At 37.9% G+C, this 226,128-nt stretch overlaps 6 protein-coding genes and 3 long non-coding RNA genes across 13 annotated transcripts; 4 read left to right on the forward strand and 5 right to left on the reverse strand.

The window, feature by feature from the left end:
* The first annotated feature begins 30,395 nt into the window (after window positions 1-30,395).
* On the forward strand, window positions 30,396-33,837 carry LOC116432465 (mitochondrial potassium channel ATP-binding subunit). Of its 2 annotated transcripts, XM_031989441.2 has the most exons (10): window positions 30,396-30,709; window positions 30,838-31,156; window positions 31,233-31,400; window positions 31,477-31,890; window positions 32,019-32,330; window positions 32,428-32,651; window positions 32,732-32,906; window positions 33,002-33,180; window positions 33,254-33,401; window positions 33,473-33,837. In XM_031989441.2, exons 1-10 carry the CDS (start codon window positions 30,651-30,653, stop codon window positions 33,551-33,553), a joined length of 2,079 nt encoding a protein of 692 aa, XP_031845301.1. In that variant the 5' UTR covers window positions 30,396-30,650; the 3' UTR covers window positions 33,554-33,837. The 2 variants fall into 2 exon arrangements, with proteins under 2 accessions (XP_031845301.1, XP_076221790.1); XM_076365675.1 differs by lacking the exon at window positions 30,396-30,709 and having other exon boundaries at window positions 31,008-31,156; window positions 31,233-31,383.
* Window position 33,838: 1 nt separating this feature from the next.
* On the reverse strand, window positions 33,839-36,351 carry LOC116432462 (uncharacterized). The gene is made up of 2 exons (XM_031989426.2): window positions 35,922-36,351; window positions 33,839-35,791 (listed from the first exon to the last, which is right to left on the reverse strand). Exons 1-2 carry the CDS (start codon window positions 35,997-35,999, stop codon window positions 33,839-33,841), a joined length of 2,031 nt encoding a protein of 676 aa, XP_031845286.1. The 5' UTR covers window positions 36,000-36,351.
* Window positions 36,352-36,488: 137 nt separating this feature from the next.
* Window positions 36,489-37,865, reverse strand: bisc (TM2 domain-containing protein 1 biscotti). The gene is made up of 3 exons (XM_031989455.2): window positions 37,502-37,865; window positions 37,185-37,266; window positions 36,489-37,037 (listed from the first exon to the last, which is right to left on the reverse strand). The coding sequence occupies exons 1-3, from the start codon at window positions 37,701-37,703 to the stop codon at window positions 36,761-36,763; spliced, it is 561 nt and encodes a 186-aa protein (XP_031845315.1). The 5' UTR covers window positions 37,704-37,865; the 3' UTR covers window positions 36,489-36,760.
* A 695-nt stretch (window positions 37,866-38,560) lies between these two features.
* Window positions 38,561-41,359, forward strand: LOC116432553 (uncharacterized). Its single transcript, XM_031989634.2, has 3 exons — window positions 38,561-38,833; window positions 39,742-39,968; window positions 40,857-41,359. The coding sequence occupies exons 1-3, from the start codon at window positions 38,565-38,567 to the stop codon at window positions 41,255-41,257; spliced, it is 897 nt and encodes a 298-aa protein (XP_031845494.2). The 5' UTR covers window positions 38,561-38,564; the 3' UTR covers window positions 41,258-41,359.
* nompA (no mechanoreceptor potential A) lies at window positions 41,341-60,352 on the reverse strand. 4 transcript variants are annotated; one of them, XM_076365772.1, is made up of 21 exons: window positions 60,280-60,352; window positions 60,052-60,209; window positions 56,449-56,569; window positions 55,617-55,702; window positions 54,452-54,713; window positions 54,129-54,258; window positions 53,298-53,449; window positions 52,945-53,220; window positions 51,854-52,153; window positions 51,273-51,368; window positions 50,360-51,164; window positions 49,359-49,635; window positions 48,735-49,026; window positions 47,711-47,889; window positions 46,954-47,093; window positions 45,937-46,083; window positions 45,279-45,368; window positions 43,784-44,162; window positions 43,216-43,385; window positions 43,005-43,148; window positions 41,341-42,256 (listed from the first exon to the last, which is right to left on the reverse strand). In XM_076365772.1, exons 3-21 carry the CDS (start codon window positions 56,528-56,530, stop codon window positions 42,049-42,051), a joined length of 4,215 nt encoding a protein of 1,404 aa, XP_076221887.1. In that variant the 5' UTR covers window positions 56,531-56,569; window positions 60,052-60,209; window positions 60,280-60,352; the 3' UTR covers window positions 41,341-42,048. The 4 variants fall into 4 exon arrangements, with proteins under 4 accessions (XP_076221887.1, XP_031843877.1, XP_076221886.1 ...); XM_031988017.2 differs by having other exon boundaries at window positions 46,945-47,093; XM_076365771.1 differs by having other exon boundaries at window positions 51,854-52,165.
* Window positions 60,353-61,849: 1,497 nt separating this feature from the next.
* Window positions 61,850-216,989, forward strand: LOC116433083 (multiple PDZ domain protein). The gene is made up of 38 exons (XM_031990803.2): window positions 61,850-62,029; window positions 62,345-62,417; window positions 62,634-63,016; window positions 63,091-63,216; window positions 63,296-63,411; window positions 125,079-125,221; window positions 126,168-126,502; window positions 142,834-142,968; window positions 143,959-144,117; window positions 147,638-147,811; window positions 148,453-148,672; window positions 149,379-149,680; window positions 150,286-150,510; window positions 151,033-151,206; window positions 151,853-152,014; window positions 152,515-152,757; window positions 153,520-153,750; window positions 174,953-175,058; window positions 175,517-177,197; window positions 188,007-189,120; window positions 191,307-191,411; window positions 191,596-191,721; window positions 201,509-201,676; window positions 205,890-205,987; window positions 206,063-206,267; window positions 206,685-206,775; window positions 207,091-207,287; window positions 208,122-208,216; window positions 208,298-208,364; window positions 208,991-209,041; window positions 209,112-209,213; window positions 209,333-209,404; window positions 209,484-209,607; window positions 209,715-209,872; window positions 210,113-210,268; window positions 210,355-210,489; window positions 210,851-211,024; window positions 211,681-216,989. Exons 2-37 carry the CDS (start codon window positions 62,402-62,404, stop codon window positions 211,019-211,021), a joined length of 8,166 nt encoding a protein of 2,721 aa, XP_031846663.2. The 5' UTR covers window positions 61,850-62,029; window positions 62,345-62,401; the 3' UTR covers window positions 211,022-211,024; window positions 211,681-216,989.
* LOC143174398 (uncharacterized) lies at window positions 134,116-136,729 on the reverse strand. Its single transcript, XR_012998278.1, has 3 exons — window positions 136,625-136,729; window positions 135,293-135,448; window positions 134,116-134,338 (listed from the first exon to the last, which is right to left on the reverse strand). It is a non-coding gene; the product is annotated as an uncharacterized LOC143174398 (long non-coding RNA).
* On the reverse strand, window positions 149,633-150,368 carry LOC143174399 (uncharacterized). The gene is made up of 3 exons (XR_012998279.1): window positions 150,267-150,368; window positions 150,009-150,166; window positions 149,633-149,774 (listed from the first exon to the last, which is right to left on the reverse strand). It is a non-coding gene; the product is annotated as an uncharacterized LOC143174399 (long non-coding RNA).
* Window positions 168,772-171,879, forward strand: LOC143174397 (uncharacterized). Its single transcript, XR_012998277.1, has 2 exons — window positions 168,772-169,054; window positions 171,717-171,879. It is a non-coding gene; the product is annotated as an uncharacterized LOC143174397 (long non-coding RNA).
* Window positions 216,990-226,128: the final 9,139 nt, after the last annotated feature.

The raw sequence follows: 226,128 nt of genomic DNA on the forward strand, positions 1-226,128 counted from the left end.
ACAGAAAATAATCTATTGTTACAAGTTGCATAGTGATTACACATGAATTGTATTAAATGCTTGGTAGTTCCAGTGTTAATCTAGAAATTTTCATCGAGAGACTCACTCGTCACTGTATGGTAAAGGATTTTTTGGGATTAGGTGGGTTAAAAACTGTCCCATCCTTTATTTAGCTTTTTTATTCGTGGTGGTGTATATTTTAATCCACCTCGAAAAGTTGAAGTGACTCATAGTCGTACAGTTTAAAATTTTACTTAACGTTGTTCATCCAATTGGGAGTGCTACGAACTAACGATAAATGCGTAAACAAGTGAAAACGAAAATTTGTACAAGTCAAAACCCATTAGTAAGCTGTTGAGACGGTTGCGATTAAGGTTGGCGAATTGTGTGGTACAACGAATTCTGTGCAGCTTGGGTTGTTTTTTTCTTTAAAATCGTGTACCTGAAAGAGTTAGCAGAAATCTCGAAAGTTGGACAGAGCGAGCGAAGAATCGTTGCACAATGCGGCTAAACGGCCGTTTTCTGGAGAAAATTCAATAACTTCAAAAGTACGAGTGCCACAAACAAATGCTTCCGACAAAAGGCGTATAGAGCTAAACATATGATAGTTATATTTTTGTTTACAACAAAGAAACAGGGTTTACTCAAAATTTAGATTTTTCAAATGAAATTCATTTTGTATAGCAACAGGCTACCCAGCAACGCATTGGAAACCTTCAATTTTCGTTACGCGAATAGACGAATTTCGTCGTTTTGTCCACAGTGCAGCCAAATGGTCGTTTTTTGGACAAAACTCAAGATATACACTTAAACATATGATGGTTATTTTTGTCTACAACAAAGAAACAGAGTTTACTCGCACAAAATTTAGATTTTTCAAATGAAATTCATTTTGTATAGCACGAAATAGTCAAATTTCGGCGTTTTGTCCACAGTGCGGCCAAATGGCCGTTTTCTAGAGAAAACTCAAGGTATAGAGCTGAACATATGATAATTATATTTTTGTTTACAACAAAAGAAACAGAGTTTATTCGCACAAATATTGATTTTTCAAATAAAATTCATTTGGTATGGCACAGGTTACTCGGCAACGCATTGGAAACCTACAATGTTCGTTACACGAATATTTGAATTTGGGGGTTTCGTCCACAGGCGTTGTGGGGAACGGTCGGGGTCGAGAGTATCCAGGCCGCGAAGCGACGGGTTCTCATCGACACTGGCCGACAAAGTAGGAAGAAAGGCCACGGTCGTGTTCATCGTTGTCACGATCGCGGCCACTTCGGCCGTGTACACCCCTTTAATCGTTCGTCAAGTGTGTGTGCATTCGGAATGTAATATATCCTGGCCGACACGTGCCGCTCACGTGCCGCCAAGTGTTTGTTTCGGTTTGTATTGTCACCACGGATACGAGGCGACCGTGCCATCGGAGATGGTGCAGCCCGTCTTCATCGCGCAGAGGAGAGTGGGGTCCCGGCGGGTTGTCTCTCCCTTTCATAATTCCACGCTCGTTCGAGTAAATAACGTGCCGGCAGTTGACAATTAGGACGATGGGAAAGAGATTCATTACACGGGGCGGACTAATAGCGAATCGATTGGGGGATACCTGTGTACTCGCCGCTTCATGAGAGACAATTTGTGCTCCGACGCCATCTTGAATCATCGCGGACCGCTTGCCGCGTGAAGGAATACTGGACTTTCGAAATATATTCCATGAAACGAAAAAATTATGACTATGGTTCTTTTAACACTAAACCTACCGGGCGGGTCGAAATCACCCATTCCTGATGTCTTTTTGTTGTAATTATTAAAAAGATAACGAATGCTTCTATGAGAAATTATTAAAAAAATTAATTTATCAATACGAAAGCTGAATTGTAAATCAATTGAAGTCTTAATAGATGCACTCTTGGAGTTTCTATAGAGGAATTTCAAAAAGTCAATTTAACCCTAATCATACCACGATGTGATTCTCAGTCACTTATGAGAATAAAAGGAACGATTAAAATGTTATTGTTTTTGTTTATAGAGCCCGAATTTTAAAAACCCCAAAAAACTGTTGGAAATGCAATATGAAATAGTCGAAAGATTTAAGTAAAAAGTTCAAATGTGACCCGAAGTCACATCGTGGTTTGATGAGGGTGAACTTAGTTTTAGTGTTAAATAGAAATTATTAGAGGGTGTTTTGTGAAAGATTCGTCTTGATTTTAAGATTCGTTGATGAGGGCATTAGAATTTTGTATTTATCTTGTTCGCTTCTATAGGTTAATAATTTTTATTTATTTAGAAATGACAGATTTGTTCAGTTCAGAATTTGGTTTTGAGTATGATAGGAATATAGGATTGCGTGGAATAATTAAGGACGTGTATATGTGAGTGACTTCGAAGTATATTGAACGGTAATTAATGTTTGGAATGTATACCAATAAATCGAGAAAAAATTCGAAAAACGCAGATATTACTGATCAAACAAGCAATCACGCGATGCGAAGCATCTGTGAAATACAATCTCACCTCGACCCTGAATCTAGGCCGTTATCATTTGTTTTATCACCCACGATTTGATTGCTTGCAACCAGCTTGAGATAATGCAACATTAGTTACTTGTTAATGCGATAATGTCGTCAACGTATCATGCAATACTCTACATACGACATTCTTGATTGCACCGTATGAAAGAAAAGAATTGTTCAAATTAAGAGAACTATTAAAGCTTACTTCATTCTAGTTTATTTTCCATGAAGAATATTACATTTTCTTAAATCATCAAGTACTACATGAAAAAGGAAAGATTTTCTTCCTAGCATAATCTGCTTACCTAGCGATCTAAATTCCTTCGACGGAAATTCAAAACGAGTTACTTAATACCTTTTTATCCGACAGCCAATTAACAGGCTTTTCGATGCCGGTGATAATTAAGAGAGAGCCTCCTCGCTTCCCTTTAAATAACCATTACAGTTATGTAGATGCTGTTGAAAGAGAGTGTGTATTTACCAGGAATGTTAAGACAAAAAGTGATTAATCAATGATAGCGTAATATATTATGTCTTATTATTTTTCTAGCGAATGGTTTCGATAAAAATTCGAGAAACGTATAAACATTTTTCACTCGGAAATTGAAATTGCAAATTCGTTGGATCTGCGATGATAAAAAATCTAGAAGAATTCAGGAATACTATCATTTCCTGTTCAACTCATTAAAACTTTTAAAAGAAGAAATAAGTTTCCGTTTAAGTCCTGTTTCTTCAACCCTTCATGCCCCAAAGCTATTTTAAAGTACCGCTGCCATTAAAATGCTGCTGCGATCCAAGTATTCTGCGATCTTTCTTTTTAATTTAGTTTGAGACACGGCTACAAAGCATACTTAATGTTTGTATCATTCAAATCACTAATCATCGTCCACGTAAAATTTGTATCTATTTATTATTTATGCATCTTAATTTATCATATTATTGTATGGTCTAATTTATTTACATCATCGAGGATCATCAAGTTGAAACGAAAGTGCCAATGTTTTCTTCATGTCTAATTTCGATTTAGAAATATTATAATATTGAACATAAACATTACAGATAAAAATATAATTTAGTAATCTGAAATTAAATCGAAGCAAAGGCCAAAGATATTAACTTCTTTCCTTTATAATCATTGAAAACATACGAATAACATACCAAGAAATTATTAAACAAATTCTTCTAGCAATACATAATCCAAACTATACAATTCCACCGAAACTTCAATAAACTCTTGCAAGTTTTTCAAGAAAATCGGAAATAATTAATCCACCTACTCAATATCTCCACTGTTAAAGCATTAATGTTGATTAATGTAATTCTCAACGAACACCTCTCATCATATTATTATGTAATATATTTTAAATATACGATTAATTCTAATCAAATTCAATATTTTCTTAAACGTTCTGGTATTTATCAAAATTCCATAGCCAAGTGTCTTCCTGTTACAAGTATGCAATGTTAACCCTTTGCACTCAAGAGACGACTCTCAATCGCCACTTAGTTCAAGTAGCAAAATGATAAAATTCAATATTTCCCATTAAATGATGTGGTATGTTCCAAATCAAATATTAAAATAGCACAGTTCTATTCCCTGATTTATCAATTTTTCTACCCACGATTTCTATTTGCACATAAAATATTAAAATAAAACACTTCTGTTCCCCGACTTATCAATTTTTCTACCCATGATTCCTAGTTCTATCAATTCTAAAAAATATTACCAACATTTCATCGAAAACAGGTAATTATTTCTAGCGAAAAACCCTTTGAGTGCAAAGTGTTAACAATCAAGCTTCATCAGCAGAAAAAGGACGCGACGTAGTCTGCAACGCAGTCCTGTACAAAAGGGAAACGCGAAGAACGAAAACGGGAGCAGGCGTGGAAAGGAAAAAAATGAAAATATTTTCCGGAAGGAGGGCGGCGGAGGTTATAGCGGAGAGGAATTAAAAACACGTGCTGAGGCAGGCATTGGGGTGGTTCACAGGCTCGAAAAGCTGCATCGCTCAGGCTGTTTTCGTCACGATCGAGGAATGTAATATCGTCACCCCAAGCGACAAGAGTTGCCTTCGAGAGTATCGCCGTTTAGAATACCGTCGACGGGCTCGGCGGCGGTGCGGGGCGGGGCTCGGTGGGGCGGCTGGATTAAACTGCAATGAAAATCCACTCATTTTCTACTCCCTTCGCTTTTCTCCGTTCCTCGTCGCACAGACACGCCTGCACCGGGCCGGGTAAACAAGTTATTACCTACATACCTACTACCTATGTATCTGCCGGTGTGTCTCTGTTCCGTCGTTCCGCCGCTGATCGTCTTTCTCGTTTGATTCACACAGGATACTGTTATCAATTGACGACGGATTTCACGCGTTTACGACAAACACGAGAGCGTGGTATTCGGAGCTGAAGAATATCCCTGAGGACTCGAGATTGTTACTTTATTTTCGACGAGGTTTTTCACGCTAATCGTGAACCGGTTTTCAACAATATTTCTAGCGGAGGTGTCGGAAGATTTTGGAATTTTAACTTGAAATTATTTTCCGAGCTTAGTCATATACTCCGAATTGGTTTCTCGACTTTGACTTAATGATTACGAAGTTAACTATGAAATGCCCAAAATTTAATCGACAACAAATTATTCAACTGAGGAAATAATTTTAAGTTAATATTTCGAAAGGTGTCCTTTAACACCTTCGATAGAAATAATGTTGATTAAAAATTCTGTGCCTTCTCTCGTTCATTTATGTTAATTCCTATATTTCCTGGTTAATCAGTGTTTGAATTTTTGTCTTTCATGTTGTTTTTATTTTCACTAAGAACACTTTGTTATCGAACTTGTTTATCTTTATCTTGTAACCAGTTATTTTATTGGTTATAACAGTAATATGTATATACAAAGTGTTGGTATAGTTAGTGTTAAGGGTGGAAATTGACTTTTTTGGTCCTTGCTTATTCAGGTTACTTTGGAAATTTTTTGGTTCGTAGAATCTGGTGTGTAGATAGTATGCTTGGTTTTATGATATTGAGTTTGAGTCTTGTATTTGTATATTTGTTTGTGCTTGGAATGTTTTATTAAATGTGATATGTGTTGTCTGTGAAATGCTGAAACTGTGTTACAAGGGTAGTTTATTAGTTTTTGAGTCGCACTGTGTGCTTTGGTTTTGAATACTGATGGTAATATGAGTGACAAAGAAATTTTATATTATTATTCTGTTACCAATGTTGCGCTAAACGATGGATACGAATGTTTTATAATGGATATAGAATTCTTTTAACAGCAGACTGTTGTGGACGATGTTAATTTGATGAGAACAGTTGCAAGAGAGATTATAAAACGAGTGGTTGAAATTCTAAATGCCATTTTCTGGAAGTAGTGCTTTTAAAATCAAACAGAGAATTGATAATAAAACTGTAATTTGCTGATTTCTTAATCAACGTGTACTTATTTGTCAAATAACCCTGGATAGAATGTTGCATATCGCGAACAAGGCAGGAATCCGTCTTCCGTCGCTTCGTTTCACAGCTATCCACTCTGGTGCGGTACAAATGCACTTCCTAAACTGCAAGTTCGCGATCAGTGCATCTCGCGTGACAGTATGCAGTAAGCAAACTAATATTAATTTAATCGAAATTTATCGGAAATATTATTTGGAAACTATAAAGTTGTTTAATTGATGAATTTATAAAAATTTCTAGATGTTACGAGTTGCTTCAATTATTTAACAATAATATAACTTTAATATTACAATATGAAGATAGATAAAGACTGAAAGAAAAGTGTAAGTAACACGAAAGAATAATGAATATCAAGAAAGAAAACAGAAGTCGTGTAAATATTGTAATTCTATACCAAAATTGTTTAAAATTAGTGCTAATTGTAGACATACCAAATAAAGAGATAAACTAAAAAAATAAAATACAATAGTTTCAGGTAAAATTAATTTGAATTCAAACGAAATTTAGTGATTCGGTCACATGTACTCACGATAGAGATTGCTCGAGTGTCTGGCTATTACTAGCTATTTCTACTTAGAATAATCTACGCTAATGACACCAACACGTTTCTTGTCTTATAACTATCAGTTTGCGTCAAATTGTCTTGGGAAATAATGTCATATCAGTGACAATGTTTGTAGACATTTATAGACGTAGAAATAACCAGTAATAAACAGACACTCGAGATAATTCTAAGCAAACCGAAGGCGAAGTTCCTTACGTATAAATTTCATTCTACATTTTGTCTACTTCAACGATTCATTTGCATGAAAAGAAACTGTAATCTCTACATAACAAAATGATATATAACGACTTTATTAAACTAGAATAATCACCATATCGCATTCATCAACACTAGGTTTACGGACGTTTACTATACAGTTTGTTCTATCGTTATTATAAAAATTGATATTCGTTCATATAGATCTTGGAAATGAGAGGTTTATAAGTAAACAATTAGGGTACATATTTACATAACTGCATGAATTAAAATCGTAAACATTTACGAAAAAATGTTTAAAAAATTTAATGTCAGTCAAATTGACTGGTTTTGTAAATCTAGTATTAAATTTACGACTGCACACGTTTGTCTCACACAGAATCCTATTCTCTTCAATTACCCTAAATCTAAACGTCCAAGGTACACTGCGAATTCCTTACAGCATCCAAATCCACACATTCAACCCCTTAACTCATTCTGGTAAAATGACAATTCTATCTTGTCGTTAGTATATATAGCATACATAATTAGTATATATAATAAATTGGTCTAATAGTTAGTAGTATCGTACTAAATCAAGCATGAACATCAGTAAACAAAATGTTTGAATGGAAATGAAACACGTTGTTTCCTTTAACACTAGAACTAACACATGGGTCAAATAGACTAGTTTTAAAAGCATAGAATATTCGAAATGATCTAGAAAATAAGTAGTTTCCCTTGAATACTATAACGAACGTTTGAAGAAACCGAAAATAATCTATTGTTACAATTTGTATAGAGGATACATATCAGTCGTATTAAATGCTCGGTACTTCTAGCATTAATAAACATAAAGTACTCCTTTCAAGCACAAGTTTTCCTAATTAAATCGTACCCCAAAGGATAACCCATTCCAAACCACAATCAAAAAAACCCTAAACACTTACAACCATCCTAACCAACACCAAGAAACAAGCATCAGCAACAACCCTACAAACCAAGGACAACTCCAAAGTCTCCGTCATTCTCCATCCTCTCGAAAGAAAAACCCAAATCAATCCCCGAATCAATGTGCAAAACATCCACGAGATATTCGCGAGAACCCAAGTATGCGGTCAAAATCGACTCGCCGGCCGCAAGGGCGCTACCGTATACCTCAGTACGCGGGAACGCAGCGCGGATATGCGAAATATTTTGCTGGGCGTCGCGGGAGGAGCATCGGAGGAACAGGGTGGGCGGCGGAGTCGCGGCCGGGTTGTCGCGTGTGAAAGATTCCGGTTTGAAGCAGCTACTTCGCCTCATCCAGCGGAACAGGCAATGACCAATATTATGATAATTCTAACCCCCTCCTTCCCGCCCTCTGTCCCTACCGACCTAACCTCCCACCAGCGACCGGTCGCGTTTTATCTCGCCACCTAGCGTCGCCGATTCACCGTTCCCCACCCTCTCGTGCCGCGCGCCGCGTCAAGGTGCACCGTAGACCCGCGGGGACACCGGCGGGCGGCCATATTGGAGGGCGCGGGCGTGGCTTTCCGGTTGCCCGTGGTAACCGGCACCGGCGTTATCCCGATATCGACCTGGGAGCAACGAGAAGGGTGGCTAGGCTTCTGTCCGGGAGGGAAAATGTTATCACTGCTTTGTGGTGGCTAAGATAGCAACCCACTTTCCCTCTAACCCTTCTTCGTCCCTCTACGAATCCTCATCATCTGACGCCCATCCCCTCCGACCATCCCTTCGAACCACCTCCTCACCTCCCACCTCCCACACTCCTCCCAACCCCCCGCCCTCCGCTGTCCCCCGAGCCCGCGGTTCTCTCACCGATTCATGCTACCAGCATCTTCCCGAACGCGTAATATCCCGGGACACCGTGTCGATCGCCGTCACGATTCCCTTCGTTATTGTCGTCGACACCGTTTCCAACGCCGTTTCCAGCGGCCTTTCATTACCGCGCCCGGACGACGTTTACGGAGTTCCGGCGGAATTAGTTGCGCCTCGCGGACAACGGAGCCAATTTAAATTTGGCAGCCGGGTCGGGTCGGCTGGGAGGCCGGCTGACGTTCTTTTTGCTCGGGATGAACATTTTTGCCGGGAATCGGCGGCGGGTAGTTTCGCGGTGCATGTCGAGCGAAAGCGCTCCAGTTTTCGGCTGGGATTCGCGTCACGAGGGTTCTCGGTGGATTTCGTGGATGATGGATGTTAATTTTGGATCAGTCGGACTGTTTGGGGGGTGATTGGTTGCTTTTGATGGTCTTTGGGGGAACGATGCGTTGTCTGAGGAGGAATGATTCTTTGGTGTTCATCTGAAGATACGTAGATTTTTCGAAATGTTACGGATTTCTTGTTTGGTAAAGGCAAGTGGCCTCTAGGAAACATGCTCTAGGATTAAGCATAGACCTCTGTTATCTGGGATATTTTTAAGAAATGATTTATTAACACCAGATTTACGGAACGAGTCGAGTTGACTCATATTGAATTTTATAAACATTGTTTACTAAATGTTCGGGTCAATTTTGATTGACACAGTTACGCAGTATTCTAATCGTTTACTTTTAAACCTCTAATTTCCAAAATCTAAATGATCGAATTTTTCTAAGAACAATACAATAAATGTCCGCAAATCTATTATTAACACTTGTGTTTTTATGATTGGTACTCTGGAATTCCTTATTTTAAACGTATTTTTCAGAAAGCATATTCTTTAACCCTTTGCTATCCAAAGCCTCTCAGTCGCCAATCGATTTGACAAAGGAAAATTGTAAAGTTTGATATTTAACCCTTTGCACTCGAAAGTTTTTCACTGGAAATACTTAACATTTTCTGACGAGATATACACGACATTGTTTGAAATTAATTTAACGATAATTCACAGATAAATTAAGGAACAACACTATTTTATTTAAATATTTCACATAGAATTACTAAGCTTAATTTAAAATACTAAATATTCAACTTCATAGGTTTACTGTATCAAATCAAGTGACTGAGAGTTACCTCTCGAGTGCAAAGGATTAATATTAAATGTTGTATAATGCATGAATATGTGAAGTATCGGAAAAAATAGTTTTCTTAATTTATATGCCGCTTGTCGCTCAGTAAATTTCAAGAAAATGTCTCGTTAGAAAATATTGAGTGTTTCCGGTGAAAAACTTCTGAAGCGCAAAGGGTTAATATGTTGAACGAATTCTGTGTGATATCTGAATTCCGTGGACTCACGATTAACCGATCAGTTCAATCAAGATCGAGACTCTGTCGAAACAATTATGTCGGGGAATTATTAGGACAAGGAAAGAATGCGGTTCGGGGATCTCTTGCGATCCAGATAGAGTATAGAGAAGTCCTCGGCGTGTCGTAGTCTACGATGGAATTTTGAGAATGTGTGCGAACCAAGGATGATATTAGATTCTTGGACAAAGTTTTCGCATGGTCGAGGTCTCGAGAGCTGTTCCGGAGGCTGCTCGTCCGTGAGGAAGAGAACGCGTGTTAGCTAGCCTTCGGCATTGATTTCTTCTTGGTGCTTTTGTCTTCGTCCCCGGCGATAGAATACCCGTCCCCGTTAAATTAAACCTCTCGTCACTTGACACTACGCGTATTTCTCCGAACACGCTTACGATCCTGTCCAATTAATATTTAAACGCTTTACGAAACGCGCACGAGAGAGATCCTGGCAAATAATACTATTTTTATGCGCTCAAAATGATGTGTTTCATGAACAATCGGTGAATTTTACAATTACACGTATTTTCAATTGTATTTTCAATTAATCATCAATATGGTATTAACGATTTCGAATGAGACGGATTCGCTGTTCCTCGATATTGAATTATATTCATTATTTTGTAATATAATATTTTTCTTGCTGACGAACGAACTCTGTAAGAAGATAGTATAGGTGAAATGAAGGTAAAATTAATATTTCAATAGTATAGCGAAACATTATAAACGCATTTTCAATTCTATTTTCAATTACTGATTAATCTAGTATTAACGATTTCGAATGAGACGGATTCACTGTTTCTCGTTATTTAATTATATTAATTGTCTTGTAACATAATATTTTTATTACTGACGAATTCTAGGAGAAGAATGTATAAGCTAAACAATATAGAAATAAATCAGATTTATTCAATTACATTGAATTTACGTATCTGTAGATACCAAACCGTTACGCGGCCGTTTCTGAATCGACAGCAAGAGTAGCGATAAGAATATAGTTGTCCTGTCTTCGTCGAAAAATGGGGAACAGTGCGGCGGATAAGAAAGTACGACATTTATAATGTATAGGTTTCTTGGGAAGGTACAGGCATGTGCCTTAAAACTTTTGTCCGCTTTTGCGTCGCTACCAAAGTGGTTTCGAAGGAAGGAAATAAGTGTATAAGAATACATATACATGTGCACGTACGTGTGCAGTATAGGTAAAACGCGATGCATTAGGGAATAGCTTTCAATTCTTCTCTCTTTTTCCTCTCTCGTCCCCATCCACTTCAATTGTTAGTTAATACACACTACCACTCGAAAGTTTTCGATCGTCTGCAAACAAGAGCCTCAAATCGAAGACTAAACCAAAAACAAAACGGAAAATAGTACAACATCGAAATAATCCCCTATGCTCATCTAGATCTATTAACCCTATGCAGTCGGAAACTTTCTTCACCAGATATATTCATCATTTTCCAATAAAATATTAATGGTCCTTCTCGCAACTAACACAAACATATAGAATAAACGAACAAACAAATAGAATTATTCTATTTCATCATTTCATTTATAATTCTATTACACGAATATTGTTATCGAATATTGAACTTTATAAATTCACTGCATCGAACCAAACGGTGACTATAAATCGTCCGTCGATCGCAAAGGGTTAAAACTCTTAAAAGAAACACTTAAAAACATCAAACATAATTCTAAACACAAAATTCCAAGCACAACTCTAACAATACAAAAACCGAAGCGACCCCAAAATCCCTTCGTCACAGACAAACACAAATCCCCAATCAAACCTAGAAATTCCTCCAAACCGAAACCTCCCAAACAACCCCCCAAACTCCCATAAAGATCCACGACAAACCCGATCCAGTAAACGGCGTTAAAGCGTCATAATCGTGGTGTGTATGCAATAAATGAAAACAGAGTAGAAAAATTGCACCGATTTACTTCTCGACGCTGGGAACAGAGAGACAAAGAGTCGAGCGGCAGAGAAAGAGCAAGCAGGGGGGAAAGGAATGGAGAAGGAGGAAGGAAACGAAGGAACAGAGGAAGAGGAGAAACGAGGGGAAAGACGAGCGGAGCAGCGAGGAGTTTTTCAGTTTCCGGCGTTAATGTACCTATTAAGATTCCAGGAGTCCGTGGAGACCAAGACGCCACGGCGCTCGCGGCAGCGCAGCCAGAGGGAGGACAAAGATGGAGGACGCGCCGCGTCGGAAGATGGAATTAAACGCGAATTGAAAGAGAGGAGAGAGCCCCGCGGCCGCGCGGACCCTGCAACTCGGTCGAATTATTACGGAGACCGAAGTTTAAATCGTCTTGGACCGGCGAAACGTTGCGGGGGGGGGGGGGGGGGGGGTTGGATCGGCGGTCGCAGGGGACGACAGAGCTGGCTCGCTCGCTGGCTGGCTGGCCTGCGGGCGGTGCCCACGAACCGTCAAATTTAAATCTCGCTAAGCTCGGCCATTAGTACGAAGTGCAAACAGCAAACAGTGCATTAAACTGCGCTTCCAGGGTTGTACGTGCACGCGCTCGACGCCGCGCGCCCCTCGGCCGGGAGACATTCATGGGGTCCCGTGCCCGTAAACGTAAAGCCAAGTGTCTATTCCCACGGGGATCTACGCCGAGTAACGTTACGCTTTTATTTGGCCTCCGTTTTGTACTCTGTTTACCTGTTTCTACTCTAATGCGCGCAGGCGAGGCGCTGCGCGGACACGGACTCTCGCCTCGATGATCTTTGGGGATGCGCTCGGTGATCGATGTCTGGGGAACGTTGGGACAATATTGAGACTCGTGTCTTTTTTTTCGATTAAATCTTTGAATTTGAATGTTTTTTCATGGAAATATGGAACATCTTTTAGTGAAATGTAAAGAATGTTCGTTGAAACTAAGAAATAAGCGAATGTACATAAATTGAGAAAATATAATATTAAGTCCTTGCACTCGTTTCTCCGTAGAAATATTTAACCCTTTGCACTCGGAAATTTCTCACCAGAAATATTCAACCCTTTGCATTCGAGAGGTGATTCTCAGTCACCACTTGATTTCATACAGTAAAACTATAAAATTTGATATTTAATATTGTACTTTGTATAATATTACACTTCGCGGTTATCTTCGCTAATAATTAACACGAATGCCGAACGATTTCATAGAGTGAAATACATAGAATGGAGAAAATATAATATTAACCCTTTGCTCTCGGAAGTTTCTTATTAGAAATATTTAACCCTTTGCACTCGAGAGGTGTTAAGCTTCTTGTAACTGTGTTCAAACTGTTAGAAGGTACTGATTATTGATCGTCCGAATGATAACACTTTAGTTTTGGATTTTAGAAAGTTTTTGTGTTATTTTTCATACTCAGTAATGTTTTGTATTACTTTGAATAATATTACCTAATGATTCCTTGGGAAATTGGTTTGGTGTTATCGCTATTAGTGTATTTATGTTGAGAATTATCGTTGTATTGGGAATTTTAACTATTCAAGTAAGGTATGCGTTGTAAGTGGTTGGATGTATATTCTCGAATAAATGGAATTCCTATTTATTCGGTATTTTTATCACAAAACAATACACGCGTGGACGGATATTAGAACAACAGCTGCTCGTTTCAGCTGTTTTTGGAATTTCGTTTACGAACTCCGTTGTAGGCAATATTGAATTTCCATTTTTTTTCCCGGATCAAAATATCACGGGTACGTGGTTATTATTAATATTTTGTATCGATGGACATTTTTTCACGAGAGTATTAATTCCCCAAAGAACAACAGTTTTACAGTTCCCCATTTAATCCGCGATGCAGTATGTAGTGCAATATCACAGTACGATCGATGATCAGTCCTCAATTTAATTAAATATTGAATCAGCGCACATGGAACTGCTCTTTTCAATGAGAAAGTTCAAACGAAAAAACTGTTTATCATTAACTTCATCGGTTCTATCAAGATAATTGCCATCGGCGTGCATTCATACTTCAGATTAATTATTCGAATTGCTAAGTTGAAGGGAAACACACATATTCCCATAATTCTCACGAAATTATTTCACTTATCTACATTTATTTTACCTATAATTCATTGTACAAGAATTATTCTGAATTCCTTAAACTCTCCAATGAACGTATTATTTATATTCAGTTGCAAAATTAAATTTCTTATATCATAATATTACAATCTCTCAATATTACCACTATCAACGACTCTTCAACACTATTTTTATTAACAATGTCAAAGGACACCTTTCGAATTTTGAACTTAAAATTATTTTCCGAGTTTAGTATATTCTGAATTCACTTTCCGATTTCTTCAGTAACAATTATAAAATTAACTAAATGTCTGCAATCCAATCGAGGAAAAATTATTAAACTGCGAACAATTTTAACTTAAACTTACTAGAGGTGTCTATGGACACTCTCGGTAGAAATATTGTTAACAAAAGGAAAATCTACTCAAACTCCCTACCACAGAATAATAAAAAAGAATTTTCCAATTCCAGCGTTCACAGTGTTCTCTAGAAGACCCGTCAATTTCGTATAAACCAGCCAGCGTGATTCTCTAACTGGCGTCGTTAAACCTCGCAGAATATTACCAAATTTCATGTTGTAATTAGCAGTAATTGCCGATCGGTGAAACGGTTTCAATGTCCGACGAATTTCCACCGCCGCAGCGGGTAAATAATATTTTTGTTGCAATGGGGTACCGCTCGCCTCGCGTGTAACTCGAGTTTCGATTTTCGAACAGGCGCGCGCGCGCGCGCGCGTGGTCCCCGTTAATGCTGTGACCGCAATGTAATATGGGTGGTGTAAAACATTATAATTATTATTGCACGATTGATAAAGTCCGCATATAAGCTTAGCGCGCAACGTCCACTGAATTACGCTCTCCGTAAAAGGTTAACAGAACACCCGTTTGTAACCGGCGGATGTTCACCTGACAAATTTGCCAGCCAATCACGCGTCAAATATTTAGTATGATTAATAATCCTGGAAACGCGCGCGCGCACTCTTCGATTGGGTTGCCTTGTTCTACAGAAGTCATTATATTTCGCACTGAATGCTGGACGATTACTAATCACTATCATTTCGTGGACAAACTCGCGATTCATCGAAAATATTCAAAATTATCGTCGGGTGGATTTCATGGAACATTTCAGCTTACAGCCGGCGGCAAAATAGTAAACTGTGTTAATATTAACCCTTTGCGAATGAAGGTTATTTGAAATGTATAAAACCTTCAAGAGATGAAGGTAAATTGTATATCGATTGCTTAATTAACACTAAACGTATCATTACTTTATATACATATAATTCTATCATAAGAAATCAAATAACTGGTTACAAAATAATGGTAAAAAAATTAAACAGTAAACTTTTCTTAGGGGAAACAGAAATAAAAAGGACAAAAATTGAGAAACTGATTAATCGAGCAGTATGGGAATTAATAGGAAGTTAAATAAACGACAGAAAACGCAGAATTTTCAACCAAATTTTGAAACCGGTCATTTGACCGGTCGCGGTACATTTAACGTTAATAGAAAAAAAGGAAACTACGTGCTGATCTCTTGTTGTTCGAGTAATTAACCCCTTGTCGTACGAGTAAGACTCATGGTGAGGATTTTCAACATGATTCAACAAATATATATAAGCAACTGTTGTACTTAAAAGGAAATATAAGCATAACATATGCTTAGAATTTTTCTCTTTTTCCAATATATTATTAATGACAAAACCATATCGATCAGAGTTGAGAAAGAAACCATAATCAAGGGGTTAAATCATTTGTCTGCGACTTCAGCTTCGAAAAATGAACATTTCATCTCGTCGAAATGTCGACGTTAACGATTAGATTCTTCGAATTATCGATCATTCTTAATATTCTATATCTACCGATCGTTATCGGGATCTTCGTAACGATTGTAACGTACTAAATATACTTATCTTTTACATGTAAGAGTGAAGTTAATATTATATAACCGATCGTGCCGATTTATCTTATTCCTGGTTATCTAATCGATTAAATGGCGACAGTAATTATTACGAAACGAGTATTAAGGAAGATTGAATTGAATCGTGATTCAAAGGAAAATTAATTTTATAATCATTATATTAGTCGCTCAGTAGCTAATGTTAAGCAAAGATTGAGAAAATGGCTTCTGAAATGATTATTCATATTCAGAAGCTACAAAAAGAGCTACCTAACCCATAAAAAAACGAAGTAAATCCTTGAATAACTAAAAGGAATATCATTCCATTAAAACTAACAAAAATCAGAAAATATCAAAGAATCGACTTAACGAAACTTAACATACACCAACAGTGTATCACCATCACTATTAACTAAAGCAACCAAACACTTCAGAACGACCTACTCCTAATTTTTCCTTTCACCGTCGAGAAAATACAAGCATTACTCAAAGAAACGACTAAACAATCTAATTTCGCGATGCAAAAACTGAAATATAAACCAATGAAAATCCCAATAATTAAAAAATTATTGTTTTAATTTCAATATCCCCAACTTCCGACTTACCTTCCACAGTGCTGTCTTTTCGCGCAGATAAACTGTTTGCCACCCTCGCGAAGGATACGACTGGCAACAATAATTCCTAGTCATAGGTGGAAAGTATTACGGCTCGAAAATGGCTCGAGTTAGCGCGGCGAGCGAGGGTGAGAAGCAATAGAATAATCATGCGAGACGTTAACCTGTTAGAGCATTAGTGGCGCATGATAGGCGCTGCGGGTGGCGTCACAATGAAATGAGAGTAGCTGCGGGGATACGGATGAAATAGATTGAGAGAGGACGGCCGGGCTACGGGAGTAAAACAATTAGGGCTGCGTCGACGTACACTCGACCGAGCACCCCTCATCGTGCTCAGCAACCCCCACATTAGGGGCGTCCTACGGCCTTTGCCGACGCGCTCGTACCACCGCTTGTACGTTGCTACGCCCAATATCTCGCTCGTTCCCGTTCTCGCAAAAATTACTGACCACGCTTGATATCCGCCGCCGCAAATTGCCCGGCTTAGATTCGAAAGACGCGGCTCGGCTGGCGCGAAAATGGCGGCGCTTTGCACCCTCGCCGAGGAAACATTCCCCGAAACAAATGAAATAAATGAGTTTTTCGGTGGAGAAATTCGAAGGACGGAAACCGAGAAGTTTATATCGAAGCTGATATCGTTGGTTTTAGTTTCTGTATTTTTATTTATTGTAGAATTAATACGAAACGTGATTTATCTTGTGATGTGAAATTGTTTGCCATTTATTTTGATTTATTGGTTCCCTTGCATTTTATTGCAGGACGGAACTTGGAAGAAACTTAGGGGATGATTTGATATATTCTTCAGTTTTTGGAAGTGTAGAAGTGAATTCTGAGTAGAGTTATTTAATTATTAATTTTTTGATTTAGTAATTTTTTAATTGACTTGGGATGATTTGGGTTTGATATTGGGTTTCAATGCTGTTTCTCTTTTCTAGTAATTTTTCAGTAATGGAGCTTGTAACGCCTTTTTTCTAATGAGTACTACAACATTTATTGCATTGATCTTTTTATGTGAAAATTAGGCAGGCTTGGGAAGTACAAAATCGATGAAAATATGATCCAGTGTCGTGAGAGTATTAAACTATTAACAACTATTTGAACCACGCGGCTGATGAGTGTCAATCCGACGGGACCCTAAATTTGCTAAAACCTCTATCTTATTGTGCAGTGACGTTGTACAGGATCCGTTCTACTCAATAGAGTATAACATTTACTACCTATAATTATAAAACATTCCGTTCTTGAATAGTACACATGCATAATTCGTAGTTCGGTTAATAATATAGACAACATTCGGAGATTATCAAAAAATACTTTAAAAGCTGAATAAAATATCAAATTAATTTGATATAAAGCATGAATTTTGCTCAAATCCATTGTGTTTACCGGTGGAAATATATTTTCATATGGCATACAAAATGGCGGCCATTGTCGCGCACAAAAGTAGGAAGCCCCAAATTAAATCAATGTCTATTCTATTTAAATCATTGAACAAATCGTCCAGTATCAAAAGAACCATGTTTCAATTTAAAACAATTAACTTTCCATCCTAATCTCTCACAAATCTCTATTACACAGCATATGATTCACAAAATAATCTGGATAATTCCAACATCACTTTCGTATTAGATACAAACGTTTCCATCGAAATACAAATATAAATACATTAAAAACAGTACGAGCCGAATGGATCACAATAAAAGGGAGAACAATGGCGACAAAGAATCCCTTTAAAACCCGATCTAATTCCGCGCGACGCGAAATTACGAATTTCCCAAGACAAACGACGCGACGGCGAGGCGTTTTAGGCGAAACGTGAAATGAAATTGATAGAGAACGGTGGCTGCCAATGCGTCCATCGATCCGTTTGGCTTCTTTTCGCTCCTCGCTTGTCGCATTTAATTCGGTAGAAAATACTTGGTGTGCTTGGGGCACTCTTTTCAGTTTAAAACTGCATCGCGTTTAATTCGAACAACAGCGAGAAATGGCGCGGCAGCATGCAGCCTCTCGGAAAATCGAAGTGGAAAACTTCGCAATTAGTCCTCGTCCCCTCGTCCGTTCCCCTGCCCCTCGCCGCCGCCCGCTTTCCCGGCCGCCCCCGTCATCGGTCGTCTTTGTCGGTGGTAGACGGAGTAATTAAACGTCGGCTAATTAAACTCCTCATAACATTTTTATAAAGTTTGGTTCACCTGAATAATCCACGATTAAAGGCTGCGCCCCCGTCGCCTCCTTTCGGCGAATCACGAGTTACGTGTTTTCGTTCGTTGAAAATAATGATATGACATATGATACTCTCGTATCATGCGATGATTACTGATCGATCCGATGCATAATGCGGTCAAACGTTTTCTGGATGAAATTCAATAACTTAAAAAGTTTGAGTGGTAAAAGGAAATGCTTTAGACGAAAGTTGTGCGGTATAAATTTAAATATATGGTGGTAATGTTTTTGTTTACATTATAGGGATATTATGTAGGTCTTTAAGTAACAATAAATATTTCTCGTTTCGATTCGAAGGTTATATAAATAGAGAAACAGAACTTATTTGCATAAAATTGTTATGTCTCAAATGAAAATCCTTTTCTATAGCAGATACTGGTGTTTCCTTTTTGCAATTATTAAAAAAGTAAATGCTTCTCTGAGAAATGATTAAAGAAATTGCTTTAGCAATACGAAAACTGAATTGTAAATCAATTCAAGTCTCAATAGATGCACTCTCGGAGTTTCTATAAACGAACTTCAAGAAGTCAATCTAGGTTCAGTAATTTTAGTATCAATATGTTTAGTATTCCCAACGAACGACACGATTTCCGTCGAATACATGTATCGAATACAGTATTCAACAAATCGCGACAAAAATATCAATTCTACAGCCTAGCGAGCACGATTTCTCACAAAGTCCGATCGGTAAATCTTTCGAATACTCCAAACACGTCCACCCCAGTTTGAACAATCGGAAATCTAATTGTTGGCGAACCTTGTAAATCGTCGTGGCATCAAGTAAATCCCGGTCAATATAGAAAATCATCCCCTATAAATTGACTGTCGCGCCTCCCGGTTTCACGGTCTAATATCGAGCGTAATTTATAGCCATAACCCTGGCCCTCCGCGTGTTCGTTCGCCGTGGGGGTGGTCCCATCGTTTACTGGATAGAGCCGCAAAAATCATCGATTCGACGGCGTCCCGCCGCGGCGGTGCCATAAGTCAAACGCTTAAACCGTCGCGGACGGTCACAATGCCACGGCCGAACTTCGAATAATACGCTCATTCAAAGAATATAATATGCGAATGTATAGTTGCGCCCCTGTTGACAAATATTCCGGGGTGACTCGGCAGAAACGCAATAATCATTTCGGGAAAGCACGCCTCAGCGTCTGAAGATTAAGCACACTCTGACTCACGGCTCGGCTCGCGCGAGTCCGCTGTACATATCTGTTTCCTTAACACTGAAGCTACCGGATAGGACAAAATCACCCATTTTTGATGTCTTCTTTTTACAATTATTAACAAGATAATGTTTCTCTGAAGAATTATTGAAGAAATTGATTTGGAATAGGCAAACTGAAGTTAAAGCAATTCAAGTTAATAGGTGCGCTCTTGAAGTTTCTATAAATGCTCTCTTCAAAAAAAAAACAATTTAACTAGTTTTAATGTTACAGTTTCTTTTATTGTGATCACTCAAATAATTGACTACGGAATAAAGGAAAGAATAATAATGAGCAAAATAAAATAACAATATTGTTGATAAATTCTTTGTAGTGTACACACTGAAACATAAGGAAAGAATCATTGAACTCATTAATACTAGAACTACTGAGCATCTAATACGATTAATGTATAATCTTTATAGAAATTGTAGAAATAGATTATTCTTGGTTTCATCAGACATTCCTTATAGTATTCAACTGAAATTATTTTCAAAATCATTTCGAATGTTCAATGCTTTGAAGATATAAATAATTGTGAAACAAGAAAACCGAAACTAGTCATCTTGAATGGTACGGTTAATGTTGACGTGCTCTTTTATTTTTCCTAATGGCATGCGAGACATCTAATCTAATCTAATCGAAGTTTCCTCGAGTGTTCCGGTGTAACCGATCGAAAGGAAAAGTTCGTTTTTTTCTGATAACAGTCTTAAGAGGTTTATACTGCGACAAGTATTTTATTAAATTCTTGTGGAGACTTTAATCCCACCTCTTCATTTATAGGTTATTATTACTTTCAATTGATCACGATGACTATAAGCTGCTGCTTGCTATTGGAATTTGTCGACCAGATTGTTGTAGTGAATTGTTTGTATTTATGTTTGTGATTCTTTTAATGTTACCACTTACTGAGTATTTAGAATTGAATGGTTGTTATTCTTATTGTTGTAACAAGATTTAGAAGATTTAGAAGAATCAATAGTTTATTCTATTTGTGTTACATATATTTGGTTTCGCTAATTTTGGTTGTTTCCTAGAATTTTCCAGGAGTATCGAGAATCATACGAAATAATAATGAAACTCAATGTCCTTTTGTTTATGATTTCTCCAATGGATTTCTGTGAGTGCCGTGTAAAACAGACAGCATTATATGAGCGTTTTCCACCCTAATTAACTGAATTCTATTTGGTGTGCTCGTATGTAATTTAAAAGAGAGCAAAATGGAGGGCACACGTTTACCCTTTTATTCTCAAGCGAAAGGGCATTGTTTAGTTGAAATATGCACGACGGAAGAATGTAACAAGTACCTGTACCAAATTTTTCATTTTAATTACCTACTACTGTCCCTCGTTGCTTCCTTGGAAGTTTGATTAAAAGCAAAACGTAATTGCGCAGCGAGCTCGGCGGCAGTTGCTTGGACCAACTATTGTAAATGAAATAACTTCATGCAGCTAAGTAATCTTCGCGTACATAATTGTTTAAACTCCGTTTTACACGATGCCGTTGAAAGTTCGAGTCGATCAATATTATCTACGACAAATGTTTTCAGCGTGAAACGAACGAAAGTTTCCTTTTAAAAATGTAATTTTCAAAAATATCTGGACGTAATCGCTTACTAGTATTTCTGGCGATTTCAGAACTTATTGGACCAGTTTTATTAAACAAATAGCTGAATAGACATATTAACTTCGAATTAAAATGTATAGAATTGGATTCTGCTAAATGAAATTCATATTGTTGCAATCAATACACATTTGTATCTTTATTCCAATAAAAAGACCTTTGCAGCGAACAATATTGTAAAATAGGTCACATAAACTCATATTTTCAGTAATCACTTCGTGCTACTGTATAAGAAATAACATTTATAATACAAAAAGAAAAAAATTATATAATTAACATTAAAACTGCTGAACACGTCAAAATAGCGCATTCTTGGTTTCATCTCTTCGCGAATATTAAAAAGGCAGCAGATGTTTCTCTGAGAAATGATTAATGAAATTGATTTAGCAATACCTAAACTGTTGGATTCTAAATCAATCAAAGTCCCAATAGATACACTTTTGGAGTTTCGATATAGGAATTTCAAAAAGTCGATTTAACACTAGAATTACCAGTTGCGTCAAAATGGCCAATTACAAATTTCTCGTTTCAAAATTACTACAAAGATACAGATATTTAAGAAATAATTAAAGAAGCTGATTTAGTAATACCTAAACTAAAATATAAATCAATTGAAGTCTTAATAAATTCATGTTTATAGCTTTTATAAATGAATTTTACGAAGATGGTTTTAGTTAATATAATATTTCCACTATCTTCTATACATTATTCATATAACAATTATCCACATTATCTACCTGTCCTTTTGCGTTAGCAATAAGCAACGGAGGCTCCCGTTAAGCTCGTTCATTGTTTTCGTAATATGAAGCGGAATGATTTAATAGGGTGGCTGAGAAAAGGGCTCGTGCCCCTGAATACATCATCGAAAGTAATAAACTGACTCCATATCGAGGTGCGTGACAGGTCTCTGCGAGCGAATGGGTAATCTGTTGCGGTAAACGCATCTGTTACCCCGCCAAGCAGGTGTTGCAGTTCGATTCGAATAAAAGAGACAGATTAAGGGTCGGGACGTTTTTGTTGGGTCACGTGCCCCAGTCAAAATAAATCTGTTCGTGTAATCGGATTTTCGGACCGGCCGATATAAACTCGGCCCGAACGATTATGAACTTTAAACGCGAGACAAGATCTGCCTGCTGCTCGTCACTTCCAACTGCAACGACTCAACTCAATTGCTATTGTATTTTATTATTATTGCGTGCTTTGTCTATTTACTTCCATATTTCTTCGTGTATCTAAATATACAATAATATTTACTGAAATATTTGAAGATCAGCTTGCTACAATTTCGGTGGCTAGATTTCTTTAGAGTACATCCTTCTACTGAGACGGTGATGGCGGAATATTCAAGTTCTCCATTTGATTGCACGGATGTTTAACCTTAAAACTACCCAGCAGTTAAATTGACTTTTTGAAATTAATCAATAGAAGCTAAGAGTGCATCGATTGAGACTTTAATTGATTCAGTTTCCATATTGCTGAATCAGTTTCATTAACAATTTCTTAAAGAAATGTGTTATCTTTTTAATTGCGGAAGGAAAGAGGGATGGGTAGTTTTAGCGTTAATTATCTCTTCATAACATAGAGTAATCGTATGATTAACTTTAAAACTGTAATTGTAACTTTAAGATCGTATATTTATACATCATCGTGTTATTTATATTCATTCGATATGCTTTCTTAAATGCATTTTCAGTCGAATCATGTAATTCACTGAGATCGTGTATTATTCTTCCGTTCATTTTCAACATAAATAATTGTTAATAACATAGTAAGGTACAGTATTCAATCAAACCATGTAATTTACTGAGATCGTGTATTCTTCGTTTGTTCATTTTCACCGTCAACGATTTGTTTAACTTTCGCGAGTTACCATTGCTATACAGATGACGAAATAATTGTTAACAACGTAGTAAGGTACAGTGTTCAATTGTTCACTCGGAAAGATCGAAATTCCTTTACGCGGCATTTATTCGTTCGGTCAAAGCAAGAATAAGGTATCGATCTACTTCTAGAGGCGAGATTTTCCCGGTGAATTTCTCCCCATAAAAAGTCACAGGAATGGCGGAGCGCTCAGTTTTCTCGGACTTTCCCCGCTTGGTTACTCTTGGGGTAGCGGATAAATGGCTACCTCGTTTCTTGTACACCCTCGAGGTTGATTGTGCTAGTGGGAGGGGGGGGGGGCGGAAGGAAGGACTGTTGAAAGAAGGGACAAAGGAAACGACCAAAGGACGCGAAAAACAGAGAACAGAGGAAGACACCATCGCCTCGCTCGAGATTATGATACGGCTAACTCGCCGCATACACACGAGAACGCAAAACTCTTAATTACATTGCTTCAAGCCACGACTGGAATGCAAGTAATACCTGGCTGTACTTTAATTACTTGTTTCATCCAGGTTCACATTTAAAACCAATTGTTTTCTGGATACAATGATTTTCCATAGCCACGTGGAAAAGGACAACTGTAAACTATTACTCGAGGTAAATTATTATCAGGCAGACTTTTTTATTAGAAGTTATTCCGAAGAATGTCCTCGTGGAAAATAAATTGGATGATTGATTGTACATCAAAATTGTCAAACGGGACAGTTATTGTTAATTACTCGTTTACATTAAATTAGAATGGAGACATTTTCTATTCCTCATTGCTCTATGGCATGTAATTAAGAAATGGAATCTGTAATTAACATATCGGCTAATTTTCAGAAAACTGAATTGCGCGGATGGTGATTTTTAACGAGATCAACTTATACTATAGATACAAAAACTCAGATATCATATTGTTATGTAATATATTTTAAATAGATAATCAGTTCGAGTGAAATTGAATATTTCTTTATATGCTCTGATAATTAGCAAAGTTCCATAGCTAAGTGTTTTTATATAAAAACCAGATTTCTCGTTACCAGTACGCAATGTGATAATATACGAAACATTTGTCGGAATATACTTGTTAACCCCTTGACCTACGATTTAGTTCATTACCACACCAGCAAGAATTACTTTGTCATCAGTAATTTGTTAGAAACGAATGAGAATCCCGTATTCATCTTTATCCACGTTCACTTTAAAGTATAACTGTTGATAACAGAAATATAATACGTAATTTGGGCTGACGAAAATTAAGATTTATTTGTGTTTGTTCATTTCAATTTGAGATCTTCGTCACGAGTCTCACACGATATCGTAGGGCAAAGGGTTAAAAGTAAAAAGAGGAAATCTATGAGTTTAACACTAAAACGACCGAACAGTTAAATCGACTTCCTGAAATTCTTCCATAGAAACTCCAAGAGAGCATCTATCGAGACTTCAATTGATTTACAATTCAGTTTGCGTATGGTAAAATGTATTTCTATAATAATTCCTCAGAGAAACATCTGTTATCCTTTTAACTCTAATCATACCACGATGTGATTTTCAGTCACTTACGAGAATAAAAGGAATAATTAAAATGTTATTGTTTTAGTTTATAGGGCCCAAATTTTAAAAGCCCATAAAACTTTTGGAAATGCAATATGAAATAATAAAAAAATTTCAGTAAAAAGTTCAAATGTGACTCAAAGTCACATCGTAGTCCGACTTGTCTGGTAATTTCAATGTTAAAGGTTTCTGGGACATTGTACGCGCCGGATAAGCATGTACGCATTTAATTTGACATTCAAGTAAATACACTCTAAGCGCGTCATCGCTAAGATGGCGTCGGTCTTGAATCCGGCATCGAAAACGCGCAACGATATTATCTTACCTTCAGCCCATTATAGGGGTAAGACAATTTGCGAACGCGTAAAGTGAATGTCGTCGAACAGTTCGCGGTGGCGTTGTGTGTGTCCGTCGTCGCCTGTATACGTAGCTTAACGCCCACAATATCACGTTGCCGGGCGACCTGCCGCTCTAGGAGGAAAATTTAATTTCAGCTGACAACATCCTGTTTCGCTACACACTGTGCTCAGCATTCTACAAAATCGCATGCGAGACGAGACCGACTCGATGTAAGCGCGCCGGTACCTTCGATGATGACTCCGGGTTACATGAAAACCCTGATCGATCGATATCCATTCAATTCTATTTTTCTTTAACTTAGACGCTCGAACCGAGCAATCTCACAACAGAGGAAGCCTCTATTTTTCAGCGATCCTTTCACGCGATAGATTCAGGTCTAAACTAATTAGACACGCTGGATGGACGTTCTGTTTTTAGTTTTAACCCTTTGCGGAGAAACATCGATATTTCGGAGATGAAATGTTCATATTTGAAAGACTAAGTCGTAGACAAGTGATTCGATTACTCGAACGTCTAGAGAGTAATTTCCTTTTATCTACTGATTAATTGATAGATAATTTAACTTCGTCTGTTGAAGATTTTGTATTGTAAGAACCTTCGTCAAAGGGTTATTCTCATTCGCAACATTCTCCAATAGAACGATTGCAATTTACCATAACAAGAACTGTCCGTAAAAGGAACTATTGAATTTCAAAATTGGTTTGCAGTATATCAACAGAAATGTCCATCTAGATAAATAACTGACTATTTCTGCAGTAAATGGAAAGCAATGAAACGTCTCGTATAAACAAAAATCCGTCGCCATGGACCTTGTCCACGAAATACCCCAGTGAAAATTCCGACTAGAAAATGCATTCGAAAAACTGGTCTTCCCTAACCGGGCAACCTAAAATTTCCCAACCCAAAAATCATCGCGAAACAATTTCCTGTCGTCCCGCGGTAGACTCGGCGCAGCCGGAAACGCGGCGAGTTTCGGCGTTTTCCGACGACGTGACACCACCACTATGATCCCCGACAAAAGCCACAACACGGCCTGTGCATACAAACGTTCCATCGTTCGCCGTGAGCGAACCCGGGGCCGGATTCGAATGCGTACAACTCGCACGAGTGGAAAATACCTCAGAAGCTGAGGATGGCTACAACCACTATTTGTTCTAGTCTAGTCTCCCTCGCATCGCGTAGCCACCCAATTTCCCCTGTCCCTCCTGCGCCGCCCTCCACATCCGTCTCTCTCGGCGTCGTTATACCTCGTCCTGTTCCAACACGCTTTGTCTCACCCCTCCGTCTTTCCGTCTAACCCCCTTGAGTAACCCAGGCTCGGTGCACGACCCTTTCCTCATTTCCTCGTTCGCCGCCCCTCCGCCGTCAGCGGCGTTCTCCCTTTCACCGTGCTTGGTCCACGCCAGCGTGGTCCATCATCCTCTGGTTACTCTTTCCAGGCAAGCTTCTCCGGCAAGCTTGAACCTCCACCCTCGACTCCCTCACGCCACCTACCGTCCTCCTTCATCCAGCCCCCACCCCTCTACGCCGCCGCGGGATCCGTGAACCTCCGGCAACCCTCCTCTTTCTGTGGCACTGTTCCGTTCGTTACGTCCCCACTCGTCCCCTACTAGTTTCGTGCGTCTATTTATCCACCTAGCGGTATGATATTACACCCCGGGGCACACTTCGGCATACCCCCACGCGGCTAGTCGGCGGGTAGCTCCGTCTAAGCGTCCCCCACCGTCCCGCGTGCCGCGCGGCAGGCCACGCCCAATCGCAGCCACCGGCGAACACCTACCCTCTGCCAGCCACCAGTCCATTGGCCCGGGCTGACTTTGCGTCATCGCCACCCAGCGGCGTCCGCTCTCCTCTCGCACTCGCGTGCTCCGAGGGCTAGGTGTGTGCTCGGCGTCGTGTGCCGGCGGCGGCCGCGCGCGCGACTCGACTCCGCCACTGACTCCGGTCGCGACTCGACTCCTCTGTGTCAGGCTGATTGCGGGGCCGAGGGACAGAGAGGAACGGCTGTCGGGAAAAGATGCGGAAAGGAAGAAGGAACAAGCCGGAACGATGAGGAGAGGATGGAAGGGGGGTGGCGGAGAACGAGCCGGGGGTGGGAACGGCGAAAAAAGAGAAAGGAAACAAAGGGAAGTTGAAGTTGGAGAGAGAATCGGTGGGATGGCGCGGCCAGGGGGCGGAGGGTGGCTGGCTACCGGCGAAGAGGGTGTTGAAAGTTAGGAGGCTTCATTTGGACCATTCTTTTACCGGCGTATCACCGGGTACACTGTCGTAGTTATTACGCTTATACTGGAATTTCTCTTTCTTTTTAATCTTCCCGCGCGTCCGCCTTCTCTTTCGTGTGTTCCTTCGCGAAGAATTCCGCAGTTTTCTTTTTCTTTCTATGCCACTGACTATGTAACACGCGTTATTGTCCCATTCCAGCCCTCCGCGTTGCTCCGCGCCAAAAACTCGCCGCGGTTTTACACGGTTAAAGGGACACCGGGCGTCGTTGACGCTCGCCGATGAACGAGGACCGTGTGCACACGGGGCACGAGTGTCTTCGGGGAATCTGGGTTAAGAGGCTGACCTCGAGGCTCGATGGCCTTTGTCGAAGAAACAGTTTTAACGCGCGCCGCCTCTGCCCGCGCGATCCGTTGCGCGTGCAGAATAAACGATGGAGTCTCTTTGCCAACCCCTTCCCGGCTTTTTTCTCTGTTTTTCGGGGCTTCTGGAACTGGTACGATCGATCCTGGTCGAGGACTTCCCGCGTTAGCGCCTCCGACTGGGGGGCGTTGATCGATGGGGCTGACTTCTGCTGGAAGTTTATGAACCGTACTCTAATTAGATCCATTGATTCTGTGATAAAGATTAAGATTGATTATGTTCCGTAGGATCGGTTTAGTAGTCAGGTGAGACTTGTAGCGGAGATTTCTGGATCAATTTAAGAAATATTACTAGGATCACTGGAAGACAATTTATTATTGATACTAAATCCTTGAAATATAGTTACATTTACAGTGAGAATTAAGTTTAACTGCTTCGTCGTATATTATTAATATTTCAATTATATCCTCTATCGGTTAAGCATATTGACTACTTCAGAGTCGAAGTGAAAGCTAGATGAAGCAGTACGTCGAAAAACAGCGAGACATTTGAAAAGCTCCTTTCGAATGCTTGAAGAATGCTTGTTTACGGGGAGAGACAGTCTCGAGACGCGTATTACGGGTCGTTTTGAAGCACGAAGGATTGAACGCTCGGCGAAATCAAAAGCGTGCTTAAAACGCGAGCCCCCGGTCGTAACGAGCCACTCGCAGACTTATCTCGGTAAAACACACGGATTTTTCTTGCGGGTAATAACTGGCCGCTGTTGTTCTCCTACGTTACTTAGGAACACGGAGCTTTGATCAGGGCTGGTAATGCATCGGCCGCGCACGAGAAAGCTCTAAAAAATTGCTACTCGTTGCGTAGAAGAGGAGATTTTAGGGTGTACCGTTGAGCCTTGAAAGGCCTAATCGTCCCGGCAGCCTCTTTGTACGCAAAGTTAATAACGTGTATTTATGCGTTTGCCACGTTTAATTGCCTGTGCGGCTATTACACCCGGCCTGAAACGCTCGCCCCCGCCTTGAATACACGAGGGAGGGTAGTATTAAGTACTCGCTTAAGTGCTCCGCGAGTCTGGCAATGACACGAGACCTTGGTGTTGTACACCGCCATTCTATGATCGCAGCCGCGCTCGCTTCGATGCTCGAACATTTTACAATTGTAATCGCGTCGGTGAATGCGCTTCGATTGACTAGCAATCGTTCTCGTCAATTTAACCCCGGACGTATCGCAGACACACTTTCTTCTGGTTTATTTTGACATACTACGGTTTAACTAGATCTCTTATTTATGCCATTTCTATCTGAACAATGAACCTCTGAAACTCTTGTTTTTATCTATTCATGATACGTTTAAATGAACTGTAATTAACAGTTAGGTAATCCATTATTAGTAAACACACTTGCAGAAAACTATTAGATTCTAGGGACTTAGTCGAGTAGAATAGATAATGTGTTAATTTATGTACTTTGAGAGGTTAAATTGCGACTACTTCTATTTCGAAACGTGTTCTGCACAAATTTTTAAACGAACCGTGATGAACATTGATAAACATCGTCGAACAACAAGTGTTTCCGAACTTCGTGACAATGGCTAAGGGTTGGGGCCTTCAGGAGCAGCGACGTCAAGTGGTACAGGTGTAATGCACAGTTCGCCGCGACTCTTTGCGCGTGAAGGTAATATGTCTTTTGTTAATTACTGAAATCTTGGAATATTCTGAATCTCTTTGGATCTCTCTGGCTAGCAGTGATCTCTTTTTCTACTACATCTTAGTAGCGACTAATGCTGACCATTATTGATCAGCATTGACTACCACTCACTCTTATTGACCAATGCTGATTAATGCTAATCAACGTTGACTTCTGTCTGCGTTGTCTTTCATGGTTAACCTTTTAGCTACGGCGGGCCTAGCCCGATTTGAGACTAACAGAATTTTCCACTGTGCAAATACCTTAAATTAGACTAGAATGTGCACAGCTATCGATGACAGAGAAAGAATTGTGCCGCTATAATGGCGTACAGTAGCTAAATGGTTAAAAATACTTCTCTAATCTTTCCAGCTTATGAACTAACTATAATAACAATTAGTGAATAATATTTTTGTTCCTTCGGACACCCTTTACTGTACTTATATTCACGATGCACGCTGTTTCCCTCTTTCTTTCTTTAATAGTATCATTTTTTTTATGTTCTTAGTGCCAGAGGCTTCTGCTCTTATCTATCTCTCGCAAATTAAAGATTTTTATCATTATTCTTCCTCTTTTTTTTCTTTTTTTTTAACAATTGCTCGGTATATGTGGATTGAAAAGATAAATGTTATTTTCCTTGTTTAAATTAACGTGGTTCATATATTCATTGCCAGCTAGTTATATTTAACATTTTTAGTAGCTATGTTAATACAAAAGATGTAATTTTTATTAATAAGCTTAAATTCGTTAATTGTCGGTAATGTTGGACACAATATTAAAATGGTATTATGGTTCTGAGGGGAACCCCCGAGGTCACTACAAAAATTTCCACAGTACGACATCTGTTCTTATGTATCCTACGTCTGTGGCCGTGATTTAAACATGGCGCTGCCCTTGATGCAATATTATTAGTTAACCTTGTATATTTTCTATTCATATAAGTCTTATTACACGATAACAATGTTCCTAATATCTTATAAAACTTAGATTATGCAAGGTGGCTTTCCAAAATGATTCCGTTGTGTTAATTGTACAGTAGGAAATAATTGAAATACAAGTGTGACTGTGCAGGTTCAACTATCAGGAAATATTAATTTATTAAAATGTCGATGCTACGGACAGTGTTATTTAAGCCGTATTTGAATTCTACACAAAGTTCAAGGTACAAATTATACTTAATAATGTTATGTTTCATTTATAATTCTCATTATGTATGAGATTAAAGTTGTTAATGACATTGTGGTTTTAAATGTCAATTTCACAGAAATGTAATTAAATTTGTTGTTGTAGGTGTTCTTTGCTGACATTTGTATTAAGACAAAGATGCAAGTCACTGAATGTATTAAGAAGAAAATTTCATTCTAACATTAAAGAATGCATAAGTGACAATAGTACAAAATTGAAAACTATTCCATGTATATTAAAGTTTGGCTTTGGCGCTTTAGGTGTAGTAGCAACATGTGTAATAAAATCAAATAGCTCAATTGTAGAATGTAAAGGAATTAAACCAAGACATCTTGAAAATAATAATCCAGAAGTAGAATTTAAATGGAAAAGATTTTTATATTACCTGCATCCATATCTATGGCAATTATTAATAGCATTGACAGTAAGTGTTTAAGTTTAGTATAAATACATATTTATATATAAATATTAAATTTATTTAATGTTATTTATAATGTTAGAGTGCATTGGCTGTAGCTATATTAAACATTTGGATACCGCAGTGTGTGGGTAGTGTAATAAATGTATTAACAAAAATCTGTCAAAACAATGAAGTTGGATCTGAGAAGAATATGCTTTTGCAACTTACGGAGCCTGCCTTTGCATTGGCACGTATGTATATTGCACAAGTACGTAGCTATTAAGTTAATTGTAATATACATTTATTCTTTTTATTTATCAAATAATTTATATACTTGCTCTTAGGCCTTTTTTACATTTGCATATATTTATACTCTTTCTCATGTGGGTGAAAGGCTGGCAATGAAATTGCGACAAGATTTATTTAAATCAATTATTATGCAAGATAAAACCTTCTTTGATAAGAACCGTAGTGGTGAAATAGTAAGTCGGTTGACCAATGATATTCAGGACTTTAAAAGTGCTTTTAAAATATGCATATCTCAAGGACTAAGAAGTTCAGCGCAAATTGCTGGCTGTGTTGTTTCTATAATAATGATTTCATCAGATCTTACTGTTGCAATGGTGATTTCTATGTCTACTATAATCTTTATTGGTACACTATTTGGGAAAAATTTACGAAAATTATCAGCAGAAGCTCAGAGTCAGGCTTCTAAGTCTACAGCTGTTTGTGAAGAAGCTATACAAAATATTAAAACGGTATTACATTATATAATATAATAAATAAATACATAATATTAATTAATAAATTAATAAATTTTTGCTGTAAAACTATGTATCCTTTCTTGTTGAATCCTTGTTAATTCTTCTTTAAATCTTTCGAACAGGTGAAAGCTTTTGCAGCAGAGGATAAAGAAGTAGAGATGTTCTCAAAAGAGGTTGAACAGGGAACTATATTATTTGAAAAATTAGGATTTGGAATTGGTTTGTTTCAAGGAGGATCAAATCTCTTCCTTAATGGTATTTTACTTTGCACCTTGTATTTTGGTGGTCATTTAATGTCAACTGGTCAACTGACTCCAGGAGATTTAATGGCATTTTTAATGGCTACTCAGACAATACAAAGGTCTCTATCACAATTATCATTATTATTTGGAACCTATATCAGAGGTATTAGTGCTGGTGCTAGAGTTTTTGAGGTATGCATATAAAATAAAAATATATTGAGTATACTAAAGTAACAAGTATATCTTAACATTGCTTCAAATTATTTCCCTCTGCTTTATACTATATCAGTATTTGGACATGCCTCCTTCACCAATGATGGTAACTGGGGAAATAATTACAGACCAATCTCTTGCTGGAAATATAATTTTTAAGAATGTGAAATTTAGCTATCCCACCAGACCAGAACATGTCATTTTAAATAATTTTGACTTAAACATTCCTGCTGGGAAAACAGTAGCTATCGTTGGTTCTAGCGGTAATGGTAAATCAACAATAGCCGCGTTACTAGAAAGGTTATCTATAGATTTCACATGTAAAAAAAAAGTAATTTCAAAAGACTTTATTTACTAAATATGAAATAATATTTTTTTAGATTCTATGATGTCGAAGAGGGATCTATTACAATTGATGGTAAAGACCTGAGATCGCTGAATGCTGGTTACCTGCGAGGTAACGTTTTAGGGTATATAGATCAAGAGCCGATTTTATTTGCTACAAGTGTTATGGAAAATATAAGATACGGAAAACAAGATGCTACAGACGAAGATGTAATTGTTTTTAATAGTAAATTGTTTTTAACATTTATACAAGTTACGTTTCATATAAAATTTCTTGTCGAATATTTCGGTTATTTGAATTTAAGGTCGTTGAAGCTGCAAAGGAAGCAAATGCTCATGAATTCATCATGAAATTTCCGAATAAGTATGAAACTCAGGTGGGTGAAAGAGGAGCGCAACTCTCCGGTGGACAAAAACAACGAATTGCTATTGCTAGAGCTTTGCTGAAACAGCCATCTATACTAATATTAGATGAAGCTACGAGGTAAGAAACTATTTCTTCTATTTTATGTTTGAACTCATTGTGATTTTACATAATTCTATGCAATTTTCTTTAGTGCGTTAGATTATGAAAGTGAGAGAATTGTTCAAAAAGCATTAGAAAATGCTACAAAGGGAAGGACAGTTGTAGTAATTGCTCATAGGTTGAGTACAGTAAAAGCTGCTGATATTATAGTCGTATTACAAAAAGGAGTTATTGTGGAGGTACATAATAAACAAAGAGATTGCTTAATTATTTCCAATAAAATATTTATTACTATAATGTATACTTACAGATGGGTACTCATGCAGAATTATTAAAGAAGGCGGGTATATACTACAATTTAGTAAATGAACAGGATAGAGAAAGTACATGACTCTAGTATAATTTTGACCTATAGTACAATGACCGGTATTATCAGTATTTAAATCAGATAACTTTCATTGTATAGCAACAGAATATTTATATCTAAACAAAAATTTGGGAATTAATACTGGACTACTGAACTAATAAATAGACATATATTTATTATATTTTTAAATAAATATAACATTAATTTTTATCCTTACATCTATGATCGTTTTATGTATATATAACTTTGACAAATATTTTAACTTAATACTCAAACTTAAATTTATATAAATAAATATCTATTTTGGATTTATGTACGAGCTGTAGAAATTCCCCTCAGAATATTTCTTATACGATGCTCGAATCTGTCCGTGATATTTAATACAGCTGACGCTAGAGGTAATGCAATATGTGATAATATTCTTCTTCTAGAATTTACGTTTTGGGATACAGTTACATTTTGTTTCTCTGCATCAGTTTCAGTTTTTAAAAATGATTCACGCTTTTTTATATCTGCAAGTAAAGACCGTAATATTTCTTCACATGGTTGTTTGTTTATATTGTTTAGTGTACTGTTATTATTTAGTGTTGCTAAAATTGATTCCAATGACGACACGGCACTTAAGGTTGATGTGAAATTTTGCAAGATCTCCTTCATATCGCTAGGAGTATCAATTAGCTCATCATCGTAGGTCACATTTTTTGGAGTCACTGTAGTAAAATAATTCGCTGCATCAGTACTAGATGAGAATGCACTTTTATCAACGATCGTGGTATCAGGTATTGTTGCATCTAATAACGCAGAAGACGTAGAATTTTCTTTTGATTTATTACTTTCGATACTTTTTGTTAGTATGCTATCAGTTTGTAGTAAATCTTTATGTGTGCTGATAGAAATACTTGGGTCAGTGGTTGTAGTAGGTAATTTATGAACAAACAAATCATCTAATGCAAAAAAGTTGGAAGTTGTAGTTTCTCCGTTATACTGAGGAGACACAGATAACTTAATAGACGAAATTGTGGAAGTAAAGTCAGTCGAACTGAATTCGGTAGTTGAATGTTCAGTAAATTTTTTTATTTGATCTGACGTTTCTGGTTTAGTACTAGAATTTATTAATGATTCATTTATATTAATTTCTGTAGTCATACTCATATCGTTCGAAGTCGCAAACGGATCAATAGTTTGCGAATAACTTGTAGGATTCATAGTACTTGTTATCACTGCATCAGTTTGGTTATTTAAGTTTAACTCTATTTCAGTAGAAGTTTGCAATGGTGCTGCACTTGTTGTTTCTGTAGATGAAGTAAATGCTTCAGATTCATCTATACTACTTGTAGAGTATAAAGTACTTGTTATGAAATCTTCAGTAGTTGTTTCTGAAGTAGAAGTTTGAAACGATGGATAAGTAGTTTCCGTTTGAAAAGACAAATTTAATTCTTCTGAAGTTGTAGAAGCAATAGGATCAATAGTACTTAAAGAATATGTTGTATCCAAAATATTTTCTGTTGAATTTAAGGTATCAAAACTGTTGGATTCATCAGTAGCAATACTCTCATAATTATTTGTTGCTACAGTTGTATCTTCTTTTGTAAATTGCGGAGGGTTTGAACTGTAACCAGTGGTTGAAGTTTCATTTAATATGTTAATATTTCTGGAGTCATTTTCTTTTCGTGATAGAATTCTTCCTTTCTCTGTGTCAGATTCACATGGCACTGAAGAGCTGTTTAAATTTGTGTTATTGCATTTGGCATAAAAGCTACATATTTGCATTTCTGCATCGTAGATCATAGTATTTGGACATTTGAAAATGAATTGGATCAAACGACCATCCTTAATTTCGCAAGTGTAAAATAAAGCACAATCTTCCGGTACCAGAAATGATCCAGATTTTTCGCATGTAGGCAGTTTCATAGAATCAAATATTTTTCTTTCTGAATAAATTCCTTTAGTGGCTTGCTCCTGGTGATTGGAGATACATTTTTGTAAATCATAGCTAAATTGCTGATCTTCTCCACATTGAGCCAATATTGCTTTATTATTTTTGCAAATATAATAATGTTTGGGATTGCTGCAGTGGGGCTTCAACACATTTACACCACATGATTTTGCCTTATCTATATAAAGTAATGTACCACCTCCAGCTATATTTAAGCAATGCTCTTGTTCTTCATCAAAGTATTGGTTACTATTACAAGTTGATGGGACAGAGACTTTCTCATATTCCTGGTTGTGAACATTGCCTATACTGCTGTCATCAGAATCCTGCAGGAAAGGAAACTTTCATTTATAAAAATATAGATTTTAAAGTATAAACGATTTTCTTTAAATAATTAAAGACTATTTAGTTTGAAAGTTGCTGGTGATGTGTTAGAAAAATTAAGCTAATACTTACATATGGACTCTGTACTGGTTGACTAACACTGATAGTTATGATTTGCAAAATGGATAAAAGCGGAGTATAATTCTTCATACTCAGTTTATGTTAATTGATTCGTAAGCAGACTGATCAGGTTTCGTTCTGACTTGCTGGTCAGCATACACACTTGTTCGCTGTTCACCAAAGTTTTATGACTCTCGTGACCGCACGTTCAAGCACTTTTATATCAAAGACGTGCTCGATAATAATTACGCGTGATAAATCCAAGTGTTCAGATTAACGTCATTTCGTGTGATTTTCAACAACGAAAGAATGCGAACAACCGAATCCACTAATTATTTCATGGAAGAGTGTATTCTCATCAGTGAGCCAAAGCTTTTGCGTTGATATTTTAATTAAGACGCGTATGTAATCAAACGCGGCAAAATGAGTCGGCAAGCACGTTCTATGATTTAGTAAAAAAAAAAATATACTTTCAAGGGCAATCCAGATTTTACGATAATGCATGCTAATGAAGAATACAAGATAACATAAAAAAAACTCATAGGAAAATGGAATAGGTAGAAATGAAGAGCTTAGAAATAAAAACAAATATTTATTATACGACTATAGTGGCAATAGATATAATAAGTCAGTAACAAATCTGTATATACAATGTTTCGTTGAATTACATATCTACAAGGTGATTTGTTTTGTTTGCTCATTAAAATAGCATACACAGCAATTTGTTTCCAGGTATTTTGAAATAGGACTCAATTCTAGGATTGCATATCGTTGCTCGCGATAAAAGCAGGGACTGTACAACTTTTCTTTTCTTTTTTAATAACCATCATTTATCAACTGTTAGAACTCTTTCAGCAATCATACTGTGGCACACGGAACGTAAAGTTATTACTTGTTATGATATGAATCCCTGCACCATAATATGGCATCACATAGTGCGAACCATCTGCAGGTCCTACAACCTGTGTTGCTATAAGTATAACATCAGCAAATTGGCCAAGGAAGAGGAATCCTAAAGTACTCAGCTTAAGTAGACCCAGTGCTGGGTACCCTAGGTAAAATCTGTCTGCTCCAAACATGCCAAGAAATATAGAGAGTAACAATGATGTTTCAAATGAATATCCATTTCTGCAAAAAAGAATATTATACTGTTTCACATAAAAGTGTCTCTCACAGTCACAAGGAAACGGTAAACAACAAGGTACTACAATAACTTCAATCATGCCAATTGGTCATTAATGTTTCTCAAACATCGATGCAATAGTATATACTTACGTCCATTTACAAGGAATGTCCTTCTTGAACGTGTTATTTTTTGTTTCTGTACAAATGAGGCCATCCGCAGCCAGACACAACACTGATAAAAAACATAACACGTACATAAGTATTTTGTTACGTTCTGTACTACAAGATATATTACAAATTCAAAATCGATTCGAATGAAACAATGATTCTGTTGGTAAATAAATATAAGAAATAAAATATAGGATTAGCAATTTTCAGGAATTTGATGTGTTTAGGTTGTACAGGTTATGTTAATCTATTCCTTGATTTTGAGGGAAACAGCAAATTCACAAAAATAGTCGTTTTACCCTTGGCTTTATTTTCCTTGGTACAACCCTTTGGTTGTTGCGTGTCCAGATCTATGAAATCATAATCGGGATGAGGACAGATGTACTGTCCCATTCGTAGGTTACTGCAGTCAATCTCGTACGTGTTATCTGCACCATTGCCCAACGGTATCGCGAGAATAAGTAGAAGTAATCCGCTAAGGAATCGCATCAGATGAAACATGCCGTTTCATTTTACAATAATTACTGCGATCACCACACTGTCACTTGATTCACCGTTTCCAGTAGGACCACGATATCCTGTGCATGTTTGTTGTATTTTGAACGCACTGCCATTAAAATCGCTACCTCCTGGCGCCAACTACTAGGAAGATCTACGAACTACACTTCATTTTCACTTCCTCATTTTTCCATCAGCCTTGGAATTCAATTATGTAATTAATATATATACTTCATCCTCTTTACATAATACGATTTCAGTTGATGTATTAAATAATAAATAACATCCGAATGAACTATAAGAAGGGTAACACTTTGTCATTGCGTTATTATAAACAGCAAAGTTTGATCATCACTATTCACCACTTTGCTGTGCAACATGAAATAAATGAACATGTCAATATATTGATGTGATTTATTTAATTATTATTTACTTATGATATGTTTCTCAAGTGTAATTGGTATAACAGATTGTCATTAATAATCTACTGAAGAAAGGTGAAAAATTCTAGACATATTCTATGCATATATTTGCTACATAATATAATTGATACCAGAAGAATAATAAGTCATTTGAATTCAAAGGAATCCAGTAATATTTATGTATGTTAAACTCTGTTTAAAATGTTCACGAGTCTGAGACGTTATTATAAAGCAAGGGGTTAATAAATATTGATAGAGAACTGTAAATTTATGATGTTATATATTCTCTAGTCCATTACGTTGATTTATGTGTGTAATAGTTATCGTATAATATATGATTTTCAAGCGTTACACCCTGTAGAATAGACTTATTAGTTGTGTTTGTACGCCGAGATAAACAAAAGAAGACGGTTCCGATAGTCTAGCATTTGGTTTTATTAAAATGGCTTCTTCCTCGTTGAAGGGTACTCGGAAAACGTACAGCTTTGAGGAACGAGAAATATTGATAACGTTGATAAACAAATACGAGGACATCGAAGAGAGAAAATCTGATCCTGTTTCAATGTGCAAACGGAAGTCCGCCTGGTCCCAACTTGCTGACGAGTATAATTTGATGGTAGGTCCCCAAGGTGTACGTTCAGCTGTGCAATTAAGACGCTGTTGGGAAAACATGAAAGCCTGCAAACGTAATCGCGAAGAGAAAAAGTTACGGTAAATATAATAATTCTCTAATGACTTTTAGCGTTTACATAAATGTTTTTATAAGAATATATAAAATTTCAACTGCTGAATGTTGTGTTTGATGTGACACATTGATTTTAAATTAAATTTATTATTGCAATAATTTTTCTTCAAGAAATTTTGAAGGTTCTTCGATTCAAAGTGATTAAAATTTTTATATTTTATGGATATATTACCTGGATGACGAATAGTGTAACCATCTAACGGTCGGAAGGATGAACTAAATATACTATTATAATCCTTCTTAGATAAATTAGAAGGAATTAATACAATATTGTTTACTGTCAATTTATCATATTATTATTTAATTATTTAGTTTATTTACCAGTAGTTACCATATTCATGTAACTACAAATAATTGTAGATGTATAAAGTATATACCAGAATTCCATAAGATAAACGATTACATTAATGATACACTAAAAAATTCATTAACGGAAGGATATTTAGATATTTTCAGTAAATGTACACATTTTCAATGCTATTTATTTAAGAAACTGTAGATAAATTATAAGCGTCTGATGGTGTACAAGGGAGCAAAGTGGGTTGCATACTTTAAGGAATGGCCCTTATTTCCACTTTTCACCGTTAGATGGTTTTAGTGTCCTCAGCATCGTAGACTGAAGTTGAAAATCAATCAATTTATATTTTAGAAAAGATAGCTAATTTTGAAAATAATTCGCAAATTTTATCCTCTTTTCATCATGATGAATTTGAAAACTTGCTTTCCTTATTTTATTTTTGATTATATTGTACACTATATGACCCTTAAAATTGATTAATTTCTTTAGTATTAACTTATTATGACCTGAATAAAACTAAAACTTCAAGAGATAAATAAACATGGAATTTTCTTTATAAATTACGAGATTTTCCAGAACAATTTCCAAAAGTTTCTGCCAACTGTCCAAGGATCACTCACGCTCAAAACCCTGGGAGAGTCGAACTCCATTGTCGGAACTACCACTGCCAACCGGAACCGTGGGATTGCCCCCGAATGTCGTATTTGAGCCGAAAGAATCGGAACCGTTCACTTTGCAAAGCGTTTGCAGTTTGAACCCACCCCAACAAAGCTCGAGAGATGAAAATGGCTGCAAAGATTCCGGTAAAATATTCTTTTCACTTTCTGTATTTCAGTTTGTCTCATTAATCCCTTGTCCTATGATTTCTTCCTGAACTGTGATCGATTTCACCACTTTGTTATTAATAATTTATTGAAAATAAGAGAAAATTCCAGTCTCATTCTATATCAACCTATGCTTTAACCCTAATCGGGCCACGACGTGACTTTGAGTCACATTTGAACTTTTTACTTAAATTTTTTGATTATCTCAAATTGCATTTCCGAAAGTTGTTTTGGATTTTTTAAATTTGGGCCCTATAAAAAAAACAATAAAATTTTAATCATTCCTTTTATTCTCATAAGTGACTGAAAGTCACATTGTGGTATAATTCGTTATAAAAACACTTGGTACGATTAGGGTTAATGTATAATATTGGTAATAGAGGAACAATATATAATTTGCATTCAAACAAATTGAACAGTTCTTATATTTGTTGAATTCTATTTGAAATCTTCACCACGAGTCTGATACGATATTGTAGGGTAAGGGGTTAACCCGTTGTACTCGAAAGGCGACTTTCACCGCTCGATTTGACATGGTAAAACTAAAAAATCTGATATTTAATATTGAACTTTGTACAATCCCTTGATACGTAAAATATTGGAATAAAATAACTTTGCCCCTCAATGTATTGAGTTATTCAATTTTATTCAATTCAGTTCAATTCAATTCAATTTTAATTTCTCGAGTGCAAAGGGTTAAAATAAATACAATAACACAAATACTGATGTGAACAAACCAATACGAAACTTTTAAACTCTTCAACGGCTGCGTCGATTCCTAAACATAACCGAAGCTTCGTCAAACTCTTTCAAGTTTATTGCACTGAATTTTATATATTTACACGTTACATTTGAATATCATTTTAGATTCAGTCTGCAACAAAATGAATTCCAACCAATTGTCGAGCGGATCGTTGACTGACTGTTTCGAAAAATCGACCAAAGAATTAGACTCTCCCGTCGCCGAAAGATTAGGCAAAGAGAACATGCCGGAGAGAAGTCATTTGATATTTAAGTCGAACGGGACGCAAACGTTAATGTCTCCGTCATTTATTCACGATCAACCGCGTAAAGCGAAGAAATCAGTTCGCAAGGACGAAGAGTTACACGCGTTAGCTCTCTCCGAGGCGCAGATAAAAGTCGATATCGCCGCCATGTTGAAAGAGGAGGCACGAATTAAACTGGAGGAGGCACATTATCGTAAAGAGGAGGCTAGACTCAGGATGCTTCTTTTTACTTACAAGCTCGACAGAATGAAAGGGAATTGATAGAATAAAAGAGCACCGTAAAAACGTTATCGATCCGCTGCGTAAAAACGAACGATCTCCTGTCGGGAATAAAACGAGCGTAATGCGTACCTTCTGTTGTATCTATTTATTTCTTTCTAGCTACAATTGGAACATAATCTTAATAAATAAGAGTTCGTAACATTAACTATTCAATGATTCTTTCAATAGTGATTCTAAAGATAAACAGAGGGTTTGTTCGTTCGAAGTCACTAACGTTTTCATCGTAGAAACTTAACCGTGTAGTATGCCAGAGGTTTCGAGGAATAGCGATAAATGTTTGATTGTAAACGATTATTTTTCAGTAAAGTAACAGATACATGATCATAGTGCTCGTGCTTGTATATGAACGTTCTTACGAAGATCACGGAAAGTAATTATACTTTTTACGATTTCTACGTAGAATCGGCATGAACGTTGGAAGAATTGAGATTGTCATTTTGTTGACATGGCAGTTGTAACTGACAGTCATTGAATTTGACTAGCACTGTAATCGTCGTTATTAAACAAAGGAGGGGAAGAAAGGAAAGAGAAAACGATAGACGAGATGAGCCATTGAAGAAATGCGATCGATGAAGCTTATCGGTTCTAAAGTCAAGTTAATTCGGTGTCAATCATCATGCGGATGATCACAAAGTAATATCGTTGAGATCAAATGCCGTATTCCGAAGATGTACAATAACAATTGAACTGTTCGAATTTTACACCTATCTTTAGAAAACCACTTTTGATTCAGACGGATTTCGAAATGGTATAGTACCAATCAGACTTTTCTACATCAGATGGAAGTTATCATTGAGTGCTGGTTTAGGGGATGAGCAACGAGCGACCTCGAAAAGCGACGGATCAGTGTAAATCGGTTCACTGGGATCGAAGCCGGTTCTTCTGTTCGATGACAGTCCGACAGCACCTTCCAACGCTGTTGACGAACCGCTTACCACGCGTTGGCTGATCACGTTGCTCATCGATCTGGAGATCGATCTATAGACGAGATATATGTTTAGAGTCCTATCGTTAAGCGAACATTTAACACTAGAACTACTGAGCAGTCAAGTTAACCTTTTTACATTTTTCTATAGAAACTCTAAGAGTTGATTTATTAGAATTTTGATTACTTTATAATTCAGTAATTTCTCGGAGAAGCATTTGTTATCTTTTTAATTGTTTTAAAAGTAGAATTTAGGAATGAGTCATTCTGATTTCTAGTAGCTCTAGTTTTAAATATCATTTCACCAGCAATGTTTTTTAGCCAAACAACAGTCATTACTCATTATTAGGGTTCATCTATTAGAATTTCGATTGCTTTATAATTCAGTTTGCCTATTATGAAATAAATTTTTATAGTAAATTTCTGAGAGAAGCATCTGTTATCCTTTCAATCATTTGAAAAGTAAACTTTAGGAATGGGTCATTTAATTTCCAATAGGTCCAGTGTTAACACGTTGAATGCCTCGGGGGTCACCAGTGACCGCTGCCCAAATCAAATTACTGTAATTCCCTCAATTAAACGATGATTATTAAAAAACATATCATGACATTCGGCAAGACACACTCGCCATAATAATAACGCGATTCAATTAAATAATTTTATATTGTATTTTTTTCATTTCGCATATTCTACACCTTAAAATCGTGCGGCATTCAATGTGTTAAATATTATTTTACCAGCAATGTTTGTTTGCCAGACAACAGTTAATACTCGTTATTTGTTTAACACGGAAATACGTACGTCGATTGAAACGGTTTCTGAAATCCACTGCGCAGGAATGAGAAATTATTCGCTCGACTACTATAAGCCTCGTCCGAATGACTGCTACGGTTGCATGCTTTATCGACTCTACGGTTCTTCGTAATCACCGCGTAAACGTATTTTCTGGAAGAATGTAATTCTCAATTTTCAAAAGTTTATGGAATATTCGCGAGTTACTTATAGTACAGACCTATAAATCAGCATAGACAATAATACTACAGAAGCCAGAAGCACTACCAGTACTGCTACTGCTGTCACTAGACCGTAATATTCGTTCGGCGTTATGCAAACGTTCTCCATGACAGTGGTCTGCCTCTCCACCATTGTTTCCTCATCTATGTCCATTCTCGAGTCGAGCACCTATTACAGAATCAAATTAACGGACTAAAAGTTTCATTTAATCCTTCTGAATAATTAACTCTTCGCACTCGAGAGGCGACTTTCAATCCCTATCTTGTCAAATTCAGTAAAATTGCGAAACTTGATACAAGGTACTAAATTTGAAATATTTGATAATACTGGAATAAAATAGTTCCATCTCATAATTGAGAAATTTGCTTTACGTTACTCGTGGAAAATGTAATCTATCTTACATCAACAAAATGACGAATATTAACATACGAAACGTTGAAATAAAGTAGTTGCATCTCATAATTAAGAAATTAATTGCAGCATAATTTTTCTGTACGTTCGAGTGCAAAGTACAAGAGAATTCTGTGAATATTCAAGTCTAATTAATAACAAATTTCAAAATGCACCTCGATCATTTCTCTCACGTGTTCCTCCTCCTCTTCATCCTCCCCTTTGTCGTCGTCGTCGTCGTCGTCAGCGACGGTGGAATTCGAAATGGCAGACGTGTCGTTCGCAGTACTCTCGATTATCGTGCTTATTTCATTTTCCTCGGCTATTGTGTCGTTCTGCGACACGTCCCTTCTTCTCCTACCGAAAGATGGCTCGCTCCTTCCGGTACCACCGGAACAGTAGGCAGGCTGACAACCGTCTCGACAGGTCCTCACCGTTGCCTCGAACACCAAGAAATTAGATTCGGGGATTTTGAACGCGTTGAAACGAGCCTCGAGGCTATCTCCGTCGCGCAGACGGTCCAATCCTGGGAACACGTAATTGTCTACCGGGCAACTGCAACAAATACATAGAACGTTAAAAAAGTGAGCAAATCCGTTATACATAAGTACATACGTAGATTAACTCCTTGCTTTGTTATTAGTAATGTATTGCGAACAGGAGAAAAATTCTGGACATATTCTGCGTTTATGTTTGCTTTCTAGTATAATTATCAATTATAGTGTTATCATCGATAATTATATTATAAACGATAATTGATGAATCACATTACGTAACAATTAGTAATACTATAATTAATAAATTATGTTATGAATTATAATTGATTAATCATATTATAATATTATAACCAATAAATTATATTATGAATTATAATTGATTGATTAGACTGTAATATTATAATTGATAGTTATATTATAAAGTATAATGGATGAATTATATTAACCCTTAGCACTTCAGATTGTTTTGTAATCTATCAGCAACTGCAACTGATTTTTATAGTATTCCTAGCGAAAATGAGAAATACTATAACATTTCTTCGATCATTTATTTTCCTTCTTAGTACAAAATTTGGATCTGTGGAAAATCTAATAATTTTAGAGAAGTTTCTTTAAGATTCATTAAAATATTTAGTATCATAACTGGTGCAACATTGGAGCCTACAGAGTTCAAAGGGTTCATTACAATTGATAGAAGAAAAATATTTTATCTGATTTATGCTTATTAAATTCCGTTTAAAATCTCCATAAGTCTAACACGTAATTACAAGACGAGGCTTAATAAACGACAGAATATTCATTAAGAAAATTCCAGATTCTTTCGCTAATATTTGACTACTGCACGAACACGATTATTTTCATTATACTAGAATACTAATTTCCCTTTTCAATCGGAAAGTTTCTTTATCTCATTTTTTCTCGTTGAGAACGGAAATATGTTGGCTTCCAACGAAACTTCACCCCGATTCCGTTGGAAGGCTTCGCCCTGACCCCCGGTAAACGTTTATTCGAGCTGCACCCCGCAGCGTGCATCACGAAACTCCATTATCCCCGCGTTTCTAGTTTGTTAGTAGATCAATCTACGTTCTTTCTCACTTCGAAGGATCGAGCACGGAAAGCTCGAATTAATTGAGGCTAGTCGATCGTTAAAAAACATCTGCCATCAAATATTCACCCGTATCTGTCGATCAGCTGAACGCTCCTTCCGGAATAAGGATCTCTTGCGATGACATTGGTGGCGAAGATGTCGGTAACGTAATTATATCTGAAAGCAAAACGACGTTATTCTCATCACCGATGAACGAACGAAGTGCCATTTAACGTACAATAACACTGAACATTCCAACAACTCTGGAATTTCATTTAGCATTCAGCTAGAAGTAAACGATAACATAACCGATCGCAACGGTTCACTTCGATCAATTTAATCGTTTGAGTCCCACGCGCCGCTTTCGCGCTCTTCAGATTTCATGTGGAAAAAACTGACGAAACGCGCTTAATTTTTCAGACGCATGTACGTTGCATCGCTACCTTTCTTGCATACAAATAATCCAAGTAATACATTTTATATTTTGTTGTTACCTATTATAAATTAATGTACGTATACAATAGTATTAACATAGATTAAGACAAGCGCTTTCGCGCTGCTTGACTTTTCTCGACATGAAATAAAAGGAGCGCTGTCGCGCCACTTGGATCTTTTCGCATCCCATTCAGAAAGCGCTATTGCGCTGTTCGGCTTTTTTCGACCGTGTTTTTTTAAAAACCTCTGGTACTCGAACGTTTAAAATCGACGACTGATCGGTATCAAAGAAAAACAGAGGCTCCTGTACCCGTCTTGAGCTTCAAGCCTGAAAGTAAGCGGGTCGCCTACAGCAATGGTAGTCGTAGGTCTGCCTTGGTAGAGAATCAGTAATCTCACTCGAGAACTCAGCGTGTTTTCTGCTGGTAGATATTCGATGGGAATCGGGGACCCTGATCTAAACAACAGAAACGGAACCATCATTAGGGAAGCTCGGATCATCCTCTTTCTTCCTTAATACGTTCAATGCCGAACGATTTTACGGAGCAAAGTACACGAAGCAGAAAAAAATATATCAACAGCATGGCTATTTTGCTAAACGTCGCCTTAGGTTGCATTATTTCTAATATAGAAGAGTTCAAATAATCATCGTTTAATTGAGTGAATCATAGTAATTTGGTTGGGGCTCACCGATGATCCCCACAGTATTCAACGTGTTAATCTTCAATCTTCCAATAGCAACCGCAGGAAGGTGTAACAAGAATCTTGAAGCAAATCCAATGTTCCATTCGAATTTTAGGAAAAGAGCTTTGAATAACGTTAACACGTTGACTGCCACGAGAATTGCTAGCGTTTCGAATAGTAATACATATTCTTCAATAACAAAGACAAATGATATTGAAAATAATGATTAATTCAGTATTACAGTAGTCATATTACGCTATGATCTAGCTACTTGTTATACTATATATTTTTAGTAACATAAGTTACTTTAATATTTTCTTACTTAATATTTTTATTTAAAACTAAGTTTTTTATTGTAATTTCTTTTCAGCAATTTGGGAGCACCAATCATCGGTGGCCAGTGTGGCAGTGTTAACCAACGTTTTAATGTAACAGACATTAGGTTTTAGCGAGTAGAACAATGGAATCTCAGAAGCAATGTGATTTTGATGAAGCGTATACAACGCTGAAACAATCGAGTGGGCTTTGCACCGGGGTTGTAAGCGAACGAATGCAAGACAGCCTGCATTCCACGGTTAATTGTATACACGGCGAGTGCACCAGGTGCAAGGCACGGTTTCTCAATCGATATGACCTGGCATACCCGGCACCGATGTAGCCGGATGTGACGACAGCTTCGCCAGGGCCTCGAAACAGGCAGGTAAGGTTGAACCGTTTGTCCCTTCCGGTTTGTACGTAGTCCGAGAATTGTACCACGACGATGTTTGTCATTGTGTCCCCGTACTGTAATAATTCACCCAATGCAATTCCAATTTGCAGAGATTTTCGCTTGAGTTCGCTGCATCCGGTTATTTATATCATTAATCTTCCTCTGTGCACACTGTTGCCCGCAGATACCGCCTGCGCGCATAGAACTGCCGATCCAGAGCGCATATAGAATCGCAACGAAAAAAAGGAGCTCCTTTGTTCGTTGATTTTCATTATATTTTAACCCCTTGCACTCTGTAGACTCTACTACAGCACTATTTATAGTATTACATGTACACCTGACCCTCGATTCACGCGGACTTCTTTCAGGCGAGCCTCTTTTTTACGCGGTAAATTAGAACACTGTTGTTGCAAAAATTGTAAAAATTCAAACACTATTTTCTATGGAAATTTCGTTCTACACTGTTCCATTTCTATTTCCAATGATTTTACTTATTTATGTAGAGATTAGAAACTATGATACTATCATCTGATATAACTATAATGAATGATGATAAGTAGATACGATTAGAAAGCTAGGAAGACGGAACAGTTTGAGAGCAACAAAATGTTTGCATTCGAGATCTCTCGGCAGTTCCATGTGCGCGAATCTAATACGTATCAGAGAATATTAAGGTGAGAAGATTCCTTACTCTTTGAGTGCCGCATTCGGGATAACCCTGGGGGCCGCTGATTCGCAGCACGTTCACAGTGCCGCCGTTCCCACGGAAGAAGCACCGATCATAATATCCGTAAGTGTAAATCCGACCGATGAATCCTTCCGGCGTCCTTAAAGTAAATTCCATCCCGTCCTCGCTACAGACTTGACTCACTAAAACGATCAGATATAGAATTTACTATTATCCCACCAATTATAACTTCGCACGGAATCACCGTCGAACTTCACGTCCACGGTTCTAACTTCAATAATCACTTTAACGTGTTCGGCATCACGCGACGCGGGGTTCGTTTTAATTTATGGATGCGGGATTACGTGTACACGTTACCCAGTGTACACCAAAAGAATTCAAGAGTAGAAATCCCGCGTGGGGAATATTTTTTCAGCGTTTTACTTGTAGAGTTCAGCGAACGAAATTCGAGAATTCTGTTCTATAAAATAGATTAATAACGACTGTTTATAGATGTGTTCACTTCAAATAATGTTCAAAAGCTTGGAAAGGATGAAATACTTTTGTAACAACAATATAATTCACGATCTATTCATGAAGCAACTCAACAAACAACTCAGTCGTATATTATGCATTAAACTTTCAATTCCTCTTTTCCACGCTTTGTATCGAATAATTCCGAATCAGAACCATCGGATGCTTACAGTCCGTTCTTCGAAAGATCAAGACACACCGACAGTCGCGATATCCATCCCACTCGAAATACTCGAACATAATCAAGAGCGTGGCAGGATGGACATTTAAGGCGACCATCGATACGTCTTGCCATTCTTTCCAAAGAATAGACCACAGTGATTATTCATTGAGTAAGAAAAAAGTGTGTGTAACGTGGAAAAAACAGACGGTTTATTTCTCCAAGCTAGTTCGACAATGTCTGTACAATATTTGAAGAATGATCTCTGTATCAATCATTTCCACGTTCCGCGGCGAAAATCTCCCCGCAAAGTCCACGTGGCAGGTGTCCTAGATCGGCTGCCACGACGCTTACCGTCGAGACACTCCGCGTCGACGCCCTGTCTGCCGTTGTTCCTCTCGTAGAAGTCATAGTCGGACCCGGTGTCGTAATACACCGGATTGCCCATGTCCATGTCCCTGGAGTCCCGGTCGCTTAGCTCGCAGTTGTCCCTTTCGGCGCCATAGGGGGCTGCGTAAGGTCTGTAGTTGAAGGACCTGCACACGAAGTCCCTGGCGTCCGCACACTCCCTTTCGCACTGGGCCAAAGAGGAAGCGGTCGTATACCGTCTGACGAACGGCTTCCGGACTCTGGTGTGCGGCCCGACCTGACGGTAGTGATGGATTATGGTGACTTCGAATCGTTTGGGATAGGACATGGTGGTGAAACATTTGAATCGCTTCGGAGACTTTCGACGCTTCAATGGTTTTAAGGGTTTGGAGAGTTTCGAGAATTTTAAGAGTGTTGAGACTATAAAGACTTTCGAGACTTTCAAGGCTTTCAAGGTTTTTTAAGACTTTCAAGGCTTTCAACACATTCAAGACTTTTAAGCCATTCTAAAGTTGGGAGGTATCGAATCCAATTCGAAGTGATTCGAATATTGACAGTCTCGAACCCATCTGCTTGCTTCTAAATTGAGATTCAAATGCCCATCGCTACCTGCCGGAAGTTGTCTTGTTCGTCGCATCTCGAGACCAACGGCGGTCGACCGATGATGGGACCTCCGCTTGTTCCGAATGGTCTCGAATTATAAACGCCACCCTCGCCTATATAACCACCGCCGATTATGGCGCCGTCGTTGCTGTATCCGCCGTATCCTAAAGGTCTGCTTGGTCCACCGGCACCATAATGCGTCCGATCGGGGTGTGGTTGGGGGTTGTAGATGTCATCAGGGTAGCTTGCCGGGTAACCAGCTGGGTGGGAGGGCGGAGGAAACCTGACAGAAAGATTACGTTCTATTTCATAACATTCTAATTATGATGCTGATACTTTAGTTACTGCTAATTTTTTGGAAGCTGAAGATTTGTAACAAGGAATCCTTAAATGATATCAATTAAAGAATTTATTGATTTATTTCTTCAACTGATATCTTGATCAATATACTTCAAGAACACCAATTACAGTAATAAAGAACCAAAACATTTGTGACATTATCATACCGTGAAACATATAAATATTGTCTTTAACCCCTTGCCGTATTATTTACTTTTGTTTCTAATATTTCTATCAATAGTTTAGAAGAAACGCAAAGAAATTTTCCACTGCAGTTTAAGTATAAATCTAATTTCAAACTAATATATTAGTAACAGCAAAATAGTTTTTCGCTTTGATCCATGCGCATTGAATAACATTGATGTGTATTAAACTAATCTCAACATCTTCATCACTCGTCATTGTACGGCAAGAGGTTAAATAGACACACAAATCTTTCCCTGACAAACGCACATTATCCATTTCGGAATAACCCGAACAGTCAATGATTCATTACGCGCGGCCACAAATAAACCGGTGTATCTCCGATTTTCCAGTTAATTATGAAACAACAAATCCGGAAATCTCGAAAATCTAATTACTTCCGGCTCATCCCCCCGAGTTGAACAATGGGCTCGACATAATCTGATCCCGAAAAAAAGGGAACAATGCCACGGCCCGTAGCTTACCGGCTGGGATAAAGGTCCTTGTCCGGATATCTCTCGCTAATAGGATATCGATCAACGTGAGGCCTGCCTCCGCCTATCGCAGTGGGGTAGCGATCTAAGGGATCCTCAGGAATCGGGTAACGATCGATAGTGTTAGGATAACGATCATTATCATTTGGATAACGACCCGGGGATATCGGGTATCGGTTACCGACGCCGGTCGGATATCGATTACTCGTCGGATATCTGTCTATCGTTGGGTCAGGAATAGGGTATCGATCAACAGGAACAGGACGACGATCACTGCCTCTAATCGGAAATCGATCGGAAATTGGGTACCTGTCCGAGGATGGATATCGGTCACGATCGACGATTGGATAACGATCATTGGCAGGGTAACGGTTTACTGTATGATAACGATCTCCGCTCGGATAACGATCGTTCACAGGGTATCGATCGATAGACTCAGGATACGTTTCACCATCTACTCCGATTGGATATTGACCACTCATTGGATATCTGTCTGGATACCTGTCGCTTGGATAACGATCTGGGTACTTCTCTGGATACCTGTCTGGGTATTTCTCAGGATAACGATCCGGATATTTCTCAGGATAACGGTCTGGATATTTTTCAGGATAACGATCTGGATATTTGTCAGGATAACGATCAGGATATTTGTCTGGGTATCGATCAGGGTATCTGTCAGGGTAACGATCAGGGTAGCGGTCTGGATAACGATCAGGGAAACGATCCGGATGGCGATCTGGGAATCGATCTGGCTTCACGCTGCTGCTGTATCCTTTGTCGTAGTCGTCTGGATATCCTGGAGAGAACGTTTGAGTAAATGAGATTATTATGATGCGCGGTAATGTTCCAGGATATGCTCTATATATCGAAATTAAGCGAAATCGGTATTGAGGTTGTGTCTAACCAGGTCTTCCTAGAGACGGTCGGCCGAAGTTTGAATCCTGGCCCAGAGTGTCTGGTCGGTAGGATGGACTGTCTCGGTCGCCGTCCAGATATTGATCTATCCATGGAATTCCAATGTTTGTCGTTTATATTATTATTTATGTATATTATTAACCCTTAACGGACCGGAAGTATTTCAATATTAATTGTAAATATTAAAAGAATAACAATGATAATAATAGTGGAATGATTCCTGCCGCCATTAAAGCGGCATTGGATCCAGTAAATAAAATTACCATGCCGTTTATATGGCAACGTTTCTCCGTTAAAGATTAAATACATATGCAAATGTATCGATTAAACGATTTTCGAACGAAACTAATCACGCTTCAATTTCCCAAGAACCGTTTTAAGCCCAAAACTCACACCTAATAAGAGTAATAGTGACAAAAATAATAAAATTATTCCTGCTGCCATTAAAGCGGCATTGGACCAACTAAGAAAAGTGGTGTTATTCACACCTAAATACATCGATTTAACGATTTTCAAACGAAACTAATCACGCTTCAATTTCCAAAGAATCTTTTTAAACCCGTAACTCACGCATAAGATTCTCGTAATAGTCATAGTCAGCGTCGTAGATGATCCTGTGTCCGTCGCGCTGATTGAATCGACTCAGACGACAGGTGTGGTAGTGTTCCGAGTAAACCGCGCTCCGACATTGGAAGCTCGTCTGTCGAAGACACTCGTCCAGACACTCGCTTAAACTACGCCCGGTTATTTCCGAGTGAAACTCTCCGCTCAGCCGGGAGTTCCGGTATCTTTGGAAAGCAGTGTCAGGACGTCGGCCGTCAGAGAACAGATGCGACGACGAGCTGCTGTCCGGATACTCGGAGCCACGTGCTATGGACGGATCTACGCTTCGTAAGTGGGTACTGATAAAGCGTTGCGAAGCGTTAATTGATCTTTGATCCTTCATTAAACGACTGTTGCGACCGGAAGCTGTAAAATTTCACTATCTCCCTGGATTTTTAATTTTGACAGTTTTAAACCTTTTTAATTTTTAGTTTAGTTTGCATTGAATTTTTTTCTTCGGTGTTTAACGCTAGAACTTCCGAGCGTTTCATACGATTCATATGTAATCCCTATGAAAATGTAACAATAGATTATTTTCGGGTTTTAATACTAGAATTATCGAGCATTTAATACGATTAGCATGTAGTCTCTACAAAAGATGTAACAATAGATTATTTTCGGTTTCTTCGGACATTCGTTATAGTATCGAATTGAAAGTATCTGTTTTCAAGATCATTTCGAATATTCAATGCTTTTAAGATATTAATAACCGATCATTTTAACTGGCACAGTAGTTCTAGTGTTAAATATTTGTACTTGCACCTTTAATCATTAAAAAAATGATTCGAAATGTAAAGTATTCTTCAACGGGATATTCTTAAAATTGTTTCTTTCAAGTCGCGTAGAACTGTCGAAGAAACAGTTCCATTTCAAATATATTTAAAATCTGATAAATAACACCGTCACTTTTTTAGAAACGAGTCCAATTCCTATTATTTCAGCTGATTCAACAATAACGCGGAAAGTTAATGTAACGTTACACGCGTTCAATAAGTGTACGTAAAAAACGTTTCGCAAATTGAAGTACAGTAGAAAACAGTTATTAAAATTATACTTACGATTGTCCAAACAAACAAGATCGTAGAAATGATGGCTGGGGCTGCTGCTGATCCCGATGTCGTCCTTCTGCGAGACGGAATCCTCTTCGGAGATGACACACTGTCGCGTCTGCTCGTCGAATTCCACGCTGCGACAGAAATATTTCTCGGCTCTTAAGCAAAGGGCTTGACATTCGTCCAGCGTCAGGTTCGTGTAGATGTCGACTTCGAAGGGTCCTCGAAGACGTTTGTTCTCCTCTTTCACGAAGACGGCCAAACCGTCGCAACGACGTTCCGCTGAAGAATAACGGAGTCAATCATAATAAAACTTCCATCCCGGACCGTTGGAAACACGGGGAACTGAAGATATGTACCGTTCAGACATGTATTTTCCAGATAATCAGAGTTAGGATCGTCTTCCAATAATTCCGGATGAGTTCTTCTTGTGAAACGACTAAGGGCGCAGCTTCTTAGCGCTGTGTCGTACGTCGCGGATCGGCAAATGAAGCTGAACTCGTTGAGGCATCTTCCATGACAATGGAAAACAATAGTTCGCAGATTGTTACTTACATTTCACTCAATTTTACGCAAGGGTTTGCAGTTTATCCACAATTTCACTAAATTATTACTAGAATATCATTGCCAGTACTATTCTCTGATTAACACATTGAATGCTGTACGATTTCATAGAGCGAAATGCACAAAATGGAAAGAATACAATATTAAATCATTTGATTCGATTGAATTATTATCATTACACATTCATCCAGACAAATCTCATCGCATTAGGCAGCGTTATTTATAAGATAGAAATGTTTTCAAACGATCTTACGATTTAATTGAGTGAACGAGTAATTTGATTTGGTTGGAGTCACCGGTGACCCTCATGGTAGTCAATGTGTTAATATTCCGTAATTAGGTTTAAATGTACAACCTATGTGTATCTCATTGCTGCGTTAATCACAAAAATCGTTGCGTTAACCCTTTACGGATGAAGATTCTTTGAAGTATACAAACTTTAGAAGATGAATCTAAATCATATATCGATCTTATAAATAATAAAAATAAGGAAACTACGTACTGGTCCTTTGCTGTTCCAAAGCTTGCGGTTCCAAATATGAAAATCTGATCTCGCCGAAATGTCGACATTCGTCCGCAAAGAGTTAACCGTTAAAAGAATTATTGCATTAACAACCAGAAGTTACCTGTCCTCGCAATCTGTCCTATTCGCAGCACTGACTTCCTTTATGTCCGTCAGTGGCAGCTTCAGTTTCTTTCTCGGGTGTCTCTCGAACACGTAGCGTCTATTGGGACATTCCCTTTCTATCCTGTCAGCTTCACAAATAGAAATTACTCTGACAATTGTCTACTCTGACACGGTGGAATACGAATATCTGAATCTTTACGAAAGATATTATCCAACAAACATCGTAAATGTTGTTCTTAAACGATTTTAATATTAGTGGAATGTCGAGATTTTTGAAAAATTCTTGGACAAACGTTGTCTTCGAATTAGGGAGGAACTCACAGCCAAGACAAACTTCCGTGAAATGCACGCTATTCGGCACCAGCATCAGGTTACCAATCCCTTCCGGTTGCGCCTGTTCTCTAGTCAAATAGCATGTGCTTTCCTCGTACTCGGCGGCGCCGCTGAATGATGCTATTCTGCTACCTGGTTGGAAGTCGAAGCTTGTGCAAATTCGTACTAAATTGTTGGTCGCTGTTCTATCGCGCAGACAAAGCTCCTGACATTTCTCCAGGACTCTGAATGGCGGCGCAGAGTCTCGCACCTAGGATAAGTACCCACGAACGAGTTTAGATTGAAGTACACCACGAAAACAGATTAAAATCCTTTCAACTCGCGATTTAGCACCAGGAAATTGATTTTTAGACTGTGAAAAGCAAATCGAAGCCTTTGAATAATCGTTAAAAGCGTTCGACCAAGAATTAAACTTGATTTTCAGTCAGAGGAAAATATTCTATGTGAAAGTCTAAGAATTCAGGAAAGCTTCGTTTAGAATATTTATTATTGTTTTCATTTTCCATTAATTATGTAACTAATGAACCACTGGTGGTAATTCATTTTTCTTGTTTGAAGGCAAATTGTTATTTAACCCATTCGCTGCCAGCTGCGGGCTGTTTCGTAGTTCGTGTTATAAGTTTGGATTAATTGCTACTTTTCACGAACAATAATTGTACAAAAGTAAGTAAGTAAATAGGTGGATAATACTAAATACTAGGTACTGGAATAAGTTCTTGCCGATTTTTAAAATAAAATCTAAATACGGAGAACGTTTGTGTCAAATAATTTTATATTATTTGATACCTGCGACATGAACATACTTGATTGTATGTCAGAAAAAGATAAGTGTATTTAGAAAATTATAATTGTTACGAAGATTTTAGTAACGATCGGTAGGTACAGAATACTAAGAACGATCGATAATTCGAAGAATCCAATCGTTAACATTTAATACCGATGCAGTTAGCTACTTTGATACCGACATTCGCTGCATTGGTTTCCCAGCGACTCATTTAACACTCAGGTCAATACGTCCTCAACTTCTCAAACAGCGAATGGACTAAACCATCACTCTCAAAACGTGTGACGAAGATATTAATTCGTTTTCTTTAAGCTTTCATGGTGTCGCGATTACGACAGGCGTCAGTATGTTTAGCGAAACATTTCCTACCACGTCGTCGTCAAAGCCCTGAAGCTGCTGGTCCGGAAGTCTCTCATAAACGACCCGACCTAAGCCGCCATTACACGTTGTTTGCCCTGAAAACAGTTCTCTCGTTATCGCGCTGCTTCGGAATGCGCTTAATAGACGGCTATTTTGATTTTCTTCTCGTTTTTCTGTTATTCTCTGGCGAACAGATTATTATTTCCTCTTTCCCCCTCCCGCTATGCCCGCGCCGGGAAAGAATCAGGTTATGTCCTTTTGGGGACGCGGCGTTAGTGCCACCGCGATTTTATCGTCGCGACATTTTCGTGCTACAAGTGGCACAGACACGGTACAATGGGAATGAAACGTAATTTCGCAAGCGCGCGAGTGACATCACTCGTTTTGTGCGGCCCGTCATTAATTAGCGCGTTCGCGGCACGCGTTGCCGCGATCATTTGCGAGTCCCCCGCGACAAAAGAGATTTCTTTTAGACCACAGATCTCGCGGCTGGCAAATTGAAAGCGCCAGTTATTAAGTTAATCACCAGCCCTCCAGGGATTTTTGATAATGCGAAATTCGTCGCGTTTTCTCGCGACTGTGCCGCGTAACTTTGCTCACCCTTGCACGTTGTCAAAGGGATATGCGTATGTAAACGCCGTCACGCGTATATTTTCACGCTCATTGCATTTTTTTTTATGGTAGAAAACAATGAAGCCGAACGAGGTTAAAGCTTCCTTAGTGTAAAATTAGCGTTGGCATCGGTTACGTTTTTCAATAGAGAATTCGGGATGAAATTGTGGCGTCTAATGTATCGGGTTTCGCGGAGTAAGTAAATGTGGAAATGGAAAGACGAACTTACCGTTCACGACTACCTTCAAAGTAGCAAGCACAGAGATAGTCTGCAGTATATCCGATATGTTACCGAACTTCTTCATTTTCATTTCTTGCTATTAACTGGGCATTCCAATATCGACGGTACTCTGAAATCAAAGGTGAAGACACTTCTCACTCTACTTGTATCAAAAATTAACCCCTCGCTTTATGATTTCTTTCACGATTGTGATCGATAATTGTTGATTTTGATACCATTCGATTTGACGCAGTAAAACTATAAAATCTGATATTTAATGTTGAACTTTGTACAATGCCTTGTTATGTGAAATATTCGAATAAAACAGCTTTGTTCCTCGATATACTTGTCATTTCAAAGAATATCATCTACGCTTCGACAAAACATATTAACCCTTTGCACTCGGAAGTTTTTCACTAGAAACATTTGAACATTTTCTGATGAGATATTTTGATATTTTGTGAAACTAACTCGACGAGAAATCACACATACATTGAGGAAAAAAGCTATCTTATTTCAATATTTCCAAAATGGTGCATTGTACGAAGTATAATATTAAATATCAAATTTTATAGTTTCACTGTATGAAATCAAGTGGCGAGTGAAAGTCACCTCTCGAGTGGAAAGGGTTAAATATTTCTAGTGAGAAACTTCCAAGTATAAAGGGTTAGTATTATATTTTCTTCATTCTATGTATTTTACTCTATAAAATCGTTCGGCATTCGTGTTAACTATTAGCGATAATAACCGCGAAGTATAATATTATACAAAGTACAATATTAAATATCAAATTTTATAGTTTTACTCTATGAAATCAAGTGGTGAGTGAAAATAACCTCTCGAATGCAAAGGGTTAATATTCTATTTTCTCCATTCCATGTATTTCACTGTATAAAATCGTTCGGCATCCGTGTTAACTATTAGTAATGATAACCGCGAAGGTAATGGCTAACCAATAATGTAATGCTCGAAAGTTGGAAGCACGGTTCGTTGGGTTTACGGGCGTGCGCTGGTCCCGAGGCCCACGTGTTGGTGCGTGTGCGATGCTCGCGTCGTAGAAAAGGTTCACGGGGGTGCGAGAGTGTGGACGCGTTCAGGGTGAGCGCGGCTCAGGAATTCCGTAAAACCTTGCGCTGTGTGTCACGGCGCACTTCGAATGCCCCCAATCCTCCCGTCTGAACTTCAAAGTTGCTTTTTCATAAAGCAGATGCGAGAGGCTCGCGCCGACAAAATCTCTTCGTTACCATTTCCTCGCGCCGGCAATATCCGAAAGCGACGAAGGAGGATCCCCTTCAGGATAATTAGAAATAGCCGGCTTTATGAAAAACCGTTCTTTCAACGGGAAACTCCCGGGACTGTAGTTTGATCGCGCTTTTGTCATCTCTGCATTATTAAAATCGCGGCGCAACAGAGATTTTTATTTGACTTGCCGAATGGGAACGGGATTAGTGCAAGAAATCGAGGAATACTGAGTGGCCACTGATGAATTTCATTGCGAAGACGTGTTCTTTAAATCACTCTCACAATGGAATTGTAATTATTGATGGGTAATAATTCATTAACACCGTTGGAACGTTGTCGATTTAAAATTCGGCATGTACGCTAATGATTATTGTATTGTTTGAATTGGGGAGTTTGAAATGGATTTGGGTATCGACAGGTTTTGTTACATTGGTTTGCTTTGATTTATTAGAATATTATTCATTGATGTTAGAGGATTGATCGGTGGATGTTAATCATTTATTGTTGAATTCCATTTAGATCACTCTCCTACTTCAGCAGGTTCGATCGATAGTAATTAATTGATTTGATTAGAATGGAATAGTAAGAATAATTATGTTTAATTCGAACTAACGTTCGATGCTATCCGCAAGAAAAATTTCAACGGCAGTCTCTAGCAATAGAGTAAATCAATATTCCAATTTTAAGTGGACCGTGAAACAGGTAAAAAAAATATACGCGCCCTGATTGGAGCGAATTCTCAATTGTTGCGCGCGTGCTTCGTCATTAACGACATTCAATGTTACATCGTATAGAAATGCCGCTTATTAATTACGTTATGGTTTATCGCCTCGGTAATTGCTCTTGTCTGTCCAGAATGAATGCTTATTCAGTGATTAATGTTACGGTCGATGAGGGGAAATTACAGGTCCGCGCGTTTGTGCATACTTAACATATAATATTACGTTCGAATGATATAATAATTGCACGTTATTCAATTTACATAATTGCGCCGATTCTGCGGTTCCAATTATAAAGTGCGCTTCAACGTTCCGCTAACTAAGTGGTCAATTTAATTATTGGAGGGGGAAAGCATCGCCGAAATGCTATTAAACGAATTTCACAGATTCCTCTCCTTTTTCGAGATGAAACATTTTTATACATTCCGGCTGTCGTATTCGTTTCAAATAAATAAATGGACGCGTCGGTACTTTTTTTTGTCGAAACGAAAACTTTTGCGTAACCGCCCTCTGACGTTGTTTATATATTTAAAAAATACGTTGTTACGTTATGGAAGTTCAGTTTTCGTTTTCTAGACCTCGCCTCGTTATGTAGTACATAACAAAGCCATTACCGTGTTCGGTTGCAATTTGAATTCCAGATGATAGATGGATAACATTGTTGCGTGCCTCGAACCGCCTCGGGATTCTTTGATTGTTGCCCGATATTAACGCGAATATGACGCTCCCGCGCAATGACAGGTCATAATTACTCGCCCAAACGGTTTCTCGGGAAGTAATTTCAATAAATCTGAAAGTGTGACGGGCACGGGACCACTGGGGACACGAGCCTCTCGGTTCCAAGTCGCTCCGGAAATTGTAGAATTTTATCTCGATTCGCTACGTGTTATTTGCAGGAAGCGTTTAATTGGAAACTGTTTACGTCAACGTGTTTTCCAATTGTTCCTGAGGATACGAGTTATTTCGCTATGTGCATTTATTATTTGCGCCGTTATTACCTTAACATGGTAACGATATTGTTTCAAGATATAGCATTTTCCCACCATTTTACTAGATAAAAACACAGCAGCATAAAACTGCAGGTTCCATTAAAACAGACACGTATCCTCACGTGTTGCATGTATTCTCGAAGAAAATGTTCATTCAATCTTTCAATATGATTCATAAATAGCTACAAAATACTATCTACTTCTAGTATCAATAATATTAACCTACTAGTAAAAGTAACATATCCTACTTCATTCTTTATCCAATGAACTCTTCTACTCTTAAAACAATCTTCCCCAGATACTTCCGCAAACGAATCCCATAAAAATTCAGAACACAAACATTACCAATCCCCTAATCAATCGACAACTCCCAAAAAGCTGATACATTCACGCGAACAAAGTATCAAATAGAATCTCACATTCATAAGTGGCCATTGGTCAGTGACCAACGTTTCGCCATTGTAGCTGGCTTCTGATACTGTATCAGTGTCTTTAGCCCCTGACGAAACCAGTAATGATGGCGAAACGTCGAAAACAAATTCCTATTGGACACGTCTCACCCGAAAGCCACTCATGTAATGTTCCAGGTCGTGAAAGCATTAAAGCTACAATAGAATCTCGCTTCCTTACTCTCGCAGTTAAAACATAATTCCTCTACTTACGCGCACGTCGCGGCAACCTTCCACTTCCGGATCCTAAGTCCTCGATCGCCAATCGAAGGCTCGCGTTACTAACTCCGAGCCCTTGGTACCGGAATCAGCAGTACGAAAAACCTGGCCTACCATAAATCTCGGAACCGTCCGTCCAACGCGAATGGCACCTGTAATCAAACTGACGGTCAAAATCGGCGCGAACCGGTGGAAATAATGGATAACACCTGAACGACGAACCGTGATGGCTACGGAGGAGGGGGGACCGGTGATGGAAGAATCGTTTCGATGAATGATTCGTATAGACAAGCCGTAGGGGGCAGAACACAGTGGAGAGATAACGCGCACCGGTGGTACACAGGCGCGGTGGTATCCCCACGTCCGATTTCTGGCCTTGTGCTCGCCGGAAGTAGCTCCATTGTGTCCGGTTTCCGTGGGGCCATCCGGGAAAACGTTCGACGTGCGTGCAAACGCCAGGACCCACCGGTTCTCAAGCAATTGTAACGCGTTGGCTCCTACGCGAATGATTCATCGATCTCTTTGTTACCTATTGAACGAAATTATTTTGATTTACGATAGAGGATGATTGTTCGGCTGATGATTAACGCTTTTACTTTTTGGGATAACAGTTCGGTTTCTCTGCTGCGAAACACTGCGAAACTGTGTCGCAGTTGTCGACGACCCCCCGGGGGCTCGTCCTTCATCGTTTGAGAATCGATGCCGCAGACCGCCGCCATGTCGGGTTGATTGTGCCGATGGACGATCGCTCGTAGCGGAATCATGGATTAGAGACTCCTACCCGAGGTCAACTAGGATGAACAACGAGCAGGGATAGGTGGCCGCAGACTGATCTGAACGCGACCAGATCCGCCTGCGCCGATGCTCGAACAGAACAGCTATTTTTAGCGTGCTTTTTATTTTCATTTAAATTTTTCGGGGCTACAAAGGGAGACCTAGAGCATAGGTGTCATTGGCGTTTGCCCGATTGTTGTCGGACCTTGGGCTTTAATGATTAATTGCGCCTCTTGGAGCTTGTTGCTTGGTTTTTATTGCTTCTGTTGTTTCACTTGATTGAATGATTTATGGATGGATTGCTGGAAATAGTTGCTTTGGGACGGTCTCACGGTGGACGTTAAACGGCGAGGTAGGTAGGTAGGTCATAGTTGCTGGTTATCGGTTTGATGTTGGGTTTTATTTTGGAATGTTTTGTTTTATCAATTGTACCGAATTTATGTTGGTATTAGCTTTTATGGGTGCCTGATTCTGGGATTTTTTATGGGTATAATTATTAGAGGATTATTGGTAGGGTTTCTTGATGATGAAATGTGTGGTGGTGACAAATGGAAGTTTATGTATTTAAAAGGAATCAATTTTTAATTGATTTTTCATATATTTTAATTTATTTTTAGTAATTCTTGAATTTTATGATGACCTTTTGTTTGGTTATTACTTCACGGAAAGATTTGAGTTTTCTGGTGGTTATTATTCAAATATATGTCTTTATTTAGTATTTATCAATTGTATGAAATAATTGTTAGAATTAAGTAAAAAATGGTTGTGACATAAAAAAGATTTATTGAAGCATCGTAAAAAATTGAGAGGAAATGTTTGATTTAATAATGAAAATAGAACATTTTCAACTGTTTTTAGAAAATGGTAGGAAAGTCGGAAAATTGATTGAATGGTAAATTTGTTGAACGTGACATTCGTTTGTTACCGTTCAAATTTTCCCGCCTCGAACGTGCCACCATGATCGAACGCATTGTTATACTCGAAGTCGATCTACCTGCTTTGCTTTCTCTATGGGAAGAACTGTCAAGTGCTCGATAGTTTGGTACAGTCAGCTGATGGCAAAATGCAATTACACGCTTTCTGTGATATTTAATGAAATCGGTTGTAATTTTTGTGCGCAATTGTGAATTTCCGTGAGAGATATTCATTCGCAGCTGGTTTATCTTCAATTTGAATTTCTTGGGAAGACTTTCGCAAGGTAATTGAGAAGAACATTAATACAAAAAATTCTATGAACAGGCGTATTGATTTACGATAAATTCATGGTTGAGCTAAAGTTAACGTCAATTTATTTAATTGTGGATAGCTTCTCAGTAATCGTATGGTTACCAATTTAAATTAGACGTGCAAGCATTTTAATCAATTGCTCTTAACATTTACCTATTGTAGAGGTTAAGATAATATTCCATTTAAACAGTTTCCATTCATTTAATCATACATGTGCATTAGATTTAAACTATTAAATATATGTGTCTCACAGTTTTTACATGAATATATGTTGATTTTCTTACAGGTAGAAGCACAGGAATTTTTATACTCCATTAAGAAAATCAGAACTGACAGCATCAAGATGCCTTTGAACACAGGTAAATAGAATTCACTTTCTCTTTGGTGTATTTTAAATAACGTCAGTTATATAATTAGCATGATATAATTCTTACAATAGAATTATAGGTTGTAATACAACCTTTTCTAATATTAACTTCAATATAAATTTCCATTAGAATTATTTATCACTTCTGGGTTTACTTAGAGCTTAATACATGACTTGTCATTTAAATTCTTTCTTCTTAAAATTTCAGATATATCTACAGCGCTTCATTTATTGGAGCATGTGCAAGAGAGGGTGGAAGATTGTGATGATCCTAAGTTACAAATGCATACCACTCAGGATATAAAGTCCTTAATTTCTCTACTGGAGGATCCGGTATTCCGTAGCATAGTGACAATACAAGATTCCCTCATCGAATTGAATACTCAGTTGGGTCAGCATCCATCTATATTGCCTGGAGATTTTGACATCAATATCAGTGGACAGTTGGAACTTTCTGTTCCTAGTACTCCAGTCCAACCGCTTGGGCCAAATATGTATCAGGATTTATACCAAGATAGTAGCGAACTTGATGATCAAAGGGTTCCTGTAGCTCCATTGGTGCATAGCAGCAGCGAGGATACAAGTGCACAGGTATGTTTCTAATTCGTACACACTCAAACAGTGGTTGCATAAAACATTATAATTACATTGAAATTTTATTACAGGTTACAAGTCCAAGCTTGGTTTCGGAAGTGATGGGTATTCCTCCTATTACAACAACTACATACGTCAAGGAGTTCAAGAAAGTTATTGAGGCTGCAGCTAGAGGTCGTCAGATATTTACAGTACAGGTAATTAAATATTTTATTCTTTTGTAGTCCAATGTACAATTGACAGGATAATCATGCAATACAATAATTGTTGTTCCAGCTGTACAAGCCTGAGGGAACCAGCCTAGGGTTCAGTGTTGTTGGGCTTCGCAGTAAGGACAAGGGAGAGCTTGGCATATTCCTGCAAGAGATACAACCCAATGGCATAGCTGGCTGGTAAGTCATATTATACTTCATAAAGTGTATTCATAGTGTAAACAACCAAAGAAGCCAATTATCCAACTAAATTATTTAAAAACCTGAGATAAGACATTTTTTAAATTTAAGTTTCAATATTCATCAATAACTTCGTCTAATTTTAAACATCATAGTTCAGCTGGACTCAATAATAATGCATGATCACGTATAAACAATATAAATCTCAGTAGTAGAATGAATACATAAGTACTACGTCAACTGATCATTAAAAGCCCAAACCTGCAATGTTCTCAGTTTCGTAAAATGTACTGAAAATGTACGAAGTACACCATAAAATTGCATTGTAATTGAAAAACTGCTGCAATAAGAACTAGATTAGCATCCCGATTTCGGTTTATCATCCCTTTCCGATCATCAAAATCACTATCTTTTACATCTACCTAACCAGCATTTCAATTCCAACTAAAACGACCCCCAAAAAATAATCAAAATAAATCTCAAACTATACCCTCCAAATATCAAAACACCACAACCCAGCCATCACTGCTAGCTACAGCTCCCAATTTGGCCCACACCTTCTTCCAAAAATCCCCATCTATTCTCACGCAAAGCATCCCCCGACCTCATCATCCCATCATCATTACCCAAACACTACACACGCCACAACATCCCCAAAGCTCGATCCCTCCAGCAAAAAGGGAACACCCGAGAACTCGTCCCTGTAATCCAGATTCCCGCCACAGAGATCCACCCCCGGCTATCCCTACGACTGAGTCCGCGGGTCGAGCCCCTCTTAGGGCGTCCCACCCCGCGTCCCATTGTGTCCATACACCGTCGTTCGCCCCCGACGCGACGTTACTCGACGTTCGTGTACACAGCGACGGCACCCCAAGTGGGGACGTGATGTTGGTAGGGGTAAACTTGATCACCGAGTACCGCGCGATTCCCTCGTATTTCACGACACGGCCGCATCTTCGTCTCAGCGATAATGAGTTAAGAGTAGAATAACGCATGACACGACGCATTTGATTACTTTCGATCAGTCGAAAGGCGGCTGCCTTCTTCCCTGAGTTCCGCGTCTCTCCGCGCGTTTTGTCGGCACACCCTGTGCACAGTGCGTTGATCGGCCGGCCCGTCGCACGCATGCCCGGTTACCCGTGTCCGGAAGCCCTCGCCGCCGCCGGAGAAAACGATGCTTTCGAAAAAGAGCCTCCCACTTTCCGCGGAGGAGCAGTCTTCGACGGGTCCTCGCTGCGAAAGGAGGCGCTCGCGCCCTCCAACCCGGTTCCGTCGACACGCTCCGCTCTTTATTATGTTGGCCAGCTCGAGGCCGACGTCGTCGTCGCCAACAACGCGAGCACCGACTCCCTTCGTCGCTCTTCCGTCGACCGTTCACGCTGCCGGTGCAGCCGTTCCGCGGACCTCGCGACCCGTTTTCCCGTGTTTCCGCCGCGGCGCCGACACGAGGAGGAACAGTTCGATGCTCCTTTAGTCCGAGACGGCGGTTGTCCTCGGCCGGACACTCGCTCGCTCCGCCACGCACCGTTCGCTCGCCGTGAGATGTAGGCTACGCTCCGCGTGTGCCCTACGACGCTTTTTTTGTTTCTATATGTTGCACGCCGGCGGCCCGTCGCGGTTGGTGGTTGTTTGATGTTCGGTGACCGGGCTCAGTGAACGCGGACCGGACGCTGCCGCTCTCTCGTGCGAAGATTGATCGCGGCTGGAAATCTTCAGGTGGTACGTTGATCTCTCTGTTTGTTTTCGTTTTTTTTTTTCTGTCGGTTTCTTTCGCATTCTCCGCGTCTCGAGAGGCTCTGCGGGGATTGATCGGTTAGAGTCGATGCGGTTCCGAGATTCGACGAGATGATTCCGTCGGGGTTGCGTTGGAATTCCGTCGGTCGGAGCTTTTTATCCGATGAATTGTTGGTTCAACGGCGGCCAGGGTAATCGGTGCATGAATATTTTGTGAACTCGATTGGATCGACGTTGACATCCAATTAAGACGAGCGATTTATGCGCGACGCGATTTTGATATTTATGCGGACACTCGTGGGTAATTTGTGTGCCCGCGGAAATTAGCTGGAAGTCAAGGTTTATTTGCGGGGAGCATTGCTAGACCGGATTGCGGAAGATTTACACTCCTCGCACGCGCGTGGAAATATGGTTTCTGCCGGTACACCGTGTTCGAACGTTTCATTGGTTACTGTGTTTTTCATGAGTTTCCTTTCGATCGAGCGTGCTTGAACACGACGCGCAACTTCAATTGAACGTTGCTTTTGAAGCGTAGCTTCGAAGGTTGCTTTCGAGAAGAATATCGCTTCGTTGTAACTAACCATGGAACAATAGTTTCGTTCGCTTGTTTTCTTAAATATTTCATTAAAAATGAAGAATTTAAAGAAACTTCTTCAGTCGAACGGTGTCTTATTTTCTTTCATAATTAAATTGAAGCAATTGATGTCTCGCGACGGAGATTCCTAGATTAATTCAACAAAACTAAATGTTGTTCATCACCCACGGATTAAAGCAAAAAATTATTTTCCTATTATCAATTTATTATCTTCAAATGAAACTTCCACTTAAAGTAGAATATAAAATTTTGTTGCATTCCCAAACTGTCGATAGCAAAATGTTACACGAGCTCAATAGCGAAAGTAAATGATACGTCAAGGGGTTAATAGATCGATCGATAGAATCTTAGCTGAAAACTAAACATACGGTTTCTCGGTTTTAATCATTCATAGAGAAATTGCCACGTTATGGAAATCGGGCGTCAAAGATTTCTTACAGATTTTGAAAACATTTGTTTCTGGTGCTGATTAAATTTCGAGCTCCTCAATTGAAAATTCATATTGAACTCACGGCATTTCTTTCATTCCCGATACCTTGGCTCAGTCTCCCGAACCGGCTTCAAAGGGGACACTCTGATTGCTTTGAACAGACCACTCGAGTCTTCCAATAAAATTCACGGTCCTCCTTTTTCTTCGTGTGCCCCTCAGTGTCGCGCGAGGATTTAAAATGAACGCCGCAGTTGGAGATTGTCGTTTCGCCGAGGACCAGATGGGGGATGGTGGTAGTTTTTCGGTCCCCCGGATCCCATTTCCATGATAATGTCATTTTTATTCGCTACTTAAAAGAACCTATCAAGCATAATTACAATTTTTATACTACAATCTTTATACCCCCGTATTTTACATGCATTAACCCGTCGCTTTATGATTCTCCCTTTACGATTAGGCTACCAACACCCACTTCATCATCGATAACCAAGCAGAAAAAGAGAAAGTTATCGTAGAATTCTTTCATTCTTCGTTAAATCTTTTGTAAAAGATACATATTCATAACAGGAACACAATGTTTTCATTAACACTAGAATTTACGGACATTTACTGTAGTTTGTTGTATTGTTCTTAGAAAAATTGTTATCCTTACGTTTAGATCTTAGAAATTAGAGGTCTAAGAGTAGACAATTAGAATGCATATTTGCATAACTTAATAAAAATCGACCCATTTACCAAATAATACTTATAAAATTCAGTATGAGTCAAATTAACTTGTTCCGTGAATCTAGTGTCGATTCAACATAGATCAACCCTTTGCACTAGTCATATAGTCACCATTTTGTCTGATACATCAAAATTATAAAATTCCATATTCAATATCATATTCAATTCTAATATCCATTCGTATTATTTTCACTCGACAGTAAACTAGAAATTAAATACTAAAATATAAAGCAAATACTTAACCGTAGAATAATATAATATAATCGACATTTCATTAAAAAATATTGAATACACCCAACGAAAAGCAGTTCGGCCGCTAATAAACCTCCCCGCTCAATTTACCCCGAAGTTTCTGCGACGAGTTTGATTCCGTATCATAAGCCGGCGGTTAGACGGAACGGTTGGCGAAGACTAATTGAAATAATTAGCCCGTAGAAGTTTGCGTTTCGGTACCGTTGGTTCCAGTAATTTTTAATGCAGCCTAAATTGCGGATGTCAGGTGTCTCCGATGAGTTATCGTGAAATGCGGTTCTCTAATTGCGTCGGAGGAAAAAAAAACCTCGAACGGAGCACAAGGGACCACGGGGCCGGAGGGGCGCAAACGTTCAAATTAGAAACTGTTCTCATTCACGTGCACGGAACGGCAGAAAGTGTCAGATCGATCAGAATTTACGTAAATAGAATTCACCGGCACGCACGCTGAATGAGTTCGGAACACGGCTGAAGTTCCCGCGGAGAGCGAAACTTCTTTCTCGCCCGTTTCGATTTATTTTGAGACCGGTCGAACGATGATCGATGCCTCGAGTTTTCGATTCTTTTCGCGTGCCGCGGCCGTCTTGTTTTTATTATTAGAACGCGCGACAGGCAACATCGGAACCGAGGAATTTTTGTAATTTCGGCTCGGGCGATCTCGTTATCTTCGTCGGTTCATCCTTGCTGTTTTGTTTCACGGATTTATCGGCTTATCGATTCTGGACCAAATGAATTTCTCGAGAAAGCTGCGGTATTTCTCGATAGATACGTGAATGCGAGATTGGATGGCAGTTGCATTTTTCTTGTTTATTCCGGATTAAATATTAGGTGAATTGGCACTGGTGTTTTTAACATAAACTACCGAGCAGATAGATTGAGTTTTTGGAATTTTTCTGTGGAAACTTTAATAATGAGATTCTATCTCCATCTATTGAGATTCAAATTGGTTTACAATTCAGTCTGTGTATTGATAAATCAATTTCTGTAATAATTTCTCGGAGAAACTCCTGTTATCTTTTTGATAATTGCGAAATGAAGAAATTAGGAATGGGCTATTTTGATTCTAACGGTAGTTTTAGTGTTAATAGGGAATTTAGTGTGGAATTGAGTGGTCTGTATTTTGATTTTACGTTTGAAGGAAGGAAATGGTTCTTGTTCGGTGTCATTTGCGACGGGAGTAGTAGACTATAAGTCAGTGTGCATGTGGGTCATCTAATGTGTAAAAATAGAGTACTCCAGATAAGATACGACTTATTGTGTGTTGTGCACTTTCGTATGTTTCTTTCCTCGGTTTGTTTGTATCTCTGATTGAACTGAAGTTTATCATTCACATTAACAGTAAAACTACCGTGCAGTTAAATTGACTTTTTGAAACTTTTCTATAGAAACTTTAAGAGTGAATCTATTGAGATTTTAATTAATTTATAATTCAGTTTGCTAAATAATTTCTTGAATAACTTCTTAGAACAACATCTGTTATCTTTTTAATAATTGGGAAAAAAGGAAATCAGAAATGCGTCATTTCGATCTGCCAGGTAGTGTTAGTGTTGATTAATTTTGTTAATTAATTTTAAACGAGAGATTGAGTTTTGAAGTAATGGAATATTATTTCCGGGGTAATAATTTCGAGCAATTTTAGTACCTACCCCGATATTTCCAGGTCCAATTGAAAGTTTGATTTGATTACAGAAATCTGAATTCATTGACTCGCAAATTCGTTTATACGAAGTCAACATTGGGCCTGCGTGTTTTATGCATTCACGTGACATGCAAATACAGAAAATGCATGGAAGTAAACACTCTGTGGGGAGGTTAATATTAGTTTCATTGTATTTTTCCAATCCCATCAATCTTTCAATCAATGCGTTTCACCTTTGCGTGACTTTGGTTTGCGCCAAACGTTTTATGAAAATGGAAATTTATTCGGAAGATTCACTCTGTAATAATCACATTTACATACTGTGGCGTGGAAAATGATTTCCTATACGCGTGAACATTTCAATATTAAAACTACACCTTTGAATGTTGTCAATATTTTCGAAAAAGCTGCACACATTATCATCATTAATAGTTAAATTGGTATCATTAATACAATCAATCTATTACTAGTTTTACCCAAAATAGAATTCTGATTTTCAGTTACATTTTCCGCAATAAACATATCAGAACTTTTTCATTAATCAAAGAATACCAGATATTAAGTAGGTACCATGTACCAAAAACACCAAATACTAATAACAAAATATTACTCACAACCGAATCCTCATTTCCAATTACATTTTTCACAATAAAACTCCCACAACTTCTTAATTAATCAAAGAATATTAGGTATCAAGCAAGTACCAAGTACCAAAAACACCAAATACTAGTAACAAAATATTATTCAAAATCAAATCCTCATTTCCAATTACAGTTTCCACAATAAAACTACTACAACATCTTAACAAACCAAACAACATACCATTAGGTACCAAGCAAGTATCAACTACCAATAAAAACCACCAAACACCAATAACAAAATTCCCCTAAACCCGAATCCCCATTTCCAATTACATTTCCCACAACAACCAGCAACTACCAATGAACCAGCGACTACCAATAAATCACACCAGCCACCAACAACGGAATGCCAAATCCGTAAAAAGCCTAACCCAATCCCGCGCTAATTCCAGCCGGGTCGTTCGAATATTTATACAGCAATTACCTAAAGAGCACACACGAGGCTTAAACGCGTCGATCCCGGGACCCGAAGTTACGAATTCTGTCGTGAGTTTCCATAATGAACGCGCATCGATCCGGCTCCGTAGTTTCCAACTCGGAAAACCATGATAAATAATTTCTTTACACCAGTCCCAGTTCCCTGCGAAATTCGAGTACAGCTGCGACACTGTTTGCCCCGCGGCGGCGGCGGCGGCGACGTGCAGGGTTCAACGTCACCGGGCCGCAACGCAGATAAGTGAAAAGAGGTGTAAAATCGGTGTTTTTATCGAGCCGCCTCCATTCCGTGGCGGTAGGAGAAGCTGCCGGCAGCGGGCCGGGGGTGGGTGAGAGACGGAGAAGAAAAAATACCGATATATGCATACGCCTCGAAGGTGAAACTGGGTTAGATCGTCCGTAGGAGTAAGCGTGATCGATCTCACGGATTCGGATTCAATGTGAAATTATTCCGGTTTCTCGATTATTTATGCCCCCGGGCTCGCCTCTGGCGATTCAATCCTTGCAACGTTGCTCGATCGATGTCTAGACGCTGAGTAGACAATCTGTCATTGTTTCTTTGCCCGTATTAATCGTCCCTCCGCCTTGGACGACATCTCGTTAACGATACCTGCGCGACTCTTCTCCGGGGCTGGCTGTTGACTCTGAGTATCGTTGCTCGGTGTGGTATGATACATTTGGTATATACAAATTTGGTTAGTTTGTGGGGTTCGGTTAGTGTATCGTGGTTTTTGTTATTGTATTTGGGATCGTTATATTATAACTGATTTCATTTTACGCTGGATTATTTTAGGTTGTTTGGAGCTACTTTACTTTGAGTTATTGTATCTTCGTTTGTTGTGTGGTGGTTTTTTGTATTTATTGGATTTATTAGGATTGAAGCTGCATTTCAAGGTATGAGTCGTTTATTTTAAAGGTGGCTTAAGTCTATTTTTCAAAGAAATCAAGTTGACCGTTATACTAGTTGCAATTTTATAGTCTTATTTTTCTTTAATAGTTTTCTAATGTTTTTTAAATGGACTTAAGCCACTTCCAAAATAAACGGTTCATATTATGTGGAAATTTAGTGTCTGGTGACTTATATTCTAACTTGTGCTTCAGTTTGTTATTCTTTATCGTGCTGTGAGTTATCATGGTTCAAGTTATCGCACTGCAGTTTATGGTGTTTATGCGTGTTTACTGTAGTATTTGTTGCTACTTGAAGTGTTGTTACATTCGCTATGTGACCTGAAATAAAGTGTAATATAATGTTTACGTGCCGATATGTCGAAATACTTGTTATCGTTAAATGTTTGAACACGTATCGGTGTATTTGGATTTATCGTTATCTTTGAATTGCAGTTTAACTTTCAGCCTGATTCTGCGGGAGCCGTAATAAAAATGAAATACACGCCCGCGAGAGTTATTCGGTTGAAAATAAAACGGATATTTTATTCATTTTCATTGGGGTCCTTGCTTTAGCGCGCCCGAAATGTTCATTGAAACAAATTTGAGCGATGGCATTCATCTTGAAATGAACGAGTGATGTTGGAAGTCGCCGGTTTTCCGCGGAATGAAATCGCCGGGTCGCAGGCCTGTTGGGAAACAACAAATTTTGATTTATACAATTCGTGGAAATTGATTCGCGAGCGCAGAAGAATCGATTGTTCGCGATTTGCCCAGCTCTTGTCTGCAACAATTAATTACTTAAATTGAATCAATTGTTTTCGCGTTTCACGCGACGCTGAGCTTTTTTTCAGTTTCGTTGAATTCTCATTATTATTTGATAAAAATGACGAGGAGACGAATCTTTCACTGCATAGGTTCAATTTGCCATGGCCGACGTCCAGTTTGAACGTTTAACTGTTTAATTATTCCTCTGCTCTCCTTTTGATTACGAAATTCAATAGACTACACGGTCACCGGTTCCCTTTTTTTCCGTCGCTTTTAACTGGTCGTTAAAATTCCGATCGGTAAATTAAATTATTGGGTCGCAACACGAGCAAGTCCGATTGTATTCGATATTTTTCTGTTACCTTCAGAAATCAATGCTGACCTCAAAAGGCTTCTATTATATTTTCTATATTCTCAAAGATTACGTTACATTTAATCCTTTACACTTGTCAGTTGTTCACTAGAAATATTGTAACGTTTAATGATAAGATGAAGACGATATTCTGTGAAACTCGAAGAGACATCACACGTACATCGAGGAACAAAATTGTTTTATGTCAATATTTCTCAAAGTGATGCATTATACGGAGTATAGTATTAAATATCAAATTTTATAGCTTTACTGTATGAAATCAAGTGGTGAGAGTCACCTCTCGAGTGCAAAGGGTTAAAAGAATTTTTGGTTTTCGTGGAACGTTTGACAAAAATATTAAGAAAATGAAAAATTGAGAGGTTAATTGAAGTAAGGAATGTAGGGAATGATTTAACACAAGGAAATGATGAAATTGACAATTCAGTGTTAAATTCTGTGCAACGAAACAACACATTGAAATAAAACAGGTCTATTCCTTAATTTATGCAAGATCTTTGTTTACGTTACATAGTTACAATATCATCGATATCATAACATTAGATTTACGGAACGAGTCAATTCGACTCATATTGAATTTTATAAACATTATTTGCTAAATGTTTGTGTCGATTTTGCAAGTACGCTAATATGAATCTCAATCGTCTACGTTTAAACCTCTCACTTTCGAAATCTAAACGAACGAATAGCAATTTTTCTATAAACAATAGAACAAACTATACAATAAATGTCCGTAAATCTAGTGATAATCAGAAAGTAGTAAATATTAATAATGTGAAATATCGTCGAGCGCAAACCGTTATGTCGTGTAAAAACCGAATTTTCCACGTGAAAGACGATTCGTTTGTTTATTTCTCACTGAGAACCGAGATCTCAGAAAGGTCGTTAGATTCCTTAGCTGTTTTACAATTCGGTTGTTGAAGAGGGTAACAAGTGTTCCCCTTGGAAAGCTCAATCTAGTCGGCAAAGTATACCGCGACGAGTCTGTTATATAGTTAAGCACGTACAATAGAGATCGCTATCCGTGATAGCTCGGTCTTTCCGAAGTCAACGCGTTTCTACTTCATTTATTTCCACCTGAAGGCGACACATTTCCGAACGGCACGAACTGAGCGTCAATTCTGTGTCTTGACTCTTACGTTAACATTTAAAATGTTTTACTTTGTTCAAGTTCTAGCGTTACAATATTTTCCAATGAATTCTTTATTTTCGAAACACAAATCGACGTACTCGGAAAAGTAGATTCAATGTGATTTTGTGAAATTTTTACGCGTACGCGACGAAATGTCCGATCAATGTATTAATTTTTCTGTTAAAATCGTTCGTAATATAACAGAATAATTAACACTAAAGTAAAGCAGTTGAATTGTCTTTTTAAAATTCTTTTATACAAACTGTAAGAGTGCACCTGTCGAGACTTTAATTGATTTGCAATTCAGTTTGCGTTGTGTTAAATCAGTTCCTTTCATAGTTTCTCTGAGCAACATCTGTTATCTTTTTCTTAATCGTGAAAAGAGGAAATTAGAAGAATAATTATATCGATAGTGTCGTATACATTGTTCATCGCATATTTCGAAATTCTGTATAGTAAGATAATGAAGAATACAATACAAAAAATAAATTTGCAGAGAATTGAGAAGATTATGAAACTGTAATTAGAATTCTATAATTAATCTTCTAACGTTTAATAATTAACACGCCGACGCTTGCTTCGAAATCTCTGATGGACAACAAAAGCAATTGTTTCTTTGGTTAATTAGTTGATTTTTCAGGAGTTCGATCAAGATTTCATACTATTAGAACAAAACTATTATATCCTTTAATTTATTTCATTTGCACCAATATTCACGAGCATTAGAGAACGTAGACAGCATTTACGTCAACGTGTTGATAATCTAATAATTAAAATAATAATCAGAAAAATAGATTCACAATAGAGAAATATTTATATTAATAAATACAACAAAAAGCACTGCACTTCGAATGTTTTATATATCTTCTCGTATCCCGTGCATTTTATGCAACGTCGTGCAATTTTCTCAAAATTTTCATAAATGCGTAAAAATCTACAGTCTACAGATAAGCGTTTGACAAGTTATTAGTGATAATTCTTGGGATGGGTCCCCTTTTAATGGACTACACCGTAGAATAAATAACTCCGTGAAGTCTCGGTGATGGGCTCGGATAATCCATTTACCTAAGAAGTACCCGAGAGAAAAATTCCTCGGGACCGGAGGATTCGAGCGAGTTTTCGAGTGCTTTAGCCGAATGAACTGATTATAAAACGACGGTGCAATTTATCCAAGTTGTCTTCTTTTGCCAGCAGCTTCGCCCTACTTATTTCTTCCGCTGGTAGCATAGGCTAATCGCTTGGGTATACTCTGTAATTGGTTTCACTATTTTCTGTTACATTTGATATCTGAGACTCGGTCAACAAGTAAATTACCTCGCGAGAAAAAGACGAATGAGTAAGAAAATATATGAGAAATATGATTAAAACGAATATACGATGAAACATTGATTATCTAATTTAGCCCTTTGTTCTTCATAGATGCCTCTCAGTTGTTAATCGATTTGGTACAGTAAAATTATGAAGTATCAGATTTAATCTTAAGTTTCGTACGATGCATTAATATATGGGGTCTTAAAATAAAACAGTTTTTTAAATTTATGTACGAGGTCTTGTTAAGTTAGTTTCACGGAATGTTGACCATGTTTTATTCGAAAGCGTGTTGTGTACTTTTGGTAGAAAACGCTTGGAGTGCAGAAGGTTAATTGGACAAATTCAAATGGAAATAACCTTATTTAGGGATGTAAGAACTGAAATATAAGCTGATAAAAATCTCAATAAACGCAATCTTACATCTCCAGAAGAATAGAAGGAAGTCAATTGGAGTGATTAACACTAACTGTCATTTTAGATTTAAAATTCTGTGTTTTTCTTCGTTCATTTAACTTTATATCAATATGTATTGTTTGCGTTGTTCGATTAATCAGTTTTTCAATTTTTCCCTTTCCTTTCGTTTCTAGTTGCATTAAAAATCATCTAACTTGTTTACCTTTATTTTGTAGCCAGTGTTTCGCCTGATTACGTTAGGAAAAGTGGTGTTAAAAAACGAATGAATAGAGTATACCGAGGCGAATCGGATCACATGATCATTCAGATCGCAATAAGAGTCCAATGCACATTTATTGTATCACAAATTATATTTTTCATTTCCCGTTTCGTATGTACTAAAGGAACATTAACAAATTCTTTCCTACTTCTCATCATTAACGTTCAAGTACTTTTTGTTCTGCGATGTCAAACAGAAAATTATCCGATTCGTCTCGGTCTAACTGATCTCTTTTGCTCGAGAAGTTACCGAAGAACGAAGCTCGCTTATTGACCGAGCGTCGCGCAGCAAATAAAATCCCCATCGATATGAACCACGGGGAATCACGTGTGTGCTAGTGGTGGCGTGCTAGTCAATTACGATCGAAGAAGTGAAAGGAGCAGGCAGGCGTCTCCCGAATACAATCGGGCCGGCATAGTTCGCTCGGTTTCCGTTTAACGGAGCCGAAACCAGCCACGTGCACCGCCGCACAGTGCGGCCGAACGACCGTTTTTTGGGTGACACTCGATAACTTGAGAAGTACGAGTGATACAAACAAATACTTGAGACAAAAGTTGTAAGGTATAGAGATATAAATATATAGTAGTTATATTTTTGTTTTACTTTGAAGTTTCTCCAATGACAGTGGACGATATTTGCACAAAATTTTGATTTTCCAAATGAAGATCATTCTGTTTAGCAGAGACTACTTAGTTGCCCATTGGTAACCTTTGACTTTTGTTATCTGAACAGTCGAATTTTAAGATTTTGCTCAAAGTACGATCAAACGGCCATTTTTTGGGGCAAAACTCAGTAATTTCAAAAATACGAGTGATACAAACAAATTCTTCAGACAAAAATCGTAAGATATAAAGCTCAAAATATAGTAGTTATATTTTTGTTTATATCATGCTGATATTATGAAGTTTTACCAATGACAATGGATACTTCACGTTTCGATTCTAACGTTATATAAACAGAGGAACGGGATTTATTTGCACAAAATATTCATTTTTCCAATGAAAATCGTTTTGTAGAGCAGATTACTTAGCAACACATTGATAACTTTCAATTTTCGTTATCCGAACAGTTGAACTTTCGGCTTTTATCTACAGGCGGCCGCACTGTGCCGGCCGAATTCACCGGAACGGATCACGACGTGTTTCTGACGTGCTCGACACGCCGCGTTACTGCGTCGTAACTTGAAAATTGATTAACCCTTAACTCGTTGCGTAGCCCACGCCGCGGTAGATCAATAAGCCGTTTCATTCCTTCGACAAACTGCCCGGGCATTTATTAGGTCGTCCCGAAAGTTTTACGCCTCATCTGTGTGCCGTATTTTCCTCTGCACACCGTCTTTGTAAAGGCAGACCGTCGACGTGCTTTTAACCTTCATCGCAGAGCTATATTCAACAGCTTCTATCACTGGACTATCGACGAAACGGCTATCTTGACACTTTATCCATCGCAAGCCTATTAATTTGCCTTTCTGTTACAAGTGCTTAACAACGAATAATGTAGTATCTAGATTTTGAACGTTGTTTTAGGATATCTTTAAGAATTGTGAATGTAAGAATGAGTGTGCAATTTAATCTGCTTCTCTATTACAAGTGCTTAACAATGAATAATCTAGTTTCAGCAATTTCATGGTTATTTTAGGATATTTGTTAGAATTGTGAATGCGAGAATGAGTGTAGTCCAAGGTTTCTAATTAGGTCTCGAAGAGGTGTGTTTGAGAGTTCGTTGAGAGTTCGACTGAGAATGATTGCAGAGAAGAGAATGATTTTTGAGTACGAACGTCTGAAAAAGTGTCTATCGAGAGAGTCGTGTGTTGGTGTTCATAACAATAAGTTGTACAGAGTCATACGTTGGGCTTTGTGGTAATAAGTTGTACAGAATTGTAGCTATGGATGATCGAGCACGTACTGTCAGTTTTTAGAATTTAGCAATAATATCTGTATCGTAACTAAAATAATTCTCTTATCTCGACGCGTTGAATCGAATCATTTGACGTTGAAGACGCGCGACTGGAAGTTTCTGGCTATACGCGACACAGTTGTCGCGCGTCCTTATAAAGCACTTTTCGAGAAATTCGATCGCAACTCGACTGTCGACGAATACTCGAATTTGAAGCGGCGGATTTCCACGATCCGGATTATCCCCGGAAATGTGACGGACGTGAAGTTTGCACCGTTCTAGATCGGACTTACCGGACGGATTCTCTTTCCCGGAGCGTCGCGAAATCGCTTCTTTTTTAGCTGAAATGTGTACCATTTTTTGTAGCCGCTGGAATGCCGAACCTCTCGTGGATAAAGAATCGATTTATCCAAGTGAAATCTCGAACTATGTATTCTCCTGTCCGTTCAGAGAACTTTATTTTATAAATATATTCCGATCTTATATCTTTCAGTATTTCATTGTTTATTTTTATTCGTACAGTGAGTAGATTCATTTTGAACTGGAAGTGTTGAATCTGTAACAAATGATGGTAAATAATAGAGCAGTGTTTATAAATGGATTGCGTATTTTGTTTGAGTTATTTACGTAATTGTATAATATAGAAGTTTCATTAGTAACGATTTTCATTTAACGATTCCGTGTGCCATTTGAATTTTCAATGAGGATTTCAGCTCTCGCATCTGGGGTGTTAAGAAGTGAATGTTTAATTTATTAATTTATTCTTGGTAAGTGCACGCGGCGATAGATCTTGCGAATGTTTAATCAGTTTTGTTCTCGAAGATCGTAAATCTTCGGTAATAAAAAATTACTTTGTAACACTGAAAGTTAAAGTAAGGAACTATAAATAATCTAGATGATCGGTATAGTTAAAGCTGGAGGGAGAGATGAATAGATTGCAAGGGGAAACGGAACGCCTGTGGCCAGACACGTTCCTAAGTAATACGTCTCGTGCTGTATTGTTCTGCAACTTTTAAGACAAACAACATTTTTCAAACTTTTTTCAATAATAACCTACCAAGATGAAGGACAAAATTATTAAATAATAAATATTCCATAAATACAATATTTTATTATCATGATATAATAATTTTTTATATTTCAATTGAACTAATGAAAATCTCCATTATAATACATAAAGTGAATTAAATTCATTTAAACATTATGCGATTTGATATCGTGATGGTCACTGTCAAATTGTCGTGATTTCTCTAGCTATTACCAATTGACATCGCGTGATGGGATAAGATTAACTTAGCAGTGAATACATTAGAAGAGATTTTTAGGGAAAGCATCATTTTCAAAATTTCATTACTGCTCGAGGTTAAATACATTATCGTTGATAAGTTATCACTGAAAAATTGAGAATTTTTAGGGTGATGACCGGGAGGTAGTGCTCATGAACATAGTAGTTACGAAGATATTACTCTGACGAGGTAAATTGTATCAGAACGAAATTGTGAAAGGAATGGAATGCCTCGAGCCTCGGCACACAGTATCGCCGAGAGAATGAAGACTTATGGAAGTACCTGATTACGATGAAAATGAAAATGTAGGGTTGAAAGAACTTCATCCTGGACACTTCTTGTAAATAATACTGCTTTAAAAATCGAACATATCATTTCTGGTTTCTATTAGTATTTTCGAATATAGGAAATCGAATATTCATTGTAACCCACATGTACTTACGATAATTGATTGAAATTATTAGTTACTTAAAGGAGTTAGATCACATTTTCTGCCATCACACTGTATTCAATCTATTGGATATTTGTTGAAACTAGTAATAGTGGTACTATAAAATAGATCAGTTCAACTTTCATGTCGTTGTCAGTAACCTTTTGCAAGTTAATTACTGAAATAATATTATTATTATATTATATTATATTAATAATATTATTAATATTATTATTATATTATATTATATTATATTGATATTATTAAGAATAGTTTCATTAATTAACTTGCAAAATAATATTATCAATATAATACTACTATTATAATTGATATTATCATTACTGCTGTCGATAATAGTAACATTGATGTTAATAATACTGACATTAATATCAGAAATATCGATACTATTAATATTACAATATCAATGATTATTAAGAACAATAGTAACATTATCGAAAGAAAATAATTCCAACGCTTTTTCGCGCAAAATAGAAAGTCCCGGTCGCCAGAGATACGTAACGATTTCGCAGAAAAATTTCTCTGCGTCTTGCGTTCACCGCACCGTGAATATCTTCCTGTGATCGATGATTCTCCTTTGAGCGTAGCGCTGATACTCGTCGTCTCTCGGCTCGTGGTAATATCATCGACGACTCCCGCAAGCCGTAAAAATTTCTCTTTCACGATTGAGGATCTTGTCTCGCGTGTTATCTCGTCCCACTGATGAAGCGGAATATCTGCCGCGCCAGTCCTGCAGTGATCAAATGGTCCGCCACGTCGTGAGACCTGTTACTTCGTCGAGGAGTGTCCGTCGTTTTTCTCGGTCAGGCGTTTCGGATATTAACGCCTTATCGACCGGGCACGCCAATTGGCGTCGTTTGTGAAATAATCGTATCGTGACGTGTGATCGTTGATGAAAGCAGCTTGGCTGTGGGTGAAATGTGCGTGGACGTTTGAAATGTAGATTCAGATATTAAATGTACAGTGTAAGTGCTTTGGCTCTTGATAAAATGTGTGTAGATGTGTAAAAGGTAGATGCATAAATGAAAATTGTAATATAAGTGGTTTAACTTTTGCTACAAAGCACAGAGACATCTAACAGGTAGATGCATAAATGAAATGTGCAGTGTAAGGGCTTTGACTTCTTGTTGTAGAGTGCATAGATGTCTAAAAGGTAGATGCATAAATGAAATGTACAGTGTAAGGACTTTGACTCTTGGTATAGAGTGCATAGACATCTTACAGGTAGGTGTATAAATGAAATGTACAGTGTAAGGGCTTTGACTCTTGGTATAGAGTGCACAGATATCTAAAAGATAGATGCATAAATTAAATTTATAGTATAAGTGGTTTGGCTCTTGGTGTAGAGTGCATAGACGTCTGAAAGATAGATGCATAAATGAAATTTATAGTATAAATGGTCTGACTTTTACTAAAATGTGCGTAGACATCTAAAAAATGCATAGATGCGTAAAAAGTGCATAGACTCCTAAAATGTGCACGAACGAAATATGCACCATAAGTGTCTTGGTGTTTACTAAAAAATATTGATGGAATATACAGTATAACTGTCTCGACATTTTCTGCAAACCGCATACACGTTGAAAAACTGCATAAATGAAATATACAGTGTCGTAGTTAATTGAAAAGACGCAAGAACTGTAAGGAAACGATCAAACTTTTCCCCGTTTTCCGAAGACGACTCTGATAATTGGTTGTTGTTCATCATAGAAGCACCCAGCCGATAAAGTCTTCATCTTCGCAGTGAGTTTCTCGCGTAGAGTGTTTAGTTGACTAACTTTTGTCATACTTGTTTGTAAGATGTGTTTTTATCACGTACTTTTTACTCACTTACTAGAAGCAAACAATTTTCAAGATGGCCCTTAGAAACTGATTTCTTCGTTGATGGACATTATACGGATAATATTTTTAATTAAATTAAGGAATGAGGCATTTGTTTTAGTATAATGAAGCATGTATATGTGCAAAGAAGCTGCATGTGTCTAAAGTTTCAAGTCCGAAGAGCAAAGGGCGATAACGTATGAAAATTTTCCGCCGTTATTAAACGCCTGTATGCTCCAATTTATGCTACCCTCATTTTCATCCGAAAAATTTCGTTCATGGTATTAATGATGCGGGCTGACCCACTTGCTGCACTCCACCTGATTCTCATCGCCCCGCCATACAGCCGGCTCTCAACTGTTCGTTAACACAGATCGCTGTTAACATTCATCGTAGCACGAACAAAGAATCATTTTTATCCTAGTGAAAACATCATTTCTCAGAGAAGTTGGCGTATCTGATAGAAATGACTCTGTACGTGGATAAATTAGTAAATCTGGAAGCTTAATCTTTCTGTATTAATATATTAATAATATGTTGTAGTAGCAATAGAATCGTATATTAATATTAACGATAACAATATATATATATTATTTTATTAATAATATATTGTATTAATAATAGAATCATATATTAATATTCATATATTACAATAACAATATATATATATATACATATATCAATATATTAATATCTGACTCTATAAAATATTTATTTATTATGTACTTTCAATTAGAATTGTGAATAGTAGTCCATTTAAGAAAGTTACAGTGTACTACTGAACTTGTAATAAACGAGGGAATGGATTGAATTTACAAGAAAAAACTAAATCGAAAGCACAGGACAAACATGTTTTCCTAGGAGACGTCGTTCCCGAGATAATCGATTCCGAAAGTTCCCCCGACACGCACGCATCAGTATTCTCAATCAGTAGAAACGGTAAGTCACGAACAGACGTGTTGCCGATTCCTATTGAGCAGCACGCGCGCTGAACTTTTTAACGCGTTTATCTCCCACACGAAGTGTACGAAAAAATGTTATTCTACATATCATACCCCTTTATATTCCTACATCAATAAACAAAAATGTTGCACAACAAAATAAACCTACAATAATAGCATAAAAGCTTTATTCAACTTAATCTAATATTATTATTCCTTAACTTTCGAACACATATATATTGCATCACAATATTACTATATACTTTCACTTAATTTTTATACAATAATAAAAATCATAAATTTACAGTGACAATATAAAATCTGTTTACCTAATCTCATATTGTTTATTCTCGAGTTTTGTAAAAATACACTGACACAGCATCACAGGAGAAAATTTTATTCTATCTTTCAGTTTTCTCATGTAAAATCATCCCCCACTTGGTTCTACCTCTACAAACACTCTATATAATAACAACAAAAATAAAGTTACAGTGCTCCTATAATGGCTGCGTTCAATCCAATCCGACAGTATTTTTCCTGTACCTTCGAAAAACACGTCCCAACCACTTACACAACATCCCTAAATGTTTCGGGAAACATTTCGTAGGAGGGTAGCAACCCCCCAGAATGACTGGTAATAAAAATTCAGCTTAAGCTCGTCGACGGCAACGAGAATAACTACGCGGACGTGTGGATCGTCCATATTTCATCTCGAACAATCAATTCGGCGAAGGAACGTCCATTCAAAGAGATTATCGAAACAGTATGGCGGCTGATGTAGCCCTTTAAAAAAATATCTTTGACGTTGAGCTGGGAGAGGATTGTTACGTTATTCATGCGGCAGGGTCGGGCAAAGTGTAACCTGATTTCACGTTACTGACGATAATTCAAATTTAATAGTCTATTCGATGACTTATTTTTTATAATAACATTGTCAATCGTTAGTAACTTATAATTATAATTCAGCAGATTAGGATTAGTTCTAATTAATAAACATTATTTTTTGATATCCTCAATTTGTGATTGATAAAGATGTAGTAAATAACAATCAGTGTAACTTTGATAACCATATAGTGATCATGTTAAGGACAAATGTCTCTGTAGCACACCCAAAGGGATAACCTATCTCCTTTCACGATTCCCATTTGGGAACCTGTCAATAATGTAATGTAATCTTCGTACTGTGTGCATTACGTTGTAATATACTGTGTGTAACAGTATATGCTATATTGTTATATGATAATAAATAATGTGATGATGTCTTTATGATATTTATCATATTTATTATTCTTAAGTGAAGGTTAGTTAAAGAAACAAATACAAAAACATGTGTCAGTCGTTTTTCCGAAAATTTCATAAATTTCATATCTTTATATTAAAAATCATTCCGTCGAAAGAAAAGTTGTGAAATCAACGATTTACCAAGGAAATGTGTTAGTCCGTGATTAAATACAAAAGTATGTATCATTTGTTTTCCCAAAAATTTCATAAATTTCACAAATCCCGTGAAATGTCCAAAACGTTCCAAAAGAAAAACTTCTAAAATCAACAAACTACCAAAGAAACTTGTTCACATGTGATCAGATTACATTTTGCCCAATAACAACCCCATTACGCGGACCTTTGTCGCGCATGGTCCTGCGGGTCGCCGGTGCACTGTTTTCAGTGTATTTTCAGGCATCGGTTGGGGACATTTGCCGCCCCTGTCGTGCTAATGCAATTTTAACGAGGCACAAAGTCGGCGATATCGTGTGACTCGATGCTTGACGGCTCATGCCGTTACACGTTTCCCTTCAACCGACCCGGTCGATACTCCCTCTCTCCCTCTCTCTCTGTTTCACTCTCTTTCTCTCTCCCTTTTCCTCCCCAGAGACGCTTGGCCACCAATCGATCCCCTCTCCCGCGTTTTCTGCTCCGCGAAATCGACACCTATGATTATTGCTGGCGAACGCTGCATATTCTCCAGCGGGAACTCTTTCTTTGTCCTCATCTCGCTCCGCGGAAAAGACTCCTATCACCTTTCTCCATCAACCCTGCGGAAATTCGTGGAAATGTTTTAACAGATTGCTCTAGCACAAGCGCGTGTTTTTAATTTGTTACTGACTGACGAGTCGAAAGGGAGGAAGGTACTGGGTTATCTTAGAAATTTTGTTGAAATTAAAATGATTTAAATTTAACCCTTTGCACTCGAGAGGCGACTCTCAACCGCCATTTGATTGAACGCAACGAAATGATGAAATGAAAAATTCAATATAAAGTGTCGAATAAGGTATTAACACATAAAACATAGAAATAAAACAACTCTACCCCATAATTTATGTAAGTTGTTTCCTTATGTAAGTTTAAAATAATATTGTTAATATTTCGTCAGAAAATAATGAATGTTTGTAATGAAAAATATTGTCGAGTGCAAAGGGTTAAAATATAAATAAAATTGTCCTCGGAAAACACTCTTACCCCCTTTCTCCACCAACCCTGCGGAAATTCGTGGAAATGTTGTGACAGATTGCTCGAGAACACTCGTGTTTTTAATTTGTTATTGACTGGCGAGTCGAAAGGGAGAAAGGTATTGGGTTACCTTAGAAATATCATTGAAATTCAAATGATTTATATTGAAAATATAAATATTATTGGATAAATAATTTGGTTTTCATAGATGTCTTCTATTTCAAGGAATTAAGGTAAAATATGTTCATCTAAAATATGTTCTTTATTATTTATACATTATTTGTTTGTACGTTTTATTAGAGGAAAATAAGATTTGTTGAGTTTTTAGAAGTATGCAAGAATTGCTATTTATGGGATGGTAGGATATTTTTATATTGGGATTCGTGAGTTGGGTGTGAGTTGGAAATTTTTTAAAATGCGCGGTTTTAGGTGGATGAAATAAATGAGGATCGGAAAGTGTGTGACCCAGTTTTTAGTAAATTTTCGTGAATCAAAGGGAAATGGGAATTGGGATTCTGGTTGTCGAGGCTGTAGATAGTTCTGTTTCTTTAATATGTGAAGGACTGGGTTAATTTTTTTATGTTGGTAATGTTTTTTCGCACTGGTTCGCAGAATCGAGTCCCGAATGATGGATTGTAGAAGTAATATTGCGTGCTGTAAGAGAAAAGTAGAAATAACCGTCAATGGTCAGACATCGGTCTAATGGCATGATAATGCTCTGTCAAACGAATTGTTGACGTGAATGTTTCTGAAAAATGTATTTAACAGTAGTAGATATTTTCATTGTATCTCTGTATTGTTATTTTTGATGTTGCATCACTAATATGAATATAATCCTAAATTAGAATATCTACATGAAGAAACGAAAGATATAAAGCTAAACATATGGTAATTATATTTTTGTTTACATTATGGGGATATTATGAAGTTTCTCCAGCGACAATGGATATTCCGCCTTTCGATTCGAACATTACATAAACAGAGAAACGAAATTTATTCTCACAAAATTATTTTTCAAATGAAAATCATTTCGTATAGCAGAGACTGCTTAGCAACACGTTGGTAACCTTCAATTTTCGTTATGTGAACAGTCAAATTTTGAGATTTTCTTCGCGTTACGACTAAACGGCCATTTTTTGGACAAAACTCAATAATTTCAAAAGTACGAGTGATAGAAACAAATTCTTCAGACAAAAGTTGTAAGATATAAAGCTAAACAGATAGTAATTATATTTTTGTTTACATTATGGGAATATGGAGTTTTTCCAATGACAATGGATACTTCACGTTCTGATTCCAACGTTACATAAACAGAGAAACGAAATGTATTCGCACAAAATTATTTTTCAAATGAAAATCATTTCGTATAGCAGAGACTGCTTAGCAACACTTTGGGAACCTTCAATTTTCATTATGTGAACAGTCAAATTTTAGGGTTTCGTCGACAGGCGGCCGCAGATTGCATCTATTTGATCCGCGAGCGTATGCAGCAGTCAAAAGGTTAATGAGTAGAACTTCTAGGTCGAGGGTCGAATGTAAAATTGTATCAGGTCCACGAAGCATCCGTCAGGGATGTAACCTAGCACTCGAAACTCAATTTTATCGTGCATGAAGCCCAACACAACTTTTTCAACCGTTCATTTCGTTAAGACATTCCGCTCGCATTGCGGGTTGAAGCGTTCCTGTAGGATCGCTCGCGACCAATCCCATCGACTGTACATTTAACCCTTTTAGATCGTGGCACGAGGCAGACTCGACATTCAATTTCATTGCGATGGCTGAGTACTTTACCAGTTACTCGCAATATCGTAATTGCATCCGATATAAATAACATTCCAATGCTATTCAGATGTTCTCGAATAAATCAGTCGAGTGCCATATTAAACTGAATTCGAATGAAAGGACGTCGATGAAAATTCTGGACTAAAGAACTGAGACTGCTTCGAATTAGAGAAGGTTAATGGGTTTAATTACAGTTAACCGTGTAATTAAATTCATTACGGTTTCCTCGAAATCCTACTGTTGTATAATATTTTATACGGTTCATTATTATTTCTCATTCGCTGGAAGAAAAAGGAATTCAACATTCATCGTAACTCTACGTTCAAATTGAAACTAGAGTATTCATAATATTCGGTAATCAATGATTCTCTCTTTTATTTTAACTTGTACGAAGAGAATATTATTCTTATTCGAGTAGCTCGGAACAGTAGTGCTAATGTTACAATGTTACTAATAGTATAACTTATTGTCATTCATTAACACTAATAATTGTAATTCCACAGTTTAAGCTTTCGCCCTTTGGTGGCTCTGCTATACAGACATAATTTGCATTACAGATCTCATATGATAAATTTCAAATTGTAAAATTCTTCTTTTTACTCGAATACAGCGAATTGACATGTTATCATTGACAAGTGATTCTTTTGCGAAACGAAATTTTAAATTCTTAAACGTTTCGCTATAGGAATGAACTATTCAGGCATTGAAAATGATCAGAGTTTAAATTTCTAATTCGGTATTTATAATTTCAATAAAATTAAAGATCAGACTATTATTCTCAGGAAACTCTAAAACAAAGTTTCGATGTTACACAGCCAGAAGTGAAGGAGAAAATTGAAGGAATTCATCGAATCACGTTTACACGAGCGATTAACAGGACCTCGCGTGAAGAAATGAAATGATGAACACGCGGCGTTCTCGTATTATCCTTTTGTTGCGCGCGCTCGAAAGCGCTCGTTTCGGGGTTAAAATATGGAAAAACATTCGTTAGTTATTTCAACTGTACTTACTGCTCCTCGTCTCGTTCTTTTTTTTCTATGCGCGCGACGCAGGCTCGTTGTGGGCGCAGTTATGTACATGCTCGTAACACGGTCGAGCGAGGCAGCGCTCGTGAAATTTAAGCAAAGAATATTCTAGCGTCGTTTCATTAAAAGAAATGCGTGCTCCCGGCCGAAAATACGGACGGACGTTTCCCCTGCGAGAGTAAATGGAAGTTTATTGAACGAAAGAAAAGGGACATCATGGCTCCAGATGGGCACGTCCGAATTGAATGGAAGAGTTTATTGTCTGCGTCTTTATAGCTCGCTGACACACATGGCGCACAGCATTGTCGAAGTGGATGTGCTAAGGAATATTCAGATAGCTTCGAATATTCTGTGTTTATTTTGCTTTTGAATTAAGAATTTCAGTGCTCGACGATGGAGGAATATGTTGTAGTTGATACGAGATTTGGGAAATGAAGATTGGAATGATTCTTGGTTTTATGAAGTCGGTGAATAGCAGAATGAATGTGTATTATGTTGGTACTTTTGAATATCTTGAAGTTTCCTTTTAAGATAGAGAGGAAACATTCTTGCTTTGTGTCTTATGGAGGTCTTAGTTTTGTTTAATTGTTAACGGTTCTTTGGTGCTCTAGTTGAATATGAATGGAGAGTATTGTGTATCTTTTGTATAGTGTGTAACAATTCTAAAGAATGTGATACATTCTATATCACAATATTACTTTTCATTCTTTTAGAAATTCTTAAGTAATTGGTATTTTATCTACCAATTCTGTATACATCAATATACTTTTCTAATATCGAGGAAGAAAACACGTGAACAAATGCAATAGTAACACCAAAAGAGTAAAGAAAACATTACAATATTTTCATTATTCAACAAACCGTAATTGATTACTATTTTATCTATCAATACGATAGACATCAACACACTCTCCGAATTTCGTCAAAGACACTGTCAAATCCAAATACAAAGAACCATGCATCTTCTCTATAACACATACTAACTCGAAAAAAGTTAAAAAATGCATTACAATATTTTCATTCATATCCGATTACTCTCTCATCTACCAATCCCATACACATCAACACACTCCCCCAATTTCGTCAAAGTGAACACTGTCAAATCCAACCACAGAGAAGCGTCCACGGCCAGCGTAACGTGTGGCGACTCCGAAAAATAGCGGAGAAGTGCATCGCAATATTGCGGTAATTTCGGTAATAACGCCTTATCGCGGCCCGGGCAATATAGCGAGCTTCCCTCGGATCCACAATCGCTGCCAGGTATACCGGGTTGAAAGCGGCTGAAACGAGAGTGGCCGGTATTTCATCCTGACTCCTTCAATGAGAGGCTTCCTACCCCGAGCAAAGGGAAGAGGGAGAAAAAAAAACGACCGCCGGGGTACGCGACTCGATAAATCGAAAAGGAATCGGTTGCGCAACGTCTGTCACCGCGGCCGACAACTGGTTGCCATTATGTAACGCAGCCGGAGCTGAATAGAACGGTTTACACAACCGTCCGTTCGCCCGGTTTTCGAGAAACGCTGGACCCTTAGAGCCGCGCTGCAATTACGCAACAACGGTCTCTTTAACGACGACTTTAATGACTGATATCGGGCTGCCGCTGGTTTCGAAGTTCGCCTGGGCGACTCGTGTTTTACGTCATTTATTTCGCGATAATAGCGATCCCTTTGTACTTTGTGGTTCGCGACGATCCCTGATTCTTTTGTGTTCAGCTTGCACTTTCGTGGATATAATTTCTTTGGAATATTTCTGTTCTAATTGGTAAACGAGATTTTCTGATTCCTCGATTAACTTTCGCACAGTTTCATTCGTGAATTTATGAATCTTTTGAATTATGTTTCGTAAACAGTAAATGCTTTGAATTATCGTTTTAACATTTTTTTGGATTATTTCTAGTTGTTAGTTTGGTTTTATGAAATAAATCATGGAATGTTTCGGTTTAAGAAACAGTACATCGGGTTGACAGGAAATTTCGTGATAATCCCTGATTCTTTTGTATTCAGTTTGTAATATCTTAGATATAGCTTCTCTGTAATATATCTATTTCAATTGGCAAGTGAAATTTTCAGAAATTACGTTTCGTAAGCAGTAAATGCTTTCAACCTCCATACTCACATTTTTTATTGCTTCCTTTACTGTTTTAATCAGTTCGTTGTAATTTCTATTCGTCAGTTACTTTAGTTTTCCGAAATAAATCATAGATTGTTTCATTTTAGCAAATAGTCACGCGTTTTGGGGTTGCCGGGAAGTTCCTAATCGTCGGCATTCATTTCGCGGAACGACGAGCATTCGCTCATAAATTTCCACGTCGTCGTCTCGTTTCCCGCTTATTTTCTAGCCGGTGAATCATTGATGATTACAATTAAGGCGGAATAATGTATTAACAGCGGGATGGGACGGTTAGGTCTCGGAAGTTGGCTCATTTCTCTCGCGGGATTTCTTGTGAAATTACACTGTTAACCAAACTTGAGGAGAGTTGACGATACTTGGGAGTCGTAGGCTCCTTTAACAGCTTATTCCGGCATTCCTCCCACAGGCGGTCCTCTGCAATTAGTGTACCCGCGGGAAATCAACTGCTAATGCAGCCCCTTTAATGAATTTATTTCCCGGCCGCGTTTTTCTTGCGGGCTCCGCCACGCAGGAGGAAAAAGTCCGCGAAACTTGCTGCCAGCCGGAAACACCTTGGGAACCCGGCACTGATTTTAATTAACCTGTTGCGAATTATTGGCTTCGAGATTAGATTAAGCTGGACCGTCGGGACGCACAATGGTCGCGTGAGCTCAGTGTTTGCTTTTTCTTTGTTCCGAATGTTATGGATTGTGAATATTCATGGGAATTTTTATTTCTTCGGATGGTTGTTTTATTATTGACAGTCAAACTTTGACAAGTTTGATTTTAACAGGCTGCTCGCGAAGCTTGTTGTTTCTACTTTGTTTTGTAGACTTGATAAATATTTCGAAATATCAGAGAGGATTTAGTCAATTATCTATTACCTTTGTTCATTTTTTTATTTTTGAAGGAGAAAATTGTTTATCTTGTCGAGTAGATACTAAATATACTGCTTGTAGTCGATGAAATATTAAGTACACTTTTGTCTAGCTCGGAGTAAGACAGAAACCTCATGAATAATTAATTAATGTTTTTAAAGTGTATAAGCTCACTTAAGTACCAACAGATTATTCACAAGTGCTTAAAATTTGCAGGCTGGTAATGGAGGCTCTTAATGCTAATCAATGTAAGCTAAAGACACTGTTTTTCTCGACAGTGCCTACTGCTCACAATTTTTCAAGTTTGAAAACCTTGTAAATTTTTCTTCCTTAAATTTTATTTCAAAATCGTGGAAACATAAATAACGTTCGTCGTTTTGAATTCATAGAATTTACAGAGTTTACAGAATTTATAGAATATAGATAGATGTAGATTTGTAGATTTGTAGATTTGTAGATAAATTTTACTTTCAAACCACCGTATAAATTTTTACCTGTACTCACGTAAATTGTACTCATTCCGTTCTGTGACAGATTGCGATAAACTATAGAGATCAGATAACCTGATTGTACAACTTGGGTTGATTTTACAATATCGCATAAATGTACCCATTAATTTCTCTCACAAGTGCACTTCACCCCTTGATATTTCATTTTCCGTTTCGCTCGTTTTACCTATCACTCTATTAAAATTTCCCTCGGCGATTGTTCCGTTTTACATAATTGTCCGGTCATTTTCTCGGAGAAGGCTACAGCGTTTGTCTCGATTTATCGGAATTCCGTTCGAAAATTGCATTTCAAAGTCTACGTCGGCCCGCCAGTGCGCCACGGTTACACAACGAACGAAGTTTACTGCTCGGAGAGTCAGCAACAAATGACTGAACTCCATTAAGCTATAATTGTATCGCGAGTTCATAGAGTAGAACTTATTTCGTCGAAGGGGAGCGTTTGTTTAAACGGTCGTGAAAGTGAGGAACCATCAACGAGAGCCAAATCAAATCACACCCACAAAACGAACATCGTTTATTTACTGCAACACATATTTCTGCTAAAAGTTAAAAAGTCAGAAGTACTTGTGAAAAAGATTGTAAGTGCCAACATCAAATTTCTCAAGAGGAAGAAAGTAATCTGATATTACATCTAACGTTATATCATAATTATGTCATCTTTCAATTATCAGTATTATAAGAATAATTACAATGACTGCTACTACTGATAATTATTCATAAAACTCCACTTTGTTCCGTCCGATGCGGAACAAAACGGCGAAAATCCTCGAAGGTTCGTTTATGATATGGACGTGTCAACAAATTTACTTTCGGGATTAGCTTTTTTCGAGCTCAGTTTACTTATTTTAGTTACAAGGGGGCAATTTCACCCTAAACCATGATAAAATCATTTAGTTAATCCGCGCATGTCCAGACAACAATTTGGACTTTTTACTTCGTTCGTACAGACAACCGACCATATCATAAACCGGGAATTTCCGAAGGGTCGACTCGAACCTCGTTCATAACGGTTCCGCCAGACATGAGTCAACTTGTAGGAAATTTCCAAGGCATCGGCAAATTTTCGAGGATCCCTCGCACGTGGCCATTGCCCTCACCCTTGCACCAAGAGGGCTGGCCAGGGTGTCCAAGACGCCCCCGATTTTTGGAATTATGCGCCGATTGGGTATTTTCGACTTTCCAATCAGCGCACTCGACACAAAACCTGTAGGTGTTGTATAAAAACACCTGCAGGATCGCACTCGCGTCAGTTTTTATGCAGTTACGCAGAATCGCAGTTCAGTTATCAAGTTTTTACGCATTTACGCAGTTAACATCAATCAGAATAGTTCAGAATCACTCAACCGTTCGGAGTGACGATATTCTCAGATACTCAACCGTTCGGAGTGACGAGATATCATTCATTCACACATTCATCAAGTCCATCGTTCGGGACAAACATTCATTCAGATCAGTTCAGTTACGATCTCAATCAAGAAACTCAGTCTTCCAGTCAAGTCCATCGTTCGGGACAATCAGTCACGACAGTTACGAATTGTCATTCAGACACCAAGCAGATACCGATCAGATTCTCAGACACTCAACCGTTCGGAGTAACGAGATTCTATCAGATTCTGCAAGTCCATCGTTCGGGACAACTACACTCCAGCTTCACACTCCGAAGAAGCATCCAATTCGAAATTCGAGAATTCGTTCGTCTCGAAACACGCAACATCAAACGGGTTCTCAGTATCGTGAGAAACCGGTGGTCTGATCTCAATCATTCGGAGATCAGAATCGAATCAGTCGATTTCTAAAGAAATTTGGAAATCGAAGCGTCGCGAGTATTAACGAGACCTAAAGTTAAAGCTGAGATTTACAACCCCAGCCGAGGAATTAAATCCGCGTTAATAATCGTGTACGGGCGTGAAACTAACGAGGTTGCCACGCGGCGACGTCACATTTTTGGTCCTTCGAACCGGAGTCGCTACCGACGTAACATTTTTTGGTCCTTCGAGCCGGATCTGTGACGTAACACCACTTCGTTACTTATTTCCCCAAGAATTCTAATTTCTTACACAACACAGAAACCAAATAGAAAGAAGCAGATTCCCTTTATTTCCTTCGTTTACTCTACAAATTCTTTATAACCTGCAGTCGTCGGACGTTATAACAAACATTCTCGTTTTTACTGACGAACTTCGGACGTTAGAGTTCCACGCGACGACGTAGTCCGTACGTTTCCAGGCAGTATTCCCGTGAAATTCACCGTTGATCCCAGCGGAATCGAATATAAATTTTCGAGGGAACCTGTAGGCGGTTTATAGACAGCCGGGAGAACGGAATTCGCGGGAAGCGTGACCGAAATTTTTCTGGGCGCACTGCTCGCCGTCTAAATAATTTATATTCCGCGGAAATGCGAACGATCGAACGCGGGGATCGCTTCCGAGAAGTGGCGGATCATTAAATTTATTGAGTGCGCGGTATTTATTCCCGGCGTCTGGCGTCGAATTCGCGTCATCGCGGCTCCTTTGCCGTTCGAAGCAAAATATTTAACTTCGCCGGTGGAAACAGCGACTCCTTCTGGTTCGAATTATGCGCCGAGCGAGAATTTCCCGGCAATTTATCGCGACAGCGCACAGTGCCGACGGCTGTGGAACAAATCTGAACATTTGACTATTCGTATAACGAGAATTGAAGGTTACCAATGCGTTGCTGAGTAATCCCTGCTATACACAATGATTTTCATTTCAAAAATCAAAGTTTCCTGTAAATTTTGCACAAGTTTCTTATGTGAGTTTTATGTATTTGTCAGGTGAATTTCGCTAAGTTCTTATTCGAATTTTATTTATTTGTCACGTGGATCTCATCTGTTTCTCATTCGAGTTTTACTTCTTTATTATATGAACTTCAGGGATATTTTATTAGATTTATACTTATGCATTACACGAACTTCATCGATATCTCATTAAAATTTCATTCATTCCACCTTTAAATTCTATTTGTCTCTATTTACAGAAAATTCTCAATCAATGGACTAGTTGTTCATTAGTATCGAATACAATTAAAGCTAAAACTAAAATCACAGTAGTTAAACTAAATCAATTTCTCTAATAATTTCTCACAGAAACATCTGTTATCTTTTTAATAATTGCAAAAAGACGAAATTAGGAATAGGTCATTTTGTTCCATCTGTCAGTTTCAGTGTTAACCCGTTGCACTCCGATATCTTTACTATAGAAACATAATTTCACAGATATATGATTCATTTCAAATTGTAAAATTCTTCTTTTCATTCCAATAGTGTAAATCGACAAAAGAAATTTAAAAGATCCATGAACATCTGTAATTTTCCTTTTCCGAAATTTTCGGTTCTTAACACGTTGACTGCTACGTAGTCACCGATGTCCGGAGCTTCCAAATTGCTGAAGAACAATTACAATAAAAAACTTGATTTTAAATAAGAATATTTAGTAACATGAGTAGCTAGATCATAGCGTAATATGACTACTGTAATACTAAATCATTAATAATTATTTTCAAAATCATTTGTCTTTGTTATTGAAGAATGAGTATTACTACTTAGAACGCTAGAAATTCTCGTGGCAGTCAACGTGTTAAAAGTTCTATAGAAATGAACTGTTAAAGTCTTGAAAATGTTCGGATTGCGAAGGGTTAATTCATCATTCGAACGAAACATTGCGGCGAGTTGATTCGGCCAGAACGTATGCTGCGTGAGAAAGGAATTAGCGACGAGTTTCGGCTCGGCTCGTGTGTTTCGCGGTTGATTGCGTGCCTTTGTTCGCTCTATCCCCAGCACTGACGGCAGGAAGAAAGCCTTCCACACGGATAAACGCGGCGTGTTTATCGACCATCAGCATTAGTTTTCTAAGATATCAACGGGACGGGGACCGTTGTACAGGGTGTTCCGTACGGAACATGGTAAACCGTCCTCTTATCGCGGGGAACGAAACGTTTCCTTTTTTTAGATAATACTCTGTCGCCGGGAACTTTTTGCGAAACCTCGTCGCACCGTGGATATCTTATGTATTTATGGAAATTTATGCACGTACGCGCGTGCGGAATAGAAGAAAATGTGTTTATTTACGGGAATTCATGGTGTATTCATACTGGCAACGAGAAATCTCGGTTTTATGTAGAGACTCTTGGCTGTGTAACTTTGCTAATTGCCACAGCATTTAGAAACATAAATTTGATTCGAACTGATTATCTTAAAATTTGATTAGAACCGATTGATTTGAAATATATTACATAACAGTATGATATTCTAGTTTTTCTGTATACAGTGATATAGATTGATCTCACTGAAAATCACCATACAATTCAGGTTTCTCGAAATTGGTACGCAATGTATTAATATTTATTGACCACTGTCATTTCCATCGGTATTAATGTTCCATTTTTATTGAATGACTCATCTGTGGAAACTTGAAATGACACTATTAGACAGAATTTTCAGATAGACTTAATAATTATGGTTTCCATTGTTTCTCTAACAGAAAATGATAACAGAATATAATTATAAAATGAACCGACGATGTTTGTGTGAATAGACTTTCACAAGTTACACGTCCGAAAACTAGAATCGGACATTTGGTTATTTCAAGGTACACGTAAAACAGAAATTGCATCGCAGTTGATTAAATTCCTTGCCATTTTCAGTGCGTACACAACTGTCTACGTTGTTACTGTATGTACTTCGCAGTCTAATAATAACGGGAAGTTGCAAATATTATACAGGGCGCGGCTACAAGGACGAATAAGCTAGAACAACATAATTCCTGCCGGGATAATGTTTTGAAAACATAGAACTAGATCACTTTAGATTGAAAGCAATGGAGAATTAATTTAGATTCAGATTCAAATGTCATTTCAATAAATGATTAACACATGAAATCGTTTAAAGATACAACGAATCTGGTATATATTTTTTAGAATCAAACGATCTCCAACGTATTCGTTTCAAAAAATTAACGTCATCTCACGAAGATTTTAAATATTCGGAAAAATCTTCCACAAACAGTTATCTCCAGCAGAAACCATATAAAACCTTTTAAACATCTAAAAACAGAAAGACTGTTTAAACATACAAAACACCAGCGTGCATTTTTTGGAAACGAACGATTCCCGTCGGGTTCGTACCGAATGGAGGAGCATTCCGCAACAACGAGCGTTCGTGGAGCATATACGTACCTATCTCCAAAAAATTTCGCCGGTTTAACGGTGCCGGCAACAGTTTACGTTGGACCGCGTCCGCTTATCGATCGAAAAACGAAAACACGCACCCCCGTAAATTCGCTCCAGTAGCGAAACGATATCCGGATATCACGTCGTAGGTGCAATCCCGCGTTCCTCCGGCTCTTATAATAGCGGTGTGGCGAGAATGGTAAATATTTCGGCGACTGGCTCGATTTACGACGCGCAGCCAGTGCGTTCATCATGCTTGGGACGATGATGATTCGACGTGTATCTCGCCCATGCATACCTCTATCACGGATCGATGTAGCAAGGAGAGGGCCAGACATAACAATCTGTTTTTCAATGGAACCCTATGCACGTACATATCTAGAAATGAAAAACGCTCATGGCGGTTTTGGGTGAATACTTCAAAGAGGATTCAACAAATACAAACATTATTCAGTTGTTTGAAATTCAATTGAAATGTTATCTCCTTCTGTTATCAGTTATTATACTTTGTAAACGTGAATGTAGAATATTCTGTAATTTTTCTCTTTTTTGAAGAAATTATTATTGATGAAGTAGTTGCTATATAGACTATATTCAGAAATAATACAGCAAGATAAATATGTTTTAGTAAAAACAAACAAAAGGAAATATAAGAATTGGGAAATTGAATAATTGGATAATATAGAAATTGGTATGAAGTTACATGAATGACACAAAACGTGGGATTTTCAATCTCCGTCTTTGGAAAAAAAAGTGATTAGGAGAAGCCTACTACAACTAGTTATTCTAGTAACAGTGGTAGCACGTCTATGACGATGTAAATTCCAAATGTACATGCTTACAATTCCTTTTCCCTCCGTTTTTCTATTCTTTCAATTATAACCTCCGAACATTCTGCATTTTATTATTGTAATATTATTCATCGCCTTATATAGTAACATACAACTCATTTCTTTCGAAAACGGATGACCATTGCCAGAAAAGCCACGAAGGTTTCTCATTTCTAGATATGTACCGCAACGTACATAGGGTTTCATTCGAAAACAGATTTTTATGTCTGGTCCTCTCCTTGTTAACCGAAAAAAACGATTCACGACGAAAGCGGGCCAAACACAAATGGAAACATTTTTTTTATCGTTTCCCCCGAGCCGCGTCTCTGCTGGTTAATAACGACCCGAAATGGTTTCCCGAAGGTTCCCTGTGAATTGAAGTGGTTCAGATTGTCTGGTTACCAGGGAAGTACTGTAAAATTATTTTTTTACCGTTGATCGCAATACCATTATACAACCACGATTCAATTGGGCGTGAAATTCTAGATAGATGGGGTTTGACGAGTAATTTTTCGAAGTGGTTCAGATTATCTGGTTACCAGGGCAGTACTGTAAAATTATTTTTTATCGTTGATCGTAACACCATTGTAGAACCACGATTAAATTGGGCGTGAAGGTCTAGACAGATGGGGTTTGAAGAGTAATTTTTCAAAAGATACTTGAGTTGTTTATTTAACAAAAGACACTTAACTTTTTGCCTTATGATATCGTGTCAGACTCGTGGTGAAGATTTAAAATGAAATCTGATGAATATGAATATTCTTCAGTTCTTTTGAATTCTTTTGTTTCTTTTTATGTTTCAAGTTTCATTCATTGTCTTTCTATTCTCTGAAGTTCCTTTTAGTTTCTCTGTTCGATCTAAATAGTTTTCACTATTGCAATTGATATCGGTTCACCGCACCGTTGGACCGGAAGTTCAGCCGAGGCTATTTGTATTCAAATTATGCATTGACTGAATTTGATATTCGCGTTACGTACGCGACTGCAATATGTTGCATTCTCTCACTCTATTCCTGTGGGTTGGTGTACGGAGTACAACGGCCGATCCCCGAGAAATTGAACCTGAAATTTATTCCGTGGAAAACATTTCGAAGGAGGCACGTGTAGGCCGCCTTTAAATTTCATACCTCCAAGGAAGAAGGGTAGTGTCGATCGTCGTTCGCTTTCAATGGAGTTTCGGAACTCTTTCCGTTTCTTTTCGTTTGCTGGGTTGGAGCTCTTATAAATAGGAATTTGAATTAAATATTTTATAAAAGAAATTTGGTTATTGAGAAGGAGGTTATATTTGTGGTTTGAATTGGAAAAAGGAACTTCAGTTTTTTAGATATTAGAACAAGATGTTCCTTTTCACAATTTCAACCATAAATATAACTTCCTTTACAATAACTAAATAAATTTCATATCTCCATGGAAGAAGGGTGGTGTCGATCGTCGTTCGTTTTCAATGGAGTTTCGGAATTCTTTTCTGTTTCTTTTCGTTTGCTGGTTCGAAGCTCTTATAAATAGGAATTTGAATGAAATATTTTATAGAAGAAATTTGGTTGCTGAAAAGGAGGTTATATTTATGGTTGAAATTAGGCAAAGGAACATCTTGTTCTAATGTCTAAAAACTGATGTTCCTTTTTACAATTTCAACCACAAATGGAACTTCCTTTTCAATAAACAAATTTCTTCTATCACGTTTTTCATTAATTATTGAAAAATGTCTAGAATCCTTGTCCTTCTAATGTTTAAAAACCAGATAAGGATTCTAGACATTTTTCAATATTTCATTAATGAATTCGCTGATATTACAAGTTTCGTGTTGCCTATCTAGTTTATTCATTTTAATATCTCTTCTGTGCACTGCAGCTGCTATCCGACAGTACTTTGAAACGTATTGCGTTTTTAGGAAACCTTCCTACTGTGCACACGTATACTTCAAAGGAATGTGGGTAATAGACTTGTGATTTCAGTGGATTTGTTATTTTTAGGGATTTTGTTACGTGGGAAAGTAAACGAGAAATATGAAACTTGTAATAGTAACAAATTCATTATCTACTTTTAATGAAGTTATTAACACTACCCCTACCAAAGGTGTCGAAAGATATCGTGGATTACACGATTATCGATACCATAGCTGTATGTATAAAGAGTAACTAAATTGACCTGTTCGAAAGTTCACTATTATTATCTATTACGCATTCCTAAACAAATTTGTATAAAGAATAGATAGATTTTTATTACAGTACCCTCTCACGCAATATATCCTTTACATCTAATAACAGAACGTCTTAATACGTTGACTACCACGAGAATTTCTACCATTTTGAATAGTAATACTCATTCTTTAATAACAAAGGCAAATGATTTTGAAAATAATTATTAATGATTTAGTATTACAGTAGTCATATTACGCTATGATCTGTCTACTTATGTTACTAAACATTTTTATTTAAGATCAAGTTTTTTATTGTAATCGTTCTTCGGCAATTTGGAAGCTCCGATCATCGGTGACCACCGTGGCAGTCAAAGTGTTAAAGGCTTTATCGTCTCAGAAAAGCTCTAAAACCGATCTGCCCCAGAATTTTTGAGCGCTACTATATATACAAAGTCCGCTGTTCGCTCACCTGTCGAGCACAATGGACGCAACACTGTCTCCGTGTGTAGTTCGCGTGCCATGCGAGAAGTACAAAAAAATGAGAAAGACAGTGAGAGAAAGAGACAGACAAAAAGAATGAAAAAAGAACGAAGAAGAAGAAGAAGAAGAGTAACAAGGAAAAAGGAGAGGGGAGAAAGGAGTAGAAAAAGAGGAAAAGAAAAATGAAGTCCGCGGGAACAAAGACGTTTCTGTTCGAGAGATAAAAGAATTGTGTGACGGTGGGACCTGAAACGAGAATAAACGAAAACTCCCGCGGGGCTGGGTTGGTTTCAGAGCATTAAAGAGTTATATGACCCGGGACCGAGGAAAGCTGGCTGCCGCCTGACGCCGCGCCGCATCTGCTGTTGCTCCGCGATACTGATAAATTTACAGCGCTGCGAGGCGCTGTTCGCAGCAGCCGATTTTACGGGGGTCACCGTGGGCTGAGGGTGGAACGTGGCGCACGGGGGATACCAGAATCGTGCCGTGACGTGCACAAATCATACAAATGCAGCGGGTCAGACCCTCTTCAGACCCTTTTTCGCGCACGGAATATTACGAGCGTCGAACGAAGCGATAATCGACGAACAGTCGACGATCAGCGACGCTTCTTGAACACGTGCGATTTTGATTTTAGGCATCCAGTCGTAACCTCTTGCGCTGGAGAGACGTACCACGTCGACATGTTTTTGCTCTGAAATTGCTAATGACGTGTTATACATAATTCTGTCGCATTACATATGCTAGATCAGGGATGGCCAAATCGTGGCACACGCGCCGAACGTGGCGCATTAGATGATTACAACTAGCGCATTGCATTCTAATGCCTACTTATTCTTTTTAACACTAGAACTGTCAAGCACTTAGACTGACTTTTCCAAATTTCTTTATAAAACTTAGAACTGTGTATTCATTAAGATTTCAATCGGTTTATATTTTAATGTAGCCATTACTAAATCAGCTTCCTTAACGATTTCTCAGAGAAGCATCTGTACCTTCTCGGTAATTCTATAAAAAGAAATTAGGAATGGGTCATTTTGACCCATCTGGTAGTTCTAGTGTCAAGCGCTTCAGTAAACGTGTGTCTTAAAAGCTTTTTTATCGTTCTAGTTAATATTAGTATTAGAATGAATTATTAATTGGTAACGTACCTGTTACCCCTTGCGGACGAAGATTCTCTGAAATATATAAAACTTTCAGCAGATGCAGCTAAACTACAATATATATCAATTGCTTGAACAATAGAAGAATAGGAAACTACGTGCTGATCTCTTGCTGTTTCACTAATTAACACGTTGACCGCCACGGTGGTCATATGTGACTGCAAATTGTTTCTTCTGTAGCGCCATGGTGATCATCGGTGATCGGAGCTTCAAAATTACGAGAAAATAATTATAGTTTGTAAGATAACTGATGTCGAATACAAATGTCCAGTAGCGTGGGTAACTACATACTTGTGTAACGTAGGAATCGTGATATTAAATAATTAATAATGCTTCCTTTTTATTTTTGCCGCGGAAAGAATAAGTGATATATAAAACGTTGATATTCTGAGCGGCGTCCTGAGCAAAACATGTGATTTCGGCGTGGAAGTCAACGTGTTAAATCATTTGTTCGCGACTTAGTCTTCCAAATATGAACATCTGATCTCGCCGGAATGTCGATATTCGTCCGTGAAGGGTTACAACGGCCAAACCCGCGACTGTGCGTCGTAACAAATCGACTGCCCTGTCGTTCGAACGTCACGCCCGAAGTGTACGCGCTAACTATCCAGCATTATCCTCCTTTCAACCGTTTATCCCTTGGCAATTCATTTGTTGCCCGCTCGTCGCTGGGCCACTGTTCGCTCCCGCAAATTGCTCGGTCGCGAAATCGAACGCTGCTCTACGGTTCCAGTCCCTTTATTAACGCTAGTTCTACGGACATTTATCCGTTGTTCCGTGGAAAAATAGGCAACTGCTTGCGCTAGGGGATGACTCGTCGTCTAGCGCGATGAGAATCGGGTGTTTCGTTGAGGGTTCTGTTTGTCGTTTTGATTGGCTGCGTGGGAATGTATCGGGGAAATTCGGATTGGCAACGAGAGGACAGATGAAAGGCTAATTAGGTCGTTCGTCAGGCTGATTAAGTGATGGGTTGACTTTAGGTCTCGCAGAGTTTTGCACTGGGGATTGGGTAGTTTGTGTAGTTGTTAATTAAAATCGATGTGGAGTTTGGTTCAATATTGGAATTGTTTGTTTGGAAAGTGGATTAAGTGTAGTTTTCAAGAACATCTAGTTAATGACAGATCTAATTCTATACTATCTCTTTATTTTTGATGGTTTCTTCCTTTTTCTAGTGGACTTAATACTTAAACTACCGAATTCCTGGTTTCTTCTTTTTGCAATTATGAGCCTTTTGCGATTGCAATTATTAATCCGAGAGTTATCGTATTTATTATTTAATTAATTTATATTCAACAAAACACATTGACTTCAACAAATGTTTAATATTCATATATTTATTATAAAAATAACTTTGAATATATATTTGCTTCGACTAGTTGGCACTGTCACCAGAAAAATGTGCCGATCGTAAAGGGTTAAAGATAAGAGATATTTCTCTGAGGAATTATTAAAAAAATTGATTTCACAATACGCCAACTGAATTGTAAATCGTTTAAAGCCTCAAAAAAGTCAATTCATCTCGGTAGTTTTAGTGTTAAGCTACTTTTGAAATAAACGGTTTGTTTATGGAATTGTGTGGTGATAGTTTGATGGATTTCTGGACTTATTTAAAATCGTTTATCTGTTGTCCCGTGATTCCTTTCAATTCTGTGCTCGGTGGAGTTACTTTTTCATTGGTGTTGCAGGCTCTGATTCATGAATAATCGCGTGAGACATTATGCATAGAGTTTCAGCAACCTTTCTCTTTCAATTCCGATTGATTGAACCGTAGCTCGGCGACTAAGAGCAACCGAGCGTTTATAGCCACCGTGAAATAGCAATGCAATGTCAATAACCTTGTCAACGAATCCGTCAATACTGTTTTACATCAAGAGCCGACGCTTGTAGTCTTACCGTACACATGGTGAATCCTTTGAAGCGTAGCACCAAAGTATTTTCTTAACACATTGCGTACTGGCTAATTTTTAGAAAATTGAATCGTCTGAATGGCGATTTTCAATGAGGTCAACTTATATCACTGTATATTGAAAAACTCAGGTATCATATTGTTATGCAATTGCAGAGCAGGTATCATATTGTTATATAATAGCAACGCAGGTATCATATTGTTATATAATTGCAAAACAGGTATCATATTGTTATAATTGCAAAGTAGGTATCATATTGCTATGTAATTGCAAAGCAGGTATTATATTGTTATGTAATATATTTTAAACGGATAATCACTTCGAATGAAATTTAATATTCTTTTCATTGCTCTGGTAATTAGCACAGTTCCATAGCTAAGTGTCATCATACAAAACCGAGATTTCTCGTTACCAGTGCGCAATGTGTTAATAAAAGAATCAATGAAATTAATAAATAAATAAAATATTAATAAATCAGTAATATAATTCTACAAAATTACATTGTCATACATGTATTTAATTTTTCGAAGGATCTTGTTAAATACCTTAAAAAACTTCAAATATTTTCATGTTACTTAACCGCTATTTCTGCCGAAGATGTCAAAAGACATTTTCTGAAATTTTAACTTACAATTCTTTTATTAGCTTAACAATTTTTCCCTGATTGAATTTTGGACATTTCCTGTAGTTAATGTTATAATCGTTATTGGTAAAGTCGAAGGTCAGTTCAGAATATATGACTAAGGTTGGAAAATAGTTTTAAGTCGAAAATTCGACAGGCGTCTGTCGACACCTCGGTAGAAATAGCATTAAATCGAGGTTTCATAAATCATGTTCAAATTAATTATACTTTAGCTACATAGAAATCACTTAAACTCCGTGTCGTCCATCTTGCTCGTCAACTTATTAATTAATTTTCCTTCAACCAACTCCGCTGAGAATGTTTCATTCACATGTACGATCAAACACACTTAAAAATCCAGAATCACTCTGCAATTTTCATTAAACTTGCATCGCGCGAGGAACTTTCGAAATATTTCCCGAAACATCCGCCGAAACTCCCAGATTCTTGCCGCTCCCGAACGAACGCGATTATTTGCAGTTGCTCAAGTTTGTCGGCGCATCTCTGTTTCCATTAATTTCCCGGCCAATCACGAACTTTCGTCCGGCAGGGTACATGCGATTCAAAGCTGAAGAGCTCTTGTTGAAAACTTCTTCTCTTTCTATTCTGATCCTGTCGTATACGATTTAACACGTTAAACGTCGCATAATTTTATAAGCAAAATACACAAAATGGAAGAAATATAATATTAACCCTTTGCGGACAAGAATTTTGTGAACTATCGAAAATATTTTTCACAAAACAGCTGAGTTATGAATCGAAGCCTTAAATGCTAGAAAAAGGAAACTGCCTCAAACTGGTCAAATTATTCATTTGCAGCTTTCGAATTTAGATATGGAAACTCGACCGCAAAGGGTCAAACCATTTAATTGAGTTGAATTATTATTATTGCACGTTGTTCTAGCTGAATGTTACCGCATTAGGTAGCGTTACGGGTAGTTTAGAAATGTTTTCAAATAATCATCGTTTAACTGAGTGAACTATAGTAATTCAATTTGGTTGGGTCACTGGTGACCTCCATGGGTCAATTTGAGTCATGGACAAAATCATGTTTTCTGTAAAAAACAACTTAAAAGACGACATAATTATACACGATGATCTTATAAAAGAAACGATGAGATGTATGGTTAAAAGTCAGTGCAAGTGGATGTTTATGAATAGTACTATACAGTAGTTAAATTAACTTTGTGAAATTCCTGTATAGAAACTTCAAGAGAACATCTATTCAGACTGTAATTAATTGTTAATTCAGTTCACGAATTGTTAACTGAATTTCTCTAATGATTTCTCAGACAAATGTCTTTATAATCATTTCAAAATTAAGAAGTTACCAGAAGTTGGTAATTTTAAACATTTGCCAGTTTTAGTGTTAACACCAGAACTATCGAACAGTAACTTGACTTTCTAAAACTTTCCTATAGAAACTTCGACTGTGGTAGAATTGAAATACACAAAAGTTGTAAGATACAGACTTAAGAATATATTAGTAACATAAACAAAAATACACCCTCCACATATACATCTCTACACCTTACAACCCTCGTCTGAATCATTTATTTCTACAACTCATACTAACTTACCAAGCTTCCTCCAAAAAACTTCCCTTCGACCGCACTACGCAGCGTTCGCAATTAAATCGTCTTCGCGGCGGAACTTTTTCCGCGGACCGCGGTCGCCGGGAACGGGATATTACGAGCGCGCTCCTTTGTCCACCGTCGGACAGAGGGTAAAACCTGTTGATTAACCGAGCCAATTATCGAAAGTTTCTCCACCGTCTCGCGGCGAAATTGCGCCCCGAAAAAATTGAATTCTGCGTTTCCCATTATCCCCGCCGATCGAGTTTCCCCTCCGAGCAACAGTGTTCTCCGTCTGCTCCTTTTTGCCTCTCTTATTCGCGCTCTTTCACCCTCTTCCTTTTCTTTCCCTCTCTATCGTCGCGTTTGTTCCTCTTGTCCGAGCACTGCGGAGTCACTGGGACAGAAACAGTGAAACAGAAGCAGTTAGAGCCGGGTTCTGTGGCAGAAGGAAAAGGAGCTAGTGGCGGCCGGAAAACGGGTGGAACGAGCGAGCGACGGGGAGAAAGGAGGTTGCCGGAGCGTGCGAGGGAGACAGAACTACAGAGAGATTCGTTATTGATTCGAACTCGACACAGGTTGCAGGGTCGATACACAGAAATCGACTGACGCGGACGCGCGCCGCGGAACGTGTGCCGCCCGCTCGAACGTGTGACGGACGATCGACGAACGATCTTCGGGAAATCCTGTTACCGTGTGCACCGGGAGCAACAGTTTCTGATGGGGCTGCGGGGACGGGTCCGGCGCACGGTGTTTCGTGTCCGGGGCTGCTGACACCGTTGCATATTTATGACGCGATCAAGTGGAGAGGAAGTGTGTGGAATTTATTTTCAATTCGATTTTCTTGGGGAAGGGACGGCTCCAAGACAAGGGACGATACTGTGTCTTGATTAAGGATATTGAGGGTGGGGGTTGGGAATGTTTTAGTTCAGGTGTATAGTTTGTCCTGTGTGTTGTTGATGATTTTTGTGTTGTAGGTGGAGATGGAGAATAATTCTTTTGTTGGGTCTTTGTCTTGTAGTTTTCTTCGTGATACACTCGTAGGGGTTGGTAATCTTTGGGTGGTCGAAGGGTGTATGTTTGTTGGTGTTGGCGTTTCTGGGTAATGTTATATTAAAATTATAAAGTATGATATGTAACAAACATTGAAAAAGCACAAAGTAATAGTGCAGAAAGAGAATTTTATTTGAAACAGTATAATTATTTCATCACAGCTGACAATAAAACAAACAACAAATCAAACAATGCACACACTATTTATACACTCAGATGCTTTTGTCTCACTCGCACACTTTCTAGAACATTCTTTCATTACCATGCATTAACTTCACGTAGATTTGGAATATTCTAGATTCATAAAAAACGAACATTATTAACATAAAAATCAATATAGAGAAAATCAATTTAGTCAAGAATATTCCAATGCTTTCAACATTCATTCAAAACGCGCTCACACACACAGACGCGTCATTCAAATATTACACACACATTCATCACTCATCGATATATCTATTCTCACACTCCAATACATCCATTCCCACAATAGGAACAGAAGTTATTACAATCGCGTGGAAAGGAAAGATATTTGGTTTTGATTTCGGGAGGAGACTTTGGTTCTTTTTGGGATTACGCTAGGGTTAGGAATGTTTTAGTTGAGGTGTATAGTTTGTCCTGTAATTTTTTTTTGAATTTGATTTTGTTGGAGCTTGGTTCTTTGTGATTAAACTCGTGAGGGTTGGTAATCTTTTTTGGTTGGTCGAGGGGTGCATAATGTTTGTTGGTTGGGGATGTTGATGATACGAGTCGCTCAGAAGCCACGGTTAAGTCCATTTTTCTGTATTTTCTGGTTTTGGTAAATTTTAATGGAATTAATAATATTCATCAGTCATATGATCGTGTAGAAAGGAAGGATATGGAATTTGGTTTCGAATTGGTGAGGAGACTTTGGTTCTTTGCCTTGCGAATCTTTTGTATAATTTGTCCTCCGTGCTATTAGTAATATCAGTGTCGTGTGGGTGGATATGAAGAATAATTCTTTTGGAAATTCGATTTTGATGAAACTTAGTTCTTTGTCTTGTAATTTTCTCTACGAGGGAAACTTGTTTTATTGTTAATAGATTTCTGGTTAGTTAACTTGTTAGGATGATCTGGTAAGGGTGATATTGAGAATAAGGGATGAATGAGTAGAATGAAGGGTAGCGATCCGATATGGTTAGATTAGAATATAAAGAAGTCACGTAAGCAGAGAAAATTTGAAGAAGTGACTCTTCATAAAAGAGTAAGTTGAATGTTTATACACGATTTTTCCTGTCCAGGTTACTGCAAAATTATAGTTGAAAGTTTCTGAAGCACACCTGCGCTTTGCTGACTCAGCTGAATACGGGTAGTAAAATCGACGGAGAGTTAATCTGCATGAAAGAGTAAACCGAAAACGTACGGAAAATTTTTCCGTTTGAAATTTCGTTTTCGAGAAAATCCAGTTTTAGCGTTTCGCAAGCACACACTCGTTCGAGTAACAGCCGACAACGACATGCTCAAACTCAATTTTCACGAAAACCGAGTCCGCAGTGGAAAATATTTCATTCTACGTTTTTCGTTTCACTTTTCTTGTAGAATTACAGCGTTCATTGCGAGGTTCAATTATAAAACTAAATTCATTCTAATGCTTCTCATTTATTAAACATTCATAAGCAATTAAAAATGGCGAGCAATCGGAGTCTTATACATACATCAATTAGACTAAAGAATAAGTGAGTCAGATAAAACTGTCACGTAAAAGTCTAAAATCACTGATAGAATACCGGAATATGTATACTACAAAGAGACTAATGAAACAGAGCCATCCTATGAACGTTAAACGTTCCAAACCAATTATGAAAATATTAATTAAATCATGAAACAGATTATATAAAATTGTCATGTGAAAGTCTAAAAACACTGATAGAATACAGAAAAATTGATTTAATAAAGAAAGTAATGCAAGAGATTCATCTTATAAATCAAAAACATTCCAAACTAATTACAAAAATATCGATTAGACCAAGAAATGAGTGAGTCGTATAAAAATCTCACTTGACAGTCTAAAAATACTAACAGAATAGAGGTAAATTAATCCAACGAAGAAAGACACGAAACAGATCAATTTTATAAATCAAAAACATTCTAAACTAATTACAAAAATATCAATTACACCAAGAAACGAAAGAGTCACATAAAAACCTCTTTGAGGAATCTAAAAACACTAAAAGAATACAGGCAAATTAATCCAACGAAGAAAGAAACAAGACAGATCCATCTTATAAATCAGAGCCGCCCTAAACCAATCAGCAGTCGTCAGAAAACATTTCCAATCAGAACCGAAGAAGCATCCCCATTAAAGAAATTATAACAGGAATTATTCGTTTACCCGTGTCTTCCGAACTCGCATTATCCAAATGGAGAATATCGAGAATACTTTGAAGAAGCTCCGAGAAGCTAATTCTTGAAGTGCACGCCGGGGGAGAAAAGAAACGACATCTTGACAGAAATTTTCGTTGAAGGCGGCCTGGGGAAAAGTTTACCGTACTCCCTGTACAGCCACGCCGGAAGTTGAGTTACTTCAGTGAGGGTAGCAAGAAAAGGCTACTTTCTAGAAAATTAATCGAATACTTTAGCATCCCTCTCGTATCCATTTCGAAACGTTCTTGGAATAGCGAGTTGTCAATCGATCGTTCTAGGATTTCTTTTACAACTGCTCTGATAAAAACTACTTAGAAATAATATAAATAAATGTGTATATATAATATTATTCTTTATCTGTAATATATGTTGCATATAATATGGTGAAGTAAAAGTTTGTATTATATACGTTATATATTGTGTTGTATAATGTATTGTATGCAAATGTTTATTTTTATGTATAATATAATATAATATAATATAATATAATATAATTATAATATAATATAATATGATATGATATAATATAATATGATTTGATATAATATAATATAATATAATATAATATAATATAATATAATATAATTATAATATAATATAATATAATATAATATAATTATAATATAATATAATATAATACAAAAGTTCATAAAAGTAAATAACATTTAGACTTGCCGAATTCCATTTAATATTTTCATCACGAGTCGATGTTGTAGGACAAGGGGTTAATTGGTCGGTCGGTTCGAAAGAGTTTCTCCTTAAGCGAGTTCCCCCATCTCGAATGAATAATTAAACGTTAACAAAGAAATACTGTTTTCCGATATTCTTCCTGCAGCTCCCTCACGCCGCCCTCACTCTCTCGGAAACAAGGGGAAAATTGCTTTTTCGATATTCTCGGACTCGTCCGCGATTTCCGCAGATTATGGTACTCTTTCAGAGAGAACACGAACGAGAAATTTACGGTGCAACGAATGGACATTTCCACGCCTTTTTCTTTTTTTAATTTTAATAATCAACAGATTCCGGATTTTTATTCATTTACCGTTGATAAAGTTCTTTAATATTTTCCCTCTCGGTTCTTTCCCTGGAAAGTTCATGAGGGCGTTTTTAATGTCAAACATTTCACTGTACAGAAAGAAATTCTGTGTTCACCGCGCGAGGTAATTAATGTTACATACGCGCAAATGGAAAATAATATTTTCGTGGAACTTAATTCCTCGTTATATAATGTCTCTTTTTACCTACCGAAAATATTATCGTGGGAAATATTCGTCGTTCGAATGTGAATAACCGGAAAAGATCTGCGAAAAGTATTATGAAAATATATAATTTGTGAAAAGTAGGTTCAACAATGTATTCCTGTACTCGAATTATGACAATAAATGAAAAAAGCAAGTTTGCTCGTAGGGTTAATATTTTACACACACTGATATAAATTTGTTAATTATTAGCTAACACGTTATATGATGAAATATTAACAACTGTTGGATGATGAATTATTAACACTTGTTAAATGATGAATTATTAACCATTGTTAAATGATGAATTATTAATTGTTAACTGACGAATTATTAACAATTGTTAAGCAATTTCCTTAAATCTACGTTATTCGTGCGGAATTGTAGCGTTATTTTCCCCTTGTAAAGTAGTTACGACAAAATCAAAGTGTGGTAACTTCTTGACCCAGTGCAGATGTAACGGGACGAGGCAGCAGGAAACAATTATCTGTAAAGTTCCATTGTTTCATTCGAACAACAAGCCCAGAGAGAATCGTTGCAGGCCTCCAGCTGGAAATTATTTCGTCCCATATATCAGGGACGATTAATTTGCGCCTGATAACGATTAGGTGAGAGGTTCTGCGGGGTCAGTGTTATTTAACGGCACGTTTGATTGGATTATGCGGAGTGGCTGAGAATGATCAACGCTGAATCGGTCGGTGAAAATAATTAGTCCAGCCGCATCGTGATTTACCGAATTGCTCGATACCGCATCATCACGAGTACATACGTAATCAGAGAGTTCTCGGGAAATGTCATTAAAAATACGGCAAATTCTATTAATCTCCCGATTGTCAAAGTTATTTTTTTTTAAATTTTTGCACGAGAAGATATTGGAAATGATTGTTCAGAATTAAAAGAAGGTCAGAGAAATAAATTTTCTTGTGTAATTTGAATCTTTTTTGTGTCATGTATTTGACAAATGAGTGATGTAATGTTTGTGTGAGGTTATTAATATTTACTTTGTATATGACACGTATAAATTAATAATTGCGTAGATAATATATTTACGACGTGGAGAGTCAGGAAGTTAAGCAGTTTATCGTCCAACATATATTCCATTTATGTTAAATACTTCATGATTCGTTAAATTCATAAATCAAATCTCATGAGGCTACTGAAAAAATTCATGAATCCTAATAAAAGTATAATAAGAACGATTGAAAAGTTTTAGCTAAGAATCATTTACAGTTTTTTCTGCGGAAAATGTTAGAGAATCTTGTTTTTCATTGAAATGAAATTCCGCTCGTAAGTAGAACAACATATGATTGATCAACCCCAGACAAGTTTCTAAAGCAAGACAGAGTAATCAACTGAATAATTTTCCATTTATCATCGCCAACAAATAATTAATGTACCAAAAAATTAGTATCTAATTAAACATACTTCAAATTTAAAGACCATGAAAATAACATGCCACTTTCCGAAATCAAATAAATTTCACAATAAAAATCACAAGAAACACTAAAACCCTTAAGTAGAATAACACATGACTGATCAGCCTCGGACAAGTTTCCACGGCAAGCCAGAATAATCAACTGGATAATTTTCTATTCACCGTGATATCCTCGGACGGACGGTCCCCCAGACCGTGTAGCAAACTCACCGTAGCGCATTCGCCGCATTCACGTGTCCCGAAGCAGCGGTCTTTTCATCCGTATTCAGCGTCGCTTTTAAATATGCCCCGCTTCCTTGTCTCCCTGTCTTAAGCTCGATCCCGTCGCCCGAGGGACTGGCGCGCGCCTGCGATCTCACGGACGATAAAATCGCGACTTTTCACGAATTCTACGCGGAAGCTAGCGTTATTCATCCGTGAACGCGATCGCGCGGAACGGATGCGGTAACTTAGGCCGGGATCGCGTGAGCGTTGAAAGGATGAACGTTGCAGCGCTGCATTGTGGCGTTACATTATTTTGCATAGTATGGTAAGATGACGCATACTTTGAGATGTGTAATAATATAATACAATAATAACACGATAACAATAATATCATAATAATAATTGTATAATATGAATATAATAATATTGCTACAATTTGACGATTGCCACGATCTCCATCGATAATTCTTACTTCTCCCCACAGTAATCAAGCTAATTGCCAGATGTTTCGTATACTGGGTCATCACATATTAATGCAATTTTTAACATTTCTTTTATTTGTACAAATAATGGAAAACATAACTTTTTTAAATATTTATAACGTGTAGATAGATAATTTATAGATAATGCAGGAAAATATTAAATTAAAATAAAAATTTTATTTTAAAGTTTATCTCTATCTATATATCTCTATCTATCTCTATCTCTATTTTTAAAAATAAAAGAAATAAAAAAACCACATTATTTAGAGGATAATCCAATATATACACGTTTCACAGTAAAACAGTAGAATCCGGACGTTTCACAGTGGCATTCAGATTATATTCAAACATCGAATAGGCACATATCCACGCGTCAATATTCCGGAATCAAGTTTCCGGATCTACGCTTGTTTGAAGAATTTTCCTCAGGCACAGTAGGACACGATACCAAAGTTTGTTCACCTATTTCCTTCGCACCCTGTGTAAGATACGGCAGAGTTGCGCAGGAAACAACGCTCGTGTGACTCCAGCCTAAGCGGAGTTAGCTGCTCGCGTGAATTTTAGGGAAGAAGGATCTCGCGAGTCGCGTTTGCCGAATTCTGCGCATCCTTCGGAACTTCCGTGTGGGAAAGTTCGCGTCCCGGGCTGCGGGAGAAACAGAAGAAGCCAACTGAGACGCGATCACGGTCGGAAAAGCTCGGATAACTTCACGCGAGACGATAGAGTTAAACGAATATCATCGAGGGCTCTTCTCCGGTATTATGTGAGCTTAATGAAATTTCGCTCGGTGACGTTGAAGGGGAAATTAATAGGGAGCCGGGCCCGAAAGTGTGTATTAACACCTTCGCGAACGGGGAGCGTAGATATCCGGCGAGAGTGATGTCGCTTAAACACCGGGAGATTGCGTTTATCTAACGCCCTAGGCGAGACGTATCGCTATGGCGCACGGCGCGGTGTTGTGTGGACAAAACCCACAAATTCGACTATTCACACAACGAAAATTGAACGTTGCCAATGTGTTGCTGAGTGGTCGGTGCTATATAAAATATTTATTTGAAATTCACGATTCTGTGAGAAGCAGTTTCGTTTCTCGCTTTATATCACGCTTGAATCGGAACGCGAAATATCTGTAGTATCTATAGTAAATAGAATTTTCAGATCTTGCCCACCGTACGACCAAACGGTAATTTTTTGGACAAAACTCAATGACTTCAGAAGTGAGTGATACAAAAAATTCTTCAGACAAAAGTTGTAAGGCACAGTACTGAACATATGGTGTTTATAATTTTGAGCTTTGTCGAAGAAATGGCCGTTTGATCGTACTGTGGACAAAGTCTCAAAATTCTACTACTTACATAACAAAAACCGAAGGTTTTCAACGTATTGTTAAGTATTCACTGCTATACAACGTGATTTTCATTAGAAAAATAACAATTTTCTGCGAATAAACTCCGTTTCTCTATTTATATAACGTTGAAATCGAATCGCAAAGTGTCAATTGTCATCGAAGAAACTTCGTAATATTCCCATATTGCGAACAAAAATATAAGCACCATATATTTAGCTCTGTACCTTACGATTTTCGTCTAAAACGTTTTTTTTTTATCACTGATACTTTCGAAGTTATTGAGTTTCGCCCAGAAAATGGTCGTTTCGCACTGTGCGGCGGCGCCGCTCGATATTCCTCCATAGTGATCCATCATCGTTCATAATTTAATGCGACTACATAATGTCCCCGCTTATAACGATATCAAACGGGTGAACCGACCGTTCTTAATCTTTTCCGAAGCGACACGTCCTCCGGCGAACATCATTTCACCGATAAATTCCCCTCTCCGCTCTTCTTCGCTCGCGCACGCGGCGTCCCGTGCCACGACATTGTTTGACGTTCTCTTTGTCACCGACATTTTCCGAAACTGGATGGGAGAAGTTAGTTACCGGGTTCGCTAAACTGTCGATAGATTTTCGAACGCGATTGTCATCGACGGCACGGCGACTCAACCATTCCACGGTATCGGGATCATTGACAGATACCGATAGAATTCGAGGAAGATTGATTTAATCTTGACGTTACATGGTACAGTGACGAGAAGTATTATATTCGTTGGGACCCTCAGGGGATTATTTCCAGCTTGTGGTCGAGGGCGAAGTGATTTCATTTTTTTAGGGTTTTAGGGTTGTGTCTTGTGAAATTGTTTACAAATTAAAGGAAAGGGTTGAGGTATTTTGAAGTTCTTGTTTGGAAATGATGTTAAAGTTATTAGGTTTGTTGGCTTTTGAAGGGGTTGGTTTCAATTTTTGATTAAGGGGAGAGTGATATTTTTTAGGGTTTTAGGCTGGTTTCTTATGAAATTATTTATAAATTGAAGGAAATGGTTTAGAGATTTTGAGATTCTTGTTTGGAAATAATGTTACAATTATTAGGTTTGCCGGTTTTTTGAATGAGTTGGTTTCAATTTGTGATTAAAGGGAAGTGATATTGTTTTCTAGGATTTTAGGGTGGTTTCTCGTGAAATCATTTATAAAGGGTGCACAAGAAAATAGTTGAAGGAATTCCAGCTTTTTTATTTAGAAATGATGTTAGAATTTTTTGCTATGATTGGGACAAGTGATTAGTTTAATTTACATACCTATGAATCATTTCCCTGGCAGTATTTTATAGTAAAGGTAGTAACCAACTCAGGCTATGTAGTAAATGTTTAACCCAACGGTCAACACATTGGAAGTAGAATATAACCGTGCTAGGTCAGACACGATAAACTATAATTAGATCTAAAGTGTTCAAACTGACCAATCTGCTGCAATATTTAAAATCCAATTCACTCTGCACAGTAAATATTTAAGCTAAAGAACAAAGAGTTTGAAGTGGAATATAACTATGTCTAGTCAGACACCGTCAACAATGATTATAATTCAATTACACAATGCAATAATTCGAATTCAATATTGATAATTTTTTATTTAATCCTCATACTATTGACACACTAATGCATACATACATAAAACATCCAAACCAAAGTGCTTTATATATTATTTATTTAAACTAAAAAACTATTTTCCATCGCAATACTATTTTTCTAATGCTGGATATTATCCTAATTATCTTTAAACATCTTCCCAATTAACATAGATATTTTCCCAATTTTGTTGAATCTTTTTTAATATTCGATAGACTGTGGAATTTATGAATTTATATTATTTTTGAGAATTAAGTTATTTTATGAAGTTGTAATAAATACTTTAATTCACTAGAGAAGTATTTCTCAAATTTCTATTGTAAATTGATTCGTAAAATGTGTATAGATTTGGAGGGCTATAATTTAAGAACTATTAATCACTTATATAACGTCCTGGTGTTTTAAAGCTGTAATTAATTGCATACGGAATGGCTTTCAAATAGTGATAGAAATAAGGGAACGTGCAATGCTAAAATCGTTGTCACAGTGCGACGAAAGCTGAAAGGTTTTCGCTGTCCGGAAGAACACGCTCTTTAACATCGCGGTAATTAGCAATTACCGTGCCTGCTCTCCTTTGTTAGGGAATAATTAATTAACAGTTTAATCGTTATTAGTTACATCGCCTGAAATGCCTAAACGACGGGGCGCATTAGTTATTTATAGCGCAAAGTTCATTTAACCGCTAAGTATCGTCTCTCTCTCTCTTAGCATCGATGGAGGAGTATGCGTGTAATTATGACTATGTTAACTATTCAGTCTCAAATCTAATTAATACGTGAATGCCGGTTATCGGTTTTCCATATCAACGAAGTTTACCACTCGGTCGCGTCGGTTTTCGACAAGCTTGATTAAAAATCTCGATTAGGTACGATTCTAACCAACATTTGGAATAAAATATTAAATATTTTTAACGCTTGCACAACAGACTCGGGAAATCTATCTTCACATAATATTTCAATATTCTAATTAAAGATACAATACAATAAATATTCTAATAACAAAACCTTCATATTTTAACGTTTAACTCGTTATAAATATTCAACTCTTATTACGTATACAATAATTCACAAATTATTCATAAATTACGTAAATTATTTATAAATTACGTAAAATTACTATCTAATAATAAACATAAATTCGCTTAAAGTGCTTCAGATGTTTTCAAAAATTTTTGTTCTACGATACATTTTTCTTCAACAGTTTTAATATATCTTTGAATATATGTATTAGAATAATAATAATATATAATTCAAATATTTAAATTATTAGAAACAATTGAAGGAAAACGTATCGTAGAAGAAAAATGTTCGAAAACATCCGAATCATTCTAAGTGAACTTCTGTTAATCATCAGACAGTAATTTTACGTACTATAACTTCTGAATAATTCACGAATTATTGTATACCTAATAACAGTTGAATATTTATAACGAATTAAATGTTGAAATATAAATTTTCGTAATTAGAATATTAATCCTGTTTCATCTTTCATACGCTATGTTATTTATTGAAAAACAAGATGGGCGACTTTTGTCTGATTCATTAAATACAACATAACGTCAACGACCGAGGTCGCGTTCAACGGTTCCACAGAAACGCAGAGTTCCTTATTTTCTTCGAGTCCCGGCCGGGATAAACGTCTCGGCTTTAATATCTCGCTGAAGCTTGTGAAATATGTGTACGATGAAAGTGGGGTCAGTCGCTGGATGCTTTTAAGAAGCCTTGTTACCCGCGAAACAGTTGAAAAGAAAGTTTCTCGAGTTACGACACGCCGCGTCGTGCTGAATAATTAATGCGGGCTGCTGAAAATTTCACGGTGACTAATTACGTTCTCGGATGTTCTGTTTGCGACCGGACATGCTCCAAGAATGGCTAACCCAGTTCCTATCGGATGCTGATCGATCCGGTCTCGTGATCGATTTTAATCATGTAAGTCGGTACGCTTGTACGTATATTTTTATTCGCGAGGATTGAGTACTGAATATTTCAGTTCCCATCTGTAACGACTTTCGAGATTGTTTTAATATTAGCGCTACTGCGAAAATGGTTTGCAGTTGTTTTAACGTAGATTGTTCGATCTATGAAATATAGATTATTTTATGATTTGTATTGTGGTCCTGATGGTTAGGTTATTTAAGGATTTAATATTGGTAATATATTACTGCTGATATAGAGTATTTAATTAGTTAATGATGGTAGTGTATTACTACTGCTATATATTATTTCATTAATTAATATTAATATCATATTACTATTACTATAGATTACTTAATCAACTAATATTAGTATCGCATTGCTATTATTACAAATTATTTAATTACTCAAACACAATAGCATATTCATTAAGATTCCCACTGCTCCATATTCCACAATTCACGTTAACAAATGACTTCCTTAAAAATCTAATTCACAATTATAACAGAAGTCTGAAATGGATCGCTTTCACTTATCTGGTAGTTCTATCTTATATACACAGCAACAAATAATCCTACAGAAAGTCCAGTAAATAATTCCATAATTTAAAACAATAACAGATCAACAAAAGAAAACGTTACAAAAATTCTCTGTCAAGAATAAAATAAAACTCAACATTCAGGACAACATTTTATCTTCCCTAGAACGTCTTGTCGTTTCTTTGTTCACCGTATCACAATCAGGGAAGCGTCGTTAATAATTCGAGCAGCCGTTGTAACCAAATAATTAGAGCAACATTTAAATATCCCTGGTAACGCTGCTCTCCGCCGAAGTTCCCGGGATTTCTGGGACAAAGGCGTGCATGGTACTACACGATAAAAGTTCGGGGATTTTGAACTGTAACTTCAGCGTTGCATTTACTAGACTTCCACAACTTTCCGCTGGTTTTTGGAGCAACAACGAGGCTATTAGCAGAGGGACAGAGAGGGGAATGGTCGGGATGAGAGAAAGGGCTCGAAGAATTCTCTTCTGCTAGCCGAGTCGCGTTGAGAATCCAGTACGCCATCGCATTCACGGAAAACAACCCCCTAAATTTTCATTCCTAAGCAACTACCACCAGCAGGTATCGCTTAATCTTTCCATTAGAAACGTTTCCGTCCCGAGGCGCACTTTTTTTCAGCGTTCATTAATATTATTACGGAACCAAGCAGGTTATATCGTCTTCCATCTACATGTAGACTCGACCAAATATTTGAAGAACCTAATTGCACTGTTATTCCCAATGTAAACTCGGCGGGAATTAGTATCAGAACAGTAACTATTAACTTGATGAGTGCGCTGAACGAAAATAAATTCCGGAGTAGCTCAGAAATGAGATTGTGTTTATGCAAAATAAAGGTTCCCATGGAATTTCAGACGGCGGGGAATCGCGGGGTGAAGTATAAAACAGGAACAGAAATTTCATTAATCTTTTTTTGGAATTTAGATGAATTCTTATTTTCTTGACTCGTGGTTTTGAGATGATTAGGCTACTATATTTTTCACTTTCCTAGTAGTTGGTTTTGTAACTTCGGTGTAGAACCAGGTGAATTCTGATTTTGATGGACTTGTATTATTAAATTAGTTGAACTACTATATTTTTCCTGTTCTTTATTCATTTCTTTCCTAATATCCATATAGAACCTGGTAAATTCTAATTTCTTTATAGATTTCTACTACTAAAATGCTTAAGCTACTTTTCCAAATATTCTTCGCTTTTCTACAAATCTTTTCGTAACACAATTATAGAACCGGACGAATTCCTACTTTCTCATAAGCTGGCGCCATTGAAACGTTGGAACTGATATTCTCCACTTCACTGCGAAATTTCCGACGCGAAACCGGTAAATTCGATTCAGTAAAGCAGGGCGCAACTTCAGAAACCTTTACATTTTATGCTGCATTCGAGTAGCACCCGGGAACTGCCCCGATAGGGGCGGGGGAGAGGCTGGGAGAGAGATGCATGAAAAAACACGAGTCACAGAATTCATGAAAATTTTCCTGTGGAGGTTGAAACGTTTGAATAACCGACCGGAATTGATTTGTTTATGCATACTCGAGTTCATCCGTATTCAGGTTAAAGACTGCACGGTGGGGAACGACGCCGTTGATTGCACCGCAGAATAACGCGGCCGCTTTATGATGTAAATAACAGCGGGAGAAACGGGGGCTGGATGGGAGGAGTTACCGGTGCCATGGAGGAGTTCAACCCTTGCGTCGCGCAGTGTGGTATTCGGCCGATCAGGTCGGGCAAAGGTCCATGTTTAAAATTTAATCTGAACCGAAAAATTGTTGGCGTCTGAGATAGGTGAGAATGCGAGGAACAATTTCTTACGAATTTGTTTGTCCTCGGAGCACTCGAAAAGTGCTGAGCTATCCCGAAAGTTAGGCATTTATCGATAATTTACTCTTCAAGTTTGTCGCAGCACTTCTCATATGTTTTGGCGAAATTATAGGAATTTTTCTGCAGTATCAAAGTTTCCAGGTAGATACACTCTACCTTTAATAGTTCGTTATTTTTGTACTATGAATCTTTATGTAAATATTGATATTTTAACGTAAGTAATACGTCATCGATGCTTCAAGTTGTACAAATTCATTAATGATTTTGTTATAGATTAGAATGCATTCCGCCATACTCTCAAGCGCAGTTGTATTCTAAGGTCATTAAGGTTTGACCATTTGAGACAAATTTTTTCCTTATAATATCAGTCTCCGCCCATTCCACCGCTCGGTTTGGCCCGCCTCCTCCCGGTTTATTCTCCCACGCTCGACTAGCCCCTCCCAGTTTACCTCCCTTTGGGCCATAGCCCCACCCACCAGCCCCGCCTGGTCCCAGTTTAACCTCGCCTCTTGATCTGTTACCTACGCCCACTTATCGGTTATCCTCATGTTTCACCCCGCCTCCTGGCCGGTTAGCTCCGCCCTCCCTGTTAGCCCCGCCCTTCCAATCATCCTGGGTTAGTCCTGTCCCCGGTGAGTTTAGTCCCGCCTCTCGGTCCATTAACCCCACCCCTTGTCAGTTTTGCCCAGAGTGTCGTTTTACTAGGATCTTTTAATGCGGAACGCAAAGATAGTAAAGTTTGCGAAAACAAAGAGGCGATTGGAGTGTGTGAACCTTTGAAATATTCAAATTACACAAACGTTTTTCCAAAAAGAGTATGATGTTTCTTTTATCGTAAATGGTTCTAACCATTGTCTAATGTTATTTGTTGTTAGTATCATTTAAAGGAGTGTGGCTATTGTTTAATATTATTTTCCTCGTTAGCCTTATTTACTAATATTATAACCTAATACTATCTTCAGAAATCTATATTAATTCGGTGTAATACCGACAATATTAATTTACTACAATCTATGCTAATTTAACAACCGATTATTTCCATTTCCATAAAATAGCAAGACTATGTTTTAAGGAACGGAATAACGATGCGTACAGTTCAACGCCGAGGAAATGTCGATCCCGAAAAATCGAAAGTTTTTCGATTTCCGGCCAGTCGAAATTGCCGAGGTGCCGTTAAAATTCCGGAGCAGCCGCCGGTTATCTCCATCGGCAGACGTCAACCGGTGTTCCGTTAGCGGGTCTCGTTTCCCTCCGCTGAAAGCGCTCTCCGAAGTTTCAAGACCGACCTCGCAATATTCCTGGCATTCATAATTTACGAGTCGCCGTGAAAGAAGCCAGGCGGACATCAGTTTTACCGTACGCGCGATATCTTCGCAATTATTCTCAGCGAAATTCTGTCTGGCGATAACAAACGCCGGGTCTTCACCGGCGAGCCGTGAATTTGTAATAGTTTAACAACGTTATACCAAGCTGGATATTCTTGGTTGCTGTATTTGTTTCGCTAATTGCCTTCGCGAAATTCTCGTACTACTTTATTCATCCGAATGGTTTGTTTGATATATTACACGTTCAAAGTAGTCCCTTATAACATTAAATTTCTCATATTTTTAATATTACAAATGGTTCCGAATATAGTAATTTATAATACAAATCAACTTAATGTTTCATTTATAATTTCTAATATACACCTACAAGATTTAACGCCTTAACGACTCGAATAAATCCATCACTAACAATTCTTCTCGTTGATATAACTTCAGTTATAAACCTAACAAGAAATCCTTATGATCATTAACAACGCGATTGAACATTATCCATTACGAATGACTAGAAAAATTCACTGAACCATTTACAAAAAGATAAAACAGATATTTATATGTATAAAATATTCGATTAATCTTTGACAATCTCAAATTCATCAACTAGAAAGAAGATTTAATTCATTACTCAAACGTATCAATTAACTGGGAAAAGAGGGAAAAGGTTCGCTCAGAAAGAAGATCAATTAACCTGCATTAACGCCTAATTACCGCGACGTCCGGCGAAAGACAAATCCCTGTCCCATCAATTCCGGTCTATGAAGGGTTAATTTTAGGCGAGGCCGATGTCGGAGCGTGACGGGTAATTTTCGGTGGCCGCGTTGACAAGGAACGTATCACGGTCGGATTATCATCGTTCCCGTTGAGTCGAATGGAAACCTAACCGCCCCCAGTGAATGGGCGATCAGGTCGGTCGGTGGGTGAAAATGGGTCGCTGATGGCCGATTGTGGGTCAGTCGTTTACGGAACGCGTGAATTTCAGCCGTGGATTCGGCGGCCGCCTGCGGAATATCACGATATGCGGCCAAACGTCCGTTTTCTGAACAAATCTCAATAATTTGGAAAGTACGAGTGATACAAATAAATGCTTCAGACAAAAGTTGTAAGGTATAGAGCTAAATATATGGTGGTTATATTTTTGTTTAGGATATGGGGATGTTACGAAGTTTTTTCAATGACAATGGATACTTTGCGTTTCGATTCCAACGTTATATAAATAGAGAAATGGGATTTATTTCCTGAAAATTTTGATTTTTCAAATGAAAATTATTTTGTTTAGCAAAGGCTATTTAGTGACGCATTGGTAACCTTCAGTTTTCGTTATCCGGACAGTCGAATTTTGAGATTTTGTCCGCAGTATGACTAAAGGGCCACTTTTTGGGCAGAACTCAATAACTTGAACAGTACGAGTGATACAAACAAATGTCCGAGGCAAAAGTTGTAAGGTATAAAGTTAAATACATGTCGGTTATATTTTTGTTTACGTTATGTGGATATTATGAACTTTTTCCAATGACAATGCATATTTCGCGTGTCGATTCCAACATTATATAAACAGAGAAACAGGATTTATTTCCAAAAAGATTTGATTTTTCAAATGAAAATTCTTTTGTTCAATAAAGACTACTTAGCAACGCATTGTTAACCTTCAATTTTCGTTATGCGAACAGTCGAATTTCGAGGTTTTGTCCACCGGCGGCCGCACCTGTATTTCGGAGGGTTCGCAATCTGCCGGGGCCGCGCATCGCGGGGAATAATGTCGGGGCTCGTCCGCGCCGCCTTTGATCCAGGAAAATTCGGCGCATAGATTACCCCGGCTCGACGGCGTGGTATCGTTCCCGACGGGGCGAGCCAGCGAAATTCGCTTTGGCGGAAATTAGGTAACGCAACCGCTATCGGACCGCTAAATACCCCCTTTCGCCTCGCTGGAGCTCTCGCCGTGCGTGCGTGGCGCGCTTAAATCGTGGCCGCGCGACGGGTGAACAACCCCCCGCGACGGGAATTGTTGTTTGCAAAAAGGCAGCTGCGACAGGAATTGTTTTGGAAAAGGCAGCTGCGGTGGGAGTCGTTAAGGGAAAGGGATGCGCGATGGGAATTAATTGCGAAATGGTATTAGCGACGGGGATTATTTAGGAAACGGCAGCTGTGACAGGAATTATTTTGGGAAAAGGTATCTGCAAACGGGAATTATTTTGAAAAAGGTAACTAGAGGTAATTATTTATGGAAGGGTATTTGCAATAGGAATTATTTGTGAAATGATATCTGCGATGGGAGTTGTTACTTGTAAAATGGTAATCATGACAGGAATTATTTTGGAGAAGGCAGCTGCGATAGGAATTATTTATGAAGAGATATCTGCGTTGGGAATTGTTTATGAAAAGGCACCTGCGACAGGAATTATTTGCGAAATGGCATCTGTTACTGGAGTTATTATTTATAAAAAGGCACTTGCGACAGGAATTATTTTGGAAAAGACAGCAACAGTAGGAGTTATTTGAAAAAAGGCAACTAGAATAAGAATTATTTGCGAAATGGTATCTGTGATAAGAATTATTTAGGAAAATGCAATTGTAATAGGAATTATTTACAAAATGGTATCTACGACAAGAATTATTTAGGTACAAACAGTTGTAACAGGAATTATTTGCGAAATGATGTCTGCAACAGGAATTATCATTTACAAAAAGCCACCTGTGACGCACAGTGGACCAGAATACAAAAACTTGGATAAAACCTACAGTTTTGTTGATTATGACTTATTAATCATAAACAAATTTGTTCTCAAGCTTTTTCGTGCCCGTAAAAGTTAGTTATTTTAAAATGAAATTTAAAACAAATATTATTATACTATTATATCCTCGAAACTCAATAATCTAGATTTACAAAAGGTAACAAGTGCAAGTGTTGTGGTAAGAATGTTACGATAACAGACGTGTAAGATCAGCAAACGCAATTTTCATTCTTTTAATTGACAGTTTCATTGTTTCATAAACCTATAAAATTCCGCAGTTCATTTATTACGTTCCGATAGATTAATCGCCGATGCGTGGCTAAATATTTTTCAATCTGGCTCGACGTCTGTGCAGTCAATTTTGCTAATTCATTATTGGCGACATTCCAATCCCACGATTCGAGCAACCTGTGATTCGACGAGTACACTGAGCTACGAAAATATTCCGTATACAGTATTCCCACGTAAAATTATTTGAATGATTTATCAATGAATCGCTTTGAAACACCTAGAACATGGTAATTCATTTGAAGCTGTTAATAAATGATTAATTCAAATGAAACAGAAGGTTGTAGAAGAAGAGGAACAATGAATTATATATAAAATGATCCTGTTGCTTCCGGTGAACTTCTACCGTTGTTCACGAATGAATTTCACAGCGGGATCAATTTGACATAGGTTATGTATTCATTCACAATTCAAGTGTGCCGGGAACGTCCTATCAAAACCGATAGTCCGTTAGTAACGAGCCACCTGTGCGAACAAACGAATAGTTGGAACAGATTCAAAAATAGGATCCCGTGTCTTGTCACTCCGGCTCACGTTTTTCAGCACCCGACCTTTTTGACAGATTACGGTCGGCTCTCTGACAGCCATATTTTACGAATCCCTGAAATTTTTAAGCTTTACTGGCAACAGAAGCCCGCCGTTTCTATTGAAAATGTCCCAGTCAACTTTCCTCGCGATCAATTATATCGAACGCTTCATTAGTTCTTGAGATTTTCATACATCTTTGTTCGGTATTTAATGGATAATGAGTTTTTATTAGAAATAACAAATTGTTATTTAAGTTCTGCGTAATTTGAATCATTGGTTCATTAATCACTGGTTGATTATTCAGTGATATGTGCAATTAGGGCAGTTTTAAATTGCACTTGTTAACAGAAGATCAGGCAGAATATTGAGATTAGATTGATGATGATGGGATTGATTAAAAAATATCGGAAATCTAACTAAATAAAATAAATAAAAATATCAATCATTATATGATTAAAAATATCGATAGTTAAAATATCAATATAGTATGAATATATTTCCAAAATATTCTTACAGGTACTTCGTCGAAGGAAATATTGTTATTTCGAAAATATTCTTGTAGGTACTCCGTTAAAAAAAATATTCGTAAGTTTCGAAAATATTAACGATGTTAAAGATCAATATTGAAAATATTCTTATATTGAAAAATATCAACGATATTAAAGATCAATATTGAAAACATTCTTATAGGTACCTCGTTAAACAATTATATTTCATAACTATTCTTATAGGCATTTCTTTAAAAAAAATATACTTATATCTCAAAAACATCGTCGCAGTTACTTTGTCGAAAAAGATATTCTTACATCTCAAAAAGATGGTCTCAGCCGCTTCATTAAAGAATACCAAATACAAAACAATTGCACTATTTCATTAAAAGCGAAATAACTCATTTCCATTGCACGATCGAATTATTCTTACCGTCGCCCGATGTAAATTCCCGGCGCAGATCGTTCCACTCGAAGTAGCTCGGCAAAACGTTTACACTTGGATTGTTAATTCGCGCGGTGTACGTTCCGCATCCTAACGTCCGTGTTTCATCAATTTACAATTGATCCGGATTCCAGCTTCACGGAAATGGTATGTAAATGCGACGTGTTTAATCGCGACTATCCCCAATTATCGCGGTTAATAGATTCTAATGGGCCTGGGACGTATTAGTGGACCCAGCTCGGTTCGACTTCGTTCCACGGAAATCGAGCTGGGAATCGAGTGTATCTGGTTGAAACGGGCTCACCGATTCGGCCCTTCGATGAACAATTAACTCTTTGTTTTATAACGACCGGCGTCCGTCCTTTTTTTTTTGTTCATCCTCGGTGTTCCTCGAATTGGTTAATTGGCACGAACTGTTGGAACTGGGATAGAGGGAATATTGAATCTATCGGTATTACAGGTGGTATCGATTTCTTCGATGTCGAAGGATTTTATTAATCTAATTCTGTTTGAAGTGTATCAATCGTTTGTCTTTAACCCTTTGCAGTTTGAATTCTTTCTGCAGTTTTTTTATCGGTAACTCTGTATTAATAGAAATGTATTATTTGGAATGCACTTTGAGAAATAATTAATAATTGTAGAAAGCAGTGTAAATAATTCTTTTTATTAATAACATTGAGAACGTAATTGTTGGAACTGAGATAGAGATATGAGAACTTACTAAAAAAGACGAGATTGTCGAGACTGGAATTATCTTGAAGAATAAACAAAAATTTGTACATAATTAAGAAGTATTATTGGACGTTATCTAATGTTTAGTATATGTAAAAATTAATTTAACACAGGAACTACGGAGTATTTAATACACTTAATATGTAATCTTTATAATAATTGTAACAATAGATTATTTTCGGTTTCGTCAGATATTCGTTATAGTATTCAAGTGAAACTATTTATTTTCAGGATCATTTCGTATATTCGATTTAAGATATCAATAATTGCGGAATAAAATAATCGACACCAGTCACTTTAATTGGTACGGAAGTTTTAGTGTTAACGAGATGGTAAGAATGTATGGATGACAGCGAAATGGTATAACCGTATTATTTTGAATTTTATCTGAAGGCAATAAATCACGTTCATCCCTCTTCATTAAATTCCCTATGGTTCTGTGTTTCAGTGATGGTCGATTGGTAGAAGGAGATCAGATATTGGCGATAGATGGCCAGCCACTAGACTCGAATATCTCTCATGAGCAGGCAATCTCGATTCTTCAGAAGGCACGTGGTCTGGTTGAGTTGGTCGTAGCAAGAAGCGCCCAAGGTAATTTAAATTCTGTCTGTGTACCACATAAATTCATCATCCTTATCTTAGTGCCTACAGCCGCCCCGGAAAATTACCCTACGGCGTATTTATAATTCATAATATAACGTGTCTTTGAACCGTATAGACGATTTTAAATTAGCCAATTTAAAATTTTAAATTAGCCAATTACTTAATCTATCCGCTATTGACACGCTAATGTTTCAAATTGAATTTTATCCGTACTTACGGACCACTAGTAGTTTCTTAAGATTCAGGAGATCAACGATTATGACAAACCAAAAATCAGATAATAGCATATTAGTAATTTATCTGTACATAGGTAGACATAATCAGATTGTGTATTTTCCTATGAATACAAAAATTATGTAGATTAATTTACTAGAACCAAAATAATTGAAATATAAGATATATTTAGCTTCTGTCACAATGAATATCAGAGGCAGAGTTAGAAAGTAATAACAGCAATTCAAACGTTAAGCACAGCATAAAGTCTTGGCAGTTTCCCAATTCTGTAGAGCAAGACCTTAGTGCAGAACATTTGATCCCAACACCCGTTAGAAGAGAGTTAATTGATCAAGCAACGATCCTTTAAATCCTTATACTCACCACCACAATAATGAGCAAACTCACATTCCCACACCTCCATTAAAACATCAAAGACAACTCAGTCTTCACGAGTACCCCATCGCAATCCCCTAAAGCAAGAGCTCGATGCACAGAATTTGAACGGAGCACCCGTTATAAGAGTGTTAATTAACCATAGAACAATCCTCTAAGTCCCTGTACTCACCGCTACCCTAACCGCAATTCGGCCCCAACCTCTGGTCTGAGGCCAAGCCACCTAGTCAAACATTATCCAATAGAGATTCCCATTCAACTGCCGTTGAAAGACACGGGCCGGGCACGGTGATTACGGCTCTCCTTTCTTTATCACGGCCCGCAGACATTGGGGGTTCTTTGCCGACGGATGAATTGTCCGGAGGTTCGAGTTCGACAGCGGCCGCGGGAGCAGGTGTGTCCATCATCAGCGGCGTTGTCGGCGCTGCGACCAGTCAGTCGAGTACCGACAAGGATCAATTGGTCTCCGTGTCGTCTGTCGTTACACCGGCGCCAACACCGAAGTCCAGCCAACCAGCCAGCACCACCTCGGCGGCGACACCGACGCCGACACCCACACCGACCCCAACCCCGACCTCGACACCGGTACCCGGTGGCCTCGTCGTCGAAAGGAGCCCCTCCGCCGTCAGCGACGCCTCCAAGAGTGGCTCTGACATGGTGGTGAGTATAGCTGTTGCTGTGTCTTAACCACTTGAGCTGGAAATGAATTCAGACATTTGGCAATGTCTTGCGCGATGAATTTTGTTTTTACCTATTTTACGCTGATATGTACACCAATTTTGTTTGTTAATCGTTCTGTATAGAGTGATACATTTCGAAACAATCTAATAGGCGTAATGCAACAAGATTGTTAATGTGTGAAAGACGTAATTGAGAATTTTTCAACACAAACGTCTCGACATGCGTGGCACGTCTATCCAGCGCAAGTGGTTAACCTTTTGTACTCAGAAGTTTCTCATTAGAAATGTGTAACATTTTTTCACGGGGCGAACACGATATTCCTGGAAACTAACTCGAAGAGAAATCACAAGTACATCGAGGAGCAAAGCCATTTTATTCCAATATTTAAATATTAGATTTTACAGTTTCAGCGCGTCTAATTAAATGGTGACTGAGAGTCCCTTTCGAGTTTAAAGGGTTCGGTTTTTTGGGGAATTTTTTATTTTTATTTGGAAATCGTCCTTGACAATGATGTTGAGTTGTCTTTTTTCTTTCTTGGCTTTTTTGTGGGTTGATGCAGCTGGGATGATTTATTTAGTGCTATGTTACTCTTGTTATGTTTCAGTCTTTTTTTTGTATTTTTGATTTTGTAAATCATCGACAATGTTTTTTTCCTTTGTCTTTTAAGGGTTCTTTAAATCGTCCCATTGCTTTTTTAAAGGGTCGAACCACTCTGTAATGGTTCATAACGTATTGCCATGCCTCAGTCCTTTTCTCTACTCCTCTTTTTACACCAATGTTTTGTATCAATAGCGACAAATAATTTCATTGTTTGCCATTTTAAAGGTGAAAGCAACGAGTAACTAAAATGTCTTACTAGCTTGAAAAATCTTAACATTCCTCTTACCTCTACCTTTTTAAATCTCGCATCTCTGTTCACCAATAGAATGAAGTTATTTTTCAAAAGAATAATAAAGTACCGATAATCATTTTCTTATACATTCATAACATCCAAAGGACTCTTGGAACAAAGGACGTATTATCCGATTGAAGAAGACTGCAGAATTGCGGTAACCTCGCAAAAACAGACACGTTGTTACCATTATTATGATACGTTCTACATTTTACACTGTACACCGCAATACCGCGTTTGTACAATTCTCGCTGCACTATCGTCTCTATTATGAATCGAGCGCGCCGCGGAAGACTCGGTTGCCTGAAACATTAACGGAACATTACACTTGCAGGGAATCAACGTTATTATTACAACACTCGAATCTATACAGCCAGGAAACACGTGCGCTGAACACTGCACCGGTTGAATAATTAACATCAAATTCGTAGAATTGATCGTTGTAACCTGACAGACGTTTATTTACCGCTACAACTACCGGTCGGCTCAAATTCACCCACTTTAGAATCCTTGTTTCGCGAGTATTTCAGTTATTAAAAATTATATAAAATTACAATATACAAGATGACTGTCGTCGACTAAAAATATTTAACAAGAGTGTAATGTAAGAATTCTGATGCCAAATAATTAATTCTTTTCCTATGTACCTTTGCTACGAACAAATCGTGTATAAAACATTCAAGATTTTCGTGGCGTTTAACGCGTTAAGGCGTTTTTGCGAAAGATTTTTAATTGAATTTTCGTATTTGTATAGATACAAGGCTAGGAGACTCTTCGAATCTCAAGAAACGTATTGTCCTAATTTTTATGCGTGTTTGGAAATAAATTATTCTACTTACTTGCAATTCTTCTTTATTTTGCTTTGGATTTTCGTTGAAATGGGTGTACTGGTCCTGTGTTTGACAATACTAATTCTTTCAACGATGAATTATTCATCTTTTCAGACAAACATCTAATTCTTCTTTATTTCGCTTTGGGTTTTCATTAAAATGGGTGCATTCATCCTGTGTTTGACGAGTATATACGTTATTCTTCGATTTTATCGCGCGCGAAACGAGAGGTTTTTCGAACTAAACTCCACGGCTAACAGGTTAATGTAAATTACGTGGGATCTCGTTTGTTCGGCCGTTAGGTCACACGACTCTGCGCATTAAATCCTGATACAGCAATATCACGCGGATTAAGGGATCCGGCGTTGCAATTTGAGATGGTAGATCCAGCTTTCCCATCGCAGCTACGTAATCTTCATTTTATTCAACACACAAGAAGATTCTCTTGCTTATTCTGTAATCACGGAATACGTTCGTCCTATCTTTTCGCATTCAACAAACGCAATCTCGTTTTTATTCGACAAAAATGTAACTCCCCTCTATTTCGTGCATATGAAATACCTTTTTAGTTCCTCTTCGCTGGGAATATTTCCTCTTTTCAAAGTGGACGGTTCTTTCTTTTTTTCCTTCATTTTTTGAAGGTGTGTGCCTGTGTTCCCTGTACCTTTTAAATTACACGCGTAGCCTTTAATCTCGAATAACGGAATACATATCTTTCTCCGTGCATGAATTTCATATTTCTTTTGAAACGTACGACTTCCTTCAGTGTTTTCCTGTCGAACAACTTGATAGTTTTTGTGTTTTATTTTTTGGGAAATTGGGTATTTAATGGTTGAAGATATATCGCTTCTACTTCCTTATGTTTTCATGATTCATAATTTTTATTTTTTTAACTACAAATTAAGAATATATTTAGTACTTCACAAGAAGAAATACGAATCAGATATTTGAATGTATCCACTATTCCTCGATGAAGAATGAAATTATTTTCATCGTAATTGTTTTTCTCGAAGTTGATCGTCTTACATTCTAAACGCAGTGACATGTGACCCGTGTCAGGGGTCACAGTACCGTGTGCACTCGACGCAACACGAGCTTTCAGCGATCGGAACAGACGTTTCCTGATTAACATTGGCAGATACCTGATAATCGCTTAATAGCATTACGATTAGATAGCTTTTGAGTTGTTTGTCATGCATCTGCATAATCGCGTTGTTCCCACGGCTCACGAATGATCGTTCTCGTCGAAACGAATGATAATCCCCTCGTTCGTGGACCACGAAATTTTGTGCACTATGCAGCACTATGAATCTTCCAAAAATCGTAAAATAATAAATTTTATGATATTTAATATAGTTCCATCGTAAGTGTATATTTACTTTGAAAGTAAAACATTAATAACAGCAAAATAGGCTTTCCTTTCAGTTTATGTATAATGAGTAGCATTAATTTGTATTAAATTCATTTTGAAATCTTCATCACGAGTGTCAGTATATTTATATTAAAAATTAAACGTTCACAATAGCAAAATAACTTTTCACTTCAAATTAACTATAATGAGTACCATTAATTAGTATTGAATTCACTTGGAAATTTTCACCACAAACTCTAGTATGTTTATTATAAAAATTAAACGTTGACAATAGCAAAATAACTTTTCATTTCAAATTAAGTGCAATAAGTACCATTAATCTGTATTAAATTGACTTAAAAATCTTCGTAATGAGGTCAGTATATGCAATTTACATATAAAACACTGATAATAACTAAATAACTTTAATTGCAATTTATATGAAATAAATAGCATTGTTTCTTTATTAAACTGCGTAAAAAATCTTCATTACGAGTCTTACTACATGTTATGAGACAAAATAGGAATTAAATATATTCCTGGTCGGAACAATACTCACTGTTTGCAGTTACTGGAACTATTCGCTTGAAATAGTACGTTATTCGTTGCCTATCGATCCCGGAATCCTGTTTATTCTTACTATAACTCGGAATGAATGACTCACAGATGCATTAGGGTGCGATGTGGATTTTACTGATATAAAAATTGCGTGTAATGGAAAGCATGTTTGTACGAGCAACAGTAAAAGCGAAATGTGGAACGAAACGCTCTTGTACGTGACTTTATTCTTTGATAAGTGAAATTATATGTTTGTCGTGCACACAATGTGAAACTGATTATTTTTGTCCAGTCATTACTCGATATTTCTACTTCTCAACCAATTTATATAGTATTGAATAACTTGTGTCAAAGTTTAAATTCTCGATTTGACGCTAAAATTATTAGACAGGTCAAAATTATCTATTTCTGATTTCTTCTTCTTGTAATTGAAAAGACAACAGGTAAATTATTAAAGAAATTATTAAAGAATTTGATTTAACAAAGCTCAAATTGAATTGCGAATCGATTAAAATTTCAATGGATACATTCTTGGAGTTTCTATAGAGGATTTTCAAAAAGTTAATTTAACTGCTCGGTAGTTTTAGTGTTAAAATAAAACTGTTCACTGCAAACCTTATATTAGCGATCAAAATGTCTATTCACCTAGATTGTATCACAATATTTTTGAATTCTTCATTCTCGAAAATCAACATGAATGTTCAAACAATCATAATCTCAAGCAATTTTGTTAAATCTTCACTACAAGCTCTAGTATATTTATTTTAACTACTAAACATTTCCAATAGCAAAACAGTTTTTCTTTTCAAATTAAGTAGAACGAGTAGCATTAATTTCTATTAAATTTAATGAGATATCTTCACGACAAACTCTAAAACATTTCAAAAATTAAACACTGACAATAGCAGAAAACAAGAATAAAAGAAAATTTCGAACATAATATCTTGAAATAAAATAATCTCCAGAAATAATCTCTCCATTTATAATCTCCTTCTGCATACAACACGTTCTTCACTTAAGTTTGCAAAATGAATTACCTGCATAATTCCTCATCGCACGAACTAGCAGTAAAATTGAATATTCCCGAAACTCGACGATTTTCTAAAAAATCTGCAAACGTTTTTCGAGAGGAGAGAAATCACTGTGTCCGTAGAAACTGTTCTTTCCTCTCAGCAAGAAAATCCATGTGATTGGAAACCAGTTTCACGACAGCGGTGTTCCTCGTGCTTCTATTTTCTCGACCCCTTCCGTCAGCATCTTTTTTTACCACGCAAACGATGGCATTGTAACCTTCTCTCTGTGGCACGCGTGAATCAATTAACACTAACCATATCGGCACTTTTCCTACCGCAACTAGAATAACTGGCTACAAAATAGAGACACAAACAAATTAAATGATAAATTTCTCATAGTTGAAACAGGAACAAAAGGAAGAATGAAAATTGAAAAACTTAAATTAACAAAAATTGATATCTTGATAGCAAATATCTATTTTGTAGCCAGTTATTCGAACAACTGGCACAAAATAGAGATAAACAAATTAAATGGTAAATTTCTCATAGTCAAAATACGGAAAAAAGGAAGGATGAAAATAGAAAAACTTAAATTAACAAAAGTTAATGTCTTAAAAGCATTGCATATTCGAAATGATCTTGAAAATAAATAGTTTCACTTGAATATTTATAGGAATTACATATGAATTGTATTAAATGCTCGGTAGTTCTAGTGTTAATTACATTTATCTACGTCGCGCTCGATCAACTTGCGAGCCCTACATCCGTCAATCGATTAATAACCGCCACTAATGAATATAGATAAGCGATTCGAGTGGTGTTAATTGATTTACGACTAGGCCGATTAATAGCCTCGCTAACCCAATGGACGATTCTGTTTCCTGTTCCCACTGTTATCCCAGTAGCACAAGGGAAACGTCACGATTGAAATAAATGTCTAATCACTGAGTAGAATTCAATGACAATTAAACCTTCATTGTATTGGACTCTAGTGATTGGAACAATGTTTTGGTCACTCAATGCTTGAAAAATTGTTTTCTTAATGTTTTTGTTGGTTTTTCTTTGCGTATAGTAATCAGCTCTAATTAGTTCGTATTTTATACGAAAGAAAGAATAAAAATATTGTCAGTGTTAGACTTTGTCAATATTGTCATTGTTTTGTACATATATCATAGCAAAAGTACGCGTATATAATTAACAATAGAAATATTGTCAATGTTAGTCAATTATGATATTAGTCAATCTCTACTGAACTAATATTGACAATATTTTTATTGTTAATTATGTACGCGTACTATTGCTATAGTATACCAACGACATTCTTTCAAACTGACTTGACAAGAAATTACACATAAATGCACGGAACTATTTTCTTTCAATATTTCACATATTGATGCATTGTACAAGGTGTAATATCAAATATCAAACTTCATAATATTATGTCAAATCAGTTGACTAAGATGCGTCTACAGAGAGTAAAGAATTAAAAATCTACAATCACCATTACCATTACCGCTCTCCAATCCCCCAATAAATCTTCAAATACACAAACTTCTCCCTGCATTTCACAATCATCAACAAACTGCAAACAACAATATGCACTAAATCCCTCCAGCATTACGCAAAAGAAAACCCATGAAAAGTCGAAAAAACTCTTTCAATCGTTAGCCCCGAAATCCTCTAAACCAGCGTCACTGATGGTCTGACTCATCCGCTGGCGAAGCCGAAATACAGGGTGTTCCGTCTACAGAGAGGAGCGCGGGGGCGGAGGAAAGTCTCTTCCATTAATGATACGCCCCTGTCTGATCGTCGGCGGTATCGGCGGCCGGGTACGCCGGTTTGGCAAACACGCTCTTGTAATGTTCCATCCATCTCGGGTTTCGTCGGTGAAAGGTTGCCTCTCGACATCGAAGAGGCATCGTTCCGCGCACAGCTCCTTTGTGTCTCCTTTGTGTCCCCTTGAAAATCGAGGGTGCTCTCCGCCGGCCTGCGGAGCAAGAAAAATTTCCGCCGGTGCCCCGTTAGAGCAGTGCCGCCCGCGATATGATCTCGATCGATCCGCCGCTTATAATTGGCCTCATTTGGGTAAACCTTGCCCCCTGTTTTTCACCGACCCACTGTGGGACCGTTTTTTCGACGAAACTTAACCCTTTGCACTCGGAAGCTTTTCACTAGAAACATTCGACACTCTCCTATGACACGTAGACGACATAATTCAAAGGAACTAATGAAAGAACATAGGTAAGTTAAGAAACAAAGGTATTCTATAAAAATGTTTTACATATTGATGCATTATATGAAACTTAATGTTATATATGTTACGAGCAATATGATTAAGCGGGGGTTATACTTAATCTACCGGTGATTATGTATTATCATTCTCCAATCTTATTGGCGATTATGCATAATTGTCTGGGAGTATGTATAATTTCCGGGTTAATCGAATTTACCGTAACATATATAACACTTTGTAATTTTATTGTGTCGAATGAAATGGTGACTGAGAGGCACCTCTTGAGTGCAAAGGGTTAATAGCTTGGAAAGTATGAGTGATTTAAGATGCTTCGACGGAAGTTGCGAGGTAAAGATATATATGGTGGTTATATTTTTGTTTATGTTATGGGGATGTTATGAAGATCTTTTAGTGATAATGGGTACTTTGTGTTTGGATGATAATGTTGTATAAATAGAGAAATGGAATTTATTTGTGTAAAATTGTGATTTTTTGAAAGGGCCATTTTTTGGATTAAACTCGATAATTTGAAATGTTTGAGTGATACAAACAAATGCTCCAGTTGTAAGGTATAGAGCTACACATATGTTCGTTATATTTTTCTTTACATTATGAGGACTATTACATTAGTTAGCAACACATTGGTAACCTTCAATGTTCATGTGATCAATGGAATTTTGGAATTTTTTCTACAAGCAGCTGCACTGTACAACGTTCTCTCCCGCTTCATTCGTCTTCTACTCGCCATGTTTTCATCGCGATCCCCTTGTACCGGCGTTCGAGCCGCGGCGAGAAAAAACTTCGGCGAGAATAGAATTATTGGCGAGAAATTGCTGACGCTCTTCCGCCGACTGAATTCTCTCCAACCTGATATTCCTCGCCTCGGTCCCAGTGGATATGAGGTTTTCCTTGCTGATGGTTTCGAATCACGAACACACCTGCGGATGGATTGTAATTTTCTGTTGGCTACTGTTAGCAGTAGTCTGTTGGGAATGTGATGATTGTTTGAATGAGGTGGTTTCGAGGAAATTGTTATGAAGCAAGGAATATTGGATAATTGAGTTTGACGAATGTTGAATGAAATGTGGAGATTTGGGTGTGTTGATTTGGAAAAGGGTTAGGTTTTATTTGCTTTGGAATGGAAGTGGATTTTGTTTGATGGTGTATGGGCGATTCTTTCTTCTATGGAATATTGTGAGTTTCTTTTGTGTTGGGGATCTTAACGATTTAGGGGATTAACTCGAAATTTGGGTGTGTTGTTTTGGAAAAGAGTGGAGTTAGGTTTTGTTTCGATTGGAATGAAAATTGATTTTGTTTGATGGTGTTTGCGTGATTGTATCTTCTGTGGAAGGTTTTGGTCGTGAGTTTCTTTTGTATGTATGATGTTAATGATTAAGGGAATTCACTCGACATTTGGTTACATTTTGAAAGGCAGTTTAACGTAGCATTGTAATCTATTTCTGAGGTGCAAGTAGTCGACATCAATGATTAGTCTAAATTTAGAAATATTTATATTTCTTTGTTTATTTTAACACTACAATGAATACGTTACCCTGACTCCTTTATACAATGTTATATGTTATATATATTTACGACTGACAATCATATGATCATGAATAATCAAGCCTAGGTATGGCCATGAATACTCACCGCTTGGCTACCTGTTTCGTTTGTCAACATAATATATTATTTCACTCGCCTAACCGAATATAATATATTCTGCTGATGTTCGTCTGACTATGTACAAACTTATTTCACTTGTTTCACCACTTCACTCTCCCCAACAATTTTATATTTGACTATTCTTCTTCTTTGATTTTACAAACGACTTCCCATTATACTTGCATCATTAAATATTAATACCAATCATCTTGTTCACTGAATATTCTTACCTCATTTTATCGATTCAAGATGACTGCTGCATTCTGTTCTGCTTCAAAAGGATGTACTTTTTCCACTTGTCTGATCATGGTCGTTCTCACTTCACTTCTTTGTAGAATTGCTGTTTATTGTAGTGCTCTGGCTGGCCATACACTGACCTCAAACTACTGCACAAGAATATTCCTAGAATCATGTCTGATTACAAGTCAACCTGTTTTACTTGTCCGTGCACAGGTGCACGCTACTTGCCTATTTGAAAATTGTCTATGATCTACTTTTTGTAGCTACATACTTTTTCTTCGCGTGAATTCTGCTTAAAACTCGTCGATATGGCTGATCTACCACTAACCTATTCTCCTTGTTCGAGCTTATACTCTCTGTCTATTTTAGCAGATTCTCTATGATATTGATATTTACAAGAACCGTTTCTACCGAACTGTTCCTGTGAACTAATTATCGTTAATTTTGTTTATATTGCTAAGGTTATAAAACGTATTTCAGACAATCTAACTTAAAACTATCCAAACTGATCTAACAGAAACTTAATTGTGACGAATGAAATTTTTATATCCAATAATAGACATACTTGCGGATCATAGAATATTTGAATTGAAATACCATTTGAAGAATATTTCTTTTTTAAATAACAATGAAAAATCATATTGCAAAACATTGATGCTTTTGGAATGTTGTCGTTTCTATGTCCACTTTTACGCCTTATTCAACGTTAAAAATTCTCAACCAAAGATAACACGAAAAAATATAAATACTACGAATCGTGAACATTTAAATACCATTTATAAAATCCAGAAATAAGCAAGAATCTAAATCTTACCACAAACATTCTCTAAATATTCCTTAAATGTTCGATATAATTTTACAAATCCTGTGATCAATAGTACTTATATTTCCTAGAGTCATCTTCAGCTTAAAATTAAACAAATTCAAAATAACCACGAATCTAAATCTAAATCTTACCTCAAAAATTCTCTAAATCTTCCTTAACACTAGAACTACCGTACCAGTCAAAATGACTGGTTTCGATTGTGTTGTTTCACAATTATTGATATCTTAAAAGCATTGAATATTCGAAATGATTTTGAAAATAAATAGCTTTGACTTGAATATTATACTGAATATCTGAAGAAACCGAAAATAATCTATTGTTAAAATTTTTATAGGGATTACATATCAGTGGTATTAAATCCTCGGTAGTTCTAGTGTTAAATGTTCGATATGCATTTACAAATCTTCTTATTCATAGTACTTATATTTCCTAGTGTCATCTTCAGCTTAAAATTAAACAAATTAAACACAACCACGAATCTAAATCTAAATCTTACCACAGAAATTCTCCATGAAAAGCCGTCGAACGATTCCATCAGTCGCGGATCCAATGAATTCCGAACGAATCTCGCGTCACGTTCATTACAAAAACGAACTTCGCGAGCAACTGTTAATTCCACTCCGCGAACAGCGAGAGCACGCTTGTGTGCGAGCATGATTAATATCTGCGGCACAATTCGCGACAGTCTAACACGTTCACGGCTAATTTGCTTCTTGCATTAACGCGCGAAACGCGATTAGCGAAAACTGCCTTATTATCCCACCTGTGTTTACCTTCATCAGGGATCGTATTGTCGCGCGCACAATCACGCGACAGCGAAACTTCTAACTTGCCCCGCGGATCCACGCTTTCCACCGAAGGAACAACGCTGAATAAATTCGTTAGAAAGTTTCCTAGCCCGTTGCACGAACGAGTCGCGATCGAGTTACCCTCCGAAGCGAACTTAATCGCATCAAATTTCCCGTTGCTTATTTTACCGCGGCTCGTTCGCTTAAACGGCTGCGGCAGAGCGTTCACGATTCTTTCTCTCGCACGGTAGAAAAAAGTATTTTGCTTTTCAAACGAAGTTTCCCTCGGAAATTATAACGGTATTCCATTTTTTGTCTCTTGCATTTTGTTCGCTTATCCTCTGATCTTGTCTCTGATGCAGATACTTTTGAGAAAAATATATTTCTTGAATAACTGTTTTGTTTTCGTTGGTAACCTCTTCGGAGCTGGTTTGTTTCAGATGAATTTTCGGATGAGAAATATTGATTTGGAAGTCTGGGATTGTGAAATGTGGAGAATTGTGATTATTTGTGGAATATTTTTATTTGTTTAATAGGAGTATTGAGTAGGTCAATGTTTTCTAGTTTCTTATGAAAGTTAGTAAGAATTATTCCAATTTCAACCATTAGATTTGTGTAATGGAGAGCTTCAGTTAGAGTGTTAACCTCGGAAGCCACAAATGAATGATATAATTACACAAATAGGAAAGGATTGTTCCATATTTTGATTGGTTTTATAGCACAACAATGTAAATATAAATCCGTTGCAAAACAATTCACATAACTTACTATCTGAAGGACTTTCTACTTAATCAAATTCTCATCTACAAAAGACACTCGTCCACGCAACAAACAAATCAACTTTTCCCGATAATCCTTGAGAAAAGTGATTCAGAAGGTTACCAATGTGCCGTTAATTAGTCTCAATAATGCAAAATGATTTCCACTTCAAGAATCACAATTTTAACCAACATATGTATATCTCTATACCTTACAACGTCTATCTAAAGCATTTTGTTGTATCACTCATACTTCCGAAGTTATCGAGTTTTCTCCAGAAAACGGCCATTCGGCCGCATTGTAGGCAAAATCCCAAAATCCGACTATTCATGTAACGAAAATCGAAGGTTACCAATATGTCACTAACTAGTCCTTACCGTACAAAATGATTATCATTAGAAAAACACAAAAATTCCATTTCTCAATTTATATAACGCCGGAATCGAAACGCAAAGCATCCACTGTCACTAAAAAAGACCTTCATAACATTCCCATAACGTAAATAAAAACATAACCACCATATATTTACCTCTATACCTTACAACCTTCGCCCGAATCATCTTTCTTTATCACTGACACTTCCGAAGTTATCCAGTTTTCTCGAGAAAACGGCCGTTCCGCCGCACCGTGCGTCGGTTCTATCAATCTAACGTTGAAGTATGATACGAGCTGAATAATCCGATCCCGCCGGGAGTTCTATATTTGCCCGGACTCCTTAACCGCGGTAATCAGGACGTTCTAACAGCCCTCGTCGTAATCAAACGTTCTCCGCTCCGATACTCCGGCGTGGGGCGTCCGGCAAGCGTGGAAATCGATGCGAAGGAATTTATCCCGTCGGTCTTCGAATGGGAATGACGCCGGCGAGGGAGAGCAGGGCGAGAATGGCGCGGCAATAAGCCGACGCGCGATCGTTCAATTCTTTTTTTTTTCCTTCCCTCTGCCGATAATGAGAACCCGAACGATCCCGGCAGCTGCATAAGAAATCGAATCCACCGATGGCGAAAGGGACAGCGGGAAAGAGGGGAACGGGGAGAGGCAGCAACATTTTCCCACGGGTAAATACAAATTGCCCGTGGGACGATTATTCGATCCCCACCTACTATTGTCGTTTCGTTAACGATTCGGCCGGCGTTCGAATATTAACGAGAGCCACGTGACGTGACGCGGCTGGCCGCTCGTCCGGCGTTTTAACGACGCGCGCGAATCGTTCATTCCCGTCAATCGGGCAACGCATTTCCGTTCTAGCGCCGCGTTTCGGGCGTTCCGCGGTTTCGGCTTGCATAATTCATACCGTTTGATTGCGTTTTTTGTCGTCTTATTGTGGGAGGTTACGCGTTGAGAGAGGTTAAGAGTGTTGGGAACGCTCGAAGTTGGTAACGAAATAGTAATAATAGTTTCTTAATAGAAATTATGATAAGTTGCGATGCTGTTGAAGGGTTAATACTGTTGAGAACACTCAAAGTTGATGAAATAATAATAGCAATGATTTGTTAATAGAAATTATGATAAACTTGTGCCGCCGTTGAAGGGTTAATAATGCGGAGAACACTCAAAGTTGATTACGAAATAATAATAGCAACCATTTATGAATGGGAATTATAATAACTCGCGACAAGTATACAAAAAAAGTAGCGATCACTCGCGAAACAAGTAAACCAAAGAACTGCGGTATCGGTTATCAGTTTATCACCGATGAAATCCGCCGGATTATTTGTTTTCCAGCGCAACCGGAGAAGTAAGTGTCCCCGGTTACTAAGATTCGTTGTTTAAATAATCCCGCCGGTCTAATAAAGCAACAGCGACCGATAACGATGTCCCCGAGCGCGATTCCTATTATCGAGAAAGAAATTCACGATTGCCTCGGGCCAAGATTTTCAATAATTGGTTTGCTCCGACGGAATGGTCCCGATAAAGTAGGTTAAGGCATCTTCCGCCTTAGAATTGACCAACAGTTGTTCGTTTACTATCACGTGCCCACATAGAACGAAATATTAACGCTATTTTTATTTTAATACAAAATTATTTTGAAAATTTCTTGATCATTGTAGTAAAATTCGAGAAGTAGAGATAAAATAGCACTTGGCAAATGATTTTAACTTTAAATTTACGAAGTTTTCAATGAGCAGCTTTCAACATCAAATTATTTTAAAAATTTCTTGATCATTGTAGTACAATTCGAGAAGTCGAGGAAAAATGGCACTTGGCAAATGGTTTTAACTTTAAATGTACGAAGTTAGTAATATTTAAATTTTAATTTTTCACGATGTCAGTAAAAATAGTAAATATAAATTCTTCTGCTCGTTTCTTTCCGATAAACTCAAAATTTTCATTACCATTTCTTAACGCTCGAGAATAAACTGTTATTAAAATAGATTGTAAAAAGAACTTGGGTATTTTATAATCGATATTTTCGATTCATCTCAAGGATGACTCGTATACATTATTAGTAAATTATTTGTCCATAATCATGAAAATGGTCTAAGTCATATATTCTTTTGCTGTTTTTTTTTTTCTTTTAATTTAGTTTAAATAATGGGATGTGAAATAACTGATAAACTCATTTTTCTTCTCAATTTAGACTTAGACCAGTTTCATAATTATGGGCACGTATCGCATTTTCGTGGATCAGTCTACTTAAAGATGATTTTATATCGGCGTTCGGTATCGTGCATCACCGAGAAAGAAGAAGGTCGAAGTTAAGTGGATTAAGAGTTCGGAACAACGAACTTTCTTCAGTCCGACTTCCACGCCGAACATTCTTTTTAACGTAACGAAGGAAACCACAACGTGACATGATTCCTACCACGCTCTTCTCTATTCTTCTCTTTCCCCCTCTTCGTTTCTGTTCCCTTCTTCTTCTGTCCACTTTAACGAGAAATATTGACCTTCTCTCTCTGTCACGTACACGCGTGTGTTACATTGTCCTCTCTCGTGTACAGTGGCATCCAAAAGTTCTCGGCTAGACCGTTTTTGGAACTTTTCTTTAGACGTATTTATTTAGAAATAAATAATTTAGCATGTTCAAAGGGTTTTAGTCAGAGTTTGAAAAAGAAAATAATGCTTGTATTCTATTACAATAATAATTTAATGTATATAACTTATATGTAACTTTTTGTTATTATGACACATTAGGGACATATTACTTGAGAGGATACTATAAAAAAATCCACAGCATTCAATCTTTATACGTATTTGTTTAGAAATAAATTACTCAGAATGATCAAAGGTTCTCGACCAGAGTGTTCAAAGAAAGCAATGCTTGTTTTCTATTACAGTAATAATTTAATATGTAGCATTTAACATATGACACTTAGTATTTTGACCATACCTTTTGCATTAATGACAGCGTTGCACCGAACCTGGCACTCTCGTCTTAGAGTGGTCAGATTCGAAGGCGCACGCCTTCTTCACACAAACTTTCGGTTCTAGTCCATGATCGGCTGAGGCGCTCACGCACACCAATTGTGTCGCGCGACAAAGAGTGGGGAGAGTCGTTTCCGGACATGCCATTGGATCTCTGGGAGCAACTGTCTCCGCCCTTATGACGTCACGAGTGCCAGGTTCCCAGCAACTGACTGTACACCAGATTGCTTCTCCTTCTCCCAAACCTACAGATATTCTCTGTTTTATACATGCAAATTTATTTTCTCTTCCTCATACATATGTACATATTATACTATTGTCATTTCTCTTTTTCTTTTGCACACACTACATCATCATCATCATTATTTCTTCCTCTGTCCTGCACATATACATTGTATCATTTGTTACTTTTATTTCTGTCATACACACTCAGAGACTCTCTCTTTTTCATTCGTTCACTCGAATATTTATCATTCTTCTTGCCTTCCACAAACTCACATAGATTGACGTTTACACACACAATCTTTTCTCACTTTCTCTCTCTTTCTTTCTTATTAATACTTTCACTTCCACAGTGAGCTCTGAGATGGCTTGAAAACAATAATTCATGAGACAACTCGAATAAAAATTCCAAAAATACTCAATATTGTAAATAATTAGATAACACTGAGACGTAAGAATTGTACTAACAAATAATTAATAACCATCTAACAAATACATATAGATTATCTCTCTTACACACACACAGTTTCCTTTTCCCGTTTTCATATTATCTCTCTCCCTCTCTCCCATTCTGCTTCTTTTCTCCCGTCTCTAGTTCTCGTCCTTTATCGTTCGCTTTCTTTTATTTGCCGCAATCGTCCAAGTTCTTAACTTACCGCGAATCCCGGCCGATAATTAAAAAACTTTCTACGGTCAATTACGATGTTTACACGCCGGCGAGATATTTTATCGGGAACGACGAATAATAGTGGGATTCCTTCGGTAAATATTTTCCGATGCGCTTCTTTGGGAAGTCGGCCCATACAGGCTTCAGAGGTCTATGGAGAACGGGATCTGGAAACTGGGACGGGCTGTCTTTCATTTCCAACTGGGGAGAATCGACAGGGGAAAAGCAGTTAAGTTACAGAGGATTCTGTAACGCGCACCGCACACTCGATTGTGTTTTAATCAATTTTGCGGTGCACCCGGGATTCGCGTTTGTTTCTTCGGGTGTTTTTATTCGATGCGTCTTGATTTTCTGGAATATTTCAATTGGTAATGATAGTAGTAATGGTACTTATAATGGTAGCAGTAATATTTATAATATTGCATATTATATTAATGTTGTAATATTTTAAGAATAGTGATATTATTGAATATAATTAATATTAATGATACAATATTATTAAATATAATTAATTTTAATGATACAATATTATTATATATTGATGTGATTAACGCAATAATAATATTAAATTTAATAATAGTAATTGTTTAATAAAACAGTAATAATATTTGTAACAACACCAGTGATAACAATAAACTTGCAATAATGGCAATAATAATAATCATAATTTCTATTGCATTGTTTAGATGAAGAGATAGTATTTAATAGATTCATCATACTTTCATAAACAAAAGTAAATCAAGCAAAGAGATAAAGAGAATAAAAAGATTGTAATAATCACAATAACAATGTTATCAATACACCAAACGACAGTTAAATATTTCATTAGCCAAAATATTTTTTCATTTTTCCCGTTTTCAAATCGATATTGAATATAATGGAAATTGTTATTCCGATATCTTCCAGCTGAACACGGAATGGGCTCAAGTTGAAGTTATAAACCTAATCAACGATGGCAGCGGTCTTGGTTTCGGAATTGTCGGCGGGCGCAGCACCGGTGTCGTCGTCAAGACAATCCTTCCCGGCGGCGTCGCGGATCGGGTAAGCTTTCTGTAATTAAACGCGGCGCAGCTTCGTTGCCCCGTTTAATTATTCTGCAACAACAACCACGTAGAAGTGTTGTTAAATGTATTCGCGCGATCCTTTTATTTCGTGCACAATTCTGTCGAGAATAAGAGGCAACGAGTAGCAAAACTGTGTATCTTTCCTTCTTCGCTCTCTTCTTTTCTTCGTGAAACGAGATTAGATTTGAACAAATTAAGGAAATTATTCATTTTCATATATTACATTATGCGGGGAGAAGACGCGGAGAGGAAAACGTCCGGGAAAAAGAGTTGACGAAGAAAAAGAGAAAATGAGAGAAAGAGAGTGGGAGGAGAAACGTTGGAAAGTATAGAAATTATTTTCAAATTAGCCATTGTATCTATAAAAAGAGGGAAAAGGGAGCATGAGGGAAGAACGATGAGAAAGTACAGGAATTATTTTCAAATTAGGGATTACATCCGTGAAAAGGGAAAGAAGAGAGATTGTATAATAGGGGGAAAATTAAAAATGATAGAAATTATTTTTAGATTGGTTATAATACTTATGAAAAGAGGGAAAAGCGAGAATCAAAGAAGACAGATACAAAATTACAATTATCAAATGAAAAATTATGAGTTATGATGAGTTATCATGAGAATCTTTTATTTATAAAAAAGTAACAATCAGTAGAGAGAAAGCATCAGTACGTTTAGCGTTAAAAGAGTTCAACCTCGAAACATAAAAATATCAAAACTAGGAGAATGTTTTATTTATAAAAAAGAAACAATCAATAGAGAGAAAGCATCAGTACGTTTAGCGTTAAAAGAGTTCAACCTCGAAACATAAAAATATCAAAACTAGGAGAATGTTTTATTTATAAAAAAGAAACAAGCAATAGAGACGAAGAAAGGAAAGGAAGCACGAACGAAGAATAATCGTCGTGTGTTCGGTAGCCCGGTGATTAATTCGCGGAATTAAAGTTTGGTCCGTTTGCAATGCGAATCGCAGGATAATCGGCTGCAGAGCGGGGACCATATATTGCAAATCGGCGATGTCAATCTGCGGGGGATGGGAAGTGAACAGGTTGCCGCGGTGCTGCGACAATCCGGCACACACGTGCGGCTCGTTGTCGCACGGCCCGTGGAGCCGACCTCGCCCGATTATCAGGTAGGTTATTCATTTCTGTCAGATTTATTCTTCATAACCGTGCCGCCATTCATTCGAATTTAATCAATCGCTGCAATATACACGCCCTATGAATCCCCTTTCTCTCCCATTGGCAAATACTGGCTTCCCACCTTTTTTTCATTTTCTTACCATTACTCTTCTTCCGTTCATCTTCGACCATAGTGTTATCACATCTGTCGATATGGTGGAGACATAATTGAGATTAACGCTAAAATTAACATGTAAATTGATTTTCTGAGATTCCTTTATATGTGTAGAAACTCTGAGAGTGTACCTATTGAGGCTGAAATTGATTTAGAATTTGACTTACGCATTGCTGAATTAAATTCTTTAATAATTTCTTCGAATCATCTGTTATCTTTTTAAAAATTGCAGGAAGAAGACATTGGGAATGGGTCATTTTGAAATGTCTGGTAGTTTTAGTGTTAATGAATTTTGGGAAATGATGAAGTAATGAAGCTTTTTGAAACTACCGAGCAGGTACATTGATTTTTTGAGATTCCTTTATAGAAACTCCGAGAGTGTATCCGTTGAGACTTCAATTGATTTATAATTTAATTTGAATATTGCTGAATCAATTTCTGTAATAATTTCTCAAAAATATCTGTTATCTTTTTAATAAGTGCAAGAAGAAGACATCGGGAATGAGTGACATTGAATCTTAAGGTAGTTTTTGTGTTAACCCTTTGTACTCGGTTTAGTTTCAATGTTGTCGCGTGTACAGTTGTATTTATTTTTAGAGGAATGAATGAAAGTCGTTTACAACGGTAGAATTCAACATTTTATATTTGTTTTATTTATTACTATTAAAATAAGATTGAATTTTTATAATATTTTCAATCAATAATTTGATGAAATTGTTATAGTATTCTCATCAATAATGTGTGGTACTTTTAAAAATAATTTCTAATGTGCAGGAAGGGATTTGTATTGTCATCTCCATGGCATAACCTTCGCACTCCAAAAGTGCAGTTGTTAAATTCAACCCTTAACCGAGCACACGAATTTTCGTTGATATTTCGAAAAGTCAGCGTCTATATAGGTAAAGTTTCATATTCGAGGCATGCAATAAATATGTCCAGTGGCGTGGAATAATGAAACCGCGGACGTTTATGCAAATACGGATGTTCATGGTTTGATTCACAGAAATCGGAGTCAAAGGTGAATCCGCGTACTCCACGGTTCTATCGGGATCTAAATAAAGAGCTCATTAAAATTTATCAAGCTTTCAGCCGTGTTGAATTTTATAGAATACTATATGTCATAAACACATACAATCCTCAAACTAATAACACGTCGACGTGACGTTTCATTTGAAATTTCTTTGAAATAAAATCAGTTATAACAAACCTCCAATCAGAAATGCTCTAAAATACAAATGTTTAATATAACAAATATAAAAAAAATAATAAAAACAAATATTAAAGAAAAATATTGTTTGAATCCTAACAGTGAAATAATCAAATAATTCGATTTTCTGTAAGAATACACAAATGTTTGTATCGCAAGAGACAAATCGTAGGAAATAAATTTGAGAAAATTTCTATTCACAAATGATTCCGCTGTTTCGTCGCATAAATTTCCGGTAAATTAATAGAAGAGCATAGCTCTGCAGAATTCATAAAGGAATTTGCTCTCCAAAAATGTCTGCAGGCCGACGAGAACGCGTCGCCTGCTCCCCTTCCTTAATTATTATTTGCCCCGTTCTTTACCCTCGGAAGTGCTAATGAAATAGGTTAATCGAACTTTGCCTTAATTAAATTGTAGTGGGGCGCTTTCATTAAATTACCGGGTGAAGTCTGTTTGTCCGTTGAATTCGTTATAATTGATCACCGTTTGCCGTGTATCACTTCAATCACCAAATTCCGACGATTTTTCGAAATATTTAGGTCGCGCATTATTCAATCACTCTACAATTATTCGTTTTCCGTGTTCCAAACATTTTTTAAACGAACAATTTAATGTTAATAACGAAATTCACTGGAATTACTCTACAAAACAGCAAACCTGAGTTCTCGATTTAAAATGTAAATCTAGTTTTCACTGTGAAACATGAATTCATCGTCGTGCTTCAATTTCAAACACGAGTTTCAGTTCCTTTTTAGTTTGAAACGTGTATGTTTTAACATGTTTTTCTTGGCAGCTTTTAATTGGTCGATTTTGAATGTAATTTCAAGCGTGCCTCGACTTTTTATTTAGCCTCCGCTTTGAAACACGAATAATCGCGGGGCAAAGAAATAATTCTACGCGAGGTGATGATAAATCTGTTCACAAATGCGACTGCAACGCGATCAATATGGCGGACCGCAGATTCGTCGCAGATCTTGAATAATAAGCAATGAATATGAAAAACGCTGAGAGTTTTCGAGAGCTTTGCGACACGATCTTGGCAAGGAAGGATACGATTCCGGAATGATAAATAATGTAAAATTTCCCAGCCGGTAGTTCTGTGCTTAGGGTCTTCTTGAAGCCGATGAAGAATCCTCCGAGCCTCTTCTTCCTGTAATCCTGCGGCACACTCATCCGGGGGGTTGTAAATTCTTGTTCGTTAACTCGAAATCCTCGCGGGATTTAATGCTCGGGATAAAAATGTTAATTCACGGATTACGAAGTATTGGAAACTTTATCTCAACAATGTACTGCATTTAGATATTAATATAAACTTATAGCACTGCGTACTAAGTGATCTAAGTTGATGTAAAAGGAACTTTATGTGGAACGAATAACTTTCGAATTCGATATCTTCGGAACGAGAAAATTGCATTCTAGTTTCTCATCAGTCTTTCTTGAAATTTTGTAACTTCCATTTGAAGATTTTGTCGGGTTATTAAAAATAGGAAAATGGTTTTCGATAATGTAAAAATAATCGAATATTCTGTGAAAAATGTTGATTTGGATATTGTAAATAGAAATATGTCTTTTTGGATTCTTTAGAAATGTTGTAAATGTGTTGTAAATCGAATGAACCGTCTAAATCTGTAGATCATGTGCTAATGAAAGACAAAAAGAAGAATTTAATACTGTAGATGTTAATCAATATTATGAATCCAAATACAATTTTTAAATCCTCTAAAAACATCCTAGAAATTGTTTATAAATCGAATAAACCACCGAAATCTTCAGGTCACGTTCAAATGAAAGACAAAAGAAAACTAGTCGAAGGATTCAATCCTACAGCCACCAATCGAAACTATAAATGGAAACGTAATATTTTCGAATTCTTCAAAAATATCCTAAAAATTTCCTTTAAATCAAATAAACCACCCAAATCTTCGAATCTCGTGCAAATGAAAGACAAAAGAAAAATGGCCAAAGAATTTAATACTGCGGACACCGATCGACGTTATAAATGGGAATGTAATATGTTTCCGAATTCTCGAAAGATTGTCTATAAATCGATCGAAGAATTCAAACGTTCGGGTCAGCTGCGAATAAAAGTGAAAAGAGAAATGGTCGAAGGACTTAATACTACGGATATCAATCGGACGATGCGTTCCAGGCACTCGGCAGCCACGCTCCGATCGTACCGACGAAGATTCTGGGTGACCCCGATGAGCTGGACCGCTACCTGGTGCACAGCGTGCCGGAGACGTACAACATACGTCACGTGCAGGGCGATGCAGGTTACGACAACGGCTACATGTACTCCCAGGAATCCGACGTTGAAATGCACGTGAGTGTTCCGAACGTTTCAGTGTGCCCACGTGCACGCCGCGCGAATGTTTCTGGTGGATTGATATCGATACGTCCGCCTCCTCCGCGTTTATCTCTCTTGTTTTATATGGCACAGAGCTTTCTGTGTTTCCTTTTACAACTTCCCGGTAGATAAAAAAAGCTACGCCGGGGAATGCGATGCAGATGGAATGCGAATTTTTTAGTCGCGGAAAGTGTACGGTGTAATTCGGATAATGCTGACGGATGTTTTTCTGTTGTTAACTTGGCTTAATTTGATTTTTCGAGATTAATGATGGTGCGATGATGATATTGGAATTATGTTGCTGTAGTATTTGTAATGTTTTGATGATATTACAATAATATTTGTGATATTTCAATAATATCACAATAATATTACAATAATATAAGATAAACATCAATAACACTACATATAAATTTCCTACAACGTAAAAATCCGTTATCAGCATTTAACGCGTTAGACAGAAAGTGACACTATTCAGATTACTCTGTAGTGTCAGTACACACTGATTCTTTTACAATCTATTCCCTCTTCAACCGAACCTTTTTTGTCTGTTTATCTCGTCCGTAATGACATTTGCAGTCCAGAATCCTCTTTTGCAAAGAATTGGTATTCCATAGGCAAGACCAGGCCTCATCATGGACGTAGTACGCAATCCTGTGCCAATTGGAGCAATGCCAGTGATACCAGCGGTTCCGGTGCAAATCTCGGAGCTACCGGTCCTCACCATGGACACCATCGACGTTAACTCACTGCCAGAAATGGAACGCTTCACTGTCGAGCTTAAGAAGGACATTTACGGCCTTGGGATCACCATTGCTGGATACGTTTGCGAGAAGGGTAATCTGATTCACATTTGAATCTGATCCACATTTCACTAATATACAAAGTAATATCCACTATCTATGCAACTAATGAAATTAACCCTTTCTGTATAAAGATTTTTTAAAGTATCCAAAACTTTCATTGGATCAATTAAAATCTACATCAAATTTTTAAATACTAGAAGAGAAAGAATGATCTGTTTAAGTAATTAAATCATTCGCAACTTATTCTTCTAAGAGTTAACCCCATGCCCTATGATTTCTTTCGTAACTGTGTATACAACTATTTCATTATTAATAATTTATTAGGAAAAGAAACAATTTTTATGCTTATTCTACGTCCACGTTTACTCTAAAGGGTAACGATTGATGACAGAAAAGTAATATTTAATTTATATTTAAAGCAATAAGTAACATTTAAATTTCTCAAATTCAGTTGGAAATTTTCGTCACGAGTCTGACACGATATTGTAGGTCGAGGGGTTCATTTATTATTCATAGTTTGCTTACGATCTAAAGGTCGAGATACGAGCATAGGAAATTGCTTGGAAGTGTAACTTGTCAAATGTGAATCACTATTTTATTGTTTACGTTCAACTGTAACTTTTTATAAATTCATACTTTGCATAGATATTTCTCCCTTCTTACTTCCTTCTTTTGAAACTAGAATGTCGAAGATTCCAAGGATTCTTTTATTAAGACATTTCACGATCCCTTCGCAGAGGAGCTGTCCGGGATTTTCGTGAAGAGCATCAGCGAGGGAAGCGCGGCCGACCTGAGCAACAAGATCCAAATAAACGATAGAATAGTCGAGGTGGACGGCCATTCTTTACAGGGTTACTCGAATCATGAAGCTGTCGAAGTTTTAAGGCGCACCGGGCAAACGGTAGTTTTATGCCTGGAAAGATACTTACGTGGACCAAAGTACGAGCAGCTACAGCAGGCGATCGCGGCCAGCGAGCTTAGACTGCCGCAGCCGAGTTCTCCGTCGATTACGAGCCTACCCAGCTTCCCTATTAGCGCTGTAAGTTTCATTTCCTTGGACACATGTGGCATTCCTCATTCTAATGTTGATCCCAGCCACTCTTTCTAACCATAGACTGAATTCTGCCTGAAATCTACGATAAAAGTTTGAAAATGTATGTAGGTAGCTAACTGAAGTTTAGGGTATACGAAGATCTATCATGTGAGTACCACATTTGAAGTTTGAACTTCGAATAAATTTGATAAATTCTTTTGGTACATCGTATAATCAATGAATTAACTGATACTTATTGCATTGAACTTGAAATAAAAGGAATCATTTGTTATGAATCAACACTAAGAATACCTATAGTGTCTCCAATACTTACTGACAAGGTTAATAGAAGTTCTCATGCACCGATCGCAATAAATTCCAGAATAAATAGTTGCGATCAGCTGCGCCATCATACAGCCAGTAAAAGATTCATGTAACTGCACTCCACCGTGCTAGATTGAATATTTAACAGAAGCGACGGACCAGAAGAATCTGCCGATACGTTAAATAATTTATTCAGGATAGAAAGAGGCTGGCAGACGTAGATCAATAACCCAGCCGAAGGTCGATCCGTGTATAGAGTATCACGTACGCGATTTGTTCTGTCGCAGGACGGCGAAACCACCACCGAAATAGAACCGGAGGGCGAGTCGCACACAACTGTGGACAGCGCGGTACTCCACGAAGGCGAGCGCGAACGGACGTCCGAAGAGCTGGACGACGCCGCGAACGTGGAGGCGCTATTGAGCGATCCATCGAGCGAGCTCACGCCGCAGATCCGCGCAGCCATTAAGTCCAAGTGGCAGAAAATCGTCGGTCCTGATACCGAGATCGTGGTATGTATTCAAGGCTCATTGACAATAACTAGCGAACACTGAAATTGACTTTTTGACGCTTTTCTGGGGACATTAAGAGTTCTTCTATTGAGATTTCTGTTAATTTGCCATTTTGTTTTCGTGTAGTAATCAATTGCTTTGGTAATTTCTCAGAGAATTATGTTATTTTTTCAACTATACCTTTCTGACATTTCTCTGAGAACACTAAGAGTTCTTCTCTGCAAACGAGAGCGTTTTGAATTTTCGAAAGCTGTTGGCATAGAAATTGGACGATGCATCAAAGCATTAAAAATTATAAAATTAGAACACCTATCACATTATTTAAAGAATTAAATTATTTACAGTCTTCGGTCTTACATGTCAAAGCTTGAAGTTGCCATGAACTTTGAACGCAAAAGGTTAATAGCAATTTCAAACAATTTTTATTTTTTATTTAGAAATTACTGAATCTAGAAACTAAAGTTTACTTTCCATTTTTAGGCTCTTTGGATTAAAAATATTTTTATTCTGTTTCTCCTGTAGGTGGCTCAACTAAAGAAATTCGCGGAAGGCAGCGGGCTTGGTATAAGTTTAGAAGGAACTGTGGATGTTGAGAACGGCCAAGAAGTCAGACCCCATCATTACATACGATCGATTCTACCCGAGGGACCGGTGGGGCAAAATGGGACGCTGCGTTCAGGAGACGAATTGCTGGAGGTAACGTTGGACTACTGTTTGCAAAGTTCCGCAGTATGTTGTCTTGCGTTTAATGTGATTCCAATTAACGCCTGCGGCGGGATGATACTATCCCAAAGTTTCACACCCGGTTATTCTACTAACGAGAAGCTTATACAAGGTGCCTCGCGAAGTGAGCCTTCAGCATCTGAGAATTGATCAATCCCCATTCGTTCCTTACTGTCCTACTCCAATTTGTCGTGTAGTATTCATATCGATGTAATATAGTAAGAAGACTGATGGATAAATATAAATTATTTTATGAAAAATAAAGAAATGTCATCTGCATGTATTCAAATAGAAAATTATTCCTATCGTGATAGTATATTTTGTTGAATGCATCGCTTTGATGTAAGAGTCAATGGTTTAGACGTTGATATTAAAGACTGATATTAATAGAAGTGATATTTTCAAATGATAAGAAAATAAATGTACAAATTAGGATGATTTAATTGTACTGAGTAAAATTGTATATTTTTCTTTGATGTAAAAGTCAATGGTTTAGAAGTTGATTTAATAATTGATATTAATAGAAGTTGATATTTTCAAATGATAAGTAAATAAATGTACATATTAGGATGATTTCATTGTACTAAGTAAAATTGTATATTTCTCTTTTGTTAACAAGGTGAACGGATATCGGTTGCTCGGTATTAATCATATGGAAGTAGTTAGCGTGTTAAAAGAATTACCTATCCACGTTCGGATGGTTTGCGGGAGGAACATTGCGTCACAGGATCCCCTCTGCCCGATCGACACTGCTCAACATCAGGCTGCGTTCCAGACTAGGGTAAGATACTGAATATTCATCAATTATTTACATGAAGTTTGCGATAGTCTCAACCTTCGTGCACTGAATTCAATCTGCCTTAAAAGTCGTTCATTTCTCAGTGTGTCCCAGTTCTTCCATTGTTAACTGAAATAATTATAAATAATCGTGAAAGAATTATTTGAACAGTGGACAGAGGCTATATTAACCCTTCGCACTCGAAAGGTGACTGACTCACCATTTGATTTCATACAGTAAAACTATAAAATTTGATATTTAATATTATACTTCGTATAATGCATCAATTTGAGAAATATTGAAATAAAATAGCTTTCTTTCACAAAATATCGTCTTTATCTCATCAGAAAATGTTAAAATATTTCTAGTGAAAACCTTTCGAGTGCAAAGGGTTAAACGAAGTTTAATGTTCTTTTTAGGAAGAATTTAAGAAAAATGAAAGCTAACAATATGTAAACCTTGGTTGATTTTCTATTGAACAATGTATTATTTATTTTATGCAGAGCATTCTGGGTGGATCGCTGCAAAACTTATTACCAACGATGGATCGCCTCGTTAAAGCGAAGTCCGATGGCTCGTTGGCTTCGACAACCACCACTGCTACCGTGACTGACGCCAGTTTGAACAAGATGAAGTCACGTTCCCTGGAACCGCTAACTGGTCTGGCTATGTGGAGCTCTGAACCGCAAATCATCGAACTGGTAAAGGGAGAGCGGGGCCTTGGGTTCTCCATTTTGGATTATCAGGTAACACCGTGAAATTATTCATTCCCCTTTCCCCCTATTATTTCAACGCTGGTGTCATTCAATATTCATTTCTTAATTCTTGCAGGAACGCTTTTTATTATCTGTTTAAACGACCTTTTTGTTAACCAACATCTCATTCAAATAGCAGAATATCTAGTAGTCAGGCAAGATGTGGAGCTGGGTCCCTTCCGACGAATTATGAATATTAATTACCTACTCGTTCAAACTCGTTCATACTATGAATCTATTAATCACACTAACTTATTACTCCAAGTTACTTCTCATAAATTGTTCCATAAAAAAGAACTTCTATAAACATCAACAAACCATTTACTCAATGAATGTTCTCACTAGACCAGCGGTTTCCAACCTTCATGCTACTACGCCTCTCTAAAAAAATTTGTTTTCCTCCCTATCTTCTAATAGATACAATAATATAGACACGTTTTAAACAATAATAACTTACAAAATAAACATTACTTCGCTTAATTTGTACTGTTACGTCACGATATGAAGTTTATTTATTTCTAGATATTACGGTATGAACATTAATTTTTTATTAAAAACTTTGGCGCCTCCCCTGACAGTAGTTCGCTCCTCCCAGGTTGGAAACCACGGCACTAGTAATTTTTCCACAAGAAATCCGAGGACACCTACTTGTACAGTCAGATATCAGGGAAACCCAGCTCCGCCATGAAACGGTTCCAGCTGAAGGTAAAAAAAGGTTATTGATCCAACGAGAAACTTGTCTGCCCGTTCCAGGATCCAATGAACCCCAACGAGACTGTGATAGTAATAAGATCGCTCGTGCCTGGGGGCGTAGCCCAGGTGGACGGGCAATTGATACCGGGCGATCGACTTTTGTTCGTGAACGACATCGCCCTGGAGAACGCGACCCTGGACCAGGCGGTGCAGGCGTTGAAGGGCGCGCCGAAAGGCACCGTGCGCATCGGCGTGGCCAAGCCGTTGCCCATCCCAGACAGTATTGTCCAGGTGAGCGATCAGGATGATCGGATCGAACCGAGCAGAGATAGGGATAACGAGACGACCACCTGCTCGATTCTGGATAGCCACAAACAGAGGCGAGAATATTTCAGGGAGCGCAAAGTGAACGTAATCGAGCCGCCCCATCACATGGATTTGATCGAGGGATTGAAGCATCAGCACAATCTCGTCAAATCCGAGAGCTTCTAAGCGCCACTTGAGCTACGTTTCACTGCTCGATGTTAGTGTCGATGGAACAACTATCAGGGCTCTCTTCAGGCTCATTCAAACCACTTGTTAGACGACATCAGCCTTTATTTAGACACAATTGGTGTTCTTGAAGACCTGGACACTAGAGAGCAGAATTGGACGCATCCAAAATTGTTCTTTGATACTCTGTTGGATACTCTAGTTGACTATTTCATTATTTATCTTCTAGAATCTTTTGAACGTTGACGTCTTTTATACTCTAAGTAATCTTACGTTTTACCAATGAAGGTGTAATCTTATATCAATAACAATTGTACATACTAAGCTCACATTACTGAATCAAAGACGTTGCCTTTGATACACAGATGCAAAGTGAATCTACAATTCTACTCTCCGCTGTAAAGGATTTACTTAAATCTAAATATTGAACTGAAAGAGGTCCAGGTCTATTTGTAGATTATCGATGTCCAATGTTAGAGCCTGGATCGTGCAATGACCCTGTAGATAGTTAGATACTTGTTCCATCATGGGTACCGTGATTATTCAGCCTCTGTTGGACCAATGAGATATTGCTTTCGCGACTCGCGTGTCTTCGAGACGATCGTACGGCAACCGAACCTCTCCATGATCGATCGATTGACTCACTTGACTCAGAGGATTTGTTTTTGTTTTTCTACAGCTCCAAATAGAGAGGACATGTTTTGAAGTTTCTTAGTTTTCTAGGACGATCAGCGTCGCGGCGCGTTTCCCGCGGCAACTATAGTGTATACAATCCGTCCATCGACCGCCTAAGACCTCTTTTTGCTCCGAGAATGGTACTTTCGTCACGCTGGTTCGAGTCATTACTCTCTTGTCCGTTTCGCGCGGCAACGCGGCGGAATCTAGTGCTCAAATAGTTTTTATCGAAACCGTGTAGGTATTAGGAGAAGACGAATAATTGGATCGCTTCGATGATCGAGGCAGGTCGAACGAATTCCGCTGATTTTGATAAGCAACTTTGATACAGTATGCGATGAGAAGTATCGGGATATTACGCCGAACCATGGGAACCCGTTGAAGTTTCTCCTATTTACAACGTTTTATATTATTACCGAACCTTTTCGTTTGTCTTGCTATTAGTTTGTAGAATTTCATTTACGACCACGGCATCGGCGTCAATTAACTTCCGTTTTCGTTCGATTGAAAGAGAACACTATATAAGACTGCATATCGTTGGCCAGCGTAATATTCTACGTGGTTTCATTATAGCGTAGAGATATCTTGAAAGTTTTTATTCCGTTCGCATAGACTTTAACGTTTAATTAAGTCGTTTAATCGTTTTTAGAGTATGGTACTTATATGATGAACGGATCGAGTTTCTTGCTGATCGAAGAAACGTTTTGCAGCGTGTATGAGTTATTGACAATAAATAGGGTGCCGTACACGTTATTTTTATTTTTTATTTAACATTCGTCCATACAACCCTGCTCCCGTCCTTTGTTTTCTATTTTCTTTTCACTAATGCGTTTTGTGTTCTGTTTTCCCGCGCTTTTTGTTCGTTTCTTATGTTCCCATTGTTTGTGTTGCTGCTGTGAGAATCTTTGTCCGAGTGTACACTTTTCCGAATGAACTTTACGTTGAACATTCAAGCGACGAGGAATTGTTCAGGTTGTTCTGAGAATTATTCGGTGAAACAGTGAGCAATGGAATTAATTAATCACGTGTTCTCGCGTATTTTCCTTGTAATTAAGCGGGCTGAGGATACTTCCGGAGTCAGTCGTCGTTAACGGATTTCCTTATGGTTATATGTGGTCAATACCAACTCATTATTGAGAAAACAGATTTTAAACCATGGAACGCGATTTAGAATTGAATAAAGTGTAAAACATTTTCTGGTTGCGTTGTCTTTCGGGACACCCTGTATACGCCGGTACGACTGGTAATTGTCGCATGCGGCAATCCGAATCGATTTTTACCTTGCAAGCGTAATTGGTCTCTACGCAAGCAATTAGACGACGACCAAACAACAATCCAGTTCCTCTATGTAACTTCCGTTTCTCGAAATTACTGTATTAATTGTAAAATCCAAACGCAGTTAGAAGTTGAAGGGAAAGCGTTGCCAAGAAAATTACTGAAATTCAGTCGGTTAACGATTAACACGAACGCTGCACGATTTTGTAGAGCAAAACACCGAAAATGAAACAAATATCGCATTAAATCGTTTGATTGAATTGCATTATTATCATTGCACGTTGATTTAGCTGAATGTCACGATATTAGATACCATTGTTTTCAAATAATCATCGTTTAACCCCTTGACATATTTACTTTCTCCACTAAGCTCGTTATTTTACTATCGGCAATCTGGAAGAGAAACAGCGAAATTTTCCATTCTACTCTAAGCAGAAATCTAATTTGAAGATAATACATTAATAATAGGAAAATAATTCTTTGCTTTGATCCGTGGGCAATGAACAATGATTTTTGTCAAATTAATCTAGAAATCTTCATTGCGAGTCTCACTCGTCATGGCAAGGGTTAACTGAGGGAACTATATCAATTCGATTTGGTTGAGGGTCACGGGTATTTGCCCTATGATCTATTTTTCCCTTGTGATCTATACAACAACTTCGTCAACAATAATTTATCGAAAATGAGACAAATTCTATGCATATTTTACGATGAACTTATACCACTATACACGCAAGAACTCAGATACCATATTGTTACGCAATATATTTCAAATAGACAATCAATTCCAATCAAACTTAATATCTTCTTAAATACCGTGGTAATCAACAAACTTCCATAACTAAGTGTCTTCATATAAAAACCAGATTTCACCTTACCAGTACGCAACGTGTCAATTTCATTTTTTATTATCTTAACAATAATAATGCTAAATCCACTGGAAACTTCCACTAAAATTCTTTGCTCCTCCGTGCTCCGTTTGTTCACGAATTCGGCGCACGAGATCGGTGTTCCACTAATAAGTTCCGAGGGAAACACGCTGTCGCTGTGACTGACACGCGACACGGAACATCTGGACCGTGCGCCGCGAACGAGCACGCTCCAAAGATCCGATGTGCCACTTGCTATACGTGGAGCGATAGGAAACGGTCCGCTCGGTGACCTTGAACAGTCAAATGCCTTCTGGTCGAGGCACGAACCCGTTGTTCGGTCCGTGTGTTCCAATCGTATCGGAAACCGATATCGACGACTGACTCCGGCCGCGATTCGAAGTCCGAGCCTCGCGTCTCGATCAAACTTTTATCAGGACAGCACTGCGACGGAGTTCCTTCGCGCAGGATTATAGTGGACCGGCGAGGACGGGGTAGAATGGAAAGATGAACGACGAGTAGGCACAAGAATACATTTGGAGAAATAAAATGAAGATAGTATTTTTTTCTGGAATAGCTTCTGATTTTATTAGTAATAGAGTTAGTGTTACTTTGGAAAGGAAGCTTTCTTGGTACACGTTTCAACCCTTTGCACTCGGAAGTCTTTCGCTAGAAATATTCAACATTTTCGAATCAGTTATATGGGATACTCTTTGAAACGAACTGAATGAGAGAACATACATAGGTTAAAAGGCAAAGTTTTTTTGTATCTTCGCGCTCCTGTGTCGAGCGTGACTCGTCAGTTTTAGTCACAGGTGTGCTTCTTTGTCAAGATATTTTTCAAATAGACACACACACACATGCACTGGAACCTATTTATGTTACTATCTAATAGATTGGTTTGATTTCGCCTCGACGCTTATCTTGCCGGTTTTCTTGTTCCTCGCCGTTCCATTATGATCACAGCCTTATCGCCAGAGAAACGTACGACGAGCAGCTTGATCGGAGAAAGTCCTAGCGATGATCGATCGCTGGAACCGTGGAGCCTGTCAGGTTCGACCCCACGATAACGAAGTTATCGAATCGCGATGAAAACAGATCTTGTGTCGGGGAGAAGCAGCGGGAAACGGTACCAATCACGTACGTCTCGTTCTCCGAGCGAACGTGAATCCTTCAATGAAGAACCTGTTACACGATAAAATGCAAACTTGTAATTTCAGTTAATTACGATCATCGTTCCAGGGGTTGAAAACTGTTATAACATCGGTTCTGGTTTTCAAAGCAGTTTCTTGAGAACTGGAATGATATTGTAACAGTTAGAGATGAAAGAAACAGCGAACATTACTGAATTATTACTATTAATTGCAGTTGCAAGTATAATTCGAATCATAATGACGTTACATAATTCTGATTATATATTCAAGATTTTTAGGAATATTTAGAATTAATATAATTTTCTCATTGGACTTGGACAGACTTCGTGTTTAATATTCGATTTCAAAAGTTTGCATTAAAAGAAGCAACTCCCCGCACACCCGGTGTAATTACTGAAATCGCCAGTTCGAATTTTATTTTGCGAAGGGTTCGAAAGCCGACTCACTCGTGTACCAAAGTACCGAAATCAGAAAGGAGAGCGAAAGAGTGTGAGAGAGGAAAAAAAGAGACGAATCGCGGGGAAACGTAAAATATATCGGGTGTTCTGTAACCGGTGGTTGAACCGGGAACGGCGTGATTTTACATGACAAGAAAAGGTAAAAAAAAACAAGTATGGAATAAAAGTTCCCCGTAGGTTTCGATTTTTTTCGACAAAATCAAACTGGAACATCCGTCTAGCACGCGCGCGATCGGCAAACAATCCGCGGAACGTCGTTCCACACGCGCAGCTCCATAAAAACCGTGGCAAAATTCTTTTTATCGGACACGTCGTTTCCGAGGAAATCGAATTTCTGCGAGCAATCGCACAATCGGCCGTTTTCCAGCCGAGTTTCCACGAAAACGAGGTTGTCGCGTAAAATAACTGAAGCGCAGCTGTAAATCATCAATTCCGATTTCTCCGGAAAAAACCGACGTCGAATGAGACATTTTTATTCCATACGTTTCACGTGTTTTTTCCATGTACAATCTCTCTTTTACCGATTGCACCACCGATTACTACGAGCCACCCCGTGTATCGTTGAGATTCGGCTCGTGCGCGGTTAGTGCGATTAAACGCGGCCGAGAATGGAAATTGAAATATATTGAAAAACGCCGACCACCGACTAAGTAAGTACTGAACAAAACGATTAAGTAATAGTGAATGAAAGTTGCCTGGTAGAGTAGCTGAACAGAACGATCGCATTCCGGTATCTTGCATTCGACTCGACGACTCTGTTCTCACCGTTCCTCCGTTAGACACGAAGCTCTTGGAGACTTCGATTCGTTTCCGTCTCAGTATTCATTATTATTGTCTGTATAGAGCAACGCTTGGGACCGGGGTTAGATAGTTTCAAGAGGAACACCTGACGCTTTGATCAGTCGTTTTTTGCTGCCTTTGTTTTTCCATACGTTGTTCTACTTGAAACTGGCAGCCTGACTCGTAGAGAGCGGTGAACGCGATTTCTTACTCATCCTCGCCTCCATGTCGCCTCCTGTCATTCACTCATCGACGGACTGCGAATTTCTATGCGATTTCAAATGAGAACATTGAAAGAAACGTTGCCTTCGCAAGAAATTTCTAGTGATTCCTCAATGCTTCGTTTTTATTAAAGATTTTATTACGTTGCAAATCGAAGTAAGTATTTATTCACCCTTTACACTCGAGAGGTCACTCTCACTTACCTGATTTCATACAGTAAATCTATACAATTCGATATTTAATATTGTATCTTGTATAACGCATAAATGCTAGAAATATTGGAATAAAATAGCTTCGTTCGAGCTAGTTTCACAAAATATCTATATCTAATCAGAAAATGTTCAAACATTTTTCGTGAAAAACTTCTGAGTGCAAAGGGTTGAATTCTCCTCGAGATTCGCATTTTATTCTGCACGATACACTCGTGCACAGTGTGAACGCATCGAATCCGCAGTCAGCTGATCATCATCCTTTTCTTTCTGTGAACTAGACCGAAACAAGGCTTGTTTACTGTCGGATAGACAGGCGAACGAGGCGACTGCGAGACCATGTTATAGTAAGGGGACATCGTAGCAGTAGACTTTAGTATAGGCACGACAATTTCTTCGTCGCTAGATGCCAGCAACGCTGAGTCACGTGACTCTCGAAGGCGGGGCCAAAGCTTCTGAGCACTAGGAACAGCATTTCGGACTTGACATCGTGAGAATCGTCAGTAACATTCTTCCATTTTCATTGTTAATTAAGCGATGTTTCGATACCTTTCAATTTATTAACATTCTTTTGACTTTTGCATGCTCTCTATTGTGCCTCGTAGGAATAACACACTTAACCCTTTAACACTAACCGTACCGGCACTTTTCCTAGCGTAACTGGTTCAACTAGCTACAAGATAGAGAACAAATTAGATGGTAAATATTTTTTAATGGGAACAGAAACAAAAGAAGGATAAAAATCGAGAAACCAATTAATCGAACGATATTAATATCAAATTAAACGAACGAAAGGAAACAGAATTTTGAATCCGATCGTTTGACCGGTACGGTTAGTGTTAATCTGGATTTAATCGAGTTTATCGGTTTCCCTTCAGTCCGACCGAGATATTCTTTTTCACGATTAACATCGAGATTTCCTTGTAAACGAAGAACTTAGTCTATCTGATGAATCGTTAAGGGTTGAAACTAGAAAGTTTGTTAGAAGCAATTTAGACGAGTCTCGAGGGGAACGAAGAATTGGTCAAAGCATCGTTCGTTCTCGCTGACGCTGTGTAACATTCGCTTCACTCGTTTTCCTCTATGCAGACAATGATAGTGGCACAAAATCGAGGGGTACGTTCCCACCCTGTACAGTCGCACGCACAAGCAACCGACACACGAGCATACACACACACGTACACGCAATATAAACGTGACCATATTAGCGATCTTTGGTTTAGTTGCATTTGTTCGACTAATATTTTCTTTCTTTGTACATTATTTCACGTATTGTATTCGCCGTTTGTATCTTTACAGTACACCGGGTATGGGGAGGGGGGAGGGGGAGGAGAAAGAGAACGAGAGATCGAACGGTTTTTCATACGAGGGCGTCCCTTTTTATTTCAAATTGATCATTCGCAGAACCCTATTCGAAATTTGGATAATTGTCTTTGAATATCATATAAATCTATTATTAACCCTAATCGGACCACGATGTGACTTTGAGTCACATTTGAAGTTTTCACTGAAATTTTTTGATTATTTCATATTGCATTTCGAACATTATTTTTGGGCTTTTAAGATTTGGGCCCTGCAAACAAAAACAATAACATTTTAACCATTCCTTTTATTATCATGGATGACAGTCACATCGTGGTATGATTCGTGATAAAAACACGTGGTAAGATTAGGGTTAAACTAACGTTGAATTTGAATTGTAACAAATCTACGATCAAAATTACGAATGATTTGATGAAGTTTCATTGACACGTTGAATGCCGCGATTTCAAGCTGCAGAATATGAAATGAAAAAGATATTAAATTATTTAATTGAATTGTTACCGCAGATTTATTTCGCTGAATGTCGCATTAGCGTTAGTTACAATATAGTAGTATTTTCAAATATTCGTTGTTTAACTGAGGGGATCACAGTAAGTGAACCGCAGGTCACCGGTGACTCCCATGGCATCCAACGTGTTCAATGTATTCATTCAATAGATTATCATAAATCCATTGTTCTCGAGAATAATTAAAGAAATCCCAGACTCTGACTCTAAATTCAATTATTCAAGTTACTCATTTGATTAATTTTAACAAAATTAGAAGAGAAGGTTATTGCTGTTCTCCCACTTCCCGCTAATTTCCTTGCTCCTTCATTAACCCTTTGCGGACGGATTCGTTGAAATATACGAAACCTTCAGCAGATGAAGTTAAATTATATATCGATTGCTTAAATAATGAAAAGAAACGAAATTATACACTGATCTCTTGCTGTTTGAGTAATTGAATCGTTTGTTTGCGAGTTACTCTTCCAAATATGGAAATTTGATCTCGCCGAAATGTCGACACTCGTCCGCAAAGGGTTAACCTTTTAGCTACTGTACGCCACTATAGCCGCGCAATTCTTTCTCTGTTATCGATAGTTGCGCATATTGCAGTCTAATCTATTGCAATTGCACACTGGAAAATTCTATCAGTCTCAAATCGTGGTGATATTACATTTATGATACGCAGACCGCGTAAAATAGCTTCGTGGATAGTCCCGCCGTAGCTAAAAGGTTAACGTTCCGTGCCACGTGTATCATACGTGGTGCACGCGAATTTTTGTGAGAAAATATTTTACACGTTAAGCGCTATGAAAATTTCGACCATTTTTCCGTGAAGTTATTCTTTTGTAGCACAGGAAAACAAAAATTATTGATTATTTGGCGTTAGAATCTTTGCGTTACACCATTATCAATTCAATTACTTTATTAAACGTTTTCATTTCACATTGGTTACCATGTTACGATTGCTTTCAAGTAATTCAGAAACTGAAAACGTTACAAATCTGTGAAAACATAAGGAAACAATATAAAAATACAGAAAAATCATCAAAAACCTGAACATAACTTATTATTTTATTGAAAAAATCGATACAGTTCATACGCAGAATATAACCGATCCATGGCACGGAACGTGTTAACCCTTTGCGGACGAATATATTTCTGAGATGAAGTGTTCATATTTGGAAAACTAAGTCGCAGGCAAATGATATAATTACTCTAACATCAAGAGATCAACTCGTAGCTTCCTTTTTTTCTATTAATTAAGCAATTGATATTCAATTCAACTTCATCCGTTGAAGACTTTGTACATTTCAAAGTACCTTCGTCTGCAAAGGGTTAAACGAGTCGCAGCGCGTCGCAGGGGAGGAGATACGATTTTAGGAAAAGAGATTTCTTTGATTACGTCGGCGTGCAATCGATGGGATTAGAGTGGTGACACAATAGTTGGCGAAGAGAAAGGCAGAAAGGGCCGCGGGTGTCGAGGAACGAACGAAAGTTCAGAGTGGAATTGCGTTTAATGAGAAAACGGGGAACACGATTTACGAAAAGAGGCAAGTAGAAACACAAACTAGTTCAGATCCTTCTTTTTTGTTCGTCACTATTCGTCATTCTCTTTCTCTGTCTCTCTTTGCCTCCTCCCCGTATATCCCAGACACGTCCCTCCCACACTGTCACTGTTGCTCTCTAGATTTTCCATTTTGTACACCGCCACTCGGTTTTGAGCGTATTCCGTCTTTCTCGACGTTTAACGTCAGATTTCCAAACGCGAGCGACGGATTCATGTTGCTCGCGTTAACACTGAGATTACTGAGCAGCTGGCACATTGCGTATTGGGTGACTTTTAACCCTTTGCACTCGAGAAGCGACCCTCAGTCGGCATTTGATTGAATACAGCAAAATTATAAAAAGAAAGATTCAATATAAAATTATAAACAAAATTGTAAAAATAAAAAGTATAAGATAAAGTTATACAATGAAAAATTCAATATAAAGTTTTAAGCAAAATTGTAAAAATGAAAATTATAAAATAAAATTATAAAATGAAAAATTCAATGTAAAATGTTAAATAAAGTATTAACACATGAAATATAGAAATAAAACAATTCTGCCCTATAATTTATGCAAGATGTTTTTTTGTCTAAGTTGCGAGTAATATTAAGATTTCGAAAATAATGAATGTTTGTAATGAAAAATATTGTCGAGTGCAAAGGGTTAGAAAACTGAATTATGCGGATGATGATTTTCAGTAAGATCAATTTGTATCATTATATAGAAAGCTCTAATATCATGTTATTTGATATATTTTAAATAGATAATCAGTTCTAATCAAATTTAATGTTCCTTGAAATGCTGTGGTAATTAGTGAAGTTACATAGCTGAGTGTCTATAGGAAAATTTCTCACTACCAGTATGCAATGTGTTAAATTGACTCTTTGGAATTCCTCGATAGAAACTTCAAGAGTGCATCTATTGAGATTTTCATTGATTTATAATCCAGTATCGCTAAATCAATTTGTTTAATGGTTTCTCAGAGAAACATCTATTATCAAAAAATGAAGAAATCAAGAATGACTCGTTTTGATCCGTCCAATATGTTTGGCGTTAAATTATTGGCTAAAAACTCTTGTATCCTTTTAAGATACATTTCAGACGATTTTCACGTCATTGAATTGAACTTCGTTGAACTGTAGATTGTCCATAGTGTCTGACAAATGACAACCACCTTCCAGATTATGTTTTCACAATGTTTATTCGAGTATTACGTCATAAATGTCAGATTCAATGTGAAATGTCATGACAATACGAAATTTCGTAACTTCACGAACCTCATTTGGCAACATCTTACATCGATTCTGATTGATGCAACTTTCCCAATACGCGTCCTAATTCTGAAGCTCCAATGTCCAAGATCTACACGAAGCAAAACTATCATTCTGATGTATTAGCTTCCGCATTGCGCGTGCCAGATTTTATCTCCACAGAAGCTCAGCGCCCAAGAGTCAATAATAAATCCGAACCATAGTGAATCTCACAATTATCCAACAGCATAATCGCCAACTTCGCTGCATTTCCGCATCTCTCGAACGATCACCAAATTAACAGCTCAATTAACCCTCTGTTCACGCACCATCCAATTAAACTAGCCACGGACATCCGACCGCAGCATCGCTAATTCAATTATCGACTCGAACGTTCAACGAGTCGCGCACCAAAAGTATCCCCTAAAGCCGTTCGGTTGTTTTCAATCAAAATCGAGAAACAAAAGAGACGATTCTTCGTCGATACGATCGGGGTTTCCGCGATAAAAGACAGGGAGAAAGGGAATCAAACGAAAAACCACACAAAAAGATGCACACGAATGAGCAGAGCCGCGCTTGGAGCTTTCTAGTGGCGGTGCGCGTCACCTTTCATTTCTGTTCGTATCTCTCTAACGAATCTAACGAATCTAATGAATCACCAAAACTCGTATGTGAACCTTTTCACCTTTTTGTAGAGGTCTACTACCATTCCACTACTGTCTATTACTCACTGGCACCTTTCTTCACTATTATCAAGAGGCTCTCGTATTCCGGGGATCGATACGTGTGTGTACGTTCACTACTGCGACTGCTACTGCTACTACTACTATCATTGCTACTACTACTACTACTACTACTACTGTTACTACTACTATCATTGCTACTACTACTACTACTACTACTACTACTGCTACTACTACTATTACTACTACTACTACTACTACTACCATTGCTACTACTACTACTACTACTACTACTACTACTACTACTGCTACTACTACTATTACTACTACTACTACTACTACTACTACTACTACTACTACTACTACTATTACTACTATTACTACTACTATTACTACTACTACTACTACTACTACTACTACTACTACTACTACTACTACTACTACTACTACTACTACTACTACTACTACTACTACTACTACTACTACTACTACTACTGCTACTACTTAACACGGGGGACACGTTCTTGTACTTGAAAAGCTACTTTTCTCGACCACTCAAAACCACTCGACACTCCCGAAAAAGTTTGAGTACGGGTGAACGGATGGTATAAACCTTTCCCGATGGTAGTCGCTGGATATCTGCCCGCAAGTTACGTAATGCAAATCGATTCTCCTGCAGGCTTCTCCTGTTTCTTTCTCCCCCTTTTCTTTCTTTTACCCTCCTCCCCTCTGTTCTGGTTCTTTCGTTTCTTTTTCTCTTCGTTTCGTTTCCTGGTTTCTTTCCTTCATCACCTCGAATACTGCTCAATTCTCATACATTCGAATGCGCGTGTATGCGTGTACTTGTGTACACGTGCACGGGGTGTACCGTCGATTCTATTGCGATCCGATATCTACGGTGGCCTCTTCTTTTATGATACACGTTCGTTTATCTTTTTGGGGACGTTGATCGTTGTCTCTTTAACACTGCGTTGATCATTGTCTCTTTAACTGTTTTTAGCGAAGCTAGACACCTTTCGAAATTTTCACTTGACACTACGTCTAGCGAAGAAAAGACACCGTTCGAAATTCGCATGTAAAATTATTTTCTAAGATTAGAATTTTAATATTCTGAATTTTCGATTTTTCCAATAACGGTTATGAAACTGACTATAAGAAACGTCAAAATTCAATCGAGGAAAAGCTATTAAACTGAGAAAAGAATTATAAGTTAAACTTTCGGTGTCTTGATATCTTTGGTAGAAATACTGTTAAAATTATCTCAGTTTAATCATGATTCCTCGATTGAATTCTCGACGTTTCTTATACTTCATTCCATAATCATTAGAAAAGTCGAAAAGTCAATTCAGAATATACGAACAACTGGAAACTAATCTTAAGCGAACATTTCGAATGATGTCGTTTAACCCTAATCGTTCCACGTGTTTATAACGAATCATACCACGATGTGACTCGCAGTCACTTATGAGAATAAAAAGAACGATTAAAATGTTGTTGTTTTTGTTTATATTTCCCAAACTTTAAAAATCCCAAGAAAGCTTCTGGAAATACAATATGAGATAATCAAAAGATTTAAGTAAAATGTTCAAATGTCACTCAAAGTCACATCGTGATCCGATTGGAGTTAACGGCTTCGTTAGAAATAGTTAAGATCGTGTTTAGTATTTAATATTCATTGAATTATATATATACAGACGCGTTTTGCAACAGAGCGAACGGGACACCCCGTGTATACACGTGTTACGTATATCTATACATTCGTGTATATATATAGATGTATACGCGGTGTAACTTTTGAAACGGAGTCTCGAAGGCACGCGATAATCACTGTCGTTTACGCTCTCACCCACCGCCATCGTCCATCTTCATTATTGTTCGCATCGATGAGTCTTCACCGAGCCTGCACGTCGCGGGCGGGGATCGATTGATCGCTTCTGACCGGCGAGACTGGATCGTGAACTCTCAATGAACACCGCGCTTGTTACCCCGACAATGCCTGCGGTAGTTTTCAACGAGGAGAATGTTAAGGACAATATATCGGCTTCGCCACGGCGAAAGTATTCGCTCGGTATCGGACATTTTTGCGATAGTTTTCGCTCGAGATTATCGGAGCTTTTTCATTTAGAGAATTATCGGGGAGTTTTAATTGGAGAACTATCGAAGCTTCCCGACGATCGAGACTGTTGTTCGGTTAATGGATAATTCGTGGTTTAGTTGGGAGTTAATTGTAACTTCGATCGAAATTTGAGTGTTCGGAAAATCGTTTGGTGTTTTGTAATAGGTTTCTGTTTGGTTTTAACAATAGATTTACGGAATTAGTTAGATTGATGGATAGTGAACTTTTTAAACCTTTGAACTCAACAGTATTTTTCGTTATAAATGTTTATTATGTTCTGTTCGAACATTGGTAATACTATTAGCAAGTAAGATAAAGGAAAAGCTTAAATTAAGGGTTGGAACTAATTTGTTTTTAAGGTTCATGTGTTGATATTTAATATAACATTGAATATTGAATTTTAGTGTTCAGAATTTCGGTGTATCGAATCAAATGGCGAATGAGAGTCGCCTCTCGAGAGGGTTAAACATTATTCAGTTACAATTTTCGCGACTTATATAGACGAACACGTAGTGTTCTAGGAACAATAGAACGAAGTGTAAAATGAATGTCCGTAAATCTAGTGTTAATTGACATTGTTCTTTATTGGTATCCGTTCTGAGGATTATTTATTGGAGTATTTAGTTTGTACTTACGAGAATCTGGTGTTCGGTTAATTCAGTATTAATTGGATAAAGGGAGTCATTGGGAGACACTGTTCAAGAGTAAGCGTAATAGGATAATCTGGGAACAGACGCCGCTGGGCTCGTGTATAGGGTCCCTTGATGATTTAATGCTGATGCTATGGTGATTTCTGTAGCTACAGTGGAAGATGAAAGTTACTAGCAGCAGGATTGCGCGGTGTAACAACGGGAATCATTGAGAGTCACTGTATGAGACTAGATGAGCTCGAGAAAATTCAAGTTAATCAACTGTGTGGAGTAACGTTTTGGTTCGTAATGAATCTAGGGAGAAACGTGTTGAATTAGACGAAATGGAAATATATTTGTTAATGAATTTAATTATCATCGCAGTCTAATAAGTTGATTTAAATAGTTTTCATTAATAATCTTAAATAGTACAAGAGAAAGTCATTAATTGCAAGCATTTATTCAAACAATTTTAAATCGATAATAATTACTTTATGTTTTACTTCTTAATATAAATGATCATATAATGATAATTGTCGTATATTTTCATAGTAGTTTGAATCTATTTGTCTAAACAGTTTCACACCGAGAATGCTACATAGATCAAGTTCAACACTAGAACTACTGAGCATTTAATATGATTAATATGTAATATGTGATATTCATTATACTATTCAAGAGCAATTATTTATTTTCAAGATCATTTCGAATATACAATGCTTTTAAAATATCAATAATTGCGAAACGAAAAGATGGAAACCGTAGTTCTTGTTAAAGATTATACTTGCTGTACCTATACTACACTTCAGAATATTTATTTTGCAAGTATTTAAATTATCAAGGCATTTTTGCGCAAGATTTTTAAATAAATTCGTGTATTTGTACAGATACAGGGCTAGGAGTCTCTTCGAATCTCAATAAACGTGATGTTCTAATTTTTATGAATAATTGGAAATAAATCCTTCTAATTGCTCGGTAGTTCTACTGTTAAAACACGTGATACTGAAAATGTTAAGAAGTTTAAATAACAATCTGCAGTTGACAAACTTGGTTCTCATTTTTACGAATAATTGGAAATAGTCATTGTAATTGCTCGGCAGTTCTAGTGTTAACAAACGTGATACCGAAAATCTCAAGAAGTTTAAGTAACGATTCACAGTTGACAAACTTGGTTTGTACGGGTCTCTGACAATATTATACTCGCACTGCTGCAGTCACCCCCACCCCGTACACCGCTGGCGACCTCACTTACTCCCGCCATTTTGGCTCGGCTCCTGGCCGAGTGGAAGCTTCCGAAAATCCCAGTCGTTCAGATCTGGTCTTAACGATCGTGTTGCTTTTTATCGTAGGGCTGTGACATTCTGTTACCATAGTTAGAACGAAATTAATTGACCGCTCAAGGCTACCAACCCCACTGACCGTTAGTAAGTATGGGATTTATACTACATTCAAGTCAAAGTATTTCAAGTAATTCAATCGTGTTTAATAATATACTCATTCGAGTAATACGTAATTAAAATATTCTTCGCTATTTGATATTAATACTTTCCATCAGTCGTGCTTCATATATAAATTTCAAAAAATATGAAAATTCTAAAGACGAATCATTTGCAGATGAGGGATGATTCGGTTAGCCTTGATCGTTTGATTAATTACGGGTTCATCTTAATTGGACGGAACATGATTTTGAAAACGATGTAACAGTAGATTGACGACGTTCAAATAATTCTGTGATCTCTTGCTTATCGATGAATTCATTGTCATTTGGAAATTTGATGTACCAAAGTTGTGAAATGTTCCTTTGACACGTGCTGCAGAGAATATTCGATGTTTCTTCGCTTCAGTTGTCTCGAGAACAACTGCTGTCGATAAAAATGCATAGTATTTTCTGTTCACAGAGCTTGTTCCACTTTTCAATGGCAGTTAACGATAGAAAGTAATTGTTATTAGAAATATTTCTATAACCATTGATCATTGAAATATCGTGTAACATTAAATTCCAGAGTAAATCATGTTTACTTCGACAATAACGAACGATTCTTCTCGAAATCATGAAATCTCGAACGACCCAATGTTCTGTCCACGTAACAAACACCATCGCCTCTACAGTGTCCGCTGAATCGCATGATTCCACGCACTCGATCGAATTCGCTGACTAGTTCGTAGACAATCACGGGTGAACAAGACCATCGATACGAACAATAATTCAGCATTCACTACCGGAGAAGGGTCGTCGACAGGAAACGTGAATCCAAGATGGCCGCGCTGTAGACAGAGCCATGCGTTCGAAGAAAGTTTCAGATTTCCTTGGGAATCTTATCCTCCATCGTGAATCTTTCGAACTTAATAACTTTCCTGCTCGAATCAGTGAGTTGAGTGGATAATAATGATCTAGCCTCTATTTCTGAAGTTTCCTGGCAAGAAAGTCTTTGTGAAACGTTGGAATAATTAAATACTGATATTACAGTGGTGTTAGTAATATCAATTATCATTGATTATTAATGTTAATGGTTGTAGTATTAGTATTTAATAGTAATTACAATATTGTTAATATTAATTATTATTAATTATGTATATTAGTAATATTAGTAATGTAATAAGTATTTAATTAATCCAGAATATTTCACTTTTTTTCTCAAATCAGTGAACCGAGTGAATAATAATGATCTAACGCTTATTTCCAAGGAAAGAAAGCCTTTGTGAAATATTCTTGCATTAATTAACTACTAATATTACAATATTATTAATAATATCAACTACTATTACCTATTAATATTAATAATTGTAATATTAGTATTTAATTATCATTACAATATTAGTAATTCAATATCACTATTTCATTCGTCCAAAATATTGCACAAGAACTTTTTCTCAGAAACTCAGAAATAGGATAGTCTGACTATTATTTCAAGCCACTCAATTCATCTTCAATCGGTGCACGCAGATCCTTCCGATTTCGAAACTGATTAAAGCGTCGTTGAAGGATAGGAAGCGGGGAGAAGTGAATTGGAAAACTTGAAACTTTTCTTCGCCGGTTTTACCCACGGCCTAAGGCAACGCAAACTTCCCTGTCGGGTCTCGTCCTGACAGGGAAAATTGCGATGCCTCTATGGTTTCGACGAGGCCGCCAACGCTAACTTTCTCGCATATTATTTTGGAAAAGTGATTGTTTTGCCTGGGCCCGTGATACGCCACTTTAAGCTCTCGCCTCAACATCTATTTACACGAGCATCAACCGTTCGCTGGAAAGGGGGAATAAAGTGGTTGCGGAATTTTCTCAATTTCTCGGTGTAGCAACTGTGTTTATTATCGAGAACAACAGTTCGGCGTTATTTTAATCGCGCTCTTCGACTGGTGAAATATATTGCGTTCATCTATAACGATTTGTCTTTATTCAAAAAACAATTGAGTTACAAAGACCAAATGAAATTATGGAATCTGATGAATTTTTCAATATTCAAAGACTGCGTTCGTAATCGAGAACAGAAAATTCGTGTTGTGATCTTCAATTGGTAAAATCTTGCTTAAAATTCTAATAATTCATTTTTATTAATTAATAATTAAAAAAAGAAATTTCAGTACACTGAGGAAAGTTAAATCTAGACATTTATTTTAGAACTTTAAATTGTACTTTGGTTAAAGTTTCTAATAACTAATTTCACAATTCAGTGATCGATATTTGAACTCTATTGTTTCTTATAATATTAGAATCAGTCGATTGAAATCCACGGAAGAAACGTGTATTAGAGAAACAACAAATCATTACAACGGTAATACGATTCTGGAATTCGATCTGAAATTCAAAACAGAGATTTATTCACCGTTTCCAGCGGACGGTTCGCGTCAGGCACGAAAGCATCTCTAGCGTTTCGACGCGTCAGCGCGCTTTTGTTTTCTGGTAGAAAGAGAGAACATTTAGAGGGAATGCTGCGCGATGGAATGCGTTTGGCCGATCACGATTCCGTAGACGTTGCTCCCCCGACTATTTTTCTTGTCTTTTTTTCCCTCTCCACTTCGAATATCGCCGGCGTGCCGCACACGGCGTTCCCGCTAAACTAATTCGGCAATGTTATTTTCATTTTTCAGGGCAATGCTTAAATCGTCCAGACCGGGACCGTTTGCGAAGCAAGTTCGATCAATTTGCCGCAGTTAATCGACCAAAGAAAAAAAAACGAATGAACGAACGAACAAAAACGAAACAAAAAAAAAACAAACAAACAAAAACAAAAAAGAACCAAAAAAAAGAAAAGACAGAAAACAAAACAAAATAACTAATGATATCCGATTAATATTAATAATGGTAAACAAACACACACACACACACACACACGAACACACGCAAACACACGCAAACACACGATGTGCTCGTCTATAAAAGTTTTAATAATAACAATGATATTCATATCCGAAAGCAATGACCAATCATGATGTAATATTATACATGAGTGTTTTTCTTTTGCCTAAACGTGTTCTTCGTATGATACCCTATCACCGTTCCCTGCCATCGTTTCATTTCTGACTCTGTCGGACACGGTTTGTGGCAAACTTTAATCGAACTTAAATTGTAACAGCAGCTTTTTCTTTTATGCGAGTTGTTCACGCTTATTATTGTTGTTCATCGTTCCGAATGATCTTCGTGTAAAGAGATATATTTTGCCGTCGTTACTGGGCGCGTTCCAAGTTGCGCGATGTGTATTACAAAATGGCGGACGGAGTAACGGTCGGTTCAAACGGATGTCTAAATTCCAGTGATGTTTCTTTCAATGTTAAAGATGAGAATATTATTAATATCATTATAGTATTACATATGAGAATAGTATATAATACCGATATTTTTTCTTCTATCTTTAAATCATTTAATGTCCTCATAATTCACGAAGATATTTTTAGTTTCGTTCTCTTCGCCATTTTGAATCTGCAGGAAACACATTTGTTTCGAGGCAGCTTTTTTCAACGATTTATAACACGAATTGTCGGTTATATGGTATTGTTGTTTCAATTTAAAGTCGAATATTTTTCGGGCAAACCGTGAATGTTTCGTTAGCAAATGTTGCTAGTAACGTTATTCAGTTCGATGAACTTTTACATCGAAGGATTTGTTTGAGAGTAATAGGTAAGTTGTCAAGATAGTTTTTATTCAAAACGATGCATCGGTTTGATGCATCGGGAGACTTTAACGCGAGGAGCTACGATGATGCAGTAGACGGGCTGCGAAAGAAGAAATAATACTTTGATCGTGATTCATTGTGATTCTGTTGTTTTTTCTCGTATAAGCGAATTACGCTCACGGAAGTCGCGCAAAGTTATTTTTATCGGTTCAAGTTCCAGGCGCTCCCTTTATGGTGCAGCCTTTCGACATTTTTTCAAGCGAAGGCGACTTTTTTTGTCTTGCTTATATATTCTTTGATGCGAGGGCGTGTGTTTGATTGACAAGTCTGCTTTTCTGTCGAAGTATTTGATATATGAATATTGAACAGGAACAAAGCATTCGGAAAGGAAAGGTGAGGATGTTGTTTAACGCTTGTTGTTTCAATAAAAATAACGCTTTTTGTCTCACGTATTGGGATTGTCGATTTTGATTAAGATAAGAGTGTAAATTGTGGACGAGAGATTGGAATATTACTGAAATGCTTGTCAAGGAGGTGAGGTGTACTTTTGAACTTGTTTTCGTAATTAATTTTTTCAAAATCTAAACTTTCAAGTTTCCAAAGTCTTGAAGTTTTAACTTTCCAATGTTTCAAAGTTTCAAATTTCTAAAGTTTCAAAGTTTCAAAGTTCCAAAGTTCCAAAGTTTCAAAGTTTCAAATTTTCAAACATTAAATTTCAAACCTTCAAAGTTTCAGATATTAAATTACAAACCTTCAAAGTTTCAAACTTTCAAAGTTTCAGAATTTTAAACTTTCAAACTTTCAAACTTTCAAATTTTCAAACTTTCATACTTTCAAACTTCCAAACTTCTAAACTTTCAAACTTTCAAACTATTATATCTTTCAAATTTTTCAAAATTTCAACTATCAAACTATCAATCTTTAAAATTCCTAAATTCAGAATCTTTTGGATGTTCAAATGTTCAAATTCTTAGAATCCATAAACTCCATATTATCAGGCTCTTATATTTTGAATGTTTCCAGTTTCTAATCCCTGGAAGATAAAATAAGCTACACCAATAGAAATAAACCCTGCAACGTACCGCTTCTAACATGTTGAAATAGCCGCTGCAACACGTCGAGATTCAAATTGACCGATTTAATTATGTAGGCGTAATTGGTTGTCGCTAGTGGAGGCAGTTGCACCGAACGCAACGTGTATACTATTTTGTCAGCACTTTGTCATTATATGCTAGTGATTAAGCAAACTACTGTACTTCGAGTGTACGTAATTAATCAGTACCTGTATTACCATCCACGCTAAATACGTGGCCATTTTTTATACCTTACGGTCAATCGACAAAGCGTTAGTTACAGGTCAATCGTTTCTAATAAATAAAATATATCATCATTTCTTAAATTAATTGATATGAACTTTATAAATATCGATCGATCTTTCTGATTAATCTATCGATTCTAAATGAAAACAGGAGAAACAGCATATGAGTGAAAACGATGTATTAAACATAGTAATTGTAAATATTAGATATTTAGTATTCTTTTATGAATGTTTGTATCACTTGTCTGTATACTAGTTTCTAATTCTATACTTCTTCATGTTTTCTCGATACGAATAACTTTTGCTCCATACTTTATTTTTACTGTATGTAGGTCAAGTCTGACTATAGACGAATCAATCTTCTTTCTATCTTTTCTCGAATACATTGAATACCACTGTAGAAATAGAAATATTATCAACACTGTTATAAACATTTCCTGAAATTCAGTTCCAAACATTCTTCAAAGATTGCACATGAATGGAAATTGATGAACCATGTAGTTACTTTATTCTTCTTTATCTATGTTCGATAGAGAAATATTCAGTTTCTTCTATTTTGTCATTTTTTAAATTTATTATATTGCCCTTTAATATTTGTTCTATAGATATCATTTTAATAATCTATCGAGTAAAAGTTATTCATTGTAAAAAGAATAGATCTTCGGAAAAGGAATTTTTCAATGCTTCTTTGAATCTATTTAGCCTTCGAATTCGTTGGTTCAGCTAAAAGAAAAACAAAAGGAACAAACTGTAGCACCCTTTTAAAAGCGTTTGTATTTCCCGCGTAAACCGCTCCCTTTCTCTGACGCCATAGAGACGGTGTGCTTGACGATGAGATTAATTGCCTGAATTCTCTCGATTTTCTTTTTATGTCCCGATGGCCGATCACACGGTAGAGGGTGCCGCCGATTTGTCCCGTGAGACGCAGCAAAAGCTTCCCGAACGAAAGCGAAACGACAGATCACGCGGCCGAACTCGAGGACTTCCTCTCCTCCAGATCAGGTACCATACAAATCCATTCTTCCTCTTAGATCTCTTGCTAGACAATGTACAGATTGCTTTTCGTGCAAACGTCCAAATTTCTCAGAGTTTCAGAACTTTAGAATTTTAGAATTTCTGGATTTCTAGATCTCTGAATTTCTGGATTTTAGAATTTTAGAATTGTAGAAGTTTAGAATTTCAGAATCTCAGAATTTCGGAGTTTCTACATGAAATCTTTGGTTTGCTTGGGATTCTTTAACAATTCCTCCTCCCAACTTGCTCAAATTTATGTCCATCTATCTAGATCCTCTATCCCATTGTAGTCACTCACGTCAATATTCCATCCAAATAATATTCTGCATCTTCCTTTTCTCACAAGACTTGTCCTTTATACAGCACAGTTCATTAACATATCCCATACCTTTCTAAAAAGAGAATTATCGTATAACTTTTAACCACTCTCGATGCAATCGTCCCAGGCGTAACAGAGCTATCAATGGACAAACCGGAAACGGACGATGAGGAAGAAGAAAACTGGAAGGACGCGTCGCCGTTGACCCCAACGTACAGTCCCACGGATCTGCCACGAAAGTTCCCTCAAGACCAGAAGCCTCTGAAGACAGTAGAAGTCGACGTGCACGAGTTCTACCCAGCAAGCAGCGGCTCCCTAGAAGACGTGATCATCGCGGACATAAGCCCAACGTCCTTGGACATGAAGATAGCCGCTAGATACACCCACGACATGACAACAGGGATAGAGAAAGTAGCTCCGAAAGTGAAGTTAAAGAACGAGCCGTCGCTAGAAAAGCCACCGGAACCTCAACCAGTCCACAAACGTCTCGACCCGGAAAAAAGGAAAGAACTAAAGCGGACGGACTCCACAGAAAAGAAGTCCACGCCGAAAGAACCGTTGACCAAACGCGAGGAACTGGACAAAGCAGTTAAAAAGAAGATTCCCAAGAAACAGGACACCGACGCCGACGTAAAACCCACAAGAAAGAGGATCGACGAGGTGGAAGAGCCTCCCGAATCCTCGAAGAAGACTCCGACTACACCCGAAGATTCAAAGAAGGAGGAAGACGCGCCAAGGACAAAGGAGCAGAGGAAGCTGCAAAAGGAGCAGGCGTGCATAGAGAGAGTCACCGAGTACCTAACGAGGCACAACGTCCTCGTCTATTCAGACTACAGCCAAGAGTCCATCCTTCAGCCTCCGCAAGACGCAAAGGAGCAACGAATACGTCCATCCACATTGGAGGAGTTAGACAAAGCTCGTCCAGCCGAGGGAGTCGATGACAGAGGTACCCAGAGAATAGAGGATTCGAAGATCACCCCCGAGGAATCGACGAAGACGCCATCCACCGTGGTCTCCGACAAACCTTGGACCGCCGAGCGACTCCCAGTGACAGTGGCGGAGTCGAAGAACGCGTTGACTCCGGAAGACGCGACCCAGCCGAAACGCAGGAGCTCGATGCGCAAGAAGACGTTCTCGAGGGAGTCCTCGAGGGAGTCCTTGCTGGACGAGACGAAGAAGGAAGTCAGGATACAGGAGAACGTCGAGGAGATCTTCTTCGAAGAGCCCAGCGAACAGATATCCGGTATACTGCCTGAAGTTCAGCTGGTGAAGGCTAGGATCATCACTGCTGAGGAGGCAGCGGCCAACAGGGCGGAAGAGGTCGCCAGGGTGGAAGTACAGTCGCCGCCGGAAGTGGTGGTCTTCGTCGACTCGATCAGAGTGAGGAGTGGTAGAGTACCTTCGCCGGAAACGGTGGACACGTCGCACCTGCAGCTGGTCAACCTGGCGAAGTCGACGTCCGAGAACACGCTGGTGGATCAGGTCGAAGAGGAGAACAGGGTGTCCGAGAGGAATTTGAAAGCGGAGATTCTGTTGGATTTGTCGAAGGTACCGGATGTCGGCGAGGTGCTGGGGAAGGCTGCTGAGGGGGAGAGGAAGTTGAGCAGGACTGGCAGCGAGGGCTCGAAGAGGGGAGAGCTTAGGAGGATCAAGGATAGGGATGGATTTAAGATTGGAAGCCTCGCGCAACCGGATCAGCCGGAGCTCACGGTTCTGCTGGAGGCTGGTGTCACGGAGAGGAGGAGGGCGGCTGATGAGGAAAGGGAGGGCAGAGTTCTTGAGGATGGATCGGAGAGGATCGCTAAGAGGTGAGTGATATTAGAATTGTGGATTGGGAACTTGGGAGTGATGAATTAGATTTTTGTTTGATTTTTAAGTGGTTGATAGGGGTAGGATTTAACGAGATTTAATTCGAGAAGAAGGTTTCAAGGATTCTATACTTTAGATATTGTAAACATAATTAAATTCAGAATTGAGATTTAACTCTTAAGGTTAAAGCCATTGTTCTATAATAATGAGTGAGATTCGTGATGAAGATTTTCAATAGGATTCAATATATATATATGTATATATATTAGTTCTCCCGAATTCAAAGTAAATATTATTCCTCTGTAATCTACTGTTATACTTAGAAGGAAATATAGGTGTAACATATGCTTAGAATTTTTCTCTTTTTCCAATAAATTATTAATGACAAAGGCCGTAACGATCAGAGTTGAGAAAGAAATCATAGGCCAAGGGGTCAAAGCAATTAAAAATATTGAAGTTCCTTATTATTAACCCTTATTAACCCCAACTTTGTTCTACTTCAAGTGGAAATTTCATTTGAAGATAATAAATCGATAGCGAAATAGTCACTCGCTTTGATGCGTGGGCAATGAAAAATGTTGAGTTTTTGTTAAATTAATCTAGAAATCTTCATCACGAGTGTCGCTCGTCATTGTATGGCAAGTGGTTAACACGTTAAACGCCGTGTCGGTCACCGATGACCGACGCTTCTGAAATACTTCACAGAAGCTACATATACAAGGTGACTGCTGTGAACTAAATATTTAATTACACGAATAAGTTAATAATAATATAACGCAAGAATTCTAATGTCAAGCAATTAATAATTCTTATTTTCTTTCGCCACGAAAGAACAAATCACGTATAAAACGTTCAAGATTCTATTACTGTGTTAAACCTCCAATCCCCATTGATTACATCATAAATTACAATTATTCCAGTAACGATAAAATAAACGTCACAATAAATTGAAACCCACTGTTAACAGTCAGTTACATTTTCGCGTATAAATGCCGATACGGAATTCCCACGTTGCTCACATCTTAATCCAAATTATCCCGGTAAGGACTTGTCAAATGTCGATTAAAGCACAACATAGTATAAAACGTTCAAGATTCTATTACTGTGTTAAACCTCCAATTGCCATTGACTATATCATCAATTATAATTACTCCAGCAATGATAAAATAAACCCTCACAATGAACGTAAGCCCACTGTCAACAGTCAGTCATATTTTCGCGTATAAAAGCCGGTACGGAATTCCCACGTTGCTCATATCTTAATCCAAATTATCTCGGGAGGGTCTTCAAATGCCGATTAATGAAGAACGTTATGCTCCGTGCAGCCTGTTGGCTGGATTACACGAGTGCCCGCGGAAACCCCGAGAAATGCGCACAATTGGTTGGAAATCTAGGTCGCCTGGAATATCCACAGAGTGTTTCGCGACCCGAAAATTCTATACCCGGTCGCCTCGGCCTTTCTCTTTTTCGCGTGGCCGATCATTGCGACCCGAAATAGGCCCGGCAATCAATTATTTTTCTTCCCGGCGTCGAATGTCTCGGCGGCCCCTCGTTCCCTGTTCCGTTTTAACGTTTCCGCCCAACGATGAAACGCGAGACCGGCAATCCCGACGTATGTAGACACGCGTTATTGCTGTCAAACGTATACTACTCCGTGCACCGGCCCGTCTGCCGCGCCGTCGTGGAACAATAAACCGAATGAATACGATCTGCAAAGTGAATTCCGGACGCCCGGGCCAAACTGAACAACGTAAACGAACGTTCGACCCCGGATAAACTTCTGAACACGAATATCGAAGCCATTACATTCTTATAAATCGCGAGAAACGAATGATTTCGTGATGGTGATTGTTTTCGATGGTTAATCCTTTACCTTTGAAACACCAGCTATGACATTTCAAATAATTGTTGATTAACCCCTTGACCTACAACGAGTGAGACTCGTGACGAAGTTTTTCAACATGATTCAACAAATATACATATTATTCAGTTCTTAGAATTCTAACCCTTTGTACTCTAGAAATGTTTCATGGAGATACTCGACACTTTCTGATGAGGTACAAAAGACATTTTCTGAAACTCGAGAAATTGCAGATAAATCGAGAAACAAAATGGTTTTATTTCAATATTCCACATATTGATGCATTATACAAGTTCGATAGTGAATAGCAAACTTTACAATTTTCAAATCAAGCGACTGACGTGCTTCTGGAGTGCAAAGGGTTAAATACAATTATAATCGAGCTGTTTGTAGATCTAGAAATTACTGCCTAGTACAAAGAGTTAAACGCTGAGAAGGTGGCACGTCTTGGAACTCTTAAATTCTAAAGTTAAGAAGTTTGATACAATTTTCTACGTTTCCGTGGAATTATTTCAATTGGAAACTTCAGAAGTTCGATGTTAAAACATAACATTCTTGTTACATTAAAACATTTCTATATCGTAAATAATGCTACCTACTACGTTGACATTGAGCTAGATGAACATGCAACAATAATAATGCAATTCAATGGAATAATTCAATATTATATTTTCTCCGTTTTGTGTATTTTCCTCTATGAAATCGCTATAACAACGTGTTAACACTTTAACTGCCGCGGTGGTTACCGATGACCGGAGCTTTCAAATTACAAGAAAATAATTACGACTTGAAGGATAATTGATTTCGAATACAAATTTTCCGTAGCGTAAATAACTAGATAATAGAGTAATATAAGAATTTTCATATCAAAGAATTAATAATCCTTGCTTTGTATCTTCGCTATAGAAAGGATAAGTGATACATAAAACGCTGATGTTTTTCGTGGCAGTCAACGTGTTAACTGTTAGTTTGTGCTGTGAGAATTTCGAGGCGCATGTTTGAACTATGGTCGACCCGTGGTTACATCGTGTACGGCTTCTCTGAGCTTCACCGGACAGTTTACTCGAGCTAATTGTCGTTTAATGTTTTAATTACCATGGACACCAATTTTGTTCATTGTTTGTAACGAATAGGCGAAGAGAGGCTTCGTGTTTTAGAACAACCACGGAGCATTCGCGGAGAAGTCGATATTCCGTTGGCTGCAAGCTTCAATCCCCGCCCGCTATCATCCTCCTTTTTCCCCTACCCTTTATCATGCACAGCTAAGCTTCAAAAATACACGAAGCCGTACTGCGGGATCGCAAGATGCCCACAGAAACGATTCACATTCCTCGATAGCTAGCCTTTCATGACTGGATGTTGAAACGATAAACTCCGCTCGACGATTTCGCCATCTAAACTTCCTTTCCTCCGAATTTTTCTCGCCAAACAGGTTCACGCTGGTGTAATTTGAATTGGAAAAGTCTTGAACGCTTCCTTGTTTATTTGAAATAATCGACGTTAGGTTGTAGATGATTAGAACTGGGCTATAAGTGCACCGATGAGTGCGCTATTTTGTATTTAACCCTTTCTGTCATGGCGACTTTATATGAGGACGTACTAAATAAATGCTTGGTGTATCTAAATTCGGTAAATTTTATCGTTCGTAAACGTCATATTATCACAACCATAGATTCTATTTGACAATGGTGTCGACTTCTGTTGTCAAATTGTGTCACGAAATAAAACTAAAGACGCACATTCAAGTGGACTTAGGAAAAAATCATTCGTGAATAGGGTTAATTTGTCATATTGGTTCTTGTCATTGTTTGGAGAGTTTGAACGTTTCTATTGGAATGATTAAAAAGTCATTTCTGAAATAGGGAAGAATAACGTTTAAACAAGGATCTTTTTTTGAAGAATTTGTTTTTAATATCTTTATTAGAATCGATGATTTGAGAATATTATAAATTTGTGTGGATAGTAAGTGAATTGTTTTTGTGTGCTTTATCAACTTGTACATTTATTGTTTGATAATATTTTGTTATTTTTTATGATGTCCCGACAAATTGATAAATATGTGTTCGTTTAGTGTTCGAGTGTTCTGTGTCGAATCAGGCGCTGCGAGTCTACCTCGTTATTTCGACTGAATAGATTAAAAATCGATGAGGTACCCATTCGCCATGCTGGACTTTATATACAGACCATCAACGGAGAAAGCAAACATTGCGGACTAAATATTCGTTGATAGAGTACGAAACCTTGCGTATTTTCGAATTTTTACGGACTAATCGATGAATACGAAAATTATATTAAAAAAACGTACTGCCTAAGTCAATTCTTTTATCAGTTCTAAATGTTGAATCTCCATTCAAACTCATTAAAGTATTTATTTAACTGATTCCCAAAGGATCAAAATAAAATCAACGCTAGAACTATCAAATAGGTCGAAATAATTTCGAATTTCCCTTTCACGATCCTTAGAGAAATACGAACAGACTCTTTAGATATGACAGAATAAACGAATTGACCAAAGTTCATACTAAAACACAAGTCAATTGAGATTGTAACAAAGGAATTGAAATTCGATACAACAAAACGCAAACCGCTCGATTGGCCTGTTCACGGTGCAGAAATGGATGTAACAAGTAAACAACGAAATCATCGAAGAAAATCAATAGCAACGTTCAGCAAAGGAAATAACAAGGCCAACGAAAACCAAGCGGAATTCCAATCTGGAAGCCAAAGGGATCGAATGATCGGCGTTCTTTCGTCCTCGTCGGATAACACCGCGGTTCACGACCTAATCCGCGGCAAGCTATGCTCCCTCCTCCCTCTTACCCTCGCAGAGACACGGAACCAAGGAACTCCGGCCGGAAGCCTTTGGAACCGTACGCGAAGAGCGCGGAAACAGGAAGAGAATGGCTTGGATAGGATGCCGTGTGGCGCAGGTGAAGACGGCGCTCGCTTTAACTGCTGTCTGAAAGTGGGTTAAAGTAGCACCGAGCAACCTTCATCTTGTCAGGGGCTGGAATCGAAAATTCTATTCTATGCCGATTGGAGTGGGAAACATAGTAGCCTTTGTAGGGTAGGATTTAAAATCTGATATCTTTTGAGGGTTAGTATAAAAGGTATAACATTCTGTGTGGACTAGAATTGAGAATCTAATATTCTTTGCGAACTAAAATTGAAACTTCAATACTCTTTGCGAATTAAAATTGAAACTTTAGTATTTTTTGCGAGCTAAAATTGAAAATTCAATATTCTTCTCGAACCACAATCGGAAATTTCATATTCCTTATGAGCCAAAATTGAAACTTCAATACTCTTTGCGAGTTAGAATTGAAACTGATATTTTTTGCGAGCTAAAATTGAAAATTCAATATTCTTCTCGAACCACAATCGGAAATTTCATATTCCTTATGAGCCAAAATTGAAACTTCAATACTCTTTGCGAGTTAGAATTGAAACTGATATTCTTTGCGAGATAAAATTGATAATACAATATTTTTCGCGAACCACAATCGGAAATTTCGTATTCCTTATGGGCCAAAATTGAAACTTCAATACACTTTGCGAGCTAAACTAGAAAATTCAATATTCTCCGTGAACCAAAATAGGAAATTTCATATTCTCCGAGGTCCAAAATTGACAAGCAATATTCGTCGCAGTCCAACATTAAAACTTCAATATTCGTTGCGAACCACAATTGAAACTTCCACATCCCCCATGTTCCAAAATCCAACTGCAACATTCTCATAACCGACAACCGAAAACCAAAAGCCCAGCACCCCGCAATCCAACCCAGAAACCCCACCACCTCCTCCGAAACCAAAAATCCAATCTCCCTCAAACCACGCCACAAACAACATTACAAACCCAACCTAATTCGGCCCGCGGCAATCAATGAGCGCGGCACAGATAGCGATAAACCAAGAAAAGAGCGGGTCAACGGATCTTCATTTTTAGACCTCGGTTAGCAAGCCTGGGGCAGCACGGCACTAGGTCAAAGGAGCACCGAAAGGTAGGCAGAACGGGCGGCAAGAAACCCGAAGAAAAAGTCGGACAAAACGGCCGTCCGCCCCGCGCGGCCGTCTCCGGTGTGCCGGAAGGGAAGCAGAAACACGGATATAAATATAGAGAAGTGCACGGCCGGTGGGCGAATAGAGTAGAAGATAAAAGATAAGGATGAACGGTCGAGCGAGTTCGAAGGGAGCGAAGCGGGGCGGTGAATCCGCTGCGCGGAGCTAAAAGAGTGAAAGAGCGAGAGCAGCCCGGAGACACCGACAACGGAATGAGACGGGGACTCGAAAAAAAGCGGAGAAGCAACGGTAACGGTGTAAACCGAAGATGAAGATGGATGCACATCGGCCAGCGAAGGGAGAAAGATAAGCGGAGGCAAGGAACGAACAGAGACGGGTAGCTTTGCTGCAACGAAGCTCGCTCGGTACTTACTCCCACACACACACAGACGGTTGCAAAGCCTTCCTAACGACTCGTGCTCGCGTGGATTCCGCGTCACGGTCCCGTCCGTGTGTACGTTGCGGCTGTGTCCCCGTTGGTTCCGCGTTCGTCTGCGTGTGTACGTGTATCCAGCCGCAGGAGAATACTCCTGGAAACGGTCGGCCGCGATTAGTCGTGATTCGGTGGCCGGCATCGCGCTGTACTCCATCGCGATAACGAGAAAAGATACGCTCCGCGACGCGTCGTTTATCGTGCCCGTCCGCCCGCCCGCCCGACCGTCCATCCGTCCGTCTCGCGCGGGGTAGAGTGTGTAACGCGAGTGGGTGCACGTGAACGCACGAGCGCCACGTTTTCGTGTACACGCGGGCCGGAGTGTGTTGTTTATTAGATCAGAGTAAGCCAGTTTGCAGTGACGCACGGCCGCTCGGAGACACGCCAGTGAACACCTTGGCTTCGTTGCGGAACGCGAGAGGTACCTTTCGTTCTTTTACCTTCCTTTTTTCCTCCGTTTTTCTCACTCCCCGTTCGTTTTTCTCGTTTCTCGCGTACTTCGACGCGGAGCAAAGCGCACCGGGTTACTTGTTCTTTGGTCGCCCGCACGGGCGAGTTGTTTGCGAATGTTCAGCGAGGATCGCGTGGGTTTCGAGCAGAGGAGCTGGGCTTCTGTGGGAGTACTTTCGATCGTTGATTTTCATGTGTTTCTGTTGGTTTCTGTGAGCCGTTGATTGTTCCGGTGGCTCTTGGGATTCTTTGCTTGAGGAACGTGTGAGGTATCTTTTCATGTTTTATTTGGTTTTGTATTTCTTCGTGTTTCGAGTACGTTGTGCATTTTGATCCTTCGTCAACTGGATGTGTTTTTTTGTTTATAGAGAGCGAGGACTGCGGGAGTTTGAGACTTGTGTGTTTTTGTGGATGTCCAAGGTTTTGTTGTTACAAGATTGCCTCTCGTTGTCCGTAGATTCTGTATGTTTCTTTGCGTTTTTCATCGTGTTGCGTTGATACTTTGATCGGCTCTTGGGTGAATACTCCGGGATTCATTCTAAAACGCGAGTGATACTTACTTTGTATTTCTTTTTCTCTGATTTTCATTTCACTTGCTCTTCGGTCGCTTCGCTGTTTGTTTTTCTTGATTAGAATTATGTGCATTTCACGTGTTTCCTTCGATCCTGAAGATCTGGGGATCTCTGTAACCCCTTGACGTGTTATTTACTTTCTTCACTAAGCTCGTGTAATATTTTACTATCGACAATTTAGAAGAAATGCAAAATTGTCCATTCTACAAGTGGAAATTTAATTCGAAATTTAGAATTTGAAAATAGCTTTTTTGCTTTGATCTCCGGGCAACGAACAACATTGATCGTTGTTAAATTAGTCTAGAAACCTTCATCACTCCTCTCACTCGTCATTAAGGGAAGAGGTTAAAGAATTTTCTGGCGATCCTGCGTAGATTTTAATTTGTTATTTAATTCCTGGGGTAGTTCAATGTACGTGGATCGTGCGCAGATTATGTTTAAAGGGTTTGTTGTGGTTTCAAATCGCCCTCGAAGAAGCGACGTTCGATGTTTTCTTAATCCGTGCGAGATTCGTTGTATTTACTGATTTTTGGGTATAAACTGTCGTGCGCTGTCACTGTGTTAGAAATGATTACCGAGTTTTCCCCGCGCCATGTTTTTCTTCGCGCTCGTGTTTTTTGTTTGGGGACAGCGCCGCTCGCGCGGACGTGTTTTATTTGACGTTTGACACTGCCTTGGATTTTCTGTAGTAAATCATTCTTCTGGAACTTGGGTGAGCTTTAGTTTATTTCTTCTTCATTTTTTTTCGTTTTACTCCACTTGTTTCTCTCCTTTTCAGTAACTGCTCTTGTATGAGATGTAGAAACTTCAGAAACACCTTCTTTTATCATGTACACTCGAGATTCCTTTCTTTCTCTTTTATCTCCTTTCTAATTAATTTTGTCGAATTATTCGAACTGACGAGAGGCTTCGAAATTTCTGATAGGGGTTGTAATTTATTTATCCAAAACATTCTCATCCAATGTTGTTGGTTCAATTTTTTCGTTGTTTAGCACGATGAAAATATGCATGGAAATGTCAGATTTGATATTTCTACCGCATCGTGTATTTTCATCGAGAACTCCCGTCGACTCGCGGTCGTCCTTGTTCATTTTATACCTGTTTTTCTTCGTGCTTCTTATTCCCCGGCAAGCTGTGCATTTGCATAGGGAATTTAGATTTGATATTGCATTGGGAAACGGAATCGATCCGAATGACGATTGGATAACGGAAAGCCGCAGGAGAACCTTCGTGAACGTTCTTCCGGTTCATGGATACGCGTATGTAGTTTGCGGTCAGCTCGGTCACTCTTCGTCGTATAATATGATTTAACGTAGCCATGTATGCATCTACATATTATTCATATTCTACTGACCACGTTAGAAAAACGTACAAGAAGATAACTCTAGGCATTGTTGTTTTATTTTTAATTATAATAAAGAGTCTCATTTAAATTCATTTCGTCGAAGAAATCCTCTCGAAACAGTTATTTTTCTGGATAAAACTTGAAATGATAGAAACAAGTCTTTTCTATTATTTATTTTCACACAAGACAAGATAAACTTGCAATAATGACGTAACTCAATTCAATGATTCAATATTATATTTTTCATTTCGTGTATTTTGCTTTGTGAAATCGTGCGGCATTCAACGTGTTAAAAATAAATTGCAACGTCAGTAAATATTATTTTCTGGAGTAAATACTTAAGCTCAAAAAGTTCAATACGGTGATTGTTACGTGTACGATAAATAGACTTGTATATAGAATTCGTCATTTAATCGAAGGTTAAATATATAACAGGTGTAAAATAAAGAATTCCATGTTAACGGCCGTTCTGCGTATCTATTATCGTAGACTGTATTAATGTTTAGTGTGCTGCATTAAACAGCTATTATGTGAATCGAACAAGCGACGGTCTACGCAACCAATACAAATGTCGATCGCATTAGTGCTCTCGCGTGAGATGGCTGTTCGAAGTCCTAGAAAGGCGCCGTGGCGGAGAATTACAAATATGTGACGAGCTCTATTGTCGCCAATTTATTGTACGCTACGACTGTGTATACACGCGTTCGGATATAAAGATTTTGTAAAAGTTCATTTTAACACGGGAATTGAAAGGATAAAAATAAGTTGTTCTGATTTTCTTGATTTCCGATTATTTTACACGCAGTTGTAGTGGGGATTGTCTTAATCGACTGAAATTGTGTAAGTAATCATCCGGAGCAATCGAGGGAAAATGGCCTAAACGAAGAAGGTTAATGGCTCCATCTTAATTAAGAATCTTCCAGTAACAATAAACTTATTTATCTCTCTCGTGGGAACGTCCCGCTAATATCCACTGTGGATATCTTTACGACACGTTTACTTTAACCGTACAACGATTAGACTTCGGACAATTATACAGTTTCATACTTTTATGGAGCAATTTGCTAAGATAAGAGATAAACAGAATTTTCTCCAAGGTCCAACCACCGGGAGTCTTACCAGCTTCCAGATAAGGGAAGAAGTGTTCTTTGACGTTATTAGAATATTCATTTGGGGTATTAAGACACAATTTGTGGAAACAGCCTGCTGCAACGTGGTATAGCAATCTTCAAAATTCCAATTTTTTTCCATTTTTATATGTGTTGTCATACGTGTTACTAAGCGAAAATTTCATTGTAACGAAGGAAGTAAAGTAGCATTGAAAGATTTTGCTGTTTCTTAGGTAATTATAAGGAAGGTAATTATAATTATTATAAGGTAATTATAATTATATTTTATTGTAATTACATTATATTATATTATAATTGCATTATATTATGTTATAATTATATTATATTATAACTATATTATATTATGATTATATTATATTAGACGCATATAATAACTACAAAAAACCAGAAAATTAACTAAACAATTGAATATTACGCTCCTTACATTCTACATACACTAGAATCTCAATTACCCAACCTATACGACTAACAATGAAAAGAAATATGTCTAAACACATTCACAAAATTCAGTCGTCCATATTCCAAGTCACTCCCAAAGAATCAAAACAATAAATCGTCAGTTTAACCAAAACGAACAAAAATTCAAAAAAATTCTAAACGATCTAGATCTCGAAAAACGCGATCGACATAATCGAGCTCCCACTACACGTTTCTCGAAGAACACTCCTCAGCCAAAGCAAGCGAAAGTCCCCCAGCATTCTATGCGCCAACCCCCGCTCGCAGTGGCGCGCGTGCGAGTCACGGTACCATAACGTCCCCGCCATTAATGGGTCACCGCGGAAGACCTTTCCATTCGCCGCTTTACCGGATTCCGTCTAAACGTTCCCCCCGGACTAAGAAGCCCTCGTTGCCCGCTCATTAAGACCGCGCCGACTTCGTTTCATTAAAGCCCGCCCCTCGCCGCGATTTTTCCTCGTTACCGCGTTCTCAACGGCGTCTCCTCTTTTTCCATGAAGCCCGGAGGAGCCAGGCGAAGGCGACAGCCCGCAGCAGCCGGACGAGAAGGTCGAGGAGCTCGAGCACCCTTCGCGGCGGACCGCTGACTCGGTCAAGTGTCCGAAGCCAGACGACAAGGAGTCTCGAAAAGAAGAGGACCCGGCAAGAAGATCGCAGGAGTCCCGCGATTATGACAGGACGCCCTGGCAGCAGAGGCGGCCGGTGCTGGAGGAAGTCTCGACCAAGCCGGCCGATGACGCAGTGATCAGCAAGGAGCACTCTCTCGAGTATCAGAGCCAGACGCTCGAGAGCCAGCGTGGTCTGGGGTCTAGCTCGTTAGAGGACCTACTGAAGACCATCCCTGACACCTGGTCGGCGATCAGAGGTGACCGCGTCGAGCACAGCTTCAAAGAGACCCAGTATTCCCCGAAAGAGAAGCAAGACGCTGCCACCCAGACCGAGCAAGAGACGAAAAGCACGCAGTGTAGTCCCGAGCAAAGTGTCAGTCCTTCGGAGATCTCCAAAGACAGTCCCTTGAGAAGGTACTATAGTCCTAGGAGAGAGGTAGAGACTCAGACTCAAGGCGAGAACAAAAGTGTCCAGTGCTCTTTGGACGATTTCGGTGGCCTCTCGAAGACCCCCGACTTAGAGAACAGTTTCGACAGCCCGTCCAGGTCAGAGAAGAGCCAGGTGAAGGAGAGCAAAAGCATCCAGTGTATACCCGAGGATATTTCCACCAGTCCTGGTAAGACTGTCGGTGATCAATCATCCGGGGTTCAGAAGAGTCCTAGGAAAGAGGCTGAAGTTCAGACTTATCAGGAGTCGAAAGCCGTTCAGTGTAGCGATGACGAGATTCTAGAGGCCGAGTGCAGCGCAGGAGGCTACCGCGCTAGGTTCCAGAGCAGGCCGGCCAGCTACGCGTCGCAGAAGACCGAGAGCTCGCCGTCTTCCGGCTGCAGCTCGCCGTGCAAGCTTCCGACGGTCGCGTTCGCCGAGGACAGGGCAGACATGACGGTCACGCAGAGGGAACACGACGGGAACGTGAACTGGTCCAAACACTGGGGCCCCGAGAGGCTGGTCGAGATCTACAGGGAGCCGAAGACTAGTCTTGGCCTGAGCATCGTTGGCGGAAAGGTGCGTAACGCGACACGGTGTGTCGGTCGGAGTGAGAGGTTACGGTGGATGGGTTTCTTTGCGCGCTACTGGTTGGTTGGGTAACTTTGTTTCTTGTTTCGTTAGTGGGATGGTGGTTTCTTCTGGGGATATGGAGTTTTTGATGCTGATTCTGAAGATTGGAGGGAAGTTTGAATATTTTAGTGGTAATTGATACTAAGTGGATGGGTTTTTGCGCGTGGACTGGTTGGTTGGGCAACATTGTTTCTTGTTTTGTTAGTGGGATGGTGGTTTCTGTTCGGGGTGTGGTGTTTTCAATGGTGATTCTGAAAATTGAAGGAAAGTTTGAATATTTTAGTGGTAATTGATACTAGATTTACGTCAGTTTGACGCATATTGAATTTTTTAACACTTAACAATGGCGCCATTTAACCCTTTGCGGACGAATGAGGTTTCGGCAAGAGGAAATTTTCGTATTTGGAAGATCAGGTCGTGGACAAATGATTTAATTACTCATCTTATTATTTTTATTACTGTTATTGTTGTAATATTTACAACTAACACATTGAGTATCGTGCTAGGTCACTTCTGTAAATTCGTTTTGCTTGTTATCCATGTTACGGTATTTTTTAAGTCTATTTTGATTGAAGCAATTATACGAGTACACATGACAATTTCCCGTTCTTAAAATTCTAATTTTCACTCATTATATGAACAAATATCTAGTCTTCTAGGAACGATGGAATAAAGTGTAGAATAAATGTCCGTAAATCTAGTGTCAATTTGATTGGTAGATTAGAAATTATTTTATAAATGGAGATTCTTGGGTGATGGTTCACGAAAATTGGTATTACAAAGGAATTTGTAAATTTTCTTAATAATTGATTTAATCGTCAGATATGAATTTTCTAAATCTCTGATTCTTTCATTTTCAAATTTTTAATAGTTTGTAACCATTGAAATAATAAAAATATGTTTGTGACATTTACTTAAATGAATAGCTTCATTTGGATTCTATTGATTGTACTAATTACGAAGTAATGGAGAAGCATACTTTTATTAAACGTAATTCTTCAGCGTTTATTAACGACGAACTGGATCGTGCACTGAACTGCTAATGGTCCCGCGTTGATGGCATTGGTTGATAATTTCAGCCGAGCGGTACACACGGTACATGACGTACAAAGTTGCACTGGTATAAGTGCATTAATATACCGAACGGCTCCAAGTCACGACAGACAACTCTGTAACCGTGCAACGTAACAGTATTGTCGTTGTTAATTTTTTCTCGCTTTAATGTCGCATGAAAAAAATTGCACCGGACGTGCAAAATCGCACGAACTTCCGTCTTAATACGTCACGTCCATATATACACGTGTCGAGTAACATAATAATCATACAGTCAATCCTTTTTTCTAATTAAGTTACCTCATCGTTTCCAACTACAACGTTGCAGATAATTTAACCAACACAAATAGAAACATTCTAAACCACTGCTCCATGTTTTACTAACAAATTCCTACGATCACCTCAATTATGTTACAAACAATCATTTCTCATTTCTGTCGACTTCATAGATATCATTCACATAACTTCCATTTTCACGATCAGTCAACTATTCCTTCTAATTTTTCATGTTCACGTATAAAGACGCATTACCGCAATATTCAATCATTAAAAAATCTACTCGAACCAAAGACAGTTTCACAATGTTTCGTTAATACGTTCGCTACCAGCGTCACATACTTGTGACACCAGCAATATTGTATTTTACATAAAGAAACTTAATCCTTTACGGACGAAGATTGTTGAAAGTATACAGAATCTTTCGCAGATTCTGCTAAATTAAACAGCGAATGCTTATTTCTTGCTGCACGAATAGTTCAATCATTTGTTCGCAACTTGCTATTCCAAACATGGAAGTTTGATCTCAGCAAAATGCCGACATTCGTTTGCAAAGGGTCAAATTATTCTTATAAATATTGTTACTTAAAGTTACAAGCTACGACATTACATTTATGAACTCAATGACTCGTTTGTTTCATTTCTTCAATATTTTGTTTAAATTTGTTGAGTCGAATAGAATATTACAACGTTGGAGATCGTCACCGAAACAAACGTTGGTAGTGAACGTGTTCATCATATCGCCAAGTTTGGTTCCACATGTCAGAACTGTTTGTCACACAAGATCGAAACGTGTGTTCCAGGTTGACCTGCACAATGGCAGTTCTAGTAAGTCTCAGAACATATCTGGGATCTTCATAAAGAACGTATTGCCCAACAGTCCGGCCGGGAGGACCGGCGAATTGAAGGTAACGTATTGTTTCCATTGTTCTTTCGAGTTCGATTGTAATCGGCGCGAACAGCCTCCTTCGTACAAAACAGACAAAAAGACAGAAACGAACGAAAGATAGAGGGAAAGAATCGACGCACGAAGGAATCGGTGTCGAGCGAACGATTCAATATGCGCGTCTTTCTGTTCGCGTTTACTTTCAGGTCGGGGACCGAATAATCGAGGTCGATGGCGTGGACCTGCGGCACAGCACGCACGAGCGGGCGGTTGAGGTCATACAAGCCGCCGGAAATCCTGTGTGTCTTCTCGTCCAATCTCTGGTGCACCTGGTGAGACCTCGCCACGACCAGGAATATCGATGTACTCCGTTCCTACCGTGCCCTCTCCCGGCAATCCGTCATTTACTGATATTTCAATCCTGTTGTTGCTGAGCACAGTTGGGCAAAATGTAATTTGATCAGTAGATTGGTAGAATGTAGGTCAATGTGGACAATCGAAACGTTATTTCGGATGTTTCTTCTTAGAACGCAGATCTTCGTGAAAAATTGAAATGTTTCTTTCTAGAATGCAGATATCTTTATGGAAAATTTAAATGTTGAGTTATTTCAAATGTTTCTTTCTAGAATGCAGATCTTTATGGAAAATTTAAATGTTGAGTTGTTTCAAATGTTCCTTTCTAGAATGTAAACTTTTATATAAAATGGAAATATTGAATTATTTCAAAATATTCTTTCGTTTCACTAATCATTGATTATTCAGGAGAAATACATTTAGATAACTTTTGATTCATGAGACCAGTATGCACATTAAAATGCAATAGAAGCAGTGTTTTAAGAGAATAAATAAAGTTTTATTTATGATCTTAGTTAGTCTTCTTTATCAATGAGAGTATAAAAATAGGTCAACAGTATTTATTCTAATCAGAACTGTTTATTCATTTCCAAAAAATGAATACTTTGAGGCATGTTTCATTGATAATTATCGATTATTGTAGCTGAATGATCGTTAGTGATTTGATTAAATTATATTTCACCCAACTCTGGCTGAGTCAGTTGCATTTAGTCTCAGTTATTGTGATCGGTGACTACAGGTGGCTGCGAAATGTGTGGAACAAGTGAAAATCGTAAACATAAGGAAAAAGCGTATTTATAAAGACAGAAATTACTCTTTATCATTTTATTCTTTCGATGCGTTGGAAATGTTCCACATTTTTCTATCCCACTGTAGAACCTAGTATTTTTAGTTTTTGATTTTTATCAGAGTACCTTTAGAATTTTAGATCGTTGTGAAAATTTTGTACGTTTAACGATTATCTAACAGTATTTTCTTTATTTAGAAGAAAGAATAAGTAAACAGAATTTACACAACAATCGTACAGATGTTATGTTTTACATCCACGTTTTGTTTCCCATAAACCGAAAGTAGCAATTTATTCAGCAAGTTTTGATTCTTTTTATGTACACTGCCATTGTTAGTTCCTATTTTCCTTTTTTTTTCGCTACAAAACAACACGAAAGAATACACCTTTGCTTTATTTGCTTTCGAATTTAGCTGAGTATATTAGTAGAATCGTATCCTTTATGCGATCTGAATCTTCATCGGTATTTCATATCGATCAGTGGAAAAAAATTACGAATTACGCTGTTATCGACACTCTCATTATATTCTATTAAATTTCTTGCTTTTTATCATTCGAAATCTTGTTACGAGAGTTCAGACTTTTCAGTGGACAATCTTCCATCCGATCGCAACATTTTATTAAAAGTGTTTCAAAAGTAGTTCCCAGTCGGAAAGCATAAAACTGCAGAGATGCGAGATATTGTGTCAAACTTCCACCATAAAAGGAGAATGTATTGTTCGAGCGACTTGTCACGAGCTCGGACAAGAATTACGTTTCTACTCATTTCAAAGTCCAATCGAATTACAACGCGAATATTGTTCCGAGAGTTCGGGTAATAACAAATTTCTCGACAAGTTCAATCTTTCTCGTTCACCTTCTCCGACCATTATTACTACTTTCCTATATTTACAATATTATAAAATAATATTAAGCTTATTAAACAGTATTTTAAGATTTCTTTTATTCGTTGTTCAAAGATTTGTTATATCAAATTCAAATATAAATGATCAATTTAAACAATTTTAGAATTCTAACCTTTTGCAGTCGAAAGTTTTGCAGTGGAAATATTCGACACTTTTCAGTGAGATATAGACATTCTTTGAAACTAATTAATGAGTTTTTAAAAAATTATTTTATTTTGATATTTTACATATCGATGCATTATACAAAGCATATTATTATATATAAGATTGTAATTTTGCTATGTCAAATCTAGTGGTAACTGAGAGTTACCTCTCGAGCGCAAAGGGTTAAAAGTTTTATAATTCCAGAATTCAAACAGCTTTATAAATTTTGGAATTTAAAGAATTTTGTACATTTCAGAGTTCAAAGAATGTTCCAAGTTTTAGAATTTACAGTTAAACAATTTTCTTTTCATCGGATATTCTGCAAAATTAAATCTAGGGCCGTTAAAGGTTCGGTAAAAATAAACTTTCAAGTCAACGTTATCGTTCATAAACGAGTATCGCATAAAATCGTTCGAAGCTACATAGTAGCGGAACGTTGCAAGCATATCGATTAATGCATTAAAATTTAAACCATACCATCATACCCCGGTGACATTTCTTCTTCTTCCTGCCACCCTTTATGACGAACAATATATCGCACCCTTGAGACACGCTGGAATAGCCGCCAACTACGGTGTATCTCCAGAAAATCTCGCTTCCTGCGACGTCGAATTAGCTCGACGCACAGTGCGACCGTCTCTGGACAAAGCCCGAAAATTCCACTACTCGTATATGGAAAATTGAAGGTTACCAATGTATTGCTAAGTAGTTTCTGCTGTGCAAAATAATTTTCACTTCAAAAATACAAATTTTATGCAAATCAATTCCGTTTCTCTATTTATATAACGTTGGAATTGAAACGCGAAATATCCATTGTCATCGAAAAAACTTTATAATATCCCCATAACGTTAACAAAAATGTAACCACCATATGCTTGGATCTATACCTTATAACTTTTGTCTGAAGCATTTGTTTGCATCACTCGTACATTTGAAGTTATTAAAGGTTTGTCCAGAAAATGGCCGTCTTCGCACTGTGCAAACACGAGGATTTCCTGTGATATTCATCCTTACTTTGTCCTTGCGTTTCTCCTCCCGCGCGGTTTTCTTCGATTCCATTTTACTACGTCTCCGGCGATGCGACACGGTGCTCACTGAAACTTTCATCGTGGCCGTCACGTGCGCGGAATTCACAAACAACGAGGAGATCGAAGCGCTCGGAAACGCTCCTTTGGACCCAGTATTCCGTCCTTTGCGAGACTGAGCGGCGATATTAATAATAATGACAGTTTCTTGACAATTGACGCCGAGTCTCGGGTAGAAGAAGGAGATAAAGGAATTGATACTAAAACTATCGAGCAATCAGAGTGACTTGTTTCCAGCTTTTCGTCAAAATTAGAACAACACGTCTTCTAGTCTTGTATCTGTGCAAATACACGGATTTCATTGAAAATCTTCCGCAACAGTGCCTTCATAATTTAAATACTCGTAAAATAAACATTCTGAAGTGGGTCAATTTGACGCACCTGCTAGTTTTATTGTTAATCAGAAAATGGAATGGTAAACATCGTCGCAAACAGAGAACGAGATTTCGAAAGAACTTACAAAGTTAACATACTGAGCTTGAAGTTCAGTTGACATTTGTTTTCAATAGTATCTGGATTTTGTATCAAGACAGAAACGGCGCAGAAAATAATTGAAAACGGAAAATATAATATCAAAACGGAAATCCAAATACGAGGAGCATCGTGAGATACAATTTTTCATTGGATCGAATATTTATATTTGTTGTGCAACGATCCGCGTTGGTTTCATTAAGCGCGACAACGAAAGCACACATCGGATTTCATTATTTATGACCTAGTGCTTTAGAATATGAAAAATTCATATGAAAATCGAGTTCCAAATCAAACATTTCGTGGCGAGATCGGAAAATCCAATTGTCCGTGAAAATTTCAACTCCCACGTGCGGATTGGGAAATAACCCTTTGCCTTATAACCCTCATTTCTTCAAAGCCGAAATTAAGTTTATTTTTCTCTCGTGAACAGTTAACCTTCATAACAAACATAAACTTCCAATAAAGATAGAATCCTTCTTCTTCAAATCAATCGTTCACTACCGAGCAATTAGAATAACTTACTTTCAATTTTATAAAAATTAGAACAATGCGTTTTTTAAGATTCGAAGTCCGGTAGTTTTAATGTTAAGGATAATAGAAACTTACAGAGAACAGTTGTGAAAGAAATCTTAAGGCAACGGGTTAAACAAGAAGCATATTAACCCCTTGACATACAACGACGCCTGGAAAACGTAACAATTTCCAGCTCTCTAATAAAGATCAATTTTATCTCGTTACACGTAGACACAAGTGGAAGATCATTTTGCCATTACTTGTGTTCGCCATTTAATATGTTCCTGTTTTCAAGTTTCTGTAATTTCTATGTCTAATGGGGTGTATTATTATTATTATTTGCTTTTGTTTTTACGGAGTTTAGCCGGTTGTACTACATCCGTACGGGTTTACACCAAATATGGATGTGTTTTATTTATGTTTGGGTATTTACGAATTTTATTATTATTATTATTACTATTATTATTACTATTATTGTTATTAATGTTTTCAATGCGAAGACACGTCCTATAAGGGTCACCGGTAACACAAATCTGGCAGGCACGGTCGCGAAGAAAATGTTACGGCGAGGGGTTAATTTGTTTCCGACGAGCAATTAGCCTCGAAACGCGCTGGGTCCCCTCGATTCCCATCGACTCGATGTTGAGCGGGGGTACACGGCGCCGATATATGAAATTAAAAAGACCAAACGACAGAGAACGAGAAACGAGGCGTGGGGGAAGGCGAGAAAAAAAAACTGCGAAGGAGAGTGGCGCGGACGGGGCGGATGGAAAAAAAGCCGAATGTCAAAGAGAGGGGACGAAAGGGGGACACGTAGACAGCCATTATCGGCGAACCTCCCTTATATATGTATGTAGGATGCATCGAGGTCGAACTTTCCAATAAACCTGCTGACGAGGGGGTGACAGGAGGGAAACAGTGTGAAAGGCAGAAACAGAATGAGAATCGTGCAAATCGGAACAAACGGTATTGCGGGTAGTGTGCGTTGCAAACGGGCCGCGATCGTTGGCAAGATACGTTTTGTCCCGAAGAATTTGATAAACAGGCTTTCCATACGTTTGATCGGTAAAATTTTACTTCACTAATTCGCGTAAACAAGAGCTATTTGCGTGAATGAGATTATTGATGTTACTGGAATTACTCGATAATTCAGATCTTTTCGAGACTTTTTATAGCTATCCTTAGTTAGTTAGTTAGTTAGTTAGTTAGTTAGTTAGTTAGTTAGTTAGTTAGTTATAGTTATAGCTACCAGAAAGTTTGATACTAAAAGTACGAAGCAGTTAAGTCGACTGTTTGAAATTGTATTTCTATCCTACAGAAACTGCGAGAGTAATCGCGGTGTTTTTTTTTTCTTGGATAATTGACGCCCGAGAACTTTCCTTCGCGACATATCGCGGGAAACAGTGTTTCTATGACTACTGCGTTAATTAGTTGAGAGAATGAGCTGGATTGACTCGTAGCAAACATTGCGTTTGGGAGATGACAATAAACCAGATTAGAAAAGAATTTTTAGTTTTCATTGTATGATTATTATTGGATAATGTTCACGTGTATTGATTGGTTTGAAATTTGGAGGTTCAAGAAATCGTAATTGTTTAACATTAAATACTGAGTAGTTCAATTGGTTTCTTGAAATTTCTCTGTGGCAACTTCAAGGGTGCATGTATGGAGACTTTAATTCATTTACGATTCAGTTCGTGTATTGCTAAATAAATTTAATCATTTCTCAGAGAGATATTTCTGATTTTTTTAATAATTACGGGAAGAAGAAATCGGGAATGCAGCCCGCCCGGTAGGTTATTGTTAAATAAATATGGAATTAAAGAGATTAGAGAATGAACACGAGTGAATGATAAAGGAACCGGTGGGAAATGTATGAAGTTTAACAAAGAACAGAGAAGAGAATAAAAGGAAATGGGTATTGTGTATGAAGTTGACCTAATTGTTCCGTGGAAACTGCCTGAAAGAGTATAGCGAGTCAAAAAAAAGTCCAAAATGTTCGAGACAGTATTACCGAGCAACCTAACCTATAAAATGGATCGGTGTGTGAGGAATCATGATCTGAAAAGATATAGAAGTATTATAATATTTATTGAGGAAAATCATTTTCCATTGTAGTTTTATTTTTTCAGTTATGTTCCTCGAAATTTGGATTTGCACGAAGATTCTGTCTATTGATAAGCTTTAAACGCTTTGGAATCTCGGGTGACGCGTTCCGCGAGTAAATCGAAGGGATATTTCGGGGAACTGAGTTTCCGTAGTTGCGTGAATCTTAAAAGAATATTTTCTCTCCGGCGAATTCTCGCGATTCCTTTTGTTTGGTTTAAAGTTGAAACTTCGCAGATGCCGAGTAAATAATCTAGATTCGTTCCCTTTTGTTTCTTTTCGCTTTATTTGCACGCGCGGGAGAAAGTAGCGTTTCTTGGACATTTTTGAGCTTTATGACATACTGTAAAATCATTTTGTTGTTTATTTTTGGCCGATGTCCATTGGTTTTAACCGAATGCAGTGTACCGTGATTTTCGGTGTGATCGATACAATTGATTTCGTCGATTCCCTCGCTTTCGATGTTATCGTCGCAGAGAAATAATCGCTGGCGTAAGTACACTCGTTGATTCAGCTGCTCGAATCGCGTTTCCGTTGCGTCGGCTTCGAAAGAAATTGGTTACACGCAGTCAGTCATTTGGATATAGTTTAATTAAGTTAATCCAGTCCACTTAAACCATTAAACGGATTAAACGGAAAGCATTAATCCCTGATAATAGGATTTAACTTTGTCTGGTACATTAATTTTACAAGCACAAAGTTCAGTAATTGGAAGATTGGATGAGGCGTGCAGGGAAAAGCGACAAAAATTGAATAATAACGCTCCCAATTGCCGTCAACAATTCTTTTCACCGTCACTCCATTCATTCACGACCCACCTTCTCGATATCACATACAACTCTAATTCATCGACGACATTGTTATCCACTTCCTCCAAAAAATCAGACTGATCAAAATAATGAAAAACCCTCGAAAAAGGAATCACCTTCACCGTTAAAATCTTCCGTAATCAATCGAAATCCCGAATCAAGCGTAAATTCACTCTAAACCATCCCGCGGAAATTCCAAATAACCAATTAATTTAAACAAACGGAATTCACAGTCTAATAGTCATCAGCGCACCTCATTTCGCGTGAAGTGACAAAAAACAGAGTGCCACGCGCGGCCGGATCAATTTCAATCCAATTTGCCTTCCGGTAAGTGTTCCGACAAAGGGGCTGTGAAAACAGTAGGACAGAGGGAAGAGTGAACAAAAAAAAAAAGCGAGGGAGAGAGGAAAAAAGCGTGGACACGTGGTCCGAGGACGTCCGATTGACAATCAGTCGGGGCCGGGTGCGGTTTGACAGAAAAGTGTGGATTACGTCGTTGCAACGGGGCGTCCATCACCGACACCATGGACCACCCCTTCCACCTGCCTCCAGCCCCCCCTGATCAACACCACCATCCACCTTCTCTCTCTCCCTTCTGATATATCGACACCCCGCAGTTTCATACACGAAACCGGCTGGCAGACGTTAGCTGGCACCGCTGCCTCAAGAGCACGTTCGCGATGCACCGCCTCTTCGGACGCAAATGCGTCTCGTTCGTAGTACGTTACATAAGCGTCGACACAGGAAACCGTTGCCACCCCGCGGGAATACACCGCCGCGCCACTTCCGGTAGCAATTAAACACGGATGATTCCGTTGTTCCGCGATCGTTCGGCTCGATGTCCCGTGGATTCACGATCGAACGTTCTCGCTGGATCCTCTGGAGTTTGATTATTCCGTAGTGGATATTGAAGACTCGTCGCCAGTGATGTTTGTGCTGTTTTTATTTCACAATTGATTCTTTCGCGAGTTTGGGTTCAGTGGTCTCTTTGATAGACTTCGGAGAGTCAGTGGTGCTCGTGCTTTTTTGTTTGAAGCTACCATCGATCTTTTATGGGTTTGCTTCCGCTGGGCTGTTTGGTAGTTTCGGTGTTCTCTGGTCGGAGAGCTTCGGTGATTTTCTTGAGTGCTTCTCTAATGGTCTTGGGAATTTCTAGTGACAGTGTTTCTGATCTTGTACTTGCTCGTTTCTTTGAGGTTGTGTTGTTTGATGGGCTTGGGGTTTGATATTAATGATAACGGTGTTTTATGGTTTATGTTTCTACTAATTTCTTTCATTTTCTTTTTTCTTGATTGAAAACTTCAGAACACTGGTTCGAGTGTTTACTAATTGAATATATTCACAGATTCATTTGATCTTATTCACTTGAAGACTGATTTCAACTGTGGTATAACCATATTCTACAAAAACTTAACATTAGTGAAACTAATACTCGAACGAATTTCATTGGATTCCAAGTACTTCCTACATTACTGACACTTCTGAAATACCAGTGAATGAATGAGATCAACAATTCTTCCGACCACCTCGAATTTTCTTCAATTTCGTGCAACAGTCATCAGATCTAGGAAACTGGAGCTCAGTGACACTAGTGTTGCATTCCAATTTCAAAGTTCGAGTAATTCTCACAAACACCTTCCTCTTTCAATTGACCCGGGAAACTAGCTAAACGTTACGAAGCAAAGCACAATTACTAAGGTCAATTAACCCCGCTTCTAATTAGAAGCATCTACTAGCATTTTCCCTTCGATACGTAAAAAGTAACTGAGAAGAAAATTCGCCTTCCGCCAACGTCATGGTTTAAATAAAAAAAATTCAAATTTCCGGTTTACCGACGCTTTCGTCAATATCTCCAATCTCCGTCGGTCGCGTCTGCTCAAACGAGAGCGATGCAATCCCCCGGTTTTTATCAAGCCGCACGCGGATTCTCGTTCGGCGCGGAACGAGACTAGAAGTCCAAGATCCTTGAGCCCCAGTCAGTGGAACGCATGGCGAGACTCGTGCTAGCCAGAGTCCAACTAACACGCGTTAATCGCATTCCTAAGAACGGCGCAGCGGTGGGCGGCCGCGGGAAACTCACTGTTATTGCCGATGGCCGCGGAATCAAACGCGTCAGGCCGTTAAATTATAGTTATTCTGGCAACAATTCAACCAGCTCCCGGTGAACACTCGATCGCGCGGCGATCCGACGCGATAGGTTTATGGGCACGCCGGCCGCCATTTCGACGGCGGCGCGCGCGCGGCCATTTTACTTTTCCTCAATCGGTACATACTAACTCCGAATCGGTCTTCGCAGTGAGTTTCTCTGTAATAAAATTCCGACGTCGTGGAAAACATCGCACAGTTTTGATTACATTCCTAGTTACTTGACGAATAAACGTGCTTAATTTAAAATTTTTATGAAAGAAGAAATTGGGTTACATTTGCATTCTAGTTTTTGAGGACTGATCTGTATAAATATATACTATTATTGGAATAATTATAAATATGATATGTAATTCGAAATCTAGAGTTTCTATGATTATATCTCTATAATTATACTGTATTAACCCTTAACGGAATTAACTCATATAAGCATGGTTTTACTTATTTACTCCGCGGTAAGAATCATTGTATTATTTTTATCACTGTTATTGTAATATTTACCATTAATACGTACTGTGCTAGGTCACTTCTGTGAATTTCTTATCTATGTTACGGCATTCCTTCGCGGTAAGTTTACTTGAAATATTTTCAGTCGATTAAGGGTTAACACAGAATCACAAGTAATAGTCGCGTTAAGAGTTTCACTCGTCAGAAGACTGGTTGGTACTGTAATTCAATAGAAATATAGAAACATATCGAGACGTGCGATATTTTCCATGGAAACATCATCTTAACTGTAGACTCGACGTTAGTTCGAGATTCAGGGATGATAACGAGGTGGTTTGGGAAATTTTCAGAACGAAAACGAAGGTGGCCAGAGCGAGGACAGCGGCAGCAGACTAGGCAGACGGCAGAGCACCAAGAATCGAGTGCCTACCAGCGGAGTTGCTCCCGGTACGCCTACCTATCGTCAAGCCGTGTCACCTGTCACGTCAGCCAGGTCCACCACGCCGGAAGTGATACAGGTGGGTCGTTTCCTCTGGTTCACGCAACGCTGCTTTCCCTCGCGTCCATCTTTCAGCGACTCCTTTTTATCCGTCAGCGCTGCGCTGACGTTGTTTGTTTAGGGATGTCCGTCTTTCACGGCTAAGTGGGGATTTCTGTGCCCTTGCCGGTGCTCGCGATGTTACTGAACGGTAACTTTCGATTCCACCTTGAGCAAGGACGTATCTTGTGATTGGACGTCAGTCTTGATTAAACAGATATCGTTGGAATCACCATTTTATCGATGCAAATGCTACTGAAGTGAAACAAGGAATTGAAGAACTGCGTGAGACGCTCGGGAGCCAATACGGTTCAGTCCGGAAAACAAGAATCGAAATTATCACTAGATTTATGGATAGTGAATTTTTTGGAGATTATTTGATTAGAATTACAGTCGATTTTAATTGGTGCGAACATATGTTATAATTCTCTGTTCTTGAAACTAATTTTCTACGAAACTAATTTTACATAATATATTCAGAAGCTGCAAGCTTTCTGACCTAGAAAAAACGAAGAAACGAGTAGATCCTTGAATAACTGAAAGGAACATTATTTGTTGCATGAAAATTTACAAAAATTAGAAAATATCGAAAAATCGACTTAACCACATTGACTTCTGAGCGACTTGTATGCTGCATTCGCTGAGCATCAAGATAAAATGGATATATCGTTTGCCTGTAATCTTGATTTAGTAGTCTTGTCTTCCGAAGTATCATACGAACAATACATTAATCTAGTATTTCTTATTCCGAGAATTATTGTTACACTCCAATTTTATTGAATCAATTACAGCCTCAATAAATACTCTTGGAGTTTCCATAGGGGAATTTCAAAAAGTCAATTTAACTGCTAGTTTTACTGTTAACCTTTTGGACTCGACAATATTTTTCATTAGAAATATTCATTGCTTTCCGACTAAATATTAACGATATCTCTCGCAACTAACACAATTAATTATTGTATAAAAATTCAGGGATAGATGCTATTTTATTTCGACGTTTTATGTGTTGACATGTTACACAAGGTTTAATATTGAATTAAAAATTTGATAATTTTTTAAACAAAGGGTTAAACTTTTTGGAATTAAGAACATCTGCAGAAAGTATCAAAAAATCTCAATTATCAAGTAGTTCCAGTAACATCTCTAATAAAGGGAAACATACAAAAATTAAAGGTAGTTTTAACGTTAACAAAAATCCCACTACCTATTCGAAAATCCTCTGCAGCAACGTGTCCTGGAACTAACACGTCCAGGACCTAGACTCCAGGTCCATGTCAACGATAAAGAGGAATCGCGTGCCACGTGGAAATCGAATTAACCCCGGAATCACGCCGCGAGCGGAAAAATCGATAACTTTTCGATGGAAGTGCGCGGTGGCCTGCCATCGAAGATCGTTTGACCGGTTCGAGCGTCGAAGTCGGTCGATCGAATTATAATTAGCTAATGGATTGAATTCTCACGGCGATCGTCGGGAGTAGGAGACGAGGCCTTGATCGTAAACGGACGGAGGAGAGCGCGGAAGGAGGCCGACCGTTCGATTGTGTTCGATGTAAATTAATTCGGCGGGATGGAATCGATTGTTATGGCTCCTCGCGGCCGAAAGCCCCTCTAGGACTCGGCCGTGTCTTGTCAGTCTATTTCGTCGCGCACTCAAGACCCGACCGGCTCCGATCCATCCCGCCGCGAAATTTACGATACCAAACACTCACGCGTGCGTGCCCGGCTACCAATTTTAGACGATCTCTGCGATCGTCTCGCGGAGTTCTTAGGTAACCGACGAACCTCGTGCGGTTTCTAACTTCTTGAAACTAATTTTCGCGATTTCTACGAAGAAATCTGTAGTATTATTGTGAATCTAGTGTTAGTGTCCGATCTTCCAGCGATTTCGATCGCGCGAACGCTCCGTGTTCGAACGTTTCATTAACTTTCTTTGCTTGGAGCAGGGGAAATGGATCAACTGGAAATGATTCTTTAACTCTTAACACTGGGTTTACGAAGGTTTATTGTGTTACTTTTGTTGATTATATATTTATCTCCCGTGCATCCGGGGATTAGAGATTTACGGAGAACTAATAGAATGCGGGTGAAGTGTTAATTGAAATTGATGGGGACTTTTCGGGAGTAATGTTTGTACACGTTTAATATTCTGATTGAGTTCAATGTAGTGTTGATTGGTATTGCGTTTTTAACGTTTTTGGTGTATTTGTACTTAACTGTGATGGTGTCTTTATTGAATGAGCGTTTTAATTGTTTCTTGTATTAGTTTTTGTGATATTTGAGTGTAGTGTTGCTAAGATTTGTTCCTCGTTGGGTTGTTTTTTTGTTTATGATTAGATGGTCGGTCGAAAGAGTAGCGTGTGACTGGTCTCAGTTTAGTTTCGACCTTGACTGCTGGTCGTGTGCGTACTGCTGCAAATTAAATAGCCGGTCGTTTAGGTGTTAATAGAAGGAGTACAGTGGCATGTTATTTTTGAAGTTTTAACGATTGCCTGTTTTATTGTGGGATTGATCACTTTTTCTTGACATTTTGGGGAATGTTCTCGTTGATTTTAGAACGTGAAAGCATGATTATTTCAATGGTGGATTGTAATATTTAATTGGTTTCGCAGTAGAACAGTTATTCTTAACAAATAGAGATTGTAATAACGAATACTCTCATTCCACTATTTTTTGAACTTTTTTTTTAAGCTTTATATTCGTTCACTAATTGCAATAATTATATTGACAGTCGAACTTTTTATTCTAGTTTCTTCCTCGATTCTATATTTATATATTTAATAATATTCAATATTATTTCTTCATCGTTCATATGTTGTTTAATGTTAATGCGTATTTCAACCCCTTGCCCTATGATTTATTTCTTAACTTTATCATTAATAACTTTTTGATGCTTATTTCATACCTATGCTTACTCCAAAAATTAACAATTCTATTAGAAAATCATTATTTAATTAATATTTAAAAAAATTACGTAACCCTTAGTTTTGTCAAATTCAGTTTAAAATTTTCGTCACGAGCCTAACACGATATTGTAGGTCAAGGGGTTAATAGTACATAATAATCTCGAGAATAAAAAAAATCACGTTTAATCATCCACCGAATGATTATTTATTATTTTATCCATATAGAATCACTAACATTATAATTCCCTTTACTAATAAAAATTAATCTTCGACAAAAGTAAACCATAAAAGAGATTCATTTAGACAAAATGTTTTCGAATATAATAAAATGTTTGCACAACTAACGGGATTGAAATGATAATAGAACCATATGAGAGCCGCACGAAATTGTTTGGTTACCTAATAATACCTGCGCGCAGCGATTCGACGTACCGGGCCGTCCATGATTGACTCGGTAGACAGTGAATTCACTGTAGTTATTGTCTGAGCCGATTGCCTGATTCGCGAAGGATGAACACGTTGCTCAGCGGTTCAGTGTCGCGGAGATTCAAGATGGAGCAGACGCTCTACAAAGTTTACGCGAAGATCGTCCATTGGGACACTATCGTTACATCTTATTGCCATGGATTTCAGAACGTATATAATATTTTTACTCAAATTCAACATGAATCGCGAATAATTCACGCGGAAATCGTTTTTCTTCTCGAAATTTACTGCATTAATCATCGTGCATCGCGACGAACAGTTCAGTGATAATTGCACCTTCATCAGAAACGATCATCCTATTCAATTTCATTCAAAGGAAAACTATTCTTCACAGCCGATAGTGTTAATCGAAGTATAAATATATTTATCCATAAACTGTGATTATCGTTTACATCGATTTCATCCGTTGACGTTTCGGTTTTAGCACTAAAACGAGCAGTGACGTTGACTTTTTGAAATTCTTCTGTAAACACTCTAAGAGTGCATTTCTTGAAACTTTAATTGATTTAAGATTTAGTTTGCGTATCGCTAAATCAATTTCTATAATAATTTCTCAGAAAAACTTCTGTTATTTTTTCAATTCTTATAAAAAGGAGGTATAAGGAATGGGTCATTTTGACCTGTTTGTTAGTTTTAGTGTTAGTTAAACTGCACACTGCATTATATTCATTCTCAGACGAAATAGCTTCTCGAGTAAAACGCAAAAGCGGCGGACTTCGAGCTGGAAACTTCGCGGAAGTTCCGTTTAGTAAAATCAGAAGGTTTGTTTCTAAAATAAGCCGGACTTTATCTGTTCCCCGATAGGGAAGAGTCGAAGAAGAAGAAAAGCAGAGTAGTTCGAGGTCGGATTTCCGAAGGCAAAGTACAAGAGCATCAGATGGCGCGGGATCCAGCGCGAGAAGGTAAACAATTGGTTTCGCTTGCATAATTCGTTAGCTGGAACCGCCCGAGTCCACGAATTCGATTAACTTTCCTAGATCCTCCATGAAAAAGTCAATTCGGAAGAAGGCGCCGTCACCGCCCTCCAATCCCGGCATTTTACGCGAGGTGAGCGAGGAGAAGGAAGATAATGCCGCGAAACCGGAAGACAAGACGCCGAGGCGGAAGTATTCGTCGGACGAGAGCTCTGATGAAGATACGAGAGAACTCGAGGGAAACATTTATACGAAAGCTGGCATGGAGGTAATTCAGTATTGTCAGAGATACCTTAATAACATTTATAATGATTATTAATAATCGATCGAGAGTGTATTTCTTTCTTTCGCTTGATTATCCAATGCAATTGGGAAGCAATCATTTCCTTGTTATCTGACGGAGGATATAGCATTTGAGATTACAAAGTCATTTTTTTCTAGAAAGAAATAGTTTAATTGGGAATAAATTTCTTTATTATTTAATGAAGGATGTAGCATTTGGAATTACAAAGTAATTCTTTCTAGGCAGAAATAATTTAATTGGCAAACAATTTATTATCTAACGAAAGATATAGCATCTGGGATTACAAAGTCATTTTTTCTAGAAAGAAATAATTCAATTGGGAAACAATCATTTGTTATTATCTAACGGAGGATATAGAGATTACAAGGTAATTCTTTCTAGATCTCGAGAAAGAGCGCAGGAAATGTGAAACGAACGAAGCAAGAGATCGAAGCAGACCCTGAGAAGGAAGATGAGTTCGGTTACACGAATAGTGAGTGATTGAACAACTTTAATCGACACTCTTCATCATAAATACAGAGAGTTAAACATTTTCTCAGTCGAGTCTTTATACTTCTTGTATCTCTAAAAATGAATCTTTTTCCAAAATTCACACTAACAAGTTCGAATCTAAATACAAAGTACCATCGAATTTAAATTTACTTTCAAAAAGATTCATTCATTATTTCTCACATCATATTCATTCTTTAATAAACTTTATCATTGTAGAAGATATTGTTACGCAAAACCGTACCCATTTGAAATCTGCTATGGCGTGTATGCAACTGTGTAACGTTTTTCATTGCAGTGAAAGTTCAAAAGAAGTACCATGGGTTGGGAAACAAAGTGCTATTAGTCAAAGTGGATAAGGATAGGCGTGGTTTGGGTATTTCTCTCGCCGGGCACAGAGACAGGAACCGAATGGCAGTGTTCATTTGTGGCCTTAATCCAAGAGGTTCCGCTTATAAAGGAGGAGAGCTGCTCGTCGGCGACGAAATACTCGAGGTGTGTACGTCCGACATCCCCGTAAATTTTCTCTTCCGCGCGAATGTCCTGTTTGGCCTTAATAATCGATATTCGGACGGTGACAATCGTATTCGCGCGACGAGAGTACTAATTGGGTGCGAACCCACATCCACTCCTTGATATTGATTTAAAGACGCTCAGCTATTGAAATTATTCATCAAGTTGCCTCTGTTCGTCTGACCTTATACGATATATTTGCTTGCTGTCCTTTATATTTCGTAACATATTGTGTTCGAGTATTTTAATCGGTGAACAATTGTCTATTTGAAACATTAATTACATCTTCTAAAACTTTTACGAGGACGTAACATAGAATTTTCGAATTTCATTTTTTACTAAGGTATCTCTGATAATGTTGAACTATTACAAACTTTGCAAGTTGCAGCAATATACATATTTAATTTTATGGATGTAAATAATGTTTTCAAACGAGGAACGGATTCTTTCTGAATACAGGTTTCTTTCTGGAATGAAAAATTCATAGATTTGCGCAGACGAACTAGAAGTACCGCGCAGAAAATGGGACATAATTTTCCCAATTCGTGATTATTGATATCTTGAAAATGTCAAATGTCTGAAGTGATTTCGAAAATAAATAGCTCCGATTGATTAGCAGAATGGATATATGAAGAAATCGAAAAATATACATATAAATCATATGTATATTTATAATAATATACAAACTTTCATATTGATTTCATATTAAAATTACATGTCCACAAGACGAAGGTGTATAATTTCATATACGAAAATACACGAATAAGTTTATAAGTAAGTTCGGTATACTTTAAAATGTGTTTTTCACGTGTTTAGGTAAATGGATGCGTTCTCCAAGGAAGATGTCACCTGAACGCGTCCGCCTTAATTAAAGGAATGGCTGGTACCTGTTTCAAAGTTGTCGTTGTACGGTAAAGTATATATTTGTAGATTACTAACATTTTCTTACAACAATGAAGACTTGTTTGGTTATACATATGATATTCTCGTAGGAGGTCAAAGAGCATCGACGACATCGCTGTGAAACCTATCAGCCAGTTCCCTCCTGCTCTGGATGACGTGAGTTTCAACATTTCTTTGAACTAAAATATATATTTACAAACCTAATATCTTACATTTCATTAATTTTATCGTTACAGCTTGTAAATTAACCCTTTGCACTCGGAAGCTTTTCACTAAAAACATTCGACACTTTCCGATGAGATAGACGACACTATTTGAAACGAACTAATGAGAGAACATACGTAAATTAAGAAACAAAGCTATTTTATATAAACATCTTACATATTGATGCATTATACAAAACTTAATATTATATACAACATTTTCTAATTTTGTTATATCAAATTAAATGAGAGTTGTTTCATTAATAAAATGTTAATATAAATTAATTTAAAATATTTATATACTTTTATAAATTTCAATGAAATTTATTAATCTTTATATACAAAATATTTATCATTCAAATAATTTTAAATTGACAATTTAATGTTATATTTTAACTAATTCTTTATATATTTATTCTCGAGTGCAAAGGGTTAAAAAGCTACAGGTCTCTTGATCCTTCCTTTTCCTCTTTAATCTTCGTGTGTTTCTCTAACTATAAATTTTCTTTATCCTTCTCTTAACATCTTGTTCATATACTTCCATATAATGTAACAAGAAAATATTCTTTCCCATTACAGTCGGAAATGTTCAGCCAGTACAAAGGCGTACGCAACGTGCCCGTGAAGAAGGCAAGTTTCTACGAAGTGGAATAACGCACTCGACCGTATTTGAGTATTACATGCGAGTTCCTCTTTTCAGGGTCAGTATGGTCTGGGTATAATGATCATCGAAGGAAAACACGCGGAAGTCGGTCAAGGTATATTCATCTCTGACATACAAGAAGGTAGCGCCGCTGAACAGGTAATTGTTCCCCGGTGACAACACTATTGCCTCTCCACGTCTCTTCAGCGCTAATTAGATACGGAACACAATGTACTGTTTTGAATGTATAATCGTTGGCTTTATTCGTACTTTTATAGGCCGGTTTACAAGTGGGCGACTTGATCTTGGCTGTTAACCTGGACTGCCTGTTGGGTTCAACTTACGACGAGGTATTCACCAACGACCATTATTGTTGCGACTTCTATTTGTGAATCGTCGAACAAGTTTTTCATTTATTCGTATTCATAGGCTACCAGTCTTCTAAAAAAAGCTGAAGGAGTTGTGACGCTCACTGTGTGCAATCCAAATCAGTCTAAGGTCGCGAAGGAAGAGGAAGACAGGGCAAAGGGTATACTTCCTACACCAGAGCCAGGTATGATTTGAATTTTTAGAGAATTTCTTCGTAATTCAGTTTTCGTTGATCTTTCATTCGAATTTTGTGTTGTATTTTTGCTAATGTGTATTGTATTGATGTTTCAGAGAAACCAAAGGAACCAGAGAAACCGCCAGAGCCTGAGCCGCCTCAAGATCCAAAGGATTGCAAGATCGTGGCCGGAAGAGATACGGTTATAGAGTTCCAGAAAGAGAAAGACAAAGGCATTGGCTTCACTATAGCTGGTGGCTCGGACACTCCATGTGTAAGATTTCTTATAGAACGAAATTATTTTGTAATAATAAAATGTACAGGGCAAATGTTATATGTTCTGATTGTAGCATGTTAGAAACTCGTTGGTAGAAGTGATGATTGATGGTTATTGCAAGAAATGTAACTAACTTCTGAAGAATATTTAATATAAGAACTGCTAAAAATGAATGATTAATATCTGAAGTATAATTGAAGAATAATTTGATCAGACGATCATTTCTTTTTATTGCAGAAAGGAGTGTTCATCATCGAAGTGTTTCCAGACGGCGCGGCCGGCAAAGATGGCCGCCTGCAGTCCGGTGACCAAATACTCGACATGTGCACTCATAGTTTCAAGGAAATCGAGCACGAGAAAGCTCATGCGACTGTTCTGAAAGTTACTGGAACTGTAAGGAGTTTTCTTTTGTCATATGTTAATTATTATATTCAATGTTTCGTAATATAATATATTTTTCAATTAATTTGAATCCACAGATCACGATGACTGTCCATCGGCAAGAGAAGCCTGAAGAAGAAATCGAAGTCGAGTTGCAGAAGAAATCCGGCAAAGGAGCTGGCCTCTGTTTGACAGGATATAAGAGCGGCAAAGGGGCATACGTATCAGATTTGGTAAATTAATTTCGACTTTTTCATTGCTAAACATCTTCGTTATATTATAACATTTAATTTATGCAAATTTTGTTTTCAATGATACTTTAATGCTTACGTTCTACTTAAATAGTAATAGGAGTTTTTAAATTGAAAATAATGTCTAACCTAAGTAACAGTAGGAAATCTTATTTTCATTGAGCTCGCATTGTATTTATGTTAGTTGCCAGGTGGTAGCACTCTGGAGAGCTATTTTCAATAATATTCTAATGCTTAGGTTCTACTTAAATAGTGATAGGAGTTTTTAAATCGAAAATAATGTCTAACCTAAGTAACAGTAGGAAATCTTATTTTCACTGAACTTACATTGTATTTGTTTTAGTTGCCGGGTGGTAGCGCTCTGGAGAGCGGGAAAATTTGCAAAGGTGACCGAGTGGTGGCGGTAGGTGGCCAAGACGTACGAGAAGCTCCAGTCGAGGACATCGCGGTTCACGTGAAAGTTTCTAACCCGGTGCAATTGAAACTTGCCAGGTTCAAGTCTGCCAAGCAATGACAGGTAATTATCCCATAAAGCTATTAAGACTACTGCATCTGTAGAACATTCTCATGCATCAGACAAAAGTCGTTCTCAACTTTCATCGCGTTTCATTTATGAGAAAGTTTCTTAACACGTTAAGTGCCGCGGAAATCTTAACCGTTTTCCGTAGAGTTATTCTCTTGTAGCGAAGAAAAACGGGAACAATTATTAATTATTTAGCGTTAAATCTTTGCGTTAGACTATTATAAGCTTTATATTATTAAACATTTTCATTCGATATGGGTTATCTTGTATGTTACGATTGTTTTCAACTAATTTAGAAGCATCGGTCATCAGTGTTTGACATGGTGCCTAACGTATTAATAACCGCGCGATTCACTAGTTTAATGTAAGTTTTAATCAAACGAATTATTCAAATATCTGCTTTCTGTTCTACGTTTTCTGGAAAATAATTCGTCCTATGTTATTTCATTTTGAATCTAGGTATTGATACTAGCTAGTGTGCTAAATAACTAATAACTATATACTAAATAGTATAAATAATTAAAAAACCAATTCCAATCCAATTTCAATCCAATTTCCATCTGAACTCTGCTGTAGCAAATACCGAAAATTGTTCATTGAACTGATCTTATTAACAATTCTGATTAACTATATTACTGCATATTTTCCAGGGTTCTGCAGGCGGAACTCTAAACACAAACCTTCGAAGGGGGATTCCCAAGAGATATCGCGGACTTTAGTGTGATATAACTGACTATACCAAAGTAACTATAGCTCTAAGTACCGTTTTACTATAAGCATCGTAATTCTATTTAAACAAAATACAAAGAGAAAGAGAGATAGAGAGGAAGGGAAGGTGGGAAGGAGGCAAATCGCAGGTTAAGTTGAATACTTCAGGCGAGGCATTGCCTCGGAAATGAAACTTAAGCTACGTTCTCATCGCGTCTCCGTGTTCCGAGTTTTTCACGCAGCGTAGAACACAATACGACGTGATTGGAAACCAGCGGGAGTATTCGTGGACATACGGTAAAAGAACAATACGATTTTATAGGGACTCTCAGCGAGCAGCCATGTTAACCGTTGACACGCGACTTATCCGGCGACGCTTAACGTCGAACTTGTAAAGATTCCGTCTGCCATTGATGAACATCCGGGCAAGTAGTCGATAACGATAACGTTACACGCATATTATTTAGTAACGACAGAGTATTTATGCAGTTATAGTATAATTAATATTGTAACAGCTACAAGGACGTCGCACGGTGGATGAAATTTCGCGGGCCGCGTGAAAGGAAAAGAGTTAGGGGTCATGTACACATCGAAACTCAGAAAAAATGGCGGAAGGCTATGAAAATTGATTCGCGACGAAAATTCGTCGGTGATTAATTAACGAACGAATGAGAATGATTCATTTCTGGGGACTCTTTTCCTTTTGAGGTCGGTCCACCGTGTCTTCATACGAATAGAGATCTTGCTTGTACGTTTCGTATTACTTACATTTAAGTTAGGCGACTTTTATTGTTAGTGACATTAGGGGTCGCGCAGTTTTACCATCCGTGACTATCACGATAAAATTCTAACTCTCCTCGGGATCGACGTTTCAAAAACCCACGATCCGAGAGACTTTCGTAGGCGAGGCGACATTTTCAAGTTACGAACGCTACGTTGTAGATGATAGGTAACAGGTGAACGGATCATTCGCCACTGTTCGGCCGTTTCGGCGTTGCGCTGCTGACAGGGGAATATCGAAAATTTTTATTTTCCTTTAAAAGTCACCAACATGGTGACTGAGTTCCTTTAGAATGTACGTTCTTCGTTCATTTAAATTAAATTTATTCTTTATTTCACAAGTACAAAACGGATACGAAGCGATTGTTGAAATGACCGTTTAACCTTGTATAAATTAACAAACTGAAGGATGAAATTCTTTAAGATTTGTAATTCCAATGAAAAAAACGTTCCCAGCCACGTTCACCTGAAACTCATTTTATAAGATTTTATAGAGCGCGAGGAGACGTTAAATGGTCATGTTAACGATTCTTTCGTATGTTCATCTCGAGGGACCAAACGGAAACGAACAGATAAGGTCCTCAAAGTATCCAAAGAACTTGGAATCTCCCAAAATTTCAAATTTCCGTTTTATCGAGTTTCCCGTGGAAAAGTCAGGTCGTGGCGTGCGGGTGACGTCTATTGGCGTTCGCCGAGCGTGCTCAACGAATACGCGAACGAGACAGCCGTGCAGCAGCGTCCATTCACGGTGCCGAAACGGTGGAAGAGTCGAGTGGTCGAGCTTCGACGAAAGTAATCGTTCGCAAAAGACTTGTTATAAACACTAGACTGGCTTGTTGATCGCGTGTAGTTCAATTTATCCTATTATCCTAGTCCTTAGCGTAGATTTTCAACTGAATGATGGAGGAGAGCGGAGATGAGCGCGACAGACGAAGTATACGTATAGTTACACACGAGAAAACGACACGTTTATTTGGACGAAGGGATTATTCAGCAGCAAAGATGTGCGAAGTCCTGAAAATGCTAGGTCAAGTCTGTTTACGAATACTTTTCGAACATTCTGAGATCTCAGTTGTTGCTTTGGATTTATTTTAAATCGCGTGGACGTAATTATTGATTCGTCTTAATCTATTCAGTACATGGACAAAAAGACTAATCGAATTTCTACTATAGTAAGTTATGAAGATTTAGCGAAGAGATGATCGTTGTTAGATATAGTAAAATTTAACACTAGAACCACCGTGCCTGTCAAAATGACTGATGTTTTCTTCTTTCGCAGTTATTGATATCTTAACACCAGACTTACGGAATTTAAATAAAATTGAATTTTATAAACATTATTTGATAAATGTTTGGGTCGATTTTGATTAATTCAATTACGTGATTATGGTTCCTAATAATACATTTTTAAATATTTAATTTCTAGATCTAAACGGACGAACATCAATCTTTCTGGGAACAATAGAATAAACTGTACAATAAGTGTCCGTAAATCTGGTATTAACACGTTGCCTGCCACGAGAATTTCGAATGTTTTGTGTAACGATACATATTCCTTCATAACAAAGACAAATGTCATTAGAAATAATTATTAACGACTTGGTATCACAGTATACGTGTTATACTATCATCCAGTTGTTTGTATTATTAAGTATTTTTTTTCGACATCAGTTTTCTTATTGTAATTGTCTTTAACCAATTATGAAGCTCCGGTCACCGGTGACTACCATGCCAGTCAACGTGTTAAAAGCATTGAATATTCGAAATCTTGGAAATAAATAGTTTCACTTGAATACTGTAATCAATGTCTGAAGAAACAGAAAATAATCTATGGTTACAATTTTCATAGGGATTATATATCAATCGTATTTAATCCTCGGTAGTTCTAGTGTTAAAAGTGTGAAAATAAAAAGTTGCATTGGTTTCAAGGTGAGACTCCAAAATGAGTACTCTATGACTAAGACCACTCAGTCCGAAAAGAATGAATAATGATAATGGAAATGATTTTGTCGCTTCTAAGGATTTCTTTTAAGAAACCATGGTGTCGAGTGGAATACAAAATGAATTCCGAGAAACCGACTGGTTCCTAGCATTTCCGAGATCTCGCACACGTTTATTCAGCGACTATCGAGACACTCGACGAGCTTCATCGAGGTTGCGCCTGGATTTTCGTCGTAACAGGATATGTACACCGGTGTTCCTGCACGCGTGGCCGCGCACCAAGCATCGATGTCTCCAACATGGCCGAATTCGGCGATTGGTCGCGCTCTCGTTTGCGTCGGTAACACCTCACTTGCTTCGAGGGGCATGCGAATGTTTAGCGTTAATCTGGCAGAGAAGGTCGTCAGGGTGGTTTCTTTTGACTTCTGGAATGATTATTGCTCTGATGGTTAAACAGCACATAGAATGTTAAAAGAATCGTTTCGTCAGCTTTCTGTTTCGACGTTATCGAAGCTGATACCAAGGTGATTATAACAATAGTATTTTAAGATTCGAGAGTATTTATTTTCATGTTTTATTTATTTATTCCTTAGTTCTCTTCTGTGTATATCGCATTAGATCGAGGGAAAAGGTTCCTTAACCCCTTGCTCTACGATTTGATTTTGCACTTGTTTGAACTACTTTTCGTTAATAATACGCTAGCAAAAGAAAAGATTCTATGCTCTCTTTATATCTAGATCAACTCTAAACCATACAGATTGCCAACAAGAAAGATAATATTGCATTTGAACTTAAAAGAACTGGATAATATTTACGTTGGTTAAAGCATATTAGAAATCTTCGCTACGAGTCTGATATTGTAAGGCAAGGGGTTAATCTTGGAATTCAGTGAGACAAATACAACAGTTGATTCGATCGATCTCAAAAATGCTTCCGAATGATTTGAATACGTTCTCTCGAAATTTCTATGGGGACTGTTCCTCCGCAAGTGACCTTGAACTATCAACGTCTCCATCCTTTGATCGTTTTTGTTTGATAGTCTCCGGTCGTTAATGAATTACCGTCGACTGGTTTGTCGAGAAATGCATCCGTTCCCGGATCGAAATAGATCGTCCTGCGGATCCAGCTGCTGCCGGCTACAACTGCACCGTAAAAGCTAGTCGTTCGTTGTACTGTTGCTTTTGATTTCGATACACGACATCGAATCCGAGTCGAGCCCACGCGGAAGTGAGCCAACGAAATAGCTAGCTAGCCAGCGAACAAAAACCAATTCGGGGACGTTTATGTCCCGCGTATTTATATACATATACCTCTATACATATTTACAAGACGCTTTGTTAACGAGTACACACAAAAACACACTTCCACACGGAGACCACACGAATCGAAATCAAAGGTAATTTCGCGGGAGAAGGGATTCCATTATTGCACTTGCCTTCGTGATCGTTCTGTTCGCAAAATATACTCCGGCCGATCGAGGCTGAGACCGCAACGCGCATGCGCTGCTGATCACGTGAGTGTTCGAAGACGTTTATTGGTTCTTTGAATTCTATGCCACGCCTCTTGAACGAAATTCGTTTAAATAAACATTAGATTGAAGCTTGAAATGTATTAACCCTTTGCGGACAAAGATTCTTTCGAATATACAAAACCTTCAGCAGATACAGCTAAATTATACATCAGTTGCTTAATTAATAGAAGAGAAAGGAAACTGCGTGCTGACCTATTGTTGTTCGAGTAACTAAAACATTTACTTGCAACTTAGTTTTTGAAATATGAAAATTTCGTTTTGCCGAGATGTTGACACTCGCCCGCAAAGGATTAAAGGTTGTAGTTTACAGGTTGAAAAATATAACTTTTGTTTAGATTATTTTTTAAATTATATATTTTATTAATTTTCTAATGCTAAATGATAAGTTAGTTTCCTTTTTGGCGGCTCGGAGAAATGCAATGTCAAAAGGATGGTTTATAGAAGTAAGAAGAATACATTTCTAAAGAATAGAGAAATGAATGAATGTTTTTGTGTTTCGATATTTTGTTCTATAATTTATTGATATCTCTCGTTGGTCTCAGGCTCGATCGATCGAATTATGTCCACGTGTTATTGAATGAGCAGCATTGTGACGGATGGTTTGATCAGGAAATGATTGAAGAAGTGGTGGAGGGGAGAACGCGTGGAATTTATTCGTCGTTGAGTAGCGTTTAGACGAGAAGTTTTAGAGCGTTTTGCAACTTAATGAATAGCGGAGTTCTGCTACTCCAAACGCCTTCGAAATTCGGGGAGCAATACCAATCGAGCCACTTTTACAGTCAACGACTTAAATTATTCTTATTATTAGTACCGTCATTATTATTGACATAATTCACCATTATTCCGATGATCGTTAATTATTCTAATTCTCGTTATCACGGTCACTGTCATTGTAGCGAGGCACCGTCGACGACACGACGAGGAAACTCTTGATTATAGAACGCGGATTATACAGATCGAGATCTATTAAAAGCATTACATTGCAAAGTGGCAATATCATCGTAGTTGTTGTTCTACTAAGAATACCCGTCTCACTTCCTGTTCCCTAGCAGGTGAGTGACCTTTCATTTAAACATTGATCATCGAACGTATTTTTACGAAGAGAGTTATAATAAATACTTAGCCATCACTCACGCTTATAGAAGGAATATTTTGTTGTACAAAAGTTCAAGCCTTTTTCTTTGAGAAACAAATTTCTTATTTGTTAACACTGAAACTAACTGGTGTGGTACTGATTTCTTCTCTTTGCAATTATGGAAAAGATAACATGTTTCTCAGAGAAATGGTTAAAGAAATCGATTTAGCAATACGCAACCGAGTAGTTTTCAACTTTTCTGTACACAATTTGTTACGTTTACGTGAGAATTTCACACAATTTCTTTAGATTTTAATGTGTTTATCACTGCAACGTCGATTTGTGCTTTGAAAACAACAAATTTATGCACGAATATTGCAATATTGAGGTTTGAACGAAACGTTTCAGTTGTTAACGTAAGGGTCAAAGTGATTTCTAACGAATGATGAATGATTGATCGTTGTTTACATCGATAAACGCGAGAGTAAACAGCGAGTGGTACTAAATGTGAAATTCACTTCTGACGCCGGATTAGTTTCTAAACCGGAAACAGATGTTTCGTTCGAAATCGATGGAGGCAATCATATGTCGCCGTCCATTTTGCTATCAAAGACCCATTTCGCCGGCGCTCTTCTTTCTCGCGCGCGGCTTCTATAAGTGGACCAAAGAAATCGTTTATTGGCCTCGGAAGTGGGTTACCGGCACGTGGCTTCGTAAACTGCGCGATTAATTAACCATAAAAAAAAGCGAACACATAATAGTCGTTATGCATACAAACCGTGTTGCATTTGGCGACGGGCATTATGCATGTTAATCAACCTTGCAGATTTGGAGACATCTTTGAGTCTCGATGTATCCGTCGGTAATCAATGTTAAATTCTTGATTATGACGTACAATATAAATCATTGATTATTATATACAATACAAAGCATTGACTATTACATACAATATAAATCATTAATAATCATTGATCATTACATACAATATAAAGCATTCATAATCATTCGTTATTACATACAATATAAATCATTGATAATCATTGATTATTACATATGAATCATTGACTTGATGACCATGCTTTTTATGTACAAACTTGAGTTTCGACAAAGAAAAGGGATTGGAACTTTGCGAAACTTTCATCTCTTATATTTTTACTTTATTATTCAGAATTACAATGGGCCATGCATTACGTTCGTCTGCCATTTTTATGCGTTTTATAATCCGCAGATTGTTGTTCCATTATTGTACTATCCATTCATTCTTTCACATTGTTTGACTGCACTCTGCTCCCGTATAACTGCTGAATTATCTTTATTCCCTCATTCTTCTCTTGCGCAACGTTGGCCTTTCTCTCTTGCTTTTGAATCGTGAGAAGTACGTGAATCTTGTCTTTCTTTGTCCCATTCACCGATATCGTCTGTGAATTACTTCTATCTGCAGTCATTTTTTCTTTTGCTTTATTCTTTACGCTCGGCCATTATTACTTTATTCCCGGAAAGAACGTTAATACCAGACTTTCAAACATTGTCAAGGTTTCTTTTCCATTACGCGCTCCTCATGACAGTGCATCCTCTTCTATTCGAATACTTATATATCTTCAATTCTCGCCATCCTGTTTACAATTAATTTTAAATATCACAGTGTTTTGTTACTTACTGAATTTCTTTGAATCAACCTCTTGCGCTAGAAATTCATTTGAAGGTTCATCAAAGTCTGCGCTAAGAATTTTGTTTTTACCTATTTTACGCAGATGTGTAATTTTGTTTATTAATCGTTTTGTGTAGAGTGATACATTTCTGAACAATTTAGTTGTAATTCAACAAGACTTTTATAAAACGTAGTTAGCAATTTTGAAAGGAAACCGTCTCGACGAGCGTGACACGTTTTTCCAGCGCAAAAGATTAACATACTACGTACCGAAATCGAGAAATTTCGTTTTTGTATAAATATGTATTTCCATAACTTTACTAACTGCCACACGATTTATTTAAAATTTAGGAAATAACAATAAGGTATTTGAATATTTTGCATATAGCGATATAAAATGATCTCATTGAAAATCCCGGCCAGTTTTCCAAGAATTAACCGGTACGCAATGTGTAAACTACCGAACAGTTACATTAACTTCTTGAAATTCCTCTATAAAAGCTCCTAGATTGCATTCATCAAGATTTTAATAGATTTACAATTCAGTTTGCGTATAGCCAAATTTCTTTAATAAACTCGCAAAGAAACATCTGTTATCTCTTGAATAATCAGAAAAAGATGAAATCAGGAAGGGGTGATTTTGACTCCTCCGGTAGTTTCAGCGTTAATAACCTAATTAATCATTAATTATACGTTTCATTACTTAACAACTAAACGAACGATTTGTTTTACTCAAGTTAAAATATACCGTCGTGTATTATATTCCTCGTGCAAATAAGCGCGACTTCTTTCAAGCACGGCAATTCAAAACTAACTACCATAAATCCGGTGCATCCAAGAGCGCAAAAGAGAAAAGACGAAAGGGAGAAACGGGGAGGAATATCTTCGCCGCGATAATGCACATTGAGTTGCATCTTTTCATCGTGGAACAGGAAAAATCAGGTCGTCCGCGAATAAATCGTCGCGATCGACCACGCGTAAATCTTCTCCCAGCATCGAAACGCAGCTTTGCGAAACGTGTTTCTCCTTTTTACCATTCGCTGCCGTCATCCCGTGAATCGCCTCTTTATCTAGCGGTTTCCGTCGACACGCAATTTATTTGCGTCCGGATCGTCCGAAATTTCGAAACTTCGTCCGCCGATCCGCGGCGTGTCGAAACTGGTTGCCGCGCCGCCGCACAATGATCCAGATCCACGGATTACGAGGGAAAAACACGGTAGAATTATTGAAACTGTTACGCGGCATTTATCGCGATATTATTTTTTATTCACTCGTGGATTTCATAATCGAACGCGATTAGAATGAAATCGATATGATTAATAGTTCTTGAAATATAACGGAATTTAGGTTTAGAAAACTCATATACATAATTACTATATTATGCTACAGTGTACGTGATTTCTGAGATTTATTTCGTTGTCAATTAATCTAACACCAAAGATCACCGCGTTTCACTTGTTGCCCTATTTCTTTCATAACTGCGCTGCACGGTTTTGTTTGTTGTTTGTTATTCACTGGATAGAAGAGTTGCATGTTTATTCTACGTTTAATGGTGAAATAGTATTATTTAATTTGATTAATATTGTCGATTAGATTTGTGATTGAATGAATTATAGGCAGACAGTATTTAATTCCAATTGAAACGAATTAAATGTTCGTTAAATTCGATTTTGATTTAACATTGGAAGTACTCAGTAATTGGAATGACTGGCTTATAAATTTTCTGGAAATTAGAATAATACTTTTGTTGAAGTTTGAAGGGTCTTTTATTCTTGTTTTTGTACGAATACACGAATTTATTTGACAATCTCTCGCAAAGGTGTTGTCGTTATTTAAATACTTGCAAAATAAAAATTCTGAAATGGGTCAAGTTTTTAAGATATTTTTTCTTCTCCAATTTCGGAGTGTTTTTAAGCACTCTTTTTTCTTCAGTTTTGAGTGTTTTTAAACCTCCTTTTTTCTTCTGTTTTGAAGTGCTTTTACAATACTCTTTTTTCCTTCATTTTCGAGTCTTCTTTAAATATTCATTTTTCTTCCATTTTGGAATGTTTTTCAAGTATTCTTTTTTCTTCGATTTTGCAGTGTTCTTTAGATATTCTTTTCTATTCGATTTTGTAGTGTTTGTAAAACACTCTTTTATCCTCGATTTTGGAGCGCTTATCAAACATTCTTTTATCCTCGATTTTGAAACGCTTTTCAAACATTCTTTTATCCTCAATTTTGGAGCGGTTTTCAAACATTCTTTCATCCTCGATTTTGGAACGCTTTTCAAACATTATTTTATCCTCAATTTTGGAGCGGTTTTCAAACATTCTTTCATCCTCGATTTTGAAGCGGTTTTAAGCATTCTTTTATCCTCGATTTTGAAGCGCTTTTCAAACATTCCTTTATCCTCGATTTTGGAGCGGTTTTCAAGCATTCTTTTCTCCCTAATTTTGGAGTGCTTTTTTCGTGATTCCACGATTTGGGCCACCACGCGCCGTTTCACGTGGCGTCCGGGGAATTTATTGCGGCGCGCGCGATCCGCTCGAATGATCCAGCGCGGATCGTAATCCTGCCGGGTGAACTTGACTTCCGACGGCGCACTCTCGCGCCCGCGTTCGAATAAGAAAGAGGGAAAGGAGGAAAGCCGCAAATTCGCGGTCGATGATCATCCGTTATCCCGTAGAAAATTCAGCCTCGATGATATATTAACGCTTCCTCGTGATTACGCGCGTAATATACTTCGCTGCGTTCGCGTGCTTCAATTACTAATTATTAAACTCGTGGCACGCGCCGATTTACAGTATATCCTGTTGACTGGAGTCGAGTGAAATCAAAATTTTAGTAAAATCGAACGCAGACTTGATACTCTATTTACTAGCTGTTCGCTTGATTGTCTTCTGAATATCAATTATTTGATGGAATTAAGAATTTCTAAATTTATATACTCGACGATGTATATACGCCATTCACCCCCTTTATTAACACGTTGATGCCGTACGATTTTTATACAATCTTTGCATTACACTAGTATCAACTTAGTTACGTTATTAAACATTTTGATTCGACATCGATTATCTTGCATGTTACGATTGTTTTCAAGTAATTCAGAAGCGTCAATCGTCGGTGTCTGATATGGCATTTGATGTGTTAAGATGCAGAATATGCGAAATGGAAGAAATACAATATTCAATTATTAAATTGAATTATGTTCTTATCGCAGGTTTGCCTTGCTGAATCTCACTGCATTAGGTAACGTTAGTTACAATATAGAAATACTTTCGAATAACCTCCATTGAAGGAATTGCAATAATTGAATTTGGTTAGGGGTCACCTACCACCATAGCATTTAACGTGTTGATACCATTACTCCAATTCAAATATTTTCATTACAAATAACGACGGATGCAACATCCTTTTTCTAATTTATAAATTTAACAATTTACAGTTATGTATCATCAGCGAAGTGTTTTGAGCGATTTCCTTCTATTGTGTTTCTATTGTATTCCAATACGTTCTATTGTATTCCATATCCATTGATATGCAATAATGTTACTGCACTTCTCGCATATCAAACTTCTAGTTAACGCTCTACGATTTTTCAAGATCAGACGCGTTCCAGGTTAACGGATGCAACAACCGTATCTAAAACAATCATGCAAGCAATATACGTCGCGTTGCGCCCGGGAGAAGCAGCTGGGCGCCTTAACTGAATAAATTTGTAAGTTATTGTATTCCCATTGGCATGCAAATCCGTCGGACACTGTCTCGTCGTGTAAGCTTCACCGGCGAGACAAAAGAGAACAAAAAGGACGTAAAAAAAAGGATGAATTCCGGCAACGTGAAAGTCCCGTACGAACGATTCGCGTGAAAACACGCTGGCGTGTTCGCGCGCGATACGCTCGCGCCGCGGGGATTTGTGTCGATGGGCTCGCTCGTTTATAAGAAAGCGACGAATTCGAACCAATTAGAATCGCGACTAACGAAGCACGTTTTTTATTGTAGTTTTTTTCCGTTGGCCTGGCCGAAATGTAGCGTCGTATTTCGAAATGAGGTTTCATCCTGGATCTCCAGTCTCTGGTCAAAATAAAAATGGTGTAGATTGTTTATTTATTAGGTTACACCGTAATTGACCCTTTATTATCAACTACTCGATTTATTTTTCATATTGTTGGGTGTAAACTTGTATTTAGTTTTAGGGAAATGACTTAAAGCGATTTACAAGTAGAATTCGAGGTTTTGGATTTACTTTATGAATTATTATTAGTATGAGAGTGAATTTTTATAATATTTTTAAATATGTTAATTTTAAGAACGATTTCCAATGATTTATAACAAATTTGTATTGACCTGTAAATTATGACATACGAGTACGAAGGGTTAACATCGTTTCTGATTCATTTTTCAATCAAAAACTGTAAAATTTCGTCGAAATTGGTACTAAATTGGAGTTTCGAGTTGAATAGATATTAACTTTCTAATGGAGGTACCAGTGATGGACGAACATGATGATTATTTTAAAGCAATGCCTTGTGTATTGTCAGAATTTAAAAGGAACAATATTTTGGAAGTAAGAGAACAAAGAAAGTATCTAATAAAACTGTTAACGTCGCTGTGAGCGACGCTCAAAACTACGAACACAGCCACCAAAAGATAACAATGTATACTATACCTTACAAACGTTTAGCGCATTGATACAAATAGTAAAACTTTTATAGACATTTTCCGTAAACTAAACATCTCGGTAAAATTGCATGGCAATTTTTGAAAGAATTTTAGCAATTATAAATGGAATTCAAGTGATTAAAGCAGAGCTGGCCAATCTTTGCATACCATACGCCAATTTCATTCACAGACAAGTTCAGATGCGCCATACAACTCAAGCACCTCTCCGACCGTCTTATCTTCACTTTGTAGTAGGAAAATAGAGATAAGAGCAGGATCTGCTTCGCTTAGAGAAGAAAAAGGCATAACTCAATCTCGCAATTAAATTAATCAATTTACGTTAGTTCAAAAGGCACACGTTTATTGAAGCACTTAAATAGAATAAGTAGGCGCAAGGACGCAATGCGCCACTTGCAATCATCCAATGCGCCACGTTTGGCAAAATTTTCATCGAACTGTGCGTTACGTATTTCGTTCCCAAGCTTCCTATCGCCTTCCATTTGAATCGTAACATTTATTCCTGCGTAATAATCCGAACCGTGCGTTGAAAAGTAAAACGACAAGACATTTTGGTCAAGTTCGTAAAGAGAGGAAAAAGAAGCGAAAGAGAAGAGAAGATCGGTCGGCGACGATCACCGGTCCAGAAAGAAGAGGCCGATTACTTAGATGGAAGCAGAGAGTCGGAGAATCGAAGCCAATCGAGACGGAACGCCACTTTCCCATCAATTTCGCGTCGAAGTCGCCGAATTTACGTCTCGGCCGCACGGAAGCGTGATCGGGCTGAGCCGCACGCTCTGGCCGAGCTACAATTATCTTCGATTAGGCTGCAATTTCGTCGAGGAGCTCGCCGAGGAAAGGTTTAGTCGTCCGTAAAGTTCCGATTTTATGCGCTTTTCTTCTGTCAATTATTAGCGGAGCACTTTGCAGCACTCTTGCGAGTCATCGTGATTATATGCTCGACGTTCTTCAAGACAAATACTTGTTAGACCTATCCCGGTGGAACCGAGAGTCACTTGGTTAGCCTCGATCCTAGTTTTTCAATACGCTTGATCTTTTAGACTTTTATGTGAGTACTGTGGAATATCGAATAACCGAGTCTATTTTTTTGGATTGTTTAGAGCCTTAGTCAACCTTTTAGTTCCTGTTTATCTTGACTGTCGAATTAAATCGAATGATCGAGGTTTTATTGTATTATGTTAAGATTATTCGTTTGGGGAATAGAATTTTAATTAGCTATGGAACATTGCTAATTACTACAGTATTGAACATGATATTCAATTTGATTCGAATTATCTATAACACTAGATTTACGAACATTTACTGCGCAGACTGTTCAATCATTCTTAGAAAAATTGATATTCATCCAAATCTTAGAAATTAGAGGTTTAAAAGTAGACAATTAGGGTATGTATTTGCGTGATTGCATCAATCAAAATCGAGCCAACCATTTACCGAATAGTGTTTATAAAATTCAATATGAGTCACATTGACTCGTTCCGTAAATCAAGTGATAAAATATGTTAAATAACAATATAATATCTGAGTTTTATGTGTAGTGATATAAATTGATTTCACTGAGAATCGCCATCCGCGCAATTCAATTTTCTAGGAATTACCCGGCAGCAATGTGTTAACCCTTCGCAGACGAAGATTCTCGGAAATATACAAAACCATCAACAGATGAAGCTAAATTATATATCAATTACTTGAACAATAGAAAAATAGAAAACTACGTCCCGATCTGTTGCTATTCGAGTAATTAAATCATTTGTTTATGACTTAGACTTCCAAATATGAAAATTTCATCTCGTCGAAACGTCGATATTCGTCCGCAAAGGGTTAATATCAAGATTCTAGCTATTCTTTGTCTTTGCTTTCGCAGGATTATTAAAAAACAAAGGTCAATGACCAATCAGTCGACGTTACGCAAGTGAACGAAGGATAATATTTGAAAGTATTATCCACGCTTACCATAATTCCTGCGTTCTAATTACGCGCCAGTCGCGCAGACATTTACATGGACGAACGTCTTGACAATACAAGGGAAAGAACATCGGCAGTAATTAAATCGAAAAATCCGAGAAACTGCGAGGAACTGAGACGCGCGTACGCCGCGTTCGCCTCGATAAGTAGGTCGATTGTTATCCGCGCATGAAGCCGATTGAGTAACGAAAGGATCACGGCTAATTTACGAGCATTCTGCGATTCTTTCTTTAGCAAAAAAGCCTCGTCCACGAGTAAAACCGTCGCCGTCCGACGTGGATTTCCATTCGTCGGCGGCCGGTAACAGTGAAGAACAGAAAATTACGCGTTCAATTACTAACGATCATTTAACACCGTTACACCCGATCGATTCCCGCTCGAATATATTTTCGTAACGTGTCCGTGTAATACTCGAGCTGTCGGTGAAACCAATAATTATATCAGGCCCGTTGGGATGGTTAGCCTAGACTAGTTCCAGCGTCGGGAAAAACAGGAAGAAAGTTACGAATCGATGGCGTGCCAAGCCGAAAAAAAAGAATTGGGATAAAAATGAAAACCAGTTCGATCTGAAAACTTCGCTTGCACGGTGAATAAACTCGAGTCTAGTCGTTCGGTCATTGGGGAGTTGAATTTTTCTTTGAGTTTCGTTTGCTGTGCGTAGGATTCAGTTTGTTAATAGAATTTATATTTGTACGTTGGTTATTTTTGTGTTTATTTGTGTGTCCACTTTTTTAGTTGCTTCTTTTGTATGTGTAATGCTAGTAATGCGTGATGTAATCTCTATA

This window comes from Nomia melanderi, chromosome 3 (genome assembly GCF_051020985.1).
Source record: "Nomia melanderi isolate GNS246 chromosome 3, iyNomMela1, whole genome shotgun sequence".
In the NCBI taxonomy this organism is placed as follows: domain Eukaryota; kingdom Metazoa; phylum Arthropoda; class Insecta; order Hymenoptera; family Halictidae; genus Nomia; species Nomia melanderi.

Coding starts and splice junctions, on each gene's coding strand:
- LOC116432462 (XM_031989426.2), bottom strand. CDS start 35,999: ATGAAGAATTATACTCCGCTTTTATCCATTTTGCAAATCATAACTATC. Junction 35,792..35,921: donor AACCAGTACAGAGTCCATAT/GTAAGTATTAGC, acceptor CCTTTCCTGCAG/GATTCTGATGACAGCAGTAT.
- LOC116432553 (XM_031989634.2), top strand. CDS start 38,565: ATGGCTTCTTCCTCGTTGAAGGGTACTCGGAAAACGTACAGCTTTGAG. Junction 38,834..39,741: donor CGCGAAGAGAAAAAGTTACG/GTAAATATAATA, acceptor GAGATTTTCCAG/AACAATTTCCAAAAGTTTCT. Junction 39,969..40,856: donor AAATGGCTGCAAAGATTCCG/GTAAAATATTCT, acceptor ATATCATTTTAG/ATTCAGTCTGCAACAAAATG.
- LOC116433083 (XM_031990803.2), top strand. Junction 63,412..125,078: donor CCCAATGGCATAGCTGGCTG/GTAAGTCATATT, acceptor TCTGTGTTTCAG/TGATGGTCGATTGGTAGAAG. Junction 150,511..151,032: donor GTCCTGATACCGAGATCGTG/GTATGTATTCAA, acceptor TTTCTCCTGTAG/GTGGCTCAACTAAAGAAATT.
- nompA (XM_031988007.2), bottom strand. CDS start 56,530: ATGAAAATGAAGAAGTTCGGTAACATATCGGATATACTGCAGACTATC. Junction 53,221..53,297: donor GGAAAATACATGTCTGAACG/GTACATATCTTC, acceptor GTTATTCTTCAG/CGGAACGTCGTTGCGACGGT. Junction 45,369..45,936: donor AGGCTTGAAGCTCAAGACGG/GTACAGGAGCCT, acceptor TTTTGCTTTCAG/ATATAATTACGTTACCGACA.
- LOC116432465 (XM_031989441.2), top strand. CDS start 30,651: ATGTCGATGCTACGGACAGTGTTATTTAAGCCGTATTTGAATTCTACA. Junction 33,181..33,253: donor ATATTAGATGAAGCTACGAG/GTAAGAAACTAT, acceptor AATTTTCTTTAG/TGCGTTAGATTATGAAAGTG. Junction 33,402..33,472: donor AAAAAGGAGTTATTGTGGAG/GTACATAATAAA, acceptor GTATACTTACAG/ATGGGTACTCATGCAGAATT.
- bisc (XM_031989455.2), bottom strand. CDS start 37,703: ATGTTTCATCTGATGCGATTCCTTAGCGGATTACTTCTACTTATTCTC. Junction 37,267..37,501: donor CAAGGAAAATAAAGCCAAGG/GTAAAACGACTA, acceptor GTTTTTTATCAG/TGTTGTGTCTGGCTGCGGAT. Junction 37,038..37,184: donor GACATTCCTTGTAAATGGAC/GTAAGTATATAC, acceptor TCTTTTTTGCAG/AAATGGATATTCATTTGAAA.